Source organism: Phalacrocorax carbo, chromosome 2 (assembly GCF_963921805.1).
Source record: "Phalacrocorax carbo chromosome 2, bPhaCar2.1, whole genome shotgun sequence".
Taxonomy (NCBI): Eukaryota; Metazoa; Chordata; class Aves; order Suliformes; family Phalacrocoracidae; genus Phalacrocorax; species Phalacrocorax carbo.
Window position 1 is genome coordinate 166,035,590 of NC_087514.1, and position 288,358 is coordinate 166,323,947.

At 45.0% G+C, this 288,358-nt stretch overlaps 5 protein-coding genes and 1 long non-coding RNA gene across 18 annotated transcripts; 2 read left to right on the forward strand and 4 right to left on the reverse strand.

The window, feature by feature from the left end:
• Nucleotides 1–10,154: 10,154 nt before the first annotated feature.
• On the reverse strand, nt 10,155–15,266 carry LOC135312142 (uncharacterized). The gene is made up of 2 exons (XR_010371821.1): nt 12,935–15,266; nt 10,155–12,834 (listed from the first exon to the last, which is right to left on the reverse strand). It is a non-coding gene; the product is annotated as an uncharacterized LOC135312142 (long non-coding RNA).
• Nucleotides 15,267–70,635: 55,369 nt separating this feature from the next.
• On the reverse strand, nt 70,636–101,288 carry SNAP47 (synaptosome associated protein 47). 5 transcript variants are annotated; one of them, XM_064445185.1, is made up of 5 exons: nt 101,238–101,288; nt 93,135–93,690; nt 86,683–87,167; nt 82,594–82,724; nt 70,636–73,230 (listed from the first exon to the last, which is right to left on the reverse strand). In XM_064445185.1, exons 2-5 carry the CDS (start codon nt 93,629–93,631, stop codon nt 73,084–73,086), a joined length of 1,260 nt encoding a protein of 419 aa, XP_064301255.1. In that variant the 5' UTR covers nt 93,632–93,690; nt 101,238–101,288; the 3' UTR covers nt 70,636–73,083. The 5 variants fall into 5 exon arrangements, with proteins under 5 accessions (XP_064301255.1, XP_064301253.1, XP_064301257.1 ...); XM_064445183.1 differs by having other exon boundaries at nt 101,229–101,287; XM_064445187.1 differs by lacking the exon at nt 101,238–101,288 and adding an exon at nt 99,850–100,890.
• A 48-nt stretch (nt 101,289–101,336) lies between these two features.
• Nucleotides 101,337–110,658, forward strand: JMJD4 (jumonji domain containing 4). Of its 4 annotated transcripts, XM_064445199.1 has the most exons (8): nt 101,337–101,456; nt 102,038–102,257; nt 102,560–102,646; nt 103,276–103,441; nt 104,573–104,698; nt 105,410–105,677; nt 107,133–107,279; nt 108,122–110,658. In XM_064445199.1, exons 2-8 carry the CDS (start codon nt 102,209–102,211, stop codon nt 108,431–108,433), a joined length of 1,155 nt encoding a protein of 384 aa, XP_064301269.1. In that variant the 5' UTR covers nt 101,337–101,456; nt 102,038–102,208; the 3' UTR covers nt 108,434–110,658. The 4 variants fall into 4 exon arrangements, with proteins under 4 accessions (XP_064301269.1, XP_064301266.1, XP_064301268.1 ...); XM_064445196.1 differs by having other exon boundaries at nt 102,038–102,646; XM_064445198.1 differs by having other exon boundaries at nt 102,038–102,646; nt 107,205–107,279.
• Nucleotides 110,659–110,781: 123 nt separating this feature from the next.
• On the reverse strand, nt 110,782–183,790 carry ALS2CL (ALS2 C-terminal like). 6 transcript variants are annotated; one of them, XM_064445191.1, is made up of 26 exons: nt 183,361–183,790; nt 139,930–140,038; nt 138,845–139,037; nt 136,955–137,020; nt 136,053–136,218; nt 135,480–135,608; nt 135,185–135,304; nt 133,327–133,403; nt 131,884–131,950; nt 131,097–131,293; nt 128,561–128,626; nt 127,660–127,758; nt 125,886–126,044; nt 125,474–125,585; nt 123,885–123,962; nt 122,281–122,408; nt 120,828–121,001; nt 119,969–120,062; nt 119,241–119,398; nt 117,667–117,735; nt 116,505–116,678; nt 115,613–115,655; nt 115,117–115,178; nt 113,921–114,070; nt 112,423–112,519; nt 110,782–112,133 (listed from the first exon to the last, which is right to left on the reverse strand). In XM_064445191.1, the coding sequence occupies exons 2-26, from the start codon at nt 140,033–140,035 to the stop codon at nt 112,062–112,064; spliced, it is 2,856 nt and encodes a 951-aa protein (XP_064301261.1). In that variant the 5' UTR covers nt 140,036–140,038; nt 183,361–183,790; the 3' UTR covers nt 110,782–112,061. The 6 variants fall into 6 exon arrangements, with proteins under 6 accessions (XP_064301261.1, XP_064301260.1, XP_064301263.1 ...); XM_064445190.1 differs by lacking the exon at nt 183,361–183,790 and adding an exon at nt 159,622–159,708; XM_064445193.1 differs by lacking the exon at nt 183,361–183,790 and adding an exon at nt 152,185–152,446.
• On the reverse strand, nt 142,488–145,907 carry LOC135312195 (CDK2-associated and cullin domain-containing protein 1-like). The gene is given in 3 exon segments (XM_064445329.1): nt 142,488–142,701; nt 142,703–143,040; nt 145,893–145,907. Coding segments are annotated over 3 exon segments (567 nt in total).
• Nucleotides 159,911–200,829, forward strand: TMIE (transmembrane inner ear). Its single transcript, XM_064441835.1, has 7 exons — nt 159,911–160,219; nt 160,621–160,785; nt 160,960–164,246; nt 178,970–179,087; nt 195,871–196,020; nt 199,581–199,601; nt 200,528–200,829. Exons 3-7 carry the CDS (start codon nt 164,148–164,150, stop codon nt 200,827–200,829), a joined length of 690 nt encoding a protein of 229 aa, XP_064297905.1. The 5' UTR covers nt 159,911–160,219; nt 160,621–160,785; nt 160,960–164,147.
• Nucleotides 200,830–288,358: the final 87,529 nt, after the last annotated feature.

Below are 288,358 nucleotides of genomic sequence, written 5' to 3' on the forward strand. Positions count from 1 at the left end.
TGGCGGCCTTTGCCATCTCATAACAACCACCACACTGATACCAAGAATCCTACCATTCATGGTAGTCAGAAAAACAGGCCCAAGCAAGATAAATAAGTATCTTCAGCTGAGGGGATTTCCTGAACTTCACGTGGTTTGTCTACTTTGTAATTCACCATAGATTGTACTTTCAAGTGCTTGTCCAGTCTCACCTTAAGCCCACACAATTTTTTTGCACCCACAACATGCTTCAGCAGGAACTTCTACAGAATTATTACCTTTTGCATGAAGAACTACCTCCTCTTAGCTTCATATGCTGGCCCCTAGTTTCTGTATCACAAGAAATGGTGAAGAGTCAAATCTATGCCCAACCCCTCTGCGTCACTCATAATTTTTCAGACCTCTGTCATCCCCCTTTTCAGTTTTCTTTTCATTTGATCAAAGTATTTAAACCTTCTCCCTTGTTTCTGACTTGAGAGTCCTTCCATACCCTTGGTTACCTTTGCTGCCTTTCTTGCAATATTTTCCAGGTATTTGCTTAAGGCTTTGAGTAGAAAAGGACTACAAAAAAATCCCACAACAGGCTGAAGCCCAAGCAAAATCTCACCAGTCAATGTCAGCCGTAACTAGGCTCCCCGAATGTGCTCCATGCACATACAAAGGAACTGCCCAAGGCATGTAGGTGGTCAGAACTTAAGCTGTAGATGTTGGAATATTTCTCCATAAAATATAAAAGCACGTCCACATAGCATTGCTCCAGAAATTGCCTCCAGAAATAGTACTTGCAGTGTACCACAGATCCCACGTTACTGTCGTAGATATGACTGTAGCTAAATCAGTAGCCAGCCTACCTTTTTGTTTCCTGCTCCTGCACACCAGAAGACCTACTCGAATCCTCTGCAGCTTATAACTCCGCCCTTTGAAAGGAAAGTAGGGTGTGAGGAGCAAAAATGTATAGTTTTTCTGAGTCTGCAGTTAGGACAAGCCAGGGCTCAGACTTGGTACTGGGATTGCAGGAGACACTAGGGAAAATAGTTGCTCCAAAAGAGCACTGAAAAAGTAGTTTTGCATTCTGGACTAAAAGAGAAATAAGAGCTGACACCTTTTCCCAAAGGAAAGATATGGAAGCATCTCCAACCTCTGAGTTTGGGGAAAGACTCATATCCCTTGGGGCTCCATCCTTCAAAATCTGCTGGCAGAGGTTTCCAGTATTATTGACAAGTTTTTGCTAGCTATAACCAGGAAGGTGTCACCTTTTGTACCCTAAAGAAAAAAGAAATAGGACACAACAGATAAGAGACAGGGCTAGCCTCACTACGTTTAGACCCCCAGGTATGATTTGATCACACAGCTTCTTTTGCAATCAGTATAGAGAAAGCAGCAAGTCTCCTGAGCTAGTGAAGACACCATCCTAGGGTAGTCATCAGTCTAACATCAGTCAATCATGACTGTCATCAGTCCCTGTGGGTTTTAGGCACCGTAGGGCAAATGAACCTTTCTCAGGTCCCTACCCATCAAACCACCCCAGCTCTTCAGTCGGTGGCCTGGTGGCCTGGTTTGAAATCCTTGCTGTCTGTGGAAGACAGACTCGTTATCATCTCCAGCCTTGATGTTGCAGGGTGTGTCTGTGGTGTCCCCCATCCATGTCCTCGTCTGCTAGAGGGAAAAGAAGCCCAGGAACCCTGCCCTTCACACTGTGTCAGCTTTCACAGCAAGTTGGGAGGTGATTTGTGTTGACTGACCTCATGTAGTCAAGGGCAAGTGTCAGGCTTATGTAAATGGCCATATGAAATCCAGAAATGAGCTAAAATATTCATAACCATAAATTAAGGCAGCTCCTAGATTTCCAAGTGAAAGCTCAGCAGCACCGGGAATTCAAAGTCATTTTGGAACCCAAAACCTTTTCTCCAGTTTTCTGTGAGAGAAGCCCCTTCCTGTCAGCACAATGTCTCTTTCCTGCCTTCCCAGACACTGTCCTGAAAGCACCCCCCTCCAGACTTCAAAGGGACACTGCTTGCCTGTGCTATATTTCAGTACTCCTGCCAGGAAATTAGCTATGGAAGGATGGGGATAGTGTGCTTACTCAATCCTAGCCCTGTTTAATTGGGAAATATTTGTATTTTATAGGCAACCTAATAGGTAGCATAAATAAATTATGGCAGAGACATTCATCCCCATTTAGGATGATGGTTTGAACAGTTCCCAACTATTCCGGCGCAATATATTTCTTATAAGCAAGAATTTTTACCCTTTTTGATCACATCTGCCAATAAGTGACTTGTGAAAGTGGTCTCTTGTCTGCAAGGAAGGCAACATTGTGTGACATTCAAGCTAAAGATATACATGAGACTTTGTCTGATTGTCTCAGCCTAATGGGAGACTATCTTCAAGGTGCTTCCCTTTGCTTTGCTACAGTTTTCCCCTGCGACAATAATTCTGACTGCTCCCAGGAAAGCCTGGGCACCCCAAAAACTGGTCTCTTCTTTCAGCTCTGCCTGGTGGTTGAAGGGAAGATAATAAAGCCTGGCCTCTCTCATTTCTTTTTATTCCAGCTACAACATTGCTTTTGATTAAAACTGCTTTGTAAAGGCTATGTGATACAAAGTGTGGAAAGCCAGTGAGAGTGCAGATCTCCTTTGCAGGTTTATATTCTTCAGTGATTTGCCTGCAGGTGGTACAGAAGAGTAAATATGTCAGTGTAAAGGAAAGCTGAAGGTAGGTTGGACCATGAGGCAAACAGAGACTGAACAAATGCATTTCAGAACTGGGCGTTGTTAAAACGTGCATTAAATAGTCATAATTCCTAGTCAAAAAAAAATGTCATTTTCATAAAAGCCCAGCTGGCTTACGGAGGAAATGAACATTGCATGAAGTAAAATATCTAAGCAAGATAATTTGTGTTTACAGCAGCACTGCAGCATTATCAGTGGGATTAATGAAGCCAAGTCTCATGGACCTGGGTTCTGCGCTCTGTCCCCGCCTCTCCACGGTGTCCCAGCCACTCCCTTGCACACAACACCCCCTCCTTTCCCTTTCACAGTCCATGGTCCATTACCTCCTCTCCACCCCATGTGCTGCTCCAACCAGCCAGCCAGGAGGACCAGGCTTGCTGACTGCCCAGCTTTCATCTCAGTAAAGATGAGAGACTGAAATATAACTGCCTATGTTTCGTTCCTTGCACCTCTAATCACTCACTCATCAGTGTCCACAAGTCTTGTAGGTGCCCAATTCTTTGGAGACCCTTACCCCTCTGTCTGGGGTAGTGGGTTCAGCCAGCGACAGGGAGAGGCAGGCGGGCAGATGGAAAATCAGCGTGATCATATCAGCACTGTTTCCTGCACAATCCAGGTTAAAATCTAATGAGAGAAAGGGGGAGAAGGCATGAGGCCAGTAATTCTGAAGGCATTAAATGGAGAAATATGATGAGAGAAGCTACATTCCACAGCTGTCAGGACCCTAGGAATTTGTTTTGAATATTTTTAGAAAAGACAGACATTGTAATAAAAATAAATGCCCATTTCCAGACGTAGATGATCAAGCTTTGAGGAATGATGGTGGGGCATTCAATACATATTTGTGCTCTCTAGTTAGCGAGGCGCAGGAAGCTGGATTCATATCATGAGAAACAACTTTCCAACCCACCTGTAATGAAAAATGGTGTTTAATATCATCTCCTAGGGTTATGCATTTGCAAGTCAGTAGGCCCAGATAACTCCCTGGAGAGCTGGCTGGCTCCAGGACTAGTGCTTTGGTAGTTTCCTCAGCAAAGCAAGCCGTTCCCCAGACATGTGCAGCTGATTTCAGGGGTCATAAATAGACTCTGCCCTCCTGCTTTTTTTTTTTTTTTACCTGGGCCTGAACCCTGAAAAACCAGACCGCTTCCTACCTGTGCTAAGACTGCGGATGAAGGATTGAAAGAGGCTTGATGAGCAGGACTGCCAGCTCCCTCACTACCCTTGGGTGGATCCCACCTGGCCCCATAGACTTGGGTGTGTCTAAGTAGTGTAGCATGTTGCTAACCTTTTCTTCTTGGACTATGGGGACTTTGTTATGCTCCCCGTCCCTGTCTTCCAGCTCAGGGAGCTGGATACCCAGAGAACAACTGCTCTTACTACTAAAGACTGAGGCAAAGAAGGCATTAAGTACCTCAACCTTTTCCTCATCTTTTGTCACTATATTTCCCTCTGCATCCAATAAAGGATGGAGATTCTCCTTAGCACTCCTTGCGTTGCTAATGTATTTGTAAGAAACATTTTTTATTGTCTTTTACAGCAGTAGCCAGACTACGTTCTATTTGGGCTTTGGCACTACTAATTCTGTCCCTGTGTGACCTCACGATATCTTTGTAGTCCTACTGACTTGCCTGCCCCTTCTTCCAAAGGTCATAAACTCTCTTTTTTTTCCTGAGTTCCAGCCAAAGCTCCCTGTTCAGCCAGGCTGGTCTTCTACCTCACCTGCTCATCTTTCAGCACATGGGGTTGGCCTGCTCTTGCACCTTCAAGATTTCCTTCTTGAAGAATGTCCAGCCTTCCTGGACTCCTTTCCTTCAGGTCTGCCTCCCAAGGTACTCTCTCAATCAGTCTCCTAAACAGGCCAAAGTCTGCCCTCCAGAAGTCCAAGGTAACAGTTCTGCTTACCCCCCCCTCCTTACTTCTCCAAGAATCGAAAACTCCATAATTTCATGATCGCTGTGCCCAAGATGGCCTCCAACCATCACATCACCACAAGCCCTTCTCAGTTCACAAACAACAGGTCCGTGGGGTGCCTTCCTTAGTGGCTCACTCACCAGCTGTGTCAGGAAGTTATCATCCACACACTCCAGGAACCTTCTAGACTGTTTCCTCTCTGCTATATTGTATTTCCAGTAGACATCCAGTAAGTTGAAGTCCCCCGCAATAAAAAGGGCTACCTATTGTGAGACGTCTCCCAGCCGCACAGAATATTTCATCTGTTTCTTCATCCTCGTTGGGTGGTCTATAACAGACTGCCACGATGACCTCTGTCTTGTTGGCCTTCCCTCTGATTCTTACCCATAAACACTCAACCCTATCATCACCATCGTCAAGCTCTAGACAATCAAAATACTCCCTAACATAAAGGGCTACCCCAATGCCTCTCCTTCCTTGCCTAGCCCTTCTGAAGAGTTTATAGCCATCCCTTGCAACACTCCAGCTGTGCAAGTCATCCCACCATGTTTCTGTGACAGCAAGTACGTCATAGCCTTCCTGCTGCACAGTGGCTTTCAGCTCCTCCTGCTTGTTGCCCATGCTGCGTGCATTGGTGTAGAGGCTCTACAGATGGGCTATTGATCCTACCGCCTTTCTGGGGGAAGAAGCCCTAATTCCTACATGACCATTCTCAGGCACTTCCATGGTTTCTAACACATCAATAACACTTATGTCTTTGCTGCCACATGGATCTCCATCCCCTACCTCCACTGAGATGGCAGACTGAAGGACCTCGTTAGCACACCATCCCTTGAACATTGGCATGCCACCCTCAGGCTTATCCTTAGCAAACCTGGTTTTATCCCTTTCCCCCCTTCAAATCTAGTTCAAAGCTCTTTCAATGAGCCCTGTTAACTCCTGTGCAAACAGCTTTTTCCCACTTTGAGACAGGTGTACCCCATCTGTCACCAGCAGACCTAGTGGTGTGTAGACCCACCCATGATCAAAAAACCCCAAATTCGGCTGATGACACCAGGCTCAGAGCCAGGTATTGATCTGCTGGCTCTTCCCGTTTCTTCCCTCATCATTCCCTGCAACTGGAAGGATAGAGGAGAACACTGTCTCTGCTCCTGAACCTTTAACCTGTTGTCCCAAGGCCCTGAAGTCTCTCTTGATTGCCCTTTAGACTTCTAGTTGCAACTTCATCACTGCCTACCTGAAGTATCAATAATGGAGAGTAAACTGAGAGCCGTACTTGGGTAGGAAGTTTTCATAGCCTTTACCTGGGCTCCAGGGAGGCAGCAGACTTCCATAAGAAGTGGGTCCTGTCTCTATATTGGGCCTTTTGATCCCTTCAGAAGGAAGTCTCCTATGACAATGACTTATCTTTTTTTCTTTATGGAAGCAGTTTTGACAAAGGACATAGGCCAACTTGATGACACCTCCAACCTAGATGAACCATCGTCCTCATTGTTCGGTTCCGCTTGCAGAGCCTCATACCTATCATGCAAGGGCACCTGGGAAGGTGGGGCACTCATGGAGGAGATACACCTGCTGCACTGGACAGGGACTTGTCACCATTCCCCCCCAACCTTTAAGTCATTGTGTTCATCCAGGCAAAGAGAGGATAGGGAATCCTCCATATCAAGCATCCTGTCTGCCTGTTGGGCCTGTCTCAGGGAAGGTAGAGTGCAGTTCCAGTAGTCTATCATCTCTCTCAACCCCAACCTACTGAGCTTCTCCTGGAGCTCTGCCACTAAGCAGAGGAGCTCCCCTACCTGGGCTCACCTCCCACGGGTGTGCTCACTAGTGCCATCCGGTACTGGTGTAAAAGCAGGGCACACCCTGCAGCCGGACACGTGGGTGGCAGCATGTTCCCACCCGAGCTCTGTCTGGGAAGCTGCGTCACTCCTGGTGGGTGCAGAGCTTGGAGCGTCCATGGCTTTCTGCTGGGTGGATACCATTGCTTCCTGGTTGAGCTGGCAGAGCTTCAGCGCCCTTCCTGCGTGCCCTTGCTGATATCCCAGCCCTGTTTGCCCACCCTGTTAGTGGCTCTCCCAGTTGCTAGTGCTCCCTAACGGCTTCTTTTATATAGATGGGGTGTTTGGCCACCATTGCTCCTGGCCCCACTCAGGTCTCATCAGCCGCTGTCACAGGAGCCCGGGGCTCCTGGCAGCTCTCTTGGATCCCCCTGAGGTTCTCCCAGTTGGGGAAACCCCCCCCATACACCATGTTATGAACTAATTCATCTGACAGTAATTGAGGAAGGCTTAAGGAAGAGACAGTACAGGGTCCAACAGATAAGGAATTCATTTATGAGACTACCACTGGTGCCCGTCAGCATGATTTTAAAGAAGGGGAGAAAATATTTTCAGATGAGACCATACTGTGTCTGGATTTAATGTGTCTGGTTGATAAAAGTAAATGTGTAGATTAATCTGCACAGAGAGGTGCTTTATGGACGATAGAGACGAGAGAAACACAAGTTATGGGGTGCAATGTAGAGATCACTGTGTGAACCGATAAGATTTGTGTTTTACAGTGAGTTAGAAAAGATGGTCTGCTGCTACTTTCTCTGGAATTAGAGTAATTTTATTTCTGGGAAAAAATCTGGAGTTAGAGAAATTATATTTCTGGATGTCTCTCATCAGGTATTTTATAATTACATCATAATCAGACGTCCACTTCAACTTGTCTGTGTTTACTGCTGTGTTATTTTGAGCATGATTAATTCAAAGCATGCTTTTTCTTTTCCCTCTAATTCTCCACTGAAATAAATATTGAAAGCTGTCACTGAAAGCCTTCTCCAGTGTCTATTTGTATTGAAAATATTTCTCCTCAGGATGTTGAGGGATGTGTGTATTTAACCCCATCTGAAAGTCAAATGAGTCCTCGACTATTCTGCTGGTCTAATTTGATTCACTTTGTTTATTAAATAAGAGCCAGATGGCAAATAGCTTTAGGGCCACTTAGTGGATGTAAATATATATATATTTTATTCATCACCACTGGTCTCCACCATACTGCAAAAAACTGTGGATCAACTTTCATTTAAAAATGGTAACTTTGTAGCATTACAGATCACACCAGAATCACTGCACTGGAAGGCTTCTCTTCTAATGATGTTCGTAAGTGCTATTATTAGGATTTTATTAGTATTCGTAGCTACTTCATCAGACTTAATTATGCCTGGTGCTATTTACAGGCTCAGACACTGACAACGCCCTCAACATGACAGCTTCATCTTTGCATTGGTGTCATAACCACCAGGATCCCGGGTATTTTGAACACACCTCACCCGCTCCCAGAGAAATCTTCTCGTGCTCTGGGCTGTAGATTTCTGCTTCATCCCTTCATCCCAGAAGCCTGCCTTTCGCACAGACACAGAAAGAGACACCCCCCGCCCTTTAACCCTCAACACTGCAGTTTACCTTCCTGAGACGGAGATGTTCGAAGGTGGAACCTTCTCAAGCTGAGCAGAGACCTGAATCCAGGTTTCCCAATCCTCGGGCGTGTGCCCTAGAGACACGTCTCTTCTGCCAAAAGTAGCATCTCCTTCCCCACCCATTTCCCCCAGAGAAATGAGTAATGGAGTTGTCTTCTCCAGTGCTTGAGTTAGCTGTCTAAGCCTAGCGCTTGGGAATTTTCCTTCTACACGTTTTGTGCTTGGCATGGTAATGGCTGAATTTCAGTCTGGCTTTTCAAAGCAGCGTAAAAGCCACCTAGGAACATCCGTGCTATTAAATCAACCGTTACCACCAGTATGCAGATACCTATAAGCTCCCTGGCACATTTTTGGAACAGGTCAATCAGTGCCCTCCCAAACAGCTCCTCAGCACAGTCTTGGGTCAGCACAGGTCAAAGAACAGTCCCCATTTCTGGTATGGATTAGACCACGTCATTTTGGCAAGTAAAGAGGTGGAAAGCAGGGTCTGTGGCAACCAACTTGCTGTTAGACGCCAACCACCTTGTTTTGGAAGACTGTGAGTTTGCCAGCATAAGTTCAGGTTGTCCCATACTAGTTAACCTCCAAGCCAATGAATATCTATGTGTATTTAATGCATAATGCAGACATACCTTTTATAAGCTGTCATAAAGGTAGATTCTCCAAATCCCATCAAATCCCGGTAGTGCCAAGGTCCCATGAGCCCTTGAATTACAGGTGCTAAAGTGTTCAGAAAGCACTGCAGGACGCATAAACTTAGCACAACCTCATCTTTTAAGTGCAAATGCACGTAATCTCTCACAGAGCAGCATTAGCAGAAACCGCAGCAATGCCAGTTTTATAGTCCTGTGCTAAACTATTCAACAAAATGCAAAAGACCTGTGTTCAAATCCCCTTCCTCACTTATTTGGGACAGAATCTGGGGTCCCCATTTCCCACAGGGTGGCTCTGTGTCTCCTCGGAGACTTTTATCATTATCTGCTTCCAAACCTGTTCCTCCTAGGTATAAAAATTAAGTGCTTGTTAAGGCAGGGACTGCATCCCAGCCCACCGCACGAACTCTTTAGTTGCTGGAATATAAAAGCAATTACAAATTGTCTCTCTCTGGCCTATTTTTTAGTCATCCCTTCTAGGCATCTAATTTAATAGGTGAAAGCTTGCCTATACGGGGGTGAGAGGAAGGGTTGTTTGTGTTCTAGGGTTTGTTGTTGCTGTTGTTTTTCCAGCTGTGTAAGTTTGACTACAAAAAGATATTCTGCAAATCTAGTTCAAACTGAGGGAAGTGCAGAGAAGGGTTATTGGACACCACGAGTGAAGAGCCTGGCTGGTTGGAGGAGACCAAGATGCTCTGATATTTTCAGGGCAGCTAAACCAAGACCAAAGATTAATAAAATGGCTGCTATGAAATATGTCAAGGTAAATAAGAAAAGGCTGGAAAACAGAAGAGTGTTCCTGAAGTGGAGAGGAGAGAGATGCCTGACTCACTTTGTGGATTAATCTTCCCATCCATGAAAGGGGAGTTTTTCCTTTAAGCCCAGTTTTACCTGCTGGAGCTAGCAGAAATCTCATCTCCATCCATCCTAGTCAGTATAGGACCAGTTTTTCCATAATTTTCACATTTTGTATATGGAGATTTTGTTCAGGTAAAATCTGCATCAGTTTATTCACCTTTAGTCACAGCAGCTGAGTTTGGAGAAGATAGCAAGGGTCTAGAAATCTCAAAAAAAAAAAAGAAAAAAGGAAGAAAAGATCATTCCTTACTCGCATATCAAATTTGCAGTGCGAAAAATTGTCATGGTTATGCAGTAATCTGGGTGCACTTCTAAACAGAAAGTCCTAGGTGGGAATAAGCCTCTGCCTGGTGGGACATAAAATGTTTCAGGTTTAAAGGCTGTGGTCATAGCTACATGGTCAGTTAGCCTCCTCCAAATACATCAGAGAGCTAGGTCTATCTGCTTTCACTGGCTTAAAATACTACCATTGAAAGTGAAGCTGCTTTGCCGTGTATTTTTCTTTTCATAGTCCAGGAAATACATTTATTGTTTGTAATAAAAATGTTTAGACACAGGCAAAAACGTGTTTATTTCAGTGACCTTTTCCAACTTTCCAGTAGGAAAATTCAGACCAAAAAGCCTCAATTGCAATTATTCTTTTCATTTGCTCAGTTTCTTTGGGTTTTTTTTTTTTAATTAAAAGCATCAATTTTGGTGGTGTTTCCAAGAAGACTTTCTTACAAGGTTTTGTTCCCTGAAATGAATGAATAAAGGAATCGTAATCAGACTGTTGGAACTCAAAGACTGCCAAAACGTCCCACATCTGGCACAATTAGGCTTTTATTTGTTAACCGCTTGTTATTTCCTTAAGACCCAGATAGACACCACGGGGCAGACTGATGCTAGCCAAAACCAGCAAAATCAAATGGTGTTTAGTGAATTGCTGTTCTAGGCCAGCAAACTTCAAGATTTTGATGAGAACTGTGGGGAAAAAGCATTGAGAAAACATCGTCCACCTCTGTTGTTATGTGGAATGGTTCTTCTTCCTATTGACCGTATTTGTTCGTGTCAACGCACAAAATACAAAGCACTTATTTGATATCCTTGTGCCCGTCTGCCTTGGTTTTCATCTTCATCTCCATTCAGAGCTTCAGTGTAAGGGTAACTACAACATCACAAGTTGCCTTTTAATGAATCTTCCTGTGAATACATCACTTTCATAGAATCATAGGATGGTTTGGGTTGGAAGGGACCTTTTGAGGCCATCCAGTCCAACCTCCTGCAGTAAGCAGCGACATCTTCAACCCGATCGGGTTGCTCAGAGCCCCAGCCAACCTGGTGTTGAATGTTTCCAGTGCTTTGCCAGCGGCTCTTGCTGTTCTACCAACACGCAAAGAGAATTCAACTGGCCATTCATTGGACAACTGGTAATTTCAAGTGCACTAGATATAATTCATCTCTTCAGCCAGATTTTTCCCTAAAACCACTGGATGCTGGGCAGCACTATAATAACATTTGTATCTCTTGTGGATCTAACACTGTGTGGTACTGGAGCTGCATCTGCCTGCACAGGCAGAATTTACCCACGTGGCTGTCAATGAAGTGATGCCATTTTGCCCCCCTGAGGGTGTAGCACATGGCCATAAATGGATGCAAATTCTTCTGGATCTTGCAGAATGCAAACACTGGGGAATGCATTAAGCTGTTTCAGAGATTAATCAAAGTGAGGAGAAGATACACACACCCAATCCTCAGTCCCAAGTGGCAACTCTTAATTATCTTCTGTTTGGATTTGCAAATCTGGAAAAAAATAAAATGCTCAGGAATGCTGCAAAGGACAAAACTATACAGTTTGAGGAGCAGTGCCAGAAATTCCTTCCTTCAGAAGCCAGTTGTGAATGTAAACCACTGGCAGAAAGCTCATTCCTAGCAATAACAGCTATGTCATGTTTCCTGGAACCATAGGCAGTGTGGAGTATCATAGGAAAAGGAAAATAAACACCGGTTCACTTTCTGAATCACCAGTCATAAATTCTCACTGAGGGGGGAAAAAAAAAACCAACACACAGAGCCACCCCTCAAGAAAGTTAATACAGTACCAGAAGAGTTTTCTGATCCCCTCGACCAATGCATCAAGCAGAGCTAATGTCCCCCTTTTCCAAACTGGGATAAACCTATAGCACCGAGCGATGTGAATGAAACAAAGACAAACCACATCCTCCTTCACTTTCTGAAGTGGGACATGTTGTAAAGCCAGTCATTCAATCTGTTTTCTCTGGTTTTTAAACTCAGATCTTGCCACTTTAATGGGTCCTTTTTCCTTTTCTCTTTTGTTGTGTTTTTTTTTTTTTAAAAAAAAAGGTTGCTTGTCTTGGAAGAGAGATAGCAAAACAGATTAAATTCTATGATGGTGCCTCCCCTGGTGGCCAATATTTCATTTAATGTCTTTTAAAAGCATTAGGGATTGATCCTGAGCTGGTGAAAATAAACATAGCACAGCAGAAACTATGCTGGTCTATGCTATCAAAGCCTCTAAATGCACAAGGAGTGGATGACATCTCCCACTGACTGTAAAAACTGGGGGTACCACCCAGGTGTCTGGCCCCGGAGCCATGCAGGTAGCTGGTACCAAGGGAGTTGTGGTTTAGACTTCAGTCTCACACTCTGCATTAGAAACAGCGCCGGGGGTGTGTTGCATCAAGTCATTTCAGGTGCCTAAGGGTCCCCCATGGAAATTACTGTCCTGGTGGACACAGACAGGAGTGCCATGTTGGAAACTTTGCTGGACCAAAGGAGAGCAGCACAAGGACCTTTCTGGCTCTCCAGGTTGGGTATGGTTTTATTCTGCCCAAATCAGAGCAAGCCACGCAGTGTAAACCTGGCCAATTACATGGTGAATTAGACCTCCGAAACTCTCACCTGGCTTACACTAATAAAGAGAAAAATCTCACAATGAGGAATTCCCCAAAGAAAGTTCTACCTGGAGAGATTACTGGGAATATCACTGCAGCATGAAGCTTGGTGCCGTTATCCAGTACCTGCATAGCTGAACCCCAGAAGCCCCGTTCGGAGCCTGCAGCTGACAAGATGCAGTGATGCAGGGGGGCTCCGCTCTGCCTTTGACATCCGACGCCCTCTGAAGCCGTTCCAGCAGGCCGAAGGAGTCACCAAGGCTGATCTGTATCTCCTTCTTCAGGCATCCCTGTCGGATGGCTCTCCGGAGAGATGGCAAAAGATCAGTATCTGCGTGCTTCAGAGGGACAAATTGTTAGCCCTGCTAAGAGCAACAATAGAGGCTTTGAGGACATCGGCGACCAACTGCACTGACGCATTCCTTGCCGCACACTTACCTTCATTATATCCCTGCTAATCACCCCTCTGCCTTTCAGCGGTGAAATGTCATCTCCCTTCAGCGAGGCATCAGACCGGAGCTGCAGAGGGATTGCTAACACCGACCTGCCCTTCTCATCAACATGAAAGGCAAAAGAGAGAAAGCCTGTCGGGGGCTGCGTTGTGCTGCTGGGAAACGACAGCGGGCAGGCATTTCGGCTTTGCGCGGCAAGGCTGTGCAGACAGCTCAGCCTAGACTAAACCTCTTCAAGAGCGGGCACGGGGCAAGTCAGACGTGTTGCCTCTCTGTCTCCTGCCAGTCAGTGTTTCTCAGGCCTTCCAGTCTTTTATTTTTCCTTTGCTTTGCTCTTTATTGTGCTTGCTGTTGCTTTGCAAAAGCACAGCGGTGTTCTGCCCTGCAGTTTAGTCAACGTGGCTTTGGCAAAATGCTCCATCAAAACCGACACTTAATGGGAAATTGGGCTTTTGGATTTTGGTTTTGTGACTTGTGAAATGTGCCTACTTCCTGTGGAAAAAATAAAAAGAAAAAAACCCTAAAAATATGTATTTTGACCTAACCATAAGAGAGAGACATAATGGAAATATTTTGGTAAAGATGTACAGCTGCGGTGCCTCGTGGGCTTCATTTTTCCTTACTCTTCTCTTTTCTAATAGGCAAAGGGGGACACTTAGAAATAGTCTCTCCATAACAGTGGTGGGTGAGAAGAGCCCAGCTCATTTTAAGAAGCAGCTAAATAAAGTCTGGAGCACAGTGGTTTGATGTGCACTATGTTTGTGTGACTTTTCATCCCTGAGCTCTTGGGTTTTGTTCACCTTTATGTAAACTGACTGCATCTGAGTATCATACATACATACCATCGCGCATGAAGTCTATCTGCATACGCCTGTGATTCTTCCATGTCAACCTTCATCTCGACCTTGACGATGCGCCCAATGACAATACTGACAATACTTTTATCCCTGTTTTGAGCGACAGGTTGGACTAGGGTTCTCCAAAGATCACTTCCAAACAGCACATCCATATTTCTGTGGCTGTGCTAACCAGCATTTATCAGCTGTAAAGGAAGCCTGGGATGAGTTACTAAGAAGGAGACATTGACGGTGGCAGAGATAAATCCCTATTCCCTGTGTTCAAGAATTCAAAATCACTAAGTTATTTTTTGATCACTCAATATTTTACTAAATCAACCGTGTTGTGACTGCTGTCAAAGCAAAATTGATTTAAAATACCCCTACCTGTTTTAACTCATTCTTGCTCTCCTTCTCAGTTTACTGACTCATGCTCCTCTTCTTTGCTAGCTACATTCTGAACCAGATCAAAAATAAATGCAAAAAAAAAAACCAATCAAAACACTTCAACCACCATTTTTTAACATAAGTACAAGTGAGGATGATACATTTTAAAAATCATCCCTGGTGGGACAAATTACCATCCACAGAGTCCTTTCTCTTTATCAGCTAAAGAAAGAGGTTAAATATACAGGTTCTTCAAGGTACACACCTTTTAGGGGCTGAAATTAGGAAGATGAATCCTATAATAAGTATTTTCAATAAATTAACACACTTTGATGGTTGAATCAGGCTCAGGTTTATGAAGACAAAGATCCAGAACTCATATCTAATATTCTAGTTTGATTTTCCATGCCAGTAGGACGTGGAAGTCGGGAGCCTGGCTAGCAGTGAGCTAACCCATCTACTGTGTGGGCCCAGCACCATACAAAAACACCGAAAAAAAAGCTTGATTTTAAATTATGCTTGGAAATTAGTGTGAGACAAGGACTACTCCACACTGACTGCTTGCATGAGGCCATCCTGATTTGGGAACTAAGACTTTTTAATAGTATGGACACAGCCTATTTTAGCCCAGCTGGCCTTAGTGCCAGAGAACAGCCCTGTAAATATTTAATTGGTATAGGTGCCATCAGTGTTACCCTCCCCGGGCCTACGTCACTGTTATGAACCGGTATTAACTAAAAGTTCACCCTCCAACTGAAATATATAACAGATGCTCAATTTATTTTATTTCAGTTTTTTCATGGAAAATCCCAAGGTGTTGAATTCTCCCCTTGCTGGATTGTCTGCAGGGGAACAGTCTCACATTTGAAGCAATGAGACTATACATTAAGGAAAGGGCTGTAAGCAAAACACCGTCAGCTCATGATTCACCCAGACAGACTCACCCTCCTCAGTTCTCACACTTCAGTGTTACAGAAAGACTCCCACTGTTTAGCATCCCCCCTAATTCTTTGGCTTCTCACTATTTATACTTCGCAGGATTTATTCCAAGGGTGGAGGTGGTGGTGTTGGGAGACGAAATTGCTCTGTTTTTCATGAACAGAAGTTTTCAATGGGTAATTTACTACTGTATAATTAAGCTTCAGATTTTGTTTTTACTTGGAAATGTTTTAAAAAGGAAGCCAACTATCTGGTCAGATTTGTGATGCCCTGTTGATGAGAAACAGAAACCCAAAATGCTGATCAGAAATCCAGAAATGGTTCAATAGAAAGAGGTCTCAGATCCTCTGGAGGAAGGTAAGCAGAGATTAGTATTCCCAGTAAGCTTCCAGTTTTGCCCCAGTAGATGTAGACAGGAGTTAAGAGAGAGCTCTTGTTTTGAACAACACAGGGCTGCCTGCAGGGAGTCTGTCTCTCTGTGAGTGCCTCCTCGCTGATGAAGAAGTGGAATATAAAAGGGTGAGATTCATGATTTGGTTATCTAGAATGTGGGTGAACTAATCACCTCAGCTTCCCTTTGCGATTACTGGGGAGAGACAAGCTGCCTGGAGGAGCTCTCTCCCCTGGAGGTCCAGCGAACCGGTCAGTTGTCCTGCCCTGGATACCTTCTTAAGAAATCACATCCTAGACACCACAGCCTGAAAGCCTGTAAGGTCCATTCAGATGATGGCAGTTGGTTCATCCCATCTTCTGAGATGTATTTGAGCCTGATGGGGGTACTTGTCTCCTGGAGGAGTTATTCTCTGTGACTGGAAGGGAAGGACTGGAAAACTACTGAGAAAAAAGCTATTTAATTTAGCTGAACTTGGGTGAGATGTATCCTACACAGAAAGATGAAACTGCTGATTCAGCAACATACTTTACCTTGTGATGTTTTCCAGCTTGGAAGGAGTAACATCACAGGTGTGTAAGTGCTTTATTCTGCCGTCCTTTCCCTCCCTACAGATCTTGCTACGTGCTTTTTAGGTCTACTGTAAAGCCAACATACTGAAAGGTGTAGCTCCTTACTGTGCCCCGATAAAATACCTGGAGAAAACCTAACTGACCACTTTCTTATTTTCAGATCTCCATGAAGTTGTCTCTTCCTTTGGTTTTGGCCCCACATGAATGCCAGTTACACTCTTCCCGTTCTATATGGACATTTAAATCAGGCATTGTCATGGATGACCACTTGGTTATCCAATGCAATCGTCTTTATTAGAGTTTTACCCACCACGCAGTGTCTTTCCCAAAGCAAATACGAGCTTGAGTTTCATAATCCCTATTTGCTAGGTAGGAAGCTCTGATCTAGCTTAAGGGGAATCCTAGTTTTAGCATGAATGACTCTCTGCTTGCAGGAAGAAAAATCACCCTGTAAGCAGGTTATTCCCTATTTGTCTCATGTGGAGCTCTTCGCAGCTCTGTGAAAACTGCGGCATTTGGAAATACAGGGCTTTCTGAAGGCCAGAAAAAAAAAAAAAAAAGAAAATCTCTAAGAAGCACAGACAAACACCCAAAAGGTGAGTCCAGGAAGGGCAGCAAAAATAATATCAGCAAATCTTTAAACCTTTCATTTTCAAAACGTGAGCGAGGAAGACTTCTGTAATCCAACTTTTCCTAGCTTTTTACTGCTGATGACTCTTAGGGACAGGTTGCTGAGCTATATGGGCCTCTATTCTCCTGTATTTATTTCTGGAGTGTCTGCAGAAGTCCATGGTATTGGTTAGCTGGGGCTAGGACTCCTTCATAACGGGAAGTCTTCCAATACCTATGTTTCTATCAGCTGCTTCTTGGAGGAGCCCATCAGAGACTCAGCTGGGATCCAGGTCTTACTGGGTGAGTCACTGTAGAGACAAAAAGCATCTGACATCTGCCACCCCGCCTACAAAGTCAAACAGTATGAAAGGAAGCACAGCAAAGAGACCTGGTCAAGGTCAAAGAGCACTGCAGTGGTAGACGAACCGCAGGACTCATGTCCATCAGTCCTAGGTCAGCGTCTCAGCGAGGCATACCACCCCAGGTTGAGAGAAGCCATTTGAACATAATACAGTCCAGTAGCACGGCGTCTGCTCCCAGGGCTTTGTTTTCCCAAATATGGCAAAAAGCCTGGCCTTCCCCTCCAGTAACTTGGGCCCTTGCTAGGTACAAAAATAGCAAAGCAGGCCAGACATCTAGTCGGCAAAACGCTCGTGTTCCTTACCACGAAGCATGGGGCAGCCATTTGCTATGAGTCGTCACTGTGAGGATCCTCTTTCAGAGGGTATGTCAGCACGAGGGTTTCGAGAGGCTCTCCCAGGCCACATCTCTTTCCTTGGTATCTGGGGCTTGTTGATCCTGGCACACCACCTGGGAACAGGCAGGAGGCCAGCCTAACAGATTGGCATGTGAGCAGGCAGGGAAGGAAGCTGAGCATCTGGCTTTAAACACCGGGGTTCAGATTTCTCTCGGAGGGTGTTGACAGGAAAATGCATGCCGGCGCTGCGCTGCTGCAAGGACTGCTAAGGGAGTAGGATGTCTCTGAGGGATTTGTTGAGACAATTCCACTTCTGAGGTCTTTCCTTCCTGCCTCCTGATCATCACAGAGACATAAAAAAAGGGTCTGAAAGAGCGAGTTCATCTGTTGAAACCCCACAGACTCAGCAATGGCAGAAGCCACCTCCGTGAGCTGTAGAGTCTGGATCTGCCAAATGAACGCTATGAGCCTCAGCAAGTGTAATTCTGTGTAGCCGATCACATTAAACTGGGTCTTGGTGCCGGCGGACATCACTCCATGCCACAACTTCACTTCAGCCCTAAGGTTAACCACTGGCCACTAATGAAGAACCCACCTGCTGCATCCTCCCTAAAACAGGAGTAGGACAAGGAAAAAGAAAAAAGCCCTTAAAAATAAGGGATTAACTGAGGTGAGGTAATGTGTTCAACATATCCCTTATTTCCCTGACACCTTGGACTCGATTTATCTTACCACCTTGAGCCAACTAAAGCCAGGCAGAGAGTTTAAGCCAGTCCTTTTGGCTCCCTCCACACTCTAGGGAGTGAGAAAGAGACCCCAAGAGTTTGATGCAACTTGCCTTAATGCAGATGAGGCAAATCATCTCCTGGAGGTGTCTGCGTTTCTCCCTTGGCTCCAGAGAGCTCAGATTTACCTTGGACCTCTTAGATGACTGACCCTAAGCAAGACGAATCCTACTCCATTATTACGATTTCCTTTTTCCATGTACTCAAAAGTAATAACTTTCTCAGCTTTTGGCAGAATTCAGCTTTGTTAAACAGTCTGACACCCCGAGACGAGAGACTTTAATGGCAACGCATTATCTAGACAGGGCTGTCGCAATAATTTTGCTCCTTGCTACTCTAAAAGGCTTTCCAGAGCTGCTAAGGAATGACAGAAAGGTTATTTAATAGCAAGGGCTTGGCTTCTGCAGAAGCAGCTGTTTAAATGACATCAGTATTGCCAGTCACAAATTGAACCATTTGCTGCCCGTATCACCACAGACAAAGAGAAATGCTGGTACCTCTTTTGAATTATTAAGAACTGATGAATTGCGGTGACATTTCCTCTAATGTGTTCGTTTGTCTGAGCAACTCTGTGATGAGAATGTGCCTGGAGAGAACCAAAGTAATAAAAACTATTTGTACTGAGTTACTAAGATTTGGGCCTGAAAGGAAAACATGTTTATTTGTCAATGGAAATCTTTCACATAAAATTCCAACACTGAGTGTTTTTCATGGGTGAGAAGTTGATGGGAAAACAAAGCAAAAATATTTCATCCTGTAAATAGAAAACTTTTTAATTTTTTGTTGTCAAAAAAGGAATAGATTTAAATAACCTGGTGATATTTTTCAGAGAGTAGAAAATTAAAATGTTTCATCTTAAACAAAAATTAGTGTTGACAAGCACATTCTTAGCCCTACCAAAAGCTGTCACCGAGACAAAGAAATTTTTCCAAAGCCTTTCTCCTCCTTAATATTAGATCAGTGCCCTCACCATAAGACTATCTTTCCCTTCAGGAATGAAGATGATAGGAAGGGTGAGCAGCATCAGTAAAATTATTCAGAACGGTGCTGGCACAGCGCAGGAGCTGTGGGCATTTTGTGGGTTTCAGAAGTGAGTCTGGATGGTCTTTGTGGTTTGCGCGCATACGTACACTGGTGGGAGTCCCTGGATCTGGCTTTTTCTTCTGGCTGTCCCAGACATTTGTGGTGTAATTCTGGACAGGTTCCCATCCACAAGCCATTCCCCAGTTTGTCCATCCTTTGAGGGTTGCTCCACTCCCTTGCTCATGCAGCTGGAAGGTTTATATAGGCTCCTGAAGGTGGGGAGAACAACTAGACTCGATAGATCAAGGCTCCATCCTCATTATTTGATGGGGAAAGCTGTGTATGAAACCCACATCTTACCAGTGTCTAAAGCAAGAGACTGAAACAGACATCCCTGCAGCTATACACGCAGAGGCTTGAGGTAGAAACATGCCACACGTAGTTTAGTTATGAGCCAAATTGTCCCCCAAAGAGGGCCTTCTCCCCAGCTTTCCACACAGCACCAGTGGTTTCCATGAGATGTGAATGCCACAAGGCGAAGGGGTGGTGGACAGAGAAGAAACCTGCTTAATATGCTAAGGCAAGGGAAATGGCATGTAAATCAGAGCTGTCATCCCCTTCCTGACCTGTGCTGCAGCACATACTTCTGTCCGAAAGAATGTTTATACTGGAAAACAGATATATGTCCAGATTGCAAATGTATAAGTGAAAGCGTAGGAAAGAGCCAACACTTCTTCAGTTCAGACCCTGGTATCCGAATTACCCTAGGTTTTATACCTGGGATATAAATACCCATATATATATAAGTACAAATGCACACACACTGACGTGCTTGTACAGTCACAGATGTGGCCATAGCGGAGCTGACTGTGCAGAGCTAGTTCCATGCCAGTAAGGATGGTCACCTCAACAACAACATGGAGAAGATGGCTCTCCTACTGCCAGAGCCAGTTTGGTTTCAGTCCTACACTTCAAGCATTGTAACCGCCATGCAGATGCCCCTCCGGGGCTTCCACCCAGGCAGAGCCAGCTTGCAACCTGCAATTTAAATTGCAAATTTAAATCCCAGCACCCCATCGTTGCCACACTGAGCTGAGCCCTTGTGAAGCTACCCAGGTGTCGTACTCCTTGTGTTGCTGGCTCCAGGCAAAGCCACTCTGGGGTCCCTGCTCTGCACCGGTGCGCCAGTGCTCTGGGTTGTGAGAGTCATCATCCCAGGAGCAGTTCCAGGTCTGAGCTGGTTGTGGACCGAACTGGAGTTAAAGGAGAGTTTCTGTTATTTTCAGGTAGGGCCTAATACTGCATTTGCAGACAGTGGGTCTCGGTCCCATGTGGTTGGGGTTTGATAACAGAATGGGGGACCTAAATGTAGGCTTGTCAGTGAACAGCAGCTGTCTCGGGTGCATGGATTGACTCAAACAAACTTTAAGCTAGTTCTTCTGGGGCAAATGCCAGGGCCTTAACAGACTGTAAGAGCTACTGCTCACTAGCACTAGGGCTTCCAGGGGACAGGCTGCTCCTGGTAGGGGGTTGCAACGCTACTGCAGCCAGAAGGGTATCGGCTGAGGGATGTTTGCCACCGCCTGGCGACACAACACCTTGCACTTTCTTTGCCCAGGCCACGCTGTGCAACAGAGAACGACACCTTCCAGCTCCTTTGAAAGCAAGGCTTCATGAACAAGCATCCCCTCAGCAAAACACTTGCTCCTGCTTGGCGACTCCCCTATACCTGCCAATGCCAGTAACTAAAAAAGGTTAAAAGAAGAATATAAAAAGGGAAGGACAGGCTTGTGTGTAAGGAAGCCCAGAGAGAGAGCCAGCTGTGGGACTCCTGCTCAATACGCCAACCTCAGCAGGTCTGCCTTGGTTAATTACTACATTTGCCTGCTGCAACCAGCACATCACCACTGATAACCCCTTCCTGGCTGTGGGAATGTTTTGTGATCTTCTTTTGGGTCCATCAGGCAGGGGCAATGGGTGGGGCAGAAAGGAGAGCTCCCATTTTCCAAGGGAGAGGGATCTACCCATTGCAAAGCTCCGGAGACTGTGGACAGCAGCAGTCAAGGATAAAGAGCTGTAGTCTGGAGGGAGTTCCTGCTGGAGTGAACTCACACGCTGTAAAGCAGCAAGTGCTTAAGGCCAGACCCCATAAATCCACCAAATTAGATGCTGGTGACATTATAGACCCGTTTTGTTAGTTTTTCCAGCTGAGCCGCAGACCACAGAAAATGATTTATACCCCAAGAGTTGGGATGGTGGGGGAAGGGAGAGCTGGATGGGGGGAAGGGGGCAAAGGGGAGCGACTCACAGTATTTAAATTTCTAGTCGATTCCTTTCTTCAGAAGGGAGGCGAAAAAGAAAAGAGAAACTTGTTCCTGGTTCTGGGAAGATGAAAAATACTAATTGGGGATGAGGGAGGACCAGAAAGAAAGAGACAAAATCTTTCTTCCAAGCTGCGTCTGGAGGGGCGGGAGGCACCAGCCACCCTGGAAGGGGTCGGACACAAGCTGTGGCAACAATGAAGTAAAGGGGAAAGGAAGATATGGACCCAGGGTTCACCATGTGCATGGCACACCTGGTGTAGGGGCTTGTAGGAATATCACACTCTTTGGCCTCTGATATAGGCTTTGCAGAAGACAGTCTTGAGAACATGACCAAAGTGCTTCTAACCTTTCTTGAAAACTAGGCACCAGCGCCTATGTGACTGATATGGAGAGCTAAGCTGGAGGGGAAACAAACCACCTTGGCTTCAACTTGACTACAAAGCCAAACTCTATGTGAGAGTAACTGCTTGTCTGAGAAAAACTTCAGAAATCTGCCTGAACACTCATGCCTCTCAGTATTTACCTGGTTTTTGATGGATGACGAAGACTTATCCGGCAGTCATCCACAGCTGAGACTAACCTGAGTCATCCCCTGTGCCTGTTACCAGCCGTGCGGGCAGAGATGGATGTCCTACAAAACCAAGTGAGAGGATCAGTCCTTCAAGACCTGCACCATTCATTCCTGAAACAGTCACCTGCAGAGGGAGAGTGTTACACAGTAGTAAGATCCACTGAGCTGTGAGCTAGCTCAGTCAAAATATCCAGTCTAAGCACATTGGAAACTTCTCACTGAGCTTTTCTTCTCCCTCAACTCCTGTTTATGGATCTAGACAGAAATCCCACACTACGTTAGACATCAGTGGTACCCAAATGCAGTTCATCACCCCAAAGCTGATATCTTAAATAAGTCAAATACATCATACCCCAAAGATTTCTCTCCCCTGGATAATTCAACTGTAGAGACTTAAAGTGACGTGAGTCAAACCCTGCCCTGTATGAATGTCAGTTCTTCACCATGAGGACTACCACCGACATCAACAGCCTGAATTTACTGTTCACTGCTTTTCCCAAGCTTCACAGTACCAGCTCGGCACAGCCTCTGCAAGCTGCCACGGCACCAGTGCCTTCTGATGGGTTTCCCTAAGGCAGGTAGGCTGTGGCTGTACTGGATCTGGCTGGGATGGAGTCAGCATTCCCCATAGCAGCCCTCATAGTGCTCTGCTTTGTCTTTGTAGCTAGAAAGGTGTTGATAACGCCCAGTGCTTTGGCTACTGATGAGCAGTGCTCAAACAGCATCAAGGCTCCCTCTCTAACCCACCCAGCAAGGGCCAGTAGGCAAGGGGTGGGCAAGAGACTGGGAAGGGACATAGCCAGGACAGCTGACCCAACTGACCAAAGGGATATTCCGCACCATGTGACGTGCTCAGCAACAAAAGCTAAGAGAAAGGAGGAGAAGGGGGAGCTTTCACTATCAAGGATTTTGTCTTCCAAAGCAATAACTTCACGCACTGTGTCCCCACTTCCCAGGAAATGGCTGGACATCACCCGCTGATGAGAAGTAGAGAATAAATGTTTTTGCTTTTCTTTGCTTCCCTGTGCAGCCTTTGCTTTTCTTTATTGAATTGCCTTTATGTCAAGCCACAAGTTTTTCATCTTATCTTCTCCCCGGCAGCTTGGTGGACACCTGGCAGCCAGCCAAGGTCAACCCGCTACAGTGACCACACATGGCCAATGGGGCAATGAAATGTAAGCAGAGCCTCGGTACTGTGTTAAAGTTCTGGGCTGTGTCTCCAAAAGGGATTAGAGGCTCAAAAGGACCCTGTTCAGTGGAAGCAGCTGAAGAGCATCACATGCCCCCTTCAACCACCTGGTGAGTCTTCCAAAAGGTATGTGTGTGGTTGGTTGCTATTTCCCCCAGGTCATTCCCAGGAAAAGTGAAGGTTATACCCAAAGTGGAAAAGGCTGATGATTTTATATACATATATATTTATATAAAAACCAGCATTTCTGCAGGGGAGGAGAGACTGAGTGATGAAGTTGTGTGCCAAGGGGCACACAGAAAGTCCTAGAGAAATCAGCACTGAAACATGGAGCTCTGGAGTAACAGACCACTAGTCCATGTGGTCCTTTCTCAACACAAACAAAAAAGATTATTTTCCTTTCCTTCTTTTTGCAGTCCTACAGTTCCAGCTGGGCCTGAAATTCACCTCCTTGTTATCTAGGGTTGCTCAGCGTACTTGATCATAGTCTTAATCACTACTTAATTTACTGAAAAATATCCAGAACAACTTTGGAGGCACTGTGGAATATATGGGTACATCACAGCTGTTTCCCAAGGTACCTGTTAAATTCTTCCCCCACGAAACTATCCTCCCTGTCAACGTATTTTCATTACTTTCAAACTTTAAACATATTCATTAGCTTTGTTTTTACATAAAGGATTTCTGCCCACCCTCCAATCTCTCTTCTCTATCCACCTGTTGCTGGAGGGGTTTCTCTGTCCAGATATAGATTCCCACAGTGTAGATATTGCTGTCTGGGCAACATTCCTAAATGGACTAAGATTGATATTTGAGGGGAGTATTTTAGCTCATTCAAAAGTGGGTATGTAAAGATAAGTCTAGTTAATTAATTGCAACCTACAAGTGATAATTCTTCCCGCTGACCGTGAAGGGAATCAGAGGTAAGTAGCTCAGACAGAGACCTTGACACAATAGATAGCTAAAATGTGATGAGACTGATCTCACTCATTAAGTTTTCTCTCTCCCAGTCTGAAATACGCACTGTTGGGATTGCGATGTCTCTCAGTCTAGTACCTAGCCGTTCAAATCAGAATAGGATACTATATATGTAAATAAAATATTATTTTTCAAACAGACAGACAAAAGGAGCCTCGTTACCTTCCCATTTCACAAGGAAAACAGAAACATGAGACAAGCAACCTTCTTCACTATGAGAAAGTTTGTGGAAGAGAGAGGAGGCAAATCTAATTCAGATTAAGAGAAATATATTTGGAAAAGAAGGTCCAAGCTGAAATGTTAATCTTTTAGTCAAAAGATGCACACCACACAGACGATAGGGATAAACTTTTAAGGGGAAAAGTCATCCCTCTTTCACCCTAAGTTGGAAGTAAGAAATGTAAGAATGTTCTGGGACATTTCAGGGAGTTGTAGCATTTTTTTTTGTCCCAGACAAATTCCATATAAACAAAATCTTCTCCAGGTTATTGCAAGAGAGCCGCTCCGATCACTACTGTTTAGTCTGCACCTCCTGCTCATGGTGGAGCTTTGATGAACATCTGAGAAGGGATTAACTTCATCTAACTTTAAATTCAGGTGCCTATAGATAAGCTACTCCACGTAGATTCCCTTAATAACCTACAAAGACAAACGAGCAATGAATAATGAGCATGTGTCTTCTCATCCAGTTCCTATTCCTATTTTAGGAGGGAATGGGCTGCATCCTTGGACTCTAGCTCTTCCTAGAGGTCCATCGACATGGAGGGAAACACGTTATCAGTGCAGATGTAGATGTCTGTATTTAATCAGATAAATTTCATGGTAGAAGCCTGATCTTCACAGTTGCACACAGGCAAGATAAACTTAAGACAGTCATATGATATGCACAGAGAAATGGAAGAAGAAGACACGGTCAGGCCAGAGTCATAAATCACACAGCTACTTTTCCTCATGCAGTTCTGATAACCATATCTAAAGCTTTGAAAACCAAGCTATTGTCCTTCTGACAGTAGAGAAATGTGCTTGAATAACAAGGGAGAAAAAATAGCTGAAACAAGATTTAAAACGTTTTCTCTTCTTGACTGCCATTTTGACATGTGAAGAAAAAAGAACAGGACTGAAATGAAAGGAAATCGTTTCCCTTCTGTTTTTTGTAAATAAATAATGGAACATTTTGACCTGATTTGAAAGAGTTTGACGAGCTCGTGTTGCGACGTGAGTGTCGGGTTGCCCAGCTATGCCAACCCATACAAGGAAGCAGACAGGATCCTGCATTCGAAATGGCTTTGGGTACAAATAAGGGCTGTATTCTGCAAGTAGTCCAGAGTCAACGGGAGATTTGGAGATCAAGGAGAAAGCATTAGCCTTTATGATGTGAAATATTTAGTACCACATTTAAGGACTGAAATATCTTTTCAAATATAGCTCTTAACTATTATTTACCTAGTGATATATAGCTCAGTTCACCGTGCAGCAAAAAAATCTGTTCTTGCTGTGACCAGCTAAAGTAACTCTAGGTGTCTCTTGTGTCTTCATCCTCCTCTCTTCTTTCATTCTCATATTGGACCTTCTTTTTATACCTCCCTCATTTCAGTAAGTCCAAGGTCCACATGGGTTTCATGCCCACCTTTACAGCAATTACATCCACCCGAATCACCAGTAGTGAAAGAGTTAACACCAGCGTGACCTTCCAGGGCTTTCAAGCTAAAATTTGCATAAGACACCAGTGGAAAAGAGGAGGGATGATCTTTCAGAGGAAAGGTTTCAGGGTGTCTCCAAATGTAGGTAATCATTACAACATCAGTTTGTTGAGAAGTTTATCACAGCAGCCACAGACTATAAAAATATATAAAAATATAAACTATAAAAATATAAAATATAGAAGGATGGATCTACTCTACGGGACTTGTGACAGCCCACAGCGAAAGCTTAGGCCCACAGGAGGACTACAAAAACTCACGAACTGGACAAGGTAGAAGTGTTACCTGATAGTGCAGGTGGAAGGGCCCTGTGTTTTTACAGCTGGAGGACTGCGGTGCGAGGGCATTTCCCTGGGTTCGATGCGTAATTCAGATCTAGTAATTGCCGCTGCTGCGTGGGGAGCATGGCTTCATTATATTTTCTTAAGACCCATCTCTGCTGTTAGAGTAAGTCTCTTCCAGGACTGTGCCAGAGCATTAGAGGGGAAAGGATTTTCACCGCTTGTGCATGTGAGAGTAGATTTTGCTGGAAGTGTGAGTTCTGAGCATTTTTCTGAGCGTGTCGTTCCCATCTCGTCCCTCAGCTCGCTCCAAGGCAGTGCTAATTCCCACATCCTGGGAACATTAGGTCAATTGTTTGTCAAATTACCCAGGTGAGTTCACACTTGCAATGAGCTCGCTTTCACCTGAGGCTGCAGCTGGGGTCCGGGCAGGCCCTTGATATTCCCTATTTTTATCCACCCAGGCACTGTTCTGTGTAGAGCTTTCTTTCTGAGGAGGTGGGCAGCCCACCACAAATCCTTGGGAAAGACTGACCTCTTCTGGGAAGCCAAAATGCAGTCGCTGCTGCCAGCTCAGGGAACCTGAAACCAGCCATTGTGCCCTGGAATTTCCCCCGGGCATTTTGGGCAGCAAACTCTTGGCATTGGCTGTTAAGCATTTTCAGTGATTTTTCTAGTGATGCTTTCTCAAAGATGCTTTCTGCTTGCTGGCTGTTTAAGTCCCAAAGTGTTGCAGGCTTACACTAACTCATTTTATATTCTCCCTCACGTCCCTCATGATTTTTTTTTAAGTTCAGTGAGGTTTTTCTCAATTTAACTCTGTATCATCCTCCAGCTTCTTCTTTCTGCTTCTTCCCTAATATTTCAGCCTTTTTCTGGTGCTCAGCATTGGTCATAATCCCAAAGTCATGGGTATTTCCATTAAAATGATCAGTCCCTTTGGCATGTTGACACTTTATTGCCTGCAACTGTTGAGAGGTCTCTGCACTAATTGCATCTACATCACCCAGAGCTGCACCAAGGTGTAAACACAGGTCTTTGAAATAATGTAATTATAATAGTATAAATAGATGCACTGGTCTTTCACTTGGGTGGAGTTCTGCACTGTGATATGCCCATGTTATTTATTTTTTCTCTGGTGCCCTGAGCCATTTCTTCTCTTCTCCAGGTAACACAGGCCATAGCGACCCTCCCACGCTTTTGTAGAGGCCGTCAGGTGCTCAGGAAGCCATCCTGATTGTAGGTTAGGGGTACAGCACCAACAAGCAATCTGCTAACTAAGAGGCAACATGTCAAGGCGCTGACAATCCCTTCTGCAAGGCGCTGTTTCCCTCAGCATAGTCATGTTGGAGCACCTTCCCATAGTCTGCTATCAGCAGCACTAATGCTTGGCAGCTCCCAAAATACAGAGTTCTGGTTCAGCCTCGGAGGTGCTGGTCCTGCCAGGGATGCCTGGAGGCAGCTGGCTGCTGGGGCCACATGCCCCGTGACGTTTTCTCTTGCTCCCGAGATGTGCCAGTCACCAGGACAGCCTGAGCTGGGATACGGCTGGCGGGGTGCTGTGGGTTTTGTGTGCATGTCATCGGGGCCCTGGCCACACCAATGGCTATTAATTATCCTTACCAGCCACATTTGGGACATCCACTCTAGATCAGGCTTACCAGGAGCAGGAGCTTAAGTTTATATCCAGCTCCTGGGCTAATAGGTGGAGGGTGTGCAGATGGTAACGGTGATTAAGGTCCATTGGTACATTCATGACCATACAAAATATGTGTCATACAGAGGATGCAAATCTAAGCAGGGATTTTTAGGAGATATGCAGTCTCTTTGCAGATCTGACTCTGCAGGCTGGGCCACCAGAATCATACAATGCTTTAGGTCGGAAAAGACCCTTAAGATCATCAAGTCCAGCTGTTATCCTACCACTGCCAAGTGCTAGAAGGACGTCAGAAAATGAAAGTGTCCTGAGCCTGCAGAACCACCCAATTTTTGTGCTCCAATACAATGAACAGTAACTTTCCAAGTGCTATGTAAATTCTTAGTCATAGCTTAGATGATTCTTTACACTTCAACGACTTTAAAAGGCCGGCTTCGACATGTCTATTGTTTCATTGTCCTTCTTGAAAACAAACTATGTAGGGACATAAGAGCCTGGTCCTGGCGTGCACTCCCTCTCGTACTGAGCAGCGCCAGCTTGCAGCGACTTTGGAAAAATATGTGACCTGCTAAGGCTTGTCCCAGGTTTCTCATAGACAAAGACTGCTTCAGACTTGAGGTTTAATAAAACCTTTTAATCTATTCCTAGTGATGAAGTGCCTGTTTTTTCTAGCCAGGTAAAAGTCCAGTCCTTTACTCTTGTTACATTCCTGTGTTAGCGCATTCCATGGTCTGCTTTCGTAACGTATGGAAAAGCATTTCCTTTTATTAGGTTTTAATTTCCCGGTCCTTTTATTTACGCTGACTGTATCTCCAAGGTGTCTTTGCCATGGATCAAGGTGCTACATATATACATACAGGCCAAAATATGGTCCTGCCCACAGGAGCTCACTCGTTAGTCCAGCTGTCCCCTTCAGCTCTCAGATCCATTGAGAGGACTGTTAGCTTTAATTGATACCTTTTGCTACCTGAGGAATTATCACCCACTGAAATCAAAAGCCAGAGAGAGTGAGAGGACTTTGCAGTTGACTCAAAGTGAATAAGAGGATACTGAACTGCCCAGCCTAGTCCGAATGATCCATGTCCTCGAGGAGCTCAGTGATTTCCAGTAGCATTTGACAAAGACCCTCAGAGGTCACAGGGGATGGGATGGGATCAGTGAAAAGCAGTATTTGCCTGTATGGAGGACAAACATCCAAGCAAAGTAACTCTTTCCAGGCCAGGGTTATTGATATTAAAACCACAGAACGTAATTAAAAATGAAGGTAATTAAAGCCAGATGGGAGAAAGCTCTTTTTTTTTTCTTCCTGCATACCACGTTGTAGACTCATAGCATGACTCACGGGGAGAGAGCAGTAAGTCAAGGTGACTGGGAACATTCAAGGAGCGATTATCTGGGATCATTAGTGGGGCTGGTGGGCGGCAGCTATAAACTGGGAACAGGTCCTGATGAGGTGCATGGCCTTTAACTCCTCTGGTATGTAATGAGAGCTGTAAATCTCCCCATTATGGGCAGCAGTGATACGCGTGTATTCAGCCAGCAGCCTTGCTTTAATCTCGTCATGACATCAAGAGAAGAGGAGGGGGACCCTTGCTCCAGGACCTGAGCCACCTGAGCCTCCTGAAATGGGTGAAACTACCCATTTTCATGTGGGAATTATGTGCAGTAATGTGAAGGCTGAAAAGTCAAATTCTGGTCCGAATAGCTTTGGTATGAACCTTGAGGAACTGCATGGCTTTCCAGGGATTTACACCTCTCAGAGCAGAGCCTGGGGTTTCATATCTAAAATCCCTGAGCTTGTCCACAGCCATTTTCTTTCCTTTCTGTATATGTCTGAGTATTTCAGACAGAACAGAAGACTGGGTATCCATATGGTACCAAAATAGTGATCAAAGTATGGTACCAAAATACCTGTGGTGATCCACGTATGAAAGCCAAGGCTGGGTTGACCTCTACGTGCAACGAGTCCCCTGACAGGTCCTAACAGCACCTTACCATATGAGCTGGAGCAGCTCGTGTGCTTTCTCTGTGCCTCGGTGTCCCCCACTGTAAATTGAGGCTACTCATATGCTCCAGAAGATGGCGAATTTTTAAAATTAATTATGACTCGATTAATTTTACCTAGTATTATATTAATATTTACCTAATAGATAATTAAACAACTCAGGGAAGAAAAGTTAGGTGGTATGAAGCAGCCAGGAGGTTATAGCTACTCTGAGACAGGAATCGTTCGCAGGCTCTTCACAGTTCTGTCTCCCCCAGGTATCATGGCTGAAAGATATCTTTTCCTTCTTGAAAATGCTGGTTTAGGTGCTCATACAATGATTTCCCAGCTCATTTCAGTGCAAATAAATTGGGCTAATGTATGCAGCTGGCCTTGGCTCGCTTGGCAGGAGCAGCTAAAGATGTGCTAACGTGACCAGTGCCATCCACGGGGTTGCAGACAGGTCTTTCCACTTCCAGCCACTGAGAATTTTAACAGTTAAATATCCAAAATCTGAGGTCTTCTGGCATTTCCCAGCTCTCCTGGACAACTATCCCTGAACATGCCTGGTGTAACAGTTTCTGATTCTGGCAGCAAGAGCACTTATGTACTGCGAAGAGATTGCCTACAAATCATTGGCTTCAAATGGACCACATCTCTGAAAGGAATTTCCACAGCTTTTCTGGGCACCAATCACAAGGTTATTAGCCATCTGCAAATCCAGACTGATTATGAGCTCACCACCTCGCCGGGCTATCTCGTATTGCAACCGTCTAACTTTCAGACTCAGTTTTTCCCACTTCTGGAGTTGTACATGTTCCCCAGTGACTATCTCCATTAGCGATAAATCAGGAGGTTCAGTTCTGTGACTCCGTGAATTCTCTGCCTACTCCAAAGCTTGCCAGATTTAAGCCAATATCAACGCCCCTTCACATGTCTATTAAATATTGGGTAGCCCGTGTTCCCCCAATATTGACTTCTGTGCTCAAGCTCAACTAAGAAGTTGCAGTTAACCCTTGTTCCTCCAAACTTTTGCCTGAAACTTTTCTCTCTAAATTCTTTTAGTTTATATATGTGTGTCTTTTTCCCAAACTGGGTGAATGCTTTTGCATAAGCACACTAGACACAGCTGGTCAGTCTTGGCAGGCTTTAATTTTTTTTTTTCAAGGGGAAAAAAAGTCGTCTTTTGCTAGCCAGTTTTCTGAATATCCCCAGCCATTAACAGAAATACTTTTGTTAAGCTTTTATTATTTTCAAGCTCCCTTGATTTGCAGGCTAAATGTGTATTTTTTTCTTGATTCTTCCTAGCTGGCTCACATTGTAATTGTTTTTGTTTCTGCAAAGCTTGAGGCTCTTTGAATTGTAGTTTTAAACCCTGTTTTATAAAGTCCTGGATGGTTTCACATTCTGTGAGCTGATCATTGTTTCCTGCTTGAAGAACAAGCCACAGTTTCCCTTTCCGGACAGTAGAACCCACTGCCAGTGCCAACACTAGCATTTTTCATGCTGAGAAATTAGCCAATATGTAGAATTTTGAGAAATGACCATCAGGTATTGCAAGGATGAGATCTGTGAATTTACAGTGACTGCAGGTAAGATTCTGTTTCTCAGCACGTGGCAGAAAAAGGTTCTTTTCTCACAGTTCAAAATCTCTTTCTAGATAGCAAAAATGTTCTCTTATTTAGATTTTTATTCTCAAGTTCATATGATCAGCATGGGGTTTTTCCTCTGTCCCCTTCGCATTCCTAAGTATCCACTTCCATTTATAATTAGACCCAAACAAACCCTACTGTTGCTGTAGCTAAACTCGTAGCTTTGCAAGTAGGCTCTGATAATTCCATACTTTATTCTGTAAAGAAATTTAATGGAAAATCTTGTATACTTATCCTGAAAGATAGGTACACTTCCCTAAAAATATTTTAAGCCTGAATCCTATGGCAATGACTGACATAATTTAGCCATTAGACCAGATGTCTGAGCCTGAGAGATCCCCACTGCTAAAACCTGGAGGTCCTGCTCTCTCCCCCATTCCTCCCATTCCTCCCTTGCCTCAGTGAGAAAAACCACGCTGTGCTTTGCTGCTGCAAAGCTACAACTGCAATTTTCTGTGTTCTGCTGTTACACTGGTTTACTCTTCACGGTTAAAAGGTCACAAGTTTGTCTTTAAAAATATTAGCATTTTAATCAACAAAAAATCAAGACTTTGATGGTAGCCTTTTTGAGACCTGCTTGGCAATTACACGAGCTAGGAATATGCTTCTGGCTCCCAATGAAATCTGAGGTTTTCCCCAAATCGCCAGACTCCAAGACTTGGGATTTTCTCAGAAAATAAAAAGAACAAAAAGAAACATAAAATATTTCAAAACTTCTCTTTAGGAGTGAGCAGTTGTGTTTATTGCATGCTTGCTTTTCTGTCTTTGATCTGTTTTGCATCCTGAATGTTTGAAGTGCTTAAACACTTGCTTATCTTGGAACATATGGTACCACTGAGTTCTATGAGAACGCCGATGCACTCACAAAGTTACGCACATGCTTAGAAATGCTTTGTTGGAACAAAGATAAAGGAAAAACCCCGAGTATAAATTCTGCTGTCTGAAAAAGGCTTCAGAACCATCCACGCCACACCACCCACATGTCCGCTGAAACCTTCATTAGCATTTTTCACTTTCTATTCTTTTCCCTCTGCCAAATTTCAAGAAAATTTTCCTTCTGTTTTTGTCCCATTTTTGCTTACTTGGTATTTGTTTATTTATTTAATTTTGGTTTTGACAAGGTTAAACCTCAGGAGTCTTTATAGATAGAGTCCTGACCTCAGGAGGGTTTGGATTAGGCCCAATCCTTCATGACAATCGTATTTCCACTAGACGGTGAAGTTGTTAAATCAAGATTACTGGACGCAGCCACCCCGACATCTTTGCAGTTCAGGATCTCAGGAGCTTGCTCATTTTTCAATCCTACTTGTGGATGGATTGGCTTTGGATGCCTGTTGAATGTGCAAAGCAGGAATTTGACACTAAGCCAAAGACTGTCATTTCAGAAATATTGTTCCTCCCTTATACAATGGTTTGCTTGGCTTGCAGATTTTTTCTCCTTTAACTGCAAGCAATTGAAAGGTCTTTTGGTAAACAATATACTGTTGATTGTAAATTTAACAGCGCCGTATACTGCTTGGCAAAAGGGCTGCTTTCTTCCATTCTGAACAATAAAAAGGATTGGGCTGCTGTTTCAGATGTGGTACGCCTATGTCTGGTGACCTCCACTCTTTGTAAAGATCCACCTCCATCTTAAGGTTGGACTAGATGATCCCTGAGGTCCCTTCCAACCTGTGATTCTGTGATCCTTCCACGCTATGGCCTACGTCTTCCTACCTCTGACCCATGTTGGGCAAAGAATAGAAGAACAGAGGTCTTACACCTCATTACATCTTCAGACAAGGGACTCTGATTCAGCATATTCTGGCAGGATAAGAAAACAGAAAGTTTGGCCTCAGGAATTTCAGGAGACATGTAACAAGAATGAAAATGAGTGGCTCTTCTCAGGTACAAAGGAAATGTAATGTGTAAGCATACTTTTAGAAGTTGGAAGCTAACCTTTACATGGCCAGAGATCCATTCTGCAGCCACAAAACTGGAGGAGGCAATGAGGTACAGGTGACAAGCAGATTAAAGTCTCCACTGGCTGGCTGCACCTGAGATTATTTCAGATTAAATCTCAAATATTAGCAATTTGTGTCATAGTCAGGCTTTCGCCCCTTCACCCAGGGCTCAGTGCCGTAGCTCTGGGGAAGCCTGGGGAAAGAACCGTTGTGCTTCTTATACTCACAAAATGAAACCTGATGGACCTGAGGAGGACCCTGATCTTTTCTCTCTTCAGCCACAAGGCTGGATAGTTGCACCAATTTTAGTAAATTGTTTGTGCCAAGGAATGTTCCCAGGCACTCAACCCCAACTAAATACTAGTAAACCATGAGAACAAACCCTGGCACAATTTTAGTCTTGGTCAACTGTCACCTTCCCAAACCATTCCTGGATATTCTCTGGGGAGGAATGAACACAAAGGCGATTGAGATGCGGATACCCTCTCCTGGAGGTAAAAAAGCCTAATAGTACAAATGCGGAACTTTTTATACCATGGACTCAGGGCCAGAGAGCACACCTTGGAGCCTGGCTGGGATTGTCATGGCAGAAGTCCTGTCTCCAGGGGATTTGGGCTTGTGTACAGCAAAGAAAACGATGGACCTGATCATAATATAATATCCATAGTTCAATTAAAGTGTGAGCCTTTCTGCCTGTTCTGTTAACCTGATCAAAGTAGGCTGCTGAAATTGGTGGGACTAGATGCCAGTGCAGGTGTGACTGTGTGATGCAGACACATTGGAACAGGCCACTGGGCTGAAGAAAACATCTCCTTCCCTGTCTGCCTCAGACCTGTACATTTCTGCCAAACATTTCTGCTCACTGAGGGTCGTAAAGCTAAATGAGATCTGAAAACCTTAATAAAGTAGATTAAAATACACTTTTGGATATAGGCATTGTGAAAGACCAAAAGGAAGGAATGTTGTGCTTGTGAGGAATCATTAAAAAGAACTATTCAATGTGGATTGCTGGGAGATGATAGAGGGCTATAAAGTTGTGAGGGGAAAAGAAAAAGTGAAAAGGGATTGACTGTTACTGGTTTCCTCCAGTGCAAGAACCAGAGGGGATCAAATTAAATCAGCATGTGGCATGTCCAGTACTTGAACACAACTTTGAAACTCCTTGCTACAAGGATCTGTGGATGCCCATAGCCAGCATGATTCAAAAAGAAGATTTATCTATGGTTTTTAAACAAGGATACTACCTCTGGCCATGAATTACTGGAAGCCAAGGCACTATCTCGGAGAAGAGCACCTCATACTTGCCCTGTCGTTACATTCCTCCCTGTAAGGAACCAGCTGATGTCCTAGGCAATGCGGGTCTTTGGGCTGGCCCAGTGTGGCTGTGCCTATGGTCAGACATGGATTTGGGGAGGGAAACCTATTCCAGCAACCAAGCTGGTAAGTGAAATGCCACGGAACTACACCTGCTGCTGACAAATCATCTAGCAGGGTCCTCCTTCAGAGGAGCCCACCTCACTGTAGCTCAGCATGGCACTGCCACCAAACCCATCACCGATCCTGCCCTCATCATGTGGCACCGTGAGGGCCCTTCCCTGTTAAGTGACCCAGAGCACCAGACGCATTACTCCTGATGTGCGTCAGATATACATGACCTGGCGTGATGCTACCTCTGCTCTGGAGATGAAGGGATCTAGCAATGGACCAAAGCCGGAGCAATCAGGGTGTCCAGAGTCTTCTGAGCTGCTGTCTTGGGGTGGCTTCCTGGAGAACCCTCCTCGGTTCCCATTCGCTTGAGGTCCTCGATTTCTCCATCTAGAGAAGAAGTAGTGTCTTACCTGCTGAAGGGTCTGAGGTCTGTGAACAGCAGGACTGGGACCTTCCATGGTTGCTGTTGTCCCAGTCTGGATGCGGTTCGTCTTGGCAGCCTCAAGGGGAAAGGCTCCCTACCCCATTAGCTCTCCATTGAGCCATCCAGCCTTCCACGCAAGGCTGTTTTATTTGGAAAACGTGACAGCTTGTGGCAAACAGTATTTATGATTTACATTTTTGTTGTTGTTGTTCCGGCTGATGTGAAACTCCTTGGCTTTACAATGCAGGTTTAATAAACTCTATTAAAATGGTAAATATAGCAACTCCCTTTTGGAATTTCTTCCTTTTCTTTTCTCTTTTAATTGATTATTTCTTAGAGGTAAAACTTTTAATGCTGTGGCAAAATATCAGGAGTAATTAGATTAAGTAGGGGGAGAGCTGTTGATTTTTTTTTTGAGCTATAAACCAGAAATGAAACAAAACTTACTTTATATTTGTAGACAAGCGTGTGTGTGTTTATATATTTCTCTAATACCTGCCAGTTTTGCTCTTTTTTCTTCTTTCAAAGCACTACAAGCAATAACACTGTGGATGATAGAACCCTTTCTGTTTATTCTTGTTTTCCTTCCAATAATGAATAAGCTCGAAGGGCATTATTTTAACTAGGCCCTTGTAATCCTTTAACAGGGCTTGTTGAAAATAAGACCCAGCACTGCCAGACACCACGCAGCAAAAAGCTGCTTAGTGCCAAACTCCTTGGCACTGGAAGAGCTGGGAATTGGCTGGTTTTTCCTCCTGTTCTGTGTTTGAATATGCACCTTCCTGGGTCCCAAAGAGGGTCGGAGTCCAGGCAACACCTGAAACTTGGTGCCTGTCCTCAAAGAGGGACCAGGATAACGCTTTGTGTCTCTCTCAGTTTAATGCATTGCCTCCAGGATGGGCTGACCTTAAGGGGTTGGAGGCTCTCAGTGATGTACGGTTGGTATTATTGTGTGAAATCATACAATGAGGTGGCAAGCCCAGCTCCTGTTGAAAAAAGGAGAGGCGCCTTAGTCCTGATGGTCATGGAGAAACACTTGAAAGCACAAACTCTAAAAGCTCCAAAACCAGAAAGCAACTAACAGCAACTCAAACTTGTTATTAAAGAAGTTCTTAGGAGGGTTTAAGGCAATCTTGCTACTGTTTTGTTAGAGGAGAGAAAGGAGGACCCCACTCAATCTCAAACTCAAGCCCTGCAGCTCAGCAGCTCTCTGTTCAGTCCTTTGCTCTCCAACCTGGGGCAGGACACTTTGCCTTTGTGTTTCAGCTCTCCCACAACGAGTGTCACAGTCCCTCTTCTGCCCATGCCAACCAGCACTCTCCCAAAGACCTGCTACCCCGAGCCACGAGCTGTTCCTAACAGAGCATGTGGGTCTCCTGTTTGGGTATGGAGATGGAAACGCTAAGGTGTCATAGTACTTAGAGCCAGGTGACACCTTGCCCCCTTATTTTGATAAAATAGTAGTAGTCCATGCTTATACAACAAAAGTAAAGAGATTCTCCTTTTCCAGAAAAAAAATCAAAAGAAATTGAGTCATTTGTGATCAAAGGAAACCAGTAGACAGTGCCCTCAATGATAGTCCCCACAACACTACTGAGGAGCATAAATAATTCCAGTCTCAACAGGCTTTTCAAAAGGACATGAGACAATGGCTGTGGGATAGCTGATACAGGAAGGAACAGATGAACTACCCTGTCTTTTTCTGAACTTTCCTACCAGAAAGATGCCTGGAGGCAAGCTGCAGTGCCTCCCTGCTCCAGCCATCCTCCTTCGTTTTTCTCGTTGTTTACCCTGCCCCGTTCTCCTGTCCTTCTAACAGAGACTCCTGCCCTTCACTGCCTCGGACTAGCCTTGACTCACCCTATTATAGGGTTTGTCTTTGTCAAAGCTGCCCTATCTCACAATTCCTACTGCCCAGGTCTTCAACGGACTTCACCCTGCAGAGCTAATGCTGCCCAAACTCTGCTGTTAACCCTCCTCAATTCAAGCTATTTCTCTTCTAATTTTACCAACAAAATGCGCTGCGTTAGGAGATGTTCCTTGGCAGGCTGCATGTGGGAGAGGAGGCAAACATTGCCCTTGAAAGAGGGAGTCCTTTAGCTCCTTTCTGCCAGGCTGATAATGTGCAGTACAGCAATGGCTGGTTGGGTGATCAGGAATCTTCCCGTGAGAACAGTCCATCAGATCTCAAGTGATGAGATTTCAAGAGCGGACTAAGGTGCTAGAAAACCCAACTAGCCAGAAATGGAGGGAAATAGGAACAGCTGGGCTTCAAAACCCCCTTTCCACCTGGCATCACTTCAAGGAGCCCTAAAACGCACCATTAAAAAGCCCTTTGCACTTTTCCTGGCTCTGTACAAGGGACAGAGTGAGTGCAGGGCAGAGGACCTGTACCTTGATTCTCAGAAGTGTCTGTCCCCCCCAGGGACAGCTGACCCACCCCACATCACCTTTCCATGCTGTACAACCGCTGCCCCTTGCAGGCAGCGCTGGCCTGGTGGCAGGTCCCTGTCCTGAGGGAAGGAGGGACATTAGCGCTCCAGGGGAGCCCGTGGAGTGGAAAGGTTAATCTGGTGAGGAGGACACAGCAAATAATTGTCAGGGCGAGGATGTGGCACTTCACCTCAGCCTGCTTGTGTGCAGAAGGAGGGTAGCCCTGGCGCAGCGATACTGCTGGCTTTTCATCACCGGGTGTTGCAGCCTAGGAGAGAGGCAGTGACACAAAAGCTCCCTTTGGGCTGGGAAGGGAGACGGGAAATTGGAGTAAAGCAGCCAGAACAGCACACAGCTTGTCCAACAACCCTGAAAAGCCAGGTGAAGATTTCTCTTCCAGGGGAGTTAGGCTTTCTTTGACTCCTCACCCTTTTTCTGGGAGTAGTATTTCTGTAGCTGCCCTCAGCCCTGTTGTAGCCCCTCCTGGCCATAACCATGAAATATGTAGCACAACAGAAGGCACAAGGTGGGCTAAAGGAGTGCCCTCTGCTCTGCCCCAAAAGATACCCTACTCCATCCACTCGGGTTCTTCACTTCCAGTCTGCATATCTGATCCTCCTTGGGACAGCATTTCAGATCCCCATGGCTTGGCCTCGGTCACATCGCAGGAAGGAGAAGGGATCCCTGGGCTCCCTTGGTATGAACACGCTGCTCTTTATAAGGTGAGCGAGTGCCCAGGTTAGCCAGCACAGCTTATACTCATCTTCTTCAAAGAGAAAATCAGGGTCAAATCAATCGAATGGTGACCATCCTGGTTGAGACTTTGTGGAAATTGGTAGAAGCGACCAAATTAAGCAAAAATATTGAAGAAGAGTTAAGAGCATTCACACAATGGACTTACACTAGATTGTCTAGAATATGTTTCCTAATTGCAGGAACCTCTCCAGTGCAGATTTGCCCCTTCAGACAACTCTGTTGACAGCTAATCTGTCTATGATCATGGTGGTTTGTCACCTCCAACATTTTGAACTTGAGCAAAAAGTCAAAACTTGCTCTTGCCGTGCCACTGCCCTGGTCATGGCCCCAGCTACTGACCCAGCTGGGTAGCTAGGACCTCCGCCTGGACCTCTGAAACCAAAGGAAAAGCATCCCTGAGAGCCGGATGAAGTCCTCAATTAATCATGTCTCACAAGTATAATGAGGACTGTTGAAAAAGCTTTTGAAAAGCTGCCCTTGTTGCTTCCTTTTTGCCAGCGAGTTCATCAGAGTGCTTACATTTTCCATTCATGTCTGGAGAGCCCAGTGGGAAACATGACGAACTGGAGGAGCTACCTGCATGCACCTGGGAAAAACAAACAGGGCCTGGAGATAAGAGAAAGTGGGAGAACAGAGAGATAAGGAAAAGAACATAACACTCCTCCCTCCTCTTTTCTTCCTCTCCATTTCCTCCCGGGAGCAGCAGAGTTCACAGTGCTCTGCTCTCCAGCCGGCACTTCAAGCACAGGTGGTGGCCATTAGTTTCCTGATGGACCTCTGTTATTCATCTCAGCAAAGTGAGGTTTTCCATGTCTTCTGAAGACAGCAGCCCTGATAGCCCGAACGCACATGTTCTTATTCAGTGCTGAAGCTGAAGAGTCCCAGGTCTGTAGGCTTCTTGGGTAGGAGATGCCACGGGAATCGTGAGCATCAAGAACAGACTTGTCCCTGATCCAGCCGACAAATACCAAGCCACAGAAAACAAATGAGTTGGAAGTCAGCCCTGGGCCCCACTGCTGAGCTGAAGGACAACGACGCAAAGGGGCGAGTGGACATCCCTACAAAGAGATGGGCATGTGCTACAACAGGTTGCAATGGTCCTAGTAGTCCTGGCTTACACAGCTGGGCTTAAAGGGTCTGTGTGTCCCCAAGACAGAGAGGGGTCTGTCCCCAGCAGCAGCCTGCATCATCCATCCTGCCTTTGCCTACTCGAAATGTCAGCCTGTGTCATTTCTTGTCTGAGGCCAGCATTGTCCCTGTGCTGTGTTCAACAGCTCTTTTATTCCACCCTGGTGTGAAGAGGTTTCTGCAAAAGGTTTTATAAGTGCTTCTGGAAAGAAACATCCTGCAAATCCCAGTGTCTCCTGCAATACTTTTAAAATCATGCCACCCCTAAAGAAACCCTCTAAAGGAAAAAAAAAGCATACTAGGTATAGAGGAAGACTCAGCCTCCACCTGTTACATGAGATGACGTTAGGAAGGCTGCGATCCAGCTCACAGAATACAACATGTAAGTGTAGCTGCTTCCATGCAGGCACCAGTGAGTGCCAGGTGTCTCAGCTCCCAGCCCAGACAAAGCAGACATCCATGGTACAATTCAGCTGGGAAAGCGTAGGTGCGTACAGCCACTGGAGGTGCCCTCAGATTCCCAGCTGACCTCCAGCTCCCGTTTCAGGGGAGCATGGAGATGTGCTCCCTCATCTTCCCTACCCCACCAGGGAATCTAATGAAATTAGTCTCTAAGGCAGAGGCGGACCAAGAGGTGAACGGTGCTGCCTGAAGTGGTGCTTCAACCCAATCTTAACTCTCTCACAAGGCCGACCATCCCTCTTACTATAGACTGGACTTCAGAAGGTCTCAGTGATGGGTAAGAATTGGCAGGGAGATGACCCGGGCATTTCTACACCTCCAGAAATGTTCCATCTGGTTGACTCCAAGCCAGAGTGATGAGGTGGATTGGCTCCTCCATCATCCAAATCTGCTCTCCCGCCCCTGTTCGAAAATCATGACCTTTGGGACCAGAAAGCGCAATGACAGCAAAATTGGCAAGTCCAGCTGTCTACAGAAGGGAGTGAACTTGGCATCCTTGGATGTCTGGAAATGGAGCTGTTTATACAGGGGGAGGGGAAAGGGGAGCTGCCATGTATAAGGTCTAAAATCAACCACTCACATTAACATAGCGTGCTACAGAATAATAACAGTCCTACTAACAAAGATGACATAAATAAAACCATGTTAGCTGCTTCACTTCAGAACAAAATATTTTCCCCTAGGAGAGAGTTTATAGTCACAGGAATTACTAAAGAGTTCTCACTTCTGTACAAGTGTGATTTACTCCGGTTACTAAATATACACTCGTATAAATCTGTCAGAATTAGACAAGAATGAAAGGAAAGATGGTTTTATGATTAAAATGCTGGAATCGGAATATGATGATTAGGAAATTTTGCTCTGCTACAGATTATTTTTTGCTGGATATTGGATTACTCATATCACTTGCTATTAATACTGCCTCATTCCAGATCATGCAGATACACACACAGAGAGAACTCCTTTTTTCCTCCCCATTTATAAAATGGGCTTACTGGTTCTACCTTCTTTACGTAGATTGCTTTTTCTGTGGGGCAAGGAATACCTTTAGAAGCCAAATATCCCAATTCTGTTGTGTGCTAGCTGAGGACACCATTTTAATTCTGGGGATTTTGTTCTAATTTTCAGAAAACTAAAATAAACCAGGATGTTTTCAAGGACCGCCATCTTTGCTGTGGCCTAAAGGAATTCCTTCCTATAATTGGTAGCACAGCCTTAGGGCTAAAGTTGCAGAAGATGTTTAAGAGACTTCAGCACCACAGAAGAGCTGCTCAGGCAATGTGGTAGAGACGAGCTCAGTCGTTTGAACACAGGTGCCGATTTGAGGTGCCCTGGGATATTCCACGGGCTCTCCCACTGCCTCTAGACAGGAGCACGGCTCTGCCGTACAGCTTGTGTGGAGACCTCAGATGCCCCGGGGTGCTTCAGGTGGCCCTGTACACCTGCGTGTAGACAACCGGGCCACACCTCGGCCTCCACTCACTGTATCGAGGCTCAGTGCGGTTACTCACGCCAAATGTCTAGGGCTCCTGGGGTACCCTGGGGTACCTGAGAGGTTGACTCAGAGCGGGCAGGTAGGAGATGGGCCCTGTGGGAAACTTTTGTGACCTCCTGGAGCAGCAGCTACAGCCCCAGGGCTCCTGAAATGGCCCCAAATCCTGATGCAGAAGCAGCTGAATTGAGCCCTGGGTGTCCAACCCCAACCAGGCAAAAGAGAGACTGCCAGCATGAAGGTTCTTATAGCTGGGTGTTTTAAATATTTGCTTTGGCCATGGAAAACTCTTTTGCCTGATCTAAATTCCTGTTATTTTGCTACCAAGGAACACATCTTATCTGCTGAGCGTGGGTTCTCCCTTATAAAAACTATAACACTTTGTGTCATGTTTAAATATCCACTGGGACAGAGAAAGAAAGTTCAACTCATTCAAGAACTGAAGAATTCAAGCACGTCCTGGGGTAGATCCTCTGCAGCATGAACTTCTACCTCCAGCAGACCCTCAGCTGTACCTCAAAAGATGTACAAGCTGACATCAGCACACCCTGCTGCAGCAGGGCTGTTGCCTCTTCGCCCAGTGTCCCGATGATTTAAGGTATAGATAAGGTAGTTTGGGTTTTGTTTTTGCAAACACTGTGCAAATTTCTTCCTGTCTCTAGCTGCTCAGTCAAAACATTTCATTTTGGAAATGCTCAGATAATTTTTTTTTTATTTTAAAGACTTGCTCTTTTTTTTTTTTTTCTTTCATTTATTATTTTTTCACTTCACACCAAAAATATCTGTTGGTTTTGACCCAAGCTCATGTCATGATACGTTCTGAGTTGGACAAAAGCGTAAGCTGGGAAAAAGAAGGGTCAGAAAGAGGGCAAAACCCATACTCTACAAAACCAGTCCAAGAGCACTTCTGCGCGTGTAGCACTGCTCCCAGTGCTCAGGGCCTATGGGAAATACATCCTGACACAGAATAACGTGGGCACTTTGCTTGAGGCCACAGTAAGGCATCACCGATGTGACGAAAAGTAGAGCAAAGCTATGATATGTCTCACAGTGGATGATTTGCTTAGCAAACACTTTAACCTATAGAAGGGTAATGAAGGGATGCAGCATTTGACCCCTGGCTTTCACATTTTGCTCTTCCAGCACCACAGAGGAGAAGGTAACGGGAGCAAATGTAATCATTCAGGGGGGTTTTGTTTGAAACAGCAGCTTCGGCATGGATTAAGCACCGAGAACTGCCCTTTTTAAGCAATGGCCTGATTCCACTTGCCCCAGTGAAATTTCTCCAGCATGTCTGTCCCTCATTTCCCGCTCCTGCCTTCCACCTCTGCCCCCACCACGGAGACATCAATGCAGCTTTACTGCATCCAGCACAGCACACAATCAGAGTGGGGTGTTAATAGCAAACAGGCACCAAGGAATTAATGTTCCCCTCCGCAGATGTATCCCCGAGAAGTTGGCACGGCTGCTGCCGTCTGGAGGAGCGCTGACTAGTGAAGAAGCACATTTTTTTCCTCTGCTAATAAGAGCCCAAGCCACAATTGAGCAATGGAGCAATTATGTTCTTTAAGATGAAATTCTGACTCATGCAAAGGACTCTTAAAAAATCACTTCTTTTTTTTTTTTGCCTTTCCTGTGCTCTGCCAAAAATCCCATAGTGACCTTCTTTATTCTTTCCTGTTCACAGTTAAGCGGAATGACAGCTCAAGGTCAAGAACAGAGAACAATGTGATCTAAAGCTATGTAGAATAACGTGGTAAGTTTCAAAAGACCAGGGATGAACGAAATGGAAGGGAATTTCTTTATCCAATACAGAACCACAGCTGAGCTCCAGTATCAGTGTAACAGAGGGTGGGCAAAAAAACAAAAATCAGAATTTAAATCTTTTCCGTAGTAACCTTAACAGATCAGGAGATATGAGGCTGGATCACAGTTCTGGCTTTGACCAGTGCTAAACTTCAGTGACATGTTGGATTTGGTGCTGAACTTTGAATCTCTGCCTTTAAAATGTTTTAAAATTTTGGTGCACGGCCTGAGGGACTTGAGGCTTGCCAGCTCAGGTCGGAGTAGCGATCTTCTTCAGCTTCAGCTAACCAAGGAATTACATAGACATCATCACATCCTATCATGATTTCAGCTCGTGCTGGGTCAAATGAGGGCTGCAAAGTCCTGTGCTAGCTTTAACCTGGGCAAAAAGGGGAGAATAATCACCATGAGTTAATTACAGATGCACAATGAGAAATCTGGGAGAAAATCATGCTAAAAGGAGATTAAAATCATGAAAGTGGTCAGAACCTGCTACGGAAGCCTGCAAAGATCTTTGTGGTTGGCCTTCAGTATGCACGTAGCTAGGATAGAAACTTGTCCAGATGATCTTCTGACTTTGCCTAGCAGCCAGTATATGAACCATGGTGGCATTAGCCAGTCTTCCACCAAAACAGAGTGACTGTCAGGAGAGTCAAGCAGCTCTTCAAACAAAGCAAAGAATTGTTGAGAAGGAACAATTTGCTTTGTACTTTGAAGGTGAGAAATTCTTTGAGTTCTCCTGGGGTCACGGCAGGGTTTGTGCAGCCCAGCCACAAAACAATATCGCGGAGAAATTACGCTACTGCATTGGACACACCAGCACGAGGAGAGGAGATGGTCCAACCTGCTGCTAACGGAAATATTCTGAGTGTGACTGAGGGATGATATTCGTCCAGAACGTCACATTTGGGTCTGTTCTCTGGCGCAAGTTCTCTGAGAGACTCCTGGGAATGCAACAAAGCACAGAAAAAGTATAGCAGGCATTCAAACACCTCCTATATATCAGGACTGGTCACTTTTTACAGAGAAGGTACTACTGGAGTTTACCCTTTATTATCAGGAGACACCTAAGCTATGTGTGAACAGGAATGGATTTCATTTATAAAGGAAAAGTCACAAATTTGGCAGAGAGAAGACCTGGCAATCACGAAATGAACACATCCTTCATAGCTGGCAACAGTGATACGCTTGGAATGAGCAACTAATGAACGGCTAATTGACAGCAGCCAACAACAGGGCAACCTGTGCAAAGAACACAGCTTTCAGCTGCACCTACAGCCTCATGAGGTCCTCATGCTCACTTGGTAGGAGGCTGAACAGCCCAGGTCGCATTTAATGTTTGGTTACATTCAATTCACCCATCATTTTCTCTTAGAAGTATCAAGCAAGAAGAGTTAAGCTCTGGAAATTTGATGACTGATCTTGAGAAGGATATTGTACCAGACAAAAAGTGTCAATGATCTGCAGCAGAGTTTAATAAGGCAGCGACAAACAGGAGCTTGAGCTGACATCTTCTCTTGATGCCCACAAGGCAGCCAGCACCCAGGAATGAACTGAAGCCACGGCACCCGCAGACCGACAAAAAGATATACCAGGGAGGAAGGGATCTTGCCCTGGCAATGCTGGAACATCACTACACCCCAAAAATTAACTAATAATCTCATATTGGGCTTGATGACCTACAGAATTCTCATACTGGGGAGTCACAAGAAATTTAGGTAGGTAGGTGAGCAAAAGCCTGAGGACACGAGCAGAATGAGGTCACTAACGGAACTGAAATAAGATCTACCCCAGTGAGGCGGTGCGAACAGGGAGGGCAAGACTGGTCTGAAGCTCAGCCCACTTGAAATCATGCAACGCCAAATAGACCATGGGAGGCTGAAAGGGCAAGGTCACGGCCCTTTGACAGAATACGTATCTCTGCTCTCTGGGGCTGCAGAAGACCTGCATGGTAAAGAGGAATGGTGTAGCTTATACTCAAGATTTGTGAGCGGGAATGGGATCATTGTATGGAAAGGTTTGTACGAAATGGCCGCACAGGATGGGGTTGGGACACATGAAGAAAATTGTTCTAGTCTACGTTCCTAAGGAACAATACATATCTCAGGACCCGTTTGAAGTGGATCCAGTTTAGCAGTGTTCATGGGATTGTCTCCTTAGAACATCATACCAGACTCTTCTTCAAAATGACTTCAGCTTTAGGAAGTTCCTGGTCGTTAGTTATCCATGCAGGAAAGCTGTTGTTAATAGCTGGGGTTCCAGTGGGTGAGATTTAAGAAGTATATCAGAGTTATATAGGACCAATAAAATTCTTACACGCAGCAAATGGCTACTTCGCAGCTTTTAACATCTTCCGCAGTCTGCCCAAGGTTCTCTTACTTTCCTAGTGTTTATTTTCTCTATCATAATTTTGAGGCTGCCAGAAAAAGATAAAAAAAAATTTTAAAAGACAGAGAAAGAGAAAAGGAGAAGGAATATTAATGGAAGGAAAACTACTAACAATATTAGTAGGTGTTTACAATCAGAGGGGGCCTAAACCTCCCAAGTTGCCTCTGCAAATTGCTTGACTTTTTTTATAGGGCAATTTTGTGGGGTACAGAGCTTCGAAGTGATGGAGTTACATGACTGGGATGGTTTTGGCTCAGGATCTTTTCTGAAATGTATCCTTTTTGTTAGATTGGCGGTTTTCACTCTCTGCAAACAGTATATTTGACCATGTTCTGTGTGCAGTGGGAAGATTTAGTCTCATTGAACATTAAAAGCCTGTTCCCTATGACAAAGCCTCTCTGATTTCAAGAGCAATGACAATGAGTTACTCCCCAGAAACTAAGGACAATTTTTCATCAACTAGAACAGTACATGAGATTTCCATCCAGAGCTACATATGGATTTAGGGATGGTCAGAGAACCCCTTGCAAATCTAGCTGCACCGGTTTTAAAGGCTATTTCATCATTACCCTTGCAGTGAAAGTTACTGTAGCAATCTACAGTGCCTGATAGCTTGAACTAAGTCAAGTAATTTTGCACAGAAGCAGATTTAAGAGTGCTCAGTTGGTCTGTTCCCTACCGGTCTGGTTGTGAAACCACTCTGGCCAGATTCGCATGAGCACGTCCTTCATGTGACAGTGAGTTGTGATGCCTAAGGCTTGGACATCTGGGCCCAGAGTGGGATGCAGAGCCCTAATTTAGGAGCTCGTAATCTCTAGGAAGTGCCTGGGTAGAGTACCTCTGGACTAGGTCCTCAAATAACAACACACTAGATGCCAAGTGGTGGGAGCTGTTTGGAAATTGCAACATTTTGATGCTTTTTTTTTCCCTAATCTGAGAAAGAAGATAGAAAACATCTACTGAAAATTGTGGAAAAACATTCTGAGAAAAGCTGTAGCTCCTGAATGGCAAACTGGTCTAAAAAAAAAAAAAAAAAACCCAACAAAAAAAGTGGAAATTTTTGAGACAAAATAATTAATGTTTCTGGTTTGTTGAAAATAAAACTTGCTTCATAACATCCAGTCAAAGAAACCTTTTCCCATCTAATTAAGATTTATCTGAAAATGTCACTAGCTGACAGTTTTAAGAACAATTCAAAAACATATCATTCTTTCAATTTTCCCTCATAGAAAATACTTTTAAAAGAAACACCGAAATCGCCTTTTTTCAAAGAACTTTGCTATTTTGAAGAAAATATACTCTACAGAGGGAGCATTTTTTCTTTAGATAAACATTGACCAGTCCTGCTGACTGATGCCAGGTTGTCCTGAACACCATGTTACTCGCACCTTCTGCACCAGATCTGATGCAATCCTTGCTGGGCAGTTACAGCAATTTCTCATTGCCCGAATTCCTTTATGTAGCTCAGCGCTGGATATGGGGGCAAGACTAAACAAGGAGCTGTGACTATCCCGAATCTTTCCCCTCGTTCTTCTCTTTTGTAAGACATATACAGCCCAAGGTGATCATTGCGGCAGGATGATGGATTCTGATCTGGCTGTACATGATACTGCACACGTCTTTATTGTGAAAAATGTGCTGTCGTCTTGCTGATAAAATGCCTTTATTTTACTTGACCGTGACTCCATTAATAATGTAGAAGTACTGAGGGTGTCAAAAATTCCTTATTAATTGTGGCGAGAGTTTGCAGATCCCAGCTGAGGTGTACCAGGTGTGTCTGCAGGTCTGGGAATCTCATTTTTGCCAGAGGGGAATGAGTGACAGAAACAGTCTGTAAGAGTCCTACTTGTTCGTCCCTGAGACGACCACAGGGACAAATGATGGGTGAGGAGTATAGTCACCCAAAACTGCCTGCCAGTCTGGTGTCTGGAGTGGTATGAGACAAAGAGAGGGAGGGAGGAAAGAACAGATCATCTGCAGGAAGAGGAGAAGAGAAGACATGGGCAGAGGTCCACTTTTTTTCCCATAGGTCCTTGAAACCATGAAATATTGGTGCAACTTGGCCTTTTCAGTTGATTTACACCACATCTCTATACTGACTTCATCCTGATACCTCAAGTTTGCACTGGCAGGAGGGATGCTCTCAGTATATAAACACCCAAAACAAGGTAACTGGCTTTATTTTCTCCCTCTTTCTTTTTTTTTTCAATGCTTCATACAAGGATGCCTTTAATATGGTGCTGCCATGAAGCGGCATCAACTATGCACTTGCTGACCCAACTACACCCGATTACTATGTTCTATAAAGGAAGATTCATCCTGAATGGAGACTGGCTGCCACTTCCCAAAACACACAGACGCCACGGGGAATTGGAGGGCTGCCCATCATGGGCCACGCACCTATGCTTTGCTTCAGAGCACGAAAAAGAAGTCATGCGGCCAGAAAAAAACCAAAAAAATGGCCAAAAAAACCCAGTGAGGACATGAATGAAGCAAGGGAGACTCTTCAGTCTTCGTGCTGTTTGCCTGTAGCACTGTGCTTTCTTTGCTGGCAATGCAGCCACGATATTGGCTGGTGTCCTTGGGGTTGGAGTATCCCAAGGCGGCGAACTTAAATCCAAGGATGTGTTGACTTACAGTGATTTCACAACATCATGCATTCACACTACTACTAGACTGAACTGGAGGCTCTACATTACCCTAATCTAGGAGTTATTTATTTGTGAATTATGAGAAAATATAATGGGGCACAAAATCCTTCAAGCTGGGATTCGATGTAGGTAACTAGTGCACTGTGCCTCTGTGCACAGCAGCCACCCCTCCACCCCCCAATATTGTGTCAATGAACTGTGAAAAAAAAATCTCAGCCCTTCTGGGATTCTCAGGAGAGTAGCTGGAAGGTCCTGAACTATGATAAGGTAGAGCTCAGAGACATTCTGTCCACGTATAGAAGTCAGATCTGATGTTAAATAGCTTATGATTATGACCAGTGACACCATTTGTTGGAATATTGCTCACTGCCTTTCCTGACTCCGTGCCCTGGGGGGCACCGAGCCCTGCATCGCAGCCGGGCGAGGGGGGGATTGTCCCGCTCTGCCCCGCGCTGGGGCGGCCTCACCCCGAGCGCTGTGGGCAGGGTTGGGCGCCGCAGGACATTGGGGGTATAAAGGTACTGGAGAGTGTCCCGAGGAGGCCACGGGGCTGGGGAAGGGTTTAGAGGGGAAACTGTACAAGGAGCGGCTGGAGTCCCTGGGGTTGTTCAGCTGGAGCAGAGGAGGCCGAGGGCAGCCTCATGGCGCTCTGCAGCTCCCTCCCGAGGGCAGGAGGAGGGGCAGGGCTGGTCTCTGCTCTCTGGTGACCAACGCCAGGCCCCGAGGGAACGGCAGGGAGATGTGCCAGGGGAGGGTGAGGCTGGGCATTAGGGAAAGGCCCTTCCCCCCGAGGGTGGTGGGGCCCTGGCACAGGCTCCCCAGGGAGGCATCACGGCACCAGCCTGGCGATGTTCCAGAAGCACTTGGACAAGGCCCCCAGAGACACGGTGTGAATTTGGGGCGTCCGGTGCAGGGACAGGAGCTGGGGTCGGTGGTCCTTGTGGGTCCCTTCCAGCTCAGGACATTCTGTGATTCCTTCAGAATTCCCCTCATTGTGCTTGTGGTGGGAACTTCCTAGAAATTCAGATTATATTAGTACTGCAAAAGGAAGGGCTTTTTTGGCACTGCTAACTGTTTACCATGGGGCTGAAAGTACCCACAGCACCATCAGGAGAATGGCTTCAGGTGGACTGTGTTGTTATCCTGCCCAAATCTTTCACAGGAACAAGATTTCCAGTCTAAGTTAATGTCACGGTCTTGCAAATCCCCCTACAGTGGAGGACCCCAAGGCCTATGCTGAAGTCTGTGTATGGTAATGCACTCAGCTGGATGGTGTTGGCTAAGGATCTTAGACTCCTAGTCTAAGACTTCAGCTCCTAGTGCAGACTTTCTGGTCCACCTCATCTGGCCAGGTGAGTCACCTAGGCTCCTTCACAACTTACAGAGAGATGAAAATACGCAAACAAATTGATCCCATCCCACTACAGAATCTAAAGGTAGGGATAAATTGCTAAACAGCTTAGATCCCCAGCTTAATCCCAGGTTTTGGTCCCCTAACTGTCCACTTTGCATGGGTGTTAGTCTGTCCCCAAGCCTTCCTGGGGGAAGAACCAGCTTATTCCTTTTGAGAGGAAACCTGAGTGTTTGCTGGGAATATTTGCCTGGAGGGCTCCCTCCTCATAAGCAATTTGGATAAGATTGCCCCATGTTTGCATTCCTTCAGCTCACACTGTCATCCAACACTGTCATGGTAGGTCTTGTTTCCTCAAGCACCTTCACTGCATCTGGAACCTCAGTCCTGAGGCATGCAGCACTCACCTTTGGTGGTGTACAAGCCCATCAGTGCCAGGGGCTCCTGGCACCTCATCTTGGAGAGCAGCTCTCTCCATCTGGTGTCACAGGGCAGTGGTGGGTAGGCATTCAGAGGATTAGCAGGACTTCAGTGGTCTGGTTTGTGTCCTCACCACAACACAGGCAGCTACCAGCTTGTGTTTTTCTAGGGTGGGCCAGTTGCCCTCAGTGGGGAGAAATATGCAGCGCAAAAGAGGGTGGTTTTGTGTTTGTGGGCAATGAATTGAAAAGCTCAGGAAACCTCTGCAGAGAGAAGGTGCTCACAGCCAACCCGGCTTCATTTCTGGGTCTGAGCTACTGCCTGTCCTCATGCACTCTTGACCAAGTCATTTAATCTCGCTGCTTTTGACCGTTGAAGGTGCCTAAACTACTCTCTAATATTGGGATACCTAATGTAGATTGATTTCCATGAGGATTAGAAGTCCAATATGGAGTTGGGTACCTAAATACTGGTCTTTTTATGATTCTTTGCCTTGGTTCCCAATTCCAAAGTGAGGAAGATGACATCTTCTGGCGCTTGTGATGTCTAGTGAGGAAGGTGATCTCCTCCTGTGCGTACGACGCTACCAAGGCTGCACTTGCTCTGAGACAGTGACTGTCTCTCACTAGGTAGGTCCTATCGCAACAGGACTTGAGAAAGCAAATGGGAATTAGCCTGATCTGTGTTACAGGGACTTCTGCCCTGAAGAAAGCTCTGCTGGAGGACAAACTGCTTCCCCGCCAAACTACTGCCAAAGCGCCTCCCTTGTTACGTGGGCTGGTGGGCTTCTGCTTTGACACCCAGCACAAAGCAATCCCTGTTGCATCCCTGAGCATACTGCTGATGGGACAGCTGATGGGATATCACTGGTGGGATCCATCTCACCCAGCTTCAGCTGCCTCCAGATGAGGTAGCCAGCCTCACTAACAGCACAGGCTTTCCCTGAAGCACATACAGAGATGCTTAATCTCCCAGGGGACAAATCATGCTATATGCCTCTGAAACCTTTTAAGATGAGACGAATCACCCTCTGGCATGGCCCGGTTTCAATTTGTTGGCTGTAGATGTTTAACTTTGTAGACGGCCAACACAGAGCAGGTGAACCCCACGCGAGGCTGAGACATCCGCTCTGACATGTGTGGAAACTACACAAGGGAGCCCCAGAGTTCCCATGTTCTGCTGGTTGTGAAGGGTTCGTTGTTGGCCAAAAGGCAATTCAGTGTCCCAGTTGGACTAATGTAGAAGTAAGGCCCAGAGCTACTTGGTCTCCTCAGGGAACGCTCCAGTTCAGGTCCTGACACAGAGGAGCTGCCCTGCCCTCTCTAACAACCTGTCTTTGACCATGGCTTATAAAGGGAGCCTAGAGAGTCCTGAATTCAGGACACGTGTATCTCCTCCTTCCGCTTAGCCTCCACACACCCTCTCCAAAGCCTTTCCACCCCTCTGAGGTGGGTAAGCACTTCTCAAGGTGAGTCAAACTTGCAAAAAGCAACCCAAAAGAAGAGGAAACAGACTGGGGCTGGCAGCCACAGTGTGTTGTAACCTAGAGAGTAAAAGTCCTATGGCCCCACCCAATGCCAGCCATTCTCCTATGTCCTTAGGGCTGCATGTTTTTCCATATACTGTTCGATTTATTATTTGCCAGTTCCAAGTATAGCAAATTCACAGAGTGAGAAAAATCTCATTTTGAGTTGGTTTTGGCTTCTCTCTTGCAGTTGGACTCATTTGGAACAAGGTCTTTGTACTTTATTGCAGCAAATGCCCACGGGTTATTATTTCGGAGAGCCATTAGGGAAAGGAGTCCAAGTAGAGGGGGGCAGTGGGCTGAAGGGGGGCCAGGAGAAAAGGTGCAAAGCTTCTGAAATGCATCGTTTTTCACCTTGCCATAAAAACAAATGGCGGAGGGAACCTGAGCTAATAAACACCCATTGAGAACAGGGTGATTTTTTCCCCCCTCTCTTTGGCTTTGATGACTGGTTTTTTTTTTCACCTCTTTTTAAACACATGTAAATCATAGAAAAAAAATATCTATTCAAACTTACAAAGAAATACCTTGGGCCAAATTCATTTAAAAATAAAAGAAAAAAAATAAAGAAAAAAAAAGAAGGCTGATGAAAGTTGTGTATGGATATGGCCAGGTCACATAGGTAGATAGACAGATGGACAGACAGATAGATAGGACTGGAAGCACGGATCCGGATTTCAGATGTCCGCTTGTGCTGGGTGCTGTACGGGCACCACTCAGCCTGCTTATGGAGGTGCCCATGTAAGAGGCAAATATCAAGATATTGGTTAAACCAATAGGCCAGTTTTTCTCTCAGTTTGCGTGACTCCCATGTTTCTTCGACTGTTTTTCTCTACGTCAGCATTAGGATTCAAGAACACGGTACATGCCAATAAACTATTTCTTGACGATTTGGTAATGCTGTTATACACGATTCTATTAAACGTTATCTCTGTCAAAACACAACATTTTTTCAGTTATGCCTCAATTAGACAGAGGGTGGGATTGATCTTCGAAGTCAGAAACAATTACATGTGCCTCTGTTTAGTCAATGGTGAGAAATAATGCTATCACAGCATTATAGCATATACCTTGGTGTTAGAGACCTAACTTCACATTATAAAAAAATAAAGGTCAAAAATAAAATTAAGTGAGGAGGATACTATACTCTTCAGGCATGTTCAGGTCATTACTTTTTGGATATTACGGATGAATTTCAGTCAGAAATGGGACACTGCATCCATTGTTCAGTCAGGTCTCCACCCATAAATCAAATGGAGGTTTGAGGTGGTATAATCAATCATTTTATTTGGACAAAAATATTTACGATTGTAAAGTACAGGGGTTTTTTGGATGACTGTAATTTACAGTTAGAAGGGTCAAAAATTTATATAGGTCTTTTCTCCAACAGAAAATATTTTCTGAAGCTAAAGGATTAAAGCTCTTCTAAAAAGCTGTTTTCAATGAAACTTTATTTGTTGACTTTTTTCCACTTTTTAAATGACAAAAATAAGGGAAAAAAAGCTTTTTCACCACAACACACTGTCTTTTCTCCTTTATTCTGGGAAGAAATAACCCAAGAGAGCCAACACCAGACTTCTGCCACTCTAAAAGAGTTGCTTCATGGAAAGAAAAATATTCTAGAATTTTCTATGAAAAAAGAAACAAAAAATGAAAAAATTAGAAAAAAAAAAATTTCTATCTTTCAGCAATCTTAATCAAAAATCCCACTTTTGGCCTACTCTGTTCTACATTAATTTCAATCAAGGGAGGCAATCAGCCACAAAACCCGAGCAAACTTCTCTCCAAACAACACTGTCCTGATGAATAGCGCTGTCAGTGTATGTAAAACCATACATTTTCTTAAACAGAAGGAGTTATTAGCAAAAAATGAAACCCAGCTCCATGCGCAGGCAGAAAGGCGCGTGCCTTTCCTTGCTCCAGCTTCACCCCGTCCGTTAGCGGTCGCGACCTGCTCCAGCCCACCCCACGGCGATACCAAGGGTGGGATTCATACGATGAGCTGTGGACTTCCCCTCTTCCAGTAGCAACTGTATAAACAGGGCCAGATGAACCATGCCCTAAAAGTTCCTAATTCTCCCCACCGACCATAAAGGGACCCCCAAGTGATGATTTCTGCAGCGTTAGCTGAGACGAATGGGAGACGAGGGGCTGAGTCCAACGCAACAAACAGCCATATGGTTGCTTGTAACGTACTGAGAACAGATGGATCAGCGAGCGATTTACAGATGCAATAATGCTACATGATCCCCACCCCATAACGAAGTAATATTATCCCCAGTTTGCAGATGAGGAAATTGAAGCACAGGGAAGTGCAGAGCCCAGTCCAATTTCTGGTGAAGCCAAATTATTTGTCTGTCATTACCCATGACGAGGAAAACCTGGGAATATAACACAGGCATTCTGAGCCTCGTCCTGATATAGGGAATCCCAGCCCTAAACTGTACCGTTATGCACGGGACCTGGACCTGACGCGGAAAGTCTCCGACTTGGCTGTGCATCAGAGTAAAGCAGCTTAGCACACCCTCCAAACTTTTGATTTGCTGTAGCTCTGGGGAGGACGTCTGGTTCTCTCGTGTCTTGCTGCCCATGGGTTCCACTCTCTGAGGAGATCCCAGAAGCAAAAGAGTGAAAGGGTCAAGAGTGTTTCTGCTATTAAATGTCACATTGCTGTCTGCTCTGGGGGTACCTTGCTTTGTACCTTTGCTTTGTACCTTTTCATCCCCCCAAGACGGGGACCACTGGTCGCCTCGTGGACCGTGGAGCCAATGCTTCCCAGAAGCGCGGCAATTTCTGTGTGTACACCAGTTGAGCGCACTGCTCGTTTTCCCAGGTAACAGCCTCCCAGTCCCAAGGGATCGGGATATTTTGCTGCAGCCCATGCTGCCAGCGTAATTCATTCACCTATTCCTGTTCACCATCTTTCTCAAGGGCAAACTGGGAATCAGCCGATCCGAGTGGGGTGAAGTGGTGGCTGCTCATAGCTATCATCTTTCCCAAGAGCTTCAGAAGCCACTTCCTGATCCAGATAACCCCAAACCCAAAGGAGAGGCTGTGGCATCAGCAAGCACTATGGAAGCTGAACATAAAATGCTCCTACCTCTAAAAGGGTCCATCCAGCCCACACCTTGTTACCACAACGTCCTTGAGAAAGAAGATTGTTGGATGTGAGACACACAGAGGCTGCTTGAATTGTCCTGGATGGCCCCGGATAGGTTAGGGGCTGAGCATCCCGACTGCAGGGCATGGAGACTCCTTTCATGGGACATCTGAGGAGCAGCTGAGGGAGCTGGGGGGGTTTAGCCTGGAGAAGAGGGGGCTGAGGGGAGCCCTTCTCGCTCTCTGCAGCTGCCTGAGAGGGGCTGGAGTGAGGGGGGGGCTGGTCTCTGCTCCCAAGTCACCAGTGACAGGATGAGAGGGAACGGCCTCAGGCTGCGCCAGGGGAGGTTTAGGTTGGGTGCGAGGGAAATGCCTTCCCTGCCAGAGGGGTCAGGGGTTGGCACAGGCTGCCCAGAGAGGTGGGGGAGTCACTGTCCCTGGGGGGGGGTTCAAACACCGTGCAGACGTGGCACTTGGGGATGTGGTTTAGGAGGCCTGGGGGTGTTGGGTTGGGGGTTGGACTTGATGATCCTAGAGGTCTTTTCCAACCTCAGTGATTCTATGACGTGTGCAAGATGATGTATAAAAATATAAAGCTGCTGAAAGAAAGCAAAAGCACGGTCACAACGCCAAGCTACACCGATAGCTCTGAGCTCACGAGCTGCATAGCACCCAATAAAACATGGGCTAACGCACCGAGGCCATGGTTTGACAGTGCAAGGCAGCAGCCTCCCTGGTGAGTCTAAACCACCACAGCCCTGTGGCACAAAGCATCAAATCAGTATAAGTGAGCTGGCTTGGATCAAAAACGTTTGGGCGTGTTAACTGTGCACAGGCTAATTTTCATGTTGCCTGGCCCTTTGCAGTTGATGGGGAAGTGACCTAAGGGCAAGAGGTACAGCAAGGCGTAGGTCATGGAATCACAGAGTCATAGGATGGTTTAGGTTGGAAAGGACCTTCAGAGGTCATCTAGTCCAGAGGCTCCAGAGCTGGAGGCAGCGCTGCAGGGGGGTCTCACGGAGCAGGGCAGAGGGGCAGGACCCCCTCCCTCGCCCTGCTGCCCGCGCTGCTGGAGATGCAGCCCAGGGCACGGCTGGCTCTCTGGGCTGTGAGCGCACATGGCCGGCTCGTGTCCAGCTTTTCATCCCCAGGACCCCCAAGTCCTTCTCCGCAGGGCTGCTCCCCATCCCCCCATCCCCCAGCCTGTGCTGATATTAGGGTTTGCCCCCACCCAGGGGCAGGACCTTGCCCTTGGCCTTGCTGGACCTCAGGAGGCTCTCCCAGGCCCCCTCTCCTGCATGTCCAGGTCTCTCTGGATGACATCCCATCCTTCTGGCGGGTCACCTGCCCCGCTCAGCTTGGTGTCATCTGCAAATTTACTGAGGGTGCACTCGATCCCACTATGTCATTGATGAAGATATTAAATAGTACCAGTCCCAGTACGGATCCCGAGGATCCCCTAAGGTCATAGCTGATTGCTAATGTACCTAACCCAGGTATTTCCTAACGTGGGTCAGCATAGTATTGCCGGGGCATCTGGCCATGGGGGATCCATTGGTGGCAGCTGGAGCCACAGCCTTAGCTGACTTGGTCTGACTTTCTGCCCATGGAGGGCTCTGTGCTGTCAAGCCACCATGCTCCATCCCTGCTTGAGCCAGCTGATACACATTTTCCATCCTCACGGCTGCCGTGTGGGGTGTGGGTTGATGTTACACTGAATCGGGTGTAAATTGCTCCTGTGAGCAGTGACCATCCCCTTTCTCCTTCTCCACGATGTGGTTTTGATACTCTCAATTTTGATACTCCAGAAATTGTCCAGCCACGTGGTAAATCAGAGCAACTGGCGGATCGGACAGAAAACTGAGGAGGTTCACATCAGATCAGTTCATCGATCGCATTCACCGCTTGCCTGTGCAATGAGTAGGTCCAGTGAGAGGGAACACGTGGCTGGGGCCGCGGGGTGGAGGGAGCAGGCCGTTCCCTCCATCGCCAGATTAAGTGTGACATGAAACCTCTGGTTTCACAATAGTTTAAACAGTGCAGGGCTGTGGGCATGCTGCTTCCCCACCGCCCCTCTTAATTCTCGCAACTTCCCTGTGCCAGCACTAACGCTCAGGTGGCCGCAGGATGCGCTGGATCAGGCTCTTGATGTGGACGGGAGATCTTTATTTTTATATTTTTTTCCTGGCTAAGGTTGCAGCCACGTCAGTTCCCTCACCTGGCTCCCCCCACAACTGAGCAAGGTGCAGCGCTTGGGAGCTGCAGAGGGAGAGGAGGAAGACCGCCGATTTTACCGGCAGGGCAGACGCAATGCTTGTAACCCTCTTGCCAAACCGCACCCCAAAATGCGTGCCAGCTGGGTTGCAGATAAGCAGATCTGGGAGGCAGAGCAGGCCAGCACAGCACAGCGGCAGAGCAAACCGAACGCTGCGGTACCGTCAAAGCATTTTGTGGCTTCAGGTGGGCCAAATGGGATGTTTAAAGAAGCAAAAGGCGGCGGGTGCATTTGCGGCAGAGCTGCAACGTGCAGGCACAGCCCCCAGCAGGGACTGAGGGATGGGGGGACGTGGCGTGAAGGCGCTCGAGTCCTTGCGTAACTGAGGCATGATGTGAAACATGCTTCGTGGTACGCCCTCAGGGCTGCCGGCCCTTTTCGGACCCCTCGTCACACCCGCTGAAGGGTGGTTGGAGCACAGGACCTCTTGGTGCCACCATCCCACCCTCCTCCAGCACCTCCAGCACCCTGGCTGAACTAGACACCAGGCTATTCGGGCAATGGCTTCCCCTGATTCAAGCTGAACTAGGTTAGATTAAATTTTGCTTTTTTTTTTTTTTTTGGTCATTCAGATAAATATAATGATATTCTCATCTGTTTAGCTCCAACTTTATTACGGGCTTTTCAATAGGTTCCATATTGCGCCCTCAGTTATAACATTAAACCAGCCAGCTCCAAACCGCAGGATGATTGAAACATTCTGGTTCAGCTGCGTGCTCCAGCTCACGTCAAGCCAAGTTACTTTAAATATATCAAAATTCATGGGATGCATAAAGAATGCAGGTCAAACAGAGTCACAGAGATCTGGGGCTGATAGGAGTGGCGTTCGAAGAATGCTACGGGGGGGAGACAGTACCCCTTCTTACTTTGTGAATTTAAAATGAAATGAAATGAAATAAATAAAATATAAAATAATATAAAAATAAAATAAAATAAAATAAAATAAAATAAAATAAAAATAAATTAAAATAAATTAAAATAAATTAAATTAAAATAAATTAAATTAAAATAAATTAAATTAAATTAAAATAAAATAAAATAAAATAAAATAAAATAAAATAAAATAAAATAAAATAAAATAAATTAAATTTTAAAAGACGTGAGGAGACATCTTAGTACATCTGGAGTTAGTCCAGGTTACCTGGAAGAACCTGGGCAAATACGTTTTCAACTCCTAAGTTTGCCTACCCATGAGGCATATGATGAGTCCATGACCTGCAAGACAATGTTTGAAGAACCTCAACGCCCAGCAATGTCTGGAAAACAGGACCAGGCACGCCTACAGAGCCGCAGGTGTCCATGAAGCGGGATAATAACGGGGTGCATTGCTTTCCTCTCCCAGTCTCTTGAAAAAGCAAGGCTGGGAGAAATGCACTATAATTTGGGACTGGAACCTACAGATCTAGGACCTTTGAAATCAGGGAGTGCACAGACTCGGAGTATGAGACCACAGGACATGTTTTCTGAATGACTGTTTTTTATTTAAAATTCCCTGGTCTGAAAATTTTTACTGGAATATATCTATTTTCCTTAACAAAAAAAACCTCGACGAAGCAGTGCTGTGAAAGTGCCTCTTAAAATACAAGAAGAAATAGAGAGTTGTATTTCATCACTGTTGAACATGTCAACTTCGGGTGAACAAAGCCTTTGAAAAGAGTGCTAAAACCCTGATGCCACCCAATTTTTGGAAAATCATTCCGGATTTTTTTTTTTAAAAAAACTCTTTTGTAATAAACACTTTGAGAGCACAGCTACACATTTTAATTTCAGGTAACATATTTGACTGTCAGCAGAGAACAAACTCAAATTATAGGAATAGTTGTGTATCGGTTACGCTGACATAACTGAACAATCTGGTTTTGTGTCCTACTGAGCCCTCCGTCACTCCGTGACTTCCTCTGTTACAGTGCTTATTCTTATCAGTCTGAGCACATGCAATCCTTCGCAGCTTTCCTGGATTCATTCAAGGCATCAGAAGTGATTTTCTGGCCAGTGTAAACAATAGTAATAGTGAGCTTCAACCCATTTGATGTGGTTTTAATATGTCAGTAAACCCAGAGATTTTTATTTTTTTAATAAGAGTGAGAAATTTAAAAGTGAGTGTAAATTTATATTGCGTTTGCAATAATGGCTGGGAATTAGTCTGAGTGTATTACATCAGCCTGAAATATTAATTTTTTTGGAATTCTGAGCTCCCTTTTGCCTCTGAGGCCAAGTCTTTGAAACGCTGAGTGCACTGAACTTTGACTAAATCCGGACCCCCTGGGGGACGTTTGCAACATCCACGCTTTCTGCAGTGATGCTGAGCTCCTCTGCTTTAGTTCAAAAGTCTGATTCTGCAACGTTTAGATGCTCAGGGTCTGTTATCTCACCTAAGATGTAGGCTTAGGACTGTAGGCATCCTCCACTCTCCTGTGGTCAATGGGGAGAGCCAGCTGCGACCAGAGGGCAAGTCTTCCCTCCGCAGGGCAGGCTGAATTGCCCTCTGGAGCTGCTAATCTCTATCCACTGACCACGCAACAGTCCTAACATGACCACAGCTACGATGTAGATGCCTCGAATATGTGTCTACCATGAGGTGGGATGCATTCAGGTGTAAGGCACAGCCAGTTGCAACGTCAAGGATCGTTCCCCTTTACGCAGAACCTGGCACAGTGAGACCCTTCAGGCTTGCAGAAAGCGTGAATGTCTTTACTAAGAGCAGGAATTAATACCTCTGGAGTCAGAGGCCTCAGAAAGTCATGCTGAAGCACCATCAGCCGTGCATTTCACCTTTTGCACTTTTTCACCTCTGGCTCCGTGCTCTTGGCCTCCCATCTCCCCCATCCCGCCCAGCTGCAGCTCAGGCTTACGAAGCCATGGAAGAGAGCTGGTGTGGAAATTATTTTCTCATGTACCTGGAGACCAGCATAATTTCATATGAGAAGCTAAAATTAAAATCCTATTATAATAAAAGTGACTGCCATCCCAGGGGGACAACATACCAAACATTAGCGCAAAACACCTTCCTGAGCATGTAAAGGAAATCATAAGGGAGAATGGCATCTGTTACTAACATCTGAGTGCAAATTCCTTCCACCTGCCACAGGCAGAGAGTCAAACCCCCTTCATTTTCTGCCGAACACTCGAGCTGCCCGTCTAAAGGACACTGTAAACTTCATTAAGTGGCTTTCCACCCTGGCCTGCGCGGGTGCTATTGCAGGCCCTGCCGTCAGGCAGCACCAAGGAGGCACCTGGGGATGCCGGTCCAGCTGACCAGCTTGCATTTCCCAGCTAGTGTGGCGGCTGATGGAAGGCTTTCATTTCCTGAGCAGAAACCGCAGTGGTTTGTGTTTCTATAGATATAGCGACGCAGGCTAGAAGATCACTCATCAGGGCAACTGCAGCCACTATAGGAAGAGAAAAGCTTGATACAAAAGAGAAGAGATCTTTGGATAGCACCGGCAATCTAAGAACATAAATGCAACAATAAATCAGAATAGCTAGATCATATCACGTCCCTTGTCAACTACGAGCCTTAAAGCCATTTCTGAAGGTCAATGACATTAGCACCATGTGATGTGCAGGGCAACTGAGGCACACAGTGCTGGATGTACATTGCCCAGCAAAGCTGGAAATACAGCCTTTATCTCTGAAGTCCCCCAGAAACCCTCCTGAAGGCAAAAATCAAGAAAGCAGGGAAAACCCAGGCCTTTCAGCCTGTTGCAGCATGTGCTCAGGCACAGCGCGGTTCTGCGAGATGAGTCCTTCCGCGCAGCCACGCTGGGTCACCCGCTAATTTCTTTCACGTGCCTTGTTATTTCTTCCTGTCCTTGATTTTGCTATTTAATTCCCAATCTGGGACTATATCTTACACATAAGTAGAGCACCCAAAGGAGCCCCTAGCTCAGGTTGGGAGCTCAGGTCAGATAATCAGAGATAAAAACAGCATCGATGGTGCCTTTGGTCATGGCCTTCAGCTGGGATTTCAAGTTCAGTGGCATCACTGCTTGCACCAGGGTAAGCCCTACCCAGGCTGCAGGCTGACATCTGCACTGCCTGTGCAGCCAACGAGCAGAATAAATAAAAAAGCAGAATAAAAAGTGATCATTTCTCAGCTGGTCTGGTAGCTTTTCCCTGCTTCCCGTGCTCCTGAAGCAGAGTTGGATGGCTGGCATTAAGTAGACAAAATGTCCTGGGATCCTTCTGAGGAAAAGCTTTGCATCTCTGCCCCAAGGGCAGATAGGATTTGTCGGCAGCCAAATTCTGGCTGCGGCCTTCCCCAAGCTGTCGCCGATGCGCTGTGCAACGGGGAAGGAGATGCACCGAGTGGTACCAAGGTGTGCTTCTGGCGTGTTTTTTCACTCCCCAGCACTATGCACGGGTCCCTGAGCCGGTCCCAGACCTCTGCCTGTCGCGGGAAGCGGGGCCCAGAGCCAAACTGCCTCTGGGGGCCACGCGAGCACACCTGTAAGGTTAGGTTAATCACCCATCATGGTGACTAATCCAGTGGGATGGAAGCAAAGGAATCCAATTTTGGTTTGTCTGTGACACTGCTACCCAAGCTATCGTACCATCTCACGCCCCAATTTTCCCATTTACAATTCATCGGCTGATATTTTCTCTGAATCACAGAATGGTTGAGGTTGGAAGGGACCACTGGAGGTCAGCAGGTCCAAGGCCCCTGCTCAAGCAGGGCCACCTAGAACCAGTTGACCAGGACCAAGGCCAGATAGCTTTTGAATATCTCCAAGGAAGAAGACTCCACAACCTCTCTGGTCAACCTGTTCCCGTGCTCAGTCACCCTCACAGTAAAAAAGCATTTCTTGATGTTCAGATGGCACCTCCTGTGTTTCAGTTTATGCCCATTGTCTCTTGTCCTGGCATGGGACACCTCTAAAAAGAGCCTGGCTCCGTCCTCTTTGCACCCTCCCTTCAGGCGTTTATAGACATTAATAAAATCCGCCCAAATCTTCTCTTCTCCAGGCTGAACAGGTCCGGCTCTCTCAGCCCTTCCTCATGTGTGAAGTGCCTCAGTCCCTTCAACATCTTCATGGTCCTTTGCTGGACTCTCTCCAGTATGACCATGTGTCTCTTGTACTAGGGAGCCCAGAACTGGACACAATACTCCAGGTGTGCCCTCACCAGCACTGTGCGGAGGGGAAGGATCGCCTCCCTCGAATACTTTGCCTAACACAGCCCAGGATACTACTCACCTTCCTGCCTGCAAGAGCCCATTGCTGGCTCATGTTCAACTTGGTGTCTACCAGGACCCCCAGGTCCTTTTCTGCCAAGCTGCCTTCCAGCTGGCTGTCCCCCAGCTTGTCCTGCTGCCTGGGGTTGTTCCTCCCCAGGGGCAGAACTTTGTACTTCTTGTTGAACTTCACAAGGTTCCTGTCATCCCATATCTCCAGGCTGTTGAGGTCCCTCTGGATGGCAACACGACTCTCTGGAACCGCAGCCACTCCTCCCAGTTTGGTGGCATCTGCAAACTTGCTGAGAGTACACTTTGCCCCATCATCCAGATGATTAATGAAGACCACAAAACTGATCCAAGGGCTGGAGCCCCTCTGCTGCGAGGCCGGGCTGGGAGAGCTGGGGTTGTTCAGCCTGGGGAAGAGAAGCTTCGGGGAGACCTTATTGCGGCCTCCCAGTGCTTAAAGGGGGGCTGTGGGAAGGGTGGGGGCGACCTCTTTAGCAAGGCCTGCTGTGACAGGACAAGGGGTGATGGTTTTAAACTAAAGGAGGGGAGATTTAGACTGGATGTAAGGAAAAATTTTTTTACAGTGAGGGTGGTGAGGTGCTGGAACGGGTTGCCCCGAGAGGTGGTCGATGCCCCATCCCTGGAAACACCCAAGGCCAGGCTGGCCGGGGCTCTGAGCAACGTGCTCTGGTTGAAGATGTCCCTGCTCATGGCAGGGGGTTGGACTGGATGGCCTTGGAAGGTCCCTTCCCACCCAAACCATTCTGTGGTTCTATGATTCTGTGTTAAACAAGACTGGGTCCAGTCTTGACCCCTGGGGCACAGCGTTAGTTACTGGCCTCCTGCCAGACTTTGTGCTGCTGCTGACCACCCTCCGGGCCCGGCCATTCAGGCAGTTTTTAATCCACCTCACTCTGCTCATCCAGCCCATTTACTTGCACTAAAAACCCCACAATGTGACAGTTATGGAAAGTGCTATATAAAAGCCAGGCATTGTTATTGTCTCACCTTTAGTCAGCAAAACACTCAAATACATGCTTAAGATTTAGGGTAAGCTTAAAACGCATTGGGACTCAACCACCTGATCAAGCGCCGTGCCGAAGCGAGAGGGATTGCTGAGCAGCGGTAACACGCTCCAAGGTCACCTGCTGCCCTTAATGCTTTTACGTTAACAAAGTGCAACCTGGGACAGAGCTGGATTTCACTGCCGAGATGCTCCGCAGGGGGAACCCAGCACTGAGGTGCCCGCCTACAGCCCAGTCCTAAAATCACCACTGTCGTCCTCAGCAAGGAGATTTCACCACTAAAGGACAGGGCAAGTACAACGTCCTGCTGCAACAGTCAGGGCTGGCCCCAAAGAGAAAGGAGAAAGGCCCCAAGGAGAAAGCCGACCGCCGTGGCAGATGGGCACGATGTCCTCTACGCTTTAAAGGCGGCGTTTGCTCCAAGTTCTTTGGAGGAGATTCTCCCCATCGATATATTACAGAAGGAGCACAGGGCCAGCAGCTTCCTAACTTTGAACTGGTCCCGGAGTTATAGAAGCGGCAGAAAAATCTTAATTTTAAAAGAAATCAATGCCAAAATTTGCCTTTTTGGTCTTGAAAAGTTTGTAATGTTCTGCAGGTAAAGCTTCTCTCCAACCTCAGCAATTGCAAATAGATTTTAAAAATCGGATTCTCAATGACCAAAATTTTGGAGCTGAAGTTTGAAGGGAAAAATTAAATTGTGTGGTATTTGTGGTAAAATCGACAGATTTGAGAATACAGTAACTCATATAGCCTGAAAAACTTTACAGCTGGAGAGTGTAAAAGTCTCTTGCTTATAATAATTTTTAAAATGTCTGTTCTTGCTAAAGATTATTTCTAGGTCAGTCTGCACTGGGAGCCGATCCATTTTACGCTTTCACTCAAACTGCCTGCTGCTTTAATTTATATTTTTATGAAGGCATAAAAGAAATATATTTGTGTACTTACATACAGATGTGAGTCCCACTGAACAAAACACCTGAGCACTCCACGATCTTCCAGCATTGATCCGTCTGGGAAAGGGCAGTTCAGGCTCTGGCACTTGTCTTGAAGGATGATTTGGGTTTTTTTAATCCATTCATTTGAATATTTGTTTGAACTCCTGAGCAGATCCCTGCAGCTCAATGAAATCGCAGCCAGGCTCTGCTCACGCAAATCAGCGTGCGGGGTTGGGCCCCGCAGCATTAAAAAAGATTGGCCTTTAATGATAAAGGAGACAAGTTAAACTGAAGTGCTTCCAAGGTAAATTTGCCTTTACACCAAATAAGAGTCACCCCAAATAGCTGAAGAAATTAAAGCAAAAGAGGAATTCTCACATTAAACTTTGGTCTAGTTTTTTCCTCAGAAAAAAAGAAATTCAATAAATAGATGCATGGAAGCCATTGCTTAGGGAGGACTGTGGAGACAGCAGGGTGACTTTGCACCCTGCCTTGCACAGAGGATGTAGCAGTTTGCTCCTTCTAAAATATTTCATTCTAGATTTCAAGATGGAAATGCTCCATTTCTATAAAATGAAATGAAATGAAATGAAATAAAATAAAATAAAATAGCAGGGTACTAAAAATCCAGAGTATATAACATTCAGTAGGTTGGACAGCTTTCATCATTGTGCCAGAGTACTCAGGAATACCTCCTCTCCATCCCAATTTGCACCCTCAGATCTTTTAAAAGAAATCAGATGCCCCCAAAACCTCCTGTTCAGCATAAAAACAGTCCAAAGAATGGATTTTCCAGTGGCCTCAGGGCTCCCCACTGGTGTCAAAAGGGTCCTGGATGGCCTTCCTGCACCTGACCCAAGAAGCTTCTCTTGATGTAAAAGTCTGCTACCAAAGCATGCAACGAACAGGACTTTTCCCTCTACGTAGCCTTGTTGAAGTCTGAAGGTGTTCAGGTAGAGAGATCAGAATCTGGAGAGCCCAGATCCTCTGGGTCTGGAGGAGTGCTATAAACCTAAAAAAACCCCAAAAGAAGCCTGGCCATCATGGAGCGCCACACCTTCAGAAACACACCGATCAACTCAGTTTCTTCTCCTTCCTCCCTTTCCTTCCAGGCTACTGACTCCAGGCGATGCTCTCTGAGGTGGGAACCGCACACTCAGCCTCGCAAAGGACTTGGGGAAGCTAAAATGAGACTCCCAGGACTGGCTCAGAAACGCACTGACTTGGAGAAAGGCTCAGCTGGCCGCCAACCTGCTGTGGGAATGTCTCACCCGGCGTTATGGAGCGTAAGCTCACACGTCTACCTCAGGCCCATAAAGCATCCAGTAGATACAACTTTGTCAGAGATTATCTGCACGTAATGGTTTTGGAGCCATTGAAATTGAGCTCTACTGGTGTTCCCATAGTCTCTCCAATTGTATCCAGCCTCTGGGACCACCACAGTTTCAAATCTGCCAAACAGAGGTTCTCTTTCCCAAGGAGTGCATCGGATGGGATGCACAGAGCAGCACGGGCAGGACAGTTGAGCGAGGACCCAACATGGAAGGACACATCCTATGTTGGAGCAGAATTAGGGCGCTGAACTGTCACAAGACAACTCTGAAATAACCTGTGGCCCTGTCCTGGGCAAGATCTGTGGGTCCTGCTAAAGGAGAGAGAAGCCCTGTGAAATAAAGCCAAACATGCTCCAGCATGTTCCAGCACGTGGGAACACCATGATGAGTGCCTGGCTTTATTCGCAGATTAATGAGTTCAATTGATACATGTATGTTTGGTTTCATTGCACAGAGCTGCAAACATTTCCCCAGGGAAGTGGTTGACTCAGCCACGTTGGACACCTTCAAGAGTTGGCTGGACAGGGTGCTGGGCCCTCTTGTCTAGACTCTGCTCTTCCTAGAAAGGCTGGATCAGACAATCTCTGAGGTGTCTTCCAATCTGTGATTCTGGGATTCTGTGATTTATCCAAACTGGTTTAGACCCTGAGACTGTTAATCCTTGCACCTCCAGACAGCCACGGAGGATACGGGTGTAGTGAAGGCCAAACGGAGATGGAGGAGATGAGAACAAGGGAGACGGGAAAACAGTAGGGCATTTCAACTCCTCGTCCTGAGGTGGGATGGGAAGAGGAACAGGATTTTAATATGTTCCAGAGGTTTTTGCAAGATGGAGATGTGGAAGTGGAGGGCAGCAGTCACAGCAGGCATCTGAGTCTGACCTAGAAGAATGGCCTTTTAGTGCCAGTCCCTCTCCATAACTCTCTCCCCAACAATTAGAAAAAAAACACAGGATGACAATCCATGTACCTTGGTTCCTAAGACCAAACGGGAGGAATCACAGAGTCCCAGACTGGCGGGGGTTGGAAGGGACCCCTGGAGATCACCCCGTCCCACCCCTGCTGGAGCAGGCACCCCCAGAGCAGGGGCACAGGGCCGCGTCCAGGCGGGGGGTGAATGTCTCCAGGGAAGGGACCCCACAGCCTCTCTGGGCAGCCTGTGCCCCTGCTCTGGCACCCGCACAGGGAAGGGGTTTGTCCTCATGTTCAGGGGGAACTTCCCGTGTTCCAGCTTGTGCCCGTGGCCCCTTGGCCTGGCGTTGGGCACCGCTGAAAAGAGCCCGGCCCCATCCCCCTGACACCCACCCTTCAGGTATTTATAGGCACTGATGAGATCCCCCCTCAGCCTTCTCTTCTCCAGGCTGAACAAGCCCAGGTCTCCCAGCCTTTCCTCCCCAGGGAGATGCTCCAGCCCCTGATCCCCTTGGCAGCTCTGCGCTGGCCTTGCTCCAGCAGCTCCCTGTCCTTCTGGAACTGGGGGGCCCAGAACTGGCCGCAGCCCCCCAGGTGTGGCCTCACTGGGGCAGAGCAGAGGGGGAGGAGAACCCCCCTCGCCCTGCTGGCCACACGCCTTTCCATGCACCCCAGGGCACCGCTGGCCCCCTTGGCCCCAAGGGCCCGGTGCTGGCTCAGGGTCACCTCGCTGCCCCCCAGCACCCCCAGGGCCTCTCAGCAGAGCCGCTCTCCAGCAGGTCCCCCCCAGCCTGTGCTGGTGCGGGGGGCTGTTCCTCCCCAGGGGCAGGACCCCGCACTGGCTCTGGTTGAACTCCACGAGGCTCCCCTGGGCCCAGCTCTCCAGCCTGCCCAGGTCAAATCTTGTGGTCTATTTGGGCAGATATGAATTCTGAGGCCTTACCATGGTCCATACCAATTTCTATACCTGTTACCACCGCTGTGCAATGCAGGCAGTGATTTTTACATATTACAAATGCCGTGAGATGACTTAAAGCTGATACGCCCTCCGGCATTCACCGTGCAGAATACCCAGCAAGCCCAGTCAAAAACCCAACCCAAACCCTGTGTTAAATACGCATGATTAATGCAGTATATTAGAGAAAAAGAAATGCAAGCCTGCAGTGCAGTTCGCTTCTTATGCAGATGTTACAAGAAAAAGAACGGAGGCAGCCCAAGAGGTTCATTTCCTAAAAGATAATTCAGGTCCTGGAAAATGTTTCACCGAACGCGGGCTCCTTTTCCAGCCTCTGGCGTTCAGCAGCTTGGCACCACCGGGAGGGCTGGATGGAGATGCCGTCATGGAAGGGAGCCCTTGGCATTGCTGCACACCTGCAACGACTCTCTCCTGTCCCTGTTTGCGTCCGTATGGCTGTAAACAACGTTCACCGCCGTACAAAGCATCGCATTAAAAACATGTGCCATATGGAAGAAACCAGAACATTTCCGAGCAGGTCTTTCTTTCTCAAAAGGACTAAAGCGGTCCTCGCAGACGTTGTGCGCCGGAGCGTAACTGAAATGTCTGCTCGTTGTCCGAACCAGAAGCAAAATGTTAAGCAGCAAGTGTTTTACAAGCCCATGATAAACACCACACAATGATGAAAAGCCTCACAGAGTGTTAGAAGATAGTCCCGCTCCCAACCCTATGCTTCAGGGGCTTTAAGTGCAGTTTGTGGCTTAGTCCTCCTTGCGGGCTGAGCCTTCTACCTGTAAATGGTCTGGTGTCTCTGTTTCCACCACCCATGAAATGGGGGGGCCACTGATACACCCAGAGGGAGGTTCCAGTGGGTTCAACATTCATTCATAGTACCCAGAATTGCTGGGTTTGCTCCCTTAATTACAAAAGTAGCTCCACACCAGGATGGGCACTTTTAACATAAATTAGGACTCGAGATTATCCGTTTTTTTTAGGGTACTGAGGAGTTGAGGAACAGTGATATTGCCAAGTTACAGATATGCAACTGAAACACCGAGAGGGAAGATCCTTGTTTTCAGCCGATACAAAGGGAGCACACCCAAAGTGAGCATGAGCTCCAGGCGAGAGGACCTGAATGAAATCCCAAGCAATATGCATGGCTGACAGCCTGAGGCAGTGCCAGGAATGGAACCTGCTCAGAGTAAGGGCAGATCTCCCACCTCAGGTTTCCTTCTCCCCTCTGAAGCCGTCCCATCCCACCCAGCAGAGCAAATTCCCTCCTCCAGACATCACAAGCTCTGTTTCCCCGCTCTGTCCTGACACAACCCAGCCCTCCAAAGCTTGCTCTTTGCTGACAGCTCCTGAACAAATTCTCAACCAGAAAAACCAGAGTCTACAAGCAAATCTTCACCATCCTTTTGAGAGGCCCCCACCACTCTTTCTTCTCACTGCTCCTAACCCTGTACTTATTACTATTCACCCCAGCATAAATGATCCAGGATCTAATTAAACTCTTAGGAAACAATAAAAAATTGCCATAACCATGAACTCTGGCTTCTTCGTTTTGGTGTCGAACTACTTTAACCCCCCTGCTGCCAAACCATAAAAGGGTTAAAATCCGCAGGTTTAAAATTAAACCACCTGACAGAAGCCAGGCTGGACTTTTCAACCATTAAGCAAACACTTTTCCACCTCAAACGGGGCGCAGCTTCAACCCGGGCTGCTTGTTCCACCTCCGGCGTGCCCCGGCTCGCGCGCAGCCCGCCCCGCACGCCGCGTTCCCCTGGACGAGGCGAAATGCTCGCCAGCGACAGCATGGGCTCGCGGGCAAAGCCCAAGCCGGCTCGCTTCCCACCGGGTCCGCAACGGACGGCCCGAGCAGCCCCGTCGGGAGCCCTGTGCCGAGCTGCGGGGCGGCAGGGGAGCCGAGCACCGTTTCCTCTGCAAAGCCCGACTATTAAACCTATGGTTAGGCCCATCACAAAATTATTCTTCCGCCTGCCAGGCTGAGGTTTGATATTGCTCGCGCACAGCGAGCAGACGCCAGGGATAACGCTGCCACGGTTTGTCGTATTAAAAAGTAAATACAAGCTGATTTCTCTCCCAAACGCTCTTCCCAGAGGCAGGCTTCAACACTTGCAAGCAGCTTTCCTCCATTTCCATCTGTGAAGGGCTTAGCAGCGGTTTCAAAGCACTGGCTTTGGAAACACAGAGAGAGATTATGAGGCTTTGGTTAAATTAATTAATTGCCTGAGAAGCCTCCTTACGCCACTCGCCTGAGCACTGCAAAGTGCCGTGTTTATAACCAGCGTTTCAATGATTCCACAGGAGACGTTCGAACTCCTACGAAGAGACACGTTTAAGCTCCAGCTGTTCCAGGCTCACTCATCAGAGCATAAACCTACCCTATGATACAGCACGATCCAGCTCTGTTTTGCAGCTGAAAAGCCTTCCCAAGGAAAACCTTTCTGTTTTTTAGGTTAGAATCTCTTTTATTAGTTTTTTTTTTCCTTCTGCCTCTTAACGACAGAGCCCCCCACTTTTCACTTCTAGTAAAACACCTGCAAAGAACTAACAAACCGCGTATAAAAAGCAAAAGTTATCCTAGAAGTCCGTGTCTCAGCCTCACGGAGAGAACGGGTCAGTGCAGAACGAAGCACAAGAACCCCATCGGCACAAGTTACCTGCTGCATCTTCCCCCGTGGAACAACGTTATTTGGAAACCAGTGGCGCTTGGGGTTAAGGCAGGAGGGAACTTAGGAGGCTCTGAGCACTCCTGGCAGTAACAGAAGCTGTATTGTTACATGAAAAGAGAAATCTTGATCAGAGTAAAATATTTATACTCGGGGAGCAAGCGGCTGTTCAAACCGTGACACGTCCAAGCAGTTCTCAGCCTGCTCTCGAAGAGCTGGAGCGGCTCCCAGGACAGAGTGCCAGCCGCCGCGGACGCTCTGCTGGTGTTCACCCCCTCCACGTCCAGCTGGGGGTAGCTGACTTTCCCATTGATGATACTCCACCAGTTAATATTTTCCCTTTTTTAATAATAATAATAAAAAAAGCCTATCTTCAAACCCCACCCCTACAAGAAATACTACATTAAATTCTGTTCCACAGTATGACAAGGGAGCGGGTAGAGTTATTTTTTACTGCAACTTCTCGGCCAAGTGAATACAAGAGAGAAGATCACTATTCCAAGATATTTAATATGAAGAAATTACAGCTTGAAAGTCCTGCGGGCACATGAAATTTAGCTAACGCACAGCTCTAGAACGGGTCGCTTCTTACAGACAATATTACCTTTTTTTTTTTTGCTTTAGTCTCGACACGTTGGACTAACACAAACCACAAAACACTGAACCAGATGCGACAGCTGGTGCTAAAAAACCACAAGAATAAGAAGTATGGCACAAAGAATGCTAAACTAAACGATGTGTAATTAGCGTTTACTTTTGGCAATCCTGGCTCCGACTAATTCAGAGTAGAGATTTGTTCCCAGTCAGCACCAGGTTCAGTTAACACACATTTTGTGCAAAGTGTACTTTTAAATTCATGAAATGATTAGTTGTGTAAACAGACCTTCTTTTTACAGTAAAACACCACTGATTTGGGTATCGGAAACAAACAAGCGATCCCCAGACAACGTTTTATTTCACAGTACATAGTGTATGTGTATATAATCACCATATTCAGCAAGTAGGTAAAGTGCATGCCAGTAACAACTTGGACCGTCCATGAGGAACTCACGGTGCAGAAGTACGCTTTACTCCAACACTAACAAACGAATATGAAGTAATACAAAACAAGGTAGAGTAAGATGTTGAAAACAACATACTCTACGTGATTTACTGTACCTTTCTTTAAAAGGTAGGCTGAATTACTCCGAAACGGGAAAATTTCACATCAGCTCTCAGTAGAATAAACAGTTCAAAGCTTCACTAGTCGAAAATATTGCACCAAAAGGGTTGTATTTGAAAGCAATACAAGAATTTTTTAATATAAAAACACTTAAAAAAAAAACAACAAGACAGCTACTTTGAACTAAAATAGCTGGTGAACTATAGCAATTGATGAGATGCGAGTTCTCCGCCACAGGCAACGGATACATGGGTTACCTGGAATCTCTCCTATATCGTATCAAGAAAGTTAGGAGGGAGAAGGTCTCCACCGTCCTGTCGTCCCGATGGGGCCAACTGTGAACTCGGCAAAACCTCTTGGACAACAGCTGACAGTATTCCCTTTTCTTTTAGAAATACAGGTCTGCTGAAGTCTTGAAATGCTTCACCAGCAGTTAGTGCAAATAAATAAAAGCCACAAGCTAGAGGGATGTGCCACGACTATCAGACGTTACACAGATGCCTACAGCTCCGACCACAGGCATGGGAGCCTGCACAAAACCCACGTGATGCTCCACCCAGCTCCTGAAGTTCCCATTTAGAGGGTCGGAGACGAATGGCAGGGAAATCCCTGGGAAATGAAGGACGGAGAAGCAAAGGGGCGAGAGGCCCTCCGCTCACGTCCATCAGAGACGTGGCAGCCCAGGTCTAACACGGTACTTAGGGACCGCACTAAGCGAATGCTGCGCTCACGGTGCTCTGAGGACGCTGCAGCCCGCGTCAGACTATCACCGAAAACATAAAACCACCGCGTGCAAGTGAGGGATACAAACAGTGAAGCCCAAGAACTGAAGAAATCCAAAAATCACTCCAAAATCAATTCCTTCGCTATGGGTGCAGTTTAACAGGGAAAAATAAAACTCACAAAAACGTGTAGATGATCATCGAAGACCAGCGGTCCCTTTCTGGAAAGCAGAAGCATGTATTTAACTTTGACACTTTTTATAAGTGACTTAAGGAAGCAAAACATTTATCAAATGGCAAAAAGGAAAAAATCTGCTCAATAAGTAGATGCCTCTACCGATACATGCACATTAACTAACCGTCCTTTGATTTCCCAGGACGTGGGAACAGGCAGCTGTGGCCACGAAGTCTTCACCGCTCTTACAAAATTTCTGGGTACATTAAAAGCATGATTGAAACCTATTAAAACTATTTGCTCAGGGAACACAAGGTTTTATCACCATCATTTGCTCACCTCAGCATTAACTTACACAAAAAAAATAGCCTCAATGACTTGCAGTTGGACATCTGGCCCTTAGTTCAGCTATTAACTCTTTTAAAGAAAGACCTTGAAAGAGAATTAATAGGCTGTAATCATCTAAAGTAGTCTCATATGCAGTTCATTTCTCCTTCACTTCTTCATTGCAGTAAAAAATAAAAACCAAACCCCAAACTTTCAAAAGCAGCAACATAAAAAAAAAAAGCACATAAAAGTTGATTCAGATTATATCACATCCCTTCCTATTTACAGATTTTCTGCAGTAAAGAATCCACTATCACTGTTCCACCGCAATTAAAAGTCTTGGCCTTTTTAACCCTAAAACAGCCTTCAAGCATCATCCAAGTCTGGAAACATTTTCAAAACCCTCAGGAACTTAACAACAGCAGCATCGTATTCCAGACAATATCGCAAACGCCTCCCATGCAATCAAAGTGTATTAAAGAAAGTCTTCAAAAGCGCAGTTCCCCGATCCTCCTCTTCCTCACGACACCGCCGCTGCCGGCTCCTGGGGCGCTACGTCAGCCTCTTTATCCTGCGGTTCTGCTTGTCAATATTCAGCGTCGCACGGTCTACGGAGGTAGTGATGGAATCGAGAGCTTCGTCCTGTCTCTCCAGCTCGGCTTCTGTCTCCAAGGCAAGGCCCTTCAGTTTCTTTAGTATCTGTCAGAAGAAAAGACTCAGAGCTTTCAGCGATCGACCAGCCGGTTCTTGGAGAAACATAATAGACCCATGGCAATTAGTTATTTTATTGCTTTAAGTGACCAAATAACCTGTTGGAGTCTGCCCTGAAGCGTGCTGGTGAAAAGACAGAGGTCTTCCTCCTATAAACTGAATCGAGATGAACTAAATAATGAACCCAAGACCAGAAAAATCAAATCTGAACTGTTAGGGTTATATTGCGGGGGGGGAAGGAGAGAAATTAGAAGTAAAAATCAGCGTAAACATCAGCTTTTTGCTGGCTCTGTTATCATCTCCTTGGTACGTCTGCATCTTAGAGCAGAAGCTTGTCCTGAGATGCTGCGCACGGTGAGAGCCGACGCAGACGGAGAGCACGGCTGGCGCGAAGCCAGCAGGGCATCTCGTGGCTGAAGGCGAGGTTAGGCAGGGACCAGGGCAAAGGACAGAAAACACTATTTTACTACAATCCACTGAAGAAAAAAGTGTCACTGGATGGAGCAGAAGGGGAAAAAAGTGAGACTTGGGCAACCCGAACAAATAATGTTCAAGGGACTGGAAGGTGGTGTGGTATGAACAGACATCAAGGCGGCCAAGAGGCCCAGGCTGTACCCAAGATGAGAAACAACAGATGCACTGGCTACGGCTCTATTCCGGGCTGCAAGCATTGCATTACGCATCAACCAGCTAACGCTACGCTTTGCGAATTACCATTCGTACATGGGACTGTATGCAAACAACCTGAGCCACTCCAAGATTGCGCGGAGACCCTGTTGTCTGAAAAAGCCTATAGATACTGGCCCAAACAGGGCAGAAGCCTCTAAAGTGGAAGGAGAAACCAGGCTGATACATTCTTTAGGTTAGGAGACATCCCTAACGCTACCATACACTGATTTATGGGGCCTACTCGACTCTCATTTTCATCAGTTCACACAACCAAGTCCAAAAGCAGGGATCCAAACAACACAAGAAAAATGTGTCTTAATTCCTTTACCCTGTAACACTGGCTCCTTTCAGCAGCAGCCCAAGGCACGAGTTAGTATCGTTGCCTTTTCTTCCCTCTTGTGGCTATTCCCTTAATAAGCCTGGCTGCATGAACTGAAAGCACCTGCCTGACAGGGAAGCCTCAGCTGCCTCCCCTCGGGTGTGTCAGAGGGAGATCTGGAAGCCTACACGACCTGCTCCCTTAGGCACCCGTGGATGGGTCCGTGAGGATATCCTCACACTACCTGCTTAATAAGAGCAGTTTATCCAATCAACTGCAATAAGAGTCTCCATGAAAGCAAATTATCCCAGCGCTATCCTACAACATCAACTGCTATAGTGCATCCAGGTAAAGCTGCCCGAACTGCAGCCCTTCTAACAAAATAAATCTGTAATCTGTGGCTTTTGGTAAAATAGGGGAAAAGAATTGTACTCTCTACATGTCTATTTTTTCATAACAACTGGCAAACTCTGCTTGTTTTCCTTTTAGAATATAAACAATCAGCCCCCAGAAAGCTGCTGTGAAACATCAGCAGCCCCTTTACCCACACGTGGGGCTGGATTCCACAGCAGTCCCATCGTCTGCAGCGCTGCGAGTTACTGGTTTGAGAAAAGCAGCAAGGAATATCAGATGTAGCTGGAATGGCAGGGGAATTATACGCAGGCAAAATGCTTTGACTAAAGCTGGACGTCAGCCACAGTAGTGAGATTTATCTCATAAAATATCTCTCAGCTCTTTCCATAAATCACAGGCAGCTAGAAATACAGCTGTGTGAATAACTGGTTTTGCAATTTGGCTGCCAAAGCGAAAATACAAAACAAACCATGGATCAAGCTTAATCTACCTTCTTCTGTTCTTACCAAAACTACAAGCTAAACCCCCTCTGTTTTTATCCCAAATGAAACACTTCAGGTTCTTTCACTGTAACAGAAAAATGCGGCTGAACTCCCCAAACCGGAGGCAGTAGGCGTGCGTCGGCTACGCACCAAAAAAAAAATGACACGATCGGATCTCTCATGTGTGTGATTCAGGACATGGGTCTGAAATAAGGTCTCACCTCTCCTGAGGAAGTAACTTTACTACTTGGAAATGGGAAGTTCAGAGGCAGCTGTCCCGCAGCCCTTCCTCTGAGCTTCTGCTGCATATATTTTATATATACAGACATACATGTAAATACCTAAAGTAGCCAGTGCTACATGAAATGACTCCTACCATTCATAAAGTCACAGTATAATTAAGATTGAAAAAGACCTCTGAAGGTCTTCTGTTTCACTCCATCCAACTAAGAACAGAGCCAGCTTCAACACTCAACTGAGAGAAGATCACAGGTTTCAGCCTCCACGCCAATAAACTTAATTCTTTTTACTAGTTTAAGAGAGGAAAGACCTCACTCTTTCAGCATATCCTAAAGGATGCCAGTGAAAGACACGCGCTTCATCATTTGCAGGTGATTTAAAGATGGTCCACACTGACATTCTTTCAGCAAGTTTACTAAAAAACTTTTCTCCAAGAGCATCCCAAAATTTGTTTTCCAGCACAGCAGAACAAAAGCAGCAGCTGCCGACACTTTCTAGACCGTGGCCTGGCACACGACGGTCCCTCTGGCCATTCAACGCCTCCACCTTCTGCAGCAGCAAGGCACACGCTTTTAGAGGTTTATCACCACGCGCCCTTAGCAGTGTGGTAAGGCCGGCTCTCTGAGCCCCGTCCTCACCCAGCACGTCTCCGTTTGCGAAATCTATTGAGGCGAGCGTGTAAGGTAAACGTGGTGACGTGCAGCGCAAGCCTCCCAGAGAGCTACGCAGCACAGCAGGGGCGGGCACGAGAGGATGCAGAAAGGAAGCAGGGACACTCCTCCCTCCCCACCTCTCCAAGGGGCACCCAATTTATTTGTAAATCAAAATCGTGCCCAAAAATGGCCCAGGTTTGCGATGAAAAATGGTTTATTTTCAGTTTCCAACCAGATTCCTTTTGATAGGCTTCGCATTCATTAGAGCATACTTAACATTTAAAATACAGAAAGCGACACAACTGTTGAGAACAGAAAAGCTTTTAAAATACGAAAGCAGTAAAAATGGAAACTCATCCGGCTACAGGGCTCTGCTCAGTTCACCTGCCAATTAGGCTCTGCCTTGAAACGCAGCAAGCAGTGACGATGTGGTTCCTCACACATAAAAATAAGAGGCAAGCGGCTCACTTTCATCTGTTCTCTTTGCCTAAGAGATTCTGGTAATAAATCCTTTAACCCTTTGTCTGTCAGCATCTTCAACCATTCAAGCCGAGTGCTGCTGCTCGATCCAATGGGACCTGAAATCATTAAGATGCTTTTCCAGCACAGCCCACAGAGCTCGCTGGAAAGAGTTACTGGTAGCTGAAGTCTGGCCAAAGCTGGTCACTATTTTTGCAAAGCAAAATGATGGCAAGATGTCTAGTTATCACCGCTCCAGTTCTGTCAGCTGCTCAGAGCAGCAGTGCCTTCTGTGCCAGCACGTAATTTGGATGGTGAACCAAGACATGAAACTCTATCCGTTACACAAAGCCAAACAGCAGGTACTGGCCCATCAAAGACGCGTTTTAAAGGCGCATTTCCTCAGGCCAATGCGGTCAATCTCACATTGAGACAGCCTCAGATTTATGCCACATATAATTTGGAAAGTCTGATTTGTCCTCGTGGCTCTGCCACAGATTTTCTGTGCAACTTCAGGCAAGTTACCTAATATTCCCACGCACAGAGTTCCTGCTGTTAAAAAACAAGGAAGGAAATTTGTTCTCCAAATCCGCCCTGTGTCAAGTGTTCAACTACAGCAGACTTCAGTCTTGCTGGGAGAAGAGGAATCTGTTCAAGATCTGTACCCCAAGCTCTTGTAGAGATTTGTATAGTTCTTGTACAGACTGCGCAGCGCAGTTTAGGTCACGATTCATCTGCTCTATTTTATGTACCTGTGTAAGGAGGAGTCCAAGCACTGCCCACTCCTCTCTGCTGTGTCTCACGTGAGAGCCGAGCATCCAGCTTAGCTGGAGACAGTCACAACAGACACAAATGGAATGACGAGAGCCCACGGACCTGCTCTAAGCCCTAGTACTTTATCATTTTGCCACACCACCTGAAGATCTGAACGCCAAGCGTCAGGCACCGTACAGACGGTGTAACCTAAAGATCTTATAGTTTGGGTCCTGAGATGCCATCATAGTAATGCAATTTAGCTAAAGCTTGTGAAAGATAACCGACCATCTCGATACACTGAGTATCCAGCACTAAAAATAAGATACAGAAAGTGTCGCTGTGCAGGAAGTATTGCCAGCTGTAGCTTGAACTCCCTGAAATCCTCCCTGAGATCTGCTCCGTTATCCCTGCGCACTGAGCTCTGAGTGCTAAAGCAGAGCACGCACGACCAGAAATGGCTCCTGAACGTGGCTTCCCCAGCCAGATTCACCTGTTATTAGGAGACAAAGAACCATCATTCGCAGGACTCTGAACTAGGGCGCGCACAGAGGCTTTGACAGCGATAACTTAACGTGAGTTCATACAGTGCTTCGCCTCTGCGCTGAATGTCTTGCAGGTGAGGAAGAAGAGGGGACAACACCAAAAATATTCCAATTCATAGTCCCATTATAAACTCAAACCCACAATAGGGATTAAATAGGGATTAAGCTGAGTGATTTTGCATCAAAAATATTAAAGAGGCCTGTCTACATCCTCTCCTGCTGCGCCTGGAAATGGGCAGGGAGACGGTAGAGAGCAGAAACACCTTAAACCACTGCAACATGATTAGAGGACATTTGTCAATGCCTCGTGAGACAAAAATCTATGGATTTGTGTTGCTTTAACATGCTCCCTGTTTGGGATTGTCGCTATCAGCGCTTGCCCATAGCTTTGCAAAGCACTGATGTTCTTTCTGCTTGATCCAGAGTTGTGTTTGGCGTACAAACACCCAAGCTCTACACCAGCCACTAGCAAAAGCGCTTCTGCCTGCTCGAGGAGATCAGGCTGCCTCTTGTGGCACAAGGCTTCTGAGCACAGAACAGACTGGAACGGGCAAGTTTGACAGGACAGCAGGTCCCTCGTGTCTGAGGCACACAAAAGCAGACAAATTCTAAAGCATCTGCATTTTTGAGCCAGTGGCTATTCAGACAGTACGGAAGGGTCACCATTCACTATCTTATTCGTAGTGGCTGATTTGTCCCATTATTTCTTCTTGGACTGGTGTTATTTACTTTCTCAGGGAGTACTAAGCACTCATGGTGCCACTAACATGATAAAAAAATACTCAAGCACCTCCACAGGCTTAACTACCACCTTTTATTTTTGTACCATTAAATACTAAAGTTACACTCCAGCAAACACAAAGCATTAGTTGTGAGGACCTCAGCTCCCTCCCCTTATTGTGCCTTCCAAAAGATAAATCCGGGGCACGGTCATTACACACGTCTGTTAATATCTGTTTTCTGTTCATCGCTATAGGCCATGGAACAAGGCCATCCCATGAGCAAACTTGGTATTTAGCACTTGGAATGGACGGTCCCTCAACAAAACGCTTTTTCTCTGACCTAAAGGTTGTGATTTCCTGAGACGAGGGCATGATAAAAGGGTAAATAAACACTGAAGAGACTCTGAAAGTAGTAAAGGACTGAAACGGAGCCTCCAAGACTCGAGAAGACATCGAGGAAGAAAACATCACGGAGATATACACCAGGATGTGTGTTTTTTTCCCAGATGTTACAGAACTAACTTCTTTAATACTACCTCTGTCCTCACGGCATACGCAATCTGCAGACGGGAAATATCAGGGCAACATGTCTTTGGCTGGAACGGTTTTGGAAATTAGAAAGCACTGGTTTGGCAAAAGAAATTCCAATTCAGTGAATTCTCCCCCCTCGACCACAGCCCTTAAGGTAATGTTATCATATCCCCTCCCACAGCTGGGGCCACTATGTCAGCCACAGCGAGCAGAGCTCAGCCAGAGGAACTTCGTAGGCTTTTCTCCATCACGATAGCACAGCTAAGGAACACAGCTCACATTGCCACAAGCTCTTGCGTTATTTAATATAAACGTCCCTTCATGAAGTCCTGGGGAGGTCCTTTGCTCAGGCACCCAATCACAACTGCAGACGCTCAGGGTTTCCAGCTCTAATGGAAGGAATTTGGTATCATTCAACAATTCCTGTTGCAAAACATCTATTGTTATCACTGCAAGTAACTTGCTTTTGAGGAGAGAGGAAGAGCAACAACTATTTGTTCACCAGAAATTCCTCTTACTTCTCCGACTTCAAAAGTTCTGCTGGACTTACCCACATCACAAGTAAGGAGGGGGCCAGAACCCAGCTCTTCTGGGCTTCGTGATCTTGTTTTTTAAAAAAAACAAGTGCTTGCTTTACAGATTAAAGATCATAATCCTCAAGAGAGGAAAATGCTCAGAAAAATGCTGCAGTTCTCAACATAAGAACCTCAAACACCTTTAATTCATTCATGGAAGTCTGATGCCATGAGTATCATTGTCTTTAGTGCATGTTAATGCTTTACACTTGTAACTGTTTTCCCCCTTTACCCTCTAAGTGCTTTGCAAATGTGATTAACCATCACCCTGCTCACTCCCAAAGTGGACACCGAACGGAAGCGGTGCAAAGAAGCTCTGGGAGCAACTGCATCAGTGAAAGACCAGCCCTTGCTGCAGGCTAAAACACGGACTATGCCTGCTGCTCATTGAGGAGACACCTCTGGAGAAAAAAGGAGAAGGCAGCAGGCTCCACCTCAGCGAGGAGCACCCTACAACCTAGCTCACAACTGACTGCTTAAGGTCACGCAGCTGGAAATGAGACAAAGCTCCTGGTTCCCTGCCCCGCTTTCTATTCATGGACTTAACCCACTTCTCAATTATAAAATGACTGAATATGGCAAATATAACCTTAGATAAAGGCTTGACATACCTTGGATAAGCATTAGACGTCCTGCTCAGATGTAGCTGCAAGATTTTCACCTCGGTGCTTCCGGGGGTTCAATACTTGCAAGGCTTTGTATGGCATTTACCGCAATGCTGCCCTTGAGCCCCGTCAGAATAAATCCCCAACCTCCAAACCTTTTAAATCTGCTTTTACCGGTAGGAACTGCCCCCTTCAAACATGCCTTCCTTCACTTCCACACCTTCACACTTCCCCTCTAAACCTCACCACGTTCTCTCCTAACAGAACCGAAAGATCCTGAGCTATTTCACTCTGTTTTACGCTTCAGAGCGATGAGAAAAAGCAGTGCTTGGACAACTCTCGGAGCAGCTGGAGAGAGACACCAGTCTATGCAAGACAAGAGGCTTCATTCCCAATTCGCAAGACGCGTTGGAAGATGCCGAACTCCCCGCCCTGTGTTTCCTCCGCTTCTCCAGTCATAGCCAACAAAGGTTGGTGTTCAACTGTCAAGAACTGGCCCTGGGGAAGCAGTTCTCAAGAGACCCTTTTTTGAAAGGCGCAGCAAAACGCGCCTTCAATCGTCGTCCATGACCAACAAACCTTCATACTGAATTTAGCTTTTTTTGGCCTGGCTACAAATCAGGATTGCAGTGCTGAAAAGCGACATTTAAGGAACAACTCGCCCTTCTGAATACATAAAAGCTGTACAAAGTGTACACATGCATGAATGAGAGATTGCTGCTATCTGTACAACTACAACTGAGAAGTCTCCCCTAAAATCTTCCAGAGAGTCAACACCACTTCAGAAAATGCCTTTTTTTTTTTTAATAAAATGATATATCATGAAGATAAGCTCTTTAAAAGATGAGAAAAGGGAGAACGATTCAATGGTGGACAGTCCATTCTGTTTTTGAAAAAGCTCAAATAAGATATTTCAGTCAAAAGATCTTGACTATATTTTGGTTACAGAAGCAATTTTTAGTCTAAAACTGTGTATTTACCTGGTGATTCTTAGTAAAGGAGAAGGAAGAGGAATTTTATAGGAATTGTGGCATGTACCTTAAAATTATTAATGACTGGAAGGATGATTAAAGAGGCCTGACTCTCGGCGAACAGGTGCTGAGCAATTATTGGGGAAAAAATCAGGCCAATTCATGGCATTCAGGCCCCCTCCCCACCCACCAGCTCAACCCAGGCCCATTAACTGGCTTAAAAATTCTGGCTTGATGTGGTATAAATAAATACAAGAATTATCTTCTGAGTTCTAGTTAATCTTGAAAGTGTTTTCTTTTAAATAACACCAGCGATCTAACACTGCTTCTAGTTCACCATCCAGCACAGAGAATTTCAGCAATTTCTGAAATTAACCTTCTGCAAAGGTTAAACTCTCACCCCACTGTCTTTCGGTTAATTTTAATACATAGAATGTTGGGTTTTTTTCTTGCAAGAAGTTGTCATTTTTAGCCCCTCAAGTCACTGCTAAGAGCTGGTGACTCTCAAATGCACTCCAGCTAACTGAGGCTGCTGAATGCTAATTCTCAACTGTAAAATAAAAGAACGGGGCCAGAAAACTGCAGGTTTGGCTAAGAGGCAGTAGAATTAGCAGAAAATTCACATGACGCTTTCACCAGCCTACAGATGGAATACTAAAGAGAATAAGATACTAGAGGGGAATAAAAAAATATATCAAGAATGAAGTTTAATCTTCAACCACATTTTCTGGTGTGGCTGTGATCATCACCAGTAAACCTATTTTAATGGAAAACCCACTAAAACCATACTCCGTTGCCCTTCCAGTTAGTTCACGGTTTCAGATCAACCAAATACTACAAGGAGGGATTAGGAATTCTTCACTAGAAGGTCTGAACATCAGCTGTGAGAGAAATTCCTTAAAAAGCCATTTAGAGGAACAGTATCAGGCTGGATTACTTTAAATAAATATTTTTTCCTAGTAAAATCTCCAACTTATTTCCCCTTTATTAATTCGCTGGACTGCATACTTATTTCCCAACTACAAGGTCTTTCTGTGTGTTTATAAAACATTTTGTTCAGTTTTGTGGATGTTTCTGAAATAGAACTGCTAGTCCTTACTAAAAAGAGTAAGATAGCATAGGGAAAACACAAGAAAGCTGGAGATTATTTAATTGTTAAGCTTCATCTTCAGAAAAAACAGTTTCTTCTGTTGTTAGAAAAGGAGTTAAGGATTTTCCTTGTTATAATCCTATCACTTAATAGATTTTGCTGATAATCCCTGATTTGTTCAAAATAGTTAAAAACAAATCCAAAGTTATCAGTGTATTTTAATCACAGGTTTGATTAACTAGTTTTTAAAATATGCCCATTTTAATTTAGGGAGAGGAATATTTTGATAAGGACGATGACCATGTTTCTGATGAGGAAAATGCATGTTATTAAGGAAGAAGAGGGAGTGAAACAACTATTATCAAAGTTATCTCAACTTATACCTGTTTAAGCTCTTTTGCTTCTTCCTGGGAGATCTTCTCTTGCTTTTGCAGCTGAACCTGGTCATTGTCCATGCCGTCTCCGCCGCCCACCGGAGAGCTGGGCTGCACCACTCCTCCCAGGAGCCCTGTAGCTGCAAGAGAAATTCCCATGGTCAGCCTGTACCGGAGGGGAAAATTAGTGCTAGTATCAAACTGGCTGACCTTTGTTTTGCTCCACAGCAGTCTGCGAGGGGACAAGCGCACTGGGAGCAGCCTAACCCAACCTTGGCCGTTAAGCCATGTTCTTCTAGAAAGGATTTGAGTTGGATTTTGTACAACGCCTGACCTGGAGGTGACCAGGCTGCCAAGAGATGACTTATTAAAGGCAACATTTGGAGAATGGGTTCATTTTGGACTATGGGGATTCATCTGAACAGAGCGCAAAGCAGCAGCGACACACTCCCAATCACATAAACGAGGATTCTCCACCTGCTGCTTCTTCTCTCTTTAATCTTTTTAATTAAAGAATTTAAAAGTGATGGATCGGGGACAGAGCCCAAGAGTCAAGTCAGCAAACCTCTGAAACAGAAGGGCAATACTGACGCTAACAGCCACCCCCAGCTAGGCAGCGTGGACGCAATCCCTCGTGTAACACGCCACCTGTCCTTTATTTAAAGCATCAGCTCTTATTGCACTATCTGATACTACCCAGCAGGGTAGCAGGGACGTGCTGTGAGGAAAGGTTGTTATTTCTGATGCAGATGGGTGCTAAACACCCGAGACACACATCTTGGCTCCTTTAGGCGCTTCAAACATCTCCAAAGCTCTCCCACTTAAAGGGGTACCAAAAAGGGAGCTAACGCTACCGCCGCCACCTGCGAGCACATGGCTTGACCCAGCACAGGACGACAGCAGCTCTTCTGTACGTCAGGACAGAAAGCACGTTAGATGCCAGAGCTCGCGGCCGCGTCGGAGAGCTGGTGCCCAGCTGGCTGGCCAACTGACGGTGTACACCCGACCACTTTGGATAGCGTTACTTCCCCGTGAAAAGGGAGACAAAAGCTAAACCAAAAGTACCAAACCCTAAATCCCTCTCAAGTAATTACCGCACACTCATAATCCCTGGAATTATTCGGTTATCAGCCTGAGAGTCACTGGACTCAGATACTGTCAAGATTTAAGACAAGCAAGTCATTCACTGTACTAGTGTTACCCTGTGCAAATGCAGCTTGTATTCGGAGGGCCTAAGAACCAGGCACTGAAAAACGCTGCTTATGGTAAATTACTGTCATGGTCCCCCTCGGAGGACAAAGCGGCGAGGGAATGACAGACCTTCCCATGGCAGCAAACAGCCAGACGAGATTCTTTGGGTTTCTTATCAGCCGAGTGTCACCATATGCTAATTATTTCATTAAAACCAAGAAATCTATCCATTTCACTCCATTAATCTCACTGAGGACAGGAACAGGAGGCGGACGTGACAAAGGCACGCAAAGGAATGGTATGAGGAAGGAGATCTGGCATCGCCCATAAATTTTCTAGTTTAAAAAAAGGGAGAGAATTGAATAGAAAGGCAGAAACATTTTAAAAGCAATTTTGTTCTGTTTGTGTTACACCCAGTCGGACTGTGAGACTCGCTGCCACCACGTGAGGACGAGAAGCTACCAAACCTCTGAATAAAGTGCTTGAAACTCATGAGAACATTTGGTCACAAGGGTAAGCAGGAAAAATCCAGCAGCCTCGAGAGGGATGAAACACTGAGAATGCCAGTCTTCAGCTATAGGATTGAGACAGCGCTGCCCTAGACTGTTATACTGCAGACCCACTGGAGGATTTCTTGTGCTTTTTAATCCCGGGTAGCTGCTATCAGCCATTATTGAGGACGTTATTGGCAAGGAAAGCACGGGCTTGATCCAGCACAGAAGAACCTCTCTGTTACAAAACAAACCTCTCTGCTCTGTCCTGAGCACTTAAACACCCGTGCGGCTTGATCCAAAAAAATACAGTCAGAAAAGACATGCAAAGCAGCTAAAAATACTTTCAGATAATCTGGTGTGTCTAAAACTCTTCACAAATTCCTCTTCTAGGTGGAATCAAGCCAAAACTCTTAGGAAAGACGAGAGGGATTTGTATTTACTTATATAAATGTACAATATGCACAACTTTAAGGCAGGACGAGTATAAACAGACAGGATGCAGATGAGACTATGACAGTTGTGGAAATGTTCGCGTCTCTGGGCTGCACCACCGAGGGCAAAGAACGCTACGAGACAGTTCACCGAGACAGATGTACCTCCGCTGCAAGGATATTTCACCTATAAGTCTCTGAATCAACATTTGCTATCTGAAAATACACACATATATTTTATGTGTACACAAAGGCAGGCATGCATAACATAGACTTTTTCTTCTTTTCCCCTGCTTTTAGGGAAAAAAAAAAAAAAGGAAAAAAAATTAAAAATCAGTATTTCCACCATGTGAGCGGCCATGGAAAAAACCCAGCGGGTAAAAGGCAGTCCGTGACTGCCACCTTGTGACAGAAGGCGGATGGCGACAGACTCCAGGGAAGGAACAAACAAGGGTTTTGGTGGAGCTGGAGAAGTCAGGATTTCCATAACCTCCAGTTTTCTTTACTGACATTTCCAAATTAAACAGTCAAAATGCAGGTGGGGGTAGGAGAGCAATATCCTTGACTCACTGACTCAGATGCAAACAGAGCAGAGCAGTGGGAAATTAAGCACAGTAGAGCTGTATAACCAATTATTTTATGTAACCAGCCTTAAGACCATCAGGAACTGAACACCAATTTGCTGGAATAACTCCGTGCTTAAGAAACCAGCAGGTTGTTTTTCCTCTAAGTTGTTGTGCTGACATTTTAGTGCCAGATGCCCAAGACTTACTTCCTTAAAAATTAACAAGCTTTTCCAAGCTATGGCCCTTGATGACTCGTCAACAAGAGGACATTATCCTCCCTGCTGAAGTCCAGTTTTAGCTTGGTGCACAGAAATAGGTTCATCTGTTGTTTTACTGTACCATTTTTCTACTCTTTTTTAACATACTGGCAATAAATCCATCCACCAATTTGCTCTTTTGTCACTAACAATTAGGAAAAAAAGATAATTTGGACACGTTGATAGAAGTAAATTCCTAACAGGCAAAAATTCACCAGCTCTGCAAATGAATCCAGGGTTGGATTACTAAAACAAATGAAAAAAAGATAACCCTCCCCAGGATTTTAGAAGAAGTAATAGTAGTAAGGAATGTCATTCGTATTGTTGTGAAAGGGTTTCTGTCTCCACTGTGTCTTCTTAAAACAATTAAAGTATGCATTCACCTAATGCGAGACCTAAAATCTTCTAAACCCAAACACCTGAACTGCTCAAGTAACAAAATTCTATTTTTTAAGACACAAAAATTAACATGATGTTTATCCGATGTGTTATTTAAAAACTTGCTGGACTGGATATTTGTTTTAAACTTTCTACAGTCAACTGAACGACGGGTTTAATATAAATATGCTTCCAGCTACAAACTGCCGAAGGAAAAATAGCAATGACAGAGGACTCCGAGGCATGCAGTGAGGAGAGAAGAATGGATTTCTAATGACCCTTGCCCACAGAGTGGCACAATACCACATTGGTGACCACCAGAAAACGAATGACATTGTAGTTAAAACATGGGCCGGTAGCTGAAACTCAAATTAAGTTAATCCTTTCACAAAGCAGTGTGGAGTTAGTGACAACACCAGCTGAGAGCACAATGTTAAAGAGGGCTTGGCATGTTCCAGCTGTCGGGCTCCTGAGGGACACTCAGCCTCAAGCATCTGCAGTCACCGGTTTTGCTAATGCTGTTGGGAGAAAGTAAATCCAACTAGGCTAAAACAGGGCTGCATGCTTCCGGCATCTCCACCCTCTCGCTCTCGGCAAGAAGGTCTAAAGTCACCTAGCAGTTATGTCTTGCATTTTATCATCAGCACGGTCTCACTGTTGGGGCAGGGGGGAGCAGATTTGCCTTGTAAATATTATACACTGTTTTGAGTTTGAAAACGACTTGGAAACTTTTGGTGCTAGCGTTACTGCTTAGAGATGCGTTGCTTTGTCCGTCACATACCTGCTTGCCAAATGGAGGCCCCCAAATCCACCTGAGGAGACTTCCTGGCACCAACAAATCCTAGGGCATCTTCTAAAAACTGTATCTTCTTGCTAAACTGCATCTCCAAGATGGGAATTGCTTCTGGCATCTTTGCTGACAAGAGCCGGTAAGAGGTGTCGGGCTTCCCAATAAACCTCTGACGGACGCTGATTTCGTATGGCGTATGAACTCTGATATCATCTACATCCTTTGATTCAAACCGGTGAATGACCTGAGAATTGCAGTCACTGATTTCCAGGCCAGAAGCAAAGAGCGTGAGTTTTCCTGGCTTGACATTTGAGTCTGTTCTGTGGGTGATAATAACTGGAATTCTAATTATGATTCCTTCCTGGTTCTTCGAATCGGAAACTGTGGCAGTTTCCTTTGGCTTGGTTTCCAATGGCGCTTTCCAGAGCTTGCTGCTAAACGGCCACCAAGAAGGAGATTCGAGCTCCGTCAACAACCTAGTGGAGAAACGAGAGTGTCAGAAGAGAGGAAGCCAGCAGGAGGGTAGTGCTACCCCACCAGTTCAAAGCAAATTACCACAGACACAAAGATTTCTTAATACTGCATCCAGCCCTCTTGTTATTTAGCTCCCTGAACGTATGTACAGCCTTACCAGGAGCCATCCATTTTAAAATCCAGCTTTTCTTCATTTGCTAACACGTTGGAAAGCGGTCCCAGAATCTCACTGTTCTGTGAGAAATCCAACTTCCGACTGGATTTAGCCAGGCAAATTTACACCCATCTGTTCTTCAGCTAACACTGCCTTTTACCTCAATGTTTCCACACTTGGCCTTCACCATCACTGCCGTTTTCTACTCCTTTATACCTCAGCCCCACAGTCTGATGCCACCTTTTGCTTTGCCCCCAACTCCCGAATTCCCATTGCCAGTTAAAACACTAAGAGTGCAAGGCTGAGGCTGAAAAGCACAGCAGAGAATGCCCACTGGTGTCCAGCGTCTGCCTGACCATCAGTGTTGCCTCCTTGCTGGTAAACTCATGCCTTAGCTTAAAGATAACCAGACTCACTTTATGGAGGAATTAAGCAGCTGCTCCCAAGGAAGACCACTGCACAGCCAGAACTAAGGCAGGGAGTCAAGCCCCTTATTTCTACACAAGATACACTGAAGCAGGCACTAAGTTTATCAGCTGTAGGCAAGAAAGATGTAACACACTGTTAGGAAGAATCAGTCATATGGAAGACACGATCCTTCGGTTGTATTTTGTCCCATTCCCCTTTTCTGGGGTCCTCTCCCAAGAAAGGATCACTACCACAGGTCTCTTTGGGTCTAAGCCTCACCAGGACTCTTTCCACCAAAAAAAAAGGGGGGGAATGAGAGGCAAGGTGGTGGTTTTGGTTTGATTTTCCATGTGCTGTGATGCCTGTTAGCATCCCTCTCCAGGTCTAGAGAGGAGCTAGAGGCAGAGCCACAGTCAGCACCTATGATGCTCCGTTTCTCCCACTCTCCTCTCATGCCCTGCCTGTCACCCAAACCCATCCTGCTAGCAGAGGATCCTGTATTTCAGGATGACTCAGCCTCGGTGGCTGGAAAGAAATTCAGTAGCCAACAGTAACTTCATATCCCCCTGCTCCCTCCCAGTGTGCAACCAGCCGCCTCCTCTCTCTCCCACCAGCAGCCCCTGGTACCCACTTCACATCTGATCCAGAGTGGCTCCTGTCCAGTTGCAGACAAGCGTAGGAAGAGGCAAGTCAACCCTCTGGGATGAATCCACTGCTCAAATAACCCTTGCCAGTCCCCACTGGAAAACTGCAGCGAGCCGGCTGGAAGCACCCCACAAACCAAACCAGCCTGCAGGCCACTAGCCTGACCAGGGTAGTTTTGATGGAGAATTCTCAGCCCACCCGCCAGTCACGGAGCAGAACCATCTCTGGAGGCACAACTGGATTCTTGATTAACTAACGGGAGGGAAGAGGTTCTTTTTAAAACGAACAACAACAAAAAAAGCTCTAAGGAATTGCAACCCAGATGGAAATTGTGTCCCCCCTACCCCATAAACACCTTAAAGACTACCCAGTGGTTAGGCATGTGCCACAGCCACGGCAGCTGGAGTAGGTGCCTCTAATGAAGCCAGATGACATGTAATAAAATCTTTAAAGACACACTTTCCTCTTACTGATGCTACAAAAGACTATTTACTGACTGAAATCCTAGAGGCGCAAGACTTACAGGACCAAAATATAAAGTACTACTGCTTCATCGCTGTTTAGGAGAGCCAGCTTGATTTAATTTGCTTTTAAGTTTATTGTAGAAAGGTACCACCTGATAAAAATATGCATCACAGCAATGCTGCTCTCAAGATGCTTTTTGTAATGATTTCTTTTCCATGAGCGAATCAGTGTGTGTCTACAGAAGACTTTGCAATTTTAAAATCCTGTTTAATTTGGCTGCAAAGACTAATCTGAAAGAGGAAGCTGTAACTGACCATGCTTTGTTTACTAGCCATCAAAGTTCTGCACTGGCTTCAAAACAGACCTACTTAAAAGAAATTCATCTGCTAGGAAAAGCAGAAAAAGTCATTTTGGGAGTCAACCACTGAACTCATGGATAGCGGAGGCAGAATGAATTGTTCCAAGAACCTACTCCTAACTAAAGCATGAACATCAGATATTTATGTAGATAGCATGCGACATGAGTAATGGGTCTGGAGCTCTCTGCTGCCCTCTGAAAACGCTGCGACACTCCAAGACAGACCAAAGGAGATGTAACAAAGTTCTACAATAACAGAATTTGAAGTGGCACAGCGTCATAGATTTAGGGCTGACTTCTGAAACTATGAGGTTCAACTTAAGTTCAACACAGAGAAGGACTGACAAAGCCCTAGGCTCTGCTAGCACACACCATCTTCCAAATTAAAAGCCATGCCCTAACCTACCTGTTAGCTGTAACTAAACAGGAACACATGACCTGACCTCATTTCTGCAGAATGCAAGCACATTTTCTGCCCTCTTGGTGTATGAAAGAGTTACAAGGTACTTCAGGGCAACAACAGTTTATGCCTGTGTCTTAACCTATGAAAAGTCATTAAATTCCTACAATATGGGTTTGCTTCATCACATCCACCATGACAAAAGCATGTGTGTTCACTTACTGAAAAGCAGCTGCAATGTCACAAGTCTGAAGCTCCGTTTACACTGTGGTAACTCACTCTGGATAGCTTTGAGCCTTAATTTTTATAACTTTATCCCTTCACTCGTCTCCTCCCCTCTTTCCCCGGGGACTGACATCCTGGCTGTGCAATGTCTGATTTACAGTCAAGATTTTTCTGCTGCACAGCCCTAACAAAGGCTCCAGCCAACTTCTCTGGCCTTCCACGGAGGAGTCACCCCTCTGTATCAACAAACTATATGCCCGGTCCTTATATACAAATGAAAATTTGCAACCAGAGTACCTTGTCCTCTAATAGTAATATATTAAAAAGAAACCAGTGAATCTGGTTTTCTGTTTATTTTTGGTCGTTGAACATCTGCTAGTGCATAAGACTCAGCGCTGCTTATCTGCATGTGGGTCTACTGAAGGCAGCTGTATATACCCTGGCATACACAAGAACAGGATTAATCATCAAAAACAACCCCCCCAAACAGGCAAGATAAAGTTAATCAAAGTTTTAAACATGGGAAAGTAGATAAAGGGGCCTGGTTCTTTTTATGACAGACACCAGCACCAAACTGGTGTTGCTCACATAACCTTGAATTAGCAGACACAAGTTTGTTACTAGAGTTTCCTTCTGCACGAGATTGGCCATATATGCAAAATAGTCCTGCATGATACTACCCGTGTAGTTACTTCTCATCAAGTTTCTAAAGAAAGCAAGAGCCAAAGAGCCTTAATAGACATTAGCATATTTACCTATGGTAAGAGTTCGAATTACCTAATATGTAACAATCAAATGAGCTTCAATCATGGTCTTCCCCATTTTCTACGTTGGTTTAGGAAATGGAGAAATATGTCATCAGTTTAAGAGAAGACTTTGGGCAGGGAGGGGGGAAGCAGATTTATGAGAAACACACACACACACACACACACAAACTATGCTAGAAAATTAAGTGTTTTCAAAAAGTCTAGAGCAATTAAAACACAGTTTTGCTAATGGCTTCTGGCTTTTTGCTCGTGGGGTCCACTTTTGGGTCCCCCAGTTCAAGAAGGACAGGGAGCTGCTGGAGCAAGGCCAGCACAGAGCTGCCAAGGGGATCAGGGGCTGGAGCATCTCCCTTGGGAGGAAAGGCTGAGAGACCTGGGCTTGTTCAGCCGGAAGAAGAGAAGGCTGAGGGGGGATCTCATCAGTGCCTATAAATACCTGAAGGGTGGGTGTCAGGGGGATGGGGCCGGGCTCTTTTCAGCGGTGCCCAACGCCAGGCCAAGGGGCCACGGGCACAAGCTGGAACACGGGAAGTTCCCCCTGAACATGAGGACAAACCCCTTCCCTGTGCGGGTGCCAGAGCAGGGGCACAGGCTGCCCAGAGAGGCTGTGGGGTCCCTTCCCTGGAGACATTCACCCCCCGCCTGGACGCGGCCCTGTGCCCCTGCTCTGGGGGTGCCTGCTCCAGCAGGGGGTGGGACGGGGTGAGCTCCAGAGGGCCCTTCCAACAGCCACCACTCTGTGATTCTGGGCTGTGTTTTAGCCTGCGAGCAAGCTGGCCAAACTCTTCATACTGTAGATAAAGTGGAATCTCAGCTAACATTTTGTCAATGCCTTCCCTTATTTTTCCATTTTTACATCAAAGCATCCAGCTCTTCAGATTCATGAGGACAAATAATACCTCCCAGTGCAACTTAACCCAAAACAAAACCCTCTTCCAAAAACAATGAGCAGGTATTTATTTTCCTACTCATTGTTTATTGCTACAGAACTTTAAAAGCTATTGCTGAAGCTTTCAGTTATCTTGGCTTTTCATTAAAGGGTATGGAGAATATCACCAGAATCGTTGTGAAATGAACACTTTCTTTTAGACATGATATCCGTCTAAAAACAGATGCTTCTTCCAAAAACAACTAGTTTGAACTTTATTGTGTTTGTTTCTTCATGCAGGTGTCAGAGCTTCCACAAAGACACTTGGAGCTGACTATCTTCAAACATTACAATACTACTCTTAACCTTATTGTCTGTTTTGGACTGCTGTCGAATCCAACTTGCAGCATTCAAAGTGAATTTCTCCGTGCTGTTTTGTATGTTAATCATTAAACAGTAAAGTCATAACGTTCTGATTAAGGCACCAACCATTTACTATTCACTCCGAGTTCTGCAACAGCTGAAGTTAAGCAACATCTCAAGCGTGCTCCAAATCTATTATTTCAGTTGTCTAAAGGCAGCACTTGGTGGCTAATTTTTTTTAATACGCTGGTGTAAGAGCCTGATTGAGAGTACCACAAATAGCCTAATACTGTCTCTCCGGTTCTTGCACCACCAGACTCTGCAGACAAAGCTCAGCAGTTCAGCGTTGCTCAGCACTGCTCATTTTTTCCTCAAAATGTATTTATTCCACCTAGGCCTAAAGGCAGGGAGTATTCCATGTACGGTTAAAAGCAGTGCAGTTTTACAGCACAAATAAGGGAGCACTGTTTCTACAGCCACTTCCCCGACTACATCCGCACCATGGACCCATTCCTCACTGCTGTGTGTAGCTGGGAAGTAAATTCATGTGAAGTAAAGGGCAAACAGAAAGCCCTCAACTACACACGCTTTGTAGACAAAAAGAAGCTTCAAAAGCTGCCTTTCATGTGCAGAGAAAGGAGTACAATCTCCTTAAGTAAAGAATAACTTGCACCTGTCTCCTGATAACTCTAGGAAACCGTCTCCAAATCAGCAGCCCACCTGCCATATTCAGCATTTCCTTTGAAAAGAAACAGAAAAGCAGAACTCTTGTCATGTTTGCTGTAGAGCAGCAAAACAAGCTGGTCCAGGACTGGCAAAATTAACTCAACTTCCGGTATTTTTTCATTTATGCATATTCTAGGACATCTAATAAAAATGTGAATTCCATTCCTTCAGTGAGGACACCCATTTGCATCCCCTTCCCCTAACTGGTTGCCTATTCTCTCAAAACTTACAGGTTGTTAGCATTTTGGAGACCTCTACCATTTCCACCAGTTGTGGCTGAAATTCATAAGGCCTTGAAAAGTTATTTGAAGGAGACAGGACAGGTGTATATATACACACACACACACACATATACGTATCTATAAATATACAAACAACTTCACCAGGGTGAAAACATGTCGCCCAGAAAGGAAGACAGAACTATAAAAACATCTTATAACAAGAGCTGGGCCATCACAGGCTTAAACTTTCAGTGAAAGTCAACAGTTCAGTTTCCTTAAGACCTCTGTGGATCTGCCCCACAAATTTCAGGCCTAAATAATACCACCCCACAACCACCGCTTAGCTCAGAGGATGCTACAGTACTGTACCTGTCTGCTACATCCATATCCCCTTCGATCTTGTTGAGTCCCCTCATGATGTTATCGAACTGCTCGCCCTGGTAATGCAGGACTTTTGCCGTGTCCTCCAGTCGTTTCTGTGACCCAGTCAATAACCCGGTCAGTTCTTTTCCCTTTGTTGATTGCAAAGCTGCTGCTTCTGCTCCTGCGCCTTCACTTGACAGCAACTGCTCCCTCCAGAAGTGCTCGAGGATGTTGAATACCACATTTCTGTTGGGCTGCAGAGAACTGAACCAGTGCTTGGTGTTCTTCTCTAAGATGGTAAGGGAGCTGAAGATTAAATTTGAAGATTCCTTCTTGATCTCACTGATACTAGAAAGATGGAAGTTGACCAAAAGCTCCCCAGTCTTGTCAGCTGTAAATTTGATCGCCACGGGAGTCAGTGAGAGTCTGCCAGACACCCATTGTTTGCTGGTGTCCAAGTAGTAAGAACAAGGCCAGCTATGGATACGGATGTCTTCGTTCATCAGCTCGCCGTTCAGATCCTCTTCTACAAGAGCAACGCTCTCAAAGCCAGAAGGAGAAACTAGAGTAAAAGAGAAGGAAAAAAAAATGCCAGAATCCTTAGCAATGTATAAAAGCCGATGTTACAAACACTCCTAAGTAATTATCCCCACCCACAGCTGGTTTCCAGGACTTTCCCTGTAACCTTTCAGGTGTGTGCCAAAGACAGATTTGGAAATAGGTACAGATGGGTTATAAAAATTGGTAATTATTCCTACACATCCAAATATTTCCTTCAGAAAGACTCACCCTTTCTCAGGGAGACCATCAATATTACTGCCCACTCCATAACAGCGCTACTTCCCCTGTTTAGAATGTTCTCATCATGTTCCAGCATGTGATTTACCAGAGCACAAACTTCAAATTACTATTCAAATGACATTTAGTACCTGCTGCGCTGTTTTGGATGGGGAGGTGCTTTATAATTAGATTAGTCTGTATGTTCACATGCATATGTTCATATTTTTGGGTGGAGGGGAACTTACCAAAAGCAGAAACATGAAAAACTTTTACGAACTTCTCTGAGTCTCTCACATACCCCTTTTTACTGGAGGGTGATCGTGTAAAAAATTTTCCATTCCCCACCTCATCATCAGAAGCAGGTTCCCACAGACCAACAGGTACTGAAGAAAATCCAGAATATACCAAAATGTGAGCTCATCAATACCTATCTACAACAATCACAATAAATAACTGGTCCTTCCCCTTCCACTCTGATATCTCAACATCCAGGCACGTTACGAGCACGCCCGGAATGTCTATCCAACGTATTCAACAGCGCAGGTGAAACCAAAATCACCGCTGACCAGAACTCACAGTTGTTAAAGAGCAGAAACACCCAGCCACAAATGGATAAATATTCTTCAGAAATTGCTACTATCTCAGACCACCACTCTTGGTCTCAGGACACCTGCAAAAATACCTACCTTACAAAACTCAAGTGGATAACAGAACTTCTGGTAGAACAATGCGGCCAAAATAAACCCCCACAAAAATCTGTAGTTTTTGTTCTGTGAAATATTCGTTGTTTCTCGGTTACTCTGAAATATGTTTGGAAATAGGAGTTTGGGAAGGACTGAAACCACTTAGCGCACGGTTGGGAAAACCCTGACTGACCCCAGTGGAAGTTAAGATGAAAAAGATGCCACAGTGGTATTGGAAGATGTGCCGCTGGCCTGGCATGCAGAGCAACTCCACACAGGCGGCAGCGGAGCGAGCAGCACCAGGCCGGCAGAGGCTTAAAAGAGCCAGCAGAACTGAGGTGTTCAAAACACGTGCAGGCGTGGCATTTCAGGGCATGGTTTAGGAGACATGGTAGTGTTAGGTTGGGGGTTGGACTTGATCATCCTCGAGGTCTTTTCCAATCTTTATGATCCTATGATTCTATGACTCTGCTCAGCGCGAAGGGACACAATGTTCAGAGCAACGGTGATTTCACTGCACCTCTGTGACAGGCCGTGTTTCCCTGGATCCCGTGATGATATTTGATGACATAATATTAATCCTTTAAGATTTGCTCACCGGTATCCGGAATCCCAGCCAGAAAACAAGGAGCTGTCGCACGCCTCAGGCCTGGCTTGCTTACATCAGAACAAGCTCAAATTTGGAATGGTAAATTAAATTAAACATCTCTGGAGTGGCGTCTCTCCCCACCTCCAAAGAGGCTTCTTGCACCCAAGGGTCAGATTGGTTCCTGTAAGATTGCCTTCATAACGCTACAGTTTTCAGCACGAGCACTGAAGACCAATTACATTCCACAACTAAGCTCTTTGTCAACACCCAATACATTATCTAATGGTGATTTAATTACCCACATATTCGTTATCTTCTCAAAGCCTTTGATGTATCATAGCACAATTTACGGATTAGCACCAGAACATTATCTCAAGGTGTTCTCCTACCTGTATGGTGCAATAAATGAAAAGAGCTCCACCACAAAATCCCCAGTTAGGCTGACGCTGACACTAATTACAGCTTTTTACTTCAGTACAATCTGTTCCCCTTAAGGAAATGTCCAGGAATCCTAATGCAAGTAAAAACGCTAATAGTCCTTCTTCAGGCAGCTCTGGGGTGAATTCCTATAGCACACGCCGAAGATCTCCAAGTGTCTTCAGACTGCTGCATCATTAATATCCCTTAAATAGAGCTCTCTACCTCTGAGTCCAGTTCCAATGACTCCTTTTATTAAATATATCCACAACTTCAGTATTACCGAGGTAAGGACTACTCATGATACGTCATATTCCACAAAAATCTTTACTTTGATTTTCATCCCTTATTTCCATGGCATTATGAGTTTTGGTGAAGCAAATGAGGAAAAAAATAAGCCACAACTTTACAAAACAGCTGGAGTTTAAAGTGATAATTCGCAATCTGTTTAGTCCTAATAGAACTGCAATCCAGTGGGGAGTCACGTCCCTCTCTGCAGTTTACTATGGGCCAAAGAAAGGGGGGAAAGAAGCCCGCAGAAACCCGATTTCAGTGAGTAGCCATAGCCCACGAAACAACGACAAGTTCTAGGAGATATGATTTCTAACAGCTTTATCAATCATTTACTACATGAATTCATAATTTGGAGAAAGACCTAAAAGCTCTGGCCTCATTCCTCCAGCTAGAAAAGGAAGGTAATTCCTCTAATGCAGCGAGGTTAGACCAGACAGATCTGATAAACAGAATGGTTTCTTCCAGACTCACTGGGCTCTGTGAGTAGCCAGTGATTCTAATTCCTATTTAAAAGTTATTTTCTTTCTGTCATACAGAAGAAAAAAAGAAGTTATTCACAAAGAAACAAAGAGAAGAACAATACTCGTTAACAATCAGTCAAATATGACCGCAAAGAAACAAACATCAGCGGTGGGATCCCTGAGCAGGCTTTTACAGGACACCTTCAGTGGAAAATATTTCTAATACAGATAAAGAATTATGTGCTAATAACAGTATAGTTTCTGCTACCATAACCGACAACTATGTCAGTTTGAACAACAGCATAAGTTACATTAGCGTTGAAATAATAGAATCATAGAATAATAGAATTATTAAGGTTGGAAAAGACCTATAGGATCATCAAGTGCAACCATCAACACAAAAATCAATGAGTGGCGAAACTAACTCATGTAATAGCTTTATTAATCAGGATTTACAAATTACAAATCCAGATTAGGTTTAACTGTTTGAAACTGCCTAGATTCAAAGTCAATAGTAGTAAACAGACAATAAACAAAAATAAACCTCTTTTATTACACCCTTAAACTCCTCATACCCTAACTATGTCGTAAAGGCAAACGAAATTCACTGAAAAAGCTCCCATCAGACCCAGAAAAAGTAATAATAATAACAAAAAATCCATCAGAAGCCTCCCATTGTGTCACATTCAGGAACACAACAGATCTCGGCTCACACGAAGTAGCTGACGTCCCCTTCCTCCACGCTGTGCCAGCCTTTGCTACTTTTACCAGTTTCTGAAAATCTCATCAGTATCTACACACTGCTCACAACAAGCTGTTGCCCTGAGATGTTCTTTTCTAAACCCTATATATATAAATAACGATGAAACCCAGACACCGAAAGACTATACGCCTTGCAGAATGTCACAAGGGAAACCTGGAACCAAACGCGGGTTTCTCAATGCTCACTGCTGGGACCGGCACCGCTGAACATAACATCATCCGAAAAACAACTCCTAGACCTTGCTAACAGCAACAGCCACCTTCAACCAGGCACAGCCAGGCTAGGGAGGAAGGAGGAACTGTAAACAAGCAAATGACTCAAACTTGTGTAAAATCTCAGCCTAGAGCCCATTTTCATATACTAAGAGTTCCACAGACTCTCTCAAACCACCACTAGCTCCCTATCAAGACAGTGTTTTCTCTCAAGCCTGCTCTCTACCATTAAGGCTGTGAAAATACTAATGTCTGATGCAGTCTCACAACTGTGCCATCAAAAAAGATCTTCCTAAACCATATCCCAGGGTCCTTACCTTTACCTGTAGATGTGGAACTCTCAGGCAGCCTTTTATTGGGGGTTGCTGCCTTTACAGAGCTGTCCATCCGTCAGAAGAATTTTTTTCCTGAATATTTATTTCTCTTCAAAGACCAAAAGAGCAGGTAAAAAAAAACACCTGAAGCTAAAGTAAAAATCCTACTTCGCCCGTTACCACAAGTAAAAATATATAAAGAACAGAGAATGTATACTTAACCCTGGATCTAGGAATAGAACAAGCCCTGTAAGTCCAGGAGAAGAAATGAAGCAGCCAGTTGACCTGTGTATATATACATGCACATGCCTCGAGTCATATGACTTTTGACTCACCTGAGAGCTTAAAGGCTTTGCCTCATCGTCACCTCCTTCTGTGCCCCAGGCTAGAATTTCCAAGCAAAAATTTAAACCCATTCATTGTTCCAGCACATTTTTCCTCAGTATAATGAATGACGTTTTAATTACCATCAGATCTGCATGACTGGTTTTTTTGTCTCTTCTCTCTCTCAGAGAAGAAGTTTAAACCTTGCAGAAATACAGAGGTACATAAGGATAACCAAGACTGGTCTTATTCAGCAATGAAAACAGTCATCAAGAGTACAGAACAAAGCTACTCTTTTTGAATATTCAACGGCATACTACAACTTAACACAAGACTTCAAGGAGTTCAATTAAAACACATGAGAAATTTTACCAACATTAAACAATAAAAAGAAGGGGTCACAACGATTTGAAATTAGCTGGAAAAAGGCATTAAATATGTACTTCACCTATGACACACACACATTGTGTCATGTAATGTTGGGCATTAACCTGTGATTATGGTTCCTGAGCAGCTAAAAACCATTGTTATCCTATTACTTTTGTAATTCTATTGTCCTTGAGTAAGTATTAAAGAAACTTCATGGTCTCATCTACTGGCAGCACTTTGCCTTTCATAAAACAGAACCTTGCCTCTGCTTCTCTCTCATTAGCTTGTACAGCACCTACACGGAGGGCGCCACATCGTACTTGAGCTGCACAATGAAAAGCAATGTTAAATATATCCATTTCATCTCTGATGTAAACAGTGAGCTCACCACTACAGACCAAACAGCCCAGCTACTCTCCTTCAAAATGAAAAGGTTTTTTTTCCCCCCATATCTCAAAGTTTTCACAATCACATTTCAGAAACGCTGAGCTAGAGGCCTTCGACCATTTGCACAGCTGGTTTACTACAAGGAATTTTGAGTAATAACTCTAAATTCAGGATCTTGCTCCTCTCCTCCTCCCATGACTTTGTTTTAACCCCACCACCTGAAGCTCAGCATTACGTCACCCCCACTCTATTCCTCCTAAAACATGGCTGGAAGCTCCTCGTATAACAATGCAGGGAATATTCATGGGTTATATATAACACACTGAAAAAAGCTTTACCTGCAATAAAACATACCCTTCCAGTATTCCCACCCAGGAAAAAAATAAACCAAAAAAACCACCCCAAATCCCACAACAAACGAACAAAACACCCAACAATGAACAGATATAAATCCTTTAGAATACCATGCAAAGGACTAGGCTGGCAGAAAATAAAAAATAAACAAATGGCTTTAAATTACTTGTAAATACAGCGAAGAATAGGTTCAGAAATTGAGAGAGTTACAGTCCTTAAATCACTTCTCTGTATGCAGCAGAACAGCCACCTCATAGAATCATAAAACGTCCCTGCACAGGACAACCCCAAATTCACATTTTGAATCTCTGTCATTGTGAATCTATGAATCATTTATTTTTCAATCTAAATCTAAAAAATTAAGTTATTTAAAAATAAATTCCTTCGTATTTTTTAAAGCAACCTATGTTTGCCTACACATTTACCTATAGGCCAGATGACACACACATAGTCTCTCCCAATCTGGGCTCCCCAACATCAACACATTATCCACATCTTGTAAATCACCTCTTTTTTTACCAAAAAGTTTGTCTTTTTGACACTTCTGCCCCCCCAGAGCGAGTGCAGTATCATACACAGCTACACGCAGCAGCCCAGAGCGAGAATTAGCAGCAGAGAGATGTGGATTATATTTCCGGCAGCGTCACCACAACACTGTATAAATTCTTTAGCTAACACGTAACTCGGTGGCTGCTTCTATAAAAAGGAGGTGACTCACCCTCTCCTGTGAAGTGCTTTGAGATTATTCAACAAAATGTAATCATTACTAATTACCCTGGGTGCGAGGAGATGCGATGTACGCTGGGAGAAGGTGCTGGCGGCTCACGAGGAGAGCACCATCCCTTTGCAGTGTGCCTACCTCAGAGACTCCAAAACTTAGTCACGGACCCTTCTCATCCGCCCTTGCTCATCATCTGCAGAACATTTCTGCACATGTTTCTGAAGTGTTGGTGTTTGTTTACTTTTTTCTCCTCCTCCAAGTTTCCACAGGGTCGTTATCTTTGGTGGTTTATTCCCAAAGCTACCATCTGGCAAATGATGGTTTAAGGCTCCTGTGAGCCCAACAACCTTCATAATAAAAACGCTTATAAGGCCTATCAAGTAACTCTCCCCTCTTTTTTAACTAAAGGCCTAAGATGCAGTTCCACCAGGTTTCTAACTACGATTCTCCAAACGATGCTACAAGACACATAGTACTCAGGGGCAACCCTCGAAGAGGTGCAGCAGGCAAAGACGCGCAGTACCTCTCCACTTTAGCACACACAGAAATTCAGCTCCCCTCTTCTCAAAAGATCAACACTCCCGCCCAGCTTGGTGTGATCTGCAAACTTACTGAGGGTGCACTCAATCCCCCCATGAGACCACTGATAAAGACATTAAAAAAGCCTCGCCCCAACACAGAGGCCCAGGGAACCCTGCCCATGACCAGTCACCAGCTGGATTTATCTCCATTCCCCACAACTCTCTGGGCTCAGCCATCCAGCCAGCTTTTTATCCAGTGAAGAGTTCACCTGTCCAAGCCATGAGCCACCAGCTTCTCCAGGAGGAAGCTGTGGGAGACAGTGTCAAAGGCTTTGCTAAAGTCCAGGAACACAGCATCCACAGGGGAAATTTAGACTGGACATGAGGAAGCATTTCTTTATCAAGAGTGGTCAAATGCTGGGAAAGGCTTGCTAGGGAGGCAGTCAATACCCCAAGCCTGTCAGCATTTAAGAGGCATTGGGACAATGCCCTTAACAACATGCTTTACCTTGGTCAGCCCTGAAATGGGCAGGCGGTTGGACCTGTTGTCAGTCCCTTCCAACTGAAATGGTCTGTTCGATTCCATCCAAACCCCCACACCTTCCCCAAGGCCATACCCAACTCCTCCCTTCACGTCTACCCTTCCCTTATCCATAATTCAGATATCCAAACGCCCTCCCCCATAACCCCCCCCATACACACACTCTAAGCCAGACCCCTATTCCCTCCCCTAGGCCAACCCCCAACCTCTCCATCTTCATCCTCCTCTCAGGCTTAGGCCAAGCCACCCTTCCTACGCGGATACTACCAACCGCCACCTCTCTCCGAACCTCTGCTGGACCCCCCCGGTCTATCCCAGTCCCCCAGGTCTCCCCCCGCCCCGCTCCGCTCCCGCCCGGCCACGCACCCACCTCCCTCACCGCAGCGAAGCCCTCCGGCCGCCCCTGCATCGACGCGCTGCGCCTGCGCCCGCCGCCCGCTCCTATTGGCTGAGCAGCGCGCCGGTGCTCTCCCCCTCTCACCTCTCCCCCCGGGACACGCCTGCCGAGCGCTGAGGTTCCGCGAGTGGTCGCGGCGGTCTGTCCCCTGCTGCCGCCGCCGCTGCTCGCCCCGGGGTCCTGCCCCGCGGCGGGGCGGGGGTGAGTATCTGTCCCCCGCTGTCCTCTCCGCTCCCGCGGGCCGCGGACGGGCGGGCGGACTGAGAGTCCAACGCGGGGATGGCGTGTGCGACGCCCTGTGTCGTCCGGGTCCCTCGCTGGAGCTGGGTGAGGGGGGCAGCGCCTCATGGCGGCCTCTTTCCCCTCCCGGAGCGCTCTGGTCTCCCCTTCACCTCCGGTGTCTCCCCTCTCCTGAAGCCCATCCCTGCAGGGTATGTGGCCTCATTTACCCTCGGGCCTCCTCCCTACCCCTCTGTGCTCAGTTCCCCCCTTGCCTCCCCAGACACCTCCCTTTTATTCACTATTATTTACCTTTTTTGTTACTTTTTTTTTTTTTTTTTAACTTATCATTGCTGTCTGGCCCATAGGGAAAGGTCTGGGGTTGGTGGGGGGTGCCAGAGCTTATATACGCTCCTGACAGAGGGGTGAGCGCTAGTACAGTTGTTGGGCTGCGGCAGTTTCCCAGGTCCCTATATATTTAGGGGGTTTCCTTCCTTCCACCCCTGCAAGTTAATTAATTTAGTAGGGATATCCCACTGAAATTAATGTTTCTGCTGTTTTAGGAAGGAACCAGCCTTCGCTGGTCATCCCCAGAGAGCGTGTTCTCCCTGGCAAGAAGGTGACGAGGGAAAAGCAGCATCCTCCCCATCCGCAGGGTGACTTTGTTGTCAGATATCCCACCGGCATTAAACTTTATAAACTATGGAAAATCCTAATTAACCCAACGTGGTGGGATGCTCCTACACGACTTCTTGGTTTACCTCAGGTTGTTTGTATTTTCCTGTGAGTTTTCATGGATTTAGAGACTCAAGTCACGTTTTAAAACAGGGTTTTTCTTGCCGTAGCATAACAGGATAGCATCTGGTCAACGCCGTCTTGGCTAAGCCAGGAAGGGTATCCAGCCTGCATGGACAGGGCAACATTCGCCTGTTCCACTGCCTTCTTCCGTGATTACAACAGTTCATCTCAGGGTGCATTCTGCCTCCCCGGAGGACACGTTGACTTTATTGAAAAAGTAGAGTCATTCACTTACTCAGACTTTTTCCGGGATTATTTGATTCCCAACCATCCCTGTATTTTCTCAGCTAAATTCACTGAAGACTGGGGCAGCAGGAGAAATTGGGTTACTTGGGATGGAAAGCCTAACTTTGATCATCTGCTGCAGAAGTTTGGTAAGTAATGGCATTTTTAATACCTAATTAAAACCTGTATGCTAAATGACGTGGCTTCTTTTTATAATCATGGGAATAGAACTGCTAGGCAAAACCAAGCAATTTTCCACACTTTTTTTTCCTAAGTTAATACGTTCATTTTCTATACTTACTCACACTTTATGTTTTGCAGATTCCAATCTCAAATTCATTCCCATAATGAAATAAAATTAAGAGTGTTGTATAATTTAACCATACCAATTTATATACCTGCCTAACTTTAACCAGAGGAGCAGCCCAACACTTTCCCCCGGCAAGAGGGAAAGTATTCTGTGGTTATACTGAAATAACTCTTCAGGCTGTAAAATATTTGTGTATTTAATAGGAATCAATGCCCCACTATTAATGCAGTTTAAGAGGAAAATTCAGGTCACATTAAATAAATAACTCCTGGTCTGAGTCATGGTTGCCTAGAATGATGGTGCTGGGTCTGAGAGCTGGACCGGGGGTTGTTGCTTTATGTGTTTGTACTGAACTTATAACGACTGGGCCCAGATACTACAGGCTGCTGCAGTGGATAAGGTTAAGGGAGTTCAGTTCCAGCGTCAGTTATTCTGTCCCCACGTGGGCTCAAAAAGTTTATATTTCAGGAGAGGCGGTAGTACCTGTTGCCAACTGTGATGTGAAGGAGTACAATTCTAATCCGAAGGAGCAGCTCCCCTTCAAGGAGTATGTAAAGTACTGGAAAGAGTACATTAAAAATGACTACCGTTCATCCCGAGGGTGCCTTTATCTAAAGGACTGGCACCTGAGCAGGTAAGAGAGCACAGCAAAGAGCTGCCGCGGAGCCTCAATGCTCATCTTCTAATGCCTGAGCATTTAAATGCCGGTGGTGCCATCTGTTAGCACCTGCCCACCAAAATATCAGTCTTGTACCGCGCTGTTGTTGGGGTACTTGACACGACAAGAGCCTTAAACAGGTCACTGGTTCCTGCAGAGGCTGACGTTCTCGAGCACTTTCCTTTTCATCTGTGTGTTAAATGACTGTATGTTATCCCTGTGGAAACCGTGTGGCTGTAGCAGTTGGGTTTTGTTTGACTGCTAGAGTGCCAACCTTCTTAAAAAAAAAAAAAAAAAAAAGGGGGGGGGCCATTTCTAATTATGTTTAATTCAGTGAGCGTGTGTGAGTTATAATCTTTTCTTATCCATTTTCTTTTCTGTTAACCTTCTCAGTCGTTAAAGTTCTCTTCACCCTGTTCTGGCTTTCCTTCTCCTCCAGCCTGCTGCTTGCAGGGTGGATGCATTGTCCATTCCCGGTGTCCGAGCAGGACTTTTATGTCTTTTCACTCAAATCTCTGCTTCCTTAAACCTATCCTGCTCTTAATCCAGCTTTCTTGTGATCACCTCTTGTTTACATTTTTGAGTGTGCCAGTGACTTACAACAGAGGAAGTTTGTCAGCCTCTGCCTCCCTGTTTGTCTGCTTTCCCAGACACCGGTGCTGTGGCTTGCTACAGGCAGTCTGCATGTGCAGCCTACGATGGGAAAGGGGCAGCATATCCTGTGGGAGGAGGCCATGTGCTTGTCAAAATCCCACAGCCTGGCTTCCCTCCTAACCCTCACACCCCCAGCCTGTCATCCAGTCGGACAACCAGTCTTGCAGGCGTCCCATCTGAAGAGAATGTGTTTTTTAGGAGCTCTCTTTGCCATAACTAGGAGTCTCCTAAATGGCAGTTAAGCTCCACAGCTTTCCTGAGAGACAGAAAAGCCCTATTGTGTGCATTTTGTGTGTAACTCGGGGTTGTCAACAATATAAAGGAGATGGCAGCAAAGTATGTATGTTCTGCTAGAGACCTGACTGGTCTCTGCACCCGGGGCTTGGGAACTGCAGTAGAAGGAGCAATGCTGCATTTTCCTGAGACCGATTTCCAACACCTTATCTTTTTAAGAGCTTTCCCCGAGCAAGATGTTTATACAACCCCTGTGTATTTCTCATCTGACTGGCTGAATGAATACTGGGATGCTATAGCTGTGGATGATTACCGGTTTGTCTACATGGGACCTAAAGGTTCATGGTAAGGCAGTGTGGTCTCTGTCATTCTTACACACTCATTTTTAAGATTTAGTCTTACAGGGGATTATCACCTTGTACTTCAGGATAGCGTCGTGCTGCAGAAGCAATGTGCGGCCGTACGGTACGGTGTTGTACCTGACCCCAGCCAGTCTTGTTTCTTAAGCAGCTCGTTTGGTTGTGGATGTGAGCTGTCCTTATGCAGTCAGCTGAAGTGCTTTCGCGCTTCAAAAAGCCCTGAACTGCACACACAAAATCTGCAGCAGTTGTCAGCTGGCTTATATCAGGTTTTAGAGCAGAAACTCCTTGGGGATCATCAGTCACTTGTGATTTGCAAAGTCAACAGAAGCCTTGGAGGGGCGCTGATGAGTTGGTCAAATATTTTGCAGGTGAAAAATTTAAGTCCGACGTCGGTGATAATGTTGCATTGACAGTATTCTCATGAGTCCACATCACAGAATCTCCTGCCATTGAGGTATTTATGGGGCAAAATTAACTGATGGAGAAGCACAGAGGCTATAAAACACTGTGATACTATGTAGGTACACTGGCCTTTTAATACTTAAGGCAGTCAAAACTAAATGAAGAGGATATCACTTTGGGGTGAGGTTTGCGTAGTAAAGGTTGATTTCTCTGTCTATGATTCTCAGAGACTTTAATTCAGCTTACAGCTTTTAGGCGTTGTCTGTACTTAAACCCCTGATTTGCCCCACAGGACTCCATTCCATGCTGATGTCTTCCGTTCCTATAGCTGGTCAGCCAACATATGCGGGAGAAAGAAATGGCTGTTGTACCCCGCGGGACAGGAGGAGTATCTGAAAGATCGCCATGGCAACTTGCCCTTCGACGTGACTGCACCCAGTCTTCAGGACAGGAGTGTTTACCCTCGCTACAACCAAAGTCAACCCCCTGTTGAAATTGTGCAGGAGGCAGGGGAGATAGTCTTCATCCCCAGTGGATGGCATCATCAGGTTTACAATCTGGTAAGATAACTGAGACCAACCTTTTCATAACAGAGAGAGATAATCAGGCAGCAGGCTTCAATCAGATCAAACTATTATTGCCACAGAATGTTGTGGATGCCAGAAGTCTAACTGGGCTGTGAAAATGTTTAGAGAGTTCATGGAGGAAAGGTGGCCCCTCAAAATCATAGAGTCATAGAATGTCCTGAGCTGGAAGGGACCCACAAGGACCACCGAGCCCAGCTCCTGTCCCTGCACAGGACACCCCAAATTCACACCGTGTCTCTGGGGGCCTTGTCCAAGGGCTTCTGGAACATCGCCAGGCTGGTGCCGTGATGCCTCCCTGGGGAGCCTGTTCCAGGGCTCCACCACCCTCTGGGGGAAGGACCTTTCCCTAATGCCCAGCCTAACCCTCCCCTGGCACATCTCCCTGCCGTTCCCTCGGGGCCTGGCGTTGGGCACCAGAGAGCAGAGACCAGCCCTGCCCCTCCTCCTGCCCTCGGGAGGGAGCTGCAGAGCACCATGAGGCTGCCCTCGGCCTCCTCTGCTCCAGCTGAACAAACCCAGGGACTCCAGCCGCTCCTCGTACGGTTTCCCCTCTAAACCCTTCCCCAGCCCCGTGGCCTCCTCGGGACACTCTCCAGTACCTTTATACCCCCAATGTCCTGCGGCGCCCAACACTGCCCACAGCGCTCGGGGTGAGGCCGCCCCAGCGCGGGGCAGAGCGGGACAATCCCCCCCTCGCCCGGCTGCGATGCAGGGCTCGGTGCCCCCCAGGGCACGGCTGGCCCCCTGGGCTGCCAGGGCACGCTGGTGGCTCATGTTCAACTTGCTGTCGTCCAGAACCCCCAGGTCCCTGCAGAGCTGCTCCCCAGCCCCTCGTTCCCCGGTCTGTCTGTACAGCCAGGGCTGCCAGTAGCCCATGATGATGGCTAAAAGCAAGCCTGAACTCGTAGGCTCCTTGGGTCATTGACCACTAGAAGCTGGAAGGTGTACAGCTGAGGAAGCTGTCTGAACCCTCTTTTCTTACGCTTTTTCTCACTAGATGCTTCTAGTCACTGTGAAATGGGATGCTAGGTGAGATGGACTTACGGTGAGGCTGTTAATCTTGGTTTCTAAGTGTAAGCAGTAATTTAATAATGGAAAATGCTAACAAATTGGTCTTTGTGATTACAAACCAAAATTAACAACCTTCCTCCTTTCTCCCCACCACCTTGTCCTGCTTTGATGCCCTCAGAAGGTATGCTCAGACAGAGGAACTGGAGACATCCACTAGTTTAGAGAGTGAAACAAGCTTTGATTGTGCAGGGACATCAGAAAGGGGCAGCCCTTCAGCGCAGCCGTGGCATGGGTGCCAAAGAAGCATTTCCCTCGCTGAGGAATTTGATTTTACATTTGGCAGCACCGGTGTCGCTACAGCTGTTTTCTCACGCTTTCCTGTGTAGAGCCTAGTAACCATTTAAATGATTCCTTCAGGAGGATACCATTTCCATTAACCACAACTGGGTGAATGGCTGCAATGTGGCTATAATGTGGTGCTTCCTGCAGGATGAATTAGCAGCTGTCCAGCGGGAAATCAATGAATGGAAGGACCCTATGGATGATTGGCACCTACAATGCCAGGTACAATGACATGCTGCTGGCTGCCTGACTCTTTATTAGGGGATCATACATTTCCGGGGTGCATTGCACCACCTTATGAGTTCTGAGACACACAAGTCCTTAACCTCATACCCGGAATTAGTACATGTTTCGTGTGGAAGTAGGTAGCGGTGACAACTTCATTTTGCAGGAAATCAAATGTTACTTTAATAAGAGAGGGAAAGGCTTGTGCCAGTGTGTATTTGCTGTGTCAGGGAGGTCAGGGTGTTGTCTGAAAAACTAATGCTTCAACCGCTCGTCTTCAACTCTCAAGGTTAGTATTAGCAAACAGTTTGCATGAGAAAGCACTTATAAAGGTGAACGTAAATACTACATAAAGGATTGATCTCAATCCCCACACAGAAGAACTGGTTTGAAGACGATTCGTGATGAAACCATGAATCTGAAACAAGCAAAATTGAGGTGAAGGTGGCAGCAGGTTTCTCTGTCTGCAAAGTGGTGCCTTCAGACCACGTAACTACAGAGCAGCGTTGTATCTTGCACGCTTCCAAAATCTTAAGCACGAAACAAATGTAAAGCTTAGTTCTGGAGGCTGTTCCTGCCGCTAGGGTGATATTCTTCAAAAATAGTTTCAAAAAACACAGCCATTTAGTACTTAGGAAAAAACAGACTTGCTGTTGGGGCTGGTGGCATTTCAACTTAGGTAAAGAATTTTAGTGCCGTCGGGGACTTAAGTAACCATATTTAATCATATTTTTTTACGATTCCAGATAGTTACTAGCTTGAGAAAATATGTTTTTGTAATTCCTACAGTAAATAAGAGAGTTGTTTCCATTTCGATGCTGTTTTTCTTTTTCCCCTAGCTGATCATGAAGTCTTGCACGGGTATAGACTACAAGGAGTTCTACAACTTCCTCAAAGTTATTGCAGAGAACAGGATTTCTGTCTTGGAAAACGGCCTCGATGACGAAGCTTCGGCAAAGAACACTCCAAAAGCTGCCATTTCCACCTTGGGCATGCTCCACGCAGTGTTTGATTTAAAGAGGACTGTGAAGGTGTTAACATCATTGAGTGCTAACGAAGATTTCAAGAAACTAGACCTGACGTCACTTTCTCCACCTCCGGAGGCGTTGCTCCACCACTTGAAAGCAGCAATAGATACGGCGCTACTCTAACTTCCTTATTTATTCAGCTCTTTGTAAAATGAACCTTTTGCAAAATGGGTGTTTGTAGAAGACTGACTCCTTCCCCTTTAAGAGCTGTTGCAGTTTAACTACGAAGAGCCTTAATATAGAGTGGGGAGAGAGTACATTCATGAGAAGACTGAATACTTTTTAAGTTGGTGGCACTTGAGTATCTAGAGTAATTGGACAGGAAAAAAAATCTCAGATACAGGTTAAAACCGAAATCATGTGAGTATTGATTACGAGCCCCGCTGGTGAGTATGCATTCAGGGAAGGGGAACAATTTCTCTGTGCATCGACATAGGAACCTCAAGGCCAAACACTGAGATTGCAGTGTTCTGCACAGTATTCCCTCTGCTTCTGAGAGCACTGCATACAGCCAGCAAACCTGCACTCCAGGCCTTGGCAGTTAAGCTCTGCTTTGGCTGGACACACCTAAATGGCTCCAAGACCTGTCCTGCCTCCAGGTGCAGCCTTTTTTTTAAAAAAATATTAGAGGACCCTAGTTAGTGAGCTTCTCTTGAAGCCTGAGCTGGCTCAACAGCTGTGGCCTGGATGTGGAATAGCTGACGACTGTTTTCCTGTACAGTGGCATCTCTCTAAAGCTGAAAGTCTTGGGTAGAGTCAGCCCTCATACTGCTCCAGGGTCTGCAGGATTCAATTTAACATATCAGGAAGCTGGAATCCTCACAGCAGATCTGCCACTAATGATTTAAGCATTTGATCTACCCAGGCTTAGGAGGCGGAACCTGAATGCACTCTCACATTTCTACACACTATTTCAAGGCACAGTATTTTATCAGGCAGAGATTTGATTAATCAGGGAAGCTAGCAAGTAGCCTCATGTTATCTCCTAAAAAAGCCATGCTGCTAACACACCAAATAGCACTGCTGCATGGTTACATAGCACAATTGCAACCTGAATGCTACCCTTGGGCTAAAAGAGTATTTCCAGTGAAGTATCCCTCTTGCTTTTACTGGTTAGTGAGAAATCCTAGAAGCACAAACGGCTGCACACTGTTACCTTAGTTGCCCCTTTAGGGCTCACTTGAATTATAGCTCAAGAACTTCCTCGATTTTTGACCAGTGAGAGCAACTAATAACCATATGTTTAGAAGGTGCAATAGTAGAAATCGTCAGTAGGCTGAAAAATCACATTGTTTTCTAGATAATCGCGTGGAGTTTGTACGTGCATGCATTTTGCATGTCCTATTTTCTAGTAGAAGTTCTGCATTTTGAATAGCAAGCGATACCTGAAATTAAAAATCAATACCCAGAGCATGGAAGAGGGCAGTATGGAGGAAACAGGCTTTTTTTTCCTTAACAGCTGTGACTCCATCTCAGTGATTCAACCTTCTGGCAGGGTGTTTCTTTGGACTGGAAAACTGCCAGTTTGAAGCAACTCTGAAATTAAAAGTTCACAGCTGTTACTTAAGGCTGTTTACGTTCTCAAAGGCAGCTGGAGCTGTCTTAGGCGAATAAGGTGAGATTTCACAGAGGTGAGGAACAGTGGTTTAAAGCTGACAATGAGTGTATCGGTGGGAAAGCATGTTTTTGGTCTTGTCTTCCCCAGTCTCACTGCATGCTGTGCAACTGGCGTTGGCACCGACCACTTTAAACACTGAATTTTTATAAAGGGTTTGCTTAGACAAATGGTACTTTTTATTTCATGTCCCATGAAGCTGGAACTGCTTAACTTTGCTGTGTGAAAACAGCAAAAATACAAGCCTAGCTTTTTTTACACTGAGAACCCAGTATCTCAGCGTACTCAGGATTGGGATGGATGGCGTGACTTTGCTGCGACGCAAAAATTCAGGCAGCAGTTCTCGGGGAAGAGGCATCATTTCTGCAGTTAGTTCCTCTTCCCTGTGGAACGGTGGTAAGGAAGGAGAGAGGCCAGCGTGGTAGGGTGGCTAAAGAGGTGTTCAAGTAAAGGGAAGGTGGGTCTCAACTACTCGCCCTGTCTTCACCAGGGCTGTCTCTGTACTGTGGTATCTCCAGCTCTGATGATGTGCAACAGCTCCTTCATAAGGCCTGCAAAGGCTTAGTGTGATCAGTGTGACACAACGGTGTAAAAAATAGTAGTTTAATTGCAGGAAATTATCTTAAAGTTTAAGCTGTGTTCAACTAACCGATTCGGCAGGGAACAGAAGCACAAAAATTAGTGGTATTGAGTCAGTCTCTCTTACGATTACATTAGGGAACTAATTTGTAGTTCAATTCTCCATTCCTATGAATGATCAAGGCAGTAAGGGAGCCACATTTATGGAGAGGAAAGCAAATTCTCAAATGCCTGGAGACAGCAACAAGATTGGAATAAGACATATGCAAGCCTGGAATCTCTTAAAAATTAGAGCGCTTTATTTAAATAAAAAGTTACTGTAAAACATACATTAAGATACTCTCATACCAATATATTAACTATTGTAATCACTGTACCATTTATTAAAGCATAATACTTGTGCTAAACAGGAGGAAACAGCCTGTAGAGTTTTGTTTTGTTTTCCTGAAGTCACAGACCTGGGCAATTTAAAGTCAAAATTGTGAAGGAAAAAAAAAAAAAGGCAGGTTAAAATCTAGTTCGAAAGAGCTTTTGCTCTAATATGTAACTGAGATATTAGTATTCTTCTCTGATAGGAACAGGATAGCAAATATCCATTTGCCTTTTATAAAGGTAGCATAAAACCCAGCCCAATTCTAATCTGATTTGTACCCCACTGGTGTCAGTGGGCGGTCTGTCAGCACAACGCTGCGCCCCTGGGAAGACCAGTGTGTTTGCAGCTCTGGCAGCGCAGAAAGCCGGGCCATTTTATGTTTTGTCTCACCAGGATTAGAGATTTCTCACCCCAGGACAGAGTATGTCCTTTCTGTTAGGCACACGCGGACCCCTGCAGAACTACAGAGCAGCACTAGCAGGTTCAAGGTGCAAGTGTGATATCCCTGAGATTTAACAGAGTCTGCAGAGTATAAATATACACTTGGAAGTATCATAGAACAAGGAAGTTAGTCAATAGCAGCTTTACAATGCAATGGAGAGGTACTGACTTTGGCGTAGGTAGGAAGAGGAATGGAAAACCCTTCCTCTTAGGGATACAGAAAAAGCCACCTCACTGCAGGAACAGGTTGCTGGGGAGCACGGAGTTGGCCCCTCCTGTCCGCGCCACGTTTCTGCCAACCAGAAACAGCCCCACCGAAACCGTGCTCGTGGTTTCATTTAACCGCTTTCTAGGAAACCACCTCTTCTGCCTCATGTCAGCTCACCAGGGCAAAACACAGCACCTGAGAGAACAGTTAAACGAGGTTGCAAGGCAAATCGCTGTTTGCGGGAAAGTGAAATAAAACTACGGGGCAAGAGAAACCTTGGCCACCTTCCGCAAAGAGATTCCAGCACGAGCTGAGGTTATGTATTGAAGGCCTTTAGCCCGCAGCATCCGTATGTCTGTGCTTTATGATCGTAGCTAGTCCAAGAGAAATCCCAGCAGGGAACCCTCATCTGATTAATAACCGTTCTTGCTTTTCTCGAGGCAGCCAGAAGAGCGGTGACTTGATCGCTTCTTCATCCAACAGTGTTTGGTCAAGAAGGAGTGGCAGGGAGCAGGCTCCCTCCAGGTCCTTGGGCTCAGGAGCTGTGCGTCACGTGGCAGTTCTCTCTTTGGTGGAGTCTCATCCTCTGTATGTGTTCGTAGCATGACTGGGCAAGAAACAGAGCAACCCGTTAAGGAAAAGGTTTGGAATTTTGGGCCAAAATCTGGTCTCTTGAACAAAAAGTGAAGCCATGGTGCCCCTCAGGCTAGACAAAAGGTTAAATCTGCACATTATAAATTAAAGATAAGCATATCCCCTAGACTAGAAGGAGAATAACGTGCTAGGCGTGTAAACAGCCCTCTAAAATTAAATGAGAGTATAACATATCAGTGTCTCTACTGCTCAAGAAAGGCTAAAGCAGCTCTCAGCTGTCGCTGTTGAAAACATTTCCTTACCTCCAATGCTGTTAACAGAAAGTCGTACAGGCCTCCTTGATTGGTGGGGTCCATCAAGTCTCTGATCAGATGGATTTCAGCTCCCAGGTGCTGTATTCTAGGGGAAAAATAAAAGAAGTCACAACCAGAGCAAACCTCTGGGCACCGGTGTTTGTGGGTGTGTGTTTGAAATCAGATTACGGAGATAAGGAGGCACGGGTCTGGAAGCGCGTTGCTGATCCCTTCTACATCACCTTGATCTTCTGGGGGCTGAGTCCTTGAGGAACCTGGCATGGCTAGATCTCAGCAAAGGTGCTCGATCTTAAGACAATTTCAAGTCTTCCATTTTATGCAGTCTCTATTATCCCCCTCCTCTCACATCTATGGCTGAGAAAGCTGCCTAGCAAACAAACCTGTATCACCCAACATGACTGCAGGGGAAAAAAAGGGAAAAAAAAATTAAAGCTGCTGGATTCCCTGGCCCCAAGTTTAAACATTTCACACTTTTTTGGAGACCAAACATATCCAGGGAGCCAGTCAAGGATTTTGACTTAAATTTGCCAGGAAAAAAAAAGTACGGTTTCATTCTACTGGATGCAAGCAAGTTCCCGCAGTTCCAGTGAAAGCAGCACACACAGAGCCTCTCTGGCAGAAATGTGTTACATTTAGAGCCATTCGTACACAGGAAAAGTCTAATTACTAGATGGCCAGTGTTCAAGACCTTCCCAGGCTCTGAATTGAATCACCGTGCTCCATCGAGAATGGAAAATATAAGATATAAGATAGCCCTCAGCACGGGACAGACACGGGGCTGTTGGAGCGGGGCCAGAGGGGGCACAGAAATGCTCCGGGGGCTGGAGCCCCTCTGCTGCGAGGCCGGGCTGGGAGAGCTGGGGTTGTTCAGCCTGGGGAGAGAAGCTGTGGGGAGACCTTATTACGGCCTCCCAGTGCTTAAAGGGGGGCTGTGGGAAGGGTGGGGGCGACCCCTTTAGCAAGGCCTGGTGTGACAGGCCAAGGGGTGATGGTTTTAAACTAAAGGAGGGGAGGTTTAGACTGGGTATGAGGAAAAAATCAAAATTACACTGAAGGTGGTGAGACCCTGGCCCAGGTTGCCCGGAGTGGTGGGAGATGCCAGAGACATCCTATGATTCTAGGTAAGCTATGTAGATGAAGCCCTGAAGGCATCAAAAATTGGCCTTCAAAGGCTTCATGTTCCTATTTTCTACAGCAATCTGAAATGCAGGTAAGACCGCATTTCCCATGACAACCCTGAACTATCCTCTTGGGCAAGAGGTGGACACCCAGGAAGTCCGTAGCCACTTTATATCGTGGCCAACACCATCACGCCACAGCCGACTGACAGTAGCACAGAGAAACCCAAATACAGTTCAGGAAAAAGCATGTTAAAACACAAACCCCATTTTTCATTTACAATATTTGGCCTGGAAACGTGGCTGCCCTTTCTCTGATTGAGGTATCACACAGCAACGGGACTGGGAAATGAGAAGCTTCCACTTACTTTGCTCGGGATACAACGTACATCAGTAGGGGCAACAGGTCATCCATGGGGAGCTTGTAGTCCTTCTCCACCACCCGGGACACGGTGCTCTCTATCTCCTCATATGTCTTCTGGAGGATCACCAGCTTTTCCCGGGGATCCACTGTGGTGCTGTCAGTATGAAAACAGCCATGTCAAAGATGCTTCCACTACACAGCTAAAGAGATAAAGCAGCAGAACTAAAACGAACTTCGAGCAGACCGTCATGCTACAGAAAAAAGTCTGTCGATCATCTCCGATGGCTGCACCAAAAAAGGGTCAATGAGTGGTGCCAGGAGGCACCACCGGGGCGTAACATCATCCAGATGGACCTTGAGTCTCCCCAAGTCCTGAGCATGACCTGTTCGCCCTAGTGCCAGTCTTCCACTTTAGACAGGACTAACCTGAATCACAGTCCCTCAGATAAAAGCTGAAGAGTATGAGTTGAATCACTTTAGGCAGTTCTATTGAGATATTGCTCTTGTGAGGGACTAATACAGTTGTCACGGCTATAAGTTTGGTTTTTTCTGCCCGTAATGCTCTGTCACGGTACACGTAGCCTGTGCTGCCTTACCCAGAAGGGAAGTCATGTTGGCTTGCACAGGGAGGCTCTCACCAGGCCTAGCGTACTTAGGGACCTGAGAACTCCTGTCAGATGGATCCCACAACACCCCCCTGCTCTCCTTTTTCTTCCTTCCCACTCATTACTGCAGCACCACCCCCTCTGCTTTGCTACGTTAACACCTGGGGACGCCACACTGCATGGGTAACCCTCATATAGCTCCGTGTGTCAAGAGAAATGGGCTTTATCGTGGTCAGGCAGTCACAACCAGGCCCAGTTTGCTATGCACACTGACATGAGTGAACTCCGTTTCATCCAAGACATATTTTGTGTAGGAACGTCTCCGCAAAATTAAGGGGGGATATTTGCCAGGGGAGGGTTGCATTTAAACACACTAGATATTGTCTTGACAATTTTGGGGAGAGAAAAATAGTTCTACAGAAGTTACTTTTTCTTTTCAACTGAAATAATGTCACAAATTACTTTTCTTTAAATTATCTTGCAGGCTGACCCAGATATGCTTTTGTAAACAGGTGTAAATTTACAGCATTTCCCAGAATCCAGAAAATCCCCACCAGCTCTGGCTGTCAGTCAGAGGTTATGGATAGTGACTTACATCAGCTTCTGCAAACACTCTGTGGCAGACAGGAAACACTTGTCTTTGACAAGCGACCGCCTCTGAAAGGGAAACAAAGAGTTGTGCCTCTGTAAGGGCATCTCCCCAAGAGCCACCGCATGGCTTCTCAGCGCTGGACCCGAAAGGAGCATGTTTGCTGCCCACAGAGGAGGACAAAATAAAGCTGTTGTAGGCAGTACCACTGTGAACACAATTAGGCATCTACAGAGCCACTCTGAACACAGATGTCTTTGAAACGCCGCCAAGCAGAGCATTACAAAGGAATCCTATGCAGAGCTTGTACTCCCATCCATGGAAAGCCATATGCAGTAGCTACAGATCATAACTAATCAACACATGTCACGTAGCTCTGATTTCTGAGTACAGGCTGTCCTGTGGTTACTTAGGTGAAGCTCCATCATTAGCCAGCACCAGCATGTAGCCCCAAAACCATCTCACAAACACACCAAAACTAGCTCTTAGCCTCATTTCTTACCTGGTTGGTTGTCAGGGTCAGATCCTTCAGAGGCCAGAGGTGTCTGAAAGGACATCACAGAGAGAGGGTTTAGAAGGCAGATTCCCATGTCTTAACTCCACCCTAAGTCAGTTTTGACTGTTTTTACCTCCTCGTCCAAAGTGATGCTAAAGTCTTGTAGGTGCATGAGGCTGAGTTTGCTCCTCTCATTAGCCTGCTACAGGAATAATTAATAGCTTAGACTCATTAACCTGAGTATAGGGTTCATTTTACTCAGAGATGCTCCTGTAATAATCAATGGGGAGTTCTGGCACTTTCAAATTCCTTTCACTGAGTCTACACTGAATCAAATGGCCAAATTGAGAAGCTGTGTCTCCTACCCTGCTTAAGCCCCTGAGCTGCAGATGATGGTGGATTAGAGAAGCTGACATGCCTCTGGAGTCTGAGTCACCGCTCCTCACATGTCTCTTCCAAAGATGGATCTAGCTGCAGGAACGGAGGAAGGAAGCATCGGGCTCCACAGCCTTTCCCCTGCCTTGAGACACTTACAGCAGATACCATTGGATGGACCTTTCTAAGGCACACTTATAAACTCTGATTGGTTCTGAGTTGGAGCAAACCATTTGTTTGGTGAGCTAGAAAAGATTTTTGCTACACAAAAATGAAAATTAGTACAGAAAATAGCAGCTTTGCACTAGTCAGTGTTGTCCCTCCAGACAGTGTTGCAGGCACTCCACAACACAACTTTCTCTGGCAGCCTAGGAAAAACTTCAGTGCTACAGCCAGTGATGGACCCAGGAACAGGTTATATGTTGATTCCTCCTGTACCATCAGAGCTTTCCCCAGCGGCTATCTTCTACCTTCCCAGCTGGTATCATGGGGTTGCATCCTGGGATGAAAAAACGTCACTCACTTCTGCACATCCAGAAACTCTAGCAGCTTGATGTCAGGAAACAGACTTAGGTCCACGATCCCTTGGCAGTAGAGGTCATCTTCTCTTTCATGGTAGAGCATGTAGAGCATGAAAAGCTCGGGGTAGAAGCAGGGCAAGATCAGTGGCAGGACCACACTGCATGCCTTCTGGTCGCTATGGCGGAGAAGAGTAAAGCAGAGTCCTACAGTGAGACTTATAACCTTGGTATTACAACACACAATGGAAGAGGCAGCTTCTGAGACTGCAAGGTGTTCTCCTTGTCCTCCCCTCCTTCCCCAACCTTGAGTTCAGTGTCACGGTTGGACAGTAGTGACCTACAGAACACTCTCATGTGTGTGCCCACAAGCTGAAGTTGCAAGTGGATCTTATGCAGTAGGACAGGACAGGGTACTGTTTCTCCACAAGATCTCCTTAGTCAGTGGGAGAAACCTGGAGCACCAGAGACCTATCTCCAGGTGTTCTTTCTGAGCTGTTTCCGTAGAGTACTTGTTATTTCTCATGGGACAAAGACCAAATAAATTAAGATAAAACCCTTTTCCAGCTGCTTACCATTCCACCAACCTCTTGGCTTCATTCAGCCCAAGTGGGGATGGCTGCAGATTAGAGCAAGGAGAAATCCAGACCAAATGGGGACAGCTGAACAAAGACGCTTCTTCCCACCCCCAAACCTGGGCCTGCCACAACTGTTCCTACCTTCTTATTCTAAGAACATCATGTCTTCTGGCTCCTCTGCCACATTTCCCCAGCTGTACTCCCTATTTCCAGGTCTGCCTTTTTCTCAGTGCCGGTATGAAAGTCACCATCCCCACAATGAACAAGCTCCTGTGACTAATGCAAAGCAGTCCCAGCACTACTACGTGCTGTCTCACACACAATCATGCAGCACGGGGTGTGGGTGATCTTGCAAGGCTGAGTACCACACACACCTCCAACTCACCACTCTATTCTGCTGCAGAGCATGATTAGAAGTTGCTGTCATGCCTCAAGCAGAGCAACCGAAAGCTTGGCACTCAGAGAGAAGTGTGGGCACTAAACCTGACTCAAATGGACAAAAGCAAACAGTCCAGCACTTAATGTATTTTAGAAGATACCCCATATGCCCAAGCAGCTTAAAATTTAAACAACCAGTGGTGACACATACCTTGTATCTCCATCCACGCACTTTGCGGGCAGTTGGCCTTTCTGTTCCAGTGCCAGATGGAGCAAACCCCTAGAAGAGGAGCAGAACCGAGGTTTAGTTCCCCCCCTCCTTTTTTTAAGGGTAATTTGTTATTCACAGGTGAGGGACTCGGGTGTCCCAGCATCGAGTAGGGTATCAGTAAAGCTCTGTAATCCCTGCGGTGATGTTTTAGTATTCACGTGTCACTGTTTGAGGGCTTTCTCCATTACCAGCAGGAGCTGCAAGGAATGAATAAGTGTTTCAAAAGTCTCAAAGCAGGGTGGTCACTCTGGAGATCCTAACCACGGTCTGCACCGAGCACCATCTCCTTGTACTCCCACTCAAGGGACATGAGGTTTCAGGACCCGTCATACCAACTGATTCTCTAATCCATCTATGAATATTAGAGGATGTTCATACTCTGAAAAAGTCGCTTGGGTTTGTCTTGATATTTCCAAGCCAAAACTTCATAATCTTAAAATGAGGCTAAGGAGGGTTTGCCTTTTTCTGGTGTAGAAGTATCAGCCTAGGAAACTTAGCTAGGGGCACAACAGAACAAGATGGGTCTCCCTCCCCACACTGCACCTGAAAGGTCTTGAGACATGAAGCAAGCTTTCCAAGGTATGCACTGAGCTCAGACACACCTTCACATGAACCAGTGCTCAGGCTGTCAGCCCTGTTGTGCTGTTCATGAACGCAGCTCAGATGACCCGAATCAAATCTGACTTGTTCCCATCAGCCGTGCTGCTGTTCTCAGGCTGCTCCGGGACAGCCAACCCCTCATCACAGGGCTGGCAGCCTTCCTCAAGCACACAAGGCTACACTGATAACAACACAGCTTTCGTCCAACCTCTTATTTTTAAGGCAATACCACCCTGAGTGCAGCTAGAGGCAGAGTTCCCCACCTCTGCCTACTGCGGCATTTCTTGTACCTTCTCCTAAAAGATATTCAAACCCCAATCATGCCTTTGATCCAGTCCTTAATTACCCATGGGCACAACCACACAACTAAACAACTTCATTTTAGAGTCTCTACCCGCATCAGCCGAGCCTCAAAAATGCGCTTACACTGCATGTTCTTAACTCCTGTTGAGTTGAGGCACGTTAATCTTAAGCTATTTTTCATTCAAACATGGATCGAACAGCACTGTTGTGTGCTCTGATATACTTTGCTGTCCTCGTTACTTAGTGAGGTTTCTTGCTCATATTTGTGCTTGTCTAATTGGCTTGTTACTGGCTTATTATGGGCAACAGCTCATTGAGCTGCCCTAACTCAGTGAGATTTAATCACATTAAAGCCCCTGGGTCATGTACTGAGCAATGGGCATAATAATGGTTTCCCAGGTCCATATGACCTTAGTTATTGCAAAATACTCTTTATCAAGCACCATTTACTCACCATTACTCACCAATAACTCTTTACCTAGCACTAAGTCTTCCAGAAATACGCTGTGAAATAAAGCAGCCCTGTCTCCTGAAAAAACTGATCCCAATGGTCTACTCCACAATCCCTCTATGCCCATACCCATTGGAAGGACTCAGCGTGCTTGACTTACTGGTAGAACTCCCATATTTTCTTTGCGTAGTACTTGACTTCCTCTTGTGCCATAGTCAGCAAGTGCCTGTTGGCCCCAATCCCAGAATACGTTGCCTGAAAAGCTATCGTCAAGGCCTTCAGCAGCTTTCCCAGGGGGTGCAGGGAAGACTTCAATGCCTGCATGACAGAAGAAAATAAAATTTTACAAGTCAACCCTTGCACTTAGTAGAGGATAACACTGAAAGCCCACCCAACCTTCTCTTGTCAGCAAAGAACAAGAAGCCTGGAGGTAATCAACTATAATCTTGGTTTATTTCCACTGCCACAAGCCCATTCTCCTCCCATTGTCAGGCAGAAATATGCTTAGCAGAACTTGCTGTTCTGATGGGATTTGCTGTGATAGTCAAGAGAGAGTAAAGGATACTTCAGGAAAAGGCTGGCTGAATGAAAAACAACCACCGAGAGTGCATGGAGGTTTATTAATAATTTCCAGCAGCTGGTTATTCCCTGACACAATTTGAGAACCAAGAGCGAAGCTTTAGCATCACTTCCTGTATAGCTGTATGCAAAATGAGTGTCCAAAAATTGTGAAGGATAACACTCTTCTTCACAAGCATAGGTATTCAAACATAATTTAGAGAGGACTCTTGAAGTCACTGGCAACGTTATATGTGCTAACAGAAAGTTGCTATAACTTGTACCTGTGTCTGGTGGACAGACGTGCGTCATTAAGGTTTTAAACTTTACCTTCTCTAAATAACCCTGTAGTGACTCCAGCCCCTGGTGCTGGACAAGCTCTTCAAGAATATCCTCTATCTTCCAGGATATGTCCTCAGTCCCCCTGAAAAATTAGAGGTGAGAAAGGAAAACCACAGAGTGAAGCACTGGGATAAATCCCAAGTGGTATTGCAGGTGGATACCAAGGGGGAACTAAGACTATTAGCACAAATGAATTTTTATCTACCCTTTCAATGGAATTGCCCCACTGACTTACAGCACGTGTAATTATCTAAATTCATCGCCTTCAGCTCCCCTTACAACCAGCCTGAGTTGTATCCTGCACATGCTCGTCTTATCTATTTTAGATATTTTCTTAAGGGGAGATGAGTTTGCTCTGCATCAGCTGATGATGTCGGCTACATCTCCCTCAGATACAAGAGGAGCCAGTGATGACTCAGTCATGTGCAGATGCTTATATTTCACAGAATCCCAGACTGGCGGGGGCTGGAAGGGACCCCTGGAGCTCACCCCGTCCCAGCCCCTGCTGGAGCAGGCACCCCCAGAGCAGGGGCACAGGGCCGCGTCCAGGCGGGGGGTGAATGTCTCCAGGGAAGGGACCCCACAGCCTCTCTGGGCAGCCTGTGCCTCTGCTCTGTCAGTCGTATTTAATCAGATGAATCCCATCCAAGTTTTCACTTGTAAAAATCAGTCTCAACAGCACAACCTTTAATTCAGGCTTCAAATTCATTCTCCTGCCTCATGAGCAGGAACAACTGGATAATGCTTGGGTTCATAACTTTAGCACATGGCAGACCCTAATGTAAACCATTACCCTCTCTACACGAATGGGCTGCTCTATTGCAATGGGAGCATGCGATACTCATACCTTTGGCAGAAGAGGTACTCCTGAGATTTCCGCAGCTCCTTGCTCGTTTGTATGTGGAACCCCGTGAAAGACTCCTCCGTTTCTTCTTTGCAGCCAGAATGGATGAACTCCAGGAACTGGTCGTAGATTCCCTTCCATCTCTTCTCTACTGGAAACTCCTTGAGGCCCAGCTGACTGCACAACATAACACGGCATTAGGCTTTTCGGTGTCCCTCCTCAATTATTTCAGACTTTACCTTCAAATGTGGAAGGTTCTCCAGAATCAGATTTTAAGACAAGAACTATAGGAGCAGAGAAATTGGCAGTGCCTAACTGATAATTCAATGAAAAGTAACTCAAGGCTATTGTCCTGGCAACGAGGTACTTTGAGTGATGAAAAATTCCTGGTGCACGGTACATCAATAATCTGAATCTTTGCTGGTGAATTGACCACAGGCTTTCTGCTCCACTTATGGATGTTTTTAAATATAGACTATTTATTTCAATGGAAAGCCTGCAGAAAACACTGATAGGAAGACAACGGCTGAGCAACAACCACCATAGTTATTGTTATCTGAGAAGCACAGGAAACAGGAGCTGTTTCTGTAACATAAATACTCTGATGTAAATGTTTCCAGATACTCTGGCAATGTTTTGAGGAGGAAATTGAATGGGGTTTTTCGAGAGGTATTCCCCTCAGAGGACAGGCAGCTGTCTTTCCCACTGCGACTCCCTCATTTGGGTTAAACTGGCTGAACCCAGGCCCTTCAGCCTGGTAACCAGAGCATCCCTTTGCAGGGTTCAGCCCTGAGGATTAGAGTTGATACCAAAGGATGTGGCCCGGTAGCTTCAGCTCAGTTACCCCTGCCCTGTGTTCACACCATTGCCTGCCAAAGCAGCATCAGTACTCTGTGAAGCTTTGATCCCGGCTCCGCAGCCTTCCTCCACATAGAGCACTACCCAGTTCAACCTCTTCAGAGCTTCATGTGCTGTGCTTCATGTCTTGATTTTTGGTAGCTTCCCTACCTCTACAATATCAGCTAGGAATATTCACCTAGTAGCACAGAGACAGGAAAGGAGCAAGTGATGCATTTTAGCAGCCCAGCTTTGCCTGTATAGCTCCAGACCTGTCTGTGTATAGACACAGAAATGCATGTGCGTGCCCACACACACACACACGAGTCACTGAAAATGTTAAGCCTCCAAAACCCACGCTAGTCTGAAGCTGGGACTATCTCTGGATGGACAGCGGCAGGATGGGAGTAGAACATCTGTTTTCTGCTTCCTATGTGGCTTTAAGATTAAATTACAAACTGTGCTCTCCTTTCCTCCTTCTCTCCTTCCATATCAACCTGGTTTTAGATCAACTCTTTCATCAAGGACTGCCTTGATCCCTGTAGGGATTGATCCGGTGGTCCTCTAGGTGGAGTCAAAATACAAGCCGCAACCCGAGAAGTCAACTCTTGCTGCTCACGCTTTGGTTATCCTGTCATCCAGCTGCTCGTTCGACGTGTTCAGGATGCCGTGCGTCTGAAGGCCTTGGCCCGATTTGTTAGTAAATGTTCCCTCCAGAATGAAGCCATTGGCAAATGACAGCTTTCCCTGCAATGGAGAAATAAAGGGTTATTCTGCCAAGATCTCATTAGAGAGAGGAAACAAGCTGGATCGAGATCTCAAATTCTCTTTTCAACAGAGCCAACTCCTGAAACGGTGGCTAAGAACAACTTCCAGCGTGGAGGTGCACATTTCCAGCACCCAAAGCAATAGTGTCATTAAGGCGGCAGTCAGTGGAGACAACACACCCTTGCTATTGAGTGACACAAAGGATTCTGGAGGGGAAAGACCACCACGATTGCTGAGTAAAACATTTGCATCATGCTTTACAAATACCCAAGTCTTCTTTGCTTTATAAAATTTTCTGGCTTAAATTTTACAATGGTTATTTCTGACCTAGAGCGAACACATGAAACTTCAAGTTCTCCTCTGTTTTTCCTCTGCTTGTTAAAACCACAACCAAGTTTGGCCTCACAGGGAGGCGGAATCATATAATATTCACTATAAACGCTTTCAAAATGTTTGCTGCTACCAAAACAAACCTTAAATTATCTGAGGCAAATACAGAGACATGCAGTAGCTTGATTCAAACTTAGAGATTTTAATTAGATCGAATCCAAAGCCAAGCAATATTGTAACTTCTCTGGCTTTGAATACGATTCTGAAATCCTCATTGCTAAGAGCAGGAGGCACTCCATCTTTAGATTAAAAACAGGTATTTTTTTTTTCTAGATTAATTGATCAAACTAAACATTAATTTTGGAAGAAGCAGTATCTAAGCACTATAATCAGCCTCTACAAGATCCACCCCCAGTCTTCTGGCTGAAGAAGACGATGTCAAACTGTTCCTCCCATGACAAGTCAGTAAATGACAGATCTCATTTGCAAACATTACCAAGTGTCTATTTTGACATCCACTCAGTCTGATGTAACAACACACTTCCTGTCAGACTCATCACAGATCTCTGTAACAAGCTCGAGGACTAGTTTTCCCTGCAATGGGGCACTTTGTGAGCAGTTTGACCAGATATTTCTGTTCAAGATCAACTACGAAATGTTGAATGTACCAGCGCAGTGTTCAGATTGCAAAATTAACCTTCCAAGATCCCTCAGCTTTGTTAACATCTCTGTTACATCAGCGTAGCGCTGATACTGCAACTCCGTTTGGTTTATACATCATTTCCTCTGTTCCCAACCACTACAAAGGCTAAAACATTTATTCTAAAAATACAAAAGCATCCCGACTGCAGCTGCGAAGCACAGCCAAGAATGTCCCACAAACAACAAAAAACCCCAAACCCTCAGTGTAAACAAAACAGTAAAAACCAAAACAATGCACAAACCCCCCAGCTACCTGAAGCCTCTCAGCTGCAGCCTTCCTTCTGTGAAGGAGACTGATAATAGGGGGGTAAAACCAGTTATTTTCTGGGGGAATTGGAGCAGGGGGGTATTAACTTTGAATCCATCAGCCCTTCTGGAAAGCAAGCAACTGGATAGAAAGATTGAGATGAAGGAAGTGCTCACCTTTCCAACAAATGTTAGATCTTCCGTGAAGTTGCCTTCGTAGACAGAGTCATCCTCCAAGAGCAGAATCCCAGAACCCTTTATTTGAAAGCAGAATTCATGACATTAATTTCCTACCTACTTAAGTTCATCCAGAAACAGCCACTGGCTTGGAATATTTATGGGTGGTCAATTCTGAGAACCTTTTTGAAAGCCCAACATAGCACTGCAGTGCTCAAGAGAAAAGCAAGGAGGTGCTCTAGAGATAAGCCCTGAGGCATCACTGCACAGAGAAGTACGGGGTAGTCAGGAGGTTTTAAACAACAATACTATTACATTCATTTCTCTAGAAGAAGGAACAAACTAAGAACAGTGACCAAGAGTTTCCACATGGGTCAAACTTGTGGTCCTCCCAATCCTATGATTGGTGATTGTAACCAATTGTGTCATTGTTTGCAAGACGGTGAAGAGAAAAGAGGAAGGCAGCTGCTATGTAGAATTAGCTTCGTCCCTTGCTGTGCAGTCAACAGGGCTTTAATGAGCTGCTCCTAAGCATTTGTAAAATGACTCGTTCCGTTACCTCCCAGCTCCCACGGCTGCTTCACAGAATCATAGGATCATTTAGGTTGGAAAAGACCTTAAAGAAGGAGCACTGAGATGCAGTACAGGCACAGGATAGTTTATAACAATAGGGGAAGATTTTTCTTGTTGGGGCTCAGCCCATGGTTTGGGCCCGAAGGTTTGTATGTACCCATACCAGCCAGAAAATGCGGTCACTTTTAGAGCTGTAACACATTTTCCACTGGAATGGTTTTCTTGATGGAAAGCACCCTTTCTGGCAAAAATAAAAGGTTTCCAAGGGAAGCTTCTTGGCCATACCAATTTTCCACTAGGAAAACTGAAGTGACTGCTCCCCACCCGGAAGCCTTGTGAAGTTATAGGAGCCTTTGGCAGCTGGCAGGCCAAAAGACAGCTTTATTTTGGTTCCCTGCAGATGGAGTTTTTGTGGAAAGCCCTTCCGACAAAGTTTCCATGCTAAACATTTTGTCCTAATTTGGTGAGTGGGGAAGGGGTTGTTTGTTTTTTTAAGTGCGTATTTTTCATGAGAAGAAATGCTTTTATTTCCAAGCCGGTTCTGACGATGCCAATCCTTTTTGCTTTCCCCACCAACATCTACACTTCCAACTAACTGGGCAGCCAACTTGTCATAGGTAATCTCACACTGGAAAGGTAAAGACTTAATGATCTCAAAGATAGATGCAGTATCATATGTAACTGCGCACTTCACATATGCGTTCTATAATGCAGTCTGTAATTGTGACCTCATAGTCAGTCAAACAGCCAGACCTAGAATGTGCCTTAGCATGAGCAAGGAGAAGCAACAGCCTCACATCTAGTTCCTACCTGCACCTCAGGAAGGTGATAAGAAACAAAACTTCATCTAGGCCTTGTTCTTCAAAAACATTGTTGTGGTAAAACATCAATGCTTAAGTTTTCTTGCTTTCCATTTTCCCTCAAAGATTAATTATGAAGTGAAATCTTAATCTTGCCCTTGATGGGGATTTCCATGTCCCACCAATCTAGAAAGTCCACTGAAAATGGGTACTCACCACCATTTTATCAGCATGAAATGTTCTTTGATAGCAGACACCTGACTGGGTTACCACAATGCCTTGTCCATGTTTGTGGTCATCGAGCCACGTCCCTATGTATCTCTCCCCTCTGGAATGCAACAGAAAACAAATTATGGTTTTTACCCATTTTATTAGTTCTTAGTCAATTTGATGTATCACTGAGACTAGTTTTACCTGATATAATGCTTTATGCAGCACAAGTGCCAGATGTACTGCACAAACTCAATTCATATAATGCTTCCCCAGGAGTTCAAGCCTTATAGCAGAGGCTAAACACATCCCCCTTCATCCCCAAGTCCTCCCATCAAAACATGAAGCTTTACCCCTGCCAATAGAGGGACAAAACTGTCAGGCACTTAAAGGCAGCTCTGATCTATACCACCTTTACCTATCTCTGTCTTCCCAGACTCCATATCCATTCTTCTTGTCATTTTCCCACTGTCCTGTGTATTTAAATGGATGCTCAGCTGAGAGGTTCTCCAGTATCCCAAATCCTTGACGCACGTTGTCTTTGAAGTAACCTTTGTAGACCATATCATTCCCATACCTGCAAGGAGAGAGACAGAATTTAAGAGTGTGACTATTTGATAGCTACTATTGGAGTAGGAAGGCGGAAAAGTGAGTAGATTAGGCTCACTGACCTGATAAATATTCCAATGTTTGACTGATAGGTCTACAGCCTGTAGTTGTTCACTATTAGGAATATGCATCACCCAAGCTAGTCACTCCACAGTTAGCTTTCAATGTTATCTAAGGACACAACACTTAGGCTTGCAATTGTCCTGGGAGAGGCCACTTGGTCCTTGACCTCTCTCCAGCCAGGTCACACCAACCACTGGTTAATCCAGAGTGGGAATAGATCAGATCAAGCAGGAAGCCAGATCTGCCTTCACCTTTCTACGCTCACCAACCACCCCTTCTCCTGGGCTCATCTCTCTGGGAGAAGTTTGCCCCAGCTCTGTCCATGCTGGCCAGCAGATCTTCACTGCTACAGCAGAGAAAGCACGCTAAGCAGAGCAATCATCTATAACTATGAACATGCTCTAACATCTGACACCAGAGACACTATTGCAGCACTGCTCAGTTGGCTCCAAGTTCCCTAGAGACTTCTGCATGTCCTGTACTCTGAGTTTGACTCCTCAATAAGGACCACAACAAGCAGGTTCTAGGAAGGAAGACGGCCTATCCCATAGTAAGCAGCTGGGAAGGTGGACTTCGCCACAGCTGGCTCAGCGAAAGCAGGGCTAAGTACACGCAGTAACAACGGGTAGTCCAGTCTTCACATTGGCCAACCCATTTGGCCACAAGCCATGGATGACCTAAGCAAAAACGAGGATGGCGCTCACTGCTACGTAAACAAAGCAAGCTGGCCCTGTCCACTTAACCCCATAGGCTGCAAATGAAACCGGTTTGTACCTACAACGAGCTGAGCAGGCCTCCACGGCCGTTTCTGGCCTTCTAAGTGGGTAAAGATGGGACACCACCAAGGGCCCCCAATACAGTGCTTTGCAGACTGGGCTCCATCCAAATTCCCAGCAGCACTTCGAGACACAGGTGTGCAAATGGCTGTTTCCAGAAGCATTTTGATGAGTAAAAAAGAAACCCTTGGATTCCATTTCTTAAGTTAAGTTCTGGGCTTAAGCTCAGAATTTGAGCAAGCAAAGAAATAAAAAAGCCAACTGGGGGAACCAGCTTCCTGCAGCAGTTCAGAAAAACAGTTATGACTCTGTGACCAACAATCCCACCCATCATTAAGGAATTACGCTATACAAGAGTTAGTCCCGATAGCATGGCCAGGAGAGACAGAGAGCTGGGCGCTCCATCAGGTCTGTCCAGGGCTGACGGCACACCGCTGCTCTCTGCTCTGCAACCACAGGCATGAATGCAAAATTACATCCTCACCTATAGGGTGCAAAGAACGCTATGCCAGGTAGATACAATGGTCATAGCCTGCAGAGAAGCTCTTACTAACCTAATGCTCAGGAGACCCAGGGCTTGTGAGGAAGCCACACTGCCCATCTCCAAAGGAAAAGCTTCTGGCGCCTGAGTTACCCTGGGGTTTACGCTGTGACTGAGCCTTCCACAGTGGGGTGGGAGCATTTCACCCTTTGAACATGCGGTGCCCCCTTTTTCCCCAGAGCCTGTCTTTGGGTTTTACTTACTCACAGATTCCGTAGCCTCTCATCTTGCCCTTGTACCAGTGGCACTTATAGCAGTCATACCGGTCTTCGGATCGGCGTGGGACGAGGCATATTCCAAACCTACAGGGTCAGAGGTCAGCATGGGAAAAGGTGACTTCATTGTACTGGATGAAGTTTAAAAACTAAGAACCTTCGAGATTCCCAAACGGATCACCTCTACCTCTAACACTATTTCTAGGTGTCAATGGACTGGATCCAAGGAAGAGCTCATCTCCTCGTGAGCTGCAGTCACAGTTTCTCACTACTCCTTCTGTAGAGCTACTTTCAGTGTTGTTGGTTTTTGCCCCTCTCTACCCCGTCCCAGTTTAGGAACAGAGTTAAACTACCAAAGCAATTGCTTTGGTCCGAACAAAAAGTTTTCTTAATCCCAACAAAAATTATTTGAGGCATTTTTTCCCTGTAAAAATCTAACCTATTCTGAAACTCTAGAAAGCTAGAAACTAGAAATGTAGAAACTGAGAAATCTGGAAGTCTTATTTTCAAAAAGTTTTAGAACAATAATGTTTGAATTTCATAGTATGGTTTCTGTCCCCTCAGAACTCCTCATTTAAGAGAGGTTTTTAGAGATATCTAAAATATAACTTTTCCAGGGTACTTCAAATTAATAAATTCACATTGCTTTTGAAATCAGGGTTCAGGTTCATCCAGCTGAATCCAGCATCTGAACAGGTCATGTGTGCACACCCCAAGTTACAACCTACTCAAGCTTGAGCCACGTATCTTTTTTTGACAGGACAGATGAATTGGCCTGTAACTGTGAATAGAGTCTCCCTAACAAGATGCCGGTGTCCCTGTACCTCTGGGAGGTACCATTTCTTAGTTGATTTTGAAAGTAAGAAACCCCCTGTTTTTTAAGGCTTACCCATGCTCCAAGCCCTCTTTGAAATCTCCGACATGGTTGCGTCCGTCACGCCACTTCAGTGTCCCCCTGCAATTTGAAGCAAGCATTATACAAGGGAGATCGCCAGCAACATGCACAGCTGAAACAGAAGGTATCGAGGCACAACTCAAAAAAGGCTAACATCGAAATATTTCCTCTGGGGACAGAGCAGGTATTTGCCAGGCGCCTCTGAGACCTTGGCTTGCACTGTAAGGATTAAATACCATAATGTTTACATGCCCTGGAATGAGCTGGAAGAATCCTCTTCCAAGTTCCCTAATCTCAGAAGCATTTTGTAGAGTTGCTGGGTCATCCATTTCGGCCCTTGCACATGACCCTGTTGTAACTGCAGTGCAGCATGTGATTAAGCCAGCTGAAGTTCCAGCACGGCACATCCCCGTAGACAAAGTAATCACACCGTGGTCCAGAACTCATTGTGCCAGGCCCTATGAAAACAGGAGACAAGAGCTGGCCTAAAGGGATCACATCTCTCCCTCTGTTTTGTGTGTGGGGTCTAGAAATGATTACATGAGTTAACAATGCAACAACGAGCCCGGAATGGTCAGTGCGATGGTCGAAGTATTGCACGGCCGGGCCCCGTTGTGAATGTTCCTCCCCATCTCCCAGTCCACCCCCACCCACTCACTGTTTTGGCTCTTGCGTCATCCCAGACACGGCCAGCTCCCTACACATTCCCCAACCAAAGACGACAGGAGATGGTAAAGTACCAAAACCATGACGCATTTATTTGACTTTCACCAAGGCTGTTGCTTTAAGCACCTACATGAGACAGGCTCTTTTTTCTGGTATTTACAGGGAAGTGGTCAGATTAATTTTAAGTAGATTTAATACATATATTTTTGCTTCACTGGTATGATAGAGGAAACCACAGAGAATGCCTGCTCCAGCCATGGGGATGCTTTAAGCTGCTTCTCAGTGGGAATATCTCCTTCCACCACACCAGGTTATCAGGAGTCCTGGGACAGAACAGTGAGGAATGCAGATGTTTTGGCTGAAGAGCCCTGATCCACACTGCTGCAGCTTTCTGCTCACGTGCTTTGCCATGCCAGCATCTCTCTCAGAGGTGGACAGTTCCTGTACAATGCCTGTAATTCCTACAATGCCTGTAACCTTGTATTAGAAGCAATTCCCATAGAAGAGCAGTTTCAGGAGTGGGAAGGCCAGCTTAGTATTTAAGCAATTAAAAAGCTCATGCATTAAAAGCATCTGAAGTCGCTTATTTCTGCCCCAGATTTCCTGGGATGCCTCAGTCAAGTCACTTAATCTGCAGCAGCAGAGGTATTTATTCATCTCATTTCTCCAGCCCTAAGAGAGGAGGAGACAAAGAGCAAGCCGAGGCGCTTGTCCCTCTGTGTCTGCACACAGTGGTTTTCAGAGCTCTGTTAGGAGTGCAGGTGCTAGGGAAGGTCAGGGTGACGCAAAGGACTGTCTCAGGCATAGTTCTACTCCAAACACCTATTTAATGCTATTATGAGGCAAGGAACAATCTCTTCCACCGAAGATTCAGGATTAAGCTTCTGATTTTGGATATTCAGATTATTTTAAGGTTTTCTCAAACCAAATCTCTACAGCCTTTTTACTTCAATATCAACTTTAAACAAACTGTGTAAAACTCAAGAAGTATGAGAGTTCCAAATCAGCCTGTTTTGGTGTCTGAGGAGGTTGGTCATATTTCATGTTTCTTCACAAAAACAGAGACTATGTTCTATCCTATTTTGGCTGGGACCATTTCACCTTTGATTTACAGACCATTCCCTTTTCACTGTTAATCTTCAGTTGCATTTAGTGAACGGTTCTCATGTTCTCGAGAAATAAATATGAGCGTCTTTTGTATTTATTGATTTATCTCTTCTTTTTTTTGTTTGCTTGCTTGTTTTAAATTCCTTTGGCAATAGCTTGGATATATTAAAATATATTTTGATAGCACAGGATAAAACTTTTCCACCACTCACAAGCAAAGGCTCTTTGTTGTTCTTTTTTCATCATGACGGTAAAATTTTATGCCTCAGGCTGAGACCTTGAAAATAAACATTAGCTCAAATCTAAGTCCTCACTACAGGCATAAGCCAATGCAGCACCTTTAACGTGATCATTACCACATTATTAGGGTCAGCCTCTACAATTTATTGCATAAACCAGTGTCCCTAGCGAGACATCTACAATATAGCAGATCATATGCCAGGACTCATGCTTTGACCAAGCCCTAAAGCAAGCAAATATCTCCCAATTGCCCTCTGAACCTGTCCTCAATACCAGTTTTCCCTCTGGAAACAAAGTGAGGCAGGAACCAGAGAGGCTGGCACACCCTGGGAGGTCACCAGCACAGAGACTGTGGTCCAGGCCCTCAGCATGGGATGGATCACCCCATGCCCACAGCCACTCTGTGGCATCTGGACCTCCACCTGTGCATCCACTGGATCTCAGTAGTGCTACACAAAGACAGCAGGACCACCCTTGCATGTTCTTGCTCAGAAAAAGGACAAAAAAGGCTCCTTACTTGCCATGTGGTTTTCCCCAGTGCCACTCGCCCTCGTAGGATGCATTCTTGAACTTGCCCTCCAGCCTGAAGACGTAGGTGAAGAAGCGGCAGGACGGGGGCTCGGTGCCTTCGCCAGTCTTGCCCCACAGTGGGAAATCTCGCTTCCCATTCAGAGCCTGGCGGACAGCCTGGTTCAGCTTCCACTGCCACACAGCCTGGGGGCAGAGGAAGAGGAGTGCTGGACTAATGAGTGAAGAAAGCAAAATAGCTCCCAACAAGAGGTACTTCAGGAGAAGCAGCAAGAAGCTGCTGGGTTCCCATCACTTCTGTGCCATTCAGCTGGCTGGGCTGATGAGTTATGGCCCACCTACAGCACCAACAGGACGGGTTATCTTGGATCCTGCAAGTTGGATACTGCACCACTCCACAACACTTCCATGCGTGTAAATCCAACTCTCACCACCATCAACTGTCTAAGTCACCTCTGGCCATCTGAAGAGTTATTGGCTCCACAGAGGGGCAGGGTGGGGGAAAAGCCACACTGCTTGTTATTCTGCTTAACTAATTGTAAAAATGGCAAAAATTGCAGAGGAAATGCCTCGGCTGCGTTATTTAAGCAGGTGTAGATCCCACTCATCTCTCTTCTGATCAGAAAGGTAAAATCCGGGCGCTTAATGAGATTTCAACTTCCACTCAGTGTTTTTCCCCCATAAGAGAGCTGCCATCCCCCTCTATTGCATTCCCCTATTTCAAGGCTTGGTACATGGTATTTCAGGTGGAATAGAAACACCCTGCCACTGCTAACCTTCATCTGCGGGTCTTTGGCAGAGAGAAAGAACGTTTCTTCTGGGGTTATAATGCGGAGGCCATACCTGTGAAGCAAAAGACATTACAGAGACTATGAATATCACATTTCTCAGTGAAACAGCAGTTCACAGAATCACAGACTCACAGAATGGCGGGGGTTGGAAGGGACCCCTGGAGCTCACCCTGTCCCACCCCTGCTGGAGCAGGCACCCCCAGAGCAGGGGCACAGGGCCGCGTCCAGGCGGGGGGTGAATGTCTCCAGGGAAGGGACCCCACAGCCTCTCTGGGCAGCCTGTGCCCCTGCTCTGGCACCCGCACAGGGAAGGGGTTTGTCCTCATGTTCAGGGGGAACTTCCCGTGTCCCAGCTTGTGCCCGTGGCCCCTTGGCCTGGCGTTGGGCACCGCTGAAAAGAGCCCGGCCCCATCCCCCTGACACCCGCCCTTCAGATATTTATAGGCACCGATGAGATCCCCCCTCAGCCTTCTCCTCTCCAGGCTGAACAAGGCCAGGTCTCTCAGCCTTTCCTCCCCAGGGAGATGCTCCAGCCCCTGATCCCCTTGGCAGCTCTGCGCTGGCCTTGCTCCAGCAGCTCCCTGCCCTTCTGGAACTGGGGGGCCCAGACCTGGCCGCAGCCCTGCAGGTGTGGCCTCACTGGGGCAGAGCAGAGGGGGAGGAGGACCCCCCTCGCCCTGCTGGCCACACTCCTTTCCATGCCCCCCAGTTCCTGCTCTTGCCATTGCCCTTCAAAATATAATGGTGTTTTTGCAGTCAGTTTTTCCTTCTGAAGAAGTACTCAACTAGTAAACTCATCTTTGTTCTCTAGGTCTGCAGTCAAAACCATTTTATTACTGCATGATTTCAAGATCATAGAATCACAGAATCATTAAGGTTGGAAAAGACCTCTAAGATCACGAAGTGCAACCATCAACCCAACACTACCATGTCTCCTAAGCCATGCCCTGAAGCACCACATCTACATGTCTTTTAAATACCCCCAGGGACGGTGACTCCCCCACCTCCCTGGGCAGCCTGTGCCAACCCCTGACCCCTCTGGCAGGGAAGGCATTTCCCTCACACCCAACCTAAACCTCCCCTGGCGCAGCTTGAGGCCGTTCCCTCTCGTCCCGTCACTGGTGACTTGGGAGCAGAGACCAGCCCCCCCCTCACTCCAGCCCCTCTCAGGCAGCTGCAGAGAGCGAGAAGGGCTCCCCTCAGCCCCCTCTTCTCCAGGCTAAACACCCTCAGTGTCAGCAAACAGAAGCAATGCAAGTCCAAGCTGCTCTGCTCCCATCGAAGATGCATTACAGTTACCCGCAGCCCAGAACCAATCGCACTGGTTGGAAAGCAGATCAGACAAAGTTTTAAATTGTTGTCTCGGTTTCACAATCAGGTCAAACACTTGGCGTTTTTTTCCCCTCTAAGTGGAAATTTTTCACTTACAGTCCTGGAACTGACTTCTCCGTGCAGTTGTCATCTACCCACACGAGCTTAAGATCAAAACTCTGAAAGCTGTTTCCCTGGAACAAAAAGGACAAGATGCTCCTGTTATTAAACATCACACTGTGCCCCTGCTTTGTTTATCCATTGAACAGCAGAGCAAGACTGGCAGGACTGTAAGTTCCCTCTTTTGTGGGCCACACGTCTACCCCACACTACGATGACAGACCTTGGACACTGAAGAAATGCAGGAGAAGGAAGAAAGTGCTTGGTTAACATTTATAAGCAGTGTGCCATAATGCCATGGCCACAACTAACAGTAACAGACCTTCTCAGATGGCACTTACCTCTACAAGAGCTTCTTCCCTGTCACATGAGAACACTCCCGAATCATCCCTGCCACCCAGTATGCCCTAGTTTTGCTTATGATCTATCTAGGATTTGGACTCCAGGTGGCACAGCCGAGAGCAGCCCGCAAGTACAACATTTAAGGAGTCACTACTTTGATCAATAGCACACCTAACAGAAGAAACTAAAATGGTTGAAATATTTGGTAAAGGCTGCATTTAATATTACATTGCCCTTCCCTGTCTAAAGTCCAGATGCCCACACTACGGAACTGCTGTCTGTAAGGATGTAGTCAAGGTTAGGTACTAGCACTATGGAGTTCGCCACCAGTCAATCACTGATGTGTCTACCAGATTTGGGGGAACAAGGAAGGGAGGGAGATTCAGATTCCCAGCACCAGAGCCCTCACCAGAAGTCCCCTGCTAGAAGCCCAAGCTAACCAGTTCAATCCCAGTCCAGTTATGTCTCCACAAGCCTCAATAACAGTCATAGCAGCAGATGGGACATAGTGGGTGGGAACCGTTGACTGAACAGAGGTGTCTACGATGCAGATATCTCTGTGTGAGCTGGTTACCCTGTCCTAGTCGATGGAGTCGAGGACATGATTCAACTCATCCTGGTTTTAGCATCTGAAATAGGTCAGATGAACCACACCCAGGCAGTGCATGTTCCCTCCCCTGGCTATAAAAGGGAGCCTGGGGCACTTGCTCACAGAGAGGTCACTATGACGCTAAGAAATCTACAAGGTAAAGTTGGATGAGATAATCACCACCCTATTTCCTCAGGCCTAGACCCTGCAAGCTGCGTAGGGCTCCCCAGCATTATCATAATGTTTGGAAGAGCCCGTAAGATCTATCAGCTCACAAGGCAGTCATGTGTTTGGACACCTGAGGGGCTGGCACATGACGAAAGAGCAAGCAGAGAGAGGTTCACATGAAGAGAGCCGTGCTAGATTACAGGAGCTGTCAGTCAGAGCGAGCCAAGCTGGACTTAGTTAACATGCTGCAGAACAGCTTTGAACACGTATTATTCATCTAGCCATCCATGGCTGTAGACACTCCCTGTCTGCCCCACGCCCACGCCCTAAATACCTGAAATAGCCCTAAGAACACCTGCAACTCCTGCTCCTATACCACTAGCAGAGTCAACCATGAAAGGTCATATTTAGTCCTATGCGTGAGTGTTTACAGTGTAATACGGCACATCATGTCCCCTTTGAATAAGCAAGGAGAGAAATCAACAGATTCATATGCAGGCATGGACTTGGGTTACTACAAAGGTGCCTGTGGTGGTTGGATAGTACATATTTACTGGAAAAAAGTCACGTAGATTCTCCTCCGTTTCCTCTTTATTAGGCTTTATTTTATTCTCCAGCGCAAACAACAGGTGCATGGATCTGAGACAAGGTTTTGCCAACAGCCGAGCTCTGCTGCATTTTCAGCATCAAAGGAACCTGAATTTTATCATTTATCCACACTGCCCTTTCAATCCCTCTGAAAGATTAAAGACTAACCTGAATTAGCACAAGGACATCATCGAAGAGCAAGATCCTCTCTGATCGATTCGTGCTGGCAGAGATGGGAAGATTTTTGCTATCTTCCAGCAGCCTCCTGTCAGGCACACAGAGCATGTCCTGCAGAGGGAACCACAGAGGTCAAGATGGTGGATCAAAAGCATCAGGAAGTGTCAGGATTTGGGAGAGGAGATACAACTCAAGCCAACAGTTCAGAGACAGTCTGACTCATGGCACAGGTGTAAGACATCCAGAAGAGCTCCCCTTCAAGCCACTTTCTACATCCATGACTCACTGTGAATTTGTAGCCCAAGGATTTCCATAAGGACTTTGTAAAACAAGCTTCATCCAGGACTTGGCTGATGAAAGACTTCAGCTTCACATATTCCTTGATGGCGCTGGTAACCACATCCTTTTCAGAGCCCTGGTAAAAGAAGGCAGGGCTTGAGCAACGCTTCAGGCATGGCTGTGCAGAACATCTACTCCCTGGGCTACAGCTGCAGAAAAGCCTCAGCAGTCCTGACTCTGAAGGGCTAATGGGCGTTAACCCTCCAACCCCATTTTCAAGGAAAGCCTCCCACATCTAGCATCATCTCTGCCACCAGCAGAAGTGTGCAACCTTAGGCCAGTTACCTGACCCTCTGCAGCTCCTCTATGTGATGAGTAGCTTGTACTATGCTGGACCAGCCACTGTTGCTTTGAGACCTTGAGGTGGGCTGCATTCCTGGGTACCACCACCCCAGCCGTCCACTGGAAATCATTTACTTCCAGCCAACTTTGGATTCAATGACACCACCACAAAGCCCCACAAGTCCTGCATAAGATTTTAGCACAAGCCGGTCTAACATCATCACATAAAGCTTCCTACCTCGCAGAGAACCTCATTCAGCTTGGTAAGGAGCAGTACGTATTGCTCGATGTGATCCCGGATAGGTTTGTGAAGAACAGTGTATAAGGCCAGTGACATGGAGGTCTCGGAGGTGAAGTCTGTGAGGAATTGTTTCAGCACTGTCTTGTGCTGCTTCCAGGCTTCACTGCAAGATGGTGAATTAAGACAAAGGTTCATTAGTTAGATTTTCTTCAAATCACCACTTTTCTACCTTCCAAACTTCACATGGTACCTCACTCCCAGAGAGGGTATAGAAAGACTTGAAAGAGCGGGAGATAACATAGTGCAAATGTATTTGCACACCAAACGCACAGAAATAAGGCAATGAGGCAAACGAGAGCTCCATCCATCCTGCCTCTGGCCCAGTGGCCTTTGCAAATAGGAACCACACCCACAGACACACAGAACGTAGCCTGACTTTGATGGTGGTTTGCACACCAAGAGGGTGACTCAGACAAAGTGACTGTGAATCTGCTCATACCTAGTGCTCATGTCTTCATTTGCTATTTCCATGCGACTCTGACAACATCTGGGACAAGCAGTGGAAATTTCCTGCCAGATTCCCACATCATCCTCTCTGTCTCCGGTCCCTGAACCCCCAAATTCCAAATTTACAGGCTTCCTCTCCTACAAAAGGAGTTGTGCATGGCTAAGAAGAGATGGAGAGAGATCTGCAGAGGAAACCTTTCAGCAGTTGCTGCTGTGGTCTCAAAAGAAGTCAGGAGCGGCCCGTGTGGCCCGTTCAGCAGAGACACAGCCGGACTCTGGAACGGAGATCGCTGCAGCGCTCAGTGCCGCTCGCCCCAGTTTAGTGTCTTAACCCACACAATACCATCGCATTCCTATCGACCCCTTCAATACGCATTTTTCAGCCCACTGACCTCTTGCTCTTTGTGGTATGTTCAAAGCCGTGGACTACAACGTAGTTTGCAAAAGTGACGAAGTATCTGTTGGCAAGAAAAAAAAAAAACCAAAAGCGTACAAGCACGAGCTGAGTTACAGATACACATTAGCTATGAGGTTTAAGTGATAGAGGGACGAAGCTCATTTGAAAACGTCATGTCAAGCCCACCTTTCCAAGGCAGGCAGAAAGGGACGTAGCTACTGTACCTCTCGCCTTGGCTCCCTCCCCTTTCATCCCCTTTGCAGCTCCTTGGTTTAACTGCCGTGTTGATTTTTGCACTAGTATCGTTACAGGAAGTTTAACTCATCCTGGCATTTAGCATAAGCAGAAGTAAACTTGCGCAACTGTCCTGGAAAGCATATCTACAAAGGCTGTGCTTAAGATACCAGCTTCGGATGTATGAATTTCTGCTGGTTGAGGTGAAAGTATCAGGTTTGTATTACTGACGGTAAATTCAAGTCAAGGTGTCCCACGCCAATGTATCTCATCTCACACTAGAGGGAGATCGAGCCATATTTTGTCAGCCAATACCACCCTTTCTGCCAGTAGTGTTTTCAGATAAGTCGTGTATAATGTCCAGACTAATTGTCATTTATTACATCTTTCAGGGAGATGTATTTACTGCTGATTTTCAGGCCCTGAGTAGTTGCTTTGCTTCCTCCAGTATCACTCCAACAAGCATGAGAGGTCGTAGAATCAGGACTGCACAGAGTGAGTCAGCAGAAGCGGGTAGGAACCAGCCCTTCTTTTTTTGCATGATGCCCAACAAAAACAGGTTATAATTTCAAAATGAGGGGAAATTAGGTCTTAAGATAAACTTCTCCTTTGTGTCATCTGAAACCTGGCACAAGTTTTCATCTTTCATACACCTTTTTAAGGCAAACCCGTTTTAATTTATTGAATCATTTCCCAAATGAACAACGCACACTCACATAAAGGTAAAGCTTGTTGTGTATCACCTTCTAAAATGATGCTGTCCAAGCAAAAACCAAACAAAAAGTAGTCCTTCTTTCCTCCTCCCTCCATGCGTGTAAAAACCACCAAAACCAAGACTAGATGACACCAATGTCCAGGACCAAGTGTGCCCATCTCCTGCTCCCGTGTGGGTGCCAAACTGCACAGATGGTACAAGCCCATCTGGCAAAGGCTTGGCCACATTTATGGCCAATGTGATGAATGAAGGATCGAACACCGGCTGATCTTTATGTCATCTCAGAGGTCCGTGAAGCATTTTTCATGCTAAGACATCAACACACAGGTTGCACACACTGCAGTGCTTTTGGTAAACATTTTATTTTGCGTTGCAGACAGATGGGGAGCAGATGTAATTAATTATAGAAAGAGCAACGGGGCGGTATGTTTTTTCACATCACGCTACATCCGTCACTTGCTATCACATCCCTCGCCAAAACCATAACAGCGTGGCACAAACACGTAATATGAACTGCATCTAGTGACATCTTCTCTCCTCATCCTTATGAGTCCTTTAAACCTGCTCGTGCACTCCTTTCTGTTCCTGATGACAGCTCAAGCTTTGCTCGCATAAATTACCCAGGTACAGATTCTGCCCCCATTCTCTTCCCGCTTCTAAGATACATATTAAAACATGTATACTTGCAAGAAAAAAAATTATCCCTCTTACAACCATACGCACAGCCAGAAAAAAAGGCTACCTATGCTGTTTCCACAGACACTATATTCTGTAGCACTTGTCATGAGCACTGAATGCAATCAATTCCCTGACCTAATGACCGAACACTAGTGGATAGGAGAGAAGAAATTAAATGGACAAATTAATCGCACCAACCTACCAGTTAATTGATCAATTTGGTCCCTTATGCTACTCCAAAAATGCTTCTGTACTTACTGGATGTAGAGGCTTAAGAACAAGTCTCCTTTCCAGACAGTGTAAATGTCCTGGATGCAGAATGACTCAGAGGTGCTGCATTTTTGTTTCAGTATCCGGTAACTTTCTTCTGTGAGGTTCCAGAGAGCTTGAAATCGATCATTCAGGAGCAGGAAGAGCTTAAAGTTCTCCTTTCCCTTCTGGTCACTAGGCTCTTTGAGGAAAAGATGGGGGGGGAAAGGCTGTCATAAAACCTTGACTCCAAGAATTCTTGTGGAAAACATTGCCTATATCTAACACTTCAGCCCAATTTTTCAGTGTAAAGCACATACATTCTTATAGGAAAACAATGCCAGGGAGGAAGATGATGATTATTATTTAGGGTTGTGTCCCTGTGAGTGGTTGTATGGGCTATCCATGCTAAGGTTTTGTCTTTCCCGTTCTTGCGGGGCACGCGGTCAGGGCAGCCTGCGAGGCTCAGCCCCAGCTCAGACACGAGCGCTGGAGGAAAATTTTCTGCCCCTGGCTCAAAGGGCTGTTCCCAGTCTCCTCGGAGGCTAGACCAAAAAGGCAGCGACATGAGAGGGAACCACGCTACGGGCCTAATCCAGTTGTACCACTTTTGGCCAGACAGGCTTGTGAATATTTACATGGATTTGTTATTTCAGTGGAGCTGCTCTCATTTACTGCCAGCTCAGAACCTGCACCCACACGTTTTACCTTCCAAGATGGGCATGACCATGGACCGAGAGCAGGGAGGCAGAACAGGCATGGTTTAGGGGTCGCATAAGTGTGAGAGGCATTTTGGATTTCCATGCGCCATGCTGGAATCAAGCCTAGGAGCAGGTGTACACCCTGACACTAGTTAGAATCTAGATTAACCTCTGAAAACAACAGGAACCACAGTCCTAGGCTTGAATGAAAGGCCATGGGCATCCTTAAGGGCTCGCTATCTTAAATGAAACACCTCTATATACCACTTATTCTAGCAAACAACCCCCCAGCAAAGTCCTCAGCCATGGAATTTCAATTATAATTCCCTTCATAGGTGTGTCTGTGGCTCAAGGCTAGAACTAGAGACAAAAAAGTAGTCTGCTCTGGCCTACCTGCCTGGAGAAGAGGCTTGAGGATGAGGGCATCTATCCGTGCCAGGCATGCTGAGAAGGTTTCTTCCACTTGTAGCAGAGATGCCGTTGCTTCAGCCGTGCACATGTCCTGGACACAACACAGAAGGCACACATAAACTCCCTTGCAAGAGTATCCCTCTACCAAGGCTTCAGCGCTCATTGCAAACAATCAGCCTTTCCTGACAGCACGCACAGAGGTAATTGCTGTCCCCAAAAAGCATTTAAAAACGTTAGAAAGGGAAACAGAAACCCGATAGCTCAACATGAGCTGGTGTCTCAGAAGACCACCGAGGCTACAGCCCATTTTCCTGATGCCCCAATTGAAGATCTTCTCAGGTGGGCCACAATACCTCTTCTACATGACTGGAAAGGCCCTAAACTTCTTGATATATGTTAATCCTGTTTAGTGCCAGATTCGTTCTCCCAGAAGAAAATCTCTGAAGTACAAGGCAGCAAAGGATGAAGCAGAGCATCTCTTCCCATATCTCTCACCAGTTTTCTGCCCAGGTGCCTCAGTCTGCACCTTGTGGCATTAAAAGCTATTTTACGGAGTTGCAGAGCTGCGCCAGCCATGCCCCAACATCCAGCCCTCCAGAGGAGCAGATGTCTGGTGTGACTCCTTTCCGAGCAGGACACTGCACTGCTGGTTATATGTCACAACTGCTGCGTCAACAAGGAAAGCTTGCCGAAAGTGGAAGTGGGCAGCCCTTAAAAAAAAAAAAAAAACTAAAAAAAAAAAGGCAACAAACCCATGTGAGCAAACTCTATTACCTTCCTCCTTCCCAGCCTCATGTCCTGAAAGAAATGTATCACAGGAAGTGAACACGGCCAGCTAATAGCATGTCATAGGAGACTGCTCTGGAAAAAGGCCAGGTGCTGAAGATACTACGGGCAGAATCAGCTGTTATTAGTAATGGTGATAAAAGTACAAAAATCTGAGATTCTTTTAACTTTGTGAAACAAAACAGCAAGCTCAAGGGACTGAATATGGTCTGTCTGCCTTTATCCTTAGCCTGGTTGTAGTGCACGCTCAAAGGCTACATTCACAGGAGTAAGCAAAGGAGGATATGGCATTATGCTGCAAAGATTTATGTTGCTAAATTGGTGGCAGAGACTTTGGCATAGTTTTGACGTGGGCCAACTAGTGCCTCTCCCAGGCAGTTCTAAGCTATGGTCCAGGGACCACTTGAAATGTGTAGCTTGCACATAGTCGCGCTGTTTTGGGAGGTAAGGAGAAATTAGCTATGTATAGATTATGCAATAACTGCTTGGCTATGGGGCTAGACCTAATTTATTTACTAATGGAGATGTGAATAGTCTTTGCGCTGTTTCCAGGAAGAGCTGAACTCAAGCTATCTGTTGGTGGCATACTCTAAGACATTCTGAACCTCTACCCTGATTACTACAAACAATAGGTGAGACTCATTCTCCTCATGTTGAGGTGTCGGGAAGTTAGACATAGAAGCCTAACCCTACTTTATACTTCATGGGAAGAAATACCTCAGGCATCTCATCATGGACTATAAAAAGGTCATCCAGGTGGGGTGACTAAGTTAGGTGGGAATGTCTCATTTTTAAGTCTCACATGTGGGCAGATCCCTTGCTAAATAGGAGTTTGGGGACCCTAAAGTCACCAAACTCTGGTTAGGAGCTCCCTTTCCAGGTTCTGGAGCTTGGGCTGAAATGGTGTCATAAAACAAGGGGCGCTTTGCAGTTTGAATGATTGGCTGGCCTGGTTTTACATGGCTGTTCAGATCCAGACACAACTGACAGCACAGATGAATGACAATATTTTCTCCTTAGTAACCATTGCCTCTTAAATTTCATTTGTCTGAAAAATTGGAAGCGTTAAAAAATTCCATAATCTCATTAGTTTGCAAGTTCTCATACATCAAGGTCTGCATGACCATAAGGCTATTTTTTGCAGGAACACTGGTGATTCATCCCAGAGGAAAGCTCGAGGCATGCAAACAGGTCAAAAAGCTGGAATCCAAACTCCTCCTGGCCCCTCCCAGGGAAGGCAACTGAGCCAGGAAAAAAGTAAAACAAAACAGCAGCCAGCTGTCTCTCACCCCAGAGTACCAGGAAGACAGGACAGATCTAAAAGTTTGTATTTTACCACCACTTAATCCCCTGTCTTGTAGACATAAAGATAAAGTTGTTTCTCACTGGTCCTAGAGAGCACTCAGTCTTGTTTGAAATTTCTAAGCATAAGTAGATTGCTTAATCAGTGAGTAAAATTAGGCTGGATATGTGACAGGATTTAATTTTCAAATGCTTCAACAGGTAGTCAGTGGGGTCATATTAGGCTCCCTGAGTAACAGCCTGGTGGGGTTTATTTATATTTTTAAGCCTATTTTTTCTATTTTTGGAAGAGAAGGAAAGACGGTTACATCATTTCAGATCACTCTGCTTTGAAAGGGGCTTGTTCCCCACCTGGTCCTTATTTAATTATGCAAGAAAATGTTTTATCCTGTGCAAAACAAAAAGAATGGGTGCCAGATGCCAAACTCACAGCTCCCCAAAGTCTTCTCTTATCAAAACAACCAGAGAAGCCGCATATTCATAACATACATGAATTTAGAAAATAAAGCTGGTGCCATCTGTACCCATTCTGGTCGTAGTGTATACAGGCCTTTCACGATATTTGCCATGGTTGAAGGAGTTCTTTGAAACGGCGTTGACTGAGCTTCTAAAAGTAAAGGCATTAGGTTGTAAACGTGCTTTTCTGCAGCATGTTCTGTAAACAAGGTCATCTTTTAAGTCTCTGTTAAGCTTGGTTTCTATGTAAAATTTATTCATATATATGAAAAGAGGCACAATGCTCTGCAATGCTCCCATATACTGTCCAAGAGCTACCTTAAATCTTTCAATATAGAGATATGGAGGGCTGACCTGCAGCTTCTTTGAGACTCTCTCTAAGTGGTTAGTTATCTTTTTTATTAGGTCACTATACATCTGTTCCGAATGCTGCTGGCATACACACTTATACACGCAACTGTATATTTGTTCATAGGAGATAGGGATGTAGTCACCAGGACTCTGAGTTAAAAGCTGATCTATGGCACTATCCAGATGGCTGAATGTAAACTGAATGGCTCAAACCAAAGGTGCAGATACCCACAGCTTTGCTCCACGGGACCATGATAGTCCACAAGTGGAGGCAGGAGGCTGAGAAGCCTCCTCAGGGCTGAAGAACACATGTGCAACAGCACAGGAACATCACTGCCCCAGCCTAAGTGTTATTTGGTCACTTATGTAACGGTAACCTGGAAGAAAAACCAAGGTGGACCTACGGATCTGCATGCAGCATCACCCCTTCCAACCATCAGCTGGTCCCACAGTCTGCAGTCCTGGTTAACTGAGGGTCTATTACCCATGAAGACCTGAGCTCAGACCTTACAGGGATGACCCCCAAAGCATTCCCATGCTGTGGTACGTGGGTTGAGAAACCCCTGTAGTAGCAACACTAAAGATGCCCAAGCTAACTCTGCAAAAAACGGAAGCATTTGGATACTCTTTTCCATTATAACCTGCTAACACAGTGTTTTGCTTTGAGTTTGGTGGTTTGGTTTTTTTGTTTGTTTTGGTTCGGGTTTTTTTTCTTTTTTTCTTGTTAGCAATCATGTTCTCACCCTTCCTGGGAAAATCTGTGGGCTCCTTCCAGCCTGAACGTGACAGTCTGGGGTCATTTGCTGAATGGACGAGCAGCACCAGTCAGCTTTCGAAACAGCCCTTCCGGCACCACAAAAAAAGACCGAAGTTGGCACATCACATCACATCACATCACCCAACAAGGTAAGCGTGAGTTTCAGCCACCGTTTCCAGGCTTCCTCCACCAGTTCTGTGAGAACAGCATTTGCACACTTATTCTAGCCCAGTCAGGCAAAGAAGATTTGAAGTTCATCACTTAGTGAACAAAACCGACGCTGGCTCAGCCACAGAGGGCACACGGAGGTCACACTGCACGTTCAAATGCGTGGAAAAACTGAATAACTGAATGCAAACTGCAGTGCCGCTGGGTGATGGGAACACTGAGCAGAAACCTGGGGCTGTCACGTGCTGTCTTTCCCCAGCTTGGACACAGCTTTCACTTGACTCAGTGGTTTTGCAATTCTGTGCTTGCTCTGTGAAGGACAAGGCAAGCTTGAACAGAGCCTCTCTGAAGCCTGTTCAAGAGGTTTTAGTCTGCCCTACATGGATGGCTCTGCTGCTCGGGGGTCAAGACCTTTGAAGATGGTGCAGTCCTGATGGCCAGAATTGAAGGAGGTGCACCTCCAAGGAATGGTCCACTCGCTGCACATAGCATGACAGCGTCTGGTTTTATATGCAAAATCAGAAAGTCTACAGCCTTCGAGAATGGAGATTTCCACTGGCAAAACAAAACAGCCGCCCGCCTGCTTCAGGCTCCCATAAGGAATGATGATATCTCCCCAGGGGAGCGTTTTCCAAAGTATGAGACATATCTGTTTCTTCTCCCTAAATGAAGCTACAGGAAAGCTGCACAGCACAGGTCTGTAATTAGAGAAGGGACTTGTAACAGTATTCATGTAGAAACAGGAAAAAGACCTTGAGAAACAACTTCTGTAAGAGTCACTGGATCTCTGTGGCTCATCACAGTCTTGGCCTGTCCACTGAGTGTGACAATGAGGGCAGAAAAAAGGGGGATGCAGCAACTAATATCAACCTAAGTGGCTGCTGAGCGTGATGGGAGCACCCTGGGTCACCAAGAGGAACAATCATCCTCAGCAGGGCCTGTTCAAAGCTGCTAAATGCACATTTCAGCAAGAAAATGCATGTCTTGAGGAGGCCACAACAGGTTGTTATACCCAGTTTCAGGAAACTGCCAGAAGGGTGGGTGGAACAAATAGGAAACCAAGCAGAGAGACAGTTTGATGAAACGCTGAGCCTCATTGTCAGCTTTGCATAGAACCTCTTTCTACTTTGGAGTCTAGCTCTGAGGCAGCTGTTCCACTGGGAAAATGTCTGGAAAGCCCCGTAGATTTCAGATGTGACACGAAGTTTCTCATGGAAACTCACTTCTAGTCAATCTTATCAGCTCCTGTACATTAAGGAACAAACTGGACATCCACAGAAGGACTATTCATTTTCCATCTTCCTCTTGTGAATGCCCCTCTGTGCTGAAGACAAGATTATCAGTCAACAAAGACACTTCTCACATGGGAGAAACCAGTCATGCACAGTACCAGATTTAGGGAGCGCTCAGAGTGTTTTAGTACTAAACCACCTGGGATGTAAATGCCACAACCACGTTTGCTGTAGCCTCTCCCCTCCTTAAACTCTTCTCTTTCCCTGCATCTGCCATCCTAAAAGGAACCGTGCCTTTGCAGCCCTTCCAATCTCATACATCCTTGCAGTTCATGACCTTTCTACCACCATCTGCCTCAGAAATGGGGCCAGTCCATCACTCTGCCACGCAGAGTCCTCAGACAGACCAAGTTTTCCCTTCCCTGCCCTTTGAGAGGCAGTCAAGTTACTGCTGCCAGGCAGCTGAAGAGATGCCTTCCTACTGCACCCCGTGTCAAGTGAGTACATCATCTTTGCAGAGGCAGGGATAAAGCTGCTTTAATTCAAGCTGTAGTTGAGAAGTCAATAAAAGCATTCCAAGCTGAAGCCAAGAGGTACTAAAGATTCTTCTCTGTCAGGATAAACCTGAAACTGTTCCTCAGATACTGCTTTTACTCTCTAGGCCCCTTTCTCTCATGCGGGTAATGGTGTTGCTTCTAACTAAAGCAACAAAAACCACCTAAGAATGGAATATAGAGCACAGGCACTTATGCTTCGACTGGTAAATGCCTCTCTACTTTGCAGCAGGATGCAGCCTAAAGCATTTGAAAGCTAAAACTCTCTTCTTGCCAGACACTCTTCAAGATTCCCAGAAGGTCACACAAGTCCTCCCCTGCTGTTAACCTCCCACTCACCCTTTGCATGACCATCATGTCTTTCCCCAAGCAGTGTATGGCTCTAAAAGGTGCACGTTGCAGGGCAGAAAAATTTACAGTTCTGGATAAAACCTGCCATTAGGGAGTTTCTCCCTCAGGAATTAACAGATAAACTTATGAAAAGTTTATTGTTAGACTGAGTCAATACAGATCAGCACTTTACATCACGTTACAGCATGTGACGTAACAGACAAGTCTTGGGACCTTAAACCAGAATGAACATAGACTTAACTATCTGTTTCCTCCCCTTGGTCAGCTCAACAGCTGTATAGTCACGATTAATATGACCAAAAATAGAGGGTGCTTTGGGGGAAAAAAATGGATTAGCATTAAGGGTTGGTCTTAAGTGGAGAGGAAAGATGTGTTTGAGCTTGGACCATCAACCCTAGCCTTCTTTGCAAGATCACTTTTTAACCTAGACCCAATCCCCAGCAGAGTTTAATGTACCATCACATAAACATGCCCACAAGCAGGGGGATCTCCTCGTTCAGTTAGTAGTGCCAGCTCAAAGCCCATAAACTCAGGACCTCCTTAGGCCATGGAGGGAAACGCTGGTGGCCAACACCGAGATGTTGCTCCTCTTTCTGCCCCAACCTTTACTGCTTTTCTCTAGGGGCCAAATATCCTCATGCATCCTAATTTTATTTCCAAACGACATCCCCCCTTTGCGTGTCACGCTCCGGCTGAGTCTGCATTCAGGCCAGCACAAAGACCATTCTGTCCCGTGGAAAAACAGCTCCAGGCTTTGTTTAGCCAACACCAACACGCTGGAGCAAATTCTCCCATTCAGACCCTTCTCTTGTCAAGCCTCAGATGGTCACGACTCGGGATGAATTAGCGTTCAATTTACCAGAGCCACATCATAAGCAGACAGAAGCATACAATGAGCGAGTTAAGAGGTAATTGGGAATAAACAGGGCAGAAAGACAATAAAACCCTGAATCCCAAGACTGCTTTTAGCGGCATAAAAAGGAGGAAGAGACCAACTTTAGCATGAGATACAGGGAGTGTGCCGATGCCAGCCATGTGAAGGAACTAGGCAAGGTCTGGTTCAACATTTTCTTTATCAGGGGAAATTACTGAGCAGGACAGCAATGAAAGTAGGTAGGAAAAGTGCACCACATAGTTTAAAACCACAAGAAAATGAACAAAACCCATCAAAACTCAAGACCCTCAAGGCTTTCAGTCAGTCCGGGTTCATACACAGACGAGGCCACACAGCAAAAATTTGGGGCACAGCACAACCCCCTCTACCCTCAAGCAATGGGGCCACCTCACAAGGAACAGCAGGACATTTGACCTCACCACGTCTAACTAAGCCATGGAACTCGCTGCCACGAGAGTCAGTCATTGCTATGAGAATACTATACACGCATTCAAAAGCAGCTGGGTGAGTCCATGGAGGAAAAAATCAATTAAAAGCTAATAAAAACAAAGGCATCAACTCCAGCTCGAGAAGTCCCTGAGGAGGCAAGAAGCAAATATGGAGGAAGTACAACTACAGCCCTTTCCAGTTTTTGTGGACTTCTTCTCCAGGCGCGTTGTTCGGCATTATGAGAGGTGAGATAGCCTGGCTTGATATTGCTGATTTTATGCATCAGTCATAAAATTGTTAGTCACCTGCATGGCAGGACCTCAAGCACTGAAAGAAAAGACAATGTAAGATTGTCAAAATATCAACCACGTTAAAATCTCAGAAAATTTAGAATAGCAGGGTGTGGCTGAGAGCTTACGAAGGGTCAAACAAGCACTCAGAACTCTCTTCAGAAAGCACTGGAGCTGTGTAATTGATTTTTCAGCCCAAGGAGAACCTTCCCCTGCCCCGACTTTGTATTCATCCATATTTAACACAGAAAAACAGGAAAAAGAAGAATCTATGCGTGGGGGAGGGGAACGTGTTTTTCTCTATTGTTCTGTTTTGTTTTCTTTTTCAAAAACAGGGAACACAAAAGCTTTACACAAACCTTATCTGACCCAGCTTTTTTTCTTTTCTTTCCCCAACCCAAATTGGAAGTTCGTGTCCCTTCCTTAGGAAGTTAACGCCTAAGCCCAATAAAAGCAATCATAAACCTCTAGTTGACTTCAAAAGGACAAAACCCATCTGCCCTTTCTGGGTGTCTGAAGGCTGAACTACCCACCCCAGACTTCCTTTGTAACCACAAAAAGGCACATGAGAAGCTCAATTTAATCCATCTTAAGTGAGATGAGTGGGCCTTTGGGCATACCTGATCTCTTATCGCTAGCTACAGAATTAAACAGCCCAAATAAGATGCTTTGCTCGTTGATAACGAAGGCTAAAGAAGATCATTCTCACCACATTCAGACTTTGCAAATAACAAGGCAAGTACGATAAGGCCCACGGGTGAGATAATGTTTGCTTAGTGTTTTAATCCCTCATGGCCTTGTAGCTCCCACTGCCATCATCATTATCACTTACAAGCAGGTTATGCATGTAGAAGTGTAATGATTTTGACACAGCAACCCATATGCAACACAAAGTGACTTGGGGTTACTGGATGAAACTCTGAAACAGACCTGAAAAAAATACAGGACGTCTGAAGGAGAGGAGGAAAGGAGATTGTGAGAAGAGGACACTCAACAATTCTCAATTGGAGTCAAAATATGGGAAGGCCAGAAGACAATAGCCAGGGACAATTTTTGTGTCACAGCTCTGGGAGCAGCTTTGGGAGCAGGAGCTCCCCTCCCTTGGCCTCATACTCCCAATATGCCTGCTCTGCTTTCCCAAAGCAAATGGGATTTCAGCGCGGCCTCAAAAAGCAAAAAAAAATAATGAGAGCGCGCTGCACATCTGGGGTTTAGAATATGTGTTACCATTTACATCGAAGCAATGTTGAGTCAGACCCTGAGTATCAGTTTGAATTACAGCCTGGAATCCAACCCAGAGGCAGAAGCAATATCAGAGAAGCGTCCCTTGGGACAATGGGAGAGCTGGTAGCACAACTGTTCCACAGATGAGATGGACTTCAATGTACAGTAATGTCTTCCCCCTGATCCATCCTCTCCACTTGGGACCTCCAGAACGTGAGTAGGACCAGAGGGGATTTTACTTCCTTTGTGCTAAAAGACAGAAAATCATAATAAAGCTATGAGAAGAGCCACTTTTCAGATGGCTGGCTCCACCAAATACTCACAAGTGAGGCTCTGGATCCATCTTCTATCTGCCCTGCCTTTTGACCCCACTACTTGCCTCTCCTCCCAGCTCACAGGTGTTTACTTATGCTAGAGGTAATGTCTAAAATCTAATGAGCTGTCACTATGAAATGACACTTATAAAACCACCCGGATCTGCCCTACGAAGTGGCCCATGCAAAGCCTAAGCACTTCACGGCCTTTAGCGTGGCATCCCCAATAGCTGCCAGAAATAGGGCAGGGCTAAAGTCCATACAAAGGAACAGGAATGGAGAAAAAAAAGACTTGCCTGGATTAGTTTAATCCCTACACCCAGCCTTTCTCTGCTTTCTGTTTGGGTCACTTAAACTCACTCACGGCCAGGAACGTTAACAACAATCCCAACTGAAGAACTGCCAAATTTTTCCTCCTCTCTCTAGTGCCCAAGGCTTTTACTAAACACTGAGTGTAGTAGGAAGCTTCCAGTGCTTCATCAAACCCTTCAGGTGCTCTTGGAGGAAAACTTACAAGCTACGGAAGGCAGGACAGACCTGAAAAGAGTCACCAGTGCTTCCTAACCTCTGATCACCATTCCAAGATGCTACAGTTCACCGAGATGCTTTGAGTTCCAAAACCCAGGTCTTTTGATGACCTGAAGAGCTGGTCAAAGCTCTGGCAAAACTATTTCACAAGAAAATTCCTGTTTGTTGAGCCCAAAGTACTTTGCATGAGCCCTTTCTAATTCAACAGGAATGTAAACAATACCCAACCAGGTCAGGCCAGTGGTCTGGCTAGTCTGGCAGTAAGAATAAGAGCTGTTATTTAGAGAACAACATAAGCTTGGCCACTTTCTGAGGTCTGTCCTCTTGTATTCCCCCAGCAACCAACTGTTGCATTAGAGATGTCAAATGGCGCAACCCTCTTCCTAGTATCTGCCTATGGACCTGTTGTCTCTGAATTTATCTTACCCCTCTTGAACTTGCTGATATCGTTTGCCTCCAAAATACATTACTAAATCAGAGACAGGGTCTTGTCAGACATTCTGGCTGGTTTCCTTGCAGATCATCAAAAACCTTGTCTTGCAGCTCATTGGGAATTGAAGTCATTGCAGTAATGAAACTACCAAGTTCAGGGAGCAGCTGCAAGGTCTAGAAAGCTTCCAGGCCATAGGAAATTTCCACAAACAGACACAGATTTGGTTCAGGTTCAAATTAAATTAAGCTAAAGTTTAAAAACAGTCCCTCCTGGGAACTGCAGCTCCTCCTCTTCTAGCTCTAAACATGTAGTTGTTTTTTACTTTTTAAAAGTCCTAAGTGTGTTACCTTTCCCCTATAACTGGGCCTTTGACCCAGACTTTTCACTTAACACCTAAGACACCTGCAAGCTTCTGACCACTTCCCTCCCTTGCACAAACCCAGACAAGCTTATCAGCTTCTCTCACCCAAACTAATTACCTGGGTATTGGTTTAGTTTCTTTACTCTGCCAGGTAAGCTGTGCAACCCCAGTGTGAATGCATGGTTTCCAGCCTTACTTCATCAGGCTTGTATTGCCAGGTGAGGCTGCCTGCTTGCCTGGCACAGGTGGAAAAATCCCTCCCTCAAAACAGGAGCAAGCCCCGACTCACAAAGGATCAGGCAGCTGCCTGCGGGAGAGAGACCGCACGTGCTTCTCCAACATCCCTTTCTGGAAAACACAAGGTGAGAGCCACCAGAGGGTTTAATGCCACCATTCTGGACCGTACTGGGAATTAAATACCTTAAAGACAACACACCTTCTTTATGCAAGGCCAATGCACTGTCTAGGTGAAGCACAGGGGTGCATGAAAGTGCGTTTTACGCTCCAGGAAAACACGCTCCACGCCTTTGGTCACTTGCACAGGTAAAATATCTACCTGTAGAAAACACTCCCAAACTTTACCCTGCCTCAGGGCTTTTACTCATAGCAGACTACCTTCAACAGTCCCTTCAGCCTGCTAAGGCTGGTTTTGCACCCCTCCTACGGTACATGTCTAAACATAAAACTGAGCCTCAGGATCAATGGGAAAACAACTAGCCAACGAACACTGGTCACAAAACCCAAAAATAACCAGCGTGTAGAGCAACGTACCTTGCATAAGGTGGCCAATTAAAATTCCCCCGTGGTAAATCTACGGCAGCAGCTCCTCTGAGCTTCCAAGTCCTGAAATACTCGGTGCTCCCAGAGCCGTCACTCTCCCCTCCCACCTCTCCCTCCCACATCCAGCCGCCTTGTTTGCTGAAACACAGATCTGGGCCTGTTCATTAGATGAGACATCCACAGAGCCCAGAGAGACAGTTACGAAACCTGTGCAAATAGGGTTTCTAAAGCAATTGCCTTCTTAAAAGGACAAGAAATTTCATGACCTATGATCTTGCAGCTCATGTGTTGGGGAAACTTAAAATACAGGAAACTGAAAGGGAAAAGGGCAGGATATGTTTTTCTTTGCACAGTGGCGTCTCTCAGCTCTAATCCCTCTTCACCTACATTGCATTCCCGTAGCAGTTTGCCAGCTGAAGCTCCTGTGTTTTTTCTCCTTGTTCTGCCAGTCTCTCCCCTCGTGTGACTCCTGGGCTTGCTGTAGCTCACAGACGGAAACCCTGGGAAACGGGACATTTCCTGCTATTCAGAGCTTGCTGCTGAGGGTATGTGACAGCCTGCACATGATGCATGCAAAGTCTGTCCTCTGCTACACCTCAGCCTGCAGTAACTGTTTCCCCTCCTTCTAAAAAAACCTAGAAACAAACCCAAAACCTGCAAGTCCATCTATCAGGAGGACCCAGAATCCTCCCCGGCCCATCTGCTGGAGCTCAGCCACCAGCCCACCTCCTAAAGCACGAAAGCATTTTTCCAGTCGATCCCCAATCACAGAAAATCTCCACGAGCATTTTGTCAGACAGTTTTGTCAAAGCAGAAGCTGCCACCATGTACTCGCTCTCCACATCAGAAAAAGTAGATACGGTGCCTGACAAAAGCCCCACGCCCTCCCCTTCTGCTTCAGAGCATGCTGAGGAGCACTAACAAAGCCCCGTTCTTTCCCAGGCGCTCCGGCATGGTACGACTCAGCAGCTTGCCTCCTCCCCGGCTCTATGATTTCAAGGACTTTTACAAACTACTGGAACTTACTGCGGGCTGAGGGATCAGGACAAGTCGGTTTCTATAGCGAGGATGCTCAGGGTGTAACAGGAGACAAGAGGTGCCTCAAATCAGCTTTTATTCGAGAGGTTCTTCTATTGTGTTGACTTCCGTCCCACTTTCGCAGACTCCTGGGTTCTTTTCAGAGAGGGATGTGCCCAAAACTCGCTGTCTGCCTCAACACAATGGTTTACACCACACGGGCAAGCAGAGCAGCAACCCGCAGAGCAGCAATCCTCGTACGCAGTGGGGAACAATACCAGGGAAGGATGCAGCCAGGGAACGGAAAGGATGAGTGAGCAATGAGCTCACTGCCGGCCTCCTACCTGCTCTGCAAGCTGCGAAGTCAAAGAGCTGGTGATCAGGACTTTGGCACAATTACGGACCTCTCTCTTCCAGCCCAAAATCTGGAATGAAATAGGATTTTCCATATCCTGAGGAAGTGCTCACCCACAAGAGACTAGATGGCAGGCAGGCACCTAGGGTCCTTTCAAAGTCTTTGCAAGGGTGCTTGAGCTCAGGAGGACTTTCCAGCCTCCAGACCCTATACGGATGGAGATTACTCCCTGGCACAGCTTATGATAGCGCCTACCCTCCAGAAAGTGGGGGAGGGTTTCAGAGAGCCCCGTGCTGAGCATTCCCCTATTGAGCACAAAGGTTTGGAGATCTCCAGCTCCCCTGCAGCATTGTGTGAAAGGTCTAGGAGCTCTGCTCCGTGCTGGGTGAGATGGACACTGAAGAGCCTACCTTACATCTAAGGTCTTCTGGTTCAATCCACTGAGTGCATTTGGGTCTGGGCCTCAGGCTCAGCTTTGTGGCTTGTTTCAGTACAGTTTTGGTCAAGTGGCTTGTTGTGCGTGGTTTGGATTCGTGTTTTTCCCGTTATTCTTTTTAACTCCAATCTGGTAAAGCAGCGTTGAAACTGCTGACACAAAGGGGTGTGACAGTTTGGTTTGGGACAACCTCTTTTATTTTTACTTGTGTTTTGTCAGCAGAATTCCATTTCCAATCACTCGACTAGTTTTCCTGAAATGCTCAGAATTTGCACAACTGTCAAGGTCAGTCTGAGACCTTGTCCTTGTTTCAGCTCGTTCAGTTCTCGGTACGGTCCTATTCATTTGCTGCTTTTCCTCTTCTCCCACTTATCCCCAGCCCTAATCACCCTTCCACTTTTGGATGCCTCCAACAGAAAACCAGACAGCCAGGATTTTTCTTTATCTTCCTCTGAACAGCTTCAGATTCCTGCCCCCTGTCCTCAGCAGAGAGAAGACCTCCAGCTCCCAGACCAGGATATTTCCCGCTGCCAGCTAACCCGTCCCCACTGCATGCACAGCTCAGCTGATTGTGCAGCAGCTACCGGATTGCCACAGGTTACAGCATGAATTCTCACTGCTTTGCTTTAAAACACTGGGCGAAAAATGACAGTGATTTGCTGCTACTTGAGCAACCACGGAGCCACCCTACAGCTAGGACCACTTTGACTCCTCTGCATCCATGATGGGAACCTTCAACACACTGTGGACATCTGCACATCCAGCCTTTAAGATGAGATTAGGGCTGGATTGGGTCTGGAGGGTGAGACACGGCATGGCCCATCACCTATATTGTATAGATAGTTAGCATTTCTTAAGATACAGACTGATAAAGAGTAAGTGTCAATATGCTTGGCTGTCCAGAACATTTCTGCAGTAGACAGGGCAAGGATGAGGACACAGGTGTTCCAAGAGCATCTAAGGCTGTGTATGAGACACTCTTCTCATTTTGTAAATGTTATACTGCAATTGTTTCTCCATCCTTCCTTGATTCGGGGGGGGGGGAAACACATGCAAATAGGTAAATTTTAGTCCTGAACAACCTGAAGACAAATAGTCCTGATTTGGTCTTGGGAACTTGTTGGTTCAAAAACTTGAACTAATAAAAAAAGAAAAAGAAATTAGATCTGAGAGACTTCCAGTTATAAAAATGTAACAACAACAACAAAAAAATCAGGGACACATAGACAAATGCAGCTTTTCTTTTTGGAAGAAAAAAGGTGTCTACGCCTGGAATTTTGTCAGAAATAAGGTTCTTCTACTAACAATTTTTATTAAATAAACACAGCATTCTTCTGTGGAAGTCTTTAGAAATCCTTGCTAGCAGCTCTAGGTTTCTCTCCCGTTATCTGACCAGATCATTATTAATTAAATTGTCGCTGGCTATCTGCAGCCACAGATCTAAAACACAGAGCACGTGGTATCATTTCTAGCCAGGAGCTTAGGGGATGCTACTGGCATTCATTTTCTACAGAGAGCATTATTAAGTGGTTCAGGCTTTATATTTTGCTCTCCTGCTTGGACTCAGTTTTAAACCTTTGTTTCCTATGCTTGCATGTGTTACTCTGGGGAATATGGTTTAAAGCTAGGCTTAACACTGTCCCTAGAAACACGTACTCAAGGGATCAAGCAGAGGCAGTTGCAGTGGCACCAATGAACATACTGAATCCAAGAGGTCTGCGCTTAAATAGACAGCACAGCAAATTGCCATTCAACCACCGATTGCAGTTAAAAGTATTTACCCCTCTAGAAATACCAAACTAGGATTGATCAAGAAAACTCCAAGAAAAGGAGTTCACGTTGCTCCTCCTGCTTAGGGTTTTTAGCCATGAGAACAGAAACCTCCACCAAATCTCACCCCAGTTTGTACCTCGTGAGACAATGTCTCCTTTCATAGAATGGTAGAATGGTTTGGGTTGGAAGGGATCTTTAAAGATCATCTAGTCCAACCCTTTTGCCATGGGCAGGGACATCTTTTGCTAAATCAGGTTGCTCAAAGCCCCGTCCAACCTGACTTTGAACACTTCCAATGATGATGTATCTACAACTTCTCTGGGCAACCAGTTCTGGTGTCTCACCACTCTCACAGTAAAGTGCCTCACCATCCTCATAATTTCCTCCAAATACAACTTCCCCAAAACAAGTTGCCTTTTCCATCAAGGATTTTTTGGTTTGGTTTGTTTTTTTTTTAACCAAAGCCTACTTATAGTTCAGGTTCCTCTGCTGAAACTAGGTCGCAGGCAAATTCTTGAGCTCTGGGGCTAGTGAGGCTGAGTCAGCTCTGTTGGCCAGCACATCTTTCTATCACCAGGGCAATACCACCCCAAGTTACAAGAACCAACCATTCTGGAAATAGCTGCTTTATAACTCACGCAGTTACAAGAATATCCTTGACTATACCAGCTTCGATATGCGATTACTGAAGCATGGCCCGGAGCAGCAGCAAACAGCCTGCAGCTTCCCATTCCGGCAGCATCACTCAGTGAGACCTCAGCTCCTGCTTACCCCTGGAGAGAGGCTGTTTCTACATGTGAGAAAAACCAACGAATTTTTTTTCATTCAGCAAAAGATAGTTTGTCCTAGCATAAATCCCAGTACCATACAGCTTTCTTGTCCTTCCTAAAAGCTATTTTAAAAATTCAGCAGCTTCATTTACCCCTCAAGACATCCCAAGAGTTTCAGATGCACATCAGGGTCAAGGAAAAGAGGGCTGAGTTGGGAGATGGAAGAGGCAACGCAAAACTAAGATGACACCAGGCCCATAATCCCAGCTAGCACCAACTTGATATTTCTGCTGCCTTGCTACAGGCATGCCACAGGATCATCTGAGGCTTTGGCAAGGAACAGGGCAGTCACAGCAGCTGGGACCTCTTTGGATCTGTAAGCTTCAGCCAGCTAAATATCTGAGACAGCACCCACCCCAGAGAGGAGCGACAAGCCGAAGTACTCAGAGTCACTTGGCCAGGAGACGGTAACAAAGAGGTGGATGTCTGATCCAAGCACGTACTCCTTCACTCATGTGCCTTGCAAGCCCAGAAGCTCACTCTATGTGCATGCCATTGGGAAACTATGCATGGAAACAGGAGCTAAGTGTGCAATTATTCATATCTCATGCAAAAGAAGTTTCACAATCTTCTTGATAATCAAACCCGTCCTCGTTCTTTTCACTGAGGCAACACAAGCCTTTTCCCTGAAGGGTAAGAGGCATGCAGGGCAGGAGCGATTAGAAAACAAGGAACACGAAACTGGGATCAGCCAACATGGGTACAGACGTGTTTCTACACCTGAGCTACCGTTCAGCAACAAAACAGCGTAGAAATCAAACGCTTGTAGAAATTCTCCAGACTCCTGTCAGGATGCACAGAAGAATTCGGGTAACAGGCACTGCAGTGATGTGTCTGCGTCAGCATTCCTGTCCACGAGAGAGGGAGATGACAATCAGACAGGACGAGGGACAGACTGCAGCGCAAGACTGTCCAGGAGCAGGACAGGCACAGAACAAGCATAAGGAGAGAAGACATGGAAAGGGTATCGATATGTACCCGACATCTTTCCTTACCGAACTCGTTTCCTTACGTAGACAAGCCCCATGCAAAATTAAACGACTGACTCTTCCTACAACCTCCAGTGTCAGTGTCTGTTAGGGAGATCGGGTGTCACACTATTGATCCCACACAGGCTCTCAGCTTGAAGAGTCAAGACTTAATCCCTGGAAGTGTGCACAGTCTAGACATTTCAGCCTTAGTTGAGCAGCCAGATGGCCTAAATACCATTTCCCCAGATGTTTACATGACCTTTGGCAAGGCCACTCCACCTGTGCTCCTCTCTTAGACAGCAATCGGTCCTCATACTGTCTCTGAAGACATGTCCATGCAGTGCCTGGTCTACGGCAGACCCAGTTCTTTGCACCAGCATTGCCAAAGGTCCATCACTGGCAGGGACTCACCACAACCTGAAGTTGTAGAGGACATCCAAGGCATTGACAAGGCCCTGGACAGAGAGTAGCTGCTGGCTGACGACCTTCACCAGATAGCACCAGGCTCCCTTTAGAGTAAGGAAGAGCCAGAACAGGGCAAAACCAAACATTGGCACACTGGCCACCAGCATAAGAGACAAAACATTGGTCCTGATCCAAGGACCAAAAAGTACCCAAGAGTAACATGTCTCCTTGTGCCTGTTAGTCAAGCTGTACCAGTTCCTTAGGACTGGTTGGACAAACTTCAGCTGTAGCGAGGTGGTGCTGAAACTGCGTATCATGGGCTGCACCAACTGGTCTCATCCTCCCCCCGTCCTACACAGCACAGAAGATTAGGCTGCTAAGGCAGGAGGACTAGATGGTCGTGGTGGGGGTGGTCACCATCTCAAGGTGTGTCCACCTCCATGTGACCTATGGTACTTGCTCCTGTCCTGAGGGCAGAGGGGCAAGTCAGGATGCCCATCCACCTGGCCATAGCTGCCATCCCAAGGTCAGGGTGCTACATTTCTCTCAGAAGTTCGGAAAGCCCAGATGGTTTAAAGACACTTTGGGAAGATACAAAGCACCTCTGCAATCACACCAAGCCCCACATCACATCCAAAGACACGAGCTCGCTTGGGACACCATTCCACATTGCGTTACACAACTAATGTGCTTACTGCTCAGCAAAGCAATGCTAATTCTTTAAAAAAAAAAAAACAGCTAGAAATACCAGTCCTTAAAGCAGCAGCCTTTGACAGAGACAGCTAGCCAGTTCAAGAGAGGCATAGGGGCTCTATTTGAAGATCACTTCTCTGTAACAACCACCACAGAAACAAGGAAGCCTTTTTTAAATAAAGCTGTGATGCCCACTTAAGTTACAAGGGTGAAGCATGACTCATGATTCCAAACTATTTATTGCTCTGTGGCAGCTTGTCTAACTAAAGGCCTTGCTAAAGAGGAAAACAAACACTAGCCTCTGGCAGTCAGTCCTAATTCCGTAGGAGCTGCTATACATGCAGATAGCCAGAAAATAAGAAATCAGACCAAAAAAAAAACCCCCACCACTTTTCCCTATGTCAGCACCAAGCTGTCATCTTTCAGCTCAGAACAGCTTCTTCCTCTCTGCAAAGTTATCTGAAGCCACCAACCTTTCTGTAGCTGGTTGGATGGATAAGTTTCCAGAAAACTGTGTAATAACAAAAGCACATTGTATTACTCTTTCATTGCAGCAGAGTGATTACTGCCCTCCTGGCTCTGAAAATGACATGAAAGTTGGTGTAAGTTGGAGCAGAGAAGTGGCACCAGCGGGATAAGCAAGTACCTAATTGCGTGAGTCTTTTGGGCTGCAGAACAGCCCAGCTGGGGAACGGCACAGAGCTCTACAGTGCTTGACTGCAGGAGGACAGTGACTTTTACCACGGCTCTTCCAAATGTTCTGAGCAGGGTGGCACAACCCCAGCTGCTGCAATGCTGGGGCTTTCTTCCCACTCCTTGGCAAGCTATGTCAGATGAATCCAGTCCATGGATCAGAGGAATCCAATAGCCAGAGGCATCTGGCACGTGGAGACGTGAAAGAGAAACAAGGGTGCAGAGCTACAGATAGGTGAGACGCTCACTGTAGGAGGATGGAGAGCAGGAATCAACTAGATTTTCTTTCGTAAAGCCTGAGACATTTCTATGGACAAGACCAGACCCCACCCCCCATCACCCAGATAGGTTTTATGGGTACCTCCTGAGACAGCCACCATTTGATTTGAGAGAGCTGGGAAAGGCTCTCCTCAAACACAGGCAGTGTGGGAGAAGATGGCGAGGGCCAGCCAGCACATGAGCAACTCTGAAGAGCAAAGCAAGTCTTGGCCCAGTCTTCCCCCCACCATTCCAATCCCTCCCAGTTCCCAAATCCCCCACTGAGACAACAGGATAGACCAGACAGCCCATCAGCAACCCACCTTTGCTGTAAGAGCAATGACGACTCACTGCAACACTGTCCCTGGAGACAGAACAAACCAGGAGGTGACCTTCCTTCTGCAGCCACGTGAGATTGGTGGCCCTCTCCTTGCCTTTGATTGACCTTCCCACAGCACCACATTGGCCATATCCAACCTCTCCCTTCAGCAGCTAAATGGGGACAGCAAAGCCCTGTCCCACGGGGCTGGAAGCCACCTGCAACCACGAGGTGCATCGGCTACATAACAAGTTCAAGTGCATGGAGACACGGTGCCAGAGAAACAAAGACACCTCGTCCCACAGCATCGCGGTCAATCACACCGTTATATCCCACTCCTGTGGCACACGCCCTATCAGCACCATGAGGGATTTTGTGGATGTTTGCCTTGATGCAACTAGGAAGTGAGCAGCGTTCCTGTTTTATGGAGGCAGAGATGGTAGGATTTTGCTGAATCCACAACCTCCCCAAACTGCCTTGTGTCTTAAACACGGATGCATCCTCTCCTAAGCCTACAAAATACCCAGGCAATAAATTCTGGAGAGAGACACTTTCATGCACTGAACATCAACCCATTTCCAAAGCTGTAACCCCCTGATCTTCATCATAGCACAGAGCCAAAAGGACCACGATCTCCCCCAAGACCACTTCAACAGCAGTTTAGTAGCATCTCCCAGTAACCGAACACCATCTGAGCAAAAAGCCCATCTTACCATGGGTTGAGCTGTCAGCCACGTTGTGCATCCATGTGAATGGAAAGAGTGGGTGATGAACGCTGCCTGCGCTAACTTTTCAGCTACTTTATTTACTCACTTTAAGGGGAGGGGAAAAAAAAGGGAAAAAAAAAAAAAGAAAAATTCAAGGAAGTAATATTCCTCTCCCAAGGTGCACTGCAAAACATTCTTGGTAGGCATGGAAACCCCTGGCAGGCTGCCATCGCTTGGCCGGTCTCCACATTAACTCCACTCCAACAAGCAACTCAATACTTGAATGGCTTTTAGAGAATTTAAAGGGAAACAGCAGCCGCGGATGGGCGATGCGGCTGCCACTTCCCGTAGGCAAGCGTTAGGGGTGTTCCTGAGTTTGCCTTCAGCTCTGTGAGGAAGCTTGTCGTGCTTCTGCAGTGCACGGCACAGGCAAGTTATGACAGAGCCATCTGAAAACAAATGAAGCCTCCGCGCTTCTACAAAGGCGGTTTCCTAGCCACGGTCTTCAGCGACTGAGGGCAACCTTCAAACACCTAAAGGGGAGGCTGCAAAGATGAAGAGAAAAATGTTTTGTGATGCTCTGGGGATTAAACTGCAGCTAAAGGTATTTAAGAAGATCCATTCCTCCCTTCTCCTGGCTTCTCCCCTCTTCTGGCTCTCAGCTCCCCTCCCCTGCCCTGGGGCTGCCTCCTCTTTGCTCACGGTTGAGCTGAAAAGCAACGTGGGCCTGGGAGCCTGGCCTCCCTGGAAATCTCCAAACACTCAGGAGACCAAGGCAAGCCCATGGGCTGGGACCCCGCTGCTCTGGGGGAAGAGTGGCGAGAGCACAGAAAGCCTGGAACTGATTGCAGGAGGGCAGGGGGGCTCTGGGTGGTTGGACAGAGATGTTCCCACACATGGGCAGGAAAGGAGACCCTCCATCCTCCCCCAAATCCCTTATTCCCAGTCATTCAGGAGCGGGTATTCTGCATGGCAAAGGGTTGTTTCTCTCCAAACGCTGCACAGGGACCATCGCCGCAGCCTCAAGGTGCTCCAGAGCACATGGAGGAAGGGCATCATCGTGCACCCAGCAGAACAAGCCGTGTCACAGAGCTGTGACGTGTGCAGAAGTTACCCACCGGGCCGGCCTTGGGTTTCCGTCAACAGTGCCTGCAAACGGTTTTATGGCATGTGAGTGAGCATGAGCACACGCAAGACACAACTTCTCTCTTCAGGAGCCTTCTCACAAAAGGCGTTTGCATTAGAAAACTCTGTTAAGAAATCACATCTGCTTGGCAGATATTGATATCAATAAAGCAAGGAGACTCGTTTCCTTTCTCTCTTATGTGCTCTGTGCCTTTCCAGGGAGCCCAGACCTCGAGTCCCCCACGGCTCTCCGTCCATCTGCCCTTCAGCCCAAATGCAGGCAGGCAGCAGAGGGTGGGGGAGAAGATGAGGCCGGCAAGAGCCACATCCCCTTTCGGCAGTTTGACCCCCGGGGCTCTTGCTGCCGCACTGAGCGAACGCGGGCGGTGTTGGAACACGACGGTCTCCCGAGCTGCAGTGCCGTGCTTTTGCGTAGCAGCCACGCCAGCGCCGCGGTGATCGGCAAGGCGACACGTTTTGCAAGAGCCGCATTTCGTTTATTTCCCAAGAGGACGCAAAAGGCACAAGCTATAAATAGGAAGCTGACGAGGTCGGCAGCGCCTGTGGTTTCACTAGGGGATTGGTGGTCATCTCCTCGTCAGTGAGTACATAACAGCATGTGCAGCGTGGGCTGTGAGTAACCTTATCCGGTGAGGGGTCCTTGCTGGTAAGGCTTTAGGGGGGAAAGAGGCAGCTCTTTCCCCTCTCTCTGCAAAGCTCACTTCCTCACTGTCGCTGAAGTCAGAAGTTTTGCAACACTTTATTTTCTGTCTATAAAATATCCAGCTCAAGGGGTCAGGTCATCAAATTAGAAGTAGATGTTTGCATATAAAGAGTTTGTTTTTCCTCCTTGTCGTGAAAGAAAATTTTTTTAAAAATATATATTAAAAAGAACTCTGAAAGCTCAAAAGAATAGAAGGCCAACATGATGCCTTATAATTTAAAATCCCATCAGGAGAGTCTGCTCTGACCTACTCCAAATATTTCAAATTGTCCCATTGAAAAAAGCTGAAATGAAGTTACAAAATGCTGAAAGGTCCAGATTCTGCAGAAATCCACATTTTTTTTTCCCTGAAAACTAAAGGAGGCACTATGCTTCAGTGACCCATATATAGAATAAGAAATCTGGAGGTTGGGGGGAAAAAAAATAGAAACTATCAGCTTGTTTGTGCTATTTTTGCATAGCTCTTGGCACAAATGTTATCCAGCAATGGTTCAATGCCACGGCAGGCCTGGTTCATGAGCACGCAGAGAGGAGATAGTTCCCAGGAAAGTCACAGACTGACTTGATCGGTGAGTTAGGAACCTTAAGAAACCGCCAAAAAACCTACACCTCGAGAACCCACAAATAAAAGGATGGGAGCGGTGTTGAACTCCAGCCCGTGAGCAAGACACTAATAATAAACTGCGCTCTGGAAATAGCAACCCAAAGGCTCAGGGAGCTTGTACTGTGTTTGACCCAGGGCACAGCAGGTGCATTTCCACAAGCTCCTCTTGAGCAGACCGGCGCTTAGGCAATGTTCTCTAAAAGGAAGCGGTCCCACAAGCAGCAGGGCTGACAGCCCAGATTTATGCCCCGTGGTTGCATTCGCTGGTGTCTAAGCAAGATGCGGGCACAAACCTGAGCTCCCCACGGCTCGTCTGGTCATAGTATCTCTGTCGAGCAAAAATTGTCCACATACTGTCCTTCTTCCTTCCATGGGGAATACAGCTGATTTAACTTTTTAGCCAATGACACACTTTTTAAAATGAAATGCAATGAAATTCACTATCTGCCAGGCTTTTATCCCTTGGCCAATTTCAGCTGCATTAAAACAGCAGCAAAGTTTTGGAAGTCCAGAGGAGGGAAGGTAGGGTAAAGAGAGGAGGAGAGGGGCAACCAAAAGCCAAAAAGCCCCATTTCCGTACGAAATCAAGCTGAAAAACTTTAAAACCAGCTCCACTGCTTAGAATCCCAGGCCCTAGTCTGGATATTCATCGGGGAAAGGAGGACCAAGCTGCACATCTGAGGCAAATGCAGAATTCCCTGCCTCGATGCTGCCACCGTCTGTTGCCTGCTGCTGAAACCTCATAACTCAGCATCCCGCGTTGCCTTCCCATCGCACCCAATTCCTATGCCGCATTTCTGAGCGCGCAGCTTCCCGGCACCTCGCGGGTGGGAGCACAGCAGCTAAAAGTCACGGTGCGAGTCTGCGGCGAGCACAATTCGGCCGCTTTTCACCGAAGCAATGCACACGTTGGCTTCCTTCCACCCTCCTCTAATCTTCGCGGTCTAATCCGTAACGCAAACCTTAAAGCTGGCCTGACTAGTTGAGCTTGTAAAAATAGCAGTTTGCTATGGAGCTATTTTTCCTGAAATTGTGCTTATGTCGCTCACAGCGCTAGAACAGAGTAGCAGAAGTGACCAGATCCTCCCAGATCTCATCTCTCGTTTTGTTGCCTGAAAACCCAGGCTTCTCCCAATAAAGAATACTGCAAAAAGCGATGAGTGGGGAAGAATACAGTAAACCTGGTTCATCCAGTCACTCTCCTCCTGACTCTCTTTTTCACTCTGTGCCCGAAGATTTTCTTTGCTGCTTGGTGGAAGGACAGTCCAGCTGAGAGTCCCACATCCCCTCAACCCCCTCGGGCTGCATTTTCCCTACCTGTCTGATTCAGATAATATTTTTGAGCCCCTCGAACAGAACTGAGCTGGAGATGGTGGTCCTGCAGCTTTAGCTCCTGCAGCCTGCTAGGCACATGCTTTTCCCACTTGCCTTTGGCTCCCTTCAGAGATCAAGTCCGGGTGATGTTGCAGACTGTAGCAACGCATCCACAAGATCCTTCAGGGATAAAAGATGCTTTTAAAATCCCGAGATGTCAAATACTTATCTCTAGTAACACCGGACTCCACTAGCATAGGGTAGCTATGATGCTGATGATGCATCAGCTTGGCTTACAGCCCTTTTTCGTTAGGGGAAGAGGACTCTTTCAACAGGCGAGGAGAAAAACAAGCTCAAGAGAGCTGGAATCAGTCAGGCAGCTTTAAAAATAAAATAATAATAATAAAAAAAAAAAAGCAAGAAAGAAAAAAGGCTAAGCCAGGGTCTTAATGAGTGAATCACCTTCCCCTGGGGGAGCAGCGAGAGCTCTGACTGCTACTTTGCTCCCTGCATCCCTCCCTGGGCGAAGCCCGGCTTGAGGAGCAGCAGAGCACTCTGTAAGCGACACCAGTCTAATTAATTAATGACTCCCCGGCGTCAGCTCTGTGGCTGCTGAGTTAGAAAGGAAGGCGGTGAAGAAGGGCCGGGACAGCACGCGACTGCTTCTGGTAAATGCTGAACACCGCTGAGAGCTGGCTGGGTTATTCATAACCTCCCCGGCTTTGGGCTACAGCGCAGAAGTCGGAGATATATTGGGAAGAGAAGATGGCGTGGGATCCACCCTTGCAGCATCCTCTCTCCTGGGTGAGGTCTTCCTCCCTCTTCTTGTCCTGCTCAAGAGCTGCCGTGGCACAGTTAATCGAGGTAAGGAGCAACTTTACAGACTGGGGGGGTCGGGGGCTTGCAGAAATCGTGGTTTGCTCCACGCATGTTACACAAGGAGGACAGGTAGGGCAGACAGCAGGGAATTTAAGGTGGCTCCAAGGAGTTACAGGCATCTTTGGGAGAGGCTTGTTGCTTTCTGCAGGCCCGGCACAAGAAGGAAGGCGCTTTTAAAACGCCAATAGTTGCTGCTGAGGACAGTCAGCATTTAAAGGCTGCTTTAAGCCCCAAAGAGAACTTGACACAGTGCAAAGGGCCAAAGTCACAGCACAGCATTTTCTAGCCTGGTATTGTGTATCCAACAAGTGCCCCGCATCAGAGGCTCAGGGAAGGAAGAGAAGGACCAGGCATGACCCAGGTGACCCTGTCCCTGGGTGTACCTGCCCAAGTTAAACGTTTGGGCTGCATTTTTCTTCTATTTTTCCTCATTTCCCCTAGTTCAGCAGAAACGTTATCTTTTGAGGTGACGCTCCTCACCCACAGCTCAGTTTCAGAGCTTTCCCCTGAGGATGACTGCGTTTCCACAGCCCCAGCTCCCTACAGCACAGCTGGGGTGAGCCAGGAGGGAAGAGCAGCTTCACAACCCGGGACTATGCCCTGGCAGCAGTTACAACTTACCACCAACAGTTTCAGAAGCGAGAGTCCTATCTGGAAGGACGCCCCCGCCCCCCCCCCCCCCCCCAGAATTACAGCTGCCAAAAAATTTGACAGCCCAGCCGTTTTCAACCTCTTCATCACTTTTTCTAAGGTCTGAGCCACATTAGAGGCAGCTGCTGTGTTGGTCCAGGGTCAGAACCCCAGGGCTGTGGTGCCTGTGAGCAGCGCGCTCTTGCAGCGGAGCTTGCTTTGCTCAGATTTCTGGGTTTAGCTAAACTGCTGGAAAATGCATCTGTGCAGGCACAGCTGTGTTAAGGGCTCTGATGGGCTGGCGTAAGATATATTTTTTTTCCCCCAACATTTTCAAACTTTGCATCCCTGCCTGCCCTGCCCCTCGCCTGGCCTCGCACCAAGCCAGGTCTGATCTCCGCAGCCTCCGGTCTGCTGATTTTAGCAGTTCATCGCCAACATAGCAGAGGCAACAACTGTGCTGAGTTCACATCCCCACCCCACGGTCCACCTTCCGCCCTGACCCTCTGCTTGTCTCATTTGAAAGTTACTTAATTTAGGATTTTTCAACAGGGTCTACCAGCTCATCCTATCTGACCATGATACAACATCCCCAGCAAGGCAAGCAGGAACCTAATGCTCCTGTACAAACTCACACATGCTTTGCTGTAGACATTTTTGACATTTTTTCCAAGCTGTTCAGCCTGCAGCAGCTCTCAAGGTGACAAGCGAGGCAGAACTTTCTCTTACGGTGCACATTTCACGAAGCACGCTTCGCTGAAGCCAGGGTGACGAGGAGGCACAGCATCCACCCCACTGGGAAGACGTTCCCTTTCATTACGTTTCACAGACACAGGCTTTACAGGACACGTCCTCATGCAAAGCAAAACAAAGCTAAATGGCAAAACTATGAAAATTGTTATAAAACCGGTGTAATTTTATGGTCTGCTTTAGTTACACCAGACTTTCTTGAAAACTTGTTTACTTCTTAGAGCACGTCAGAGGGATCAAATCTCATCTGGAAGCACCAGCTGCACGCAGGTTAACTACCAGGTATCCAAAAATGAGATTAGATGAACAGTCAGCAGATGAATTACATCATATCTATATCAGATAGGTTACATCTACTCCGAAGCTCTGCAAGGACTTTTTGCTTCAAATAATTGTACAATGTAGTTACCCTGGAAAATTCAATTCATGCTAAACCAGCCCACCAAAGCAAACAGAGAGAAGGTCAAAGGGGCTGGACATCAGATCGTTTCAAAGAGCTAAAAAAAATAATCCCACCAAAACCAAAAAGCCCACTCAGTAAGGAAAAGTAAAGAAACAAGAGGCGGCTCCTGTTTAACAGTGTTCAAATGTTTTCAAACGTGCAGATTCATGTGCACTTTCCACTTGGGAGTGAAGAGGCAATAAAACCCTCTGAATATTGAATCTAATTGCGTTGTCAAAAAGCTTTCCTCTTTCATAGGCTCTTTGGAAGAATTCTCAGTCCCCCAGGTTGAAAGCTGACTGTCCAAGGGTTAGCAAGCTACCTTGGCACTGGGAAAATCTGGAATTAGCTCTGTGGGCTGCCCTGGCCACTGCCCCATTCAGTGCCCCTCCTGTAAGGTGCATTGCAGAGAGACCTCCTGCACTTCATCGGAGCTGCAGACTCTTCCCCAGGAGCCCCTTGCCCCAGTTCAACTGTAGTTTGTGCAGGTTTATGAAGATACACACCCACGTAGCTCTACCTAGGCACCCCCCACTGCCTCCATATCACAGAATCACAGAAAGTCCTGAGCTGGAAGGGACCCACAAGGACCACCGAGCCCAGCTCCTGTCCCTGCACAGGACACCCCAAATTCACACCGTGTCTCTGAGGGCCTTGTCCAAGTACTTCTGGAATATCGCCAGGCTGGTGCCGTGATGCCTCCCTGGGGAGCCTGTGCCAGGGCCCCACCACCCTCTGGGGGAAGGACCTTTCCCTAATGCCCAGCCTAACCCTCCCCTGGCACATCTCCCTGCCATTCCGTGACCTTTCAAATGTATTCACATGCTCAGACATTAGCAGGTGCTAGATAAACACCTAGAATGATAGGAAAAGGCTCTTTTCTGGCATCACACCAATGCTCTAGCACCAAGAAGACTGAAGAACGAGAGAGCACAGCTTTGGGTTTTTTCCCCTCTTTCTACAGCACTGCTCAGACAGTGCATTTAGCTCCCATAAAATAATACCCATTACATGAAATGCATACAGCAGTGGCCTGTTCCTTAGCTTTCCACCTTCCCCATCACTTGTTCAAGAGCCCCAGCTAGGATGAGGCATGCACTTCAAGAAGCAGGCAGGTTACACAGGGAAGGAGGGCTGAGGCGATGGTGCAGTTCATGCTACCACTGTTTTGTCCATCAGACCATCGGCGTGCCCAGGGGACACTCCGGAAACAGAATTAGGACAAGTTAGGGATGGAGGAACATCAACAATTCCAGTGCCTCTAGAACAGAAATTTCCTCTTATGAAAGCCAAAATAAACCCCACCACTTAGATTCATCCCTCTTTTGGGCTAGGGCTGAAAATTAGCACCATAATGTTTTATGACTGTTTTGTTATCAGCTTAAGGAATATTCTACCCGGCAGCATAACATGAAAACCATCAAGACTTGCTTTGGGAAAGCACAGGGAAATCTCTCCTTATTTGAACCACTTCATTGATATTAAGGACTGATAAACCAGCTGGAATAGATCACATTTGCCCAGTCATCCCCATGTGGTTCATTATTGAGTTCCTAATTGATATAATTATCTTCTAATTCCTACCCCAAGGCTTTTCTCAGCCCTCATTTGATTTACCTGGGTTTTCTCCTCTGTTATAAACCTTTCTGTCTGTCTGCAGACCTCTGAAGAGGAGGATCAGGCTAGAGAGAAAAAAGCAACAACAACAACAAAAAGCAGACAGAAAACTGGACCTTGGCACTATCTACTGTTTTATAGCAGAGGTCCACTTCCTTTGGGTGAAGGTTAGGCTCATCGGCCCCATAGGTTATCAGAGGGTGCTCTGACCCCAGGTGTAATGTACTCCTCATGGAGAAAACAATCAGGATAACCTGCATCAGGTCAGCTCTTAAGAGGCGATGAAGTTGGACACCAAGGTGGGGAGACACATCACATGTTTGGGATGTCACATGTGGCTTAGTCAATTATCTTCTTATTGAGTCAAATTCTGCATCTGTCAGACCCTTCTTAAGCTCTTGGTGTCTCGATTGAAGTTTGCAGCTTCCCAGTCAGGAAGTGAAGCTCTGTCCTAGGAAGTCATGGAAAAGAAACTCTTGAGAAGCTTTATCAGACCAGGAAGAGTTGCCCCTTCTCTCTACCAAGAAAGCAAGAAAAATAAACATACTTCTGATCTTCTGCCATTCCAGCTTGGACTCCTTGGAAAAGCTGCAATACAGACTTGAGAGCAGGGGGGGAAAAAAAGCCCCAAACCAAAAACACCCTAATCTTTACTAGTTACGAATAGCTTTAGTGAAGCCAAGGCAGATGCTGATGCAGTTGGGTAAGAAGATCACTGCAAGATAAATTGAAGGCCATTTTAAAAAAAAAGAAAGGTTAATTAAAAGCTTTCAGATGTTTTCTCAAACCTTCCACTTTCAAATTGCCATATAGACAAATGATATATTTGATACACAGGGTGTTAAGTGCAGTTCAGTTTGTACTACGCTCAGCTGTATATAGTCGGGCTCAAGGTACAGTAACCCTCATTTGCAGCCTCCAAATGAATGTGATGGATGTGGTGCTGTATGCAGTAACCTAAAAACACTCATGGGTGACTGTAGTTTAAATAAAGGCAGGTGAAATTACTGAGTAGTTATAGTGGACTCCTGAGGTTGATTTTCCATGGGCGCATGGATTTAACTCAATAGCTGACAATAAAAAGAACAAACAAGAAAATAATAGTTCAGGAGGACGTATGTAAGCAGCACACAATGATTTGAGACATAAGTGTTAGCTAAAAGAATGGTATCTTTAAGGAAGATACCAGTATTTTGGGTCAGCTGGATTCAGAATATTATAAAAAATTACAAAGGCTGTTTTCTGGAAAATTCCTTGTCACGGTCTGTCTGAGGAGACAGGCGAGAGAGAGAGAGGCAGAGAGTATACAAAGTCACTGGACCCTCCAAGACCCAAACCCACATAAATGTTAAGGAAAAAACTGAGCTATGCTCTCTGAGCATTTTTATTACTTGCAGAGAGGCTGCATGAATGACTACACCTATTGCCTCCGCTAATAAACAACTATCCTGAATGCTACAGCCGTGCTAGGGCGGCTGTTGTGTGACTGCCCTCATTCTCAGTGAAACCAGGCAGCAGGGCTCATTCTGAAGCTGCTGTTCACAGGACCAGGTCCAGGTGTGAAAAAATCAGGTTCCCATCAGGAACAAGGGAGGCTGGAGGTCTGAGACCACGAGAGGTGACCTTTGGCCAGCCCAGGAGCAGCCCTGGCACAAGCAAGCCTCACGACCAGGGCAATAGATATGTCTGTACCATAAATTAACACTACCAGATTTATCAGCTATCACACTTAAATTCAGTCATTATGATCGGTCTTTTTGGTTTTTTTCCCCCTAAATACATAATCCTATATTATTGGCCTTTGACCTATGAAGCCACAGATCGTTACTGTATTTTCAGTGTTGCACCTGGACCCTTCCAGGGTTTCCCTGCTCCTGCAGAGGATTCTGATGGTCTCGCTAAGTAAGTTTTGCCTGCACAGAGGTCCATTGTCAGACTGTCCATTTCTTCCTTGTTTCTCAGAAGGAGAGGAAGGGAGAGAGTGCGCATGTGCATTTATTTAAATCTCAGTCCTCCCCAGCCATCTGTGGCCTTTAGATATGTGCAATCAAATGCAATTAGGAATAATCATTATTAGTTTTTCAAAGCCCAGCCACGCTGAAAGCAAAGCAGCAGCATCAGTCAAGCCTAATTAGAAGGAGCATTTAAACAAAAAGACCTTGAAAAGCAGTGTCTTTTACAATTTTTCTTCTCTGCTGCTCAATGAAGTGAATAAAACTCCCGTCTCCAGCGGCTATCTCCTCTTCCACTGTGGATGATACCTCTGTTTCCACCCTGTCACCACTGACAGCTTCTGCCTGCCTGAAATGAATCAGAAACAAAGTAACAATGAATTTATTTTTTTTTTAAACTTAGAAGAGCCAGTGTCAAACTGTTCTGACCTAAAAATGCAACTTGCCTGGGAATGATTTAATGTTTTGGGGTTTAGCTGATGTTTTACAGCCCTGAGTGCCCAACGTCAGTTCAGATCCAGCTCCTTACAGAGTGGTTTCTGCCTCCTCCCAGCCCTCGCTGGGCACTTGGAGAAGCTGCAAAGGTGATGCTGGCACACAACGCAATGATCACCCTTTCTTCAGCACAGTTTGAGACACACTGAGATGGGGGGAGACATGCCTGGGCTCCACCACAGCTGGGGACATGCTATGCAGCAGCCCTTGGGTGCCAAGCCTTTGGCATAGCCCAGTCTTCACTAGAAGCAGATCTTGTACCTCCACACCTAGGGCAACCTGCCATGGTGGGTGATAAAGCAGAAGGGGGGCCAGGGTATTGTGAACATGGTCTGGCCTCGTCTCCTACTTCAGATCCACGCCCCACCCCAGACAGCCCTGTAGGGTCTGAGTCCTTGGAAAACCAAAGCATTGGGTAATAATGAGCCACTAGTCCCTGTTCCTATTCCTTCCAGGGAGCCACTTGATCTCTAGGACATCCCCAAATCCCCTTGTCTCTCTTCCTGCTGCTACTCCTATACATCAAGCAAAGAACTGGATGTCAAGGGTGGGATTTACCTGCTCTAAATTGGGGATCTAGAAACTGAACACCCAAATCTGAGCTAGTCACTGAAGGCGCCACGAATCATCACTAATGAGAAATAATAATTTATTCATCAGATATAGATAAGTTTCCTCAAGGGGATGAATAGCCCTATGTAAGTGCCTCTTTCTCTCAGTCATAGATAACCTCAGAATAAATAGCTCAGGCTTAATTACTTGTGCGACCCATTTTTAAGCACCTAAGTAAGGATAGATGTATTTTCTTTAGAGGGAGAGATTTAGCCTGAAGCTTAAGACACAAAAATGCATGTCTACAGTATTGGCATCAAAAAGTGCTGTGGGTGCCTCAGCTTCCATGGGAGATGCAGTCAATGCAGTCAGAGACTAAGCAGCTATTCCACTGCAAGAGAAACCCCAATCAACAGTCCATCTTTGGTCTCAATATCCATCATTGGTATTGCCTAGGAGTTGGTTTCACTTCCCTAAACTTAGCAGTCTAATCTTATTTCAGGCACTGTGCTGTACTCCGTTTTCCAACTGCTGCTCCAGAGCATGCAGGTCTTCCATAAATGTTACATGGAATATTCACCAAGACCTACATCATTGTTTCTTTTGCATTTCAGTTTAGTAGCCTAAACTAAGCTATAATCGTATAATAGGTTTTTACACTCTTTCAGCCCACAGCCTCCTTGTTATTCCTTTCTGCTCGACTTTTTCCTCCTGGAGCCCCAACTTTTTCGCTACCCAGACAACTAAGTGGTAGCAACATTGCAGTGAGGCTAACTTCAGGTGCTTTTACACCATTTCCATATATTCTCTTCTCACCTGCTTGCCTTCAAGAGTCTTTCCCTGCTGAAAGCTGCTAACACTGCTTCTTGTCTGCATTTTCTGTGTTCCTAACATCTTTCTTCATCTAAAGATGACTCCTCTGAAGCCTGATATCTTTTGCAGAAGTCTTCTTTACTGCCTCCAGTCATTTGGAGTCTTTTGTTTAGTGCAGCTGCTTTGCACAGGTAAAGCAACGCTGTTAGTCTTCCTACCAAATGTAACCTCTTCATCCATCTGTCCATCTTCCACTTCTGGCCCATGCTGGTGGCCAAAGGCCCAGGTTCATACTTGATGGAACTAGAATTGCCCCCCCACCCCCACCTCTGGTCTACATGAAAATCTCCTTGTCCCAGTTTCATCTCTGCTGCATTTTACCTCCTCACGTCTTTTCCTTTTGTCCCCGACCCAATCATTCTGTTATCTTGACATTTATTGCCAAGCACAACTCAGCACTTCCAATTTCTTGAAGCTACTAAGAATTATTTTCATTAAGATGTTTTTTCCCCCCCAACATATGCGTCATTTCCAAAAGCTAAGAGGACCAGATATGGACCAGTGTTACATCTTTCAACCCAGTTCAGAGTTTGGACACCTTGTCTGGTCAGAACATGTAGTAATGCAAACTTAGACGTCTGCTGCCAAGTCCCAGTGCACACACACAGCCGGTCGCCATAGATCAGCTTATACGCAATAATTTATAAGCTGTGGTAGCTTGACCATTACGCTACAGTAATTTCACTGCATATTTCAGCCCTAGCATTAAATGTTCACGCTAAGAATATGAAGAAAAGTTGCAGCGATTAAACCAAAGTACCTGCATGGATGGTCAAGACTCTGCAGCAGTCTTGCTTCATGCCTTTTTCCCTTACACTTTTGTCTGAAGTGTGCAATATATTTTGCTACTTCGTATACTGGTTCACATCAAAAGCTTTTGTGAAACCAGGGGAGGCAGCAGAGATCTTCAGCCTCGGTGCTTCTTCCCTCCTCTGTAAGCTCAGCCTTGTTTAAGGCTATGCTGTTCCTCATCCACAACTTCCTCCAGAATTGTCCATAAACTGAAGTGCTCCAATCACTGCTATTGATGGTAAGCACACGCTTCTACAGTGATCCTCCTGTATGTCCTCCTGCTGAGGCACACAATTGCCCCAGCACCCGATATGTCAGCAAATCCTTTCTCTTTCTGTCTATTTACATCTTTCCCATCTTCTTACTAGTCCAACAGCTTGTTCATCGTTCCTGCATGACTTACACTGGAGAATATTTAAATATCAAAACAATGCCTGCTACATATTCCATCTCTGAAGGTTTCTACGTAAATCACGCAGCAGTTAGAGGAGGATCCTGCAGTCCATCCCATTTCCCAGACAGCTACTGATCTGTGCCATGATCCTGAGGATATTTTTTAATTGCACATCTCAGCTACTCTGCTCTGAACTGTGAATATTTATTCTGCTGAACGAGGATGGTGCATCAAGTGCTTTGAGATCCCCAGAGCAAAGAGACGAACGTTGCAAGGTCTGGCAGGCAAGAGAGGCAAGGATGTCTGACCCCACAGCTCTGTGCCTAACACTGTCAAGGCAGACTCTGGCTCTGGTTTAATGCTTCTTATTACAATTAGTCTGCTGGGGCAGAGTCAATCCTATACAAAAGTCACACAAAGAAATGAACACATCCCACTGTTGACTCTTGCTGGAGACAGGCACAGAGGGCAGCATTTGGGGCTCAAAACCTGTGTGTGCTGTAGAAAACCGGTACCATCACTTCCAAGCTCTGGACCTGAAGGCGGGTTCTTGTTCCCTCACTTTCAGACCTTCAATTTGCATTCTTTTCTACTTCATTTTATTCTGGATTCTTTGCCTACACGATGCTTATGATTATTGCTGATTACTTATTAACTGTAAAGTAAAAAAAATCTGCTGAAGGTCTTCAGGTTCTGGTGTATGACATAGCCCAAGGCTGGTCATGAGACAGGGAACCAGGTACATGACCCACAAAGGGTTGCTCTCCGCAGCCTTAAACAGGGAATATACCCACAACCATGGCTCACTTGAGAGCAGACCCCTGTGAGAAAACACACTTCTTAGATGTAGAGAAACGCTACAACCTCTCCCTTGTCTTGGGACCCTTCATAGCAGACCACCACCACACACACCGAGTGTTCCACCACAGCCAAAAAGGCGTGGAACATTGTGTTGCCGTGTACGAGACAGGCCTACAAGTGCCACAGCACAGCAGACGGAAGGAAGGACCGTTGGCAATGTGCAAGGCTTGACTGAGCCGGCGGCACGTGTGTGATAACCTCCAGAACTTCGGCTCCCCGCCCTGCACTATCACTAGGTCCTTTGGGGACTTGCTCCTAAGACTGTCTAGAGCCTTAAACCACCAGCCATCTTCAGAGCTAACCCTTCACCTCTGCTCCCATCTGGCATAGCCCTGGCAGAACTAACACCGATCACATCCCTGTTTGTCTCCTCTCTCTTTTCCATCCTTGATGTACAGTTAAGACTTACCCAGATACGAAGAGTTCCAGGAGAAGCCCCACAATTTCCTTTTCTCACCAGTTTTCCTCTTTCTATCTGGCTCCCTTTCCCCGTTGCCCATCAGGGACAAGTTTGGAAGAAAAGACCCATCCTCCAGAGAGCTAAGCTCCACAAGATGGCAAAATCAAGCCAACCACTGCAAATTAAGTATCTTCTGTGAATTGGATTGAGGCTACCCTAGAGGTTAACTCCAGGATCGGTAGTAAGTAAGGAAGGCTGAATCCAAGGCAAGGAGTAAACTTAGATCTCTGGGGCCAGCACTTCTAATTAGACAACATTTTCGGAATCTCAAACAGTGCCCTGATCCCTGCCCAGGGCTGCTGTCTACTGCGGTTTCTTCCATTTCTTTTCTTTTCTTTATTTCTGGGTACTTTGTAAGGAGTAGAAAAGGAATCCTACAGTCAAAAAGACAAACCTTTTAGTGTCAAGTATCGCAGATTCCACCTCTTCGATTGCCCCAGATGCCTCTACAAGACCACACCGCTCTGGCCAGACTTTCTCCCTTAGTTCACCTGTAGCAATTCTGTTTTCTGAGCACTGCATGCCCCTTGGCCGGTCCCTGCACTACAGGAGGAGGGTGGCCGTCGCACATTGCCACGAAGCGTGGCTGGGTGGTGCTGAGTAGCCAAGACAGCTTGGAAGAGACCGGCTCAGACAACAATCCTGTTCAACACAGATGGATTCTGAATAGGATGCCCCTGGGAGACAAAGCACTCCAGACGCGGCAGAAAGCATCCTTCATAGGAAGAGACTAAAATATGGTTTGTATTGCACAAATAGGCAAGTAATTGGAGAGCAGCTCCAGCTCCAATTCACTCTGTGATATCCATTACGGCTGTGTTTTAACAGCACTTTCATGGGCTGAGAAGGGAAAGGCACTGCAGGGAATCAGATGTGCCTGTTTAGGAGACTCTTTTTTCAGAAATGAGGTGATTTCAGCTTCTGTCAGAAGTCTATTGCTAATTCAGATCAGGTCCTACATTCAGATATAAGGCAACAAAAGTGTTTTACTAACAACCCTTCTGAAATGCCACATGATTTGCTGCACCACAACACATCATAACGTGAGGTTCATTGGAAGTGAGGGTGGTTAACCTCTGCTTTTCTAAGCCATCAGCCAAGAGAATAGGTGCCGCTTGTTGGTATGTGCTACCCTGGCGTATCATCGCTGCACTGGGACCACAAGAGTTGGTCTAGACAACCTGTATCTCTGGTAACATTTGTCCTCAACACCTGTGAAACATGTCCAACCTCATTTCAGAAATGGGGAACTGAGGCACACAAGAGCTAAGGACTGGATCTGCAATGAGATTTAAGTACCTTGTTTGTTCGACACGTAGTTACTCCAGAGACCATCAGGTCCTTGCCTGATTTCCATCTAAAGGGTCACTCCAGAGAAGTTTATTCTACCAGGTGTCTGTAAGGCTGTTTGACCCAGGGTCTCCCATAGATGTTGAAGATCTACTTCATAATCAGTGGAGCTGAGGTTGCAATTCACCTCATCTGAAGAACTGAGCCACATAGGGAAAGCTGACCACCACCTTCACAAGATAAAGCTCTCATTATTATTATTCCATTTTCTCCACCTGTTTTTTCATTTCCCCCTTGCACTTCACCTCTAGAGCCTTTCCAGGAGCTGGAAATTAGAGTGTTGTTCTTGTTGCATCACCCACACTCCCCTCTTTAGCTAAATCCCGTTTTTGAAGATATGCACCAAACATATCACATGATCACATCTTTTCTGACCTTTGATACAGTAAAAGCCACAGAATTTAATTCAAACACCTCCTTGTTAGCCCAGATAACTTAGCTGATTAAGAAGTGCTTTCCCAAATGGCAACCAGGCTTAGCGCAACATCTACAAGACAATTTAAGAGCAGGCTTCTTTAGTCAAACTTGTCATTACTGACTCAAAATATAGCAGCAAGACCTCTTAAAAAAAAGGTACTGTTTATGAATGAAGAAAAATCCCAGACTCTCAGTTCTTTTGTGTTTTGTTTTAATTAATTACAAATTCATTTCAAGGCTTGTTTAATGGAGAACACCACTAAAAACCTGACTTTCTCAAAACAAATACAAATTGAAGGAAAAAGTATACTTACAGCTGGGGAAAGTCCACTTAGTTTTAAAAATAAAGGTATTTTTAAGGAATGGAGACATTTGGTATCATGTCTTCTAGTTAAATTATTTTCTAGGTCACAATATACATATATATGAATATATGCATGAAAGTACAAAAGGAACCTGCAAACTACAACATAGAAAGAAATGAAAAAGCATCACCTTGCCAGCAGGCAGTCTCGTGGTTTATTCATCTGAAGGCAAAAATGAGAGAAGCCAGAACATTTCTGCTGGACTCACAGCACAGCTGGATTGTCTCTACACATTTAATGTGTTCTCAAGTAATGCAAGGGCTCTCAGCAAATACAGGTTAACTGAAGTCTTCATTGCAAACAGTTGTTTGTTCATTATTGTTATTTTATATATATATATATATATATAAAAGCGACAGAATCCCTGGTCTAAGCTTTAATTTCAGCTCCTTGATGCTGTGTTGTTTCTGCTCCCTACATTATATTCTCCTTTCTGCTATGGATGTCTCATACTGCTGGAGCTGTGAGAATCAGAGCTCTGGCTGCAGAACTGGAGCCTCTAGGCAAGAATGACCCATTCTTAACCATTTTCCCTTGCATTTCATGAAATCTGACATCTGTGCTTTCTGACACAACTTTACAGGGTTAAAGCAACATGATTGAATCCCCAGTGCTTAAATGCAACTTGAGTAGCCATCCCAAATTCAGCTTTGCTGTTTGACAGCTGGAGAACATGCCATGTGGGAACTGCTGCCCCTGCACACTGCAGTACCCTCCAAGGGTCCGTCAGCTCCTCGTTCCCCAGTGATAATGGATTTAAATCAAGTGTCCTGTCTCAGCTTATCAATGAGTTCCAGTATCTGTCCCTGTATCAAATCCACATGGCACTTCCCTTCAAAATATCCCATGGCAAAAGTAGGGGAGCAGCGATGTTCCTCTTTTACCAGCAAGGAAACTGGGGAGCGGGATGCTCATACGTCATGAGGTAGAGAGTGCAAGGTGTAGATATGAGGTTCCTGATTTTGTTTCATACTTATGGGTGATGAAGTCACTACTGTGAAATTGCTATGAAGTCTAGTGCTATTTGAGATGTCCTACAGTATGACATGAGTACGGGAGCTGGCACATATGCCACACTGTAAGACCTGTGCCCTTCTGGGTGAGCAGAAGACACTCCACAACACCTCAGACAAGACTAGATACCCATATTTAAAAGGTTGAACCCTACTCCACTCACATCTTTAAAGCTATGAAGCTATGAAGCAACACCACATAACTGCAGGTTACTCAAGTTTTGGAGTCCTCCTCCCTTCCAGAGGAGTATTGCCTGTCTAGAAAGGTGTGTCAAGGCAACATCAGAGTGCAGACAGAGCATTCAGACATCCTTGCCCAAACACGAGCCCACACAGAGTTACATGCCTGGTGGAGCTCCACAGCAAGGCAACTGGAGACAAGATTCACATCTTTTCTTGTAGCAGACCCAGAGCCAGCCCTGCCTGCAGGGCAGGTGACCCAGGCTGGTCCAGGGCCATCTCTGCCCAGCAGACAATGCTTCTACCCCCATAGCAGCTCTAGTGGGGCCCAGGCAGAACAGTTACCTGCTCCCTCAGGCGGTGGGGTAGCTCTAGGCTGTGGCAGTCACCGTGCAGTTAAAGGAGGTGGAAACCAAGTGTGTGCCATGCCCTAGCCATCCTCTCAAGCCCTATGAAGTCTGAGCAGAGAAAAAGGGACCGATGTGGGGTCAGGAAGGGAACATGCACCAAGAAGGGGAAGACACCCAACATCTTTCAGCACCAAAATGCCAGTCTGAGACAGGAAAGCAGCTGCCCAATTCTGCATGTTACAAGTTAATATGAAGACAAAAATAGAAAGAAACAAACTCAAAGGTCATCATCGACTGCTATCTCACACACAATAACTTCAGTCCTATTTGATCTAGCAGCTCTTCTGCAGTGCTTCTCCAGTGTTCAAGAGAAAGGCAGAAATTACTCTCCAGGCACCCAGAGCATCCTCCTCCTGCAGGTCAAGCTGCTGGGGCCAACTGTGAGACAGCATGAGGGCTGATCCCTGTCCAGTGGGAGCTGCTTTAAGCCAAGGCTCTAGTGCTGGACCCCTCCCTAAACTACAGCCTTGACCATACCCAGCCATGGGCTCCACTGACCCTTGAACCTGCCTCATCACCGTGGACGTGTCTGGTGACCTGGGCTCTCTGCTCACCCTGGCTGCCACCCAGGGCTTGGCCTGCTCCCCTTGTTTGGGCATGGTGGGATGGGTTCTTGCTGCTGAGACCCCTGCCCTGCTGTTTACATGGTCCCCCTCAGCTCCCCATCATTGAGGAGCAGCTGGCTCTCATTGTGGTCCAGCTTTTTCCTCCTTTCCTTCTCATCTAGCCCTAGCAGAGCAGGTACAACGGAAATGCAGCTCGTGAGGAAGCCTCTTCAAAAAAAGAAAAAAATGCCATGTTGTGCTTTGCGGCTGAATCTTAAAAATATCTTTCAAAGATAGGAGTGCAAAATAAGAAATTTCCTCCTGACCCCAGAAATCTTTAGAAAGATCTGGGACTTTAAGGAACAATAGCAAAAAGACTTGCTTTGTAGTCATGAAAATTGGCAATGCTTCAGATAAATTTCAAAATATCAAAACTTTAGATACAAGCTTTAATGAAGTCTCTATTCCTCAAAGATTTCCAAATTTTCAGGGGCCAGTAATCTGGGGTCCACCACCTCCTGTGCTATTGGCAACCTTCTGACTGTTTTAGGGGGCCTTGCAAATCTTCAACCACATTTCTTTTTTTTTTTTTTTTCTCCCTCTTTCCCAGGCCACCACAGAACCCCCAAAAAAGAAACCGGACCCTGTCACTTCGGAGACGGTGGTGATTTGGGGGCTGCGCCTCTGGCAGGTGATTGGTATCTTTGCCATCTTTGTCCTGGCAGTCAGTAAGTTGTAATTCTCTGCCTTGCACCAACCACAACACCACCCCAAGCAGGACCTCTTCCTGGAGGACCACAGACCGAATGGCCACAGGGGTCACAGGCTGAGGCTCTTTGGTCTCCGGCATCGCAGGGCTACATGCAGGCATTTTTGCAGCAGGGAAAGGCAGGTGTGGTCTTTGAAGGAACGACAGATGGGCCACCATGGCTTCCTCTTGTAACATACTGATCAACAGGTCCTAGCCGGTGGCATCCCAGAGAAGACACACTATAGAGCTGTGCCACGGCTGGGAATGTTTGTATCATATTCAGGCCCAAATGCATGTCATAGCCATCACCCTGCCCTGCCACACAACCATACAAACCATGTATGACCTCTGTGGTGCTGCCCCACATGCTGAGATAAGAAGCCTCAAGAGGTTTGCAGTCACAGCCAGATCTGGCATTAAGGTCCCTAATTCCAATTCTGGGTGCCAAGACACACACTTCATTTTAGCAGGGTGTTCAGGACTTAAAAATCCTCCTTTTTTTGCACCCAGGCACTAGGAAGCCACTGGCTCAGACCCGGTGACTGCACTGGGATGGGATCAGACACTCTCCCAGCACACTTTGAGGATCTATCTGGGCATAGTTTATTCCCCACCTGAATGTCTTCACCCAGCTTCAGCCCCTTGCAGCTCAGGGAAGAGTGTAAACCAGCTTCACTGTCCACTGCAAACTACTATCGTGAGCTTCCTCAGAACCATATGTCTTAGGACACTATCATAACCCTATCAAAGTTCAAAGGAAGGATCTTCTGCTGCCCCTTGACCCAACTATAACTTCATACAAAAAAAAAAAACACAACCACTTTGATATGAGTCTAACATGATAAATCTGTTTCCCATTTTCTTGTTACTCACTAGACTTTTGCAAAGCATATAGCTAATTCATTTCTTCTATCAAATAAAGTTACACAGACTCATCTACAATTCCATTGAACCTCCTTTTTTTCTTGTTAGGGACTGGTGAGCAGAGGGACAGAGCCTGTCCCCAACTCCTGAAGGTAAATCCCATCAACTTGGAGATCATTACCTCAAATCCTTACCCACTCCAGGAGCGACATCATCCAGCCATATGGACTTAGACACATCTAAATCTTCCATGCATTTTTTTAACCATTCTCTTCTCATTCTGACTTGTAGCCCTAATTTCTTGTTAAAATTAACTTCATAAGTGGAGCAACGAAGCATTTTAAAGTGACTGAAGGAAGGCCTTGGGTACCCTAGCTTTCTGCATCGCTTCTGCTCTCATTATTCTTAAGTGACGAGCCCTCTCCGAGACAGCGGCCACATGCAAGCTCCTGGCGAGGGGGAGCCACAGGCAGCGCCAGCCCTGGCCTACAAGCAGCCATTGTTTAGGAGAACACAGGTTTGCTGGGCCAGCTTTAAAAAGATAGTACTGCAGACAACTGATTTCTAGTGCTCCATTACTTTTTAATTTGCTGCTAAACCCGCGTCTAGATGTAGCCCTAATCTAATCAAAGAGCTCAGCAGTCTGCATGGTGTTGTCTCTGCTGATATTGGGGGAATCAAATCACTTCTTGTTGCCACAGCTTCCTCTTTGGTTGCTGTGGGTAGCCGGTATCAGTCCTTCCCTGCTAGCTTTCCTGTCACATCCCCATGCTCTGTTGAAACCAGACATTCACATTTTCAAAGCATTTCCCTCTGCTTTCTTTTCTCCTCGTTGCCCTTTCGTACATTCCAAGTCTAGCAGGGCTAGCTCGTCCTGCTGCTCGCCATCACCGAAGCTTGCGCTAATTCACCACATGCCACAACACCCTTTGCAAACAGTCACAAGAACAAGAGAGCAAAGTAAACACGGCCAAGCGTTTAACCCTAGTGACTCCATACACCACGTGAAATAGGTATCAAAATTAACAGCAGGAGCTTTAGAAGGCAAGTGGACTGGTGAAGGGGCTTATTTAGCTGTGGTTTGGGGGCAAACCGTAAAGAAATTTTTGCCCAGTAGGTCTGATCGTTTTGTTGTTCACTAAAAATTGTCTCTGGCAATGCCAGGTTATTGAGGGTTAGAAGCACAGAAAGTCTCCCATGCTGGTAAATCAACACCCCAGGTGGTTCACTGCTTGCAGAGAAAGCAGCTAAGGGCTAAGGGTTTGGGGGTTTTTTTACCTAAAAATATCTATAGCAAGAAGCAAACAGCTGTGAAAGTTTGCTCACCTAGTGGCAGCCCAGAAATTAAATGTATTATGGAAGACAACATACAAGAACGTTATTGCCTACGTATTGAAAGTGCTGAAAGCAGTGAATGACGAGAAACTAAAATACTCTTAAGGATCTGTGTTAGACAAGCAAACAAATAGGTTATGGGCAATTCCATAAAGTAATATCTGCTTTAAGGTTCCAGTTCTCACTAAGACATGCAGGTAGTTCAACAAAATCAGACTATCATGTCAGCCTGATACAGATATATTATTGAAGAGGTAGGAAAGTATTTGCTAGGAGATCACAGGGTTTTGGCTTGCTGAGTCTCAGAGCAATAAATAGAGTGTCACTACGTGGAATGGAGCCAGTTTAAGGCTTTACTGCCCTGTTATAGCCTTTTTGTGTGAAGAAGCTTTCTTCAATGAGCAGAGGGGATTTGAAAGCAACCACACCAGCTCGGTCAGCTTTATGAAAACAACAAATGTTTGGTGACGACAGCGGCTATTAAGCAAGTCTCTGATCCGACTCAAAAGAAGGTAGGGTCAAACTTAATGACATTAGAATAACTGAATCATACAGTCAGTTCTCACCGATTTCTCGTATCTTGCTCCAGCAACATCGTCCTCCTCCTTTGCTTTGCCATCCCCAAAGCATTGATGGTTCCCCAGCTTTACCAGAAAAGCTTTAACTCTCAGGAGCCAATGCAGGTTGTTCTGTGAGCAAACCCTTGGGGGCTGCCTTGATAGCAGTCCAGAAAACAAGGCAATGTTCTACTTTTCTAATGGACAAGAGCTGCAGAAAAGCTTTAGTACGGCTTCCTTTTCCTGGTTCCAGAAACACCTTCCCAGTGAGACCAAGAGGGTAACACAGCCCTCTGAGAGTGCTACCCCTCTACACTAGGAGAGAGAAGGGCATCCTTTCCAGGGCTTCTCAGGGCCTGCACATGACCCCTTGGCTTACCACCTCACCTGGTTATCAAGGCTTTATGGGTGTGTCGCCTTTGTCATGTGAATTCAGGTGAGGAGTAAATAAGGATGAGGAGAGGAGTTGAGATGCTTTTAAAGTTAATGCTCCCTAGCTACCACGTTGTGGGTAATTGTGGAGCACTTGAACTGAATTCCTTTCAGCTGAAATGGAAATTGAAAATTGTTGCCCCAGAAAGGTATGGTCTCAGAGATGCAGGATAATTACTAAGGGCAGCCACAGGACCAAACTAGAGCTACTCCAGAGCACTTCTGCCCCTGAAATGCACGAAGTGTGGATGCCAGATCCTCCATGGTCTTCCACCCCACAAACCTGCTCCTGCTGAGTGACAGAACCTGCAAATATAGATATGATCTAAGCGTGGTTTCCATCGCCTGCTCTTAGCAACTTCCACAAGATGGCATCATCACATAATAAAAGGAAAAATAGCCAAATCCAAATCTCTCTTACATTTCCTTATTTAATGAAGGAAAAAATTTTAAAAACCCCACATGAAGTCATCTTATAGATCAACACCCATCACTGAAATGGGCAAAAAGTCTTTGGAGAGATCTTCTAACTCATGCAAAGGTCTTTGGGTAGGTTACAAACCAACTGGGATGCCTCCTAGCTCTACCCAGCAGAGACCAGAAGAGATAAAATCTTTGCACACCTGCTAGCAGAAGGCTTTTCTGTCTCTCCTGCAGCAACTGATAGCTAGCTTTCTCATATACCATACGAAAGCATCTCTGTTGGGCTCATCTACCTCCATCTTTTTCCTTTGTTTCTGCCCTGTGATAAGATACGTCACGAGAGGGAAGAAAAATACTTTGGGAATAAAGCAGCTCACAGTAGAAAATACAACTTTCTAGCACATGCAGAACATCATTCAGGTGATGCTGGAGGTATAACTGTCATGGGTGTGCTCAATAATTACACAATTCTTATTCACCTACTAAAATATCAGGAATGCCAGGTCTTTCTGCTACAACTGGAGAAGGCACATGAGAGCTCATTTTTAAAGCAAACACCACATCTACAGGGAAAAATCTGGAAAGAAAGGGAGAAAAAAAGAAAGTTTCTCTGGTACCACACAGAGTAGGTCAACTCACTGTTGCTCCTCTGCCCCCAAGATTTCAGCTCAGTCATTTTGTCCTTGGTTAAAGGAAACCTTCCTTTTGGGGTATTTGAATCAAGTAGAGCAAGTGTCCTGACAGCGGTGCCTTGAAATCCTTATCAGGGCTGCCTCGGCATAATTCAGCCACTCTGGCTTGCTTCTCTGAATGCTTGTTGATAAAGAAAAGAGAACCCTTGCAAGCAGGAGCAAAGACAACGGCTGCATCTGCCTCTCTCTCCTGGAGAGGCTTTGATGAGACAACAACGAACAACTGAAATGAGATTAGCTGTCAGGAGGACTTGATTCACTCAGGAGTACCGCTGCCTGGTTTCTTGGTCAGGCTTTTTCTTTTTTTCCTGTCCCGTGAAAGCTATAAATGGGGAACTGAGGCCCACCACTATCACCCTGACAGGGTGAGGCTGGGATTGAGTTATAACCTTGCAACCTTGCACAGCTGCTTTCATCCACGAAGACCGAGGACTTTGCACCAAAAGTACCTTTGCAAATTCCAGTGCTGTGGTGGAGGAGGGGTTGCTCCTGATCCATCCCTGGGAGAGCCAGCAGCGGGCCCAAGGCTTGCCCAGTGTGCTCTCTATTTACTCACCCTTTTCTTTGGCATCACAACCACCACCAACATTTTTAAGCAGCCCTGTGGGCTGTTTATCTTCCTCTGTGCAAGTTCCTTTGGTTTCAAGGTTTGCTGGTTTCCTTGTTTACATACACCCCCCTCCCACCAGATCTATTGACAGCAGCCCACCAGGGAGGATGCAGGCAGCACCTCCGAGTAATGCCCTGCTGATTTCTGCAGATAATATCCAACAACTGAGTCTGGTTGCAGGGCAAAATACCTTGACATCCCTGTCATAGCCCTCTGGAGTGAAAGGAGGGCATGAAGAGGGTGATGGGAGTAGGGACAGTGCTGTGAAGAAGAAGCAATGCCTCTCAGCTCCTGCCCAGAGTCCTCCTTCTTCTGTATCAAGCCAGCTTGATGTAGTGTCAACCAGATGTACTTCAGGTACCACAGGCAGGGAGAGACCCCTTTCATAGTACCATAGAACGGTTTGGGTTGGAAGGGACCTTTCGAGGCCATCCCGTCCAACCCCCTGCCGTGAGCAGGGACATCTGCAACCACATCAGGTTGCTCAGAGCCCCGGCCAGCCTGGCCTTGGGTGTTTCCAGGAATGGGGCATTGACCACTGCTCAGGGAAACCTGGGCCAGGGTTTCACCACCATCAGTGTAATTTTAATTTCTTCCTTATATCCAGTGTAAATCTGCCCTCCTTTAGTTTAAAACCATCACCCCATGTCCTGTCACACCAGGCCTTGCTAAAGAGGTCGCCCCCACCCTTCCTACAGCCCCCCTTTAAGCACTGGGAGGCCGCAATAAGGTCTCCCCACAGCTTCTCTTCCCCAGGCTGACCAACCCCAGCTCTCCCAGCCCGGCCTCGCAGCAGAGGGGCTCCAGCCCCCGGAGCATTTCTGTGCCCCCTCTGGCCCCGCTCCAACATGTCCATGTCCCTTCTGTGTTGAGGGCTCCAGAGCTGGATGCAGTACTGCAGGTGGGGTCTCTTTTCTTATCATCCTGTTTTGAATCTACTCTGTTGAATGAGGAAGGTAGGATGGACCTGTAGCAGGAGGTCCCCACGTGGGGTGGGGCTGCAGCAGAGCTGTTACTGCATCCCACTTCAGTATTCCAGGCAGGAGCTCATGCCTTGTGCTCAACTCAAACTGAAGACCAAGTTGGCTTTGGGTGGTTCCCAGTTATCATGCTAGGGAACTGCTGAGCTGCCTAAGCTGGTGGTGGACTTCAGACCACCTCGTGTCTGAGTGACAGACCTTTAATTCATTGGTATTATTCAGTGATGGTGTTTTAGTGGCACCAGAACAGATCTGGGGCCATGGAAATAGGGTTGCTCACTGTACATCCTTACACATAGTCCACACCAGGTCTAGTACTACTGGGAAGTAGGGCTTACCTGGATGAGGGGGGACAAAGTAGTGGGCTAAAGCAGAAGCTGTTTGCAAAACTAGGAAGCTCGGTTCCTATCTCTTTTTCCCTATCTTTGTGTCACTCTACAAGGCCTACCAGAGATGCTTTCCCATTCTCACCTGTGCCAGCCAAATAGTAACATGTAGCCCCAGACATAAGCATCAGTAATTCTTCTCCTGACACATAACCAGACACGTGAAATCTTGAAGAAGCAGGTCTGTCATCAGGAGCGATGCTTGGGAGTCACGAATGCAAAGCTTTTGCCTTCCTGCCTGTGTAAACTGGGAGTCTTTCCCTTGAACCCTTCAAAGGTTCAAGAGGAGTATAATACACTGTGAGAGTACAAGGGAGGCTCACGTTGAACAAATGCGTTCCCAGGAATATTATTTAATGAGCACCAACAAAGCCGTTGGACATCTCAAATGCAATTAACTGAGTGCAGTTTATTTTGAAGCGTTAGAGGTTTTATTTACCAACTTTCCGCCGGTGTTGAAATATAAATGCCAGGCAAAAGATATACACTATTAAATAACCATTACTTTTTTGGATGGCAAAACTACCCATATGTTTCCATTAATGCACAGAATTTCCAGGGAGGCCCAGATAGTTTAGGCTGGGTCAGGGATGCTTCACGCAGTGCTTTCTGACGGAGGCTTTAGCATCTACCTTCAAACAGCATGTCACCAGCAGCCCAGCATAGGAGAAGCACTCATCAGGGTGCACAGAATAGTAGGTGCAGAGGTGGGCGCGAGGGGAGGAGTCACAGAAAACACCACCTGGGACAAAGGATGACTCTTACATGGAGACAATAGGTTGAGCCCCTCTTTTGCCATCAGCCCAAGTTCTCACATGGAAATGTCTTATATTTCTTGAGATATTTCCTTCTTTAGAGCTGTCCTGCACTTGCATGCCTACAAAATGGCCCAAGCCCCCAGACTTATAGGGACCAGCATAGGCAGCTCAAGCTGAGCATAAAAAAGGATGCTTAAGAGAGAGTTAAGCGTCTTTTACAAAGGAAGGACCATTTTTTAAGTACTCCATTTAATAACAAGTAAATATTCTTTCTTGCTGATTATTTTGATAACAAATAACCTATGATGTTTTTGGTTTTGTACTATAATGTTATCTTAAACTTCCTTTGTTGTGCGTGCTTGCTCACACACAAACACACACAAAAGGCTACAACAAAATTCGTTGTTGTGACCCTTATCAGCTAAAAAGCATCGGAGATGCCATTGCCTGAGGCTGGTTTCTCTTAAGTGTGACAGTTATCAGGTCACTTAGAGGGGACTGTGTCTGGAGCCTGCAAGGGGAAGAACTTGAGGTGTTGGACCATGGCAGGGCTCCAAAACAGCTCCTCTATGTGGGTGCTCCCACCAGTTGGAAGCCTAACCTGCATCTCCATCCTCCCTCCCAGTCAGTGACCATTCATGCTCAAGGCAACGGGGTGATGGAGTGCAGATTTGTGCGCAGGTGGGCTCTGGCATCAGAGACGGGGACTGGGAGGAGAGGCCGCTTTGCTGTATGGCACAGAGCATGAGGTACAGGTGTCCCTGAGATCTGCTTGGGAGAAGCGAGTATCATTTCTGTATGGCTTTATGGATCTGAAAGTGAAAGTCAGATTTGCAGCCTTCCTGGACAAACCCACTTGGTTAACTCTTCATGTTCTGATTTATTAATACTATTATTATTTCAACAGGCCATCATAATTTTAATTCCCCTTTGCCCTTCAGATGCAATTTCATGCCTGACCCACCCTGTGCATTTTCTCTACCTAGTGTGGAGATCAGGCACAAACCACCACTGCTCACAAAATTCAGCTAACACCAAACAATAGGGATTTTGCAGATTCCCAGGGCAGGGTAAATGACAGCCCATATCCTTACTTCTCAGCTGGTGTAAAAGAATATAGGTAGCAGCCATATGTTGCTTGCAGTTAATTATGATTTGAAATCTGTGTGTACCCATAGGACTATGTGAGGTCTGAGGGTAGACAGTTCTGAGCTGCACAGACTAGATCTAAATATGGTTTTGATCTACCTGAATCACAAAATTAGCTGTGGGTGTTGGGATCCTGGGTTTTGTTGCTAGCTCTAGTTTGACAGAAAAGAGAGGCCCAGCTTATTGACTATTTTTTTAAATAAATGCCTGACAAGAGCTATTTCTGCTTATTATGGAACAATTGTCCTTAGATCTTGCCTTACACAGCTTCAGTGTCAGCTCCTCCTTGTGACAGCTGCTCTCCTTGCCTGGAGGCAACGGAGAGGGTTTGGTCCCAAGACTCTCACCCCCTGGGATGGTAAATCCTCTCCTGCTCCCAGCCTTTAAGACGGGATGGTGAAAAAGGTTAGAGAGCTCCACCTTAGCCTCAGGGGCTATTGCACTAGGCATAAAAGGCCTTAAGAAAGTGACAGAAAGCATAAGAAATCAGGAGATTTTTAAAATTAGGATCTGTGTTACTCAATAGCTGAGAATTCCAGCCAAAATCTCTCATATGGACTTTGTCACTGTGATTCATCTCACCTCTCTAGAGATGTTTTCAGGGTAGGTGTCTAGAGGTGACCAGGTAAGAGAAGAAGTGGGAATAATTGATCTGTTTGCTTTAGATGTCTACGTAAGGATGAGATGACCTGTGTCCTCAGGTGCCCTGGCTACCCTGACTGGATCTACAGGGGTGCTCCAGGGAGCTCCTAGTGTCTACCCGTGTCTTTTTCTCCCACATGACGTTTCCAACCTTGGAAATCTATCTTTGCTCAGATGAAAATTTCCTAAGGAAATGCTTATTCTGATGAGAGGTCCAACCCTAACCCATATTTTTCACTGGTGAGCTCAGAATAATATAAAGTGGCTGCTGTTAAAGCTGTCCTCCTTGCCAGTAGACAGGAGAATAGAAAGAGAAAAATAAAAAGAGGTGGAAGGAGCCATGCAGGGAGTTGGCTGAATCCATTCAAACAGAACACAGTGAATGACAGCAGAAGCAAAGATCTGTGGTTGGGAGGAAAGAATAGAGACCTCATCTACAGAATAAACCAATATTCAGTGACTAAATGATAATTAGTAAAATTTAGTACCTATTATCAGAGCAAAGCAATCATTTAAGCACCATAGTTCAGGGTATTGCTGCAGTAAGGAGTTATTTGAATGTATTAGTGTGGGTTAGTGAGAGGTAGGAAGGTTTTTTGACCTCTCTATGCTGTCCTGGTGAGATGTTTGTGCCTATTATGAAAATGAATGCTGAAAAAATAAAGGCTTGCAAGAAAAAAGAAAAAAAGACCAAAAATCCTCACCTCTGTTCGATGCCTGGAGAAAGGTCTTCAAACAATTCAAACAAGAGTCTCACTGAACACACTTTGTTTAGCTTGTTGGGAAGAAGATCAAAAGGCCACTTGATTGCAGCATTGAAGGAAAAAAAGGTATTAAAGGTCATTTCAGTCTAGTGGATAGAGGAAAAAGCAGAGTCTGGAAATTAAAGTGAGGTCAATTCAAATGAAAATTTGAGAAATAAATGTGGCAGGGAGGGTGATTAAACATTGCCATACTCTCCATCCCTTAACAGCTCTCCCCAGAGTAAGGTGGGATTCAATCCAACACAAGTAATTTCACTCAGGCAGTAATTAAACATAATAACCTGTGATGTGCAGAGAGGTCAGATGATGTGATCTAATGGTGTGGACAGACCCTCATTTCCAGACACCAGGAAAATATCACATGTAGAGGCATAGTTAAGCTTGATGGCTGAGCAAATATCGGAGCAGCCCTGACCTCTTGCAGCAGTTCTTTCAGGTTATCCTAAGGGCAATTTACAGAGGCAGACATATGTAAAAACATGTTTTGCTTGTAGTCATATTGGCACAACTATCGGGACTACAATCTCCATCCCTTCATTCTTTGACTCCTATTGTTGCTTTCTAGGAAATTAGTACATTAATCCAACCACCAGATTTCGATTGAAAGAACAGCCATAGAGTGGGATGAAATACAGGACTGAGAAGGATCTTGAGAGGGAACCTAATTAATCTCTAACCTGGCTTTTAGGGCTGACACTCTTACCATCTACGTCCCTCTGTTTTCTGGGAGGAGATCCTGAGGCCCCATTGCCGCAACCTGATCCCAAGCCTTAGTCACAGCCAGGATGGGGTTACGTGCCCTGTAGATGGTTTGCGCACCCTTTAGAGGGAAAGCCTCCTTCTTCTGGATCCCAGCTCAGGGACCTCTCCTGAGGCACTAGTATCTCAGCAATAGCTCTGGTAGCAGCAGTGGCATCTTTCAATGAGACGGTTCAGGCACCAGCATCATCTGAGCCCTCAGGGTGGACCGGTCCTACAAGGAGCCACTCAAGCACTGCTTTTCTTAAGAGCTTAGTAGCCCTCACTGATCATTCCTTTATCACAATTAGCCAGTTATTAACACAAAATACACTAGCTCTGTCCTTAAAGCATCATTGTAGTCACGTAATAAGCAACTCTCCGGGCTTGTCAAAGAGCGTTTCAAACACAAGTGCTGCAGTTAACTTGCCATTGAATACATCTGCATTAATTGCTTGCATTATTAACAATGGAATGGCTGCCTAATTAACTCAGAGCAGCACAGGCTACTCTGCTAAATGTTAATTAAACGCTTCATTGGCACACTGTATTTTTTTCAGCTTCAGAGGGAACAAACCTACTGTGTATTGCAGCCAATTTCCATTCAATTTATAAAACTGTTCCGTTCTCAATCACAGCTCTGCTGAAATATTACACCAAGCAGTCTCTGGGGGAGATATTTCATTTACATCTTTCTCAGCTCCTAGGAGAACCAAGTTGTTTCTTTCCTTCTTTGTGGTTTTTTTTTTTTTTAAATTTACTGCCCAGCTAAACTAGAAGCAACTGTGTTACTGTTGACGAGCTAAATTCACTTTAGTGAAAATTAAAAAGAGACCATGAAGTCTCTTTTTCTGAGACCAGGGTAAGTTGGCCACATGGATATTTAGTTTAATCCAATAGAGCTCCTTTCACAGTGTTTTGTGTATGCTCTTAGCTTGCTTCAATTATGAAACAAAATATTTTAGTTTAAGCTAGTGGGAGTAAACACAGAGCTGTTATTTAGTCACAAGCATCTAATTGTTTATGGTGGATATTATGTATTTAACATTTGCTGGGTTGCTGTACTTCAGGTGATAGGTTTTTGCAGCCATTTCTCAGCTCCTCCAACCTGAATCGTATTGGGTATGAATAGGATGATGTTGCACCCTGTAAAAATAATGAAAACGTGCTAAAAATTGAGAAAGCAAGAAGCTTCAGGGTCCAGTCAGCATTTTTTTAGTATATGCTGAAGAATGAAAATACATCACTTACAATACCTCTTCTGTCATCGTAGATAGCAAAAAGTTGACTCCTTTAAAATGCCCATTTCATAAAGGACCACCAAGTATTTGTTTCCTTCTCGAAAAGTTACATTTCACATGATCAACCTGGCAGAAGCAATGAAAAATTATTTGTCAGCTTGAATCTTCAGTGCGGAAAGAGAACACCACGTGCAGGACCAGACCTGACTTTTTAATTTAAAACAGAAATGTTGCTTCAGGATAGGTGGCTGAATTCCACCGTGTATGTCAGGTAACTGCCAACGAGCAGAGCAATCCACAGCATGTTGTTGAAAAATGAAAAGCTTGTGTTTTAATCGTGCAGTTAATGGAAGATGCTTATTAACACAGTATCACAAGGTTATATATTATTAATACAGAAAAGCTGAGAAAATGGAGATAATTGAAAATGACTCCACTACATTTTGTTGCACAGGATGTTTCTTCTTCTGCTTTATGTAGTTTAATAACAGAGACACCTTGAATAATGCAAGCCTTAGTGGTGAATATTTTCATGGACCTTCCCTGGTGCTAATGGGGCACTGATAAATCTTATGGATATTGCTTTAAGCTCACTGTAGCATCAAACAGGCAATAGTTTACTCAGGCCTCATTTTAGAAGCCTTCTCAAGATCTCAAGTGACATCCAACCTAACTAGTCCCCCAGATACTTCATCCTGTGGACCCAGAGTCAAAAGTGATCAAGTTATCACTATTCAACTGAGCTGCAATTAATATTCCTGTACATATTCATATCCCAAACAAAAACTGTTAGTTTAAGCTGCTTTCATTATACATATTACCCTCATGGAGGTTTTCAGTGTTCTTTTTGTTAGTGTTGTAATTCTTCTACCCTGAGAACACGGGCCTATCAGTTAACGTGCTCAGCTGATGCCATGCCACATACTAAGCTTTTGTAAGGGCATTGCTTTGATGTTTAACTCTCATAGAAGAGAGTACAGTCTGATTCTTGATCCGTTATCTTATAGGAATGGGTATTTTTAAACAGCAATCCTCATTACCAACCATCCTCACATGATGGCTGAATGTAACTGGCGTCAGGCACAGCCGAGTCGGCAGTGATGAAGCAGGTCTGAAGTGAAGCCAGAAACTCATGCCCATGGGTCAGGGTCTGGGTCAATGGGACACATGACCCAGCATGGGCACAGCAACAACATCCACCGCAGTGGACCTTGGGCGGGAGCCAGGCATGAGAGCATCGGCTTAAGAGTCACTCCAAGCGAAGAACAGAGGAACCTCCACTGAGGCTTCTTCTAACTCCTCCTTTGAAGGCCACCAGCTACATTACTTCGCATCTGGCCCTGAACCCAGGCAGCCAAACCCCAGAAAGGGTAATGATGGTGAGGGTGCTCTCAAAACCCTTACAGCCATGTTCAGTTTAAAACAAAAAGATCTCTGCCCTTCCAGTGGAAAATAACATTAGCCTTGGCATCAGCAAAGGCCCAGGAAACGCTACAGGTTACATTGCTTTCTGGTTCGCTTGGTGAATAAATTATCAGTGAGGCAAATACAATCCCACTGGTCTGAAGCAGGAAAAATCTTGAAGTATCCACCAGGCACACAGAAATTATGCTAAGATGTCTCCAAACTTCTATTATGCAATAAGCATTTCACTCTTCAGTTCCAAAGTATGAGATTCACCTCTTCTAACTGAAGGAACCGTTCACACACCTAAATGTAGATCTCTGACATCATTTGGGAAGCCCTTGGGCACATTCATAGAATCATGGAATCATTAAGGTTGGAAAAGACCTCCAGGATCATCAAGTCCAACCCCCAACCCAACACTACCATGTCTCCTAAACCATGCCCTGAAGTGCCACATCTACACACCTTTTAAATACCTCCAGGAATGGTGACTCCCCCACCTCTCTGGGCAGCCTGTTCCAATGCCTGACCACTCTTTAAGTAAAGAAATTTTTCCTAATATCCAATCTTTGTCCAGCCTCTGGCTTTCACTCCAGGGGTCACAGCTCTTCCACAGTCCTGTGTCAGTCTGGCCACTCCGAGCTCTTTTTTTAGTTAATGGGGAGAAAGGCAGATCTAGACAATGATTTATTTGGCATACCTTAAATTTCTGTTTTAAAATGAGATTAATCACCCTGTAGAGATGCTTCTTTCTCTCAATTAGTGATAAAGGAAGCCTGGAGTGACTGTCTGAGACCATAATCTCTAGCTTTGGGACACATAAACCAAAGCAGATGAATTCCACCCACTCTTTCTCCTATGTCTGACCTAGAGGGAAAAGCAAAGACATCCAACGGGCAATAACCTCCCACTAGCAATGAAATAATCATTCCTGGCATCAGTTTCAGTATCCTAAAGCTCCTGTACCAAAATCTTATTAACTCACCTATTCTTTCAAAAAGATAGTGACATTCAGGCCAATACTCAGCCCCCCGCATGGCTTGAGCCTCACACTAAGCACAGCTTGCAAGGGGGATGGAGATAGGAATAGTACTGGATTATTTTCATATAAGCCTCTTGCTCCAGTGGCTGGTTATGAATCATTTCACATGCCAAGACAACATAAGTCCCCAGTACCTCAGTGTAACACTTTATCTCCATTAGAAAGTTAAACAGAGAGCCCAGCTCATGACTGTCATGTAGCAACTAACATTTTTTGTCCTTAGTAATTGAGGAGAAGTAGAACTGTGAGAGGTACAACAACCCCTACTCCTTCCTGCAGGGCTAAGCCACCTACTGTGATACTGGCAGGCATTTTGTCCTTGACTTCCAAGGCCATTGATGAACCTCTTTGGGCTTTACTTGAAAGCTGACAGTGTTATGGTTTATCAATCTCCAGGAAATATGGTGCTAATTTTCCTGGCAGATTTTTCTCAAATGTAAGTAGAGGATTTTCTGGCTTAGTCAAATTCCAGAGTGCTTCTAGGAAAACAATAGATCTTGATTTAAAAGTGGTTAGAGTTAAAACATGTACCCCATTCCCCCTAGTAAATTGTTCTGCTGGTTGCTGTCACTGTTAAAAATATATACTTAAGTCTAGTCTGACCTTGAGTCCTTGCCCAGATACGGAGTACTTTTTTGTCTGCTAGCCTGAAACGGTCTGTGCCATCCCTGGGCTGTGAGGTGGCTGTAGCAGGCTCTGTGGGCAGGTGCACAGTGAAATCCTGCTGCCTTGAATAGCAGGGCAGTCCCAGATGTGTGCTTTCCAGATGTGGTACGTTACCCACCTACAGGCTGCCAATAACGCCATACGTACCTCGCTTTCCTTTTGTAAGACAAGTAAAAGCTGGATGACCCTCAGTTTGTTGCTGACCTTCACGGAAGAGAGAGGATAAAAGCATCTTGATTGCTTCCCCAATTACAGGTTATTGCAATTTCATGTTGTTTTAGGCAACGCACTTCAGCTTCAGGTGTCTCATCCTGTTGTGACATTTAGGTGGCCCTGAGTTGATTCCACTACAACACCTCTGCAGAGAACTGTTTAAGGGGAGCGATATTTTTGGCAGCAAAATTCAGCAAAGGGATAGAGGAGCTGCCACACTTTCCTTGGCAACTTTACACCAACGTCAAAACACTGAGAAAGTTGTTTTACTACTTTCCTTTTCTCTTTTGTTATATGAAGAGATCATGCAGAGCTTGTTCCTGCTTAACCTGATCCCTCTTTACTTAGGAGAGGCTGGACAGGTACAGGACAAACTTTTAGGGAGTAAAATTTACACCAGCAAATGGTCCGTGTGGTGTGTTGTAAAGGCTGTCTGCAAAAAGGTTTTACTCCTGGTGAATAAGAAATGCTCACACTTGGAACCAAACATACAGATTATTTCTCTCATTTCCCTGGATTAGTCTCAAAGGTCTAATACGCTGCTCGTGGTGATACAAAGCCACAGGAGATTGCCTGACTTTTGAAGTGTACAGAAAATTGGACGCCTGCTCCCTTCTCATAGTGTTGATGCCGCATGGGGGAACTCCATTTAAAATAAGAGGCAGAGCATGTAAAACTGATCATACACTATCTTTCCAAGCACAAGGCTCTGCCTGCAGAACCCATTTCCATAAGGTATATAAACAAGGTTAAGAGCTTAGGTAAATTGGAGATTTGAGGTCTTATTTAGAATAGAAGAATCCGTCGAAATATTTTAAAGATGGCAACAAAAAAGCAACTCAAAAGTTCATCTAGACCATGAGATCTCATGCTTCTTGATGTGTTTATGATCTATGGGCCAAGTAATTTTATGATTACCTGTTTCCAAGTTTCGTTCATCTTTTCCCTGAAGTTGCTGCTGTGTTGTTATCAGAAGTGGTACATGGATGGACCAATGACCTGCTCAAGCCTGTGAATTCCTAGTCTAGGAAACCAATCAATAGTGATTTCATTAAAATGAATTGTCTGAATCATTATTAGATTTGCAGATGGAAATTTAGAAATAATGTATAGGTTTAAGCATGAAGCAAAAATACCTCTTCCTAGGAGTAACAACATCAGCCTCATCCTTAACTCATGTAAAAAAGCATAGCTCATGGAAAGAAGCAAGATGGACTAATAAGAGCATGGTGGGGGGGATTTAGGACACCTGGGTTCAATTCTTGGCTTGCGCTAAATGGATTTGGATGAAAGTCAGTTAAGGCATATGTTGAGCTCTTGTTCTGAATCTATTTTGAAGGGTTTACAGCATTTACATGTCAAACTCCTCTTGCTTTCTTCAGCTGGAGGTCCACAGCCCCAGCATCTACCTACCACAAAAAGAATGGCTAAGATGTGTTGTCAGGCACCTCTAGCAATAACACACAGTTGAAGGGTGACAGTACATCTTAATTGCTGCTGTAATTTCCAAAGAGATAATGAATTTAAGTTGTTTATACTCAGAAACACCAGTGGCATATACCATTTAAGGCAATGTTTTACATTGGTTTTGGCGGGAAGGACATGCTCAGTCCTTTACCACAGCTCAACCAAGAGTGAGAATTCTTTATTTTCAGGTAACCCAATTGCTTTAGACTGTGTGACCATATCCCTCAGGCAGGTACTTCCACAGATGTAAATGGCTACATGTTCCCACAGGAAGAAATTCTTCAGAAATTCATTTTTCTTCCTGCAACATCCCCACTGTAAACAGGCCAGCCTGTACTGGGCAGAGATCTGCTGACTAAACTGAATACTCTTGCTTCTCTGTCTCTTTTCCCAGTTATCACACTCTGCTGTATCTTCAAGTGCCGGATTCCCCGGACAAAGAAAGAGATCGAGGCACGATACGCTCAAAGGCAAGCAGCCAAGACATATGCAGACAAACTGGAGACTGTGCCACCACTCAACGAGCTGACAGAGATCCCCGGAGGTACTTCCCATGCCCTCACCTACACATAAAACCCACCTCTTCTTTTGGGGTCGCTTTCTGTGTGCATGAATGCAAAGGGCGAGGTCCTCCCTTAGTGTAAATCAATGTGGCTCCTTGGGCACAACCATTAAGATACTGCTGTGGCTTGGTAAACTCCTCCGTTCACATGCACTAAACCTGCAGCATTTGTGGCAGCAGGCACAGTCCTTTAGATGAAAGGGGCAGCTTCTCTGTCCGTCCAAGTCAGGGTCACTCCTTTGAAGTTCATGTTTAATATTTGCAGACATTCTGATTAATTTTAAGGGCCAGTTCCTGGGTTTGGGGGGGAGGGTGGTGTCAGCAGGAAGAAAAGAGTTGTTAGGGTTTCACATTACCCATAAACAGCTTGCCCCATTTAGATGGCCAAGGGTATTCCTGTCATGGGTCTCTGCTCCTCTCACGCATCTTTCCTGATTCTGTACCCTAGGCTCTACTGAAACTCTCCTAACTCTCTCTGGTCATGTCCAGTCCAGACCTCTCAACTCCCTGCCTGTGGTGAAAGAAGAAGATGAAATGGCCCTGCAAGGAAATTAGGGGACTGCCTTCCTGTCTGTCTGTCTATGGCTTCTCTTTCCTGATGAGATCCATCGTACCCTGGACTCTCTGCTTCTCAGTTCCTTTTCTGCATTTCACTTCTGTTTTCTCAATACCTTTTTTTTTTATTTTATTTTTCCTCTTTCCTGTGTCTCTGCAAGCCCTGCGCTCGGTAGCTTCACGGAAACTGGGAATTTCGTTGACTCAAAATGTGATGCTTCGGTCCATGAAACTGGAGAAAGAGGCAGATAACATGATTGTAGAAATTTAGTCCTACACTAGCAAAATACAGAACTAAGTGCTTAGCAGTAGGAACTCGCACATACCTCAGTATTTCAGAGGTGTTCAGACATCTGACTAATCCTATACTATAAACTGAGGGTGGCCAGACCACGTTCTGGAGCAGAACCCAATTGGCATGAATAAGCCCCTTGTCTATACAGTTAAATTCTCTTAACCTACCTTAAAGTCATCCCAAAGTCTAGTTAATGCACTCCTAGATGTATGAGCAGTCACACATGGAAGTGCTTAGTATTGTATCCTTCGATTTCCTGCCCAAAAGACCAGACTCTGACTCAGTAAGGACAAGCTATAAGCAGATCCCAGAGGGTGTGAAGGCCTGTAGATAGCAGAAAGCCAAATTCACTCATTTTCTGCTGCATCCTCTTCCTGCCTAGCTGGAAGCTGGAAAACCAATAAATTAAGGATGAGAATATCCAGAAGAGACAAAAAGGGTATTTGGGCAGCAGAATGGCTGCTTCACCCCAGAATGCTAATAAATTTTGATCTCCTGTAAGCAGCCTTTACATCCCACAGACACGTACATGTACTCCATCCAAAGGCTGGCTATTTTGGTGTAGATTTAATCAGACGATAGTAAATTATTGCAGCATGAACTCGTCAATAAATTACCACAAGAAAGCAATTTATGGGAAGTCAGCTGCACCATCAAGACTACCTAAATTTTTATCCAGTTAAATGTGAAGCTGAATAGCTGACCACCCTTTGACCTTTGGAGCATCCCAGAACTATGGTCCTGGCACGGTGCAGGGTAGAAGGTTGGTGGATAACATCTTGCTGAGTAGCTGCTGATGTCTGGTAACGGCTCATGAAGACGTGTGCTCTGAAGCTCCTAGTCCTCTGGGGTCAGACATAAATCTGCCCAAGTTGCCCTGAAGGAACTAGTACCAGGGTGGGAGTCATCTAACCACAAGTACATTATCCACATCTTTGAAGTCTGCATCAGCACCAGTTGTCTCAACTTTATCCCTTTATCCACAGTGGAAAATAAAAAGGATGTGTTTCCTTTCACAGTAGGGGAGGTGCTAAAGTGGAAGAGGTAAATTGTGCCTTAAAAATGCCTGTACGTGTCCAGTCCTGGAGACCCGAAAGGACTGACACAGCTGTCGGTGCCTAAAGTGTTAGATGCAAAAGCTATGCGTGATCAAACTCGCCGGTTTGCCCTCCTTCTGAGATTAGTGTGCATCCTGGCCCCAGAAAAGTCTCACTACATGATTTAGGCATTACAATGGAAAGTATGCAAACCTTTGGGCTTCATCTCTGTGCTGTTATTTTCATCTGTACAGAGTGTGATGCTCTGCCATGTCACCCCACTGACATTTGGCAACCCACCTTGATTTATGCAGCCATGAAACATAATGTATGTATTTGTCAACTATTTATATACTTATACTGTTTCAACCCCTGGCAGTCCCAGTCAAGGCCAGTGAGACGACTTGAGTGATTTTAATTACTGAGTGGCCATTAAATGCTTTAAAGATTTCTGTAAATGTCAAATGTTATTAATCATGAATATATTACAACACTTAAACACTCTCATTTCTTGGCATTATTTTACCCTACTTCACATTTACTACGATGGAATATTCCAATGGCCAAATGGCTCTCCATGCACTTTTTTGAGTATCGTATATGGCAAGCCCTTTTACTGGATATAAATAAAATGGACTTTAGGGTTCAGTGTATAAAATGTTATATACAAATTGATTTATTCGTGCTCTGTCTCCCAGTCTGTGGGATAAGTACAAGCAGGACTTGGCTATTGGTGTTGGTGGAGATATACTGTCTGGGTCCGTGGCCTGGAAGATCTTCAAGTATTCTGGTCTGAGGCTGCTCCAGCTGACATTTTTGGGACTTCACCTGGTTCCTACCATATTTGTCCAGAAAGTTGAAATTGTGGTGGGGTTTTTTTTGTTATTCTTCCCTCTTTTTTTTTTCTTTATATGAGATGTCAGGGTTTCCCCTGTGGTTGTAAGAGTTTGTATCATTCTACTCCCATTTGTAGGCACAAATCAATTGCCAGTTCCCAAAGTCAAAGGATGATATTTTATTTTATTGTGCACGCTGAAGCTATATTTTAGGCAACCATAACAAATTCAGGTTTGATTTACACGTGTAATACATTGCTGTAATTTGAAAGTGACACTACAGACATCCACAGCAAGGGGAGATTTGGGGCTACTTACATAGGTTGGAGTCTAATGGCTCCAGGCAGGGGTTGAGCCGTCTCACCGAAGGCCCATACCAAATTACCTCTTAAACCAGTTCACTGTCAGGTTTCCTTAGCCTGTGACAAATGTGAAACAACTTGACTTAGCCTAGGTGCCAGCTGAAGAAAACTAAACAGTGACCAACCGCCCTCCTTTTGCTGAGGTCGCTCCCAGGTCATTGCTACCTCTTGGATGAATGTAATTATTAAGTTGTGTTAATATGGTTATCTATTTACATTTCTGAGCCCTATACTGGGGCTTTTCAGAGAAATAGGTCATGGGAAACTTAGCACATTTTCACTTGTTTTTGCAAAACTTTATACTCTGCTGGTCTTGAGCAAAGGAAAAAAACTTTCCATAAGAAATATATGAAATATGATCTGTGTTTACGTGTCAAGTTACAGCCTGAGCTGAGAGTTCAGTGCATCAAGCTCTGAGGTCAGAAATACTTTTGAGAAAATGAACCACTTCTAGTAGAAGAAAAAATAAGAAAGATGAGTAAAACTTTTCTGCTGCCAAATCCTTTGTCAGAATAATTAAAGTCTGCAGAGCCAGTGTGATACTTACAAGTCTTCTCACCTGAAATGTGGGCACTGAATCCAAGAGCTTCCTAAGTCAAAATATTTCATAAGTAAAGTTATTATAAGCTTCCTGTAACTAATGTGGCTTGTGTGTTAAAACATACCAAAACAGAGGTTCCTATGCACTACAATTATTTGCTACGTGCCCATGGTATGTTGCTGCCATTAATCACAGTGGTACAGCTAGGGAGCCAGTCTCATGGCGGCTGGATGTGGACAGGACATAAGCTAAGCCCGGTTTGTAGTCCTGTGCTAGGCAAGCCATCTTCTGCTTGTCTGTCTCTGAGAGCAAAGATCCCCACCAGAATCCCTACTGCCCACTCTCAGCTGCAGGAGACGTACCCCGTAGAGGAAAACAAAGAGTTAGAAAAGCCAACCAATAAAAATAAAAATAAAATTTAAAAAAAGAAACAAAAACCAACAGACCAAACCCAAGCCAGGTCTGTACTGAACTGCATGAGAGATGTTTGTGTTCCTTCTTGTGGAAGGAGACAACTCCACATTGACTGTCATTATTGGGAAACCCTTACGGCCTGTGCTTATAAAGTTCATGGATCAGTTCCTACCAACAGGAGCCACTTCCTCCAATGGAACCACAACTCAGCTCTTAAAATTACCCATTTTGCTTTATCCCATTCGTCTATCTTCTCAGAACAAAGACAAAAAGCTGGTAGTCAGTGAGGAAAACCGTTGTATAGACAAAGCCTCAGTAGAAGTATTTTCCCTTTGTCCAAGATTTGCCAGCAGGGAGCAGGAGTTTTGCCATCTTCCTGGCTAGTGTCAACCCGAGTTAACTGCTTTCCCATTTTCTTTTTCCCTCCTTGAATACAGCCCAGGTTGCAGAAGAAAAGAAAGAAGAAGTTCCCACTGTATCTGGAAAAGTGGACAAGGCTCAGGGTAAGAAAGATGGATCCAAAGGCTCCAAGAAGAAGGATGGTGAGAAGGACCAGAAAGAAGGATCTAAGAAAGAAGGGAAGGATGGGGCCAAAAAGAAAGGAGAAAAGGGGGGAAAGGACAGTACTGACAAGAAACAAGGTGGTGGGAAGAAAGATGAAAAAGAAGGGGAAGCTGGAAAATCAGGAGGAAGCACCAAAACTAATGGCAAGGCTGGTGGGAATGCCAAAGCCCCAGCAAAGAAGAAATGAACCTGCTAAAAGCCAGTGCTGGCAGTCTTTCAGGGAGGACGCTGCCAAATTGCTGTGGGTAGAGCACTGGGAGCAGGTAGGACATGCTGTCTCCATATACTCAGGCTGTTGAGTGCCACTGGATGTATGGATTTATTACTTTTTGAAGACCAAGTCACTGGTTTTTTGTCCACCGAAAGAAAATCTGGCCATTTGGCTAAGCAGGATCTTGTAAATGAAATGCACTGTGTGGAGCTACGTGATGACAACAACTAGAACTAAACTGCAACCTGGAGTGAGTATCAGGACTTTGGCTAAGCATGGAAATGCACAGAGATTAAGATCTAAACTAATGGAAGGACTTGATCATGTAAAATTTCTTCTTCTTGAAGACCTTAAGGAGTTTGATAAGTATTTACTAGTGCTCATCTCCTCCTAAACAGGACTTGCATGTGGGTAATTTTAGAGATTAAGTAAATTATGGATGCTAAAACCCAAAGAACGGAGTTTCCTAAGTCATAGCTCATGTGGTTTCTGAGGGATGACTTGGACACTCTTGGAGAGAGCTTTCCTTCCTTCTCAGATGCCTCTTTCTCTGGACTGCTGAAGGAAATACAAAGAGCTGCATATGCCCCAGAAGATTTATCCACCTTTTTCTCTTCTCTGGTGAAAGACACAAACCAAGCTGTAGGAGGATGTGCACAGAATAAAAGCAGCCCGCGTCTGTGCTGCTGTAGGCAGCAGCTATCCTCTGTTCATCATCCCTTCAGGAGAGGCAGCAGATGACAAGAGCCCACTGGGACAAAGGGGATGTGAAGGTGATCAGCAGTTTGCAGCAGAAACTCAGGGTCTCAGGGGAACAGGGCTGAATGCATTCCTGTCTTTGCTCTCTCCCTGAGCGGTTTTGAAACCAGGGATTTTGCTACAATTTTATGCGGCTGCTATTTCTCTCACCTCCTGGAAAATTTTGAAGAGTAGTTTTATCAGAAGCAGATTTTCTCCTACTGTGTTTTGTAAATATCTCAGCAATTTATGCCTTAAGATTAACATGGGTTATTTAGCTAAAAACCTAATGGGGGATGGTTTTCAAGCTATCGTAATGACTAAAGCTCTACCTATCGTCTCTGCTGGATGCACCATCTCTGAGTATGTACGCTGGCATGGCTTTGTCTACTTATGGGGCAGGGGGGGAGTTATCTCCAGTGGTTTATTTGGCTCCAGCCCCATAAGTTAGATTTATATTAATCCAACTGCTTTCTATTCACCCTGCGGTTTCAACACAGACGGAGAGCTGATCTATCGCTGCAAAGATATTTCTCACCTGTCCCACCTTCCCTTTCCCCTCTCTCTTCTACCCAACCCATCCCAGTAGAAAAAGAACCCAGCAAAATGAAGAGCATGTTCTGCTGTGTTAATGAGGTCAGTCAGGCCCCAGAAGCGCCAGAGCTACTGAAGGGGTGGTGTAAGGCTTGAGGAGCAAAGATGAAAAAGATGTTCACGACCAGAGAGATATTTATTAAGAGCAAGATCGGTGGCAGCTCACTGCCTCCAGGCATGATCTGCCATGCTAGAGGAGTCCTGAGGGAAGTCAGGGTCAGAAATCCTGCCCCTGTATGCAGACAAGTGGTTGGACATCCTAGATCTCCATCCACCGCAATGATGAGTGTGAATATCTATGTTATAGATCTCTATGTTTAAGTCCGAGTCTCAGTCGCACTCCTGATTTTTCAAAGGCTGAAGGTGAGTGGGGATTGCAGCTTCCAGGCAGGAGTGGAGGACCTGTTTTCAATTCCCTCTTCAGCCTGCGAGGTCTCAGATGCCCGGATTTATGGCTCAGGACAACTACTGAGCTGCATGTAAGACAAGGAAAATTACTTTTATCCACTTCTTCAGCTGGAACAAAGGGGAATACAAGAGTCATGCAGTCAGCTGGGGAGGAGGCAGCCCTGCAGGAGCACAGGTCTGTAACCCAGTCTGGGTGTGTATGTGTAACACCCAATGAGGTCTCTGTTCATATTAACACACCTTCACTCAGGGAGCTTCAGAGGCTCCTGGTGCCACATGTAATGAAAGCACATTGATTCCGACACACGCAACCATGACGAGTGTCAATCGTCGTATTTCAGTCACCTGCTTTCTTCTGTTCTCTCCCTGTTTAATTGATTTATTTCATAAGAAGTCACAAAGAAAAGAAAGGAAAAAAGATTTCTTTTTTAAAATCTTCCATTCAGGCCATACTATTTGCCTGTGTGCACAGATGTCACTCCCTGGGAACTGCACAAGGTTGCAGGAGCTCACTGTGTATTTTGGGGGGACTGAGTGGATGCCTACATCTTATAAACTCCAGTTCACGGGTAAAGCAGCCGTAGGAGGGGATCCAGCTGTGATTTGGGCAGGAAGGACTGCTTCCCCGTCCCACAGCTGGAAATATGCTGTGGTGCTGTTAATCCTGCTGTTAAAGCTCCTTATGATGTACAGAAAGAGGATGCTGACTCAGTCTGTACTTATTTGAGGAGAGGGAAGAGGAGCAGATCTATTCCTGATCCGAAAGCTTCAATGAAGAAAATCTGCCCCTTTGCTTGGTCATTAATCTCACTATCACAGAATAAAATAGCACTTTCCTTAACCCCTTCCTCCCCAATACCACCACCATTGCTCTCACACAAAAAAAAAAAAGAAAAAAAGAAAGAAGAAAGAAAAAAAACCCTGCATCTGGGACTGCTGCAGCCTTTGCAATTTATCTTAGTTAAATTCTGCCAGGATCAGACAGAAAATACGTTAAAACACTTACGTATTGGATCACACTAGTTTGTGGACATACCTTGCTGAAGAAAAAGATGCTGTGTTAATTAAAAAATATAAAAGTTTCTCCTTGGAGAATTACCAGCCCTGGGTCACCTGAGGGGATGCATCAGCTTGTCTCTGCGTTGTCAGAGTGACAGTGTACGGGTGGAATGAAGGGAATGCATCACTGGGGCTGACTTTCAGGGAAACATCCTGCCTGACAAAGCTTATCATAATGTCTGAAGTGGGCATGGAGGGAAGTGAATTTACAGGTACAGTCCCAAACTGGTGTGTCTTTTCCTCTCGCTCATATTACAGTGGTTAGGTGGAATCTGAAAGCAGATCTCAAAGGGTGTAAAACAGCGCTGCTGGGGTGGGGCGCACTGACCAACAGCAGCTTGGGAGCTGCTTTTTACACCACCAGATGGAGAAATTGCATTGGAAAAGTTACATCCACAGTTGCTGAAGCTTTGCCAAGTGAATCATTAATGACAAGGTTGGAGATACGCTGATTTCTCTGAAAACATAAGTGAGACAACAAATCCTAGAGGCCAAAAGTAGGATTTAAGAACCAAGGCTCAGACACCCAGGTAGTAATGACAGTAGCTCTGCTTTCCTTGGATTAGCCTGGTGGTCTGTGCGTGGCAAGGATGGTGTGGAGAAAACAAACCGAGACAGTACAGAGCCAGGACGAGGAAGAACTTGCACGATCTGCTTGACATATTCCATAGCTTTCCACTAGAGGGGACCTTGTTCTTCCTTTGTAATATGTCGGGACAGCTTTAAAAGTCGTTTGTGATGGATATATTTTGCCTTATTTGTGGTGTTAAAACAAGCCTGGCATTGTTAACATCTCTTCTTGGGACTAAAGACTGCCATGGCAGTGGTTTACCCACCAGTGCCATCATATCATTTTCTAGTATTTTTCTTCTGCTGGTTAATAGAGGCAAGAGTTCAGCTGACAGCAGCTTAATACCCCAAGGGCACAGCTGATGTAAGAGACATCAAGAAAATAGTTATTGGCTTTGGTCAGCCTAACTAGGTGTGTGGTAAGTTCCGTAAGTCTGGATGGGCAGGTCAACAGGAGGAGATGGGAAGCTGAACTTTTTAAATTTCATTCCTGGTTCATTTGGGAAAGAAGCCCATGGAAAAGCTGTTCACATTATTTTCCTCCTGCTACTTTTTCCTTGTTGGTTTTGCTTTCAATATTAATGAAGAGCAGAAAAAACTAAGCATAAGGTCTGTGCTGTTCTGCCAGGAGACACTAGACATGAGGTGCATCTATTGCTAGGAAATGTCATGATACCTTTTCACCACTGAATTGCATCTTCCTCCAAAGGATGAAATCCTCTGGAGTAATAACAGATTCCCCAGAGGCTCTCAAGGAAAAATATGGTCTTTTTCTCCCTCTCTTTGTACTTCCCTACACAGTAAGACTCTGAATAAGAACTGCTGCTTCTTATTGATTTCATAATACAGACCTAGATACTAGAAGTATCTTGGAACTACCTTCTGAAAGTAAATTCTCTGTTTCGAGCTCCCTTTTGAGATGTAGCAAGGAAGAAATCTGGATCACCTGTGCTGTTCTGATCACCTGGTTAGACCCATGGAGAGCAAATAAGGTCTTCACTAGGACTGAGAGATTCCCCCTTCCACCAGGTGACATGTGGGCTCCCAAACCAGAGGTAAAGCTGTTAAAACCATGGGTTTTTCCTTCCAGTGGCCAAAAAAAGAAAAGGAACAACCCCCCAATATTTCCAGGACTGGTGATAGACCTTTTCATCTGTAGGTCAGGTTGGTCTTTACGTTACAGTCATGGGTGGCCATTTTCAAAGAGATAGAGGTTTGTAGGCTTAAAGAAAAGGCTCTTTTCAGAAATAAAGGGCTGCAAATTTCTCCTTTCCCTCTTTTTCTTTCCTTCATTTTTTCACGAGGGGGGTGGAGGGAGGAACTGGGGTCCTTTGAGCACGTTCCTGCAAATGCCCCAGCCAGCTAAACACCCTCATGAGCTATAACTCCCAAAACCCTAAGGTGTCTTAGAGATGCATCAGACAATAACTGTGAGATAACCCTGGCTCTCTACTGTTCCTCATTTCATGTGGCATTTTGCACGGCACTCTCCTCATTTCTACACATAGACCCAAAAGACTTTTATGGTCCTAATCTTTTCTGGCTAAACAAAATACATCTTCGTTTGCCGAATCCCTGATGTACTGAGTCCCTTGGTCTGGACTCCTGCAGACTAAGAAGTGTCATGCAGGGTAACTGGGGCACAAAAGGCAATCTGTTTAATGTCAGAAGCAAAATACAGGACAATAGATGGGACCTGAGCACTGATCTTGTGAAACAGGGCTTTGTGCACATTTCCGTCTTAAGATGCTCCAGGGATTTGATCTAAAATAATAGTGGTGGAGCCTCCCTGAACTTTGCTATCTTCTCTTACCATAAAACTGCCTGTCAAAACAAAGTTATTTGCAGGGAGGTCATAGGACACAATAGAAATTCTTCTATTTAAGACACAATAGAAATGCATGTTCACTTTCAAAATCTGGTGTTGAGAAACTAAAGAGGTGATACAGTGCTCTGGAGGAACTCATTTTGCTTTGAGGAGAGTGAAGGGAGAAAGGAAAATAAGACATAAAGAATTTTGTCATTGGCCTTTCTATGGGCTGCTACTCACAGCTCTCTTGAGTCTGTGATTCTAGGGAAGAAAAAGTGTCCTTTTATTTACCTCTAGACCGGGAGAGTCCTTCAGGAAATCTTTGGTCCATACTTGACCTGTTCTTTTTGCCTTTCCTGGGCATTTTGAGCTACCATCCAGGACAAGAGGCTGCGCTGCAGGGGCCTTTGGCTAGCCTAATGCTGAAGGGTTACTGGATTTTAGTGGCCTTTGGACAGATGATAACCTATTCTTATGATCCTCTGTTACATGTCTTGCTTGCTGCCTGGGGTCTGCAGCCACTTGGGTCCTGCCTTGCTGTCTCTCAAAAGCTGAGACATGTTTTGGTGGTCTCTACCTGATACTATTTCTATCACTCAAAGGCCTCTTGCCAGCTCGTGCCATTAGGGAAAGGTTCTTCCCCCAGAGGGTGGTGGGGCCCTGGAACAGGCCCCCCAGGGAGGCATCACGGCACCAGCCTGGCGATGTTCCAGAAGCACTTGGACAAGGCCCCCAGAGACACGGTGTGAATTTGGGGTGTCCTGTGCAGGGACAGGAGCTGGGCTCGATGGTCCTTGTGGGTCCCTCCCAGCTCAGGGCATTCTATGATTCTGTGATCCCCTTGGATGTGAAAAGTCTGTCTGTGGCTGATCAGATGAGCTCTGGACTGTTTGTTCCTTGGTACGACGAGCAATGGCTTTGAAACAAAACTCCTTGAAGCAGAAAGCCAGCTCTGTGCTTTGCAGCAAGGGCCTCTCCCTTGCTGTTTGTCCCTCCTATGTCTTGTAGTGCTGCTCTCCCTCCATCCCAGTCTCAAACGGCTTGGCTCTGAAACTCAGTCACATCTTTTTCTTTGCTCAGGAGATAGGAAGTAGCTTATGGGGGGCTTTCTCCATAGGCAATGCATTCAGAATACCAATTTAATGAGTTTCTTTTACAGGCTTTCAAATATTCCCTGGCTCCATGCTATCACACAGTGGTGTATCTTACTGATGCCAATGCTTCCATATGGGGATTATGATTTTTTAAAATTCATTTTAAACATCCCTGGAGACTTTATTAAGACTTCCTGTAAGAGGACAGGGAGTCTAATACAGAAGGAAAGAAACAGGAACTTCGATTTTCAGTAGAACAGGGCTTGACTTTATAAATGAAATGCACTCATGCTCTCCCCCACCCTGTCCCCATCCCGTTTCCCCCCTCCCCAGCCCATAAAACAGACCCTAGGATCAATGCCCCATGTGTATAGAAATAAAGACTAATCGTTTAATTTCTGTGGCTTTCTGTTTGATGAGTCGTTGAGCTGGGAGAGGGACAGAACTGCTGTGTAGGGCACAAGTCCAGTCCTGGCTGGAATGTGCTGTCAGGGGCGAGTTGGTGGGGACGGCAGATACATGGACGAGGGGGGGGACACGTTCACTGAGGGTTGCTTGTGTTGTGTGTTTCTTGATATTAATGAAAGGGCTTAACACACATTTCCCCTTTTCATTTTCTCTCTTAGTCAGAGAGGTGGAAAGCTGGGCTGAGCTGACCCACTGGGTGGTGGCATGTGGTTGAGGAGAGATCCCAGGGAGATGCTGTCCATAGCCTTTGGGAAACCTCTCTCCTGGGGAGCACAGACTGTCAGGCAACAGCAAACACGACCTGAGGAGTACCAGCCTTTCAGCTCAATGAAGCACTTTCCAGGAGATATGTGCTCCATAGGACCATCTTCAACCTGTGCAATAAACAGGCATGGCTTTGATTGCCCCAGAACTTTTTTGGGGGATCAAAAATTACTATCTCACATATATGTTTGAAAATATAGCAGGGATTTGTTGTTATCCATTACCACTCTGGAGACAGAAGGTTGAGGGAAAGAGTCCAAAGGAATACTTGTTTAATGCTGTCTCTGTTCTGGTAAACACCAGAGCCTTACAAACTTTCTACTGCCCACTGCCCATACCAGGCCTAGGTCGTGAGCTCTCCCATGTCTCGAGATGCACATCCTGAGGTCCTTCTGAAATCCCATCTTCCCTGAGCAGGATCAGTTGCATGAGGAATATGTGAGCTTCAGGCTATGTAGCCTTTTACTTCCAAGGGGCAGGACGGGAAGGAACGGATGCAAGTCAGCACGGACACTGCAGAGACAGAATCAAGCTTACCTCTGCCAGAATGGTCCTTATCAGCCCATGCAGGGTTGTTTTAACAGCTGGCTGTGAGGAAATGAGCTGGATGGGGAGGCTGTGAATGCAGATTCCCAAAGGCAGATGTGGAGTGTAGGAGTACAGCCTGCAAACAAGCTGCCTTCCAGAGAGGGTTCCCTTAACCAACAGGACCTGGGCCAGAACTTGCTTAGGGTACAAGCAATTGTCTGGTGCCCTATAGTCTGGAGGGCACAAAAGATGTGAGCCATCCAGGCCTCTGTTCCTAACAGCCAAACAGCAGCTTGTGGTGGCTGTGCTGGATTGTGTGCCTGAAAACACTGGAAAGGAGATGTCTGGAGTGGATATGGCACGGGGAGAGGGGTAGGACCTTGGTTTCATGGAACTGAGGAGCTGGTGAATGGGTGGGGAGCGTGGGACTGAGTGTGGTTAACTGAGGGAGGGAGGGTATGAGCGGGACAGGGAGGCAGAGCTCATGCCCCTGATTTGGTCAGGTTTAGGTGTGATGAGATCAAGGATGGGTCATAAAGCTTTTCCATCTGGCTAAACACTTGTATTTACTTTTCATAGCATCATAGAATCATTCAGTTTGGAAAAGTCCTTCAAGATCATTGAGTCCAACCATTAACCTAACACTGCCAAGCCCAGCGCTAAACCGTGTCCCGTCCCTAAGTATTACATCTACACATCTTTCAAATACCTCCAGGGATGGTGACTCAGCTGCTTCCCTGGGCAGCCTGTTCTAATGCTTAACAACCCATTCAGTGAAGAAATTTTTCCTAATATCCAATCTAAACCTCCTCTTGCACAACTTGAGGCCATTTCCACTTGTTCTATCACTCATTACTTGGGAGAAGAGACCAGCCTCCATCTTGCTACAACCTCCTTTCAGGTAGCTGTATAGAGTGGTAGGTTCTTCCTCATATGACTTGTTCTCCAGATCCTTCACCAGTTTCATTGCCCTTCTTTGGACACCCTCCAGCACCTCAATGTCTTTCTTCTAGTGAGGAGGCCAAAAATGAACACAGTTGAGAGTATCCACATCTAAATCTTGCTTGGGATCCTAGTTGTCTTAGCCTGGCTCTTTCCTGAGGTGTGTATAGTGGAGAAGGGACACCAGGTGAGATAGAGCTGTGTAAGAGCAGCATATCCCACAGAGCTGGACAGCAATAGGAAGCAAAGCTAGACGTTCAGAGATAGACAATAGGGAAAAAGCTAGATATCCAGAGCTAGAGGGGGCAGAGCTGCAGCTTTGTCTTCAGAAGCAACAGCATCCACTAGTCCAGACATCTGGGAAAGGGCAAAAAAGTCAACTGATCCAAGGAAGGAGATAGTAAGCAGCCTGACATATACGTGGAAAAAATTTCTAGGCAAAAAAAAAGAAAAAAAAAAAGGCCCAGACATATGGTAATAGTAGAAGCACGGATGTACAGATCCAACAGCTTGACTCTCACAGTCCAACTATTATGGCCATAATGTCATGAAGCGCAGTCTAATTCAGGATAGACACTTGTCAACTCTGGGCACAAATCCTGTTCTCGTTGCACTCAGAGGATACACCTATGCTGGTAAAGAAATAAGCCAGCACCCGTTCTCTGGCCCAGAAGCCATCTGCCCCACCAGGGCGTACATCCACATAGCTGAAATCTGAAACATTCTGGTTGCATCCAAACTGCGCAGTTGGAAGGCTTCCTGGCTTGTGATAATGCCTGAACAATACCCAGGAATTGTTTTGGAAAATATTAGTTAACCTGGGCCAAAACCATGCTAGAAACTGAGCTAAAAAATTAACAGCATAGGTGGTATTAGAACAACATCTGGCCCATGTCCTGGTCTTGTTGAGTTGCTGGTATAAAGACAGTAAGTGCTAGCAGTTCCAGCAACTGCTGACGGAAGTTGTAGGTGATGGCAGACCCTACACACATGGGGTTGTCTCTTCTTTTGTGGGCTCATTGGGTGTGTTTTTCTCTGATACTTTGGGCAAAACCTTTGCTTTTTGTACAGTGCTTTGCAAACCCACGCCATTTCCCACAGAGCAATGTAACAGAAGTCCTCCCTTAGCTCTGTTAAGGTTCCCCACCTCCTATCAGAGATATGCCCATGCTATAAATGTCTGCCAAGCATAAATCAACTGCCATTCTTTCCTCTCCTCCCTTTCTTTCCTTCAGAGAAGTATCCTGGGCTTAATTCCCAATTTTCACTCATTTGTGTGTCTAAGAACTGCCCTATGGGTGATTTCTGATGCCCATAAGAATGATCCTCACAGGCCAGTGATGGCATGCTGAGACAAGCAACTGTAAAATAAAACATCAAGATAAAGAAGAGGATTCAATTTAATTTAAAATTTCCACCCAGACTTTTTCTCAGCAGTTGGGAAAAAAATACATGTGTTCTCAACAGCAATATATTTTGGGGGTTTTGAGGGAAAATGGGAAGTTTTTTCACTGGAATTATTCATCCAACCCTGACTGGAAAAACCCTATTAGGAGATTCTGAGACCTCATGCCCTCTAGTTGTTGGAAACAGTCACTTGTGAATTTCCTTGATTGCCACAGAATTGTCAGGTATCGGCTTTGGATATTAGAAAATTTGCCCATCTAAAGCATTTCTGGAGCTGTTCCTGTATTGAAAAGCTTTATTTGTATGTTCAGAGTATTATTAGCTTCATTACAGAGGAAAGACAAATCTGCTGAGACTCTTCTTTGATGCAAAAGAGATGGTGGAGACAGTGGAGCTTCAATAAACTGCTGTTTCCCATGCCTGCACACAGACTTCAGCAGGGATTCTGGCATCAGCCTCAGGCACAGTAACCGAGACAACAAAGCCAGATAATTGCAGGGCAATCACTGAAGATATGGGAAGGGGAAGGTGGCCTGTATTTTGTTTTACCATCATTCAAGGGGCACAATGTAATGCTCAAGGAATATCGTAGAAAGAAGACACTTGGAAACTGCTCTGCTGGGATATTTACCATGCCACTGCGATGAACCCCGGAGATGAAATGAGGGGTTACCTCGGGCTGGCAGCTGATCACCAGCAGGGTTCTGCAGGGATCCATCTTGGGGCCAGTAGTCTTTAATGTCTTTGTAAATGACTTGGATGCAGGACTGGAAGGAACACTAATTAAATTTGGTGATGACACAGAACTGGGAGGAGCTGTTGACACTCCCGAGGGCAGGGAGGCCCTGCAGAGGGTCTGGGCAGGCTGCAGAGCTGGGCAACCACCAGCCCTATGGAGTTTAACAAGGGCAAGGGCCGGGTTTTGCCCCCGGGGCAGGGCAGCCCTGGCTGTACAGACAGACCGGGGGAACGAGGGGCTGGGGAGCAGCTCTGCAGGGACCTGGGGGCTCTGGCCGACGGCAAGTTGAACACGAGCCAACAGCGTGCCCTGGCAGCCCAGGGGCCCAGCCGTGCCCTGGGGGGCACCGAGCCCTGCATCGCAGCCGGGCGAGGGGGGGATTGTCCCGCTCTGCCCCGCGCTGGGGCGGCCTCACCCCGAGTGCTGTGGGCAGGGTTGGGCGCCGCAGGACATTGGGGGTATAAAGGTACTGGAGAGTGTCCTGAGGGGGCCACGGAGTTGGGGAAGGGTTTAGAGGGGAAACCGTACGAGGAGCGGCTGGAGTCCCTGGGGTTGTTCAGCTGGAGCAGAGGAGGCCGAGGGCAGCCTCATGGCGCTCTGCAGCTCCCTCCCGAGGGCAGGAGGAGGGGCAGGGCTGGTCTCTGCTCTCTGGTGCCCAACGCCAGGCCCCGAGGGAACGGCAGGGAGATGTGCCAGGGGAGGGTGAGGCTGGGCATTAGGGGAAGGTCCTTCCCCCAGAGGGTGGTGGGGCCCTGGCACAGGCTCCCCAGGGAGGCATCACGGCACCAGCCTGGCGATATTCCAGAAGCACTTGGACACGGCCCTCAGAGACACGGTGTGAATTTGGGGTGTCCTGTGCAGGGACAGGAGCTGGGCTCGGTGGTCCTTGTGGGTCCCTTCCAGCTCAGTGCATTCTCTGATTCTATGACTCTATGAACCAGGTCCATTGCCTTCGTGTTGCGAAGACTGTGCATTTCTAAGGTTTTGTTTTACACCTAACATTTGGGAGATCATCAGATTGATGCAGGAGGTGGGCCACATTTCTCTTTTCTCATTTCTAGAGATATGAAACATCGGTGCAGGTTATAACCTGTTTCCACGGAAGATAAATGTGGGCTGCCTAACTGAGAGAAAAAGAGGTAAATTTACCAGAAATCATAACCATGGAACTAGTGAATAGAGGACTTTGGATTGGTGGTACGTCTGTGTTAATACCCACCTATCACAGGTGGCCTTTATATACATTTCCAGGTAAATCCCATTAAACAGGGTTACCTAGAAAAAAGATATATAAAACCACTGAATTTTCTGTGAATATATGTTCTTACATAATTCTGGCACATATGAATGCTAGATGTTAATTAAAAATGAAAAATTATCTCAAGGACTGAATAGAAGCCGAGGCTGAACATGGTGGAACTATGCTGGAATAAAAGGTGGCCTTTTCTTTCCTTGGGAGCTTCAGACCTGACTTAAAAGAAGAGCAATAATGTCTGAGACAGCTAACCTGAGCATTTTAGGTGGTGTATGAGAGCTCCTGCATTTACCAAAGACATTAGGTTCAACCTCAGGTTACTAGACCGAGCTTTCAGAAGGTGAACTTCAGATTTTCTTCAAAAACCCACTGTCCTGCCGCTCACTGTAAAAGTCTCAGCGTGACTTTGTTGTCCAATATAAGCTGTAACTGATGTCCTACATTTCCCAAACAGCTTTCTTTTTTTCAGTTGGACCCTTGAAAGCATGAAGGTGATTTGAGGGACACATTCCTCATGGAAAATCCTCAAAGGGAAACAGGTTCTTGTCCACAGAAAAAGTAAAAGTAAGTAAAAGTATCTGATCTGAGCCCTTCAGACAGCAGTCATTCTCCTCTGCAGACTTGAAAAACTCAACCAAGCACAGGAACTGGCAAGAAGGAAGATGCCACTTATGTAAGCGCTGACCTGCTGTCTGTTGGGATTTTACCCATAAAATAGACTGTAAATTTACAATAGGATTTAGGCCTAATGACTTAGGCATCTAATGACTTAGACATTGAATATGAACTTCTGAGAAAAAAAGAGGAATGCTTGAAAATTCCTGTTTCATTTCAGACTAACATGTTCATTGTGTGGGGGACGTTTTTAACTTCACACATATCAGAAAGCCACCTAGCCTGTATAATTTGAAGAATACCCACCAGCAGAAATGAGACCTCCAAAACACAGTTCTGGCAAAACAGCCATATCACATCTGATCCAATAATGCCATTTAATTCTTTCAACAACTTCTTAGCTAGTTTGCCAAATCAGATTGTCCCACCAGCCAAAAAAATCTCGGAAGGCTGCCAAACCTTTCCAGACAAATTCCCCAAACTGAATATTTTATCCTGTTATGTACTGGAAAGAGACAGACAGAAAGAAGAGTCCATTTTATTCTGTTACTGAGAATATACGTAACAGTTCAATCTGAGGACTTTCAGAGAAGCATTTCAGTGGTGCAGGAAGCTAATGGCTAAGAGGCACTAAAGAAAATTTGGAGAAAATCAAACCCCTATTTTTCTTTTACTTTAGTTCAACTTAAGAACACTTTTCTAAACACTGTTTCAAAATTCACACGTTTGTGAATAGGAAAGGAGTGGCTGGATGTAACCCCTTTGTTGTAAAAGTGGAAAATAAGGAAAGTTATTGGCAAGGGCTTAATGAATGCTGAATCACAGAAAAAATTACTGTGAATATCTGAGAAGGTTGGTTTGTCTTACACCACATTTGGAGTCAGCGGTGAAGGTCAAAGTTGTCCAGACAGAGGTGAGGAAGAGCATCAGAGAAGCAAAAATAATGGCCTGCAAAGAAAAATGAAGCAAAGTTCTACTATAGAGAATGCCAATAAAAGCCTGGAAATAGTTTTCAAAAGCTCAAAGATTACTAACTAGATCAAAGAAATATTGTGTTTTCCTGGTTCATTGCAGACAGAACAAGTGAAAATGAACTTAATTACAGAAATAGACGTTTAGGGCAGGGAATAGAGCAGACTCCAAATGATGACAGTAATGAATTATTGAAATCTCCCTCACTGTAGGATTTTAAGAACAGATTAGATGCAAATCATGGTTGGTTTGGGTGGAGCTGTTTCAATATTGGGGCTGTGACATGGAACTAGAAGATGTCTTGGGTAGAAAGGTGGTGGGTTTGTACGCACACGATGTGCCAGATTTCCAGTTCAGATTAGAAGTCATGAGACTTGTTTAAATAATTTCAAAAAATATGGCTTTGGGAATGCCCTTTTTTCATAGGACTTTCTGCTTTCAGAGCTTCTTACTCCATATTTCCAGGTCTTGTTCTTCCAACACAAAGAAAATGGGAAAAAATATTATGTAAAAGTTGATTTGAAATCTACCAGTTGTCTTCTTCGTGGTGAAAAATAACATCTTCTTTATGCAAGTGATCTGTCCTTCTGAATTTAAGTAGTTTTTAAAAGATCTGAAGCACAGTTAGAACAAGGTAGTGCAATGGTTAGAGGGTTAGCTCAAATCTTGGGATCAAGACACTCTTCTGTCACATGCTTCATGTTTGGCCTTAAATAATTAATTTCTCCCTTCTGTGTTGTGACCACTGGCTCTGTAGAGGGAGAAGAAAGAGCTCTGCCCTGTTGCATGAGGCTGTTTGTGAGGAACAATGCCTGACAACTCAGGGGTACAGTCCTGTTGGCAAACAGAGCAGATAAACCCTCTGAAATCTGGTTAAAACTAAAGGGGCGGCAACTGATTCTGGCAGCTGGGAATTTGTTTACACAGCGATTTCAGACAGCTTCCAAGACAGCTTAGGAGCTGGGGAAAACTCACAGTGTAGACAAGACTGCATTGTCCTTTTTCTTTTTTCCCCCTAAAAATAACTCACATTCTCCAGCTTCCCAGAAGTCATTTTGCCTTTATAACCATAAATATTGTGTTCTTGCTGAATCATTTCCCAACCCTCTCCATCGCCACCTGTTAGAAGATGGTTTAGGATGCCCCATGTTGCCAAAGCTAAGAGCTCAAACAACATGAGTCAGAACTCAACACCCCATAAGCCTGGCTTATAACCTAGAGGTATCTTCAAAAACATAAATGTAACTGTACTTATGCAGATATATCCTGTGTACCCACTTTTTTACATCTGTGTTTTGGACTCCCCCTGACAAGGGTAAGAGTCCTTCCTGGACCAGCTTTTCCCAGGATATCCCCTAGGGACAGTGAAGGAGTCCTCAATCCTTTGAAAGCTCCGAGACAGGCTTCTTCAGAATCGCTGTCCCCTCCATGTCCATGCTTCACCCACCCCAGCTGCCTCATCACTCTACTTCCTCAGCCATGGTCACTGCGCAAGCATGGTATCATCCTTGAGGTAGACGCAGAATATCTGAGGATGTAACACATTTCAAAGCAGGCTCTTGGCATGGTTGTACTGGCAGCAAATGAGCTCTAGAAGTTGTTCCCGTAGAGTCCTGAAGAGCTGTATTTTTTCTGAGTGACACGCTTTGCTAAACACGAAGAACCAAACCAAATCAGCTTGCCAAGAAACTCACCCTTACTGTATGAAAGACTTGGAAATTCTAAAAGAATAAACCAAGAAATTCTCCATCCTCCCAAACTGGTAATACCAAGGTTTGTTTACATCAATACTAATAAATTAAAGAATATCAAGGAACTTCCTTCAGTGCAAGAATGCGGTCATCCATATAGTTCATTTCTTTTGTCCCTGGCCAATGCCAGTTAGCATCCTTCCAGCAAACACCTGGGCCTTTTTTTTGATGTTTGCACAGGCCAAGGACTGTTCCTCATATGCAGTGCATTAAGATATCCTGTTTCAGGTTGTCACAACCTAAAAGTAGGAGTAGAAGAACTCAGCTGCAGGGCTGTAGGCTGCGCTGTGCCAGTTGGCCTCAGCACCGTCAGAAAGACCCCGACCCATTTTTCTTATGGATTCGGAAGTATCTATACCCAGAGTCAGGTTCATACCAAAGAATGTGAATGGAGAACATGGAAGCCTCCTGTCTTGGCTCACTCCCCAACTTCCTTTTTGTTTTACAAGTGTAGATCTGACCCATGAAACCATTGGAGCACTTTCAAGGGACAAGCCAGATCCAATATTTATAGGCTCAGCATAATTTAGTGGTTACAATTCTCTTAATATATGTAGAAGGTTTTATTTTATTGCTGTCAGACTTTTGTTCTCCCAAGTTAATCATTGGTAATAGGCACACACACAACACAGTGATAAATGTTTTATTAATGTCAGAGACATTGTAGCTGTCAGACACTAAACTTGCTGTCTTGGAAACAGATATTCTGAAGTCTACTACAAAACAGAGTCAGCGAGAAGGAGAGATTTTTGCGTAACCTTGAAATTCAAAGCCAAATGTAAAGTGGCAATACTCTAACAGTGTTGAATAAGCACTATCAGAGAATAAAGATCATCTCAGTATCAGAGAATAAATCTCTGAAGACCTTTAGGGAGACACTGCTTATTAAAGCAGCACTGCAGGAAGTTGCCAGCTGAATCAGGAAACCTTAGAAGATACCCTTTTCATGTATGCTCTGTGATACTGTCTGACTCAATGATAAAATGCTGACAAAATGAAAATGATGAAATACAGTGTCACTTCTTAGGGAATTTAACCTCAAGTGGAGATTTGCGTCAAAGTGATTGAACACTGCTACCAATTCCAGACCATCTGCAGCGGTGTCTATTTACCTCTCCTATCTGCTTTTCACTCCTTGTAAGCTCCTGTATGTTCAGAGGTGGAGGGGGTTTTGGTCAATGCCGTTGTTTTTAGGGTTTTTTTTCTCTTTCTCTTTGAGCAGGGTCTTGCAAAAGGCATTTGACATTTCTTATCTGGGAAAAATACATAGGTTTCTCAGATTTGGAATTTCATACCAAGGCACATTATGGAGAGAGAGTAATGGGAAAAAATGCAAGTAGGAGAGATCAGAGGGGAGGACCAGGAAAGACCAACTGTGTTATAAGGTACCTTCGAGTCTCCCATGCGATCTGTCAACATGATGGGGATGCCTTGAACACCTCAGAACCTGTCAAATGGCACTATATGTTCAAGTGTAGTGAAATGAGAAGAGTCCTTGGAGATGATTCCTGTGCCACCCCAGCCCATACAGAAGTACCCACCTAATGGGTATTTCAAAGACTCTTTCTGATTAGGGGTATAAAATACCAAAGGATGTGGCACCTAATTTGTTTTGTGGCCCTGACCAACAGTGCATGGATACTGTTCCTGCTTCAGGAACTGGAAATATTTTTCTAAGCATCCAGGAGCAAGTCTCTGTCCAAGTCACCTTCCCAGCAAATAGACAAAAAGATGAAGCTAATTCTCTCTTACATCAACGCAGTTCCCTCAGAACAGATCAAGGACAAAACAGGATCATAAGTGTGGAAAAGTATGTAGGGATTGAACAGAAAGAAGGAAATTTTAAGTCTTTGCATGCAGAAGGGAAGAACAAGAATAGGTCTAACCTATGCAACACCACCTTAATGTCCAACTATTTTCAGCTCTGGGACATTTGAATGTGTCTTTTTGCTTGTTTTCTTCCCAGTCTTGTCTGGTACTCATGTGAGCTTTCAGCTTCCATGATGCCCTTTGATAGACAGCTATTACACAGGTTTACTACTCATATTGTCAAGAACCACTTTATTCGTTTTATTTCAAAAGTGATTCCTTCATGTAATGGAAAAGCCAGTGAAAATAGATACCTTTTCAAGCTGCTCAGAGATTTTTAGACCCTTCTTAGTTGTTTCCTTGTCTGATTGACCACTTGGGCAGTGTGAGTTTATACCTGCAGGCTTCAGGGTGGATTGGGTGTCTGCTCGCTTCCCACCCTGGTATGAAGCTGGCATGCACGCACCTGAAAGACACCTTGCGCTCCTGGCTGATTTAAGAACAACGTGACTATGAGTCCATGCGCGAGCTAGAAGGATTACCTTCCACCAGCTGACTACGGAGAATCTAAAGGTTTTAGAGTGAACTTTTAGTCCTGCTGAGGACTCACGGACTGAACTGGGGTAAGTCAGCTGAAGTGTAACGAAGGCACATGCTTCTGGAGAAGCATGCCTACCTTCTGCTGCTGCTTTAACGAGTGATTGCTATAGCTGTTTCCTTACCCACCAGGGCAATACCTGTTCACAATATTTAACAGTTCACATCCCAGAGGTGCCACCAGTCATTGGGGCCGATAAAATCTTTGTCAAGAGAACATCATGTAATAAGGGTTGGCTCCCTGCAGTGCTTTTAGATGCGAGTCAGTAAATATTGGATGTAAAGAATGGTTTGAGGTCTGGGCTAGCTATTTACTAAAATGAAGGAACTGCATCAGTATGGGTAAAAATTAATTTCACTCGGGGAACAAGATAGCAACTTGACATAAGTAATATGAAGCCTGGGAGCAAGTTGGTGAATAAATAATCTAACTAGATAAGGCAAAAGGTGTTCTACAGAATATGAGGTAAGGCCTTTATAAGATGTAAATTATGTATTTTAAGGAGAATTTCAGCTTGCTTTTTTTTTTAATAACCTTAAATCTTGCCTAATAACCTTAAATCTTGCCTGGATTTAAATCAATGTGATGGACATCTCTGGAAGACTGTTGGTAAGGATGAGACTCATGTAACCAATGGCCAAATATCCCAGAGATTTCAAACAAGTCAACCAGCATAAGACTATTAACCTGGTGCCGCTCTCAATTGCCTTAGCTCTTTGCACCAGGAGTGCCAGCTATACAAATGTTTTGTTCTGAGTGAAGCTGGCTCTTGTAATCAATTCAATTTTGAGAAAGAAAGAAAACAATTGATTGAGTCTTCTGTGTCTTCTAGAGTGTCTGGATTCCTGGTGCTGGGTAAACTGAGGCACAAGAACAGAGTTCTGTAACTAAGTGGAGACATTGGAGTTGCTGATGTCTGCAGCTGGTGAAGGCAGCCCAGGCTTCTTTTACAGCTTGCTAAAAGAAATAAATGCTCCTAAGGCACTGCTCCTCTCATTCTAAGGTAGACACTAGATCAAAGAAATTGCTCCCTAAAAGGCTCCATTTCTTTCTACTGACTACAAAAGGAGCCCAGGGTCCCTAGGCCAGAGGCGTATGGTTGCACTGTAGATATCTAAAGTCATCTGAGGTTCCTCTGTCTATGTGGTGCCCTACTGCAGAGCAGAGAAGGGTGGCAAGGTCTGGCACTCGCAGCAGGAAGTGATGGTGAGTAATGCTGCAGAGTCCTGGGATGCTCATCTCAGTGTTACACACCTGGATAGCAACAGTGCAGGGAATCCTGAAACTGTGGTCCCTGAAACAGCCTGGAAAGCTGTGAGGAAGAAATGGGAAACATAAAATGGGTTCCCAAACCTGAGGGGCTGGAGAGCTACCTGGAAGAAAAGGCCCTGGGGGTGCTGGCTGACAGCCGGCTGAGCATGAGCCAGCAGTGCCCAGGTGGCCAAGGAGGCCACCAGCCCCCGGGCCTGTGTCAGCCCTGGGGTGGCCAGCAGGAGCCGGGCAGGGATGGGGCCCCTGTGCTCGGCCCTGGGGAGGCCCCACCTCGAATGCTGGGCTCAGGTTTGGGCCCCTCGGGGCAAGAAGGGCCTGGAGGGGCTGGAGCGTGTCCAGAGAAGGGCAGCAGGGCTGGGGCAGGGTCTGGAGCACAAGTGTGCTGGGGGGCGGCTGGGGGGGCTGGGGGGGTTTAGCCTGGAGAAGGGGGGGCTGAGGGGAGCCCTTCTCGCTCTCTGCAGCTGCCTGAGAGGGGCTGGAGTGAGGGGGGGGCTGGTCTCTGCTCCCAAGTCACCAGTGACGGGACGAGAGGGAACGGCCTCAGGCTGCATCAGGGGAGGTTTAGGTTGGAGATTAGGAAAAATTTCTTCATCGAAAGGGCTGTCAAGCACTGGCACAGGCTGCCCAGAGAGGTGGGGGAGTCTCCATCCCTGGAGGTATTTAAAAGAAGGGCAGATGTGGTGCTTGAGGAGATGGTTTAGTGCTGGGCTTGGCAGTGATAGGTTAGCGGTTGGACTTGATGATCTCAGAGGTCTTTTCCAACCTTAACGATTCTATGATTCTATGATAAACGACCCATTGTTAAAAGGTGATGATGTAAGAGAGAGATGGAAGAAAACCTCCACCATCACATTGCCAGGTTGCAGTTCCTAATTATCGATGGCATGGTGAGCCAAGGAAGCTTTCTGTTGAGAACTTGCCTCCCTCTAAAACCCTGACCACCTGTTCAGAGAACATGGGACCTTCCCTGCCCTAGAAAGGGTTCAACAAGGGAATTAACAGACTTACAGACCTTCCTGTGTTCTTCCCTGGCTCTGCCTTGCCCTGAGAAGAGAGCAACCTCAAAGAACCCAGAACTGTGAGTACTTTATAAACAATCACAATATTTGCTGTGGGGGATGACTTTTAACTCAAGCTTTTGAAGGATGATAAAGACTGAATTATTTTGAAAAAAAAAAACCAAGCATTGCCTTTTCATTTAAGTGAAATACCAGGCTTTTATATCCAACCTTTAAACATTAAGTGGCCCAGCTGTGTTCTTTAATGTCACCATTCTGCAACCTTAACAAAATGAAAATAGCCATGAATATCATCGACCTCTGGCCACAGATGCTTTTCCACATCCTTCATTCCACATCCAGCAGCCTTTCACAGGCCAGAACAAAAAGACTTTCACATGAAAGTCTAGCCATTCATCAGAAAATAGTCTCAATAAAAATGGTGAAGCTCAAAATTCTCTCCCCCTCTCTGGTTTCACTCAATGGCTTCCAGATTGCATCCATTTGATTTACAAAATGAAAGACGTGCTCCCCCCTCCCCTAATTACCAGGGACACAAATTCAGTTTTGGATGAAAACCTTTTGTGAGTGCCTCTTAAGTCCTCCCTAAAAGTTCTGCCATTGGAATTTGGCCAACCATTTTGTTGATGATGCATGAGCTGGAACCGAATGGAGATGATTTTTCCATTAACATCTTTGGCTCTGCAGAATCAACAGGAGTAAAATATTAGTTTTGCTTGCTAAAGAATCCACTATGACTCAAAGACACAATGAAACAGATCTTTGGGGAAAGGGGCTTATATTCCTAGAGAATCACTTTCCTAATTATAACCATACCAGTTCTCAAAGCTGTACACAAAAGTCGTACATATCTTATTACAGACAGCCAAGAGTCCGAAGGTTCAGACCTCCAAAAGGCCTTGAAAGACTTGGATCAAGCAACTGAGTATTCTGTCAAAAAGATTGCTGGTTTTGGTTTTGGTTTTTTTTTTTCCCCTCTACATAAAATATTGATCTTGACTAGAACACAGATTAAAAAAAAAATTTAAAACAATCAGGGTTGGGGCATTGTTTGAAATTTTGTAAGTCCTTGACTCCGTTAAGAGAGTGGAAGGACAGAAGATGGTTTCTCTATTGGAAGACAAAATATTTTCTGAGTGCATGTTAGGCAGTGAGGACCTGGGTAAGGCTGGGGGCTTAGGAACTGGAGGCCACCCAGAATGGAGGAATACTTCTGCAGTTGCTGTCTATCACCCTATGCAAAAAGGCTGCTATATTTGTTAGTGCTTAACAGAGAGGCTACAACCACCTTCTGATTCCTCCATTGGCATATTTCTGCATGGGTAAGACTAAAGTTGTGTATGAAGTTACATTCTGTATGACATTCATATTTCCCAACCACAGAGACCTGCAGTGGAGAAGGTGGTGATACCAGACGTCCTTTCCTGACCTGGAGGTAGCAGCTTGCCACTTGCGCTTCCTCCAGTGCTCATGCTCATGAAAGCTCAACCCCACCACAGATCCACTGGGTAATTAGGAAATTATAGAAAAGATGTCTCGACATTATTATTCTCTCTCAAGGTCCTTTGTGGCGAGCTTGACAGAAGCATGACAAAACTGCAAGGTCCTGCCCCTGGGTCAGGGCAAACCCCGATATCCACACAGGCTGGGGGATGGGGGGATGGGGAGCAGCCCTGCGGAGAAGGACTTGGGTGTGCTGGGGGGTGAAAAGCTGGACACGAGCCGGCCATGTGTGCTCACAGCCCAGAGAGCCAGCCGTGCCCTGGGCTGCATCCCCAGCAGCGCGGGCAGCAGGGCGAGGGAGGGGGTCCTGCCCCTCTGCCCCGCTCTGTGAGACCCCCCTGCAGCGCCGCCTCCAGCTCGGGGCTCCTCAGCACGGGACAGACACGGGGCTGTTGGAGCGGGGCCAGAGGGGGCACAGAAATGCTCCGGGGGCTGGAGCCCCTCTGCTGCGAGGCCGGGCTGGGAGAGCTGGGGTTGTTCAGCCTGGGGGAGAGAAGCTGCGGGGAGACCTTATTGCGGCCTCCCAGTGCTTAAAGGGGGGCTGTAGGAAGGGTGGGGGCGACCTCTTTAGCAAGGCCTGTTGTGACAGGACAAGGGGTGATGGTTTTAAACTAAAGGAGGGGAGATTTACACTGGATATAAGAAAAAAAATTTTTAGTATGAGGGTGGTGAAACCCTGGCCCAGGTTGCCCAGAGAGGTGGTCAATGCCCCATCCCTGTAAACACCCAAGGCCAGGCTGGCCGGGGCTCTGAGCAACCTGATGTGGTTGAAGATGTCCCTGCTCACGGCAGGGGCCTGGACGGGATGGCCTCGAAAGGTCCCTTCCCACCCAAACCATTCTGTGAGTCTACGATTTCCTCTCCCAGTGGTGGCATGGGGAATGGTCTCACGCTATACTCAAAACCTGATTTGTGATCACTGCACGTCTGGTTGCATCCCCTTCACTGGCAAGTGAGTCACGCTATCCCAGAAGGATCAGAGTGCAGTAGAGCGCAGATGGGTGTTTAGACACTTTATGTTTCTAAATGCCTTAGTGGGGTAGAGACACAGCTTGATGTTAATATTTATAGTGTCCAAGGTGATCACAAGAAATTATCTGAGACATCACTTCTTTCATATGTGACTACAATGATCAAGAAACGTGCCCCCATTCAGACACCAACTCCTTATTTTTCAGTTAAAAAAGGCAAATTGCAGCTGATAAAAATTATTTTTTGAAAACCATTTTAAAAGTTTTAAGAATCCAGCAATTTGTCAGCATCCAGCTGAAAAGCAGCAATGACACTTTTCCAGTGAGTTTAGCAGAGCTAATCCAAAAAATTTGCTTTTATGTGTGTGCGTGAGTGTGCGCATGCTTTGGCCTTTGGGTCTACTCCAGACTCATTCATCATGCAGTAATTTCACGTAGCAAATAAAAATAAGAATTTGTACCACAGCAACTTCTAGGAGGCTCCAACAGGATCTGGGCCCCATGATGCTGTAGCATAAACATTTGCTAACGACTGGTTTCTGCTCTGAGTAACTACAAATCTAAATAGGGTGGCAAAAATTTAAAAAACAAAATAGGCAGACAGGAAACCTCTTCACTTTCAAGTGCCCATCCGTAGGAATTGGGTCTCTGTTCAGAGATAAGTGGTGGACAGGGCAGAGAAATCCCACCCCTGCTCTCCACCCTGTTAACTTTGCTGTTGGCTACGTTGGAAGTACCCAAACGTTTTGGAAAGATCTGAATTTAAGATATGTTTTGGGCTGCATTAACATGCAATAGGTTCAGCATCAGCAGAATTCAAACTTTTCTGCCAGGTGGAGGCAGTCCTCCTCAAAACTGTGGCTATGGACCTGAGACAGTCTCGAGGGTCTACGAAGCAGGTGTGTGACAAGGCTGGTCTTAAGAGTGGACTCTTATTTGGGTTTCACTGACAGTATAAACATAACCAGTGCAACATTTTGGGCACTAACGGCTGGCTTGGCTGTAAGAATATCTGCAGTGTTACGCCTCTATCAGCGACTAACATTTTTCATACTATTTCGTGTTGGACTTTCTGCAAATTCATAGAATCATGGGATGTCCTGAGCTGGAAGGGACCCACAAGGACCATCAAGCCCAGCTCCTGTCCCTGCACAGGACACCCCAAATTCACACCGTGTCTCTTAGGGTGTGATTTCCCTCGCTTGGAAACCTGACGAAGCTCAAGGGTAAAAGCACTATTGCAAGAGGTATGGACATTAATGCACCGCAGAATCGGGTGGTTGGAAATACACCTGAGGTTTTTTCCCAAAATTTTCCATTAACTGTCCATGCAATGCACACAGAAGGAAAGAGTTTACAATGGGATATGAAAAAAATAAGGTTTATCCAAGCAGCTTATGTAAAGTTGGTGGATGGGATGTTTAGGGCAGGTCATGTTTCAGTCAAAGAATTTGTGAATTCACCTTGATTTCCATAGGAAAAGAAAAAAAAAAAAAAGAAAACCAGCAGTATGGTTCTCTCTCTCTGTTTTCTCTGCAGAGAAAACCTCAGGCATCACGGTTAAGACCAGATTCCTAATTTTAGATGGCTACAGTAACATGATATAACCCCAATTTATTACTCAGTAGTTACAGAGCTTTTTCATGAACTCTGTGTTTAAGACATTTAGGACTGAGGACAAGGACAAGAAGTTCTTTAGCCCTAGAGCTTAGATTAAATAAGAAGCTGGTCATATTTATTCCTGCCCCAAGTAGGTAAGGTTGTTATAGTTAAATGAGAAAGTCTGGGAGTGGGTTCTGAGGATCATGTTTTGTGTTTTAGCTGGTCTGTGTCTATATTGGTGTGTTAGGCTGGGGAATAAGCTTGCAGACGTGCTTCTCCTGATGGTCTTCTTCATTGACTCCTATCTGGAGCAAGTCAATGTGCTAACCAAACCCAGATATAGAGGGTGATGGAGATCATTTCATCACTAAACCTACAAGTCATGTGGGCCAAACTGGCTCACTAGCTTGAGAAACTTAGAGAATTTTGGGCTGAGCAGTTACTAGTAGTAATACTGAAGTGGCAAGAGCTCAAGACAAGAGACATCTAGGGTGGATGATGCCCTAGCTATCTTATACAGAGTTCTCTCACTTTCTCGTGAAACTGTTTCTGCAGTTTATTGTTACAGATGTGTCACCAGAGCCATTTAGACTGTAAGTCGAATGCAGCCCTCTGTGTCCTGTATCCACACCCTCTTGCCATTTTGCATGGGGAATGTGAGCTAGCAGCCCTTGCACTGCAGGAGCTGTGGAGTTCCAGAGGAAATCAGGGTAAAGAGTGTGTGTGTGTGCATTTATTCTTCAGTAGAGATGGTGACCCAAAGGCAGGTGTACAGCTTGGAACGACTCTCTTCATTCAATCTCTCTTGGGCTTCAAGTCACTTTTCAGAGCCCCAGCTGAACTGGAAAGCTGTTAATGATACCTCTTTGGTTCAGGCTTGCAGATCTGTCTCCATCATCGTCATTCCCAGACCTTCGCTTTATTATTCATGTAGTGCATTTTGATTAATAAATTCCTTAGTCTTTAATGCATTTGCTTCAGTGCCAGCTAACCCTATGGCCACTTGCTCCCCAGCAGCTTCAGAATCACATAGTAGGAAGTTCACTTTGCTTACTTTAATGCCCCATTTTTCTGAATTAATAAATCTTTTGGAGATATGAACCCTGACAGCACTGTTAATATGATTGTGAGCTGAAGTATGCCCTGTATAATGCTACTTACTTCAGTCAAATCGCTCTTGAGATTCTTTTCTCTTATTAAATCAAATATTTTACAGGGCAAGAGAATGTTTAATATTTTTTACTTTTAAATAGACTGAGGCACAGAGGTTAAGTGATCTTGGAGTTTGTATTGAGTTCTCTGTAAATCAACTCAAGCTGATAATAAATACTAGCAATGACTATGAAAACATTTAGCCGAAGAGAAGACAACAGAAATATCTCTGTGTTGGAAGAAGACAAAAACATCACACAGCTAAAGAGTGCTCCGACATCTGCAATGCTTCTGGCAATTTTGGTTCTCCTCCCCTCCACCCAGGAAACCACACACTGGAATCAGAAAAGGTTCAGAGAAAGGTGACAGAGATAATCAAATGGCCACATCAGAAGAGAGGCCCCCTGCTCTTCAGCTTGTTAAATAGTGAAATATGTCTGTAAATTCCTGAGGGGTGATGAGGTGGGAGAAAGTGAATAGGAACCTCTACCAATTCAATGGAGCACCCAATGAATTTTTGGAGTCGTGCACTTCAAAACCAAATGAGAGGAAGTCTTTTTCTGCCAAGCTCATATCCTGTAAGTCATTGTCACAGAAAGCTGTGGAGCCCAAATATATAGATAGGCTTATAAAATAAAGACAAAACCATGGAGGATCCATCTCGTGGGATTATTAAATTCAAGGGTCTGGATTCAAATTCCAGCTCAGGAAGCTTCTGAGCTGTGTAGTGTCAGGTGCTGGGAGGTTATTCCAGACACAGCATCACTCTCTACATACCATGTTTCTTCCACTCTTTCCCTATGAGTTGCCTTTTAGGACAGGCTACACAGATTTTTTGGCCTGGCTGAGCATGACCACCAATAGGAAATGTAGAAACAAACTTGTTCTTATAACAGTTCTACCTTTGCTGTCCTCAGGGCTCCAGCAATAAAGTAGCTGTTTATCTGCCAGCCAAAAGATGATAGACCCAATCACTTGGGTCTGAACCTGTGACATTCAGATCTTCCTGCCTGAGTGCCTCCTATTTCTTTTCCAGCTGCCACTGTTATGAAAATGATCTTCCTCATAGTCCTGTTTCTATTCCTTTTCCATTCAGGGCATAAGGAACTGTACCGTAAAGAAATATCTAAGGCAAAATAACAACCCTCTTTCAATGCACAGATGTCTCCTTAAGAGTTAGTGCACAAGGCTGATGAGGTTTCTTTGGGGTCTAAACTCACAACTTGCAACGGCAATGAACACCTCTGGGCACTGAGAAACAAGAATTGTTCTGTGTCTTTTCCATGAGATAAAATAAGGTTGAAAGGATAAATCCCTGAAAAAAAAATCCCTATAAATTTTCTTATTCAATTCTGAGTGTTGTACTTTAAATTGAAACAAGGGCGAAAAAGACTAATTATACCCTTTAGCTTGGTTTAGATTGTTTGTGCTATTCTACGCAATATGTATTCATGTATTCTAGTGTTCTGCACAACCTTTTTCAAAGCACTTGAATGGTAGCTCTTCATTTAGGGTGAAGTCTCATGTAAAGACTGTTCAGGAGTCTGTGCTACCTGCCAGATTGCAAGAGGTTTAAAAAATTTGAATCGTTGGGTCTCTCGCTTTGGAGATCTGTCCCTTATTCCACAGCTCTCCTCGCTGGGTTGTAACCCACCAGGTACTGAATGCCCTATGAGGAAAAAAAAAAGGCCTCTTTTCTGTTAGAATAGAGCACCCTGAATTTCCTTGAACTGCTGCATTTTAAGAAGTCCTGCTTGTGCAATACCCATGGAGAGGCTGTCGGGGGATAACTCATGCCTACTCATTCCTCTGAAGCTGCATGTTCAGTTGTGGGAAATGGAAAACAAGCACTAGGAGGTGACATGGAAAACGACAGTCCTGTGTTGGGAGCTGACTTTTTTATTTTTTAAAAATTTGCTTAGAGACCTTCTTCTATATCTTGTTACGTTTCATTTAAATCTAGGCTTGGCTCTTAGGGCTTCCCTGCTGTAATTTAATTTTCATGGGGAAACCTGTGATAGAGTCTTCATAATTTGGAAGCCTGGAGGTCATTCCAAAATTGATGAGACAGCAATCAACAGAGATCCTGATACAAGCTGCTAGGCAAAGTGGTCTGACTGAGTTCCAACAAAATGTCCAATTTGGATTTCTGGCTTCAAAAATGAGGAATGAAAATAAAAAAAATTAAAAAGTATCCCATTACACAGAATCACAGGATCCCAGACTGGTGGGGGTTGGAAGGGCCCTCTGGAGCTCACCCCATCCCACCCCCTGCTGGAGCAGGCACCCCCAGAGCAGGGGCACAGGGCCGCGTCCAGGCGGGGGGTGAATGTCTCCAGGGAAGGGACCCCACAGCCTCTCTGGGCAGCCTGTGCCCCTGCTCTGGCACCCGCACAGGGAAGGGGTTTGTCCCCATGTTCAGGGGGAACTTCCCGTGTTCCAGCTTGTGCCCGTGGCCCCTTGGCCTGGCGTTGGGCACCGCTGAAAAGAGCCCGGCCCCATCCCCCTGACACCCACCCTTCAGGTATTTATAGGCACTGATGAGATCCCCCCGCAGCCTTCTCTTCTCCAGGCTGAACAAGGCCAGGTCTCTCAGCCTTTCCTCCCCAGGGAGATGCTCCAGCCCCTGATCACCTTGGCAGCTCTGCGCTGGCCTTGCTCCAGCAGCTCCCTGCCCTTCTGGAACTGGGGGCCCAGAACTGGCCACAGCCCTGCAGGTGTGGCCTCACTGGGGCAGAGCAGAGGGGGAGGAGAACCCCCCTCGCCCTGCTGGCCACACGCCTTTCCATGCCCCCCAGGGCACCGCTGGCCCCCTTGGCCCCAAGGGCCCGGTGCTGGCTCAGGGTCACCTCGCTGCCCCCCAGCACCCCCAGGGCCTCTCAGCAGAGCCGCTCTCCAGCAGGTCCCCCCCAGCCTGTGCTGGTGCGGGGGGCTGTTCCTCCCCAGGGGCAGGACCCCGCACTGGCTCTGGTTGAACTCCACGAGGCTCCCCTGGGCCCAGCTCTCCAGCCTGCCCAGCCCTCGCTGGATGGCAGCACGGCCTGCCGGCGCATCGGCCGCTCCTCCCGCCTCGGTACCGCCAGCCAACTTGCTGTGGGGACGCTCTGTCCCTTCGTCCAGGGCATTGGTGAATATCTTGACCAGGGCTGGACCCAGCACAGACCCCTGGGGAGCAGCAGTGATGGTTGGAAATCTCTCTTGCTCACCTGGCAGCTGCTTAAACTGTTGAAATGCCTTTATGAGCCACATCAATGTTTGGCGAGTCCACTTATATTTCAGGAGATTAAAAAAAATCATCTTTTTTGCTACTTCATTCCTTTTCATTCTTAAGTCCTCTGTGTATTAACACTTTTGCCTTTTTGAACCAAATTCTGCTGCGGCTTGACAAGTCACATGTCTGACAGTACATATGAGGTTTATCTTGGCTGGTGGTAGTCAGCTAAGTGCCAGAAATCTAACCGTAGGCAAGTCACTTGAGGCTCCCTCTACAATCAGATTCAGAAAGCTGATCCTTCCTGCGGTCAGGTAGGTGTCTAAAAAAAGATAAATCCCCCGCTTATTTTCAAATAGAGAAATGCTAATTTAGAGTTTGTGGAATGCTGACCTTATACCTACTTGTACAACCCAGTGAGGGAGAGAGGCTGGGCTTATATCAAACCTTTGTTCTTTACATTGAAGGGTTATTTTTAATATACGTGCTTTCCCCATTAAGATTTGCAGGTAAGTCCTTCAAGCAGATGTGGACAGCGAACTGAGGCTGTGTGTGAAGCTGTGCGTGTAGGGCAGGGATGTCTCAGGCTGCCTCTTCCACCCAGCAAAGACACCGGGTGAGTTGCTTTTATGGATATGTCTAGGCAGAGCTGTGAAAGGTGATGCTGCAGTGCCTGCTAACAGCAGTTATCTAACCAGCGCTGGCGGTGGCAAGTGAGCCAAGACACTGGCCATCACTCAAGGTCTGCTCTGGAGTGCAGTGCTCTTCAGAAGCTCTGAGTCCTCCTGGAGGCTGGGAGCCTTTCCAGCCACCTGCTGCTATCTCGCTCTCATTCCTCCTGCTCCCTGCATTGCACCGAGGCTACTACGCCAGTGCCTTATCCCACCTCTGTTTTACTCTGAGAATACAACCAGAGAGGGACTGCTTTCTCAGCAGTGCTTTGTAGCCTTCATCATTTCTCAGGACATATAAAAAAATCTGTCTGTTTTGTCTACAGATAACAGATTTTGTAGTAAAGGCTGATCTATTTTATTATACCAGCTGATACAGCTGGCAATAAAGGAGATGCCGGAGATTCGACCTCTTCTTCAGGCCTGAAATAGAAGCAGCCAGCTTCATAAGCAATATCTGTCTAGTTCATATTTTTAAATCATCACAGCTGCAAGGTATTAGTGTATACACACGCTGATCCAAAGTCAGGAAGGGGCAAGAGGAAGATTGCCATTGGCCTTAGTAGCTTTTAAGTCATCCCAAGGATGCTCTATGCTGAGGTACCAAAACAAGGCTGGAGCTGAATGGCATTTGTTCTAGGGAGGTTAGTGAGATGTATTGATACTTACATAACAGATGCTCAGAGTTTTCTATGAGTTCCTCACATGAAAAATTATATACAAGCTTAAAGCTGTTTTATTAATGAGCCACTTTATCTCACTTCTGATACTCATCTGTCGCTTGTTCAGTAAAAACAACTCTGGTACCTAAAAGGTTTCAGAAAGGCAGTGTGTGTAATTGCTGTTTTGCTCTTTTGAAAGCATTGAACAAATGCACTCTGAAAGCTGTTAAACCTTAGGGAGATTATTCTGCCAGGCAAGACTTCAGCTTTAAGCTTTTAAGTTTGCTTTTACATGGGAAACTTTTTCAAATATCTTAAGTGAAACATCTGCCTTTTTTTTTTTTCCTGAATGCATCTCTTATCTTTGCTTCCCGGAATAATTCTTTGCAATAAAAACTGGATAGAGAGCCAGAAAATCTGGGAAAAATAGCCACATGATACATCTATTGGTGTCACTGAGATTCAGGGACAGACTCTTGGCTAGGGAAAGAGGAAAGCAGGCACAGACCTGAAACCCCAAACGGTCCTCATGTCTCATAATCCTCAGTAGAGATTTTGAGGCTATTGTGGAAGAAGGGAAGTCCAACAACCACTTTCAGCATCTAAATGTACACAGTTATATCCTGCTTCTGGGAAATTTTTATGCACCTCATGTTCTGCTCTGTGCATGTTCATGGACTCAACAGTGTGGGCTGAACTGACACAGTTAAATGACTGTTTCCCATCAAAGTAATGAGATCCAAAACCTAGAGTTCACACCCACTTTCACCTCGGAGACCCTATTCACTCTGGGAAAGCCCAGAGGGCATGGAGGTCACATAGAAACAGGCAGAAGAGGAGGGCCTGTCCTCTTGTTCTTTAAGAGCTTCCAGGTGAAAGCATTTCCCATTGTGGGGAATCTTGAAATCTAGGCTTTGCCAAATCCACCTCTTCACAGGAGGGAAAATGTTCTAATCAAGGGGACCCTTTGTCCTTCCTTTTGAGTATCCTGTTACAAATAGCAATAGATCAATGAGAGAGAGACATGAGGAAGCACTTGTAGCTCCACAAAGGTGGACGGGTGATCCTTGCTGGGACATTTCCAGAGATTTTGGGTCTCACAGTTGTCTGTGCAAAACACAGGCATAGTTCAAGATCAATTCGTGCTTTTGTCTTCGTAAGTTTTGAGCTAAATAAATACCTACCGCAAAACATACTCCAACAACCATTAGGCATAATTATCAGTGTGGGCATGCCAGCAGTGCCAATAAAATCAGGCATAGATTTTAATAGGTGAAACAATATAAAAATTGCTGAGACATTACAGGGACAGCCTGGATTTTATGAATTCATTGGAGACACTTCAGTTAATGCACAGCACATGAGGTGCTTCAAATGGATCTCGTAATCTCATTACATACCCATGCACAGCATCTGTTGGATATACATTACCTTGCAGCTCTAAGGCAAAGTGGGTTCATTTAGAAAAATAATTAAATCATAAAAGACAAGAGGTACCCAGGACGGGCAACACAAAGGAGAATGAGTCCGTTTCTGTTTGCACAAGGAATCAGTAACAACAGGGGTCTAATAAGAGAGTGAGCTAGAAAAATTAATACACAGACTTAAAGCACAGGAAGGGGATGCATTAGGAGCTTTTTGTGTCTGAAAGTGAGCAACAGAAAATGTCTGCTAGGACGAGGTCTTCTAGAGAGAAAATGGAGTCTCTGGAAGGTGTGGCAGTCACAGGCAGTGTTGGCAGCTCAGGAGAGCTGCATTTTCCTATAGACACGGATGGTTTTATTCAGTTCCCTAAACATCAGTGACTTGTACCCTCTTGGACCAGAAACCAGTGATCAGGAGGGATCCTCCAGGGCAATTCCAATGGATTTAGATGCCTTCAAATAAGCGGTCAGATCTTTTCTCAGATCTTCATCAATTCTAATGGCAGATTAATTACTCAAAACACATTTAATCATATAAATTAGGTGTGCTAGTTTACGGGTTGATTCCCACCCTTAATTTCTCTATGCCACAGAATAAGATCCCATAAACACAGATGATCTGGTTGTAAGTTTTAAGAAATTCTCAGAGACAGTAATATATTCTTCCAACGCTGCTAGATATAAACCTCCAGTTAAAGTTACTTCTTAAAATTAATAAAGTGTATGACTTCAGTAGCACAAGAAATGGTGTATGGTCACTTAAAATTTTGAAGAGCTTATACTCTTTTCCCAATCTGTAACAGGAAACTTCAGTTTCTTTAAACTTTTGTCTTTTATATTGTAAACACTTTTAGGGTTTGATTGATTGCAATATGGGCTAAAAAATATATCTCATAGTCTTAAAGGAAAAAAAGAATGATAAGTAACCTTTTCTTGAAACCTGAGAAAGCTGGTGAGAAAATCAAGCCTTGCTCTTCGGTATATAGAGATGAGATGTTTCCCTCACTAAGAAGAATTACCTTTTGCTCATTTAAAGACAATTATCATGGAAGAGGCTAAAATTGCAGGTAAAATAGTTTCAGTTTTCAGAAGAAACTTATTAATCATTGGAGTGGGAGAGCCCTACGATAAAGACCAGGGAATGACATGGGACTCCTGGGACTGGATGTTTCTCAGATCAGTTAACACTAGTAGTGATTTAGCTGACTGCCTCTGGAGGCGTGCACCCTTATGTTTTCAGGGTTGTATCTCTACACTGAGCAACCCTAATTCTTGCTGTCCTTCCCCATAGGTCGTGCTTTCAGATATCTTAATAATTTTTCCTGCTGTTTCATCACTTTTGGTCCCACATCTGGGGCCATACCCAAAGCTGAGCAGAGTTAAAGGGCCCTGGAATAGGTCTTGCAGACACTGCTTTGGCCTAAATCTTGTCTAAGTGCGACATTGGCTTTTGTGGCATCCACAACACTACAGATATACGGGGAGCCTGGGGTCTGCTCTGCCCTCTGGGCTTTAACCCATCCTGCACTTGTGTAGGTGAAAATCCCTGCAAAAATGCAGAACTTGGTGTTTCCACACAAACAGAGGAAAAAATGTGTCAGAGAGGGAAGAAGTCTGTCCTAAACTGCCATTGCCACCAGCTTAAAATTCTGTTCTCCCCTGTAAACACAGCCTTTCTCAAACTCAGATAACATTTCGATCAGTCACTTGTTTCTCGTGTTACCAAAAAAAAATTGACTATGAGCAAATTTCAACAACCCCTAACAAAACTTGCAGCCAACACAGTTTCTTTTCTGACAAATGTCAAAGCTTTTCCTTGTTTTAATGAATAATCCTGGGAAATGGAACAGTAAGTTGGTTTTGCAAAGTTTTGCAGTAATAGCAGGTGGCAGTACAAACCCAGGGGCTGGGTATGAAGTGTGAATGAGAAGCAGCATTCAGCAGCACAGGTGTAATTATCCAAAGAGAAAGCTGTTGCCATCATTACAGTGGCAAAAATAGCAACCTTAAGGGGGAAAAAAAAACCCAGCCGCCAAACCTCTGTTTATTTTGCTCAGAGTTATAGATGTATAATTAAATTGTGCATCAGGATATTCTTATGACCTTGAACTTTGGCTGTAAAATGCCGGTTGCACTGATAAATCACAAATATGAGTATATAGATATTTTGGAGTTTTTCTGTTTGGTTGGCTTTTTTTTTTTCATAAGGATTGTAAAGGTTCAGTTGGTGTTTATGAAACTAATCAAAACCACAGAATCATGAGAACTCATGGCCAAAAATGTGAGCTAAAATGGGCTAGGAATCATCTCAGCTGTAGGCATGGTGTCTCAGCCAGTGATTTCATCCTAGGGATGCAGTGTGTGATAGATGGCAGAAACCGCCTGCTAGGATCAGTTCTGTCTAACTTGAGATGATAAAAGGAAAGAAGAATTTGCAATGGCATGATTTTGAAAGAATGGGGAAGTAACATGCTAAAATACAGAATACTGTTGCTCTCCTGGCTAAAAAAAACCAAACCAAAACACAAAAACCACAAAGAAAACCCCCACGAAAACAATTTTAAAAGAGTCCAACCCATCTCCTCTTCTGGAGCTCCACCTTCTTTACACCAACTAGGCTTAACTGGTAATATTTACTAATAAATATTCCTTTGTCTTTAATTTCAACTCTTTATTTTTAAATAAATTTAAATGGAGTGGGGATTATTAAATTGAGATAAATTTTGGTTGTTTTGAGTTCCAAGATGTCTCTCTGTTATTTGTAAGAGTTCAGAACTCTACTGTAGCTTTAGAAGACTACCAGGTTTTTGGGGTGTGGGGGGACGGGACAGGACACAGACTGTTTCTATTTTTTATTTTTTGTTTGTTTTTTCTTGGTATGATTAATCCATTTATCTAAACACCTCCTAATTGCAGTAGTGGCCAGTTAACAGCATGATTTACAGAATATTTCTCATTAAAAAAAGAAGAAATAATTGTGACAGACCCGGATTTCTACCCCCATTCAGCATTATTGCTGAACATATTTTTATGCATGAGTGCCAAAACGCAGAGTGAAGCAGGGGTTTCATCACACAGGGTCAACAGAGGCACTCCAAAGGTGGGATAGATATTTCTATTTTCAGGGATTTCCTCCAGCAGCATACCTCGGTGGGGATAAATCCCTCAGGCAGAAGAGCACACAGATGTTGCTACTCTGCATCTGCCCTATTAAGAGCCAGAGCAAATAGCTTTACAGGCTTTCTTTCAAAGCAAATACATCTCTGACTCTCAGGAGGCATAACTGATTGCAGGAGCTCTACATCTTGTTTCATTACAATTCAGGAAGCTGTAATGCTTGGCACCCGCTGAGGATTTATCTATCTCCACAAGTGTAGCCAAGGGTGATCAGAGGTAAACAAAGTTTATCCTCTTCTAATTTGGGCAACTGGCAGTTTACAGCTCCATGTGACGGGCGTGGAATACCAAACAAGAGAGTTTATCCACTTGTTTACTGACTCCCGCGCAAGAATCCTGTGCCAGAAGAGAACAAAGATGTCTTTATCTTTCCTAAGGACAAAGCCTGGCTGATCAACACATCAGATGGAGCAGAAAGCCAAAACAAGCAGGACAGAAACTGACTGCAGCCTCATTTCCTATGGAAGAGCATGCTCTTATATCACTTTAAGCATTTCCGTGTATGTGGGTGAGTCAGAGAAGACTTGGGGGTGGTGTTCAGGTTGACTCACACCTATCGCTGTTAGCTTGAATGGGAAATATGCCCAGACCTGGTTTTGCAGCTGACTTTAAACCATAGTATGGTACCCAAGAATTCTTTCTAATCTTTCTTTCCCTCAGGTTTTGTATTTTACCTGCTGATCAACCCCGCGTGCTGATGTGCCAGGAGGATTGGAATCAATAGCCTTGCTCTGAATCATATCAGCTTCCACATTTCCTGTCGTTCTTGTTATGAGACACTCCACTGATTTAAAACATCTTTCAGGTACTGCATTTGTAAGAGGCAGAATATTTCCTTCTTGCCTTCTCGTTATGCTCACACAAAGTGTTTTGATGATTCGTTTCTTTTTATGGCTTGAAGGTGGTTAGGAGTAATCTGCAATCACAACGATTAAAGCCACGCTAAGTCAATTCCGGAGGCAAGAAAAAAAGAACACAGAAGTGACTAGCCGTACAGAGGTCATTAATGCGGTGATGAGGGGGCAAAGCTGATTCTGCATCATAATAATAAAGGAAACATTTGTAGTTTTTCCACAGAGACGAGCATTGCAATTTTTCTAGTGTCAGACTTACGCTGTTAGTATATTTATCACATGAAAACATAGAAAGACCTTTCGAAAGCTCACTGAAATTGAAAGGAAAGTTTTCCCCTGACTTTAATGGAATTCGGATCAGGCAAAAAACACATGTTAATTAGCCCATTTACAAAAATTTAAAAAAATTAATACGAAGTCTGTGTAAAGAAAGAATGCTTAACAAACTTTGCTAAGGGCTGGTACAGACTTAGCCTGCAGGATAAGCAGTTCCAGGGTTGAACACATCATCTGCTCACACAGCAAGGGCTTGAAGCAGCAGCTTCAGAAAAGAGGACCAGAAGGGCCCTCAGGGGTCCTGCAGTCTGTTCACCCCCCCTTCAGCTAGCATCAATCACACCAACAGTATTCCTGACAGCTGTTTTGCTGGCATAATCATAAAACACCAGACTTTCCCCACCATTTCTCAGAGCTCTGAGCAGGGAAGAAGTTTCCAACATTCCCCTAAATGACAGGATTAGAGACTGCTGACTTCTAGGACTTCCTCCGAGGTTTGAAATCGATCCACAGCAATTTTGAAAAGGCAAGCAATTCAGGCAGACAGACAGCCTGTTACCCAAAACTTCCTCATATTTACAACAAGCAGGACGAGGTCATACAGCATGACTGAAGCTCTGAGCAACATGGGAGATGGGTGCCGTTGCTTGATAGCGCTGTATAAAAATCATTACAGGAAAAGCAAAATCAGCATTGAAATCTGATTCATTATCACCCTTTTTGGTGCTGAAGATGGCCTCCACACTATGTGGGAGGCAGCAGGGAAATTTGCTCCTTTGAGGATAGTGAATAACTCACAAACCCCCAAGAGGCATTTGTAGGGGTGAATGGAGAAGTGGAAAAATTTCACCTGAACATTTGAGAAATCTCTTCAAAGAACCCTAGAGGTAGATTTAATGGATGACTAATTAGTCTGTCTGAGTATAACTTACCAATATTTTCCTCTTGGAGCACCACAACCCGGGAGGCTCAGAGCACCCTGGTACAGGAGGCAGAGGTGTCAGTCCCATGGCTCCCATGACAGATGGTGCCGTGAATTGTGGGAGAAAAGGTGTTCCTCTTAAAGAAATCTGTATGTTCAACACCAAGCTGGAGTTACTCATGTCCTACTACTGTGCTTCACCTTTAACTGCAAGGGAACGGGACAACCCTCCAGCTTTTACATCTGAAGGAAAGATTCATGGTGAAGCCTTCTTGCTCTCTCCATGGCCCGCTTTCTACAGATGTTAGCTAGTTATCCATTTTCTGGCCCAACTGCACTGTGTACTCAAGAGAGATTAACAGGATTCACTTGCAAGAAGTAAACAACAAGAGACATCTAATCTTTGCTTGACAAAATGAGTCTTTTAGATACTGCTCACCAGTTCTGAGTGATGCTCTGGAGCTTCCACCTCTCCAGCCTTAGAGAGTTGTTTGTCTTTTCCACAGGCAGATGAGGTTTTTAGTACTGCCTTTGCTCACAAACCTCCTGAATAATAATGTGGAGTTAGGCAGACTTCCTATGCCCATCAGGCTGCACATGAAGGAGCTGTTGCCTGTCCACTTGGGGTTAAAGGCAATGCATGAAAAATCACATCTCTGATTGAAAATGATAGGAACAGAAGAAGCTATCCGAGCCTCTTAGTTCAATCCTGAGGGAAGAAAAGCAGCTTCCTCACAGTTATAATTCTTGTGGTATCAGGGCTTTCCTTACGGTCCTAGCCCTTGGGCCTGAGTCATGAGAGGGAAAGGCTCCATTTTCTTCCCATTAATAGAAATAGTTACAGCCCTTCTTGATGATACGACAAGCAAGTTAATGAGAACTCTGTGGGCTGTGAAACCAGAAAGACAGAAATCATATGGCCTGGATCCTACCCTCTTTTGGAAGAGGAGGCCCCAGGGGACCAATGGGTAGAGGCCTAGGGATGGAAATACTGCAAAAAGGTATGGAGAGAGCACTTTTCACAATTACCGGGAATTTATTCATACTTTCCTGGAGATAATCCCACTGACATGGACAATAAGGGCATGTGGGACCACAGCAGGAGACAGTGTCTTCGTTCAGCTCTGGCAGGACTGGAGAATCTTGACAGCATGTTGTACTGGTGACACGTGGGGTCTGGGCAGCAGCAAGGGTTGGTGAGAGCTCACCTGAGCTAGCAAAATCTTGCTGGGCTGAAGGTCCATGTGGGCAGATGCATTTCCAATTTCAGGAGCAACACCAGCCCTAGGATCTCTCTTAGGGGAGCAGGGTTCAATGCAGGTACTCCATCATCTCTAGCATGTGCTGTGTTTCTGATCCCCAAATAAAGTGTCTCTGAAACCTTCGGATAATCAGCCCATTCCAAACAAGAAACAATGTTTGTCTTAATTTCCTGCAACACCTTCCTTGCTTTATGTTCCCCTCTACAATTCTACTTATTTTTCTCTTCCTGTTCTGTGTTTTCTACAGCTTGTGTGCTTTTCAGGACCAGGTAATCACTGTGACCGCAAAACCAGAGTGACTCAATAGCACTGAGTCCAGGAATAGTGACTATGTAGAGTAGTCTTAAAACACCAGTACTCTTGGTATGATGACTTCAGCAGTATCTTCAGTTTAACTATGGTGTCTCAAGCACATAGAGACAACCAGGCTGCTTCAGCATTCTCTTGTGTGATGCAGCATGCTTTGAAATCTTATCAAACCATTCCTCTTTCTTTTGCTTTGCTTTTTGATGTATTATGTTTTGGTTAGTTCAGAATGATGACTTCCTGGAGAAATAAGTACCAGCTTTTTTCTTAAACACAAGAAGAACAGAGGACAAGTGTTCTAAGACAGAACAAACTTTATCTAAGGTTAAAAAAAAAAAGCTTCACAGCAACCTCCTAGTCAAAGCAATCTTCTCTTTTTCCATTTGCAGTAAGGTTTTGTTCTGTCTCTTCCAAAAAGATCTATGTATCTAAAACATAAAAATACCCAGACTGTTCTTTCACTTACCAAAGTTCCTGGCAATGAAACCTCTGTGAGCCTTACACTGTTTTTTTTCAGGATGATACCCTCTCTAGAAAAAGTCCTCATGTAATCTATTTTGGTGGTTACTAAACTTTTAAATTACTTCCCTTTCCTTCTTGGTCTTGTATCTTCCAGGTCAAGGTGAACCAGTCCATCAACATGCCCCATCTTATGAAGAAAACAAAAGCCCCACTACCCATCCCCAGCTTATATGGTGAGACCAAAAGCAAAGCCAAAGTCATTCTGAGCAGCTGCAGCCAAAACCAGCTTGTCCTGAGAACATAACGTCTTCCAGCTGATTTCAAATAAAGGCCTTTAAATGATGCTGCTGTACCAAACCCTTCAACCAAAGCCAGCATGCCAACTCCATGAGTTAATAGGAACATCTACCTACCTCTTCAGCTGAACACCAGAAAAGCATTTTGACAAGACACTTGTTTCTTAACTTCATGTTCCCATGCATCTTACTGCTTAAGTGTTTAAAAGTACCATCTCGGGTGCTAGCTTCACACAGCTGCAGTCTTCCTTGCAATATGATGGTCATTCTTCCTCTCTGCTCACATGGTTGGTTTGACCTTTGCTTGGCCAGTCCAGCTACTTCTCTGGCATGAGATCAGGAATCAGACCACAGAGCAGAGCTCAAAGGCAGCTGCTGATCTGTGCTTAATACAGTTGAACAACGTTCAGCACTGTCAGCATCGGCTCTTGACAACAGGTTTTCATTTGTGAAGAGCTATTTTGATGAAGCAAGGGGTAAGTGGGTAATGTGAAGTCATAAAAATTAATACCAACAGGGTCACAAAAACACTTTTTAGCTAAAAGAAAGCATGCCATTAAATTCGCTGCACTCTTATGTCAGTCTTCTGTTCCATTATTTTCACCCTAGCTAAATTTTGGACTTGTTTTTGTTGAACCATATGTAAAAGCAACATTTTTTTTTGTATAACATTCATCTATTTAATAATGTGCTTCAATTCAAACTTTCTCTTCAACTAGAAAGTTGTTACAGCCCACACTTCCATTCAGTACCTAAGCCCCAAACACAAGAGAAATTAGCTATGGACACAGCTGGGAGCTTAGTTTGACGCTGCCTAAAATGCACATTAAACAATGCAAGTGTTATAAGGTGGTGCTATAAAATACACCTGCACACCAGAGCATTTCTTACTGGCTGGTTAATCCCACCTTTACAAGACAAGTCACTACCTTCCAGAAGCTCTAATTGAAGAACACCACTCGGGTCGTTAAGTACCACAGCACTTTTGTACAGGAATAGTAACACTAACCACAGGTGCCAGATAGTCCACCAAGACATACCAACCGGCTCATACATCTGAGCTGCTGGAAGAGGTGTTCTTACCTGCTGAGCCACATAATTCTGTCTACCTCCTTCCCTCACAGCGGGTCAGAATAGAAAATACTCAGACTTAAAGGCTGGTTTGCATTTAGCGCTCGACACAGCAGCTCTGCTGTTAATGGAGCTGCTCAGTCTTTTCTCATGACATACAGGAGAGGGCATTGCTTGGGCATGGGATGGAAAAGGCACTCCTCCACAAAGACATCCAACCCTGCTCTCACGGCATTTCTATTTGTATCCATGAAGATGATCAGTGGAGAACTGCTCCAGCCATACCTTCGTACCCAGTTCGTCCCCCTCCTCTCACTTCCCACACTTCCACTTCTTTCTGTAGCTTGTGTCTTTTCTACAGCTAGCCACCTTCTTCCCTTCCCAGCAGTGTATATAAGTTATCACTACCCTTTGCTGATGTTTTCTTGAAGACACACAGTTACGGAGGCAAGTGGCAAAAATCTATGTTCAAACTCAACACCGTACCAGGCCTCCAAGAATTTAGTCTGCTCCCACCATCATAGAGTTGGTCCAGGTTTCTCAGGCAGGAGTTTTCCATTGGAAAATGCTCTCTGTGCAGTGCTGCAATGTTCTGCAGGAATGAGATGACTTCTTCAAGACGGTCAGTGGAAAGCAGGCGGCCAGGTTAGTCAGCTGGTCTCCTGCCAGCCCACCTTCCAGGCGTTCTGGCATCACAGCCACCTGTGTAACATCCAACCCAGGATCCAGGCTGCCAACTTTCCAGCTTTCCAAGCAGAAGGGATAGTATGAAACTATCACCTTGTTTCCACTGTGGACCAAGGTTTGCTGTTGCGGAAGCGGCCTGGTACTTCTTGCTCCTTGCTTATTCCCTAAGCTGACAGGCTTCGTAAGTATTTATCACAGTTCTCTTTGCTTTCCTGGCTTCTTCAGCACCCAGACACCATTGCTGTCTTCTAACCAGTTGCGCAAAGCCAAAAAGAATAAATGTTCAGAGATGGAGCTTTCTCCAAAACTTAGCACCTTTAGGGGAAAATAAGAAGAAACTTTGGGAATATATGAAACTACACATTTGCAGGTTTTTTAAGGAGTGTGGGGAAATGGCAAATTCAAGTTTTTTGTTGATCAAGAAAATGTTTTGGTTTAATTCTCTTCTCTTTACCCAAAGAATGCAAATTCTGGCCATATTTTCTATGGGGCAGAAGTTGTTCTGACATTCACTGGCAATGTCTTTCTACATATTCTCTACAAGGTTAGTTTTAAGTACAAGACCCGTCCCCATGCATCCATGGAGAGCTTTAATGCTGACAGACTATCATTTTGTGGAAAACATCCCTTCAGATAGTTGGGAAAATGCCACCCCTTTTTTTCCTCATAGCTGACACGGTAGATTTGACAAACCAAATTTTTTCTTCTGATTCAATCCCAACTGGCTCGCCAAACTCACTAGATCTCAGGCCAGCCTTTCCTGGAGTTTCTTCTATCTAAGGACAGCGAAGCAGCCTTAAATAAATAAAGCTTGATTCAGTGATGACCAAAATGAGGTAAAGAATCAGGAAACCAGAAACAGAACAGCAGAGTAAGGATGGGAACCTGGAGGACTGGAGCACACCAGAACAAGTTTCATGGTAGGCTGAGAAGCAGTTTGAAGTTTAAATATGGTTTGTCTCCCTCCTGGTGTCATTTGTGCCACAGGACCCCTCTTGTGGGATCCATATCTTTAAAATCTCCAGTGGAAACTATCAAACAGTAAGTTAATAGCACCTCCTGGATAACATATTACTTTGAGAAAATAGATTGGTTCCCTTTTGTCTTTTTGTTTTTCTTTACATCTTTACTGCTTTCACTGAAAGAGGAGGAAATTAAGGAGAAAACACTGAAGATGTGGCATGACACAACTTTTATGAATGAATGTCTCTGGGGATGCTTTTGTTGTTGATCTGAAAAATTGAATTGACTTCTTATGTAAACAGAAATTGTGGCCACAGAGGGACAAATGGGCAAGGAATGTTCCAACTTCAGAGAGCAGTGAAGTGAGCTGTGAAATGGTAGCTATTTTTTGGCTTTGCTTTTTCGTCCACCGATGTGAATCTGGGTTGGTTCCTCTGAAAACCGAGTGTGGTCTTCCTCTCTGATCATTCTTGAGATCCTAAATTTAGGAGAAAAATAAAAATAACTGCAACAAAATTGCATATAATCTTCCTTCCAAATGTACCCTATCATTAGACAGATATACAGTGCATGGATTGTTATCAAGCCTGTAATGACAAACTGCTCAAGGGATCCAAAGCCTGCACAAGTCCTGTATTATTCTCCAGGGCCCCTAAATGCAGTACAAAATTAGAGCCGCTCTCTAAGCCACAGTGCTCTGCGTGAAATAATGCAAAGATTCTACAAATATCTACAGATCTCAGGGCACCTCATCAGGCAACGTGAGCCTTATTCTTTGTCTACAACATGGACTCGCTGAAAAACTGAGGTTTGCAGAGTTGATTTCTGAAATGGTTTGTGTTGGATTCCTGTTGTTTTCAGGGCTTCTGGATGCCTTGTAAAATACCTTCAAGAATGTGGATTAACAATATTTTGAGTAAATATGCTCTTTTTTCATGGAAGGCAGGGTAGCATTCTTATTCTGTAATTTAAGAGTCTACGGTCAGGTCTATACTGGTGAATTAACAAGAGCTGCACATAGGCTTAGACACTGGGCAGTGATTAACCACACTGTTTAACTGGTAACGCAGCCCATGGGAAAGTTTTGGCCTGGGCCAGTATCCTCACAGATTCCCAAGTGCCATTCAAGGAACAGAGTTAACCTGGGGCAGTTTAAGAACAGTGACCTTCTGTGTTGCTCAAATCACTGGTGGTACCCAAATATTTCTATCCCATATTAAATAAAGTCTCTGGACTTCACAAAGGTCACTCCTCCTCTGGTGTGTAGAAGCAATGTGAGGAACTATGAGGCTTGCAGAGGCACAGCAGTAGAGGTCTTTACAAAAGCATCATCTGTCCTTGAACTCCTCCTTGTGTCCCTACAAAGGTCTCCAACTCTTTTAAAGCAGAATCCAGTGCTTGATTTCCAGTCTTTCAGGAAGGTCAGGCAACCACTTGAAACCAGTCTCAGCATCCTCCTTAAGCCATCTGAACAAAAAGGTGACATCTACATTAAACTAAAGAAAGCCAAGTCACATTGTCTTGTCCTGAGCCCAGTTGGCAGGACCTGACCACCTCCACACTATTAAACTCTCTTATCCTCCCAGATGAGGTGACTACATTTGAATTGTCTATTGGCCTGCAGCGACACCCAAACCAAGACCAGAAATTGTCCAGGTGAACACTACTTGGCACAGGTCAAAAGCATTCCAGGGACCAATGTTAAGATTTTAAAAATATAACTGATTAAGGCTGTGTAATGACAACAATTTAATTTGTTGGTATAGACATCGCCAAATCCTGGACTCAACCCCTAAATAGGACTACGTCGCTTTTGGTGACGTTTCATACAAGTGAAAGTTAGCAAGGCAAAGAGCTACTATTGTCTATTTCTCACAGACATTCAGCTGACCTGTTTCAGAATAAATAGCATTTCCTTGTGCCCCAGCTTTCTTGCTGATCCCGGGCCCGGCACAGTGCAAGTCCTTGCCAACCATACAATTTAACACCACCCAAACTCAGGTCCAGAAGGGATGTTGCAGATATTGTCCCGCTCTCCCTCCACCCTATGACTTCTGATTTTCAAATACTTTGCATATATTCGTTTTCTGGAGACGACCATTAGGAAAAATCCATCAGCAATTTCCTGTGAGGCTAGAAAGCAAGATGGAAGAGGAATACTTGACATTATGTCATCTAAAGTGGGTGTCAGCTCACAGATTAAGATACACATCTAAATATTGGTGTTACCATATGCGTGGGTGTGTCAGTCCCCATTATGGCCAATGAAGCCTGGAGAACAAATCAGTTAATCATATGCTGTTGCTAATACATGGGTGAGCTGAACTACTCTCTACGGTCCATGAGTTATGAAATAGGAGATATGAGACTGTTGCGTCTAATGCCATTTTACACACAGTAAGGTGTCCAAGACATTCTGAGACTCAGTACAAGAAAGATATGGACCGTTTGGAGGTGGTCCAGAGCAGGGCCACAAAAATTATCAGAGGGATGGAACACCTCTCGTGTGAGGACAGGCTGAGAGAATTGGGGTTGTTCAGCCTGGAGAAGAGAAGGGTATGGGGAGACCTTACTGCGGCCTCCCAGTGCTTAAAGGAGGCTTATAAGAAAGATGGGGACAGACTTTTAGCAGGGCCTGTTGCAACAGGACAAGGGTTAATGGTTTTAAACTAAAAAGGGGTAGATGCAGACTAGAAAGATTACATTTTTTATTATGAGGGTAGTACCTCACTGGATGTTAGCAAATGTGATGACCATCTAAAAGAAGGGCTAGAAGGAGGATCTGGGGAACTACAGGCCAGTCAGTCTGACCTCGGTGCTGGGGAAGGTTATGGAGCAAATCATCTTGGGTGCCATCATACAGCATGTACAGGACAACCAGGTGACCAGGCCCAGTCAGCATGGCTTTATGAAAGGCAGGTCTCTCTTTACTAACCTGATCTCCTTCAATGACAAGGTGACCCACTTAGTGGATGAGGGAAAGGCTATGGCTGTTATCTACCTAGACTTTAGTAAAGCCTTTGACACCATTTCCCACAGTATTCTGGAGAAACTTGCTGCTCATGGCTTGGATGGGTGTTGGGTAAAAAACTGGCTGGATGTCCAGGCCCAGAGTGTTGTGCTGAATGGAGCTAAATCCAGCTGGCAGCTGGTCATGAGCCAGGTTCCCAAGGGCTTGATATTGGGGCTAATTCTGTTTAAATATCTTTATCAATGATCTGGATGAGGGGATCAAATGCACCCTCAGTGAGTTTGCAGGTGACACCAAGTTGGGTGGGAGTGTCGATCTGCTGGAGGGCAGGGAGGCTCTGCAGAGGGACCTGCACAGGCTGCATCGATGGGCCGAGGCCAGTTGTGTGAGGTTTAACAAGGCCCAGTGCCGCATCCTCCCCTTGGGTCACACCAGCCCCAGGCAGCGCCCCAGGCCTGGGGCAGAGGGGCTGGGAAGTGCCCGGCGGAGAAGGCCCTGGGGGTGCTGGCTGACAGCCGGCTGGGCATGAGCCAGCAGTGCCCGGGTGGCCAAGGAGGCCACCAGCCCCCGGGCTTGTGTCAGCACTGGTGTGGCTAGCAGGACTGGGAACGGAAGGGAACACAGCTCAAACTGTATTTTTCTGATGACTACTTTAGATTGCTCTGCTGCTGGGCTTTATGGCAGGTGTCAGCTTCATTTTAATTTACTTCAAGACCCTTGTCCACTGTTCAAAAGCTTAGAATCAAAGTATTCTTAGTCTTAGTATCAAATAAATACTTAGTCTTAAGAAAATAAGAAAAACTTAGTCTTAGATTCAAAGAAAACAGCACCTTATGGATACAAGGGAAAGCATAAATTGGCACCAAATGTCTAATTCAGCCTCCCCTAATCCAGGCTGGGATTCTGATGCACACACAAATCAAATGCAGAGGGTATATAAAACACTACTACTTTTCCAACCTGTTCCTATCTCACTTTGGATATGTGCCCATAGTGCCACAAAAAAATATCATAGCTAATTGTTTTTTGCTATACAGTTTCTCTTGAAACAAAGACCAATCCACTTGGGTCATATAATCTCTCTTTGGCTGTTTGTGTTGATGATTATGGAAAGCATAACCTTAAAAAGAAATTATCAGAGGCATATTAACACTTATGCCATCAAACATATTGTACTGATTCAGTGACACAATAAGAGTCTGTTTGCTTCTATTCTTTATTAAACAGTACTAGTGGAGGCGGTTAGAGCAAGGCAGCAGGCAGGTGTAAAAGCACAGTTTTTGCTGGATTATGTAGCTAAAAACAGAAACTCTATAATCTTCCTTGTTTTGGCATCATAAAGCATCATGACAGGACAACAAGAAACAAGAGAAAATCAGAAAAGCACAGAATGGAAAATGTTTAATGGTGTTCAACAACATAAAATCTATGGGGCAACTAGGAGGAAAAAAACTTGGAGAAAAAAAATCAGCTTTCACTTGAATGCAAGATTAGGAAAAGCTTCTGCTGAGTGTCTGAAGCCTTGCTAGGTGTTCTGGAGTGTTGGCTTGATATTCAGTGAAGGCCAGAACGCAGATACTGCCGTGTTTCTGTGTGAATGAACAGATTTGAGGAAACTTCGTAGACGCCAAAACCTAGCAGACCATGAATCACCTTCATGTCACTTGGTAATGCAAAGTATTAAAGGTATAGCAATCTCTTCTTTTTGAGTATGTCCCAGAAAGGCTTCTCAAATCAGAAGCATCCTTATGGATGTTCACACCTCCCACTTCTGACATCCACATGCAAAGACTCTTCCTTACTGAACCAGTATCTGTTGTACCAAACTGGGATCACTGGCCAGCCATGTCTCCTATGGAGGAACCCATGTTGTCCACAGCCCACGCTGAGAAATTAGAAACCTGCTGCAGCTTCAAACTCCTCTCCATCGTATGACCCAATATGCATCCACACTCATTTGTTGTGCATATTAAAGGACAATTAGTTTTCCTGTACTTCACTAGAGGTTTACTGTTCCACAGGGCCAACCTTTCTCTTCTTTTTCCTTCAAAAAGGACTTCGACCAACCTTCCCAGAAGAAGGGTAAAAGGGAAAACAGGGATGGCAGGAGACCTGAGGCCAGCAAAATAGAAGATGCCTGACTGAGCAATGATACCCTGTGGTTGCTTTTTCCTCACCAGGCCCCAAAGAGGGGTATTGAGAAATACAGACTCACCCTTCAGTGAGCACACGAGCCTTTATGACAGGAAAAGAGGATTTCAGAAACAAGATTATTCTATGATCACCCATTAGGGGGCATCTCTCCCCTTCTTGTAGAGTATCCGGAGGCCAGATCTCAGACTAGTTAGACAGTCAGCCTCATCCTGCTCATCTGCTCTGAGCCAAGCCTTCTTCTGACAAGTGCTCAGGAAATTATGAAGTTTGTTCTCTGCCTCACTTCACCTCTGAATATTTACAAATGTCATGGGCAGTGTTTGCTTGTGGAAGCCAGCCGGTTGTGGTGGTTTGCTTTTTCTTCTCTCCCTCCTGTTCGTTTTTTACAGCCCATTATCAAAACCACAGCACAGATCAAATTTAGCGTGATGTCATCAAAACCCTGCAAGAGCTCAGGGTGCCCATTCTAAGCAAAGGAGAATTTGCATTTATCCTTGTCCTCAAAGGCTGAGTACAAGACTCAAGGTGAGCAGACAGGTTGCTACTGTGGTGATTTGGTTTATTTTCAGAGTTCTTTTGTTTGTTTGTTTGGGGTTTTTATTACTTTTTTTTTTCATCCAGAAATGCTGATAGCTCAAAATGGAAAATTTTCATTGCACTTTCCCAGCTGCAGTCAAGACCCTTCTCAGGTAGACACTGCAATCTCTGATCAAAACTACAGTGAATAAGAACAATAGCAGGAGTGAAAGAACAACTGCTGCTGAGAGACTGAGACTAACTTGTAAGACCACTTAGTATATTTTTCTCATATGTTTGGCAGTCTTCCTCCAGGAGACTGATCCTTTTCTCGCCCTCACAGTCTGTACTCTTAGATTAAACATTTGTCTTATCCATAAGGTGTCTTCCCTGCTGTCAGAGTCTAAGGAAAACTGTAGCCAAGACTGCCTGCAAGGATGGGTAATGAGAATGACTAAAGTTATCAAACTGTTTTTACATAAGGAATGCTCAAAAATACTCAATCTTTCATTCCTGGAAAAGGAATGACAGAGGACGATGTGGCAGAAAGCATGAATGGCTCACAGAAAGTGAGTAGGATACTCTTATTTGCTGTTTTTTTCAATACAAGAATTAGAAATGCTAGAAATAGCATAAAAACTAGTGGGAGGCAAGTTCAAAACAAAACATGGATGGACCTTAACAAATGAACCATGGTGCATCTCGATACAGTATTTGAAGATATTCACGCCTCCAGCTCTTCATCCTGGCCTACTGCCTGCGATTGCCATCTCTCACACAGAGCTTGGAGGATAAAGAAGCTGAGAGAAAAACAGTCTGACTCAACTAGGCTACAAAACCTACTCCTCATCTCTGTTATCCTTGCTAGGAAATGATCTGGAGGTGAGGATCAAAACAAATGAACATGCAGATAAATACTTACCATGGCGTTAATTTTATTTATGCAGAAATAAGTGCAAGATCATGCTTCTAGGGACTTTTTGTAGTCAGTAGAGTAATGATAAGCACACACCTGAGCTCATCCTGACACGTGTTTGAAACAGGTAGGATGATCTACTCTGTAGAGGTGAAAGTCACCATAACCAGAAGGGAATCAGATAGTCTAAGCAAGTAAATGAGACTCTGAAGTCCATGGAGAGATGCCAGTGTCCAGGTGTGACTCTCTACCTCTCTTAGACATTTCCCCTCCATAGGCTCAGTTGCCTTCAGGAGATGTAGCTGTTATTGCACTGCCTGAAGAAGGAGCCTGGAAAATTCTCTAAGGCTAGACTGTAAAATACCTCAGAGAATAGAATTTCAAATTAATTTCAAATTGAAAGATATTTATTGTAATAGACACAAGGCTAGATTTAACAGGTTCTAGGAAAAATCTAATTGTTTAATTTGGGTACTGTGTGTTCTGACAAAAAGTATAAAAAGAAAAAAAAATTACACTGGTCAAAAGACAACAGAGCAGTTATGACTTAATATGAGTTCTCTGTCCCTTTGCTGGTACAAAATGCAGAATGTCCTGATAAGCAACAAGGAGGCAGAAACAGTTGTCTTGGTAAGAGTATGGTGACTGGGGAGATCAGAGAGTATTGGCTGGTTTATTGCATATTTGTAAACAGTATGACCTGATGGATGTGGTTATAAGCCATTCTCTCATCCAAAAATCTAAATCTTTCTCCACAGCTCAGACCTTGAACAATCTGGGGTTTTTTTATCATTTGTTAAAGTACAGATTGCGGTCCAGAATATTGGGCATGAGTAAGACTTAATCTTATCATGCATTTGCACCTTGATCTAGAGCACAAGGATTGCCTCGTGGGAGGGACTGTGGCCTTATCACTACTTGTGTCCATCTAATTAGTCATATACTAAGAAGGGAAGGAAAAAGAAGTGCTCCTGTACACAAGAACAAATACTCCCATAATAATATCTATGACAATGTCCAGGCTTTTGGGCTGACAAGAAACTGGTTGCTCTTTTAATTGTCCCAGTAAAAGACATGGCTTAAGGGAACAGGCCGAAAGAATTGGGGTTTTCTTAGTCTGGAGAAGAAAGGCTGGAAGAGGTACAAAAACAGCTTTTGAGTGTCTCAGAAATAGTTTTGGAGTGGAAGAGAACAATCTGTTCTCTGTGTCCACAGTGGCTAGGTCAGGAAGCCTTGGATATGAATTACAAAAAACAAAAGTTTCAGACTGGTGATTAGGCCAAACCTTATAACAGAAGCGGTAGGAATACAATAAAATTGATTGCTTGGAGCAGCAGTCGCCTCCACTGGGCATCTTTAAGGGTAGGGTAGACATCGGTCAAGGATGGCTTACAGTGTTACTGCATGAGGACATAGGCATGCACTGCATAACCTTTCAAAATCTTCTATGATTCCCCATGGCACCCTTTTTAGCCTTATTCTCATAATTAGAGTTCATTATCTACTGTACTAGTTTTACTGTTTCAACTGTATTGATCTACTGAATCATTCTTAATTGTGGCCTTAACAAAATCATTACCTTGTTCCAGCTTTTCTTGTTTCACTGAAATTGTAGTATATTAGCTCTGTAATATGTCTGCTTAGGCATATTTTTTCTTCAACTAATTCTGAAAATAAGCATAGGTAGCACTAGTTAATTGCAATGAAATCAAAAACTGCTGGGAAGCAGAGTATTCAAAATGAGCTATGAGTAAAGCCACTTCGATCTCCTTCTAAATTAATATTCAGCTTCTGCACATTATTAATATCATTGCCAAACTTAGCTAAGTGCTTCACTTTTTCTGACATGGAACATCAAGGCAAGAAAAAGCAGAAGTCTGTCAAGCAAACAGCTTGCCCCTGGCAGGGAAAGTGGCAAGGGTGAAAGAATCATCCATGATTATACAAAGCTTAACTTCCTTACTTCCTCCACCTCTATTCTCTTTTCTTTGGAGCTAGGTTGATCTTATGACCTTGGCTTCCCTCTTCCTCTGTAGGGCAGAGAGCAAGGAATAAGAAAGTTTTCTTTGGATGGGTTTCCTGCACTTCATTAAAAATCTTGTGTTAAGCTCTGTCACATTCACATTCGGTACATGTAAAATAATCTATCCGCAATGAGGTCTAAGCGTAAACCAGTCCAGCAAAAGTAAATCCTGAGTCAGGAGGCTTAATAATCCTTCCAGAATTCATAGTAGCATTAAATGAGATTATGATTAATATTCTTGCTATCCATCTAAAGACCCACTTTGGGATTTTGTTGTGGTTTTGGCTCTTTTTCAGAGCAGAATCACAGAATCACAGAACTGAAGGAAACCCTCCGGAGGATTAGTTAACCCCTTGCTCCTAGTGACATGATTTCTGACAGATGTTTGTCAAACCTGCCCTTAAAGATCTTTGGTAAGCGTTATTCCTCAGCCATACCCACACAATTATTTCCAGTGCCTCATTTTTTACTCCATTAGAGATGGGAGGCTTCTTAAAGCCTAAACTTAATCTCTTTACTCCAAGAACAGGACTTCCTATTCTATTCTCCATGGGCCTTGGAGAACTGATGATTCATTTTTCCTTCAAACACCCTTTTATATATATGTTCACCACATGGGTGTTCTCTTTCTCAGTCCCAGCCAGCTCAAAATGCCTACCTCAGCTCATTCATGTACTGCTTGTGTTTTAGAGTCAGGACTAACAAATTAACCCTGTCTGCCCAGCCTTGACATCAGGATTATAACACATCATCAGGTAGGCACACTCAAACTGATTTTGACCCACCTAGATCAGGCCCTGTTGTCGATGTAACTGAGGAAGAAAGCAAAAGCCATCTGAGCAGGGAGGAAGATGTTGCACAAACTCAGGGCTACGTGGCTGGCAGGCTTTGTGGTAGCCGTTTTGAAGCTAGCTCAGGTATGGTTATATGAGCTCTGATCACAGCAAAACAGCTGGATGTACATAGCAGTGGGTGACCAGCTGTTATCCAAATGGATTCTGTTGCTTAGTGCCATTTGAAACATTAGAGGGAACTGAGACATCCGTACGGGGCTAGAACATGTGACAGAGGTCCTTTCAGCAGCTGGAAGCCAGACCTGTGAGGGTTTTGCCTGACATTTGAAGTGGTACCAAATGTTTATATCTGGGCAACCAAATTTCATTCAAGATGTTGATAGCTTGATTCACCCCATCCAAAAGAATAGAACTAAAATAGAGCAAATGAATTTTGTCTTGGAAGCGCTTATTTCTCTTCTGTCGTACAAAAGGGGCCCAGACAACAGCTCAGATGTAAACATCTGAAAGTGGGAGGGATGAATTCCACCCAGGTATTTCTACAACACTAGCATACGGAATAGAGATACCCATACCATCTTGCTATAAACTAACTGAGGTCGCAGGGCCAGCTAGCTCACAGAACATGGAGCTCTGTGTAGGCACGATTGCTTAGATTTCTCATCTGTTCAGGGAGCCAAATTAGTTTATACTCTGTTGTACTGGACCACTAGTTAATACCCACTGCTGATCATTACCTAGATAACTTTCTCCATGAATGGTCTGCTCTGTAAGTAAAACCATGAGCCCTGTGTATTTGAGGAGTCATACAAAATATAAGAAAACTGTGTGGTTTGAAAGCCCATGCAGATTAAAGCTGCCATAGCTGACTTGTTGTTTCACCGACATTGGAGCAGCCTTTTCCCACGTCCTCCGCTGGTGCAGCAGCACCAGATAACAAGGTCATGAGAGTAATTCAGCAGCTATTTTAGTTCCTTCTCACGAAGTCATGGGTTGTGCTGCAGCTCACTGAAAGTTAATTAGTGATGCCACTTTCCTGGTTTATTCCACTTGCCCTGCCATAAACCACTTTGGTCCTCGAGGCAATATTTCTTTCCTCTTGCCCTGCAAAGTAATGAAAGCTAACAAGTTAGTGGCATGTCTACTCTAGCTGCCTGGCTTGATTAACCCCTTCAGTGTCACTTTTTAGGGGAAGACAAGAGAGAATTTCAGTGCTCACAAGTCAGTTCCAACTGTTGATACCAGACAAACATCTAGACCCAGTGCAATATCAACACCTAAATACAGAAGGTAGTAAAAAATAGATATTCTGAGCCACTGGACTGCTAGCATGTTAGCTACAGCAGCTAATCAGCATTGTTTTGAATGAGTGATACTCTTTTTACCATATCTTCCCCTCAAGTACCCCATTGACAAGTAACACAAGTGAATAGTCTTCAGAACAAGACAATCAGATACATCTGTCACACAGAGACCTAAACTCACAGATGAGCAATGATAGACCAGTGAAAAGAACTCTTGCACTGTTAGAACCAGCTCACACTGCAACAAAGAGCAATGAGACATAATCACGTGAAATGGAGAGCAGTGGGAGCCAACGATGTGATTTTCCCGCTCAATTCCCAACACTTATCAGGTTGTGAACAGTACTATCAGTTACCCATTGGGGATAAGTGGGGAAAAACCAGTGCAAAACCCCTTTACCTGAATACCCCATCCTGGGCAGGTTTGTTCAGGTAGTCAAATGCTGTGGGTTTTGGAGCCCAGGTCAACCTATTCAAAGAAAAAGATGTTTTACTGGAGAAATACTGGAAAGTCTCTGTATTGTTCTGTAACAGGGAGTCTAGGGGAAGGCAGTATGATTGAAACTAAGCTTTTATTTGGAAAGGAAAGTACAGGATTCACTTTTCTCACATGGGAAAAGTGAAGGAGTTGACCTCTTCCAAGGCCAGATTGAAATCCAGCTTCGCTTTAAAAAACAAAGAGAGCAACAATAAACAGTCTTACTGGAGCTGTGTCCTGTGAAGTTGAAAAATGTAATTAGTCACAGCTGATCTCTAATAATTTCATGCCACAGGGCTTTGGGAGCCTTTATATAGTAATTAAAAAGAGCTTAGGCCAAATTAGTACTGGTTAAAAGATAGGTTGCTTCAAGGGAAAAAAAAATTGCCATGCGAGTTCGTGTCTGCAAAGAGCTTTTCAAAAGGAAGAGGGAATGTGTTGGTTTCTGCCTGAACTGCCTCCAGCAATTGCTAAACACGTTCACTACAGCCCACCTGGCAAGGCACAGTGCTAGGGACTGTCTCATTCCCTTGATCCTGCCAGAGCTGCCCGCTGGCTAATGAGGAATGTGAACCCAATGGAAACACTGAGAAAAGGGGAAAATCGTGCTGGGTCACCGGCTCAGGCAATGGGAGCATTGACCTGAGTCCTAGGGTCTCGTCGCTGCTTGCGTGACATTTATATCTTTCGTGTTAAACAGTCACTGCAGATCTCACCCGTGTTAATATTATTAACTCGTTGACCCTGTCTTGGGTTTAACACATGGAAGCAAATCTACAGAAGAAACACCGCCAGCAAGCTCTTGATGTTGCTTCAAGCTGATAGACTAGGAGTTTTTGAAGGGGAACGTCAGAAAAGGTTACATTTCTGACATTTCAAAAGTTTGCCCCAGAGAAAAGGAATGAAGTGTGAATGTGTGTATGATCAGTAAGCAAACTGCACAAGGTCTTGTCAAAAGCAAGTGTCATTTCAGCTAGCTTTTGCTGTTGATAATGTAGATGTCTCCAGCTGAGTTCATTATCCCACTCTTCACAATCAATGTTGAGAAAAAGTTTTTTTTCGAGATCTTGCACCAGCCCTGCTTTAGATGTCTGCTGTAAGAGGAGATGAACCTCACCTTAGTGAATCTTCACTGAACGTTATCAAGGTTGTAACCAGACCAGTCTAACTGGAGCCCCAAGCATCAGACAATTTATTCAGCCATCCTTCAGTCAGAAGGATGCACTGGAAGCAGCCTGCCAGGCTGTGTCAAACCAGGTTAGTACTCTACAGAACACTGTAGAGGTAATAAAAAGACATGATTTGAATATTCAGCTGTTCCACAAATAGCCTAGTGGGAACGTGTGGATGTAGACATCCTCAATGGAGATGCGCTGGTCGGCACTAGTCAAACCAGCAGAGACTAAATCGCTTTCTTTCCTGCTGCTTTTCGTGATATAAGGTACCTCCAGAAGAAAAGGAAACTATGCATAACTACAGGTGGGATGAGGACATGAAACCCTCTCTTGAGTATCCATATGCCATAAAGGGACGGCACATACAGATGTCTAATTTGTGAATTTGCTTGGTGAATACTCCTCATGGTAATGTCCCATATCAAAGCTCTGGTCTTGATCTGATCTGGTCTTCATCTTGATCTGGCTTTTTATCCCACTGTTTTGCCTCCCTTCACAGCCTTCCCCCAACACCTTCTCTTCCGTTGACTTTCATCCTCATCGCTGAGGTTTAGCGCTCCTTTCCTCCAGCTCACCTAGGCACCAGTCGCAGTCACTGAGAACACAAGAAAGGCTTCCTTTCCATTCGTGTCAATGCTGGGTATCCTTGTGACCTCAAAGGAGAAAAATGCAGAGAAAGTCCTCTGAAGCCATGCCCAATGCAGAGCAGCAGAGCTAGGATGAACAAAGGAAAGGAGGTTCAGATGTATTTGTTTAGCCTACAGCAAGCACCAAGTCTCCTGAAGGGTCACTGTGAGGCTGCAAATATGTCTTGTGAAAATGGATCCCACGGGTGGTTTGACCAAAGAAGTGTCTGGTAAGGATAAAGTGTGCTCGGTAGAAATGGAGGAGTTACGTGGTAGTTGCCACTCTGTCATGCAAAGGGTGATTTTCAGAGGCTTATATTTCTGCCAAATGTGTGTGAATTTTATTTTAGAAAGAGACATGACTCCAAATTCCAATTTTTACTTTTTTTTATTATTTTTTTTTAACTTGGGCAGAGCAAAATATTTTCCTTTACCTTATTTGTGGAAACTGCTGGATCATGTTCACTTTTTCTATTTAAATAAAGACGCTAAACCTTTTCATCGGCTCTTTCTGCACAGACAATTCAGTGTCAGCATCAGCATTAGGAGACTGAAGGGAGATGTTTACAAGGGTCATAGAGCCTTATCTATGTTGGGACTGTTCATATGCAGGCAAACATTTAATAAAAAGGGAGGACTGATTACCATGGCAACCATACATCCATGCTCCCAGCCACCACCGTGCACCTCCTGCTTCCGCTGATGGCAGCCCTCTGTTTTCTTTCATCCAGCCAACAACGGCTTCCTGCACTTTGAGTGACTCAGCCCTTCCCTGTCCCAGTCTGTCACCTAGCGAAAGCCAAGGAAAAGAAAGGCTTCCCTAAACCTGCCCAGCAGTGCTGCGTTAGAGTACTTACCTTTTTCTTTCGGGATTTGTAACCAGAAACTTGCACATTTTTCTATGGTTTCTTTGTCTTTCTTTAGCAATGCCTGTGCGACAACCGATGCCACCACTCTTTACCAGACCTCACAGACATCTTCATTCTTATATTGCAAAGCTCCAGGGATGCTGTTTCCAGGATGTCAGTTGTATGAAACAACAAGGGGCACATAAATACACTTAATGGGTTTTCTCAAACCTCTCTTTTAGAAGAATGAACCTGGAGGACAGAAGCCCTGGCTGAGTCCTCTGGGAGCAGAGTCTTTCTAGGTGAGTCCCTGCTCATTTGCACCACTGCTCTGTGACTTCTCCCCCACCGTGCCACCCTCCGCCTGTGCGAGACCCACCTGACAAAGGACAGCTGGAGCTGACAAGCTGCTTCTGGACCATGTAGTCACTCAAGAGCATCAGCTTTGACCTCTGTGTGTGAGGAAGCAAGATTAAATTGCAACTGGTTGGGGCATTCTTGTGTTAGGTTCATGTAGTTATGTAGTAGAGTATGCAGAGGTCAAACCCTGACCAATGGGGCAGGTAACAGGTAACAACACGAGGAAATGTCGGGACATTACAGATAACAAAAAAAAGCAGCCATATATATGCAGACGGCTCACCCTGACACATGCAGGGCAATATAGATAGGAAAAAAATGGGGTAGGGGGAAATACCAGTTTAACAGAATTGATGAAAAAGAGAGACTAACGGCAGAACAATATCATAAATACTAAATAAAGGTATAGAATTAACAAAGCCAGAGGCAATGGGGAAGGTGCAGAGGAGTGCTGTTCATACAGGAAGGCTTGGACTTTATTAAGGAGAAAACTTCAGAGGAGAAAAGGGTGGAAAAGGGAATATAGCATCAAGCAAATGATGGGAACAAGGCTGCTCTGCAGACCCTGTGCAACTCTGGGCCTGACCAGTGCATCTTGGAACAAAGCAATAAACTCAGTTTCCACTGTATTCTTGCTTGACTTATTTCTGTGTTTAGGAGAGACCTGGAGCATTTTAACCTGCCCTCAGTAAGGAAATATTGAGAGCTGCCTTTTGCCATGGAGAGGGTAACACTCAGTGCCTTTTCCACCTAACAACACTGCTTCTTCCTCTCCTTGAACAGCATGAAGGCTTAGGATGGCTGCTTTGACACCCAAAGCGTTAGAGCAAAACTTCAGCCTCTTTATATATGTTTAAAGAACAAAATTGTCAGAGAGAAACATCACGGAATCAGCCCCTGGGTCGTTTGCAGAGAGCAATTACGGTGACAGAGGACATCAGTGTAGGCATGTCACCTTCTGGTCCCTATGGGCTGCACGTACCACTTCGTGTTCACTCTTTGTCAACTGCAAAACTGCTACTGGTCTTGTTTGAGAAGTCTGCCTCTTTATATTAAGAAGTGGCAGTTAGAGCTAGAAGCACGTGAAAAAGCCACTGTTACCATATTCCAGTCTCGGAAAATAATTCCTTCGATGTAGGTGAGGCCTTAGAGTCTGGCAGTGAAATGGAAGCTAAACAAAAGTGTCCTTTTTAATCTACTTTTTCCTAAAGGACTTTAAAAGCTCCCATAATAGTCAATATTATTAGTCGTTTTTCCATAGAGCTCGGTTCAGATATCTTCCGCAGCATACAGGTTCAATGTATTTGCTATAGAAATTGTGAATCGTAGAATCATAGAATCATTAAGGTTGGAAAAGACCTCAAGGATCATCAAGTCCAACCCCCAACCCCACACGCCCAGGCCTCCTAAACCATGTCCTCAAGTGCCACGTCTACATGGTGTTTGAACCCCCCCCAGGGACAGTGACTACCCCACCTCTCTGGGCAGCCTGTGCCAATGGCTGACCACTCTGGCAGTGAAGCTGTTTTCCCTAATATCCAATCTAAACCTCCTCTGGTGCAACTTAAGCCCATTTCCTCTCATTCTATTGCTTGAGACTTGGGAGAAGAGACCAACCCCCACCTCACTACAACCTCCTTTCAGGTAGTTTTAAAGCACAATACGGTCTCCCCTCAGCCTCCTCTTCTCCAGGCTAAACAACCCCGTAATAGACTAACAAACAGACTGTTATTTTTGGAAACAGATGGTCTAAGTCCTTGTTGCCCTTCCCCAATGGTGCAACCAGTTCTCATAGCTCTGGATTTGGAAGTCTCAGTTGCTCTTCCCTTTCATAAATACAGGTGTCCAACTAGTCTGTCTGAAACAGTCATTGCACCTACCAGCCCCAGCCACGGGCCAGGACTTAATTGTGTGAGGTGCGATATGCAACACTACGCCAACCTAGGACCTAGTAATGACAAAGACCTCACTGGTACGTTCTAATCAGCGAGCTACAGAGAGCGAGCTCAGCAGGCTACGGGCTCAGTACAGCCCTCACATATTCCATCAAGAAAATCAATACTTAAAACTTGATAAAAATAATTTATTAATTTGATAAATCAGACTCTGAATTTTTCACATATTCTTCTACCTTTGATAGTGGTGGAAAAAAAATCCCAGACCTAGAGATGACTTCATGATGTACTGAAACTTCATCTAAATTTTGCAACTTTTCTCTCTCTCCATGGCTTGCACATGTAATGCCTGTGCACGTCAATGTTTTCACTATGGAAACATCAAGGTCACGGTACGCCAGGCACACCATCCTGGATGGATCCCATAGTCAACCAAGATATGTTTGTCTAGAGTACAATCACCACAAACTCTCTCTCTATGCTTTGGAGAACAACAGGTAGCTCCTGAAGATAGTTCAGTGCATTAGAGTTCTGACTTACTCACTGGATGCCTTTCTCCAATAACTGGAAAGAGTCTTGACTGTGTAAGGTCCGAATTTAAGTATCTCATTTTAGTGTCTGCAGCCAAATGGATGACTTTCGGCTTTTAGGTACGAGCAGTAAAGAAAGCCCTGCCATGGATCAGACTCTGTTCTTAATAGGCAAGGCAAGAAAGCGCTGGGTTTAATAAAAGAGTTAATGTTTGCATCATGCAGAACCGGACTCAGTGGCCACTCATGTCAGCTCCTTTTGGCCTTACGCTATTTGAATCATTGGTATGTTTTCATCACAGAAGTGAAGGGAGGCCCAGAGAGTTTAAACCACTTGCCTACATTCATGTGGGGAGTCTGTGGACAAACTGAAGAATGAGAACAGATCTCCTGGGGCCTCGTCTAATGGTTTGACCACGAGACCCTCATTCCTTCCATGCTGTGATTGCTTGCCTTCCAGCTGTCTTGCACACTCAGGGTCGAGGAGGGTTGAATACATTTGGATAGCACACGGCACAAGCTGAATCACTGCCAAGGTTTTAGCCTACACTTGTGGGGTCATCTTTTGAAGTTTTAAATGAAGTAGAGCTAAAATTTCTCTGCTTTTAACAGTCAGTTTGGTTTTGGTCTTCTTCATGATGCTGGTCTTCCCGGTTCCAGTCAGATGGTGGTGTGGAAATTATGACAAACATCAACACTGTTCTTGTAGGATACCCAGTCAGACTAGAATAAAACTTTTCCTTCCTTCCTTCCTTCCTTCCTTCCTTCCTTCCTTCCTTCCTTCCTTCCTTCCTTCCTTCCTTCCTTCCTTCCTTCCTTCCTTCCTTCCTTCCTTCCTTCCTTCCTTCCTTCCTTCCTTCCTTCCTTCCTTCCTTCCTTCCTTCCTTCCTTCCTTCCTTCCTTCCTTCCTTCCTTCCTTCCTTCCTACCTACCTGCCTCTTTGATAAATATCGCTTTCATCACTGTCCATGTTTACATGCCAAATACTAGTCTCTTCTCTCTTCCAGTTACACCCAAAAGAATACAAATCAAATTATATGGGTGATGATATGCACATTCATGAAGGGTTCCATATTTTTCCCCCTCAGGGGGTCTGTATTGACACCAGTACAGTTTAATGAATTCATCAACAACATAGTGGGATCAAGCGCACCCTCAGGAAATTTGCAGATGGCACCAAGATGAGCGGTGTGGTTTTCATGACTGAGGGATGGGATGTCATTCAGATGGACCTGGACCTGCTCGGGTGTATGGGGAAGCTTGTCCCAAAAGCAGTGGGGCTTCTTCCCACGGCAGGACTGACCCACCTTTGGCCTCCTGACAAAGTGAAAGTCCCTTTTCCCCACGCTTTCAGGTAATTCTGGGTACAGTAGCTCTAAATGAAAGGACATTTAGGTGGAAAGTAATGTCGGCGCTGCTGTTCTACCCCCATCTGGAGTTTCAAAATGATACTTTGGCTTAGCAATAGACTGTGGCGGTGAGTCAATGGAGAATAAATAAGACCTTGAGAAAAGACAGCAGCATGATTATGCTTCAGCTAAATCCAGTTTTAATTTCCTCAAAGTAGATGTCCTAATTTTCAAATTACTGTTCTCTGATAGAGATCCTATGTCCTCTATGTAGTTAAAATATAAACAAGCCTCTAGGGATCAGGTGGGAGCTTATTAAAAGTAGCAAACCACATATGCCCCTTTTCTTGCATTCATAGTTTGGGTTCAACTCCTCTGGTTTTGGTTTGCACTAAAAGCCGTTGCATTTCCAAAAAAAGAAGCTCCCACAGTGCCTGAGCTGGGCTTTTTATTTTGGTATTCTTTTTTTTTCCCTATAACTGGAAGGCACATTGCCTTGTGTTTGGGTGGTCAAATATAGTTTGTGCACCTTGGAAGCAACCAAGGGTTGTTATTTTTTCATCTTCATCTTTCATAATAGCTGAAATCTCCCAAGAACTCCTCTGGTGCTGAATTCACAGGCTGTCTGGAATTTAATTATGGGGTCAACATGGAACATTCTTCCTGGAAAAAGAGATAATGAGGTGGAGTAGTAAAGATGGTTAACCAGAAAAGCAAACAAAATTAGCCAGAGACATTTATTAGCATTTAAAATAGAGTCTTGTCAAGTAATATGTGTTTGTGAGCATGCGAGTGTATGTGTTAGGGGAGGAGGGGATTTTCTTAACTGGGTGTTTGAGGGAGGGAATAACAGCCATTTAGGCTGGGCAAACAAGGCCAGGATGTACCCTGTAATTTTCATAATGAGAGAATTTGGAGCAGGAGACTTGGGATCTGAGGTAAACTCAATGTGACAGTCTGCCAAAGAAAGAGTGGCTACATTAAGCATGGCTTAGCATAGCTAAGGCAGCCTTTACCTTGTGGGAAGAAATTTAGATTACGCTGTGTGAAAAAGCTTGTTCCCCTTTCTCTCCCCACAAGCACTGACAACAATACTACAGTCATTAATAGATCTCTACCTGTATCTATCTTTTTCCCTCTATAAACAGTTGGCAATATAGAGAGTGCTAAAATCCATGTATACAGAAATACACACACACACACGTATACTAGGAAACTGCATTTTTTCTACAAAACAGAAAATTACAGTAAAAATTAAATTTTTCATTGAAAAACAGCAATGTTGGAAAATTTCAGCCAAATAAGAGTTTGATAACATTTTTCTGGTGCACGTGCTTCTTTTCAGAACCAGATCTCAATGCCATTTTGACTCACTTGGGCTGCTGCAGTGGAAGAACAGGTGAAGTTACAGCAATCAGAAAACTGCCGCAGTTTTGATTCAACCTGTGTCTTCCACGGAGTTGATAAGAGGTAACTTACCTGCCTGGTGCAGGGCTGCAGGGGAAAGAGTAAGTGCTGAAGTGCTGAGAAGCAGAGAGACAGGCAGAGAGCTGAGACGGAGACGGGAGGTGAAGTCAGACAAAGTGGCCGCTTACCCCTAGGAAAACTATCCAAGCAGCCAGGGATAAGATAATTTTTACGTGTGTATTTAGGAGGGATTTTGATAACGTACATCTCTTTCCTAATGCCACAAAAGTCAGGTGTAATGCCCCTCTTTCCCAGATGAAGTTATTGCAGAGACAGTCCTGAAACTAACCCATGTCTGATGAAGATAAACCCATATTCGTGATTTCTGAGCATGGAGAGCTGGCATTAGTAGCAGTGAGTTGTAGTGACTCTGCTTTAGCTCTGATTGAATTATATTAAAAGAAATCTCATTTTGAAAAAGCTAAAGCTCTGCATTGCTAAAAGCTATTTAAGACTGGGCTCCAAAAAACCATTTCCCCCCAAATTACTCATTCCCTTGGGAATGCCTTCCCCCCTTGTGCCAAATCAAAATCTCTACAGAAGCCAGGCCTGGTTGTGATCTTACTTCAAGCACTGAAAATCTTGAATTTTAAAGCCAGATTTATGCCACACATCTCAACGCAGTTATTCTCTTGCACTTCTCTCACAGATGGGAAATTTTCTGTCTCTATTGCCTTTTATTGTTAATACGCTTCTGTGCTCATTTGTTTTTTCAGAGCCAAAGGATCAAAGCATGAAGAACTAGTCTCCACAGACTGCACCATACCAAGGGATAAATATGTTTTCTTTTTAATTTTCCGGCTTTACAGTATTGAAAGCCAGCCTTAACAGTTGTCCAGCAAGACTGACTTTTTATTGTGCTTGTCTAAACTCGTTAATGAGAACACTGCTTTTAAAAGTTAGTCTAAGAAAATGTCAAAATGAGCAATGCCTCATTTCCTCTCTCAGTCCACCTCTTTTATCCAACTTTTTCAATCTTTTCTTTCTAGCCCTTTCCCTTCTCCTTGGTTTATTCCTATTACCCTCTGTATATGTGTCGAACGTATTGATGGCCAACTGTAATTCATGATTTGATAAGTCTGGGAGACTAAGAACTGAACAATGAACCTTTTTTGGCATATGTCTACAAGTTATTAACACGTGGTGAATTTCCAGGAAACCAGAGGGTGGAAAGTCGCCCTTTTGTTGACAAAACCCGGACTAATTTTTTTATTTTCTTGCCAGCTACTGAGCAGCTTCCACTGAGGAGCCATCCTCAACTCCCAAGGAGATTTCACAGAAATTGTAATCATTCTACATCACAAAAGGACCTGTTTCTCTGATAAACCTTCCAGCATGCTGCTACCTCTTTCCTACCTTCCTCTTACTTTGATGGCAGCTTCCCGGGAGCAATAACTTCAGGAGTCTGTGTATCATTGAACAAAAGTGTCCACTAGCACTCGCAGGACACCTTCTGCCCACAGACAAGGAGAGCATGACCTCTGTGGCATTCAGACCCACACTTACTCCATGCAATGGCTATAAAAGACCTTTCAGACTCTTGTCATCAGGCAGCACCTCTCTTTTTTACCTCCCTCCAAATATGTAATTTACGATGTCTTTATATTTCATGTATTTATGAAACACTACCGAGTGTTTTACTTATCTTTTGGGATAACAAATGCTGGGGAACCCTTCTACACACGGTTGCTCAAGGGCTGAGAAGACAAAAAATTAATTTTGTGCCTCCCATATTTATTTAAATTCCAGTGATCCTTTTCACAATTTATGCAGAAATAGATCCACAGAAGTGCTGTTGCTTCTCTTTCCCACTGTACCTCTACACACACACTTTCACATTTTGCAGATTTGTAGAATCATAATATAGAATAGTAGAATTGTCTGGGTTGGAAAAGACCTCTAGGGTCATCAAGTCCAACCAAGAACCCAGCACTGCCAAGCCCACCACTAAACCATGTCCCTAAGCACCGAATCTCCAGGTCTTCTAAATACCCCCAGGGGTGGTGACTCAGGCACTCCCCCGGGCAGCCTGTCCCAGTGCTTCACAACCCTTTCATGAAGGATCTTTTTTCCTAATATCCAGTCCAAACCTCTCCTGGTGCAACTTGTGGCCATTTTTTCTTGTCCTGTGGCTGGTGACTTGGGAGCAGAGACCAGCCCCCCCCTCACTCCAGCCCCTCTCAGGCAGCTGCAGAGAGCGAGAAGGGCTCCCCTCAGCCTCCCCTTCTCCAGGCTAAACCCCCCCAGCCCCCCCAGCCGCCCCCCAGCACACTTGTGCTCCAGACCCTGCCCCAGCCCTGCTGCCCTTCTCTGGACACGCTCCAGGACCTCAGCTTCATTTAATTTTATCTCCCTTGCATTTCATTTGGCATGAGCAATTCCCAGCTCTCTTTTCCACTGACTATCACTTTGGATGGCTGTTGGCTGCCCATACTCTTTACCTGTTTTGGCCCCTTTTAACAAATCCTCTGTCCTCATGGATATTCTTGGCACTTCCCACTTGAGTAAGATAAGTGAATTTCATTCATGCTTGTGTTCATTTTTCTGCCAGATCATGAATGAGGATGTTAACTAACACTGATCCATGTGGATATTCCACTAAACTGTTTTCCTGCAATGCCATGTAATATTACGCATGATTCATTACCTTCTGTTCTTTGTTTTCAGCATTTCAGTTAATGATGGGGCTATGCAGCTGCTCGCAGAGAGGCTGATTTTAATTTATGTAGCAAGAACGACTTCATGAAACATTGTCTCACATGCTTTGGTACAGACCAGATATTTTATATCTACTGTAATCACTTTAATCTTGTTATTCTATTATATATATATAAAAATTGAGTCCGCATGTATCTGAACTTAATCTATCCATTATACTCATGCAAAGCCAATGAAACAACTAACTCAAAACAGTAGCTCCCCCCCACACCTCCCTTGTTGCAAAGACTAGGAGATTGAGACTTTTATTTACATAATAGGTTGTCGTAGCATCTAGGGCAGGGGTCTATGTGGAAAGGGGATTGATTTTCCATCACATGACATAGCAGGGCCTCTGCACCTGCCTAAAATAAACTAGTCAAGTAAATCCCTTTTTAAACTCTTCCCCAGTAAATACAATCTGATTTTCAAAATACGACTAAATTCAGTCCAAATGTATTTTTGTGAGTGGAGAGAATGAAGAAGAGCCATCAGCAAACAGGTAGCAGAAAGAATGGATGTGTAGGAAGGAGAGAACACGAATGGTTTCTTATTGGGCTAGCATGACTAGATTTCTTTACTTTTTAAAGGGAGACCATTTCTTGCTTCTGTGTCCATACTCTGCCTCTTCTTCTAAGTGCCTGGCTGCCTGCTCACTGTGTCCATGTCTGAATATGGTCAGGCACCTGCTGCTGTTATGAAGTTGCACCTTATTATTTCCTATGCTCGAGTGATAACAGCAAAATCTCTGGAGTTGCCCTGAAATTTCTCCTGTTTTTTAAAATTATTTTTAAAAAATCTGTTTCTTTTTGCGCAAAAGCCTAAAATCTCACCTATCAGTGAAGTCTACAAGGTTTCACTTGTTATAAGCAGAGGCAACATTTACCCTCAAAGCACAGTGCCATCCAGCAAAGAGGTTCCAGGAAGACTGGCACCTCTACCTCCCTTGTATGTCACTGCTGCCTCCCCCAGCCCGAGCACTGATGGGATGGTCAGCTGGACACTGTCCTCCATCCTTCTTTTCAACACATATTTTACCAACTAAACTTCAAGGGGACAGTCTTTAAGAACAAAGATCAAATAAGAAGCAGGAAGTGTGCAGAAAGAGCTTCATTTTCTGATCCCAGGCCAGTGGAAAAGATGCCTGTTAATTTATGAATGAATCAGATTTCTGCTGGAAGCCATTTACAAGGAATTTTTTCTTGGTCTCTTGCTTCACACCAGTCAAAGCAAAGTCACCTGTTGATGTCAAGGTGCATCTAGGCCACCACTGTTAAGCTAACCTTAATGTTAATCCAGGTCCTCAGCACAAATGATTCACAAGTTTCATTAGAGTGAAAGATCTGCTAAGACCTCCAGACAGTTCCTCTGGAGAGCTGAGAGTGTATTTAGATTCAATAGACATCTGTATTTCGATTCAAATTACATTCTTAGCTATATTTCCCCTCCCATAGCTTTTAAATCTCCAGAAAAGCATAACTTTAGAAAGGAAGGCTACATTCCCTAACAGCCAAGAGGAAGATTTACAAGCCAGATGGTGATACTTAAATAATGAAAAATGATGCAAGTTAATTTTTCCTCGCTTTCAGTGTGAAAACATCACCATCCCTTCCTCTTACTATATCCATCTTAAGACAACTAAGTACTCTGCCCTCCCTAAATCCTTATGCACTAATGAAACAGCCTTTCCTAGCAGTGCTAGAGACATTGGAAGGTACACCTTCTGTCATTAGAAATCAAAAGCTTGTGTTCATAGAAATAATAAATGGAATGGATAGAAAAGTTCTCCCTGCTGTCCCCCCCAGATAAGTTCCTGGCTTTCATTAAAATAACAATGCAAAAAATGTAGGGTAAAAAAGAGGATTAAAACAAATATCTCTGGCTTTTGGCAGCCAACAGTTTATATTTTCAGTTTATAGCCAACGGATTTTGCAAACTGAAACCTAAAAACACTAGTGGCTTTGAACAAAATAGAACAAAAAGTAAACCAGCAAACCAGTCAAATAATCTTTTTCACAAAATATACCTTTTTCTCTTCGAAAATGGCTTAGGATAAAATGCTTCATTTTGCAACCACAAAATGTTTAGTTTAAAAACCCAGCAAAAATGTCATTTCTGGCTACCATATTTTACTTTCATGAGCACATCAGGACACATCTGGGACGGGAGAGCTCTGCCTGGGACCAGGGCTTAACACTGCGTTTTGGTGTGCATTTCAAAATCAGTCTGGGGCTCATCACCAGGGAAACTGAATGAAATTATAGGTCTTGTGTAATACAATAAGTCCAACTGAATGGTCTAATAACCCCTTTTGGCACTAACGTCTATGAATTGATAAAACATTGTGAACATTTGCAAAGATATTGAGAAGACCATATTTCCTTCCATGTTGTGGTCTCTTTGTGTGCCATTCATCTGATGACATGCAGATGTCTAAAATTAAGCCGAAGGATCCAGCCTTAGCGTTGCTCAGAAAACACGAAGTGTTGGAAGGCAATTCTGTGCCCCACAGAGACTCTCCCTGGTATATCCTATTGCCACTTGCATGTACCCAACTCCTGTTTGGAGATCGGAAGAGTGCTGGGGGTGAGAAGAAAACATGCCCTTCAGTTATTCCTGTTAATCACGAGACACCTTCCTGCTGCAGCTGGAGTAGCAGAATTAGAGGGCTGTACTAATTTCAGCCAAAGATTTGCTAAAAAAAAACCACTCCAGAAGTGTAAAAATCTGTGTACATTCATCACAGTTTCCTCAACACAAGGTTGTTCCACATCCTCATCACCAGGGGTCCAGACATTGTAAAAGCCTATCAGTGCCTTTTGAGCAGTCAGAGCATTTTTAGTGCCAGGGTTTCAGCAACGAACTACTCTTTCAGAAGGGCAAAAGCCAAGTCTGATCTTGACAGAACTCATAGTTTGGTGTTCAACCACTGTTCTGTTTCCAGAACCAAGGCAGAGATTATAAGAGGAAGCTAAAACAGTGTTTTGTTTTGCAGTAGAAGTGCAGTTTGGTACTGAACGCCCCAGTCACCTCATTTATTCTCCGTTGGTTCATTTAGTAGGATGGCTTGGAGCGGGCAAACTACAGTCCTTTAGGAAGGAATCAAATGTGCAAGCACCCAACATATGCTCCCAAAGACTCTCATGGTAGAGAAGAGGTAGAGTAGTAAATAAGCCTAAAGAGAGATCTGATTGTTGTCTTCAACTACCTAATAGGAGTAAGGGGAAGATGTAGAAGGGCTCTTCTTGGGGTTGCACAGTGGGAGGATTAAAGGCAACAGGCACCAGTTGAAAGAAGGGAAATGCCCTTTAGATACTGGGAAATAAATAATTCATTATAAGGTTAGTCAGATTGCAGGAGACATGCAAAGAGAGGTTAGGGAATCTCCATCCCTGGACATATTAAAAACTCAACTAGACCAAGTCCAGCAACCTGATCTAAACTGATTCTTCTCTGAGTGGAGAGTTAGACCTGACAACTTTTAGAGACCTTCTCCAACTCAAAATATTCAATGACAAGTATCTGAACAACTTATTAATCCTTAAGCCAGCTTCATACAACATGAGTGATGGTTATGTTCAGTCTAGACACCAGACTAAGTTGAGTCTGAAACAAAATCCCCAAGCCACATGCAATGGATTTAGGGGGACCAGGCCATCACCTTCTTTGATGAATTGATCTCTTTTTATTGCACCAAATAAATGGTTACACTAATATATAGAGAGACCTATGTTTTCAGATAGAGCAAATTTGCCTGTATCCGGTACAAAATTGTCTGAAAACACCAAAAGTAAGGTTTCTGTAAACTGCTTAATAATCTTTTATGGTAGATTAAATTCAGGTATGGTGTACTTTGCAGTCTGCTCTTGACAAAAGTGTATCTGGCTGTAAGGCATAGTTTGGCATCTCCGTGATGTCACTGTGGAGGTATTTTAGGTATTTAAAGTCTATAGAGTGACACAAACTCGTTGGCATTCTGTTTTGCGCAGCATGAATGACCTGATGTGGCAGTCAGCAATAGCAGAGTCCCTTGTGCGGAAGAGGCTGGCTGTCGCCCTGCATCAATGCATGGATGCTTTCTTGAAAGCATTACCATTTCTGAATGTCACTGCGGTCACAGAAGAGTGGCACTGAACTCCTTGTGTCTGTCAGACTGAATACTCAGCATGGAAACCTTTCCATAGAAACCAAAGAAGAAACAAAACATAAATAGAACTCCCAAAAGACATTCCTACCTGAATATGGAGTAGATAGAATCAGCTTTTCTGTGAAGCTCTTGTTTAATGAGAGCACTTGAGGACAAATGCGTAAGTAAAGGATTGTTGGATCGTGCCCTTCAATACTATTGTTTCTTGTCATTGCACCTATGCTGTAAATCACTGAATAATTCCCCCTTGGCACTCAGAGTGACAGAACTTGTTTTATATTATCTGCAGAAGCCAAAGATGACTGATGGGCTTAGATTGTTCACTCTACGACGTTCACATCAGTCTGTTTTATTAGTCCTTTGGTAGGACTCCTTTCAGAGACATAGATTCATAGAATCATTTAGGTTGGAAAAGACCTCTAAGATCATCGAGTTCAGCTGCAAACCTAACACTGCCAAGTTCACCACTAAACCATGTCCCAAAGCACCACACCTACAATGCCCCCAGGGGTGGTGACTCAGCCACTTCTCTGGTCAGCCTGTTCCAGTGCTTGACAACTCTTTTGGTGAAGACATTTTCCCTTACACCCAATCTAAACCTCCCCTGGTGCAGCTTGAGGCCATTTCTTCTCATCCTATCACTTGTTACTGGAGGAAAGAGACTGACTTCCACCTAGCTACGACCTCCTTTCAGGTACTTGCATCTCCTCTTGTGAGATTAAAAACAATCAACCTCAACTTTAGGGGTCTAGTGCTGAAATTCTATTTCATATTTTTTCTTAGACAGGATCATCTTTATAAAACGTTTTCCCAAATCAGACATAGATAAATATATTTTGGCTTGAAACATGAACCAAAACATTAGCAGGGATCTGTGTTGCGGGTTGAAACAAAACAGAGCCTTACACAGAGACTTTGGCAAGACAGAAGCAGAAGGTCAAAAAGCTGATTTGGGCCAAACTGATAATAGGTGTTTACAAGATAGAGTTTGTTAAGCTTTTAACTTTTAAAAATAAAATCTCTACCAAAAAGAATGATCCATTTTAAACAGAAATGTCAAAAAGTGCCATTTCAAAAAATATCAAAATTGAAAGCTCCAGCCAAAATGCTTTTCTTTCCCCTCAGCCAATTGACTATGAGTTAAAATAAAATAATCCAGCTATATCTAAATTGCTTCTATCCAACTTCTAGCCTTTTCCTAAGTAACACTTATTTTGGCTGTTGTAACTACTTCTTCGCTGTTTTTAGGTCTTCAGGCTGAAATCTCCACGGCAGACTAAAAAAGTGAAACATGGGTTTGCTGATAATTTTTGGAGAGAGCTGAGGCTCACCTTTCCCCAGAACCCCTGTTTCCCCCAACTTTCCCTCTGTCTCCCATCAAATTCCTGGCTCTCTATGGTCTGCATTGTCCAGTTTGCTGAAGATGCCTAATCTTTCTGCCTCACTGTCATAATTTCATCTCTAGCTGCCAAACACAGGCTACGCAAAGAAATAAAACCCAGCCTATTCCCTTTCACTCAGCAGGGAGCTCCATAAAGATTCCCTCATTAGCAAACACAGAGCTGCCAGCAGTGCTCTGTAATAGCTCCCTTTCCTTGAGATGCTTTATGGCTACAAATGAAGACTGATCACAGGCCAAAATCTCCCTGCTAAATAACTCACACAAATCTTATTTGTCTGACCATTCCCCAGCTGTAAAGAGACCACAAGCATGCCTGTGCCATCTCTCTGACAACTGCACCCCGGGCTGCAAATACCTGTGTGTGAAAATGTAAACGACGGCGATGACTAGCGTATCCACTGCCCACGGAGCACCGGCACTACTTGTGTTTTGTTTATAACAGGAGGAAAAGACATATCTGCTTCAAGCTGTGCTGCTGGTGAGATGCTCTCCTATGGTTTAATCAAGCAATTCAGCAGTGTCAAGAGGCTGGTGAAACAGCGTGCTGTAGGATGGCGTCATGGGGTGAATTTTTGGAATGCAGTTCCCACAGCAACACACAACGCTGAAGGGCAAAGCTGTATGTCGGTGTCGATCCATCAAAGTTTATGGAAGTGTATCAGCAAGCAATGTACTCTTTGGATCTTCTGCAGAGAATTTTCCTGTTAAATTTCTTGTGATGTTCCCCAAAATGCTGGCTCCGTGAACTTCAGAGTAGCCTAACGAGCAAAATAGTATCTACCTGCTGCATATCCAAGAGGCTTCACCTCAAGAGAAAAACTAAGGATAATCTTTCGTAGAACAGAACATTTTTGGTCAAGGGTATGAGCCGAAAGGCTGGCAGGGGATCATCTCAAGCCCTTGTACGCAGATTCATTCCTTCTTTCTTTGTACACATTTGCAGATAAAAGATTTTCAAAAAATTTTTACAGCTCTCTTAAAAAGAGAAGAATATAGAAGTGCCCGAGAATATAGAGATGGAGAGGACTTGGATCTTGGAGAGGACTTGGATCTTACTGCAGATTTCCTCTACAATTCTGGCCAAGTGTTTTGGCTTCTTTTATTGCTGCCGCTCTATGGTCTCTCTTTCTTATTTAAAGAATACATTCTATGATGGAGACTAGGTTTCTCTGACAATTTTTATGGCATCATCTTCAAAGGATCTTTGAACTCAAATGCATGCTCTAGGAAAGTAGGATGGCTAATTTGAGAGCTTAGCGATTATATCCTTCCAGGATTCAGGAAGAAAGAAACCAGAACGTGACCTCCCAGGTTTTGATTAACTTTAAGAGAGTCCAAAACATCAACCTAATGAAACTGAGGTCAAGCTGTATTTAAGCTCTTAATCAGCATTTTTAATGAGAATGGGAAATTGTACAGGGAACAGGTAATCATAGCATTCCAAAGACAGTGAAGCTGAAAAAAAGAAGTGACTCAATCAAGGGAAATAATGAATGAAATCCAGGGTTTTCAAGTCTTTAGGGCATGTTTTACTTTCATAGACTACCCTGCCTTTTTTCAAGACAGCTGCCACCCTGTTTCCTCCTCAGACACTGAACCTCTCAATAGGACTATGAAGTTCGGGCCAAAGTGAGTAGTCAACTGCATGTTTTGTTGCTGCTTTGAGTGGAAGTCGTGGCTCTTTGTAGTTAGCCTGGAAAGGAAAAGGGCTGTTTTTTGAAAATTGCATTTTGACGTGCTTGCAGATTGACTGTTGCTCTAAGGATGCTATCTTGCCATGACACATTCATGAAATAACTCAAAGTTTTACTCCCCAACTAATTTTCCAAACAGCAGTAAAAAATCCCAGTATTGGTACATGTCACCTCAATTTACTCCTTTTTCTCAGCCTTGCACCTCGTTAAATTTTGATTTGTGCCCAGAAGCCATCACAGGACATGAAATTGCTCCAGTGAGTCTTAAAGAATACTAAGTAGTCTTTCAACATTGACTTTGCTTTCTATACACATTGGTTTCAGGGCTCTGGCCTCTGGATTTGGGACAATACAACAATAATAGTACCAAGAAAGATAGATGAGACTGTATGCCTCATTCCATATCTTCATTTCATTAGAAGCTCTGCCTTCAGTAGGAACGTTTCCATCCAGATCAAGGGAACTTTTGGACAAAAGCTTTTTTTTGTTTGTTTGTTTGGTTTTCTTTGGAAGGGGATGTTGTTGAAAAAAAATTAATTATTTAAGACTACTAAACTTTCCTTGCTAATGAAACCTTACTTCTAGGTTCCCTGATGGGATCAAAGCCTTAAAGAGATGATTGCAAGTTGATGGCAAGAATATTCTTCAAGTTTGTAAGAGAATTACTTATAAATCCTCACTCAAACAATTTTGCCCTTTCAATAAGATAGAATGCTCTCAGCAGAGAAGACTGAAAGCTGATCCCATATTTTCTCAGACTGAGGAAAGCAGCATAGCAAGAGCTACACTTAGCTTGGAAGCTTTTCTATGAAGCTGATGGCCTATATACAGCCTTCTAAGAGGCCATAAAAAGCAAGCACATTATCAATAAACTTAAACTCTCTATGTCAGGGATTGCAACCCTGTTGCAAAATGCGTTTGGGCCTATAACTAAGGAAAAGCTTACACACTGCAAAATCATGAAATAAAAATTATTCTGAGTACTCCAGTCACCATAGTAACCAGGGAAGTCTCAGCATTTCATTCTGAGTTCCGTTTTCTTTCCATTAACATACTCGCACAGTTTTTGTTTCATCCCATTTCACAGGAAAGAATTTTTTTAAATGTCAATTTTTTTTTTTTGCAGGACTGAACCAGAAAGCCATTTCCTGCCCAGTTCTAAAAATACAAATTATAGAGCAAGCATCCTGCCTCCTCAAAATAAAATAAAACTGTGTCAAAATAAAATAAAACCGTGTAATTCATTCCAGTGAAAACAAGACTCACCTAAAAGCATTTCACTGACCCATGGGCTGGATATCACTGTATCAGACAGATCAGTTAAGTCTATCCTATCCATAAATCATGGCTATCAGAAGCACTTTTTATGGCCTAGATAGGCCCGAAACCCAGTGGCTGGTAGGGAAAAGAAATATTGAAGTTCCCAAGGGAAAAAAAATATTGAAGTCCCCAAGGAAAAAATATTGGAGTGACATAGATCGGTTGTAGTCATGGAAAATAACAGAAGGAGGAGGAAGGTACAGTCATGAGGAGAAAACATTCAGATCAGCACCACACCCCCAAAGCACGAGCAACACTGTCATCTTTGCATGTGACAGCAGATGTTTGGCTTTCATAGATTAGGAGTGTTCCAATGAAGAAAAGAGGGGCCTTTCTTAGCTGGGGTAGACGAGTAGATTTCCAGAGTATCAATGACTCCTTCCTTATTTCTGAAGGACTTCTATATGTCCTCCAATTATATGAACATTTAGGAGGAAAAAAGTGGCAAGATAGGTAGGACAGTTTTCATCCAAAAGGTAAACCGACAACACTCTTCTAATCTGGGGAAATATAACTGAAATGGATGTTATAGAGATTTAAAAGATCATAAATTCTACTGAGAAGCTGGATAGGACACATATTGCTTTCTTCTTTCATTAAAAAACAGGGTGAGGAGATATCACATCTGCAAAATCATTGAGCATTATGTTTAAAACCCAATGAAACACAGAATTCTTTTCATATAAAGAATAATTCAGTGGTCAACCTTGTTAGCATAAGATATTAGGGAATAAAATATAATATAATCCTTAAAAAAGGATTGGAAAAATTCATGGGCGAAATAGTGTTTGCTGGCTGTTAGACAGGATGGAGACGACCTGCATCTGTGGAAGTCTCCAAGCCCTTGATCGCTGGAAGCCCTTGGCCACAAAAAGACTGTCCTAATATCAGCTGGGATAGAGTTCATTTTCTTCCTAGTAGCTGGGATAGTGCCGTGTTTTGGAATTAGGATGAGAATAATGTTGATAATACACTGATGTTTGAGTTGTTGCTGAGTGGTGCTTACACTAATTCAAGGACTTTTCAGCTTCTCATGCCCTGCCCAGGTTGGAGGGGCACAAGAAGCTGGGAGGGGACACAGCCGGGGCAGCCAAACCAGCCAAAGGGATGTTCTGCACCATCTGATGTGAAGCTGAACTGGGGGGCGTTGGCCAAGGCAGCTGAGGCCACTGCTCAGGATGGTTGGGCACCAGGTCAACAAGTGGTGAACAATTACATTGTGCATCAGTTGTTTTGCATATTCTTTAATCATTATTATTATTTTCCCTTCCTTTTCTGTCCTATTGAATTGTCCTTCTCTCAACCCACAAGTTTTACTTTTTTTTTTTCTGATTCTGGTTTCCCCCATCGCACTGGGGGGAGGGAGCCACCGGCTGTGGTGTTCAGCTGCCTGCCGGGCTAAGGCACAGCGGAGGGTCACGCTACGCAAACTCTGTACATACAGAGACTGCCTATACATCTGCTCCAGACCAGTGGCAGAGGAGGTAAAGATCTAAAGATAAAGGGAATTTTGGCCAAGAAAATGGGTGTTTTCATTTGGCATAACTAGTGCTGCAGCTGAAATGCTGAAGGTCTGTGTAGGAGGTTCTATCCCTGGTAATTAAAGGTGAAACAACTACAAAAACAGCTAAAGGAGACCTTATCATCTGGTGACAAAATACATTATAAAAGCAGATTCTTTAATTTATCAGGAAGAGATATGACATTTGCAGAAAGTGAAGGGGTGGGAATTGTAAAATTTTTCCCGTAGCTTTCCTTTTTTATGGTGGCATCTGCAAAACCCAGCTGTGGTCAGACAAAGGAATACCACAAGGGACACCATTCCTGTATTACTTCTGCCTCTGCCAGAAACAAGGAATATCAGAAATCTAGTGAGAGAGATAAATCTTGTTCCCATGAGATGTTTTTGAATGGTCTTGTGTACATATTACACCAGTTTCTGCTCTTGGTCTCCCTGATATGAATCATGTTATTTAGATGGAGCTCCTGGGAAGCCAGCTGCTCCAAAACCAGTCTCAGGTGATGCAAGCTATCTTCTGCAATCTCGCACTGAATGGTCTGACCCATCCAAACTCAGGCATTTCTCCCATCTCCATAAAGAACCAAGTCAGGCTCCAGAGGAAAAGCCTTTCATATAATGCTCAATCCAGAGATCCACCAAGTCCGCAGGGTGTCTTTCTGTTAACTCTACTCTGAAGTAGGTCGTGGCCACAAGAGAGTTGACAGGTCATCCTGCATCCTAAGCAGAAAAAGATTGGTGTAAAACATAATAACAATGGTAGTATTTGCACCTACCTCTTTTTGTAGCCTTATTTTAAATTTTATTATTTTCAACTGCTTTCAATTAAATGCTCAAATCGTTCCGGTAGCTTGAGAACCTTCCCCCTCCCTTCCAAGCACACACAAATTAAAGAATGCTTCCCCTGTACTTAATTCATTAAAAAACAGGAATACAAACTGAGGTTTTGGATTGCCTTTTTTTATTATTATTATTTTATTTCAAGCTGAGACATTCCTCATTTTATTATTTTCCCACATTTTTTAACTACTGCATAAAGGGCTCCCATCTGCAGATGCATTTGAAAAACACAGGTCACAAATTCTGGCTAAGAGTCCAGCTTGTAAAATGTTCCCTGACCTTTTAGACAGAGCAGTACAGTATAGTTATTTATACAGACCTTTTTTTTTGCTTCTCTCTTAGGAAAAAAAAATAAAAAAGAAAGAAAAAAGTTTTGGTGCAAAATGTGTTTTGCCAACTATTCTGCAACAAGTAGATCTGGCATTTCCTTCACAGAGGTCAGCTGATGCCTTTCCTTCAAAATCAGCAGTATTCTTCTGATTTACACCATCTGTGGATCCATCCTAAAGTAACACTCCAAAAAGCATGTGGAATTCATTTATGTGGGTACAAGTGTTTTGTTTGGCTTGGCAACTGTCTTTTGAAAACGTACGTGTTGGACTATCTTCAGGGCTTTCCAGAAGTGCTCAGAATGGATCAGGGTGGAAGGGGTGTAGGTGTCCTTTATGACCTTCCCCTGCTCCTGGCTGGTCTGGGTACAAAGCCAGTCTTAGAGTATAAGCCTAAAAGCTGGATTTGCCAAGAACCACTCAACCTGTGCCACACACTCTGGGGAAGAGAAGTGAGGGGAACCTTTCCTAGTCATTCACAGGTGGGAGATGGCCATACTTCCCCACGTCTCCACCAGTGTTTTGTGGGGTGGAGCAGGGTGAGGTGTCAAACGAGGCTTCAGGATGGCCCAGTGATGACAGCCTTTGCTGGCTTCTTTCCTACACAACCAGGGATTTGTGTGCCCTGTGCCAGCTGGGCTCTAGCTAGTACCGGATTCAAACTTCTTATGCTACTGGTGAAGCTCAAAAGCTGCCAGCTGGCCCCCAGTACTCTCATTTTTCCAAATTTCAGTGCCTCTGTCTAGGAACTTCATAATTGCCAGAGTTCAATGGGACACTTATCTCATGGTGTACATAATGTATTAATACAGTGCGTATCATTGCAAGTTTAGGAACTAAAGCAATAGATTTTGGGATGTGGTCCTACCTACACATGGCACCTTACACAGTATCCAAGCTCTCATAGCATCCCTTAACACTCAGCAGAAGAGTAGAGCTGCAATGTTGCCCCTATTTTAAAGGGAGAGCTGAGACTCCACAGTGGAATTTATCTGGCCAAATGTAGGCATCATCCTAAAGTAGATGGCAAAAAAAAGTCAGATGAACCATACTTTAAAAATGTGATTTATCTCCATCAACCGTGGAAGCAGCCAAGTGCGACCAGTGAAGCTGTAAACGTCTGCATCGCAGACGTATAAAGTTGGGTGAGATGAATCCCACCCAAAGCGAGTTGGCAGAGTCACATGATGTGTCTGAGAAGAAACTGGGGAGAGGTATGCAGCTCGCCCACATGCTCGCATTATTGCTAACGCATCAGCCCATCTTCCCCACTGCATAAGCAGAGAATAAATTACGTATGGGGAACACATTTTTTTGGAAAGCCCAGAAGGGAAAGCTTCACATACAAAGGGGGTGAGCCCTGCCAAGGTTTAATTCCAAGAACGAGTCAGCTTTGGCTGCTGAGTGGTCCTCAGTGAGCTGGCCTACAGTGTGGCCTGACCTAGCCTCATGGTCAATCTTATATGGGGATCACCTGAGGACTAGAAACACATCTGTGGCTACTGTCCACTTGTGCCATGGAAGAAGTCTTCAGCTAGCAAAGATTCCTGACTGCAACTGATCTGAAACAGAACTGAAGGGTCTTTTTCCTTCCCCCCACCCCGAACCATGTAGTTCTCCCCTGGATCCAACATGCTAAAAAATGCAGGTTCTTTTCTGCTACGAATTCTGGAATAAATTTACCAGGGAGTGACAAAGAAAGCTAACAGCTGCAAGGTTTAAGTAACAGACTTGATATACAGTTGTTGGGCCTTGGGTTTGGGTTTTTTCGTGACTTGGGGTTTTTGGGGTATTTTTAAAGGCAGCAGTATCGTGTGTACTGGATAATGGACATGCTACGGGAGGCCCACATTTCCATCACAAAAAGGCGGCTGCCTGTGCCGTGATAAAATTCTCTGATCCATATGTGTGTTTTCATGGCATCAGTAAATGATGGAGAAAACTTTCGCTCATCCTTGCTCTTCTGTTTTGATAATAAATCCAGCCTGCAGTGGTGATTTTTGTTTTGGGGAATTGTTATATAAAATAGTGTAAGCAATAGAGCTGGATCTGTCAGGGGATGTGCTGAATTTCATCAGAGGGAATTGCAAATGATCAGGTATTTTGCTTCATTAAATTTATCTGGAACAACATCTTCCCTTCTAAAAACGAGCACAAAACACCGGTGTGAAAAACAAAGCATTTCTAACTGCTCAGCTGGGAATAAAAAAATGGCAATCTTGCAGTTTTGTTTCTGAGCTAAATGATTTCTCAGATCTCTGCAGATCTGTGTGCATCAGAGGTAGAGCCTGGTTTCTGAAGGGTTTGTGGGTCATCACTGATCCTATTCATTGTCTAGAAAGGTGTGGCTACATGGCTCAGTTATTCTCCCAGTTGGGCGCTGACCAAAACTAACCTGTGGGTTCAACTGGGAAAGAAAGAGGGAAGGTGCAGATTTGCAGGAAGAGGTAGCATTTGTAGACACCTGCCTGAAGCCATCAAGAAATTCATTAGGAAAATACCCATATAGGTACCCAACAGAGGACTCAGGTCAGTTGTGAGTACTTAACCCCCTTTACTGCTACTTAACATTTTCTGGGTGTCCTTCTTTGCCTGAGAGGGTTTCACAGCCACAACTGGCACATCACCTTGCTGGAGCTATGCTTCTGACTGTAAAGGCACAGATGATTTTCCTAGGTCTAGAAGGAGAGCAAGGAAGGAGGGGCAGGACAGTATCCAAGAGATTAAGACTCTCAGTAGGAATATTCTGATTCCTAGACTCCTCTCTCTGGCCTGCTCCTGCAGTTTGCATGCAAAATTCATTATAAAATTAAATAATCGCCTGGAGAGTAGGAACATTCATAAGGGGGAGTTAATCTGTGTTCTTTTGTCCAGCTTTTCCTGCTTTTTTTTTTTTTTTCATGCTCCCAGGAAGATTATTTGGAAGCAATTATGCCCAAACACTGTTTAATCTATGGCATGCTTGTTATTATCCAAATACAGTACTAATCCCACATAATGAAGAGTGGAGCTGATAATTAATTTTGAATTTAATTCAAACAAATAAAGCATAGTCGTTAAAATCTCATGCAACAGGTTCAGTGTCTGCATGTCTCCAAAGTTTAACACTCAATAACTAATTAAGGAAGGAGGCACAGAGCCACAGACTTTAACAAGTACTCTCAGTCAATGGTTGTGCATCCCCTTCTCTTTTTTTAAATATAATGTTGCCTTCTGGGGTCTGTAATTGCATCATCCCCCCTTACAAAAAAAAAAAAAAAAAGGTAATTAAAAAAATCCTGCTCTATTTCTGTTAATAGAACTCTAATTGCCTCTCTTCCAAATTTTCTCTATTAGCTCTCATATTGAAAAGGAATAAATGCAATATGTGGAAGATCACAGATATTTATTTATTTACAGGCTCTAGCCCTGGACACGGAGCCATGAGGATGGGAGCTAGAAATGGTGTATCATAATTCCTGTTTTCCTCCTCAGATATTTTAGTTTATGAAATAGTAGTGATGACTTCAGTGAAACCACAAGTAAACTCCCCAGCCAAGATCAGAGCCCAATGTGTTGAGCGCTTTACAAATAAAATGTTAGAGACAACCCTTATTCCAAAGAGCAAAATGATTTGGCTGGACAATACCCAATGGAAGAAGCAGAACTAAGGGCATATCTACTTGCAGGAATGCAGACAGATTTGGGATCCCAAAACTTCTTGGCCCAAAGACAGCCCTGAAACAACAACAGACTAGCCATTTATGGTAGGAATATCATAGTTACACCTCTTCTATATATATGGCAAAGGCAACAGGCCCCACACAGGCACAGCCTTTTTCAGAGCACAGGTCAGACCTGATACCCGTCTTGGGCTTTTCATCAATGGGAGCCCAGGTTTCTTTACCAAAAAGAGGGGGAACTTCTACCTCGTGAGTTTGTTCATTCCTGTTTTTCAAAGTTTTACATAGCTTACTCGGGAACCACTGCTTCAGGCGGTGGTTCCCTCTAGGGAATGTTTGCCTTTTGGCTTAAGGACTAGCAGACAGCCTGCTGAGGAAGACACCTCAAGTCTCTCAAGCTCAAGTTCATGTGAACTCCAGTTCACATTATTGTCAGTGGAAAACTGGGTTAACAGAGTTTAGAGGGTGATTCAGCAGATGTGACAGTGTGAGTGAAATTCTCTTTCCTAAACTTAGAAATCTAGTAGTGTTTGAAACACCTCGGGATATGTGAGATATGCACACAGGGCTGCCAAATTTTATACGTGAGCTAAGTGAGACCTGTGCCTTCCTGCAGTGCCTGTTGGAAGACAAACTCGATTCCGTAGGGCATCTCACAAGGATACTCTTGATGCCTAGATAGAGTCAACTGAATACTCCTGTGATTGCCTTCTTTAGGAAGAACCTTGATGCTGTCTGCATTCATTTGACTGTGTTGCCTCGCTCTGCATTTATTGCAGTGGAAGTTGGGACATCTAGCACATGCATAAGCACCGAACTAAAGCCTTCATCCGTGAGCTAAATTTTATTTTAAATATCACTGCTACTACTTAGATTTGTCTTCATGACATGCTGATAATTAGATTAACATCATAAAAACTTCCTCTCTCACTGAACTAAAGTATTCATTTTCTCTTTTGTTTAAGCCAAGAGATACAAAAGTTGGGGGGTGCAGGGAGTGGAAAAGAACAGTAGTTAAGGAAAACAAGTGGGGGAATAGGTCGAAAGATGAGTACTCATGGAAAAAATATGCCCACAGTGAACAGTCAACCTGCAGAATTCACTGGGATTATGTAGTTTAATGTTAAACTGTAGGTTGCTACTACAGTATGAGGCAGAGGAAGACTGAGTTGACAAAGGACAGTTGTCTGGAATTAAAATAGTAAATTAAAAACAAACTGGCTTTGAAGGCCAAGTAAATCTCCGTTCAAGACATATAATCTTCCCTCTGTCAAAGAAGTGGTAACAGGAAAGTGCTTTTTTGCAAAACAAGCTATTCACTAAACTGCAGGATGCTGCTAAACTACAGGATTTCTAGCATCATCCTCTAAAGTAACTGATATCAACCATTTCGAAAGATGATAATAGACCAGAGGGCTATTTCTCTGGCCCTGAATTATCCATTACTGTCCCTAGACTACCAATCTTGAAGACATACATACAACTCATAATTAATAAACAAAACTACTGTCTCAGACGACAGCTAATTGGAGTGAAATACCCATGTTGCTGGTTTGCTGGGATGCAGCTGAGATGATTGTTCCCCCAGCACTGTTTTCTCACCAGGCTAGCTGAAGCGTGTTCTTAACAAACCAAACAATCACACAAGCGCTTTCCTCAAACAATCATTTTTTTACCCTCTAAAGATGAGCTGAAGTGTGTAATTACTCGGCTTCCCTGCCTCAAAGCAAACTTGGAGGCTGTTGCACTAACGATAGCCTCAGATTAGTGGCTAAGAAGAAGGCAATTAGAATCATGCTGTCAAAAGAAATGAGGAACAGATTGTGTGTTCAGGAGAGCATTTTGTAGGTACAGCTACAAATTAAGACCTCTGACATGTCTGAGGAAACAGTGAGTCAGTCTGTTGACTCTCGCGGAAGGCTCAATTTCAATATTGTCACTGTGGGTTTGCATCAGTTAGAGGTGCTCCATGCCCTCGAAGGCGCACATTCCTAGAGACCTGGTGCAGCGTATCAGAGGGAGTGGGATGCAAAGGTGGAGGTGTTAAATGAAGTATCTTCCCCTTATTCCAGCCCTTCGCAGAATCTTGACTTCCTAGTGAGTGTATGAGTGGTGCACCTTGGTCGCTCCCACGGAGCGGTCATTCCCCTAAGTCCTCTTAAACAGTTTGCAGTTTGGAACATAATTTGGGACCAGGTGCTTAGGGGCAAAGGAGGCCAAACAGCTTAATGCAGAAGGAATATGTTCCTTATAAAAGGGTGCTGAAGTCAGGAAAATGTTGGACGCACCTGGACACCACTATTCTAAAGCCCTAACGAGTGGCCTGGACGTGAAGGATGACCTACAGACCAGGCTCCAGGGGATGTTCTGGCTGAGGGGAGAGTTTCATCCTCCACCAGATCTCTAGAAACCCTCGCTCATTCTTCACTCAGCATCCCGTGAAAGCTGTTCCCTGTTGAGGTGGTGGAAGGAAACCATCCAAAGAGAAAAGACCGCTGGGGCCTCTGCTACAATGCGTTTATCTGCTGGTGATTCTATTCCCATTTTTGCACTCTGGCTTTGTTCTGGAGAGTTCCTACCGAGGCACAGTCAGCTCTTGCACCGCCTCATTTGCAGACAAGCTAAAAAGCTTAGTCTCAATGAGACAACAGCAGGACCAATAACAAGAGGGGGCTTTACTTAATTTTGTTCCCAGAGAACGTTACGAGATATACATCATCAGCTGGAGAAAAAGCATGCTACTGATGCTACCTCATGATTTAGAAAACTCAGTGCTTTCCAGGTAATTAAATCATCTTCCACTAAGGGCCTCAGGTAGCTCATTCTGCAACACAGGGCACTGTAATAGCTTGTATCGAAGAGATAATGTAGCAGCACAGAACGCTCAAGGTACCAGACCTAAGGAAGCCTTAGTAAGGTGAATTTTCTAGCTATGACCTAATTAGACCTGCAGCTAAGTCAAGGCACTTTCATTCTCTTAACAAATTTACAAGGTTGGTGTAAACTTAACACCCAAATGTCCATTTCCAAATGTTCCTTCAGTTACCACCTGGGCCAGAATTAAGGAGAAGCATTTTTCCGTGCTTTCCATACTCTTTAGTGCTTTTTGCTTCTGATTTGCAAGAAAGGAGATATGCAGGAATGACAACAGTGAGAGGAACAGAGGTATATGTTTAAGCATTGGTTGAAGATTTGTCGGTGCGTCTAATTTTATTCACAGCAAGGATTTTTTGCCTATATTTAGGCAACTCCCAAGCTTCTCAGAAGACTCCACACATCACCAAAGAGTTCATAATATTTTGAATGCCATGAAAAGATGGACAGATGCATTTAAAATTAATAAGAGCAAGAACTCGTAGAAGCTGCCACAGAACAAAAATACTGTATGATTAAGAGTAATGGATCAGATGTCACTCTAGGAGAAGAATCTTGACTGTCTATGGTGGGATGCTATTCTTGGCAGTTCTTCTGTAGGCTGCTAGTATTGTCTCCAAGTGGATATGTTAAGCTTTTTTTTCATCAGGAATACAAATGCTTCTCCTTATACAGAGCCTGTTATCTTGGCATGACGTGCCATGGTACTGGTTACGTCTGTTGGTATGAGTACATGCCCTTTCTCTTGTCAAGGTCTCAGACGTAAGCAAAAAGTTGGATTGCTTTGTTTCCCAGCACAAAATCAATTATTTTTCTGACTGAATCCAGGCTATCTCCTCATCACTTTGGGATGCAGCCATCAGAGCTGTAGGTCAGAAAGGGTGCTTGCTTGGTGCTTGCTTAGTGCTTTAGTAACAGTGCCATTAATAAGCTAATGCCCTTAACATTTTTCAGATTTCTTTATTATTTTTCTTGTCATCTGATACATATTGCTCATACTGTCCTGATTCTGAAAGTCATTTTTCCCCTCTAAGCTAATGTCCACATCTCTGAAGTCAAGTGGCAATGGATGAAGACTCTTAGGCAGACAAATCATCGAGATCATTGACTCTCCTCCAAGGGAATAACAGTCCAACGTGAGCTAACCTTCTACTTCCCGTGTTCACATTATCCTGCTGACTGGTTCAGCCATCCAAGGAAAGCTGCCAGCCATAGCCATTCACTTGCTGCGTTAGTTGCCAAATGCTTGGTCTGCCAGCTAGGAGCTCCTTTGCCAAGCTCCAGTTGTGATGAGTTCCCCGGCACTGATCCAAGCTGAAAATAGGTGCAGTTGGATCCGTAAGCATCTTTCTTTGTATTTATTCAGTGGGGGAGGAAAGCAAGAGAGGAGGAAATGAAGCTGAGTTTTACGCAGACATTGTTACAAGTCACAGGAGAATCTCCAAAGGACTGGAAGGAGAGTTTGACTCAGATGGAAAAACCCAAGAATTTAGATGTTTATCCAGAAGCCTTTGATCTATCAGCATGGAAAGTCTAGGTCAGTTTTTCAGGCTCTTCCTTGAAATTTTTGGTGCTTTTTTAGCCCTTCTTGAAAGCCATCCATCTCTGCGTACTTCTGTCTCTCAAGAAAGTTCATAAACAAGGAAGGCAATGAGTAACTACAATGTCTGAATGTTCATTCAAATTCTGGGTGTCTTTAGAGGATTTTTCTCATTTTGTAGCTAATTAATCTTTAATTGTTACCAAGTTTATTCACAGTGTGCTTCCCAGGCTGAGCATATCAAGAAGAATAGTAACCATTCTAAAAACATAATGCTATTATTGAAAAAGCAGAAGACATTGATTAATGAATAGAGTAGAAGGGCAAAGCAGAAAGAGCAAATGTCATTACTTAGGCTCTATTGAGGAACAAATAATTGTGATTACTACAGAAAGGAACAAATATCTCATTTACATATGATCAAAATTCATTTTCCCTTGGAAAGGATGATGACTATTAATTAGGTGGCATCAGCAATTATTTTAGAGGAATAAATTCAATGCTGAAGGGGAAAAAGAGAGAGAAAGAGAGAGAAGGAGGAAAAATGAGGAACAAATCAGACAATATTCTATCTAAAGGATTTGGGTGAGATTTTCTACCTGTTGCTCCAGCTGTTCAGAAGGTACGGCAGCTATGCACATATTGCAGAAATGAAACATCAGTTCCTCTGACATCTTCATCTGTGATGGTCATTCAGTCATCAAATGGCCATCAGTGATGATCCAGCCAGTGAAATCAAGGGGATGTAGGATGCAGTCTGTCTCATACTGAAGTTTAGTAGTTCAGGTGAATTGAGCTCAAATTGCCTTTGCTGTTAAATAAGAAAGGAGTCTGGGAGGATGAGTTCAGACATAGGTGTCTACACTGCAAACAGCTAAGTTTAGATTAAATTAATTACACCCCCCAGACATCAGACACCGAAGAGATTATTATGTTCATTTTGCACCATATTGCACCATAAAATGGGTATGGGATGTCTAGGAAGTGAGAGATGGGGTACAACGCAATATCATATGATCTGATAGCACATATTGAACTAGTTAACGCTCATGTGATAGCCAAGACGCCCATAGCTTTCACCACAAATCCATACCTCCCATATATATGGGCCGTCTCATTTTCTTCCCTCAAACTGCACTGTACCAGATGGCAGTAAAACCAGGCTGAAGGCAAAGTTTCACTCCATCTGGCAGGCATACACTGCCATCTGCCAAAAACCAGAGAATGTCTCAGGAAGTGGTGGCCAGTGGAGAAATCAGGGTTGATCTTTCCCCTCCCACTACTCTAGGATATGCTTTTCATGTCCAGCGGCAGAGATGAACGTGGGAATGAGTGTGCAAATCCTTTCTAAACTGGGCAGAGAGCTCTGTAGAATCAAGCCATGGAGATGATAAGGATGTGGGATACATGGGCAAGACAGCACTATGGCAGTAGGAGAGATGTCCTTCTGGTGACCTTCTCCTTTCTAGCCTTTCTAACCCTGTCTCTCCTGACCTCAATGGAACAGAGACCTAGAGAAAGTGCTGCTGTCCACACCACAAAACCCACCTCAAAATGCCAAGTTTATACTCTGGTTGAGAGAGGTCCTTCACAGATCTAGTAACAAAAAGGCTTTCTCCAGAAGAAATGGCTGATCAGAAAGACTGGAGCTAATTTTGTTTATAAAGTAGTACAAGAACTAGAAACTGCATTTCCTTACTACCAAGAAAGTACCAGGCCCATTTCATTACACTGCTCCCAAATGTAAGTAGAGCTACAAAGAGGAATGTGTAAGTCTGTGTAAGGTTAGGCCATGTACCATTTGCTGTCTTTTGAGTTGCACTAAAAGATTCACATTCATGACATAAAGTAATCGTACGAAAGATTTACCTGGCAATATTTATTCTTTATCAAAGTTAAGCATTGTTTTGTCAGTGTTTTGACCTGAAGAAGAAACACAGTAAAAATAACTCTTCCAACTAACTCACACATGCATTAAAAAAAAAGTATTGCAATTAAAAAAGAAAAAGAGGGGGGACACCAACGAGACATTATTCAGATAGAAGCAGGGAAAGTTGAAAAAACTCAGCAAAACATTTTGATTTAACTGGCAATAGTAGCAAAAACAAATGTCCATAAAATTGTGCTTGTTTTCTTGGACATGTTTCTATGGTATGAAGTCAAATTGTCATTAACTGCCAATTGGCTACCAAAGTTATTTCCAGAAGTTCAAGTTTCTCAGTGGCTTTACTGTAATATTGAAGTGTGAAGAGTTTGCCCAAAGAGCCTCATCAGAGGAAGAAGGAGTGGGCTGGATCTTAAATTGCTGCACTTAAAAGGTCTTTAAGAGGAAAGTTTTGTATGAGGAGGTGGTAGAATGTGTTGAAAAATTAGCCCAGGGAGAGTGCGTTGATGACATCCAGGATTGGGATTAACAATGGGGCCCTGTTGTAATTTGGAAACGGTGTACTTCAGGCAGCAGTGGAAGGAAGTTGGGTTTACAGTGGCTCTTTCCTGTGCAGATCCTCTGATGCCTATAAGTGGTAAAGTTATTCTTCCCTACATTAGGAGAGTTATTAATAAGATTTCTGTCCTCTGGGAGCTCTTGCTGCAAAATCTCTGGGGAATTTGTATCTCTGAGACTGCATCTATCAAATTGAGTTGACACTAATTATTGTTTTTAACCAAGGTTGTTGAGGGGAAGGCTGTAGAGGCAAGATGAAGAGACGTGCAAACAGATAAACAGACACAAGCAGACAGCGCAACTGGGTGCGTTTTTCTTAGGAAGCCAGAAGAAGTTAAAATACCATGTGACAGGAAGTGTTCATCCTGTGTTTTGTGTGAACGAGCAGATGAAATAAATGAACGGTGTACAGAGTACTCTGCACAGAGACACTACTGCGAGTGGCAAAGAAAACATCTAAGTATTATCTGTCTTAAACCAAAATTGCCTTGCGCCTTGGATAGGTCAGGGCTATCTGATGTGCTCCCCACTGTCGCACCACAAGGAGCATGTATCACTTGCCCAGGACATGATGCAATATTTTTAAGGTTTTGGTTCCCTCCAAAAACTCTGTGAGTAACAGGACAGTAGAGTGAGAAGTCTGAGGCAAGGTGCCGAGGAAATCTGGCATTTCCCTGTTTGTAACAGTAGGGACCTGATTCTCCTCCAAACCATGTGGTTACGAATGTGATGACTGCTGCTTGCTCCTATTTTAGGGCAGTCAATCTGCCTTGGCTCCTGAAACCTCATTTTGCCACGAACCACCTAGCGGAAGCAGGCTGAGGCATCGTGACACCCTTAGCAGAGGGAGAAGGCGGGGCAGGTAGAACACAAGATGATGCTACCCTCAAGAGCTTTTCATCCCAACAAATGCCTGTGTGGATGAAGAAAGAGCTCCTAGCCAAACTCAGACACAAGAAGGAAACATGCAGAGACTGGAAGCAGGGATGGGCAAGCTGGGAGGAATACAGAAACATTGTCTGAGCATCCAGGGACACAGTTAGGAAAGCTAAAGCCCAAATGGAACTGAAACTGGCTGGGGATGCCAAAGGCAACAATAAGGGCTTTTATAAGTACATAGGTGACAAAAGGAAGGCTAGGGGAAATGTGGGTCCATTACTCAATGAGAGGGGAGATCATCGTTACACAGGACATGGAAAAGGCTGAGGTATTGAATGCCTTTTTTGCCTCATCTTTACTAGCAAGGCTGGAATCCCAGGAATCCCAGTTCCCAGAGACCAAGGAGAAAGGCTGGAAGAAGGAAGCTGTACCTTTAGTAGTAGAGGATAAGGGAAGGAATAGTTAAGCAAATTGGACATATATAAGTCCATGGGCCTTGATGGGGTGCATCCGTGAGTGCTGAGGGAGCCAGCAGATGTCATTGCAAGGCTGCTCTCAATAATCTTTGATCAATGTTGATGACTGGGGGGAGTGCCCAATGACTGGAGGAAAGCAAATGTCATTCCTATCTTCAAGAAGGTCAAGAAGGAGGACCCAGGGAATTACAGGCCAGGCAGCCTCAATTCAATCCCTAGGAAGATGATGGAGCAGCTAATTCTGAAAACCATTTCCAGGCACATTAAGGACAAGAATATCATCAGGAATAGTCAGCGTGGTTTCACCAAGGGAAAGTCATGTTTGACCAACCTGATAAACTTCTGCAATGAAAAGACTGGCCTGGTAGATGAGGGGAGAGATGCAGATATCATCTACATAAACTTCAGTAAGACCTTTGACACTATTTTCTATAAGATCCTCATCAAAAAGCTGTTGATCTATGGGTTGGATAATCAGACAATGAGGTGAGTTGAAAACTGACTGAATGGCCAGGCCCAGAGGGTGGTCAGCAGCAGCATGAAGTGTAGTTGGAGGCCAGTAACTAGTGGTGTACCCCAGGGGGTCAATACAGGGTCCAGTCCTGTTTAGCATCTAAATGATGGGGCAGAGTATACCCTGAGCAATTCTGCTGATGACACAAAACTCCAAGAAGCTGGTGGGTGGAAGAAAAAGACATTTTTGGAGGTAAATCTGTATGATTGAGACTTACCTGCAGGATAAAAGATCTCTTCTCCACTTGTCAGCATGGGCACCAAGCCCTCCAGAATCAAAACAAACACAGAGTCCATGCAACGTTGGTACTAAGATACTTTGTCATGCAGTGTATGTATCCTACATCCTAGTATGCAGTACTAGGATGTAATACTAAGGG

Coding starts and splice junctions, on each gene's coding strand:
- SNAP47 (XM_064445185.1), bottom strand. CDS start 93,631: ATGAACGAAGACATCCGTATCCATAGCTGGCCTTGTTCTTACTACTTG. Junction 87,168..93,134: donor GATATGGATGTAGCAGACAG/GTACAGTACTGT, acceptor TTTCTCCACTAG/GTTGTTGACGGAGCTCGAAT. Junction 82,725..86,682: donor GGCCTCCATTTGGCAAGCAG/GTATGTGACGGA, acceptor TTTCTCTTGCAG/CTACAGGGCTCCTGGGAGGA.
- JMJD4 (XM_064445196.1), top strand. CDS start 102,382: ATGGACAGGGCAACATTCGCCTGTTCCACTGCCTTCTTCCGTGATTAC. Junction 104,699..105,409: donor ATGGGACCTAAAGGTTCATG/GTAAGGCAGTGT, acceptor TTTGCCCCACAG/GACTCCATTCCATGCTGATG. Junction 107,280..108,121: donor ATTGGCACCTACAATGCCAG/GTACAATGACAT, acceptor TTTTTCCCCTAG/CTGATCATGAAGTCTTGCAC.
- ALS2CL (XM_064445189.1), bottom strand. CDS start 140,523: ATGGCTGGCGCAGCTCTGCAACTCCGTAAAATAGCTTTTAATGCCACA. Junction 131,951..133,326: donor GAGAAGTCAGTTCCAGGACT/GTAAGTGAAAAA, acceptor TTTGCTTCACAG/GTATGGCCTCCGCATTATAA. Junction 115,656..116,504: donor GAGTTTCTGGATGTGCAGAA/GTGAGTGACGTT, acceptor ATGTCCTTTCAG/ACACCTCTGGCCTCTGAAGG.
- TMIE (XM_064441835.1), top strand. CDS start 164,148: ATGGCGTGGGATCCACCCTTGCAGCATCCTCTCTCCTGGGTGAGGTCT. Junction 179,088..195,870: donor CATCTTTGTCCTGGCAGTCA/GTAAGTTGTAAT, acceptor CTCTTTTCCCAG/TTATCACACTCTGCTGTATC. Junction 196,021..199,580: donor GCTGACAGAGATCCCCGGAG/GTACTTCCCATG, acceptor CACTTCTAGTAG/AAGAAAAAATAAGAAAGATG.